General features: G+C 42.8%; 3 protein-coding genes across 4 annotated transcripts; 2 read left to right on the forward strand and 1 right to left on the reverse strand.

Annotated features, from left to right (window-relative positions):
- Nucleotides 1-2,129: 2,129 nt before the first annotated feature.
- DHX36 (DEAH-box helicase 36) lies at nucleotides 2,130-48,031 on the forward strand. 2 transcript variants are annotated; one of them, XM_081301443.1, is made up of 25 exons: nucleotides 2,130-2,402; nucleotides 6,813-6,937; nucleotides 7,662-7,899; nucleotides 10,313-10,351; nucleotides 11,967-12,137; nucleotides 13,946-14,025; nucleotides 14,654-14,728; nucleotides 14,865-15,031; nucleotides 16,369-16,450; nucleotides 19,845-19,985; nucleotides 20,256-20,358; nucleotides 21,086-21,173; nucleotides 21,812-21,867; nucleotides 23,342-23,406; nucleotides 24,291-24,434; nucleotides 32,382-32,499; nucleotides 33,151-33,249; nucleotides 36,926-37,099; nucleotides 37,247-37,333; nucleotides 38,140-38,223; nucleotides 39,954-40,053; nucleotides 40,148-40,238; nucleotides 42,939-43,059; nucleotides 43,985-44,137; nucleotides 44,615-48,031. In XM_081301443.1, exons 1-25 carry the CDS (start codon nucleotides 2,184-2,186, stop codon nucleotides 44,798-44,800), a joined length of 3,006 nt encoding a protein of 1,001 aa, XP_081157569.1. In that variant the 5' UTR covers nucleotides 2,130-2,183; the 3' UTR covers nucleotides 44,801-48,031. The 2 variants fall into 2 exon arrangements, with proteins under 2 accessions (XP_081157569.1, XP_081157570.1); XM_081301444.1 differs by having other exon boundaries at nucleotides 7,665-7,899.
- An 11,224-nt stretch (nucleotides 48,032-59,255) lies between these two features.
- On the reverse strand, nucleotides 59,256-162,505 carry ARHGEF26 (Rho guanine nucleotide exchange factor 26). Its single transcript, XM_081300599.1, has 14 exons — nucleotides 160,404-162,505; nucleotides 159,144-159,183; nucleotides 155,747-155,892; nucleotides 139,686-139,742; nucleotides 136,457-136,617; nucleotides 98,198-98,350; nucleotides 95,301-95,430; nucleotides 92,804-92,878; nucleotides 89,948-90,037; nucleotides 87,531-87,685; nucleotides 71,542-71,751; nucleotides 63,188-63,255; nucleotides 62,036-62,140; nucleotides 59,256-61,322 (listed from the first exon to the last, which is right to left on the reverse strand). Exons 1-14 carry the CDS (start codon nucleotides 161,430-161,432, stop codon nucleotides 61,180-61,182), a joined length of 2,562 nt encoding a protein of 853 aa, XP_081156725.1. The 5' UTR covers nucleotides 161,433-162,505; the 3' UTR covers nucleotides 59,256-61,179.
- LOC308652708 (DCC-interacting protein 13-alpha-like) lies at nucleotides 98,934-101,256 on the forward strand (the record flags this gene model as incomplete). Its single annotated transcript, XM_081300738.1, is given in 5 exon segments — nucleotides 98,934-98,950; nucleotides 99,088-99,319; nucleotides 99,323-99,562; nucleotides 99,564-99,857; nucleotides 99,861-101,256. Coding segments are annotated over 5 exon segments (2,163 nt in total). The 3' UTR covers nucleotides 101,241-101,256.
- Nucleotides 162,506-288,358: the final 125,853 nt, after the last annotated feature.

Below are 288,358 nucleotides of genomic sequence, written 5' to 3' on the forward strand. Positions count from 1 at the left end.
CATGCTGGGTTTGACCACATTTGTGGGCATACATCCTGGGTTCGGGTACATTGGTGGGCAAGCACATGAAGTACAAACAAACAATTTTTAAAATTTTAATTTAATTTTTAATTAATTAAAAATTAATTAATCTTTAAAAATGCTTACATATCAAGTTCATAAAGGGGTTACTATGGCTACATTGACTTAACCTTATTCATACCATGTTAGCCTGTTAACCTGTACTTATCTACAATCACTGGCCTACTTATCTAAACCTTATAGTGTTTTAGATCTTGTTTCCTGGGGCTTACATCCTATGTCTTATGGTTACATGATTACACCATTACTTGGATGTTGTAGTGTGATCTGATAAATACAATCAATAAGAGTGTAAGTTATAGGTTATAGATCAGCAAAAGATATAGATTATAGATATAAGATTTTGATAAATGAGATAAGACAATTATAAAGCAAGAACTGTCATAGGCCTAAGACTCCATTTTGCTGCCTTCTTTATTATAAAAACTGTTAAAAGAGCTGTTTCTGAGAAACTGAAATGAAAGCTATTTTCTTATAAAAAATTTTCTTTCTGTACTTTGTACCCCATAAATTGTACCCTACTCAGAATGCAGAGGTGGTCCTAGTGAGCTATGTCCTGGGTTTGAATGCCCTTGTTGGTCTACATGACTTTTGAGGTAGATTCGCACACCACTCCCCACCCTGACCCAAATTCAGGATGCAACTGTCTGACACCTGCTTGAACCCAGGACTGTGGACCACTGAACTGCAAAGCTAATGCTTTTCTTTTTTTGCTTCTGTTTTATCGTTTGCTTGTGTTATGCCAGATTCGTGGGACCCCAATAGACCTGCAGGAGCCGAATCCGATGCAATCACACAAGAGTTTTTATTGCAAGCTGGAGCCTGGACTCACAACCATTCTTGATGCAGCGGTACCAGGGAGTGAGTCCCGGTCCTTTGCTCAGTGAGATTTTATAGGTTTGGGGGGGATACTCTATGTGTCACAACATCACACAGCAAATCATTCCATACTAGGGGAAAATCAAACAACAACTCTTAACATTGATTAGCACATTCTATGGCGGGAACAAGTTGGGTAGGTGTGATTGGTTAGTACAATAGTGGGATTCGTTTGAACTGATTGGTTTAGGCCACGAGGGATGTACGTGCTGAACTACATGGTTTCCCAACATGTTATCAACCACCATAAACTACTTGGGGGCATCTGGCATTCCAGGTATTTTCCCTGTCTCATGCTGATTGGAGGTTGCTAGGGGGGGTTGCTATGGGTCCTCACCTAGCCTAACTGAGTCAGGGACACCTGGTGCTACAGACCTCTCCTGTTATTTACAGACAAAACAACTCAGCAGGGTGGGTATGTGCTTAGGAGTGCTCTATGGGTTTTTCCAAGGCAAGGGTCACGCCCCCTTCCTTAAGACAGGCCTTGAGGTAGAAGCTGCTGTTATTTATTTTAAAAAATGGAGTCACATCAGTTTCTCACTTGCTGATTGGAAAATTCCATTCCTGCCTAGAGCCCACAGGTCCCCCTTATTAACGTTTTAATTTAGTAATTAAGTCTATGATTGGCTAGCTTACATGACAATAAGCAAGTCACTGAGTTGTGGTTCTTGTGCTTATATTCTCCTTGGATGGACCAGAAAGCTGCTGTCCTCCCACAGAGCTGAGTCTCTGCAGTGAGTGACAATCCCTGGCCAAGTAAATAAAGCTCTCTTTTGATTTGAATTCGGACTTACAGTGGTTCTTGAGGCATCTTTCCATAACTGGGCCCATTCCTGCCTGACGAAGGTCTGTTCTATGCTCACTTCTAACTTATTACCAGGGCAGTTTGCTCACCTTGTAGTGCCCATTTCTATTATCCTATTTTATCTGACCTTACTTACTCTGCTTATCAACATCTTATACCTACAATCTATAACATTGATTAGACTCAGACCATAATAAGTAGGCTCCAGAACCCACGCAGGACTCCAGCACAATCCCTTCAGCAGGTACCACGCGAACCAGCCAACGGCCGCCTGGCGTCACCGGAAACGCCTGCCTGTGACGCCAGCGGCCCGCCCCCCGCGCCGGCGCAAGAACGGAAGTGGACGCACATCCGCTTCCGGGACTGGACGCCATTTCCAGCGGTTGCGGCTCTTCACCCGTTGCGGCCCGCCGGGACAATGAGCTATGACTCCCATCAGAACTGGAGCCGCGACGGGGGATCCCGAAGCTCTGGCGGGGGCTACGGCGGGGGCCGCGGGGGAAGCAGAGGACCTGGGGGTAGTGGGGGAGGGCGGGGCGGCCGCGGCCGGCATCCCGGGCACCTGAAGGGCCGCGAGATTGGCCTATGGTATGCGAAAAAGCAAACGCAGAAGAACAAGGATGCCGAGAGGCAGGAGGTACACCGAGCGCGGGGCGGGCAGGTCTCGCGACGCGCCGGGCCGCTGGGTCGTACGTCGCAGTGACGTCAGCCACGGCGGACGGGTGGGCGGGGCCGGCTGAGCACGTGCGCGCAGGTTCTCTGCGTGCGGCGCTCTGTGCACTGTGGTCCAGGGTTTTACCTGGCTCAGTCTGGAGTCTCGACCTTGTGCGTTTTAGTTACATTTGCGTAGGACCAAAGTGCCATGCGCTGTTTAAAATGTAGGTGGTTCAGGGAAATTGTCCCGCTGTTTTCGTCAGCGTTAAAATTAGCCATGAACCCAGAGATTTTGTTTTTATGTTGGGGTGGGGAAATTTCTGATCAGCTGCTCCTCCTTAAGAAGGAAACTTAGGCATCTAGAAGTGAAAGAAGTAGGATATATGATTTGGCTTAAGTTTTTTTTTTTTTTAAAAGAGTTTACTATTTTGAAGACCAGCACTATAGGAAATATCAAGTTTCCTGAGTGTCTATTCTAATAAAAACGTGATTTTTTTCATTAAACAAAAGTTGGCTTAATATAGGCCTTAAAACAACTTTTAGTGACTTGATGGAAAGCATCTTTTATATTAGATACAAAGTGTAATTAAATCATCTTTTGAACTATTTTTCTTTATGTCATTTTCATTGAAATGATTTTGGGGCTTTATCTTCACAACTTATCACATTTTTATCTTTAAAAAAAAGCTAATTGTTCGTTGAATAAACTTTTTTGAAAATCCAGAGAAACACATAAGCCATATTGAAATTGGAAAAGTAATGGAATTAAGTCATAACTAAAATTATGTACACAGTAATTTAACTTTTATTAACCCCTTTTCAAATGGGGCTCTAAAGACATAGCGATATTCAAGGATTTTATAGTGTAGTTGGAAAAAATAGACCTAAACAGATGAAAAGTTAAATAAGGAAAAATATTGATTATTATTTTCACATGAAAATATTATGAGTGGAATTCTTGATATTTAGCTCCATCCTCAAACCTCCATTTTAATAAATCTCACTACTGTGTATTTACTTATAGCCAAATGGTATGTATCTTTCATTCTGTTAATTCTAGCAAATCTATCTGCTCTGCAGCTTTAATGCATCCTAGATCCAACCACTTATCTCTATAACAATTACCATAGATCAGACCACTTTTTGTTTTCTGTTCATAGACTCCTAACTAGTCTTATAGCTTCTACTCCTACACGCTATTAAACTGACCTATTAAACCACTGTTGTGATCTTTTAAAAGGAAAGATTTGCTAATTTCATTGTCTCATTCTCTTGCTTGCAACTTGAGATCTGAAGCTAAGTCATTTCTGTCTCATTTTAATACATTTTGATGCTTCTTAGCATGTTTTCTGGGAATCTTCATGATTCTGGCTTCAACATATCAGGTTTCCCTCTCTGTGCTTATCTTTTTGAGACCATGTCTCCAATTTGAAGTAATTATAGACTTTGTAAATGTATTTTATTTTTGCTTCTTAGTATTACACATCATTCTGCTGTCAGAAATGTGTGTATATTCTTGAAATATGAATACTTTTTAGTTGGTGTATTCTAACTTTTCCTTTGACTGCTTTCAACCTGGTATGATTGCTTCCTCATTAGAGTTCCCATAGCTTTTACTTTTAAAATAACCCATGTAATTGTAAAGTAAAAGCATTCTGCTAATAGAGTCTTACAGTTCTTTCAATAGATGATCATGGAGGACTTAATTTGAGACATTGTCTTAAGCCTGGTGTTAATAAGGTGTAGAACATATTTACCAGAGAGATTGTTAGGGGGTATGGACAAAGTGCAGTGTTAAAGTATTAAGTTATGGACAGTATGGGTTATCTTTTGACTTAGAGCTTTTAGAAGATTTTGGAGAAGCAGTAATCCTTAAGCTGAAACCTGAGCTAGAGCAAAGTGTATTTATCTCTGTGTTCAGGATTCTGGAGTTTGGTAAGGATTTTTGGACTGAGGCAGAAGTATGTGCCACAGCATGCATAGAGATCAGGAAAAGCATGTTCAAAGAACTGAATGATAAGAGCCTGGAACTTAGAGTTTGGTGGGTAGAACAGTGAATTTCAAACTTGTGTGTCACTTTACACAAAAAGAAATGTGTTACAATTTAAAATTCAGAACATACTTAAACCAAAAATTTCACAAAGTAATAATTATCTGCACATTGTTCTGTTTTTGTTGTTGTTGTGTTTTTGTTTTTGCACTGTTTCTGCATTTTTAAATTAATGCATTAATGCAAATCATGATTCTTTAATAAAATTGTACAAACACTAGCTTGAAAAGTTCTGGACTTATATTTTTCTAGTCCAGAACTTGAAATTTATTGACTTTTCCTAGAACCTGGGAAGTACATTAAAACATGAGATAAAAAAAAATGAAATGATTGGATTTTAAATTTTTTAAATTCACTCAGCAATGTAGGATTGAAGAGAGGTAATCCTGGGGTAGGGAGACCAGTTAAGTATCCCTTGTACTAATTAAGATAAGGATTGGCAGCTTGATTAGAATTACTGAAAGTAGAAATGGACATATTGAAATGATTTAGCAGATACACTGAATGATTTTGTATTATTATTTTTTTAATTTGGAAGGATGAGAACAGCAGTATTAATGGATGACACCTTTATGACTATATAGATATCAGGCTTGTTGGAGGAAGATGGTGGGCTCAGCTAAGGACATTGTGAATTTATACTGTATGGGGGCATAAAAAAGAGGATTTCAGAATGTGTCTGATGCTTAGAGAATTCTAGACCAGAGGTAAGCATTTGATTGGTCATGGGTCCACATGTGGTAGTTGAAGGGTGAGAGTAAATATTGAGAAGAGGAATGGACCCAAGCCTGAATTCTGTAAACAGTTGGTGTCTCCCACTTGAATGTGCATAGGAACTACCTGCCTTGTTAAAAAGTAGGACTGGTATGGAGCCAGAGATTTTGCCTTCCTGATAGACTCCCAGATGATGGCAGTGCTTTTGGTCTGTAGAGCACTCAGGCTGTAAAATACAGAACACAAATAATTAGGAGATGGTCCAAGGAAGAAGAAGGATGCAAAAGAATCCAGGTTAGAGCAGTCAGAGAAGTGAAGAAATGAGGAGGTGGGCAATATTTTGGAATCCAGGAGCAGTATTTGAGAGAAGAGTATATGAAAGAAGAACTAACAGTGGCAAGACTGCATAGGCCTGAGGTGAGAGTTGAGAATGTCTTAGATTGGTTAACAAGGTCATGGGCAACCATGGTGAGATCGCCTCTCTGAGTGGAGGGATTGCAGCCTGATTGCAGTGGGGCCAGAGAAGGAAAGATGAGAAGGGGAGTGTTTCCCGACAGTTTTACTGTGGTGGAAGCAAAATAGTGCAGTGGTTTTTGGGGTGGAAGGATTCAAGAGAGGGTTTTTTGTTTGTTTGTTTTTTAAGAAGTTTGATGTTTAGGTACTGATTTGTTTTTCTGCTTTAGCCACCCACCAATGCCAGACTTTGTCAAAGTTCTTCCTTATCTCTATGGAGATGGTGTTTTTTCCTAAATTAAGAAAATTCGTGTATCTGTGTAATTTCAATTCCTGGCCTTTTGCTGAGCACTCCAAAATTTATATCATGACTTTAAAAACATAAAGTCTCTCCAGAGATCAAGGCTCATATTTCCATCTGCCTAATGATTACTGTAGTTAGGAAACTTCACTGTTGTTCTTAATTATCTAAAGTCGTCTAGTTCTTCATTGCCTAAAATTCAAGCTTAGCTCATCCTTTGACTGCCACCAAAAATTGGGTTTGGCATTCATTCTTTTACCTTGGCCTATAATTTCTTAGATGCATACTTAAGGTTTCTAAAAGTTTTCATGGCTTACCAAGGATCTTATCTTTGTCAAAGTTGGTGTTTTATTTAGTTTTCTGAAACAACTGCATTTGTCATCTCCATTAGTACTTATCGATTTTATTTAGTCCCTCTTGGAGATCAGCCTTCTTACTTCCCAGTTATATTTGTTTTAGTGTGAGAAATTTCAGATGCTCATTACACCCAAAATATTGTTTCCCAGTGTTCAGCTTTTTTTTTTTTTTTAAGATAGGACGTTTAGAATTTAATAAATGAAAATTTAAAACAGGAAAACATCTGTCATATGTACATGAGAGGAAGCATACAAATATGCTTTCTTTCCCAGTCATATTTACAGCTATTTCTAAAACTAGATGGTAAGAAAAGGTCTCTAAAGATAGATTTAAAATGTTAACATTAACTAGGTCTAGGAAGTAGGGTTGGGCTAGAGGGCATGTATGGATAATTAACTTTTTTTTATGTGTTTGTTGAACATATGTTATTTTGCCTTTATTTTTCTTTTTAGTTATCAAATGGTTTTGCGCATGCTTTCTTACATTGATAAAGACACTCTTTCCATTGCACAAAATAGAGAGCTGTGGTACACATGGATGAACGACGAGAAGAGCAAATTGTGCAGCTGCTAAATTCTGTCCAAGCAAAGAATGATAAAGATTCAGAAGCAGAGATATCCTGGTTTGCGCCTGAGGATCATGGGTAAAACAGAGAGCATTCTTTTAAAAAAAGGGCAAAGAGTAGCACTTCTTTTATAGCATAAGCTGGAAAATAGTGATAATAAATATAATATTATTAGGCTCTTCAATAAGTAGAATTTACTCTTGAAGTAATTCATTTTTCTTATGTTAATTAGGCAGATATTCAGGAAAAATATTAGATGGCTTATTCCCATAGGAAACCCATGCAGTGGGAATGCATAGTGTGTATAGATATGAGATGTACTAGTATTTCCTGTGCATCAATTTTGTATTTTCTTAATTCTTCTGTGGGGGAGGTCTGCATAAAGTTAAATTGCTTCTGTTTTACAAATTTGAAAAAACTAAATCATTGAGAGGAAAATTTAGAAGTATTTCAGAGACTGTATAATGTATCCCATTTGTACCTCAGAAAGGAAGAAAATAAAGTTGTGAAATACAGCAAGTCCATAAAAATCAGAAAAAAAATTGCTATGGAAGAATAACTTGTGGATTTTTGTTTTTAATTGTCACAAAGAACAACTCATCTGACAGTATCTGTTTTAAAGGAGGAAAAATCTGAATTTATACAGGAATCTAAGTATATTTCATTACTGCTTTATAGAGCAAAAATACAAGCTTTAAGTTTTGGTGATTTTTGAAATATTTAGACAGCATATTATTATGTTTTGTTCCAGGACTTGAGTGTCTTTTCATCTGACCTGTTTTTACTCTTTATTTTGTCAAAGTAGATATGGTACTGAAGTTTCTGATGAGACAAAACCAAGCTCAGAGAAGAAACTTGACAGCCAGGAAAAGAAAGTGAAAAACCAAGATAAAAAGACATTTAGGATCAGGGACAAATCATACATTGACCAAGATTCTGAGTATCTCTTACAAGAAAATGAACCAGATGGAACCTTAGACCAAAAGTTACTGGAGGATTTACAAAAGAAAAAAACTGACCCTCGTTATATTGAAATGCAGGTAATAGAAAGCAAGACGTGGAAAGAAGTTTTACTTTTCGATCTCTCCTTAGACATGAGAGAAATGGTTAAAAATAGGCTGCACAATGTAGATATGTGAGATTTCTTAAGAAACCATTCTCTGGGAATCTTTTGCTTTTCAAGTAGTAAAAAGAAACATTGGGAACAAAAATTACTACATATAACCTGCAATTTCCTATCTCATCTGCAGAAGCTTGTGTGGTGAGAAGAAATGTTTAAGAAATGCTAATGCCAGTGAAAACAAAATCACTCTTAACTTCTTAGGTCTGTTTAGTGAAGGTGATTAGAATTATGAAGTTTTCAGATCATTTAATCATCTCCTTGTATAAATGAAAAAAATTTTGTGATGTTCATATATTAACCAGCATTTTAAATATAAAACTATGACAAGAACTGAAGTTCCCCTGAGTGATTCTAATATTTTCTTTTCATATTAGGCAAGACATTTCAAGGTCTCTTATAGTTATAAAATTGTACTCTTTGGGGCTGAGGATATAGCTCAGTTGGTAGAGTGCTTGCCTCACATGCACAAGGCACTGGGTTCCATCCCCAGCACACCACACACATACACACACACACACACACACAAAAAAAAAAAATGTATGCTTTGTGGGTATTCTAGAGATAGATGTAATAAAATATATGTGTATGTGTGTGTATGTATGTATATGTGAATATATATATAATATTGAGGGAATTTTGAGGAACATATCTTTATGCAAATAATGTGTCATTTTTTGAGAAAGGCAGCTATCTCCTGTAAGAAAGACAGGATCAATTCATTGATTTTTTTCTTTGATAAAAATTGGATTTTTTGGAAGCTGTGATTGTCCATGAGCCAAATCACGTAACTCTTTGATACCTATGAGATTAAAATACAAATTGAGGAGATGGAGAAGATTTTGAGGTGAATTAATTCAAAATATTGTTGCTAAAAGATTAGCTGCTTTTGTAGACTTACGAACAAGGAAAGTTGGTTGTTATCTTGCTTTCTATTGTATGGTGGACAGAACTCATATGTTCTTAAAGACTGAAAATTGATCTGAAACAGAAAGAAGAAATGCATAAAATGTAAAAACAACTTGTCTTTATTTCCCAGACAATTTGTAAAGGCTTAATGTACACAAAAAATTAAGGATTCTCAAAGAACTGTGTTTAAATACTTGGTAATATGCAATATTCTTTCTTTATTTTATGGTTTGTATAAGTAGCATTAACTTTCTACTTGCTATATGCTAGTTATGCTTATCTTCTGAAGAGTAATAAGACATTCCCTTTCTTCACACTGCTTATAATCACATCTCGTATCTTGGCCATAGCCAAAATTTAAAACAGAAGATTTGGTGGCCTTGGGAAAGAATATTGGGCCGTATCTTTCTATTTTAGCAGGATTCACATACATGGGAAGCAAATCTGGATATTTCTTGTTTGAAGTGCAGTGGGGTAATGTGGACATGCTTACATATTAAGATGGTTACATTTGATGCAGTGGGTATTAATACTTTCAGATGTTACATCAAGAAATTTTTTTTAATTACTACAGCAAAAAAGTGGTCACTTATTACTTCACTGAAGTCACTTTAAATCATCACATTGTCATTTTTATGCTACTGGGAAGGATTACTTGACTATATCAAGTGTGGGAGTAATTAATTACCTATGGCAATTCTAATTTTGATTTTATTTATTTTAAAATCAAGTTTCTTTTATTAAGAGAGTGTTAAAACACTTATTTTTATGCCACTGGAGGTTCATGTCATATGCTGTCTCTAGTTAAATATAAATCTTAGTACTACTTTCTTAGTGTTTTTATGTAGTAGGATATAAGATTCTATAAAAACTTTCAGAATTAGCCAGAAATTGTCTCATAGTAAAAGAAAATATAGGAAAGAATCATTCACTTCCTTTTTAGTATTTCAGTTGTAATCCAGCAAATTGTAAATTTGTTCAGTATCTTATTGTGTTAAATTGCTGTTTGTGTTTTTTTAATAAAAATATGTGGCAGCCCTATAAAATAAAACCTTTGAGGCATTCAGACTGTGTTTGAATTAACTAAGAACACAGTTCTGAAATGACTGTATATTCCTTCTTTTAAGTTTTCTTTTACACTCAGAGGCATCTACCCTAAAACAATCTTTAAATCAGATCAAGAGCCTACTGCATTAGTGAACAGTTTACTGATGAGTAGAAAAAAGAATGTGATGTTCAGATCAAATCTGAGATGAATGTATAAATCAGAAGGTTATTTGAGAATTAAGTAAGTTACAATATCTCACACAAGTTATAATAAAAATACTTTTGTATTCTAGCACATTTGGTTAGGTTATGTTATTACTGTGGTTCCAATTTGAATACATTGCTTTTATAAAAATTACTTTTTCTTACAATTTCAGCATTTCAGGGAAAAGCTGCCTTCATATGGAATGCAAAAGGTAAAATACTTTATACTATTTGATTTGTAGCATGAGTACAATTTTTTAAAATAGCTATATGTTGAAAAATATGTTAATGAACCTTCTAAAGGGAAGTAATTTTTTTTAAATTTTTGCAGGATTAAAGGAAAAAATGATAATGAAATAGTTTTTTTAGAAATTTATCATTTATATCTACAATTGAAATCTTTGGAGTTAAAAAAAAATAGAATTTTTTTGTATAATTTCCTTTGGATAAATACCCTGATCTTAATGCAAGACTAAGCATTTTAGTTAAAATGAAGACATTACTTACTTTAATTGTTAAGCTTCATAACACATTTACCTTATATAGAATGAAGAAGTACCCCATCCTTCTCTGTCCTCCCACCCTTATTTATTTTTCTTTTACTTTTCCTAGCACTTATTACTACCTGACTGTCTTCCCCTCCTAGTCCAGTGTAAGTTCTTCAGAACTGGGTCTGTTTTGTTTATTCTGTATTTCTTTACTCTAAACATTATATAATGCGAAACTCCTGGCATTGTACAGCCATCCAGTAAATATTTATTGAATGAATGAATAGATTACATTCCACTTCTTAGTACAGTAATCTCTTGGTCTCCACAAAAATTGGTGCCAGGATGTTTTATGAGTACCATAAGTATTCAAGTCCCTTTATATATCATGGGACAGTATTTACATATAATCTACACACATCCCTTGTATACTTTAAGTCATTTCCAGATTACTTATAATTCCTAATGCAATATAAATGTTTTTATAAATAGTTGTTGGTACTATATTATTTAGGGAATAATGACAAAAAATGTTCAGAATAGATGCAGTTAGTTTTTCAAAAATTTTCCATCTATAGTTGGTTGAATTCACAGATGCAACACTAATGGATAAGGATGGACTCACTATATTTACCAACTATATTTTCAGAATTCAAACTTGAAGTGTTTTCCAATTTACCAAATAGGTTTAGACAAGAAATGTTTAAAACATAAGTTTTCAAGTAACATTATTTTGTAGTTGAAAATATAACCCATGATTTGTTTTGAAGTAACAGGAAGATTTTATTAATACAGTGAATGTTACTATTCAGAATGCTAGTATACATCAAAAATTTTTAAGGAAAATCTTCCTAAAGATGGAGTTTTCTAGACACCTAAAGTTTATCCATTTAATTAGGTATTTAAAATCTGTTTTTATTTTAATTATTTGAAAGGAAATAATCTGAAAATAACTTAAGCAGTGTGTAAAATTTGCCTAGTACTTTAAACCATATTGATGAATTATGCTATAATTCCATGATATCCTCAGTAGTTACGCAGGCAAGAGATTTGCTTTCAGTTTAATGTTAACACTTATGTTTGGAATTCATGACCTGTTTCTTTCTGTTCTTATCCATGTTTTTAGTTGGCAGTACCTTCTCTCTGCTTTATAGCTTGATGCTTTTTGTTTCTTGAAAATTGTAAGATCTAGGTATCGAAACTGCCAGCCTTGTACATGAGAAAATTTAAAAAAGCATTAATATGTTTGTTAAAAATGTTTATATTTTCAGTCGGGTAGGATTTTGATTAATTTCTTTTCAGATTTACTCAACATTCCTTATTTTCCCTTTTGAAATAGGAGTTGGTAAATTTAATTGATAATCATCAAGTAACAGTAATAAGTGGTGAAACTGGTTGTGGAAAAACCACTCAAGTTACTCAGTTCATTTTGGATAACTACATTGAAAGAGGAAAAGGATCTGCATGCAGGATAGTTTGTACTCAGCCAAGAAGAATTAGTGCCATTTCAGTAAGTAATTTCTCACCTGTTACAACTCCCTCTTTTAATTCCTATTCTCCTTTAAGTAATTTTGTAAGGTTTGAAGTGATTCTTAATTAGGCATAGAATTTGTTGCTATGAAAGTACATATTTGCTTGACAAATACTTAGTAGTAAAGGCCAAAAGAATGAATGACATCTGCCTAATAGATAGTAGATATTTATGAATTCAAGATAAATTATTAATCCAGGAAATTTTCAGTATAAATCCACAAGAATGAAAACTAAATAAAATATTTGTAGAATTGATGGCATCCTCCAAATAATCTTCAACATTAGATGCTTTAAATTTTGCAACTTGGTTTATTTAGTATTTCTTAAATCTCTTTTTTCAGTATATAAGTAAACTGAATAATGTTGAAGGTGGAAAGCCCCCTTTTTTTGAAGCAACATTTTAGTAGTCGGTGATTTTCAAATTCATCTACTTATCAAGAGGGAGCTTATCAATTTTTCAGGTTAATGTTGTTTGCTTAAGTGACCTAGAGTTGTTTGTATCTGTAAAAACAAAGTTTAAGATAAGCACAAGTAATAGTTATAAGTACATGTTTTTACAAACAACAGTTAGGTCTTTTAATGTTCTTTGTGTAGTTGTTTTAGGTAACCTTATTTATGAGTTATGTATCCTTTAAAGATTTAGGGTGGCTTGGGGATGTAGCTCCATGGTAGAATGCATGCTAGAGGCCCAGGGTTGAATCCCCAGTATCAAAAGGCATTTTGGGGTTTGTTATCATATATAGTGAGTATGTGAGTTTATTTTCATGTTATATAATGTAGTTCTGTGTATAAATTTAAAATATAAAGATTTGTGGTTGTCTTTAGTTTTATGATGGTGTTATCACATTTTCTAAGTAATTTAATAAGAGTTTCTGATTAGGGACTCATTACCAATTATTATAGCAATACTTGTTGATAAATATAGCATACCTTTAAGCAATGTATAGTGTACTTTTTAAATAGAGCAACATTCTTCACACTATTTTGGGGGAGAGCCATGTTCCTGTACATTGCATAAGATCACACAGTGGTAAAAATGGTAACAGTTATATAGCTGGACTTAAATTTTTAATAATATATATTGACAGTAGGAATTAATGCTAATTCGATTTTTTTTCGTTTTCTAAGATCTGTTTGAATATGGATGTGCAGATTAATATGTTCTAAGTGTATTTTGGATATACTGGTTGAAAAGTTTTACTTCTGAAGTATTATAATGATTGTCTTTTGCTGTTTCTAACATCAAATTGTCACTGGTCTGTCACAAGGTGACTGTTGATACTTTTAGTTACACATATCAGTATTGGATTATAATAACATTTGTCCAGAGTTTACATTTGACAGCCTTTCAACTATACATAAAAACTAGGAATTAAACAGTACAGTTTTTTTTTTTTTTAAAAGATTAAAACCAAACAAAAACTACGAATTGTGTAAGATAAAGATAAATTACCTTGATTTCCAACTCTTGTAGAAAAAAGTCAGGTAAGATAGAAATTTATCAGAGGGTTCCATAGAAAAGCATTTTGAAAGTAATGATGAAAGAACATTTGGCTTTAAAGGACTTTATAAGAATAAATGAAAAGAATATATAAAAATCAGGTAGTCTACAGCTTTTAAGAAAGGAATGCACAATTTAACTATCTCAGATTTTAATATCTTTTTAAAATTTATCTGAAAATCTAAAGAATTATTTTTCAACAATCTTAGATTTTTCATGGATATTAGGACATTTGTCCTAAAGGAAATGGTATTTTCTTTGTAACTGTTTTATTTAAATTAAAGGTTGCAGAGAGAGTGGCTGCAGAAAGGGCAGAATCTTGTGGAAATGGAAACAGCACTGGATACCAAATTCGTCTCCAGAGGTAAAGAATGTTTATTTCTTGTGTACAGATAGATTAAGTGAAAACGTTGAAACTGGCGATTGAAAAGAAAGGGGATTTTTTTTTCATTTTTATTCTTGTCATTACTGTTAGAATTAACATTTAAAACCATTGCAGCATATCTGGCTTGCTGCTGCTAACTCATCTTTTTTCCCCCAAATTGCCATGTTAAAATGTGCTTTTATATTATGCAGTGATAAGAAAAATGACTTTTTAGTTGAATATCATCACTTCTCCTCAAAGGAATTGGTATCCTATTCTTTTGATACCTCATGGCCCCTCCCTTGACTGGCTTTATTTATTGATTTTGATATCCTTACTCTAACCCCACAGTCTCCCCACTGAACTTTTGCTCTTTTCTGGAACTTCAGATTCCTTTTACCTATTTAAATGATTAGACTTTTCAATCACTGAACCAGAAATTTAGGGCATATAAATCTCTGTTATTCTCTCTATTATTATGGCATTATATTCCTCATTAGTCCCCATTGTAGTAGGTGTTGTTATAACTAAATATGAAATATGAAGATTTTCTATTAAACTTGTATGGTACTTAGTAAATTATTAGAAAAGAAACTCCAGAACTATTAACTATGTCTTTCATCCACAGTCGGTTGCCAAGGAAACAGGGTTCTATCTTATACTGTACAACAGGAATCATCCTTCAGTGGCTCCAGTCAGACCCGTGAGTATGTTTCAACTGAGAAATTGTTAATATTATCAAAAGATGTAATTATTAAATTGAATGTTGCTGGTTGTTAAAGAAAAATTGTGTTTTTAAGTTTTATACTGAGTTAAAATACTTCACACTTCTGTTGTAGGCATTTGTCCAGTGTTAGTCATATTGTACTTGATGAAATCCATGAAAGAAATCTACAGTCAGATGTTTTAATGACTGTGATTAAAGATCTTCTCCAGTTTCGATCTGACCTAAAAGTAATATTGATGAGTGCAACACTGAATGCTGAGAAATTTTCAGAATATTTTGGTGAGTAAACTTTGATTATTAGAAAAGGTACCAGAAAACCACTAAATTTAATTTTTAAAAATGTAGAATTGGTATAGTCATAATACATGTCATGTAATTTGTTGCATTTTAATAATATCTTAACTCCCCCCACCCCCACCCCTGCCTCCATTTAGTTTCTTGGATTAGAGGAATATTCTGTTTTTAAATGGTGGTGGCATTTCTGATATCAGTGACAGCAGGTTACTGATGTTACCACCAGACAATTTAGGTGGTATCATGGAAGCAAACTACAGACATAGTAGGTTATAAACATCTGTTTGTGATTCTTCTGTGGCTAGGTTGATAGTTGGCCAATAGCACTAATGATCAGTTAGGGAATACTGAATGTGTCAGGTAGTGTGTTTGACCCTTTGTTTTCAGTAACCTGAATAATACCTTATATGGTAGCTAGTGTTACTACTCATGTTTTTAAAAGTGAGAAGGCAGACTCAGAACTGTTAAAATAGCTTATTCATGGTTGCATAATTAATGGGAGGACAAAAATCTAAAATTAGATTCAACTAGCTATAAAGCACATTCTTTTAAAATTAAGTTCACTGTCCTTTCTGCTTATAATTGTGGTGAAGAAGGGGAAAAGGGAGAGAATCAGTGTAGGTGACAATATTTAATGCTCTTGTTTTGGCTTTTAATAACTTCCTTAAAATACATACCAGTTAATCCTTAAAGCATTATGAGATTAGTTGAGGCAGGTATTTTTTCCTTTTGTCTTTTTTTAATAGATATCTGCAACTAATATTGAAGACCTTGGCTCAATTTGATACAGGCCAGAGATAGAGCAGTAGTAATGGTGGCTTGGATATTTTAATCTCTGCTGTCTTAGCGTTTATTTAGAGTGTGTGCTGCTTGTTTTGCTTGCTATGAAAAGCATTTAAATAACAGTACTGTGGTGATTTTTTTTTAATTAGTGATTTTGAAATAGTAACAATTTAAAATTGAAGTAGGTCTTGTTTTGACTCCTTTTCCCCTCTAATTCTGGGTGCCACCAGTAGTAAGACTTCTTATCTAGGTTTTAGTAAAACATGTATTCTTCTGTGGTACTATCTTGGTTTAATAATAACAATGTAGACTTGTAGTAGTTTCTGAATTCAGCTTAAAATAGCTCTTTTCTTTTATATCTTACGTTATATTTTATGTTATCGTGTAGAACAGTGAGATCTGTAGGAAATAGAGTAGAGCTATATTATAGGAACATTTTTGTAAAATTCAGAATATTGTCTTAGTTTATGGTGTGTTGATTATTTTTATTTATATACATTCAAGTACAAATTTATGTTTATTTTTGTCTGCCTTAATAGGTAACTGTCCAATGATACATATACCTGGTTTTACTTTTCCGGTTGTAGAATATCTTTTGGAAGATATTATTGAAAAAATAAGGTAAGTAAACATTAGGAATAGAAGAAACTTATAGCTACTAGAGTGCAACCTTTCTCATACCAAATTTCAGTTAGTTTTAGATACTCAGCATTGACCACTTCCTTCTACTTCTCCGTGGGTCAGGGATTTTCAGACTTATCTACATGTTGAAATTACCTGGAATTTTTTAAAAATTCTGATGCCTGTTTCATTTCATTACGAAGTTTGTGTTAGTAGCCATAATCTTTTTTTTTTTCCCCCTTGTACTAGGTATTGAACCCAAAGGGTCTTACCAATGAGCAACATCACCATGCTTTTTTAAAAAATTTTGAGACAGTGTCTAAGTTGCTGAGGGCCTTCTATGCTGCTGAGCCTGGCCTTGAACTTGGCGATCCTCCTGCCTCAGCCTCCTAAGTTGCTAGAATTACAGGTGTGTGCCACCACACCTGGTGGAATCAATGTTTTAGAAGTCCTTGGGCAGCAGAGTTTGGGATCCTCTATCTTTAGTGTTTGTGCCACTCTTCTGGTTTTCTTACCACCCTTTATTATTGTATCCCCTCAGGATTCTCAAGTCTTTTTCAGTGCTTTGTGTTTTCTTTCTGCAGTCTTGTCTATTTACATAATTGTAATTGACTATTTCCACAGCTTGTATCACTAGAGCTTCAGGACTGAAAAGCTCTTCCTGAATGCTGAAATTTTTTCTATTCAGTAGTATTGCAGCACCACAGACACCTTGGACATCATATTTTTCAAGTCCAAGTTATTGTCGTATATTTGATCCCCACCTAGCTCCCACCAGTAAAAATAACAACGAAAACATTAATCCTAAAACAGTTAACAATACTATCTCCTGATCAGTTTTCTATACATTAAATTAAAAGAGCAAATACTTATCAAGCATTTATATACACTGAAATGTGCCGCTACTTTATATGCTGAGTAATCAGTTTACTCCAGATGGTTTTGTACTTATTCTCCAACACCCAAACCATGAGTCTTTCTTTTGAACATCCCTTCTTATTATTACTGGAGGTTCTTAATCTGTCCTGTGCTAATATAATAGTTCTTTTCTTCGGTATTATGGACTTTACTGTTCCAACTGAAAATAAATATGATCATGTAAGCTTTCTCTTGCTGCACAAGAGATTCCTTTCTGCTTATAATTTTATCTTTGAAAACTGAGCCTTTATTGGTTTAACAAGGCCTTTAACAGAAAAGCTCATCTGACTTGCCCTCAACACTCTGGACACTGGCTTTTAACTGCTACCAACTTTTCCCAGCAACCTGTACACAATTATATTTGTATTCCTTCAAAAGAAAAAGATTGAGAAAGCCCAGTACCCAAATTCCATCCCAGAGCCCTTTGCTGTTTGGCTGCATCCTCTTCTTCAGCCTCATTTTCTCTGTCAGACGTCCCCTATCAGTGCTCAATGCACCCTTCCCTAATGTGCCAGGTCCTGCCTTTTCTTTATGCCTTTGTACTTTGCTACATGTTATTTTCTCCATTTAGCCTTCCCTTTGCTATTTCATCCTTTCATCTGTAAACTATTGACTAAGGAAAATTTCATCTTCATTTCCTGTAGCATTTGAATCTATTGTTAACACTTATGTTATTGCTATGTAGTCTATCTCTGAATTTGCCTTTTGCTCTAGAGTTCATGCTTTTCAATATCAAAGATTTTGTCATCTTAGTTAATAGTAGCATAGTGCCTGGCCTATAATGAATATCAGAATAAATAAATGATAGATTTATGATTCAGCTCACCATTACATGAGAAAACCAGAAGGTGAGAGTGGGAAGATAACAGCAAAGGTCCACCAGTTATTTTACATGGAGAAAAGACAACTAGATTTTGACTAGACATTTATTTAACAGTTATTTAAGTTTTACTCTGTGTGTTGCATAACGCCAGATTTTAAGCATAAAGCAAGGGAAGACTTGGTGTACACTTGTATATCTCGACAGCTCTGTGAACTGTTATATAAAGTCTGGGGAAAGTAAAATGTGTTTTGGAAATGAGTTCATATATCAAGCATGGACTAGGAAAGTGAAGGAAACGATGAAAGCAGAATAGAAAGGAGGGAAATCGATATTTCAGAGAGGGAGGAACTTGTTCAAAATGAGAGACAGAGCATTTTATCACTTTTATTATTATTATGCCAATTGCTCTTCCATTCTTTGCTTTTTTTCCTTAGTGTCCATAAATATTCTAGGTACTTGTTCCTCAATTCCACTTTGTACAGTGTGCCTTACTTCCCACCATGGCACATGTAGCAATTCATTTCTAAGGGAATAATAGGAATAGCTTGATAGTACGAAGGCAACATTGGGGGATCAGTAATGTCAGTGCCTCTGTATGTATTGAAGATTTAGGGGACTCTAGGTTACAGGTTTGAATAGTGAAGGGGCTTAATACTTTTTTTGGTGTTTATATATCAGGCACTGTACTTTATCACTTTTATTATTATTATGCCAATTGCTACTATAAAAGTATCAATCACTCAAATAAGATAAAGCACCAGAAGATTTATAACCTTGTGTAAGGCCACACAGATAGTCAGAGGCAGAGCCGCAACATCACTTTTGTGTAACTCCAGAGCTTGTGCTCCACCCCCGTCATTCCATCTTAGATGCCTTCTTTAGGTAAATTCTGAGAGGTTTGGGGGTTGAAGTGTAGGTTTGTTTTTCTTTATCTCTATCTGGCATGCTTCTCAGAACTCAGTGGAAGGAAGGATTCTTACAGATGTGCCCTCTGTTTTCATCAGTCACTACAGCTTGTTAGAGTTATTGTAGCACTAGATTGACACACAGTATACTTGAATGCAGATTCTGGATCTGCCATTTGCTGTAATTATAACTGAGCAGAATTAAATAGTTGTCTAGTATGGGTCTATAGGTCTCTTAACGTACTATCTGATTTTCTCAGGGTCACTAATTAAACTTCTTAGACTAACAGACCTAAATGTGAATCAAAAGGTATTGGGTTTGGTAATTTGTATTTTATGAGCTCCCCAGGGGATCCTTATATGCAATTAGGTTTGGAAAGTTTCTGTTTTTAAAATATGAATCTATTTGTTATTTTCAGCTCACCTTAAAGTTAACTTTTGTTTTAGAGCAAACTTAAAATTCAAGGTAAAAGTTTCTTTAGTATTTTTTATTTTGACTGCTAAAGGTTTGTCTGGAGGTTTATATACTCCAGTAGAGAAGAATAATTATTATCTGACTTGTCAAGTTTCATTTAATGAACACCTCCCCAAAATTGATATTTTTATATTTTTTCTGGAAATTATAGTAAAAATGTTCTTTAGGACCCTTTTATAAATCCTCATTATAAAAAGCTTCAGATATTCAGATGTTAGTTAGAACCAGAGACTTTAAAAAATGTGAAAATGTTGAAGATTCTTTTTATTTCAGATACGTTCCAGAACAGAAAGAACAGAGATCCCAATTTAAGAGGGGTTTCATGCAAGGACATGTAAATAGACAAGAAAAAGAAGAAAAAGAAGCAATCTATAAAGAACGATGGCCAGATTACATCAGGGAACTGCGAAGAAGGTGAGTTTATGTTATTTGAAGGTGAGGCCACTGTGGCTGAATCGCTGAACAAAATGTCAAGTAGTCTTTTTATTTTTGCATGCTTGAAAGTTTTGTGAATTTCATTCCAGCTAAGCAATGCCAGTTTAACTTTTAAATGCTATTTATTGTTTCAGCATGTTTCTGTTGATGATTTTTTTGTTGTTGTTTATAGATTAAGTTAATTTTTATAGTACATTAAACCACAGGAAACTATCAAGTACTTCATGACACTCTTTTTAACTTTGATAGGTATTCTGCAAGTACTGTAGATGTTATAGAAATGATGGATGATGATAAAGTTGATCTGAATTTGATTGCTGCCCTTATTCGGTACATTGTTTTGGAAGAAGAGGTTAGTTTTGTTTATTTTTTTCTTCAAGTGGCACCATTTTAATTTTATTACCATTAAAACCGTGAAAAGAATAATTTTCTAAATGCTTTCAAAAAATACATTTGTAGAAGCAAATGGATCAGGGAAGGGATGAAGGAAAGGAAAGGTACTGGTGAATGAGTTTAATCAAATTATGTGCATACATGAAGATGACTGAATGAATTCCATTTTTCTGTATTATAAATTATAAAGCAATGATTAATAGAAAAAAAAAGTCCCAGATGTAGTTAGCAAAATTTTTTCCCAATAAAAAGACTAGATTTGTTGAAATTGTTTTGACACTAGAAATAATCTCAAAATATCAAAGAATTTGGGAATTTGACCTATCTAAAGAAAAGACTAAACAAATTAAGTCTTTGGATTATAAATCATATTTCTAAAAGTGATTTTGTAGCTGAACATGGTAATGTACACCCGCAGTTTGGGAGGGTAGGCAGGAGGCCAACCGGGGCCATTTAGAGACTGTGTTAAAATAAAAATGTAAAAGGGCTGGCGATGTAGCTCAGTGGTATGCATCCTGGGTTTAATCCCCAGTACCACAGTTGATCAATCAATAAGATCTTGAATGCTTTTAGATATTAATAAAATTATCCAGAGCTAGTATAATATTTAAGTATGTACAGAATTTTATGGTGTAGCATGTTTTGTTGATGTCATCCTTTGTAATAGTTATTTCTCCTCAACATAGGATGGTGCAATACTGGTCTTTCTACCAGGCTGGGACAACATCAGCACATTACATGATCTCTTGATGTCCCAAGTGATGTTTAAATCAGGTATTATGTTAATATATTTTATAGTAATTTAACAGCAATAGTTGCAACATGTATTTTTTTCCCTTTAACTTAAAGAAGTATTATTTCTGTAGCTTAAGAAACTTGATGATATAAATCTACATTGCTATTATTTTGTTTTTGTTTTTTTAAATAAATTGGGGTCTGAATCTCAAGTGAAGCTTCTGGGCATGTAGTGAAGCTCTTTATCTAGCATTATGAAGAGAATATTTTACCTCTTTTTCTAAATTTACCTAACAAAATTGAGCTCTTAAGTGAGTTAAAATGTTGGTATTGGGGTTTTTAATTTTTTTTTCACCTAGTACAAGTTTGAATAATGATGGGGATCGAGTTAATAACATTTATTGGTGAAATTTGAAAGGATCACTCCAGCTTTTGAGCATTCTTTAAGAATTTGAGGGAAATGCTCATTGTCACAAAGTAAATTAACAAAATAAAATGTCAACTAGATTCTGCTAGAGTACTCAAAAAGCAAAAATTCTAGAAAACTAAGTTGATCTGATTATTATGTAGAAATGTAAATTAAATATTATGTGATTCAGTATCTGAATTCATTATTTCATGTTTGATGAGTTTTTATCTCTTTATAAAAAAGTTCAATTTACTTTTTTAATTTTCAGATAAGTTTATTATTATACCTTTGCATTCGCTGATGCCTACAGTAAACCAGACACAGGTATGTTGTTAAATTTAGTTTTTCTTTGTCTTTCCAACTATACAAGTTTTAACTGCTTGTTGTGTGTTTTCTTTTTTTTTTTTTTTTTTTTTTTTTAAGGAACATTTTTAAATAGTAATCCATTATAACAAATACTTCCTTGAGAACCTTTGCAAATAAGTTTTCAGGGGATGTTTGCACAAAAAGTTGAACAACAGAAGGTAATCCACAAATCACATTAGTTCTGTCAACATTAGGCAAAAGTTTAAAGAATTGGTTTACCTAACTTGTTGGGTTTCCTGAATAAAAGAAAAAGATATGTGAATGTCACTAAAAAAAACAACCTAGAAAACAGTTCTCTGTGACATAATACAGCTTGATGTTTGAGATGTTCATTTAACACTATATATTAGCAGGCATGGGAGTTCCTTTGTTGTCAGTGACATATGATGAATCTTAGCTCTGTCAGATACAAAGGTTTCCCTAATTAGAATGAACTCTTCATTCTCAAAGGAAAGGCAATTTTCTGGATTACAGTGTTTCAGGCCATAGGAGAAAGAAATTGATCAGAAAAATCTATCTTGTTTCCCTCTACTTTTTCCACTCTTCTTTTTGTAGGAAAATATTAAGACTCTTTAAATACTCTATTTGTGGGTACCTTAGCTCTGATTAAGATTCAGCTAGCTGAATTAGATACAGGTATATGGGTGAGGGAAGAAAGGTGGGAAGCATTAACTCCTGATATCAAAGACTGGATGGAAGAGTACCAATGTGGCTATACCTCTTTGACCTCTGAATTTAGTAAAGAATGTATTTCGTTGCTGGAGAATATGTGATAAGAAATGACATTTGCTCTATTGATTATTATATAAGTATATGCAGTACAGCCAGTACTGCTTGACACCTGTCTGTCTGATCCGTTGGTAGCATTGTCAAGGACAGTATTATTTTTATGAGTCAGTTTTGAAGAGGAGTTTTTATTCCAATCTACTCTCAAACTGATACACAGTGTTATAGCCAGCTGACATCCAGTCTGATGAGTTAGGCATCTGTCTCCTGGTCCCATGTTCTTACCTATTGCTTATCTTATAGTTCTTACCCTTAAACTGTACTTCTCTTCCTCTGCTTCACGCCCTCAGGCTTTTGTGTTATAGGGAAATCCCTGTTGTCTCCCTCTCACCCTTCAGGAACTCTGTCCCGTCTCACTTAAATAAACCCTCTTTTATGTTCAAGATATTTTTATATACATATAAAGCACATTTTATTTGCAATGCTTTTTTAGTGTTTGCAATGCTGTTTTTGATAAAATTACATCTGTGGGAACTGATTTACTAAGAGAAGAATTTTGTAGTATTGAAAATGAAGGATACTTTATAAATATGTCTATGGATACATATCATCTAACCAACACAGTGTTAAGAGTGAACAGTAGCTAAAGTAATAGTGTAATATAAAGTAGTCTACTTTTGGGATTTTGATGTATGTATTTTTACAGGTATTTAAAAGAACTCCTCCTGGTGTTCGGAAGATAGTAATTGCTACCAACATTGCTGAGACTAGGTAAAGAGAGTTTAAATATCACTATTGATGACATGAATTATTAATAAACCTAGTCTTGTTTTCTCTACCAGATTTTTGTAATTACTTAAAAATATTTTCTTTTTAACTTAGTCATAGTGGTAAGCATAGCTTTATTTTGTTTTATTTATAATACCTGTCATTTTTTAGCTCTCTCATTAAAATAGCTGTTTAAGTGATATCCTTTTCAGACCTTTTATAACAAAGCATGGGAGCTGAGATAAATTTAGGTCTTTTTGCCTCTTCCCGCGTTGGGTAATGTTATTATTTGGTATTAGGTGTTATTACATACAGGCTTTAAAATTGCTTATGTTCTCTTGGAGGTACTAATATACAGTTTGGTTGCTGGAACATTTTACCTATAGCAACTGATACCAAGTCATGGCACTTGGTGCCCATAGAGCTCGGTATGAAAAGGCCAGAAAAGCTATGAAGTATGGTTTTGAGCCAGTAGGAATTGCCACTCATGCTGCCCACTATTAGGGGCTCGATCTTGTGGTGTTGGTAAGTTTGAGAAGATTGGTGGAAATCCTGAGCTGCAAAGTACAACTTGATCTAGTAACCCTATTTGGTAGGGCAAAGTGGCACATGCTTGTAATCCAAGCAGCTCAAGAGTCTGAGGCAGGAGGATTGTAAGTTCAAACCCAGTCTCAGCCACTTAGCAAGGCCTTAAGCAACTTACTGAGACCCTGTCTCAAAATAAAAACCAGCTGGAGATGTGGTTCAGTAGTTATACACCTCTGTTCAATACTTGATACAAAAAAAGAAAAAATTGTAGGTCTTTTATAGATTAATAGAGCATTTGAAAAAAAACAAAAAAAAATAGAGCATTTGATGTCTGATAATTTGTTTTATTTTCCAAACAGCATTACCATAGATGACGTAGTTTATGTGATAGATGGAGGAAAAATTAAAGAGACACACTTTGACACTCAGAACAACATCAGCACAATGTCTGCTGAGTGGGTTAGTAAAGCTAATGCCAAACAGAGGAAAGGTCGAGCTGGAAGGTAAGATGGGACTTCATTCAAAGCCTTTAGAAAATATAGTTTTTGTGTAGCAAAATGTGTTGTGATTTAAAATATTTATTGGGAGAGTCACCTTTCATATTACTTTGAACTTACTATGACATTTTTTTTTTTGTCTCTCCTTGTTTATTTTCCCATTCCCCTCACAACCTCTTATATGTAATTTTGTATAGCAATGAGGGTCTCCCTTCATTTCCATGAAATTTCCCTTTTCTCTCCCTTTCCCTCCCATCTCATGTCTCTGTTTAATGTTAATCTTTTCTTCCTGCTCTTCCTCCCTGCTCTGTTCTTAGTTGCTCTCATTATATCAAAGAAGACATTTGGTATTTGTTTTTTAGGGATTGGCTAGCTTCACTAAGCATAATCTGCTCTAGTGCCATCCATTTCCCTGCAAATTCCATGATTTTGTCATTTTTTAGTGCTGCGTAATATTCCATGGTGTATAAATGCCACATTTTTTTATCCATTCATCTATTGAAGGGCATCTGGGTTGGTTCCACAGTCTAGCAATTGTGAATTGTGCTGCTATGAACATCGATGTGGCAGTATCCCTGTAGCATGCTCTTTTAAGGTCTTCAGGGAATAGTCCGAGAAGGGCAATAGTAGGGTCAAATGGTGGTTCCATTCCCAGCTTTCCCAGGAATCTCCATACTGCTTTCCAAATTGGCTGCACCAATTTGCAGTCCCACCAGCAATGTACAAGTGTACCCTTTTCTCCACATCCTCACCAGCACTTGTTGTTGTTTGACTTCATAGTGGCTGCCAATCTTACTGGAGTGAGATGGTATCTTAGGGTGGTTTTGATTTGCATTTCTCTGACTGCTAGAGATGGTGAGCATTTTTTCATGTACTTGTTGATTGATTGTATATCCTCCTCTGAGAAGTGTCTGTTCAGGTCCTTGGCCCATTTGTTGATTGGGTTATTTGTTATCTTATTGTCTAATTTTTTTGAGTTCTTTGTATACTCTGGATATTAGGGCTCTGTCTGAAGTGTGTGGAGTAAAAATTTGTTCCCAGGATGTAGGCTCCCTATTTACTTCTCTTATTGTTTCTCTTGATGAGAAAAAACTTTTTAGTTTAAGTAAGTCCCATTTGTTGATTTTTGTTATTAACTCTTGTGCTATGGGTGTCCTATTAAGGAATTTGGAGCCCGACCCCACAATATGTAGATCGGAGCCAACTTTTTCTTCTATCAGACGCAGAGTCTCTGATTTGATATCAAGCTCCTTGATCCATTTTGAGTTAACTTTTGTGCATGGCGAGAGAAAGGGATTCAGTTTCATTTTGTTGCATATGGATTTCCAGTTTTACCAACACCATTTGTTGAAGATGCTATCCTTCCTCCATTGCATGCTTTTAGCCCCTTTATCAAATATAAGATAGTTGTAACTTTGTGGATTAGTCTCTGTGTCCTCTATTCTATACCATTGGTCCACCCGCCTGTTTTGGTACCAGTATCATGCTGTTTTTGTCACTATTGCTCTGTAATATAGTTTGAAATCTGGTATCGCTATACCGCCTGATTCACACTTCCTGCTTAGAATTGCTTTTGCTATTCTGGGTCTTTTATTTTTCCGTATGAATTTCATGATTGCTTTATCTATTTCTACAAGAAATGCCGTTGGGATTTTGATTGGCATTGCATTAAACCTATAGAGAACTTTTGGTAATATCGCCATTTTGATAATGTTAATTCTGCCTATCCATGAACAGGGTATATTTTTCCATCTTCTAAGATCTTCTTCTACTTCTCTCTTTAGGGTTCTGTAGTTTTCATTGTATAAATCTTTCACGTCTTTTGTTAGGTTGATTCCCAAGTATTTTATTTTTTTTTGAGGATATTGTGAATGGAGTGTTTTTCCTCATTTCCGTTTCAGAAGTTTTGTTGCTGATATACAGGAATGCCTTGATTTATGTGTGTTGATTTTATATCCTGCCACTTTGCTGAATTCATTTATTAGTTCTAGTAGTTTTTTTGTAGACCATTTTGGGTCTTCTAGGTATAGAATCATGTCGTCCGCAAATAGTGATAATTTAAGTTCTTCTTTTCCTATTTTTATGCCTTTAATTTCTTTCATCTGTCTAATTGCTCTGGCCAGTGTTTCGAGAACTATATTGAATAGAAGTGGTGATAGAGGGCATCCCTGTCTTGTTCCAGATTTTAGAGGGAATGCCTTTAACTTTTGTCCATTCAGAATGATGCTAGCCTGAGGCTTAGCATAGATAGCTTTTACAATGTCAAGGTAAGTTCCTGTTATCCCTAGTTTTTCTAATGTTTTGAACATAAAGGGATGCTGTACTTTGTCGAATGCTTTCTCTGCGTCTATCGAGATGATCATATGGTTCTTATCTTTAAGTCTATTGATGTGGTGAATAACATTTATTGATTTTCATATATTGAACCAGCCTTGCATCCCAGGGATGAATCCTACTTGATCATGGTGCACAATTTTTTTGATGTGTTTTTGTATTCGATTCGCCAGAATTTTATTGAGGATTTTTGCATCTTGGTTCATCAGAGATATTGGTCTGTAGTTTTCTTTCTTTGAGGTGTCTTTGTCTGGTTTCGGAATCAGGGTGATGTTGGCCTCGTAGAATGAATTTGGAAGAGCTCCCTCTTTTTCTATTTCCTGAAATAACTTGAAAAGTATTGGTATTAATTCTTCTTTAAAGGTTTTGTTAAACTCCGCTGTATACCCATCCGGTCCTGGGCTTTTCTTGGTTGGTAGTCTTTTGATGGCTTCTTCAATTTCATCCATTGATATTGGTCTGTTCAAATTGTGTGTATCCTCCTGACTCAGTCTGGGCAAATCATATGACTTAAGGAATTTATCGATGTCTTCACTATCTTCTATTTTATTGGAATATAGGTTTTCAAAATAATTTCTAATTGTCTTCTGTATTTCTGTAGCATCTGTTGTGATATTGCCTTTTTATCCCGTATGTTAGTAATTTGAGTTCTCTCTCTTCTTCTCTTCGTTAGCATGGCTAAAGGTCTGTCGATCTTATTTATTTTTTCGAAGAACCAACTTTTAGTTTTGTTAATTTTTTCAATAGTTTCTTTTGTTTCAATTTCATTGATTTCCACTCTGATTTTAATTATTTCTTGCCTTCTGTTATATTTGCTGTTGTTTTGCTCTTCCTTTTGTAGGGCTTTGAGATGAAGTGTGAGCTCATTTATTTGTTGGTTTTTTCTTTTTTTGAGGAATGACCTCCAGGCTATGAATTTCCCTCTTAAAACTACTTTCATTGTGTCCCATAGATTCCGATATGTTGTGTCTGTATTTTCATATATCTCTAAGAATTTTTTTATTTCCTCCTTTATGTCTTCTGTAACCTATTGATCATTCAGTAACATTGTTCATTTTCCATGTGATATAGGATTTTCCCTTCCTTCTTTTATCATTGATTTCCAGTTTCATTCCATTATGATCAGATAAAATGCATGGTATTATCTCCACCCCTTTATATTTACTGAGGGTTGCCCTATGGCATAATATGTGGTCTATTTTTGAGAAGGATCCATGTGCTGCAGAGAAAAAAGTATATCCATTTGATGATAGTTGATATATTCTATATATGTCAGTTAAGTCTAGGTTATTGATTGTGGTATTGAGTTCTATAGTTTCTTTATTCAACTTTTGTTTGGAGGATCTGTCCAATGGTGAGAGAGGTGTGTTGAAGTCACCCATAATTATTGTGTTGTGGTCTATTTGATTCTTGAACTTGAGGAGAATTTGTTTTATGAATGTCGCAGCACCATTATTTGGTGCATAAATATTGATAATTGTTATGTCTTGTTGGTGAATGGTTTCTTTTAACAGTATATAATGTCCTTCCTTATCCCTTTTGATTAACTTAGTCTTGAAGTCGATTTTATTGGATATGAGGATGGCCACCCCTGCTTGCTTCCGAGGACCGTGTGTGTGGTATATTTTTTCCCATCCTTTCACCTTCAGCCTGTGTATGTCTTTTCCAATCAGATGTGTCTCCTGGAGGCAGCATATTGTTGGATTTGTTTTTTTAATCCATGTTACCAGCCTATGTCGCTTTATTGGAGAGTTTAAGCCATTAACATTCAGAGTTACTATTGATATATGATTTGTACTTCCAGCCATGTTTGATTATTTATCCTTTTTTAAAAAAAATTTAGTTTGTTTCTCCATGACTATCTTTCCCCTCGCCCTCTTTCTTTACTGAGGCACTTCCCACTGATGGTTTTGGTTATTGTTTTTCATTTCTTCCTCGTGTAGTGTTTTGCTCAAAATGCTTTGCAATGCTGGTTTTCTGGCTGCAAATTCTTTTAACTTTTGTTTATCATGAAAGATTTTTATTTCGTTGTCATACCCGAAGCTTAATTTTGCTGGATATAGAATTCTTGGTTGGCATCCATTGTCTTTCAGTGTTTGAAGTACATTGTTCCATGACCTTCTTGCTTTCAGCGTCTGTGATGAAAAATCCGTTGTTAACCTTATTGGTTTACCCCTGAATGTAATCTGTCTCCTTTCACTTGTAGCTTTTAATATTTTCTCTTTGTTCTGTATATTGGATATCTGCATAACAATGTGTCTTGGCGTTGGTCTACTGTGATTTTGTGTGCTCGGTGTCCTGTATGCATCTTCAATTTGTATATCTGTTTCCTTTTTTTATTTCTGGAAAGTTTTCTGTAATTATTTCGTTCAGCAGGTTACTCATTCCCTTGGTTTGAATCTCTGTACCTTCTTCTATCCCGATGACTTGTATGTTTGGTTTTTTTATGTTATCCCATAACTCTTGGGTGTTTTTCTTGTGATTTTTTACCAGCCTTTCTGAGTTGGCTAGACTCTTTTCAAGATGATATATTTTGTCTTCATTATCTGACGTTCTGGCTTCTACTTGCTCCACTCTGTTAGTGATATTCTCAATTGAGTTTTTAATTTGGTTTATCGTTTCCTTCATTTCTAGAATTATTGTTTGATTATTTTTTATAATCTCTATCTCCTGATAAAGATGCTTAACTTCTTCTTTTATCTGTTTATGTAATTCATTCTCAATGTGTTCTTTCGCTGCTTGAATTTGCTGTCTTGTATCCTCTTTAAGGTTCCATTCCATCTGTCTAAGGTGTTCCTTGAGTTCTTTATATGACCATTTTTCTGATGACTCTAGGTCCTCCTGAACATTTAGGCTGTCCTGCATTGTTTGTACTCCTTTTCTTCCTTGCTTTTTCAAGCTGCTCATGTTACTTCTTGTTCTGTTTGACTGCTGAGTTACTGTTTACTCCTATAAATTTATTTGATGCTTGGGAGGAAAGGTATTAAAGGGAAGGGAAGAAGTCATTAAAGAGAATGAGAGTAAGCAGGTAGAATTCAAGGAAGGGGGAATAAGAAAATTGAAAAGAAATGAAAAGACAAAAGAAGAAAAAATACGAAAAAAAAATAAAAAAAATCGGAAAAAAATTTAAAAAACAACAAGAAAGAAAAATGAAAATGAAAGAAAAAACCCATATCAAAAAAAAGAGAAAAAAAAACTAATAAATGCAGTCTTAGAGTTTGATTAACATCTCTTCCAGTAGGTGGTGCTGTGCCCACCAGGCCAAGTTTCTCCTGTCAATACGCGGGAACCAATCACTGTGCAGCAGCTCCTCCTCCCAGACTGGGCGAGTCTCCAATCCTGAGTGCCTAGGGCCTCCTCTTGTGTCTAGTCACTTCCCCACTTTTCCTCTAGCCAGGCCCCTCTCACCGGTGGCGCTCACCACAATACTGGCTACACGCCAGGTCTGCTGCTCCCGGGAGCCGTGTTTTCATGAATGACTGGGCACACTCTCCCTGTTTGCCATTCCCTCAGACCCTAAGTTTGTAGAGCTTGGGGCTGAGAATCCTCAGCAAATTTTACTTGCCCTCGGGTAGCCACGCCCCCGATAGCTGGTGCAAGAGACCTCAGTTGTCAGCACTGGTGGGAGCGGTAGCCGGGAGTTCCGCGCCGCTGGTCCCGCGCCACGTCTGATTCCCTCAGTCTGGCTATCGCGCTCACGGGAGAGCTGGGAGGGGCCCTTATGACATTATTTTTAAGTGAGAAAATTGTTTTTATTTATAGTTTATTTGGATTTGGAAGATTATCTGCCATGTTTTCTACATTATGAATATTTTACCTGTAATTCTTCAGTCTGTTTAACTAAAATTAATATTTTTTATAATCTTGTTTCCATTCCCTTTTATAAAGTGCATATTAATCATAATAACATCTAGTACTATTTGAGTGTTAGGTCATATGTATTGACTTTGCTTAATACTCACCACAGTGGCATATAATAGGCTATTGTCTCCATTTGTAAGAGCAAGGAAATAAAGATAGAAGTAATGTGTCCAAAGTCATTCAGCTTTTTAAGTAACAGAGCCAGGATTTTATTTCTGGGCACTCTGGCTCCGCATTCTAGGCTCCTAGAATGTTACCAGGAGAAAAACATTAGTTACTAGGAGAAAAACAAGGAAAGTACCTTTTCTGCATTAATGTAGTAGTATACAAAGTAAAAATTTCTCACTCAATGGTGGGATAATTATTTGCCTTGAGAAATAATTGGACTTAGAAATGTGTATTCTGCAATAGTTTTACACTCATTCATGTGTGATAGAATCATTCTGGAGTTGCAGAAGAGAATTTTTCTTTTACTTCTTACAGGAAGAAAAGATATCCATTAATCTTTATATATGGACTATTTAAGAAAAGGAGAGGTAAAAGAAACCTTGTTGACCATTTTATCATCCCAGTGAGATTACTGGAATTTTGTTTTAAATTTGTACTATATCTGTAAAGTTTTGACTCACCTATACTTCATGGATTTTCTCAGTAGAATTTGATTTCCAGTCAGTCAATTAAACGATTATGCAGTTGATGTTGTTTAACCAAAATTATTCCTTTAGCAAAGCCCAATTTCGATAGTTGGCTATTTAGGAGGCCGGAAAACGCCATCCTGTATCGTTCTCAATGGATGTACTCTTAGTTTCTAGTAGGGTCTTTCTCAGACATGTTATATAATGGTGGGTCTAGAAAGACTTGGCAAAAATAACTAAGATTTTTAGATTTTATTTTTATTCTTATAGCAGAAACAGCCTATAGAAATATTTATTCCGTTTGAAAATGTATGCGTTACTGTCATCTCTTCACATTTGTCCTCATCGTTGTCCAAAAATTAGTATACTTTATGTCACTAGTTACAAACATAAAACAAAAAATTCCAGTGCCCCTCTGACAAGTCACTGAATAAAATGTACTTAAAATCTTTAAACACACACACACACACACACACACACACAGGTTAACGTAATACTAGTGTGTGTTAAAAACAAACTTTCAAGGCATAGTTGAGGTTGTACCTCTTGGCCTTGGCTTAAATAGATTGCTGTTACTAAGCATAGTAGTCTGGAATCTATCAGAAATAGAGAACCAAATTATTGGAAGAGGGAACGGAGCCTTAATTTTTTTCTTAAACTGGGACATGGCAGATACTTAAATATGATTAGGAGTTACGAGTTCTAGTTCATTGTAAGGTGACTACGATTCACAGTATCATTACATAGTTTCTGAAGAGCTGGAAGAGAGGCTCTGAGAAGCTTCACACTTGCATTAATGAAAGTGAGATGGAAATGCCAGTTATTTGGTTTGCTCAATATCAACACACTGAATCCCAGAAATATGTATAGTTACTACATATTAAATATTTAAAAGACAGAATAAAGTTAAAAAGTGAAAGACAGGACAAACAATTCAGGACATTGGGATAGAGGATTTAGGATTTTATTCCAAACAGAGAAGAATGAAATTGGATTCATAGAATTGAAATAGTAATTACGTGCTTTATGAGAAGTAGATATTATACTGGCTGCTTTCCCTTCCTCCTTTTATTTGGAGTTCTAAAAGTCATTGATACCTTTTTTTTTTTTTTTTTTTTTTAAGAGTTCAACCTGGGCATTGCTATCACCTGTATAATGGCCTGAGAGCAAGTCTTCTGGATGATTATCAACTACCAGAGATTCTGAGAACACCTTTGGAAGAACTTTGTTTGCAGATAAAGGTAAATTAGGTGGCATAGTTAAGAAACAAAGTGGAGAGTAGTGTTTTTATTTTCAACATCTTGTTTCGAAGATGTTAATATATTAATCTTCAGGAAGGAATTATTACTGTATACTTGTTTTTGGTTGTTTCACCAAATTTCCTTGAGTTGTGTACTAACGAGTTTTAAATCAAGTATTGCTTTGGAGCATGGCTGCCTCTCTGGATCCCCCTTGCCCTCTAAAAGCTCCTTCTATTACTGGGCAGATTATCTCTCTTCATATAAAATTCTCAGAATTTCTGATACAGTGAGTGCTCAATAAATGTTAGCTGCTCTTATAATAGATATCTTTTCCTTGTTATATGTTACTCATCTCTTTTAGCATCTTATTTTACATATTTTGATATAACTAGCCTTATTTTGAAGATAATAATTGACGTGTTGAGATTTTAACGGGCTACTACTTTTCTCACTCACAGAGTTGTTGGTAGAAAGCAGTATATAGGTTTTTAAACATGTTTTAGTAAAATCACACATAATAATTCATTTTGGTAAAATAACTAGTTTGAAAATTGTAAGATTAGTGTTTTGTTTGAGAGATCCATATAGGTAGGAGGACTAAATAATTATGTTGATGTGTGACATATGTTTAATCATATTTTCTTTCCCCAGATTTTAAGACTAGGTGGAATTGCTTATTTTCTGAGTAGGTTAATGGATCCACCTTCAAATGAGGCAGTGTTACTGTCCATAAAACACCTGATGGAACTGGTAAGTTGGGCTTTTTTGTTTGTTTTCTTTCTTTCTTTTTTTTTTTTTTTTAATCTAACTTTGAGTCAGAGTGTCAGAGCAGGTAAGCCAACTAATTATAAAACATTACTGCAGAGTAGACTGGTGGAAGGTGCAGTGTTGACTCTGACTAACCATGTGGCTCTCAGTTTAGTATACATGATGTGAATTAGAAAGTTATAAAATGATACTTTTGTTGTGTTCTTAGGATACTGGGTCCTTTCTACACTTTTTTCCCCCCATTGGAGGCCTGATTTAAAATTGCGTGACATTTTGAAAATTTTCAAGTATGCTCTTTTTGTAGATTCTTGAAATAAACCTCGTTGGTTTATTCTATTATTTCTTATTAATATAATTTGTTATCACATCCAAATAATTTAATGATAGCATGGTCGTTTTATAAAGGCAACTCTTACACGTTTTTTGAAGAAATACTAGCATGTAGTCTTTCTCCAAAATACTAGTCTTCAACCTGTCATTTTACTATTGCTTATTTCTGATTTCATTAGTTACTTTTTGTGAGATTAGTGGTTTGAGAAACCACGTTCAGTTTATTGACCATTGAGTGGGTAGACACTTCTGCAGAGGACCATAGCCAGAGAGGCTCAGGAGTGGCTGCAAGTTAATGCCCAACCTGGGCAGAAGGCCCATAGGGCTAGAGCTGAGACGTCCACTAAACGTGAGGCTGGATGTGCCAGTTTAAATTATGCATTAATTTAGAAAGTCTGTATCTCAGTTCTACTCACACATTTCAAATGCTCAGTAGCATATACAGCAACCATACCGGACAGCACAGAAATAGACATTTCTGTCTTTGCTATAAATTCTCATGGTTAGTGATGGGTTGGAGGCTGGCAAAAAATTGTTTTACATATTTCATAAGTTTTCAGAATCCATTCATGTAGATAATATTTGGTAATTTAAATATATTGGAACCACATAATAGTGCTTAATATAGTACCCTGTTAAACAAAAAAGCACTGATCTCTTGGAATTGGATTAAGTTTAGTGATATTACTAGAATTGAGGAGTAGGTGTGGAGAGCTAGGTGGTTATCAGAGAATCAATAGACAACCAGGGGAATCAGCTGGACTCTGAATCCTGAATGAGATGACTTCCTGTCTCCTGACTGAATAAAAGAGCCTTTTGTAGCTGTTTGTAGGAGGGACTGAGGTCCAGTTTTAAAAGGCTTTATTGTGAAATACAGCATCATGCACATCTAGCAAAAGTGAGCAAAGTTAGATTGTGTACCTTAAGGATGCACCACAAAGTAAGCATGGGCTGGTGCCTGTGTTGAGAAGCAATGGACATCAGTAGTGTGGTACAAGCCACCTTCCTGCTCTCTCCAGTTGCTCCTGTCTCTTAATCCTGAAGCTAACCTCTGTCATGACTAATAGTAACCCCTTGATTCTTTTTTCTTTGTGGTTTTTCCTACAAACGTGCATTCCTGTAAAGAATTCAATTCAATTTTGTCAATTCTATGAACTTCACATGATCTTACATAAGATTACGGATTTTTTTCCCCTGCTTTGGGCGGGAGAAATAGAGTTGTGGTTTCTTTAATTTAACTTTATGGATTCATGTGCACTGTTACTTTTAGCTGTTATTCGTTTTCATTTCTTTGGCATGTATTATTGTCATGGCCTATATTGGGCTACTGTATATACACTGGTATGAACATTCAATAATCAGTGTTTCCTGGTGAAAATGTTCATGGGTTTGAATATGTTCTTAGGTTTGAATCCACTGGGTCATAAGGCGGCATTATGTATGGTAAAGTTTGGTAGATGTTGCCCTGCAATGTTCCAGAGTTGTCAAAGCACTTGCATTTATCCTAGGGGAGAGTTCTCATTATTGCTCTGTAACTTCACTAACCTGAGTATTACCAGCCTTACTCTAGCCATACTGGTTAGGTATGCACATGTTTTAATTTGTGGTTTTAATTCTCATTTCCATGAATTTGTGGGCAGTTTTCATGTTTATTGTCCATTGGAAATTCCTTTCTACAAATTGTTGGTCCCTGTTTTTCTGCTGGGTTGAAGATGAGATATACTTCTCAGGGACTCATGTATATTGCACATATCTGTTTTTTTCCCTTTTTTTTAAGGTCTTGATAAACCAATGCCTGACTTTAATCCAGTCAAATATATCAGTCTTAAAGGTTATTGCTTTTTGCCCCACAGCATGTCTTCTTACTTAATTATGAAGATTTTTTTGATCAGATACCCTTTATAGAAGTATCTATCCAGTTTTATTCTGAGGCCTTTGTCATTGATCAAGTGTTTATGAATTTGTTCATCTCTTTCTATGCAATCTATTGGTTATATTTCTATCCTCATCCAGGGCTATACTGACTTAGCAATTTGGGGAGAATTGACATATTTATAATGTGTTATTAATAAGAACAGTATCTACCATCTTCCTTTTATTTGATTTAGAATTTCCATTTTTAGGGTTTTATGTGTATTTTTAAAGATTTATTTCTAGGTTAGTGGTATGTTTGGATTCTACACTAACTTTTAGGTTTTTCCTTTTCTTGTAAGTCTGATAGAAATGAAATTCATTTTTAATATTGACCTTGTTTATAATTATTAATGCTGCAAAATGCATTGATACTAGTAACTATATTTTTTTCTGCTTTTGAGTTTTTGTTATTTATGTGTTGAATTATTTTGATGTTTCAGATGTTAAGCCAGTTTTCATTTCTGAAATCAGTTGCTAGGATTCACTTGCCTTTGCAGTATTTTGTATTTTTCATGTGTAAAATTATTTGGTAGTTTTCCTTTGCTCAAATGTCTCTGTCAGAGTTAGGTATTAACACTAGGTTCAAGAATTAGGGCTATTATGATTTTACTGTCTATGAGAGCTTTTCTTAAGATCAGTGGTATTCCCTCCCAAAGTATTTAGAAATTTGTGTCCAGTGGGATGCTTATGGATTTCTTTAAAAAAAAAAAAAAAAAAATTCTTGTTTGTATTTGTGTCTAGTTATTTTAACTATATATTGGAAATTCTATTTTCAAAATTATTTGTAGATTAAAATTTGAAATCTGAATGATGACTTTTTCCAGAGAGCATTTATTATTCTGCCAGGAAAAGAGGCCTGACCTCTGAGCTTACCTCACCGAATCCATATTTTAGACTTTTAATTCTTATAGGTCTTTCTTAGCTTCTTGGTTTCATCAAGCCACTTTCTAGCTGTCCACAAGTATGGTTGGACCAGAGCCTAGGAAATCAGAGCAGAACTCATTCCCATTTCCCAAGGTTCTAAATAGGCCTTTTATCTTCTGCCTTGCTATCTCCTAGCACCTAAACTAGTAGAATCTAGGGGCTCTACACTTCATCCAAATATATAGTCACGTCTTTTTTTTTTTTCTTTTTTCCACCACTCTTGTGCTTTATTGGGTGATTCTTTATTTGACTGAAAGTTTGCTAGTTTGTTATTTCTCTCATACCATTTCCAATAAAGCCAGATTGTGGACTAATTTTGTTATTATTTAAATAACTTTCTAACCTTTAATGACATCATAATTTATGTTTTGATGAAGAAAATTGAAACAACAATATTGAGGCATTAAGTTATCTTTTTTAAGAAAAAAACTAAAATAGCTTTCATGTAATGCTTTACCATGTCTATTTTTAAAATAAACTTTCTTTACAGAATGCTCTGGATAAACTAGAAGAACTGACACCTCTTGGAGTCCACTTAGCCCGGTTACCAGTTGAGCCACATATTGGGAAGATGATTCTTTTTGGCGCTCTTTTCTGCTGCTTAGACCCAGTGCTCACCATTGCTGCTAGTCTCAGCTTCAAAGATCCCTTTGTCATTCCATTGGTAAGAAGGACGGAATAAAGGATGTGCATTTTTAGATACTGAAAATTGCAGTTGATTGTGTAATATTTTTTCAGCACCTTTTTATTAGAATATTCTCTGTTATAGTATCAGAACAATTTAAATTGATTTTTTAAATTTTTATTTTAGGGTAAAGAAAAGATTGCAGATGCAAGAAGAAAGGAATTGGCAAAGCAAACTAGAAGTGATCACCTGACCGTTGTGAATGCATTTGAGGTAAAAAAAAAAAAAAGAAAAAAAGATCTTGTTCTAGATTGTATTCAAGTGCAAAGCTGACAGTAGAACAGGAGCATATTTAACTTTTAAAAATCTATATTATAGATTCAGGGGGAAGGGCTAAGAATGTTTGAAATTAGGCGAACATTTGAAAAAATGTATTTTTAGTTTTGAAATAGATTGTTACATTTACCTTTTTGGAAAAAAGATTATTTAAAAATTATTATTATTATTATTATTATTTGGTTGGGGGGAGCAGGTACAAATAAACCAAATGAATTTGTTTTTATATTTGTTATCATTCTTTTGTATTTTTGTCTTACTGACGTATATGACAGTCTTTATTCATTAATCAGTTACTCTTGTATTCAGATTTAACATTTTGATAGAATATCATAACCATGTACATGATTTAGATTAGGAAAATGTTTTCTGCTTTTGTAAGTCAGGCTTACCTGAACAGAAATCTTTAATACTCTTCTTTGAAAATGTAGGTGTCATTTAGTCCTGTTATGTATGGTATGATGCCATTTTGTGTAAAGTACACAATCTCTTACTCTTGACTTTTACTTATTTGTATAAAAACCTGGAACTTGAGTGACAGATTTCTTAGGGACCAGCATCATAAGTGTGATTTTTACTTTGTAAATTTTGAAATTCTTTGAATTTTTTTTACAAAGAAAATGAAACATCAATGGAAGATTAGACTGTTATTAAATAAAGAAGGAAACTAGTAAATAATCTTTGCTCCAGGGATTGCTATGAGTAGATTTCTTCTTCTTTTTTTTTTTTTTTTTGCCCCATAGGGCTGGGAAGAAGCTAGGCGGCGTGGTTTTAGATATGAGAAGGACTACTGCTGGGAGTATTTTCTGTCCTCAAACACACTGCAGGTAATGATGAATGTTTTGCAGTAATTACCATATTGGAGTATATCTGTATCCATTTTGTATAACTGGATGTGTAGTAAGATGTGATATGTACAAAGTGTATGTACTTGTATGAGATATGAATGAAGAATTCAGCCTAATTTAAAAAATGCTCAGTCATTAGCAAACTGAAAATTGACTTGACAACTCTGAAAGATATTGAGGCTAAAGAAAAAAATGAATGGAACCTAGCATCTTTCAACAGAAGAAATCTTAACCATTTTATGATATGAAATAGTTTAATGTGAATATGTATTTCATAAAGCATATGAAAGAAAATAAGCCAGTAGAAGACTGCTGAGCTAGGAACCCAAATTGAAGACCAAAAGAAAATCATAAAGAACAAAATGGACACCCTTGAAAGTAATTATTGCCATAGAAGAAAGGCTTGAGTTGGTCAGTTTATGAATTTAGCTAAAAAAAACAAAACTTAAAGTGAATTAGAAGTATAAAAGATGACTTAATTGAAGTGTTGAGATATGTCTATTAAAGATACTAATTCAACTCTAAAGACAAAGGATGAGCATTTAAGAAAGCCCTCAAGAGATACTGTGCCTGTGAGCTTTTGAAAAACTCATTGATAGTGAAATGCTTCTTACTAAGAGTTGAATCAAATGAAGATTTAAGGAATGGAGAACATATGCTGAGTCAGCTGGTAGTGTACTTTTATTTATATAGAGAACTTACACAAAGGAGCAAAGGGGTGAAGGAGTTATACATACAGAGCAGAATGTAAAGATCTTTATCCTGAATGGTAATAGGAACCAAGATGACAAAGTCAGTTATAGGGAACAGTAGATAGGAAAATGAAATCTTGCATAGAGGTGACCCAAGTCTGTTTTATAATCTCCTAAGCTTAAAAGGAATTCAGTAGAAAATCTTTCTTGGGATATGAAACTGTAGACTCATTTAATGACTGTTCACTTTCTTGTCTGTAGTTTCTTCAAATTGGACTGAAGTTAAAGAGTTTTATAAAAATAACTATTGTTTTTAAAACTGATCTCATTATTAGGATATAATTTGTTTACATCTCTGCATAATGAATATCTGCAGTCTTGTGTACTTAATAATGATTATATCTGAAGATACTTGAGATGAGGGAAGTTTCTTCATTAGTATTTCTATTTTTTGAATGCTTTTACTGAGCCATGTATCATTTGTACTCAAATCATAATTTTCTTAAAAGTGTATGTGCCCATTCATTAACAAGAGTTCATTCTTAGTAACAGAAATATGGGTGTTGGTTAATGTTGATTATTTTGTGTTTGGTTCACCCCCCCTAAAAAAAAAAAATATGGAGTGAGGAGCAGTTATTGAAATTCTATTGATGACTTTTTTGCAAAATGAAATAATCCTTAAATATCAGTGATTTGCAAACTTTGTCTATAAAAGGCCAGAATGTACTTCACGCTTTTAGGCTGTATAGTCTGTGTTGAATTATTCATCTTTATAATTACAATTCAAAAGCAGCCTTACACAATATGTAAATGATACAATGTGACTGTGTTCCAATAGCATTCTATTGACAAAACCTAGTTTTTATATTTGCCAACACCTCCTTTAAAAATATTATATTTTTGTAAATAAGTGTTCTCATAAAGCAAGGACAGTTTATAATTAACTTATGAGTATATGCTTTATACCCCCAGTGTGTGAACAGTGTTCTGGTTCTGCTTGTTACCATTGCTCTCTAGATGCTGCATAACATGAAAGGACAGTTTGCTGAGCATCTTCTTGGAGCTGGATTTGTAAGCAGTAGAAATCCTAAAGACCCAGAATCTAATATAAATTCAGGTAAAGGAGAAAACAAAGTGTAAATAACTTGTACTGTTGTCCATTGTCTCAGTATTTTACTTCTTTTTCCCTCTCTACCTTTCCACCCCCCTAGATAATGAGAAGATAATTAAAGCTGTCATCTGTGCTGGTTTATATCCCAAAGTTGCTAAAATTCGACTAAATTTGGGTAAAAAAAGAAAAATGTAAGCATTGAAGATTACTAAGGATTACTTGCAGTTCTTTTCCGTGAACTTTTGAAGTCCTCTAATTTAATAGGGCTTTTAATTGTAAAGTGTTCTTACTCATATTTAGGCCATATTCTTCATATATATACATACATACATACATATATATATATTTGGGGTGGGTACTGGGGAATGAATCCAGGATTGCTTCACATCCCCCAGCCCTTTCCTTTTTTTTTTTTTTTTTTTTTTTTTTTGAGATAGGATCTTGCTAAATTGCTGAGGTTGGCTTTGAACTTGTGATCCTCCTGCCTTAGCCTCCCAAGCTACTGGGATTACAGGTGTGCATCACCGCACACAGCTTCATCTTTATTTTCATCACTTAGAAGGCAGCAAACTCAGAACATATCCTAAGAGTCACCTATCTGATCACTCATTAATTACAAAGAAAGTTAGTAAACTAACATGATACCAGTGTAAATATTTGAAAGCCAGTCAGCTTTAAAAAACAAGTGCCTACATGCAGATTGGTTAATGTTTGTTTCAGTGATTGTTCTTACTGCAAAATGGATAACAACTCTTTAAGTTTGTGGTAATTTCACTGTTTTGAGAAATAAAGTATATCTAGTATAGAAACACACATAAGTAGCCTCTGTAGTAATTGGGGACAACTGTGAGGCATATTTCTGCCCAATAAGTAAATTCCATAAGTACAGAGAAGCTGAAAGTCACCAATGACTAGTGGTATGTGAATTGTTGCCACACTTTTGGAAGGCAAGTCTAGATTTTAATTATATATATCAGGAGTCATTAAAATAGTCATTGACCCAATGCACTGATAATTATGCATTTTAATTTACTAGTGGCATTGCAAACAACATACATGTCTACTACCAATGGGAAAATGAATAGCTTTGTGATCCTGTAGTTCTGTAGGTAGGCATTTAAACAGTCATTGTTGAAGAACATGTAAGATATTAAACTGATGTTAAATGAAAATGTTTGGTACCCCGCCAAGCCTGGGCAATCCCACCCACCTGGGAGGTTGAGCCAAGAGAATTGCCAAGTTCAAGGCCCACCTGGGCAACTTATTGAGAACCGTCTCAAAATAAAAATTAAAAAGAAAAGAGACAGGGGCTAGGGATGTAGCTCAGGTAAAGTGTTTATCTGATATGAGCAAAGTTTTGGGTTCGATCCCCAATACAACATACACGTATACATACACAAAGTTGAATACCCTGTGATTTATAACCTGAAAATAAAGACTGCAAATATATTTGCAAAAAAAAAATGTATATATATAGAGCATGCCAACACTGTTTTGAGGCAGTGGTTTTCACTGGGGGTGATTTGTCCCCTCCAGAGAATATTGGACAATGTGTAGAGACATTTAAGGTTGTCAAAACTGGGACAGTGCTTACGCTTACAAGAGGCCAGGGGTACTGCTAAACATTCCATATGAACTCTCCACAGTTAATTGTTACCCAATTCAATTCAGTAGTGCTGAGGTCAAGAAACTCTATTTAAAGGTATAAGATTATAGATAACCGATGACTTTTCATCATTATGGTTGGAGTTATCTGTATTTTAAGTCATATAACTACAGTACTTTGAAAGATTATTTTCTTTATATCTAACTTTATGGGTAGGTTATCAGAGAGACTCTTTGAAAACAAATATTTTATTATCTTCCTCTGTCATTCTAGGAGGGCTTTATGAAAAAACAGTTTTCTTTGGATTGGCTTTGTTTTGTTCTAGAATAGACTGGTCAGTAAATTCTGGCTTAAAGGCCAAAAACTTTTCTTTTAATAGAGCACAGCCACACTCATTGACATGCTGTATGTCCGCCTTCCTGCTGTGCTGTGTTGGGTTGCTGGGTCTGAGGCTGTAGAGTCAGATGCTGTGTAGAAATTTGCCAACAGTTGTAGAATGACATTGGTTAAATTAACTGTTGGGTCAGAAAAAATAATTTGATTTATTCTGAATAATGAATCTCATAACTGTGTATTCTTAGAACTTAAAAATACTCTTAAAAATAATTAGGAAGAATTTGTGGATTATAGCTTTTATGTTCTTATGGAATACAAGAAATTTCCATTGCTACTTAAAAATAAACTCCTGAATAATATTATAAGCTCTTATAAATTGTGATAACTTATTAAAGAAAAGACCCCCCCCGTAAGAATTGAGATATTGAACTGTCAAAATAGATGTATTCTAGATATTTCTGTTTTGAAATTGAGGGATTTGAGTGACTCTGAGACATTTAACCATATTTTAAGTTAGATTCTTTTAAATCGGTTTTTATCAAAACTCGCTTCTCAACAAAATTCTGTTTTTAGTGTATATTCATCTGTGTACACACCCTGTAAAATTTTTTAATTAGTCATTTATTTCAGATTTTTCGTTGTTCTTCATTCTTAGTGGTATAGTATATATTTAAAATAAGGAATATTGTGTTAACTTTTTTGGTAATATATTGAGTAATTAACACCTATAAGAGTTAGTTATATGGTTTAGAGTGTTCCTATTTAGCTGATATTTCCCCATGTATCATTAAGAAAATCATTCTTTCCTTAAATGTAAACTTTGACATTTATATGTTGCAAAAATTTACCTGTGGAATTACTTTTTGGTTCTGGGTTATGTTTGGAATTTGGGGGAAAAAAAAAGAATTTCCTAAAAAACTTAACAAACTGCATTTTAACTTTTTTAAAGGGTAAAAGTTTACACAAAAACAGATGGCCTGGTTGCTCTTCATCCTAAATCTGTTAATGTGGAGCAAACAGATTTTCACTACAACTGGCTTATCTATCACCTGAAGATGAGAACAAGTAGTGTAAGTGAACATTTAAATAATTATGAATCTGAACTATCAGTCTTACTTCCTTATAAATGGATAGTGTTCAAAATAATGAATAATTTTGCTTCTCACATAAATTGCAACTTTATTCTTTTAAACAGATAACCTATGCTTTTAACTGTTGTGGTGGAACTTTATGTGTTCATGAAATAAGATAGTTATATTTGGTTTGTGTGATTTTGAGAGCCTGCTTTCAAAAGATCCTTGCATTTTATGGTGTACAGGAGTTTACACTGTGGGCACAGTTTTGTTAGCACAACAGTATACCTCATAAGTACTGGTCAGAATATTAAGTGTGGATTCTGTTTATTTGAGATGATTTTTAAAATGCTGAATATATAGGTAAAAATAACTTCAGCTACACTAGTGTTTTGCTTTTGACATTCATAAAATATTTTGTCCAAAGAATAGTGTATTTTAAATTAAAACAAAAATATGAAATCTGTGTTTTCTGGATTGATAAAGAATATTTCATTTAAAATTATATTTCAGTGGCACATGCCTATAATCCCAGCGGCTTAGGAGGATTGCAAGTTCAAAGCCAGCCTCAGCAATGATGAGGTGCTAAGCAACTCAGACCCTGTCTCTAAATAAAAAATACTAAATAAGGCTGGGAATGTGACTCAGTGGTTGAGTGCCCCTGAGTTCAATCCCCAGTAAACACCTTCAGCCCCTCAAAAAAAGATTTCTTGGAGGTAGGAATATAACTCTGTGGGATACCATTTACCTTATATATAAGGAGGCGAAGGCTTTCCTGGGTTTGAACCACAGCATTGCAAATACGTAAATACTTTAGAAGGTGACCACGAATAAGAGCAGTATTGATGATGTTATCAGATTAGCCTGGTAATCATCCTTTCAGACTCCTAAATACACTGACTAACTTTAATTCTCATTACAGATATACTTGTATGACTGCACAGAAGTTTCCCCATACTGTCTCTTGTTCTTTGGAGGTGATATTTCCATCCAGAAGGATAATGACCAGGAAACCATTGCTGTAGATGAATGGATCGTGTTTCAATCTCCAGCAAGAATTGCCCATCTTGTTAAGGTGACTGATCTCTATGTGATTGTCTTTAGGTGTCTGTGCCAGTCAGCAGGTGATCTGGTGGTTTTGTTTCATATGATATACAGTAAAGATTTTTGCTTCATTTCAGCAGAGCATATAGTGTTGAGAAACTGATCCACAGTTTTTCCAAGTAGTTGTGGTTTTTTTGTTTTGTTTTTGGTGGTGCTGTAGATTGAACCCAGGACCTTGTGTGTGCTAGGCAAGCACTCTACCAAGTGAGCTAAATCCCCAGCCCTCCAAGTTGTTTTTTGAGGTAGTAACAGACCAACTTCAAAATGGCTCAGTCTGATGAAATTTGGAACTTTTTAACCACACTTCGTTTTTCACTGAATATTTCATGTTTTTTTGTGTGTAATAGCTTGTGAATCTCTTTGTATGAACTAAAGTTATTTTTATCTATTACATTATTGGATAATATACCTTGCCTTTGTTGAATACATATAATTTTTTTAAACTTAGGAATTAAGAAAGGAGCTAGATATCCTTCTACAAGAGAAGATTGAAAGCCCTCATCCTGTAGACTGGAAGGACACGAAATCCAGAGACTGTGCTGTCCTGTCAGCTATTACAGACTTAATCAAAACACAGGAAAAGGCAACTCCCAGGAACTTTCCACCACGCTTCCAGGATGGATATTACAGCTGACAACTTTTCTGTGGTGATCTGAAAAGCCAGTTTGACAACCATTTTCCTCATGGTTTAACTTCTGGCTAAATGCCAAACTCTGGGACATGACCAATTTTCATTTGTAAGGTAGAAGCCTTTAGTGAGTAGTAAAGATTTAATGTGCATGACTTGATGATGTTATCTGTAGCTATTCTAAATATGCCATAAAAAGCAATATGTTCTCTGATCATAGTCTGTTGGGTCATGCCCACTCTTTGGAACTATTCCTCTGAGTCTTGTACCATAAGAAATTCCTTTGTTCTGTTATAAAAAATTAATTTTCTGTTCATAATTAAGTGCAGAACCAGTAAAAATAAATGGTTAGCCAGAAAGCAGGGTCAGGTAGGAATTTGAACACAGCCACATTTTTAAAAAAATGAAACTTTGAACAGAAGTAAATTTGTTGTACTAAAGCCCAGTATTTAATAAAATGTACAGTATGTAAAGTCTCAGCTAACTTCTTGGCTTGGTTTCTACATCTCCACCCTCCCTTGGTTTCTTTGGTGTTTATGCTATTTCTAATATACAGGTCCTTCTCTTCATGCCTGGTACAGCATGATGTGGCAGCATTAGAGAGCATGGGTCTGCACCCTGATTAACCAAGTTCCAATCTCAGCTGTCAGTTAACTAGATGTCTTAGGCAAGTTACTTGGCTTTTCTGTTTTCTTAAATATAGGTAAATTGTGAGGCTGCAATATGTTGATACTGTTAAGCATGTAGACTAGTGTCTGGTACATACCATATCCTCACTGAGTCTTATTTATCCATGAAATATTTTTTAAATGTATGGTTTCTTTTTTTTTTCAACACATGCTTTACTTTCTTAGCCAGTGGAAGCTAGTGTGAGGACAGGTAATGTGTATTTTCAGCCCTGTCAGATTTTGACAACAATTGTTGGTTGTTTTCCAATAGCCATTTTGTCCCTCCCTTCTTGCTTTCTTGTCAAAAGTATCCCCATCCCTGTGGGGCCTTGGGCCCTCGGATGTTGAACTCTTCCCCAAGAGTGAATTAGGTTGTTCTGAGCCAATTGTGTGTGATCTTACTCCCTTTATAAGTCATTTGTTAGGCGTGAACATGAGTCTGTCCATGGCAATAGCAACTAAGAAGTGATCTGCAACGGGGTGTCTGAGAAAGATTTTTCTTGCTAATTGACATAAAAGAGAAAACTCTGCTCTCTTTCTTTGGACATTGTCTTGTCAGAATCTGATACTGGCAACTGCTGTAGCCAACTTAGGATCAGCTATATTCTGAGGTTGGCTCGGGTGGAAAGGGGACATCAAAGTCCTTGATCATGCTGGGTGAGCTGCAGAATTTAAGTGATTCTAGAACTGCCTACACATGGATTTATGTTAATAGAATAAGTCTTTCATTTTTTTTTTAAGCCCCTTTTAGCAAAGTATTTAGCAGAAAGCATATTAACTGAAACAGTGTCATTGAGCTGTGGTCTCCTTCTGTTTATTGTGATGTGACAGTTTTGACCCTTATGTCTGAAGGTACTTAAAAACCCAGAGAGAACATCCTGCTATACCCTAAAGAATACAGATTTCATTGTGCCTTCCAATAAATTGCAAGGAAACCAAAGGAGTAAATGTATCCTTGGTGATGGGTTGTATTGATGATGGTATGGTGTTCTGTTAATAGCACTGGTTCAGTTCCCACTCCCATCTCTGGGAATGTGTGTCACCCATCATTGCCTACCAAGGGGTCACATGTGCTGTGCCTCCTCAGTCCATTCTCTCAGCTGGTCTCCCACAGTGAGTATCTGGACTGAGTTATGTCACAATATTGTACATATTAGTTTTGCCCATAAAGTCAAGGTGACCATCGAGTCCTGTTTGCTCTAGAAGAGTGTTTATTATTTGTAGGGATTTTTTCCCTCATATTATATAGTTTAATTACTTGGTCACTTGACCAAATGGTCTTGGAAGACAGGATTTAAAGATTGTTAAAAAAAAATTATTAGTTGATTCCATCTTTGCAAACTGGTATTTAGTCTTCCTGTGAATGGGAGAACTGCTGAGGAAGAATTAATAGGTGAGGGATTCACAGAAATTAAAGCAGTTACTGTCACCTCTAGTTTATTTCTTGTTTCTGATGCAGTTGGAAATCTTATTGAAGGTGCTACTGATGTTGTTTCTTTTGTTTACAGAATAGGGCATTGCTTCATGGAAAATAAGTTCTATATCTGAAATGTGTTTGCTGTGTAGAGATTTTAAAAGAATAAAGACATTAAGTTAAGAAATCAAATGTCTTACCATTCTGAGCAGTATAGAGAATAACTTGAAAAATTAACAGTGAAACAGCCATATATGGGGAAAACATTGAAGAAATAAACCACTGTATAGGGTTTAAAAAGCACACAAAGAAAGCATATAACACCTGCCTAATTATTAATTATGGCAAAAACTCTAGATAAGTTGATACCAGTTAATTACAAGCTATTCTCTATTTTTACTGAATTTTTAAAACAAAAGTCCACCCCTACTAGTTATTAATTGTAGAAAAATTTTAGAAGGGATTTTAGTACCCCCTCATCCAGAGTAAATAAATAGTAGATTTCCCTCCATTCTTAGCTCTGAGTTTATATTTAGTTTTAAACAACTCTGATTATGTTGTATAATCATGTATTTGTGATAATGTTAATTGTTTTTAAATGGCATTTTTATTCTGATTTTTAAAACAATCCATCCTCACTAAGGAATCTTTGGAAATTCAACATAGAAATTAAATCATGTTACCATTTGTTATGTTATGATATATTTCCATACTTTTTTTAAACTTTCAAGTATTTGTATACAATGAACTTAATCGGTTTAAGTGTATAAGTCAGTGAATTTGTCACCTGTATAAAGTTGTGTAATTAATGCCACTACAATCTTGATACTGAATATTTACATCACCTAAATATTTCCTCATTCTTTGTAGGCAGTTCCCCTTCCCCACTTCTCCCTGGCCTCCATTCATATGCTTTTTGTCATCAGTTTTTCCTTTTCTAGAATCTCCAATAAATGGAATCATGTATATCGTCTTTGGTGTCCAGCTTCTTTCTCTTAATGTACTGCAGAGCTTCTGAGATAAGCCATGTTGGCGCATGTGTTAGTTCTTTTGTTCAGTATTGCACTTTATCATTATGACAGTATTTGTTTACCAGTTGGTGGACATTTGACTTATTTTCAGTGTTTCTGCTATTATGAATAAAGCTGCTATGAATGTGTGCATACAGTCTGTGTGGTTATGTTTTTGCTTCTCTTGTTTAAATACCTAGGATTAAGAATGTAGTGTCATGGTAAGTGTATTCATAAGAAACAGCCGAGTTTCTCAGAAGTGACTGTTTTTAAAATGCTTTCAAAATAGAGAATAACTTATAATTCACTGGTATCAGCTTATTTAAGGCTTTTGCCATAATTAATGAATTACATGCCTGTCTTGCATTCCTAACAACAATGTGTGGGGTTCCAGGTGTTTCATATTCTTGCCAGTACTTGGAATTTTTAGTTGGTTTTTGGTTGTTTAATACTCACTTTTAGTGGATGTGTATCCTATTTCATGTTGTAGTCCTGTTTCATGTTATCATTTTTGCTTCTATGATTAATGATGGGCATCTTTTCATGAGCTTGCTTGTTGTTTTTGTTAATTGTCTTACATCCTGTGTGTTTTGATTTTGTACCTTACGTTGAATGGTTGGAAGCTGAACAGTATGTCTGAGTAGGGGAGAGAAGTTTATTTACTTTAGATATACAGGAAGTTATTCGTGTTCCTTGACAGTTAAAATGTCCAGTTGTGCTACTATTCAGTTGGCTGCTACAGCTCAGAGGTAAGCCATGATATGAAGTCCCAGAGGAAAGGCAGTCATGATGGCAAGATGGTGCATATTCACCACAAAGTGAAGGACGGGCCAGGGACAAGACAAGTGGTGGAAGTGCGTGGGAGCTGATCCACCATAGCTGAGGGAATCCACCAGTCCTGCTGAGCTAGGAAATCTGTGTGTCGTGACTACTCTTCTTCTAGTTCTTTATGTCTGGTATCAATTTTCAAGTTTTTTCAAGACAATGGTAAGTGGTATATTTCTGAGTCCTTGCAGAATAGATTGTGTTACCTTCACACAGTGAACACAACTTGGGCAGGAATAATTCATTTAGGAAAGTTTTAAAGAAGAGTCTTTGGTGACTTTTTTCTTTGTTGGCATTCTGGCTCAGTTTTTGACCACTGAATAACATGCTTGTGAAGAACCTCCTGGATCAGCTTATATGCATATTTTGGGGGAGAAGATTTGTGATATTTTGAAAAAAGGTGCAGGTGAATCATATCGCCTAGACACGTTGAAAAGTGCTCACAGCAGAGGGAAATGCAAAGATGCAGCACTGTCTGCATCGAGTAATCCTCTGCACTAGCACAGCACACTGGGACACTGCAAGCACTGCACCGTCCTCCTGTGGCTGTCAAATGAACTCCTTTCAGGTATCCATTTGAGGCACCACGTGGGTGGTCACAGACATACCTTTGGGTATGCAGTGCATCACTGTATATCACGGTCACATGTGATCTCTTGGTTCCATTTTGCACCATATACGAATGGTAAATATAACATACAAAATACATGTTAATTTGAACTGTTCATGGTATTCAGTGAGACTTCCAGTCATCAGTAGGCTATTACTAAGTGTTGGTTAGCTCCCCCTACCACTTGTTATTCAAGGATAAGCTGTGTGTTTCTTTTTTTTAAAATTTTTTAAATTTATATATGACAGCAGAATGCATTATAATTCTTATTACACATATAGAGCACAATTTTTCATATCTCTGGTTGTATACAAAATATATTCACACCAATTTGTGACATCATACATGTACTTTGGATAATAATGACCATCACATTCCACCATCATTTCTGACCCCATACCCCATCCCTTCCTCTCCAACCCCTCTGCCATATCTAGAGTTCCTCTATTCCCCCCATGCTCCCTCTCCCTACCCAACTATGAATCAGCCTCCTTATATCAGAGAAAACATTTGGCATTTGTTTTTTGGGGGATTGGCTAACTTCACTTAGCGTTATCTTCTCTAAGTCCATCCATTTACCTGCAAATGCCATGATTTTATTCTTTTATTGCTGAGTAATATTCCATTGTGTATATATACCACATTTTTTAATCCATTTTTCATCTATTGAAGGGCATCTAGGTTGGTTCCACAGTTTAGCTATTGTGAATTGTGCTGCTATAAACATTGATGGCTGTGTCCCTGTAATATGCTGTTTTTAAGTCCTTTGGCTATAGACTGAGGAGAGGGATAGCTGGATCAAATGGTGGTTCCATGCCCAATTTTCCAAGAAATCTCCTTACTGCTTTCCATATTGGCTGCATCAATTTGCGGTCCCACCAGCAATGTATGAGTGTGCCTTTTTCTCCACATCCTCACCAACATTTTTTTTTCAAATATTTATTCTTAAGTTTAGGTGAACACAATATATTTATTTTACATTTATGTGGTGCTGAGGATGGAACCCAGTGAGTGCCTCTTGCATGCTAGGCGAGCACTCTACCACTGAGCCACAGCCCCAGCCCCATCGCCAACACTTATTGTCTTCATAATAGCTGCCATTCTGACTGGTGTGAGATGAAATCTTAGAGTGGTTTTGATTTGCATTTCTCTGATTACTAGTGATGATGAACATTTTTTCATATATTTATTGACTGATTGTATATCATCATCTAAGGTGTCTGTTCAGGTCCTTGGCCCATTTATCGATTGGGTTATTTGGTTTTTGGTGTTTCACTTTCTGAGTTCTTTATATACCTAGAGATTAGTGCTCTATCTGATGTGTGAGGGGTAAAGATTTGCTCCCAAGATGTAGGCTCTCTATTCACCTCACAGATTGTTTCTTTTGCTGAGAAGAAACTTTTTTGTTTGAGTCCATCCTATTTATTGATTCTTGATTTTAATTCTTGTGCCACAGGAGTCTTTAACGAAGTTGGGGCCTAATCCTACATAGGGCCTACTTTTTCTTCTATTAGACGTAGAGTCTCTGGTTTAATTCCTAGGTACTTGATCCATTTTGAGTTTAGTTTTGTGCATGGTGAGAGATAGGAGTTTAATTTCATTTTGTTGAATATGGATTTCCAGTTTTCTCGGCACCATTTATTGAAGAGGCTATCTTTTCTCTAGTGCATGTTTTTGGCACCTTTGTCTAATATAAGATGATTGTAATTTTGTGGGTTAGTCTCTGTGTCCTCAATTCTGTACCATTGGTCTACCAGTCTGTTTTGGTGCCAGTACCATGCTGTTTTTGTTACTGTTGTTCTGTAGTATAGTTTAAGGTCTGGTATAGTGATGCCACCGTCTTCACTCTTCCTGCTAAGGATTGCTTTAGCTATTCTGGGTCTCTTATTTTTCCAGATGAATTTCATGATTGATATTTCTATTTCTATGAGGAATGCCATTGGGATTTTGATCGGAATTGCATTAAATCTGTATAGTGCTTTTGGTCATTTGGTCATTTTGATAATATTAATTCTGCCTATCCAAGAGCTCTTATATAGGCAGAATTAGTATTATTTTATTGTCTTCTAAGGTCTTCTTTGACTTCTTTCTTTAGGGTTCTGTAATTTTGATTATATAGATCTTTCACCTCTTTCATTAAGTTGTTTCCCAAGTATTTTAATTCTTTGAGGCTTTTGTAAATGGTGTAGTTTTCCTTGTTTATATTTCTGAGGATTTGTTATTGATATAGAGAAATGCCTTTGATTTATGGGTGTTGATTTTATAACCTGCTACTTTGCTAGTTCTAAAAGTTTGGTGGAGCTTTTGGGGTCTTCTACTATAGAATCATATTGTCAGCAAATAGTGCTAATTTAAGTTCTTCTTTTCCTAAATGTATCCCTTTTGTCTGTCTAATTGCTCTGGCCAGTGTTTCAAGGACTATGTTAAATAGAAGTGGTGAAAGAGAGCATTCCTGTCTTGTTCCATCCAGGTTTTTAGAAGGAATGCCTTCAATTTTTCTGCATTTAGAATGATGTTGGCCTGGGACTTAGCATAGGTAGCCTTTACAATGTTGATGTATGTTCCTGTTATCCCTAGTTTTTCTAGTGTTTTGAACATGAAGGAGTGCTGTATTTTGTCAAATGCTTTTTCTGCATCTATTAGATGATCATATGATTCTTATCTTTAAGTCTATTGATGGGATGAATTACATTTTCCATATGTTGAACCAACCTTGCATCCCTGGGATAAATCCCACTTGATCATGGTGCACAATCTTTTTGATATGTTTTTGTATTTGACTTGCCAGAATTTTATTGAGAATTTTTGCATCTATGTTTATTAGAGATATTGGTCTGAAGTCTTCTTTCTTTGATGTGTCTTTGTCTGGTTTTGGAATCAGGGTGATATTGGTCTCATAGAATGAGCTTGAAAGTGCTCCCTTAATAAATTGAAGAGTATTGATATTAGTTCTTCCTTAAAGGTCTTGTAGAACTCGGCTGTGTATCCATCCAGTCCTGGACTTTATATCATCCCGATTTAATTTGGGAAAATCATATGACTCTAGAAATTAGTGGATGTCTTCAATATTTTCTATTTTATTGGAGTACAAGTTTTCAAAATAATTTCTAATTCTGTATTTCTGTTGTGATATTTCCTTTTTCATCCCATGTGTTAGTGATTTGAGTTTTCTCTCTCCTTCTCTTCATTAGCATGGCTAAGTGTTTGTCAATTTTATTTATTTTTTCAAAGAACAAACTTTTTGTTATGTCAATTTTTTCAATTGTTTCTTTTGTTTAAATTTCATTGATTTCAGCTCTGATTTTAATTATTTCCTATCTTCTGTTGCTTTTGGTATTGATTTGTTCTTCTTTTTCTAGGTCTTTGAGATGTAATGTTAAGTCATTTATTTGTTGACTTTTTCTTCTTTTAAGGAATGAACTCCATGCAATGAACTTTCCTCTTAGAACTGCTTTCATAGTATCCCAGAGATTTCGAGATGTTGTATCCGTGTTCACATTCATCTCTAAAATTTTTTAAATCTCCTCCTTGATGTCTCCTGCAACCCATTTTTCATTCAGTAGCATATTATTTAGTCTCTGTGTTGGAGTGGATTTTATTTCTTATTTTATCGTTGATTTCTAATTCCATTATGATCTGATAGAATACAGGGTAGTATCTCTACTTTTTTATATTTGCCAAGAGGTACTTTGTGGCATAGTATATAGTCTACTTTAGAGAAGGATCCATGTGCTGCTGAGAAGAAAGTATATTCTCGTTGAAGGATGTAATATTCTATATATGTCGGTTAAGTTTAAATTACTGATTGTATTATTGAGTTCTATAGTTTCTTTGTACAGTTTTTGTTTGGAAGATCTATCTAGTGATGAAAGAGGCGTGTTAAAGTCACCCAAAATTATTGTGTGGTGGTCTATTTGACTCTTGAACTTGAGAAGAGTTTGTTTGATGAACATAGATGCTCCATTGTTTGGGGCGTATATATTTATAATTGTTAAGTCTTGTTGGTATATGGCTCCTTTGAGCAGAATGTAGTGTCCTTCTTTATCCTTTTTGATTGACTTTAACTTGATGTCTACTTTATTTGATATGAGGATGGAATCCTCTGCTTACTCCCGCAGTCCATGTGAGTGGTATGTTTTTTCCCAACCCTTCACCTTCAGTCTGCGGATGTCTTTTTCTATGAGAGGAGTCTCCTGGAGGCAGCATATTGTTGGGTCTTTTTTTTTTAATCCAATCAGCTAGTCTATGTCTTTTGATCAGTGAGTTGAGGCCATTAATAGTCAGGACTGTTATTGAGACATGATTTGTATTCCCAGCATTTTTGTTTGTTTTTGATATTTAATATGACTTGGTTTCTCCTCTGATTAGGTTTTCCTTTAGTGTAATACTTTGTTGGTTTTCATCATTGTTTTTCATTTCCTCTTTGTGGAAATTATTGCTGAAGATGTTCTGTAGTATAGGCTTTCTTTTAACTTTTGTTTATCATGGAAGCTTTTTATTTCATTGTCAAATCAAAAACTTGGTTTTGCTGGATATAAGATTCTTGGATGGCATCCATTTTCTTTCAGAGCTTGGTATATGTTGTTCCATGATCTTGTGGCTTTGAGGGTCTGGGTTGAAAATCTGCTGAGATATGAATTGGTCTCCCTATATGTGTTCTGATTCCTCTCTCACGCAGCTTTTAAGATTCTGTCCTTATTCTGTATGGCAGGCATTTTCATTACAATATGCCTTAGTGTTGATCTGTTGTAATTTTGTACATCTGGTGTCCTGTAAGCCTCCTGTATTTGGTTTTCCAATTCACCTTCATGCTTGGGGAATTTTCTGATATTATCTCATTGAAGAGATTGTACATTCCTTTGGTTTGAATCTCTGTGCCTTCCTCTATCCCAGTAACCTTATATTTGGTCTTTTCATGCTGTCCCATAATTCTTTGATGTTCTGTTCATGGTTTCTTCACTGTGTGTCAACTTTATTTTCCAGATTGTATACTTTGTCTTCATTATCTGATGTTCTTCCAAGTGATCTAGTCTGTTGGTTATGCTTTCTATTGAGTTTTTTATCTGGTTTATTGTATCCTTTATTTCAAGGATTTCTGACTGTTGCTTTTTTTTTTTTTTAAGAGTCTCTATCTCTTTCTTGAAGTAATTTTTTGCTACCTGTATTTGCTCTCTTATCTCATTGTTGGAATGATCAGTTTTTGCTTGTATTTGCTCATTTAGGTTATTCTTTAATTCACAGATCATTTTAATTATGAACCTTCTGAACTCCTTCTCTGACGTTTCTTCAATTTCGTTGTCCATGGGTTCTGTTATTGTAGTGTCCTGGTTTGTTTGGGGCACTTTCCTCCCTTGTTTTTTCATGTTATCTATGTGCCTTCCTTTCTTGCACTGTGGATCTGAGATATTACAGTTTCTGCCCTATATTCTTGTAGTACCTGTGCAGAGTGTCTGTATCTCACCTTGATGTTGGGCTTCCAGGTCCTGCTAGTGTCCTCAATATATGCTACTGCTACTAAAGGTGATGGTGGCAATAGCCAAGGTAATTCAAGATAATAGTTAAGGTGCCCCAAGATAGAAGCAATGTCTTACAGAGATGGGGCTGAAAGGGTGGGCCTCATAGTCCATTTGGGATGCCTGCTCTGAGATGTGGATACTTCTAGGCCTTGTCTGTTGTCAAAAAGTTAGGGGCTACTGTGTGGGGACAAAAAGTTAGGGGCTACTGTGTGGGGAAGGCTATGTCGATGACTGCAGCATCCCACGATGGAAGTGAGTTGGGCTTGGGGGCTCAGATGTGTGTGTGGAGTGGGGGGGGGGGCGAACTTGGACCTATCCTGGACCTAGGTCCTGTGCAAATCGGTGTAGACGGATCTGGGCCGGGCCTGGGCTCCCGTGGTAGTTTGCTGGTTGCAAGGGGCAGTCCTGTGTTGGAGGCTGGGCTCCGGCGGATGCCTGCCAGTGGAGGGTGGACCCAGGCCTACTGTGAGCCTGGGCCCCACACAGGCCGGTGTGGGTGGATCTGGGCCATGCTTGACGTCTCGTGGTAGTCTGCTGGTCAGAAGTGGGGTTCTGTGCCAGAGGTCTGGCAGGTGTCTGTCCTGCTGGTGGAGGGGTGGACCCTGGCCTCTGATTATTTCTTTTCATTATTTCAGTGTTTGGTCTTTCCCATGGTTTATAGTCACCCGTTTTCTTTCAAGAGTCATTTCTCTTTTCAAGAAAAATAGACAGTTATTGGACATTTTTTCCTTCTGATTTTAAGGCAAAGGTGGAATAGACAATGTTTTTGTAATATCTAAACTGAATACAAGTGGAAGCCAACTTTTAAGTATTTTTACATTTTAAATCAATTTAACAAACTGGAATAAAATATGTCTGTCCTCTCTTGACACACCTGCATTCATAATGACCAAATAAACAGCATAAAATTAAATATCAAAGATGACTTTGAACCTGGATTTGCTGATTTTTTTTTCATGTATTTTTTTACTTTCCTAAATAATTTTTTTTTCTTCATCAATTTGTGTAGCCATATGGTTTCTTTCTTGAGCTTGTCAGTATCTGAAAAGCAGTCAGGTGGCTCTCCCCGATTGCTCTGCAGATATTGAGGGAGCCTTGCATTCCCAGAATCCACGTGGCTGCAGTGTGTAATTGTTTACAGATGTTACTGACTATGATTTGGTGATATTTTGCTGAAGGTTTTGCCTCTGGTTCATGAGAGCTGCCAGTCTAAAGTTTTTCCAAGTAGGGCAGAGCTGGCTCCTAAAATGAATTAGAAAGTGTTGCCTTTCTCCTGTTTTTTTCTAGAGGAGATTATGTAGAATTGGTGTTAATTCTTCTTTAAATGTTTAGTACAAAAAAAAAACTATTTGCACCTGGAGATTTCTTTTTAGGAAATTTAAAAATTTACACATTAAATTTGTTTAGTAACTAAACTGCTATCAGTGTTTTCATAGTCTGTGGTTATCAGTGAATTGGTCCATTTATGTAGTTTGTTGAATTTGTTTGTAGTATCCCTCTCTTGTCCTTTTAATGTTTGTGGGACTGTAAGGGTAGGGACGCCTTCATTCTCGACTCATCTTCTGTCTTTTCTGTCAATCTCGCTGGAAGTTGTGCCTATGAAAATCATCTTTTCAAAAAACCGTCTATTTCATTCATTTATTTTTTTCTGGTTTTCTGTCTTCAATTTTATTGATTTCTGCACTTTACTTTTCAACTTTGTAAGTTCATTTTGTGCCTTTATTTCTTGAGATGGAGTTTCGTTTCTTATTTGCTACAGTATTTTGTGTAACTTTAATAATACTTGAATAATAATACTCGAATAATTGTTCTAGCACCCTACATGTTTTGATATGTTGTATTTTCATGTTATTCAATGTATATTTTTTATTTCTCTTTTCAATATTTTAGTCTTTGGTCCAGAGATTTTTTAGGAATGTACTTTTTAAAAATTCCAGGGATTTGGGGGGATTTTCCTTTTTTGTTTCTATTATTAACTTGTAGCTTGGTTCCATATTGGTCAAAGACTATCCTATGTGTGATTTCAGTTTCTTTCAATGTTTTGTTTTATGACTCAGAATATGATGTGCCTCAGTAAATGCTCCTTAGCTACATGCAGAGAATGAGGAACCTGTTGTTGGGTAGAGTGCACTGTAAACGTTAGACCCTATTCCTAGGTGTTCTGTGTGTGTATTTTTCTTTTAGTTCTATTAGTTTTTACTCCATGTATTTTGCATCTCTTATCAGATACATACCCATTTAAGATCATTGTATCTTTTTGGCATATTGACCCTTTATTGTTAAACAGTGTTCCTCTGTCCTTGGCACATTGAAGTTCATCTGCTAATAATAAAACCACTCTAAGCTTTTTCTTTTAAATTGGTATTTGCTGGTTATATTTTTCTTTTCATTATCTTTAAATTTACCCATGTAATTGTATTTAAATGTATTTCAGGTAGCATATAGTTAGGTCATTTTAAAAATCTCAGTCACTATCTCCAAAGTATCAGAGAACTCAAATTTTGTGTTCCTTGATGCATGGCAGACTGAAGTCGGCCGTCTTGTTTTCATTTCCTGTTTGCCCCTTTTTTATTCCTGTTTCCCTTTTCCACCTTCCTGTGGTTTACCTGGAAACTGTAATATTCCCTGCCCTGGTTGGTGTGTTCTTGTTGCCACTGCTGTATGGATTACAGTATTGTAGCCCACTAGACTTCAAGTGAAATCTGAGAACCTTGCCACCATTTAGGCACATTAACCTTTTTTTTTCCTCATAATTTAGTTTTCTTAAATATTTCCTTTATATACATTGAGATCCATGTCACAAGATATAATTTCACTTTAAGCCATCTAGAGCAGAAAATATTTAGTTTCCATAGAACCTTCAAGGCCACTTTACATTATTAACAACTTACATTATTATGCAATAGTTTATAATCGATGAACCAATATTAATACTTTATTATTAAAGTGCACAGTTCAGAGATCACCATTTGTTGTACACTTTGGGGAGTGTACACTGGCGTGCATTCACCATTGCTATACTTGCTGTGGCAGTCCTCCTCCTGTTCCTCCTTTCCTCCCGGAGCCATCTGTAAGCATTACCTGCAGTCTGCCTTTCCCAGAATGCCATGTATTCGGGATCATACTGTGCAGCCTTTTCTGATCAACTTCTCTCACTGAGCAATCCGTGTTTCCTCCTGTCTTTTTAGGCATAATTCCTTTTACTGCTGATTAATATTCCACTATATGGAGGTACCAGCTTATCCTTCCATTATTGAAGGACGTCTTGCTTGCTTCCAAGTTTGGGCAATTGGATAACTGAGTGTGATTGTTGGATCATATGGTGGTAGGAGTGTTTAATTCTATAAGAAACTGCTAAACTGTCTTTCCAAGTGGCTTTTGCATTCCAATCAGTAGTGAATAAGAGTTCCTGCTACTTCATATCCTAATATCCAGGCACAGGGGGGCACCTTTATAATCTCAGCTACTCAGGAGGCTGAAGCAGGAGAATGGCAAGTTTGAGGTCAGTGTGGGTGATTTAGTGAGACACTGTCTTTAAAAAAAAAAAAAAATGGGTGGGGGGTGTAGTATAGCTCAGTGGTAGAGCAGCAGGAGACCCTGGGTTCCATCTCCAGTAGAGAGAAGAAAACAGATGGGGATTAAGCACTAACATTTTAGCTATCTTACCATATCTAAAGGTGTCTCTGTTTTAATTTGCAGTTCCCTGGCTTGATGGTGTGTGTCTTTCCATATGCTTACTTGCTACCTGTATATCTGATGATGCAGTTATTTTCCCATTATGTAAATATCTAGCTGATTTCTGATTGTTGAGTTTCAAGAGTTCTTATGTCTTGGAGGAAAACCTTTTATCAATTATGATTTACAAAGATTTCCTCCCCCTCTGGGGCTTGTCTTTTTATTCCGTTAACACCAGCTTTTTCTTTCTTGGATTGTGCTTTTAGTGGTATGTACTGCCAAAACCAAGGTCACCTAGGTTTTCTCCTGTCTAATCTTTTATGGATTTATGGTCTTTTATTTTCCATTTAGGTCTAAGTTTCAAACGAATGGTATTTTTGTTGCTGATTTCTAACATGATTTTATTGCAAAGAACTCTTTATAAAATCAGTCCTTTAAAAATTGTTGAAACTTGCCTTGTGGCCCTGGAAACAGCCTAGTGTGACTATCTCATGTACTTGAAAAGATGATGCCCGCTGAAATTGCATCTAGTGTTAATCATTGAAGTTATTCCTCTAGCTCAACCTAATTATGTGAGCTCTTTAAAGACAGTCTTTTCCCTTTGTGGGCATAGAGAGGGGACCAAGAGATGCCAGGATGTGCCCACAGAAAACAGATGCGTCCCTACAGTGTTAGCCACAGAAAACCACCAGCTTAGCTCCAGAACTGAATGAAGTCACACCAGCACAAGAGGACAGGTCTATCCAAAATCTTTATATAAATTCACAAATTCTGTTGAAAGTGTACAAGCAGTCTAAACAGACTGGAACAAAAGCGACATTTTTGTTTTCCATGAATAGTCACTGTACAATTCAGAGAAGGTATTCAAAGAAACTGAACTGGGTTGGAGAAAAAATACTGTGTCACATGAAAAACAATTCATGGTTGAAAGGAAACCCTGTTGTGAATGAGTCAAATATCTGCCACACAGCCACCCCTTCCCTAACAGTACTAAGCTCCTGCTTTGATTTATAAAATGCACACATTTCCAAAACTGCTCAACGTTTCCACTTATAAATTAATTCACAGGATTCATGCAGTTGCTTTTTAGCTTCAACTCAATTTTAGCAAAGATAATGCAAAACGATCCCCTTATAAGCAACAAAATTACCTTCCTTCCTAAAGAAAAGGTGACACTAGCTACTTCCACTCATTCCCTCTCCTCTGAAAAGTCTGTGATGTCATTAAAGAGGAGCGGCTTCCTCTGTGAGCCCAGGACTGAGCCTGCTGTGGGCTGCTCTTGCCTCATTCACAGACTGATCAGCCTCAAGGAACTGGAGTCTGAAATGTCTTTTGGAACCAGAAAGTATGCACAGGTGACGAACAACTCAAGGGTGTCCACCCTGGTTTACTGCCCAGAAGGGAGGGCCTGTGAGCCACACATACCTACTGGGGCCTTACAGTTTGAGTGACTGGTCAGCAGACAGCATCTGGGACACATCAGACACAGGTCTCGGTCTTCCAGCAATATCTACTTTGCCAGATTTCATCCCTTTGTTGAAGAAAATGGAATAGAAAGGGAAATGGAGCTGCCAGTAAAAATCATTACTCCCCTCCCATCTCACATCCCAGTTTTCCAAACCCTTGCTCCCTTTTGACAAAATGGCACTTAAATGACCTTTGTCTCTCCTTGCACCAGTGAAAGAAAGTAAGTTTGCAGAAACTCATGGTTCAGAAAGACTGCAAGCCAAGCAAGTAAGGCTACTGGTGCAAAGGTCAGACCATTCAAGTAAGTGTCACGCCAGCTTCCGGATACCTCCAAGGCTTGACTTCTCTTCCTGGAGACGGCTAAAGCACGTTCCAGCCAATTTCCTACCCGGAAACAGGTGGGAACAGTCCACGCATCATTGAAGGCTAAGCAGCCTCAGGTCAGTTTTTTTTATAGCTCTTTGGGCAACATGAAAAAAAAAAGGATCCCTGTCCTGTGTTTATGATTTTCCCACATGTGAACCATGTAAATTCTATGTTACACCAAGTAACTTAGCTTTATTAAACTGTACTTTTCTAGGACCAACACTGAATGAAATGGATTACCAAAAACTTCCTACGGGAGCTTCCTCACTTCCCTTGTAGTGAGGAAAACAGTGGCAAAACTTCAAGTGTCAATTTCCCTTTTTTTGGAGGAAGAGGTTTAGAAAACTCAACAGCTTGCTTTCTGAACCCCAGTTTTTTTCTGAAATGAACTCGAGGCAGGGAAAATTATTTACAAAAGTGGGCATTCCTTATAGACAAAACCGCTAATCCTGGAAAAGCCCAGTGAAGGAGATGCTGAATGGAGCATGGCTACATTCTTAGGCCAGAGGCCAGAGCCCAACATCTCACGTCCCTGACTTCTTCACGCCAGAATGCAGTGGGACTAGAGCGGAGCCCACGGGAGCCCCAGGGGCCTGCTCTGTGTGCCCAGAGAGCTGTGCCAGGGACTGCAGGTAGAAACCCAGCTTCCTGGACCAACTCTGCCAGGAAGCTGTTCTCCTGAGAGAGCAGAGCAACTTGGCAAGCTTAAAGGCGAGGGTTTTCATTCTTTTAATTAAACAGGCTGTGATAAAATTAACAGTGAAACTGGCACAGAACCAACCAGCCCCCCATCCCGACGTGCAAATCTCGCAGTAACAGAAGGCCATCCAGAGGCTACACGTTGGTCTCCAGTCCCAGCAGACGGCCCATCCTCTCCACGTTCTTGTCAATGGTCGTCTGACATGTTATCTCCTTGGCACATTCCATAGGGAACCAGCCTCTTTCTCCATCTCGAAGCCGCTCCCCCTCATACCAGCCTGCAAGGAAGAAGAGAATCTGCACCCAGCCAGACGCAGGGGGTGGTCTGAGGAGGATGGGGGACCGTTCAGGTTCAAGCAGGGTCTGGCTGCAGGCTGGGAGCCCTGGTCATGAAGGTGTGTGGGTAGAGGTGAGAGAGAAGGAAAGGTTTCAGGACAGGATGAATGGCGCTGCTGGGAAGGGACATGAGCAGAGCCCTGGAGGTAAGGAGGTCCAGGGAGTCTGAGAGCTTGGGCGGGGCCAGGGCAGGGGGTGCTTTGGGAAGGAACAGCACAAGGCGGGGAGATGGGGGCGGGGGAGTTGGTTTTTTTGGAAGTAAGGAAGACCCTTTGGTGAGAACTAGGTTGCTGGGGATGGGAAGGAAAGCAAACTTCTCGTGCCTGTGTCCTAATTCAAAAGCAAATGTGTGGATAATTGACCAGCTGTAGCTAGAGGGGCGGCAGGTAGCTCAAGAGACCTATCAGAAGCTACATAAAAACTTTGGTAAAAGCTTTCAAATGCATCAGTGTCCCCAAACACCTGTCATCTTTAGGGCCTGAGAAGTCTCCAATGCAGGAAATGAAATCTTAGGAGAGAGAAGGAATAAGAATAGGGAGGAGGCAGCGGCAGCCTTGGAGCTGGGTGGCTCATTCCCGTGCTGGGGTTTGCCACGCGACTAGATAAGGCTCCTCGTCTGCACCAGTGCCCAGGTGCCCAGGAACACCCCACTCACCATCACCCACGCGCTGATAGATGAGGACCACATCAGCCACCTGCAGGGAGAGCTCATCTGGCTGCTTGGCTGTGAAGGACCTGATGACTTCCACCTGGGTCAGTGCTGGGGGGAAATGACACACTGAGCTTGCAATGGCAGAGCAGCAGCAAGCTGCGGATACAGACTAGACCGAGCCTTCACCAGCTCCAGGTGGCCCTAAGGAACAGAGCTGGGAAGCGGAAGCGGAAGCTCTGTCCTGCTCAGGAACTGCAGAGGCTCAGACTCCAGAGCACCTGTGCTGCCTGAGAACCTCGTCCCCTGGAGCAGGAGTCACTAGTCATATCACACACGAGCAGAAAACGGCCACTGTGCCCTGTGTAACCTGAGGCGAGAGATTAGGTGACATGCCACAGCCATGCAACTGACGGTCAAGTCAGCAGCTCCCAGTGCTCTGGCTCATCCAGAGTGTGTCCCCATCCCACCAGGGGCAGCGTGTGAAAGCGACAACCTCTAGGAATCATAAGAACGCCAACCAGAGGCATAGGGGACATTTCCGGGTTTCCTTCCCCCATGCTGATGCATGACACAAAACCACACCCCAGCTATGCGCTGCTGGGTGACAGGGCTTCTTCTTTGACTTGCAAATATGAAATCTAACTTCAGGCTGATCCCAAAGCTGATTTTTTGATGCTCCAGGCTAACTGTTTTGATGCCCTAATTCTTTGGATTTGACCCTCTTTCAAACAGAATCATCCCTAATGCCAAACTTAAGGAGCTAAAAATAAGCACAGGACACCACCCTTTACCGAAGTGGCCTCCAGTTCTTTGGAAGAAAAAGAGCACATGTTCTTAACTTTACCATGTAACAGAGGTCAAAAGGAATCTTTAGGTTGAAAACTTCCTGCTTGGATCCCAACTGTTGCTATGGAGATGACTAAACTTGGGACATGCCCATTCACTACAGACAGTTCAAGCAGGGTATTCACCTCCACCCTCCCAGGAACCATGTGGAACATAAATGATGTTCTTGACTTGCAGATGACTGAACAGGCTCGGGAAGGACACCCAGGGAAGCAAGGAAGCAAGAGGTGGGGGTGGAGACCACCCATGGCCCAGCGTCCAGCAAGGGGCAGCCCCTCCCACTCCCAGCAGGCTGCCTCAGGGACTTACAGGTTCGGTCTGGAGGCTGCTTCCCGCTGCTGTGTCCCAGGGCGGTGATCCAGCGAGCCCGCTCACTCCTGAACAGGCAAACAGTGAGGGTTAGGGCGTTGGGCAGATGGCCAGAGCTCCAGACACCCCGCCACGCCCATTCAGAAAACGCTCCCAGAGGGGTGGGAGGCTGGCCTTCAAAACAAGCAATGTAAGGGCCACAGTCCCAAATAGGCAGAAAATCTCATCATCAAAGGTCCCTCACGGTTCAGCTCTTGTTGGCTAAATGGCATTTCTCAGGTGACAGTCTGCCATTTAGTAAAGGGCTGATCACACCAAGACATCATTACAGACACGGAGCACCCTCCTAAACGGGTGTTCAGTGTCTCCAAAGGTAAACCTCATGTTTCACAAGGACCTGATGACTTCCAGGTCAAGCCCTGTCCACGGCTTCCCTCCCTTCACACACGACCCCCACCCCAGGGAAACAAGAGTGGACACTCAGCATGATATGTTGTGAGCGGAACGGGCAGCTAAGTATGACCCTTTCTGGAATAAAATGGCTTTGACTCTATTTAGACTCTTCTCCAATGCTCTACAAGGATTTCATGAGTACAGGAAAAGAAGGAAAAAAAAAAAACACCTAAGACTTTTAAAAATACAGGATGTAGTTATAATTACATGAAATAAAACAATGAACTGACACCAAAAGTTCCCCGTGAGTGAGCCCTGCTCTCTAACAATCAGCCCCAGCTTTGTATTTTGAAAATAAAACCTCAAATCACAACTAATTAAACCACACAAATGCACACTTCAACACCCTTTAAGAAGCACACACTAAACCCACGGGTCAGTGCAGGCACCACTGGCCACATCCCAACGTAGGGGACGTCCAGTGTTCCCTACACCCTCCCAAGAGCCTGGAGAAGGAGGCGCTGGCCAGGTGGAAGTTCTGAGCACCCCTAACTGGGCCAACCTCCAGGGTGACACTCCTCCTGCTTAGGAAGGGACTGCCACATGGTTGACTGCTTCATGCTCATGCATGGGAAGGCTTTTTCTGTCATTACCGCCTGCCTACCTCTAAGTCTCCTGACACTGCCACCCACCCTCACCCCCCACGGGCATCCCCCTGCCATGCCAGGCAAGCAGCTCACCTAGCGCACCAAGGGGCCCGTCACACCTGTCACCGCCCACTCCTTACTGCAGAGCCCATTCTTCTCCCTGGAGAACACCACACTACGCTGTCAGCAGGCCTGGCTCTGACTGCTCACCTAGAGAGGTGAGCATCCTGCTCTGGATCCAAGAGGGGGTATCCCCAGTAGGTGCTTGTGAAACAAGGGGGTCACGTAAGGACCATCTCTCTCTGACAGAATTCAATTCAAAGGGAACGGGCTGGGCCCCACCAGGCTGGCGTATGGAGCTGTAATCCGCAGACGTTCTATGGACAATGACGGCCTACCCAGCTTGGGAAAGCCTGGCCTCTGTCTGTAGGCAAAGGGCTTCCCGGTGGTTCTGCAAGGTCCCCTCTGAGAGGACCACTGCCTCCTGCCTCCGCCTGGCTACAGAACCTGGGAGCGACATGAGCCAGGCCCCACACAGCCCCAGCCCTGTGTCCAGTGGCTTCAGCCTGCTGTGGGCCCAGCCGGCCAAAGGGAACGGTCCACTGTGTGGCGTGCTGCCTGGATGCCCACGGCATCTCATAGACACAGCAGCCCCTCCCAGGGCCCAGGAGAGAACAAGACGCTCCTTGTTGCCCTCGCTGAAAGGAGCGGCTTCTTGAAACAGCTCCCAGGGAGTCAGTCCTCCCCCTCAGGGAGGCTGTCGGAGCCATGGACTCCTCAGGCCTTAAAGCCCGCCCAGGAGCTCTCTCTCACCCCACAGGGGGAAGCTCAGCATCCGAAACACAGCAACCCACTCGCTGTGAGATCAAACTCCAAGGACAAGAAGAGCAGGCACAGATTGCTCATTGCCACTTCAGATGTCACATCCACAGCTGGCCAACAGGCACCTGCTTCTCCAGGGACACTGCAAGGATGGCGAGGGATGTGCTGTTGAGTGCACGCCCAGCTGACTTTCCCCTTGAAGCCATGCCGATGCCCATCCCATCCCAACTGCCACCGCTCCGTCCCATCCGTCTCTCCTTCCACCAACATGCTCCGAGCGCACAGGCCTTGTGCCAGGCTGGGGGCGCCAGGGGAACAAAATGGGGTCTCTTGCTTGTCACAGCCCTCGATATGGGGAGGAGAAAACAACTCATACGGATGCTAATCCCACCCGCAATGTGTGGGACAGAGCCCTCTGCCCAAGGCACGTGCGAGGGAAGGGAGAGGCCGAGTGCAGAAGGGCCTCTTTTAAGGACAGGCGGCACGATCCTTCCAGCCCAGCCCTGTGTGAAGTTGTGCCTCCAGCTTCTGACTCCAGAGTGACCAGCAGAGGCACCTTGTCCTGCCCTGCCAGACCAAGAAGAGCAGCAGGTTTAAACTGAACTGCACAAAGGCAGAAGAGGCAGAGGCCAAGGCCTGAGTGCAGACAGGCCTCTGCTAGGGGGATGCACTGGGGAGGTTGGAAAGGGTTCTAGTGACAGAGGCAGGACTGCCCAGAAGGAGCCCAGGACACGGGGGAGTGTTAGAGGAGGACGTCCCACCCTAGGCGAGGGCTTCTGCAGAGACCCTGCTGACCCCAGCCTCCCTTTCATCCTCCTACAGTGGCACTGGTCAGTTATTCCTTGCATTTGTCCTCACAGCCTGCAGGTGAGCTGTGGTTTCCTAGGACATGTCTACACCCCAGGCCTCTGGGGACACGCCCTCGGGAGCACGAGGAGTGGAGCTGTGAAGGTGGCCTCGTCCATTCCTCCACATGCCAACAGCTCCATGAACTGACCTGGGAAGAACACTCCCAGGTGAACAAGTCACCGTGAACCCGAGACACACCCCACAGAACCGGAGGCAGGCTCACCTTACCACATTTAAACAATCCCACCCAAGCCAATGAGCCTCCCTAGCCACCAAAAGGAGTTCTAGGCTGAGATCTTCGACGTGCTGCAGCTAAAGCGATCGCTCCCACCAGTCACCCTGGGCTGGGTCAATTACCTATTGGTAAGTGATGAAAACCCTCGCTCCCTCCCAGCAAATGGGACCCAGAAGCCTGGTGTGACACTCTGGATGTGACCAGGAAAACACACTGCCCCCTAAAATGAACACCTTCCATATAAACTGTCTTCTGCATCCTGTGCTTCTTCTTAAAAGACAAAAAGGAGAGGACTGTGTCTGGCAGAGCACTGACAACTTTACTCCATCCGGGTTGCTTCCTGTTCTTAATTAAGTCATTAGCAGAAGCAGGAAGCGCACAAGACTCCCTGCGAACAATGCCCCTTCGTCAGCAGGCTCGGGGCTGGAGGGTGAAGGCCCAGCCACCCTGGCCAGGCTCCGCGCTCTGCGGAAGAGCCCCTGAAGCAGCAGCTCTGGTCATGGGTTGAGGCGACAGACCTCGGCTGAAGGAAGCCTGGGTCCCTCTAGAGCCTGTCCTGGGTGCCCATCCCTGCATCCACTGGACCCCAGTGAGATCGTTTCCACCACCGGAAACGCAGGAAGCCAAGGACGCCACTGTCCACGCCTGTCCCCCTGCCCCCCACCCAGGGCAGCCCAGTGGGCTTCCTTTTAATGAAGGCAACACAGGGGCTCCCACTCCCACATTCCTCCTGAAAAGCCCCGGAAAAGGCAGGACAGTGCAAACAGGCTCCCTTTGTCCTTCTAGGAAGGGTGAGTTGTTTTTTTCTCCCCAGACTCTTGTCTCATTAGCAGCACAAAGACTGAGGACTGGGGACAGAGGGGTAACAGCACACATGGCCTAGCCACACACACCATAGCCCAGCTGAGGGAGAGGAACAAGTGGCACTGGAGGAAGACTGCTCAGCAACAACAGAAAGGGCGGCACACAGGCTGACCCGGGTGGCCACCATCCTACCTGTCCTGGAGGCAGAAAAGCCAAGTGTGCTAATTTGGGGTCAATTCCAAAAATATGTACTGGGAACCTGCTACGTACAGATCAAAAAGGAGGGGTGCAGAATGGAGGTGAGACTGGGGATGAGTACCAGAGCAGCCCAACCGGAGGAGGACGGTGCTCAGCAGGCCTCGGGAGGTCGGAGACAAGTGCCTGGGAAACGGGTGGTGGAAAGAGGTGGAAGATGTGGCAGAATCCCCCTGCCCCCACCTGTGAAGGTGGCCTCATCCATTCCTTCACGCGCCAACAGCTCCATGAACTGACCTGGGAAGAACACTCCCAGGTGAACATATATAGAAGGACTGGCAGAAGTTGACTATGCAAAGAAGCATCAAAAATGGTTCCAGATCTCCAGGCTGGGTAGCTAAGAGCAGGCCAAGGTGTGACACCTGGGGCTGGAATTCCCCCAGAGGCAGGTGCTGTTGGGATGGGGAGAAACTGGGAGGTGGCCCTAGCTGGAGGAGCCCTTGCTGGGGGCATGCCATTGAAGTGTTACTGTATCTTGCCCCAAGCTCTTTTTCTCTCTCTTCCTGGCCACCCCTGCTCCCTGCCATGAAGTTCTGCCTCACCACAGTCAGTTACTATGGACTGAAAGCTCTGAAACCATGAGCCAAAACACCTTCCTCCTTTAAGTTGTTTTTCTCAGTTGTTTTGTCACAGTAATGGAAAGCTGACTAACACACAAACGGTACATTTACAGACGTGTGCATTAGGGAACAGAGTGGGGCTCGGTTTTTTTTAAAGGGGTGCTTTAGGCAGTACTGGGGATCAAACCAGGGCCTCATGTGGACTAGGCAAGTGCTCTGCCACTGAGAGACATATTCAGTCCTTCTCATTTCTTATGTTTTTCTTTTTTTATTGATATTTTTTATATATGACAGCAGAATGCATTACAATTCATAGTACACATATAGAGCATAATTTTTCATATCTCTGGTTGTATATAAAGTATATTCTACCAACCCCTTCATTTTTCATTAAAACAAGGTCTAAGTTGCTGAGGCTGGCCTTGAACTTGTGATCTTGCCCCAGCCTCCCAGGCTGCTGGGATTACTGTGCCTGGCTATATTTCTGGAGGGGAGAAAGGAAAGAAGTGGCTGCAGATGGGGAGGTGAGCCATGGGAGCACAGATAAGAAGCTGAGAAAGGGAAATCTTGGTGCGGGCGTGGAAATGTCTCCTGGTTGGCAGCTTCTCAGTAAGGCTAAGTGCCCTACTAGACAGCAGGGGCTGCGGGGGCCACCTGGCACACCCTGACGCTTACCAAGCACTGGCGGAGCCTGGTGATGGTGCCTTCACTGCTCACATAAGCAAAGCCACTGCACTGTGCCCCAGCTGACCCTCTCAAGGGGCTCAGCTGTCCTGTGCAAACAGCCACAGGACAGGCCGTGGAGATCACACCCCTGCTCATCCCAGGTGCACCCCCCCACACACAGACAGTTTTTCAAAGGCAAATTGGGAGCTGTGCATCCCATTCCCTTTCAGGCCATGGAATCAGGCCAAAGGGTAAACACTCCACCCTGGAGTTCAGCTGTCACTCCAGCCAGCAGGGCACTGCCAACCTTGCCTTCTCCACCAGGTTCCTGCTAGATGGTATTAATCAAGACGGACCCAGAGGCAGAAACCCTCCAACAAACATGCGCATCCACACACCTCACAAGCTGGGAAACACGGAGCACGTCCTAGCCAGACCAAGCCTCCTGCTCAAAACCAGGCAGCCCAGACCACAAGCAATGGAAATGTGTGAGGAGATATGTACACTTGCTCTGACTGAAACATTCTGCAATGTATGAACACAGTGAGCACCACGTGGCGCCCCATGAGCGTGGACAATGCTCATGTTTTTATGTTATTAGTTAGAAAAAAAAGAAAGATGCAGAACTGGCCTGCCGATGTCTGATCATGATGTACAACTTCCTATGCTTTCAAACAGCACCCCCCCCCTTTTTTTTCCCAGAAAAGCACATCTTGGCTGTAATATATTTCCTTTCGCTATCAGAGCCTTTTTTGTGTCTTGTAAGCATTTGTTTCTCAACTGCCATTGAGGGTAGAGGAGGGGAGGAGAATGACAACTCCCCTCCTCTGTACCCAGGGAGACCTCTGCCCCTTCTGGAATGTTCTCTTGCTAGTAATTAAAGAACTTACAAATATGAGTCATAGCCCTGGGCTCACAGATGACATGCTAAATATTCTGAGAGCATGTCTGATTAAGGAAATGAACAAACCACTCCAAAGCGAGAGGGCAGAAAATGTGAGAATGTCCCAGGAAAGCCAAGCTGTCGTAGAAAGGAGCAGATATGCCGGTCACCTCCTCGGAGCAAGCCAAGAAACAAGTGGTGGGATTTCATCCGTTATAAATGGGATAGTCAGGCACACTCTGCCGATGTCAGCGTGCCTGAATGAAGAACAAAGGGTCCCTGTAAACAGACCCAGGGACTTTCACCATCACCAACTGAGTAGGGGCTTCTCTAGTTACTAAGAATTCTCTAGAAGGTCCACACCATCCTAACCTCCAAAGTGGCTAAGCCTTTTTATCCTCAAAGTCATAAAATCCAAAGCTCAGATGTATTAATTCCAATTTTAAAAGAGATTCCTCCAAACAAAGGAAGCCTGGCTCTGTTTCTCCTGGCTAAAGGCTTCAGTCACTTGTGGAGGAAGGACTGCCCTGGCATGTCCCACACAGGTCACCTAAGGATAAGGAGCAGCAGAGTGGCTCTCACAGTTCCCGGGGAAGAGCCCCGGGACCCCAGGAAGGACGTGTGTGCTCTGTAAGGAAGCCTGTCGGGGAGAGGCTCCTCCTCATGCCTGCCTCAAGTGCATGGGGAATCTCCTTCAGCCCTGCCTCAGCCTGAACCCCGGGTTTTCTCCACCCTAGAAGTTACTCCTACTGCCAACAGTAAGGAAATGACCATGTAACATTGTATGTGGACTGTTGAGAGCCACAGCCAAAGGGGCCCCAGCAAACTTCCAGCTGCCGGCTGATGATTGGCTCACAGCAGCCCCAGCAACATCTAGCTGATTGGCTCCTCTGTGGTGATGTTCATTGGGCTGTTTCCCTGCCCTTCAGACTGCCAGCTGATGATTGGCTCACAGCGGCCCCAGCAACATCTAGCTGAGCTGCTCATTGGGGAACTTCTTTGGCTCCGCCCACACGACCCAGCCAATCAGCCTCAAGAGCAGGAGGATTGTGGGAGGTGGTGCGGTTTGTGTGGGGGTGAGAGGCTTGTGGGAAGCCGGTGGTGGCAGTTGGGCTCTGAGGGTTTTTTCCTGAGGAGCTGTTTTGTTTGGCGTTTGTAGTTCTAAAAATAAAGTTAGTTTCTTTTGACAAGTGGCTCCTGAATTGTGCCCAGCCAGACTGCGGCAGTGGACGCCTGGTGATTTTCACTTTCCTAATGTCTCTCTTTCGTATTCAGGAACATGGTAAGACCTCTCTCAAGAGTGGAGATAACCCTAGTCTGCTAGTCTGAGCCTGTCGTCGACCAGCTGACCATCCACTCCACCCATGCCACCTGGGGGCCTTGGCAGAGGTGGGGACCTGAGAGAACAAAGGAGGGAGGGAGCTCGTCCTCAGCTGCACTTGACCCTCCTTGACACCTGCCCGGGAGGACTTCTGCAGGGAGGCCTCCTCCCAGGCAAATGAACTGGTCGGCTGTCCCTCAAGGGGCCAGATCGCCAGGTGGACCAAATTGCCAGGGCTGGGTGGGCTGCATGGTCACCTGGTGACACAGAACATCCCTGTGGCTCTGCCTTTCCACACAGGGTCCACAGGCCCTTTCCACCCGGGTGCCTCTCCTGACAGAGGAGCTGGGCATTCTGTGGACCAAAGCCAGGTGACAGGAAAGACTTCAGGCCCAGGAAAAAGACTTACAGTGTGGACCAAACTACCACTGAGCACAATTCCCTAAGCCTGAGGCTTCATACTTTCATCAGTAAAAAAAAAAAAAAAAATGATTTTAAAACCCACTATAGACATAAAATCCACACCAACTAAAAAGCACAATGTATCCACTGGAACTTACAGGGGCAAAAATAATATCCCTCCTTTGACATACTGAGAGAATCACAAAGGGGAAAGGTTCCCAGTGCCACACTTGCACACAGTAGGTACTCAATGACACAACAGGTGCCATGTTCACACATGGTAGGAACTCAACAACACAATGGGTCTGTGCTTGCACATAGTAGGTACTCTACAACATAACAGGTGCCCTCCTCACACAGCACACAGTAGGTACGACAATATAACAGGTGCCCTCCTCACATAGCACACACTAGGTACTCAACAATGTAATGGGTGCCCCGCTCACACACAGTAGGTACTCAGCTGAAGACACAACAGGAGCTCCCCTTTCCAGCCGACCTCCCGGCATATACTCACTGCGTCTCGGCTCCCAGCAGCATTTCCACTTTCTCATTTGCGTGGTTACTCAGGACCGTCAGGGTGAAGAGGTGACTAGTGGAGCTCTGTCGTGAATACAGCATGGTGGAACTGTTCTTCCCTGGAGAGGAACTGAGGTCTTCATTGTCACAACATTCCACCAACAGCTGATCTCTTAAGGAATAATCGTTGACGTTGTAACTTTCCTCACTATAAGGAAACGGGAAAAGGACGTGTTGGTTACGCTGGACGAGGCAGTGACGCTGTCAGCTTCCCAGTCACATTTTGGGAGGAGGAGGAGGAGGAGGAGAAAGACCTAATTTACAGTGTGAGTTGGAACCTCAATAACATCTGCTGATTGTGAGCCAAGGTGATCCCCCTCAATTAAGCCTCTTAGTTATTACTGTAATTATAACAGTCTAAATGGCCTCTGGGGTGTAAGGGCAGTGTTTAGAGTCTCAAATGCTCTAGGTGTCATCAGATGTCATCCTGGAACTGTCCTGTGAATGAGATCACCATGCCTCCTGGTCACGCTCCACCGCGCACTCCCCCCCAGGATGAAGAGGAGCCACGGGCCTGGCAGGCACCCTGCCTCCCAAGGGCCGCGCAGAGGAGGGAAGCAGAACCCCAGAGGCCTGCCCCCTCCTGGCCCAATGCCCAGCCCTGCTCTCCCACCCTCCCCGCCTTGGCACCTGCTCCAGAAGCCACGGGTTTAACCCTGCCATGCCCTGAAACTGCTCACCCCAGCACCCCAGGGTCCTCCATTCTGGGACTCTCTTCCCACCCACTGTGAACCTGCCTAGTCTAGCGCCCACTCCCTCAGCAGCTAGGCTGCTCCGAGCACCCCCCGTGGTGTCCCCTGGGAGTGCCCTTCCTTGGGGAATTGGTGACAGCTCAGCATTGGTGACTCCTCAGCACCTTCCCTAAGTGCAGTTCTCTGGTAGGCGCTATACCCCGACCACTCTCTGCAGTCTGCTTTCCTCCTGGCTTCTAGACAGCGATCGCTCCTCCTCCCGAGAAGACCTCAGCTCTGATGCTGCTGCCACCCCCACGACCCGAGTCCCCCCCCACAAGTGTGGTGTCACGGCCTCCTTCCTGCATGACAGAGCACTACCTACATCATCCCTGAATTTCCATGCAGAGGGCCCTACTGTCACCTGGTCTCTTAGTTCCTTACTTCATCATCCCAATGACCTTGTCCTCTGCTCTACGTCAGTCACCTTGTCACCGCCGACTACAACCTCTCCCTCCAGCACACAGTCTTCACCACTCACCCCTGTCCTAACCCCCAGTTCCACAACCCCCTGTCTGCCACTGTTCCCCTCCTCGGATCCCGTGTCCTCTGATCAAACACAGTAACCGAGTTCTTGGAACCCAGCCATGATCACTCCTTGCACACGTGCGTGTCCCCACGCTGTGTGTGCCTGGTGAATCCTGGTTGCACACTGCTCTCCTTCCATTCTGCACCCTAGCAGCTGGACGTGGGAAAGCTCAAAGGACAACTGTCAAATAAAAGGACAGATTCAAAACATTCTGACCCTCTTCTCAGAACACTGAACCATTACTCTACTTAATAACAAATGCAAATACATGAACTCAGGGAAGCTGAGGGAAAATAAAATTCCTTGTGCCTGGTCAAATGTACTAGGAATTTCAGAACAAGCCCCCTTGTTCAAGAGAGTTTGGAATTTCTTTTATTCCATGAGGGTACCTTCCAACCACTCCCTTGCAACTCTCTTTGAAAAATGTTATCTTTTCTAAAATTTAGATAGACTATCCCCTCACAAAACAGCAAATGCCGTCATTATCTATAAAAGCCAAAGACTGCCTTCTGATGAAGACTATTGTTGCTCAGGTAACAAGTGACATAATGGGAGCTTCCCGTGGCATCTCGTGTCCAGAGCCCTCCTCAGCCCTCCCATGCCGGACCCGCACTTCCCATACCCAGAACCAGGTGCATCTGGCACACAGATGCTTGTAGGAGAACAGGCCACATGGACAAACACACATAGCTACATTTCTCAAGGATCTCCTTCACCAGAAGTAAAGTAGGTGATGTGAAGTTTGTAACATCCTGTGGATTTAACAGACAGGATTCGACAGCTCGAGACACAAGGTAAAAACCGAAAAGAAAAAAGGCTTTAAAAATTAGCAAAATCTCAAGCAACAATAACATCAAAAGCAAGTGAGAAAGAGGAGGAATGGGGGTTTTCTTGCGACTGTCCTCTCTCTGCACCTCCAAGTTACGCTTCTGCCCCAATTCACAAATTAAGAGAGAGGGCCTATGGGTCAAAAGCGGCCATTTTCTGTTAAAAGGAACCCTTCAGACAGAGAAACTGAGGACCTAAAACTGATATGGGCATCTAGGTAGGCCCTGAACACCACTGCATGGGTATCACAGGTACTTCCAAAGAAATAAGATCAAGGAGATGCACTAGCTGTCTTTCAGGGTGACTGGAGTCCAAGAGCTCAGCATCAGGGGGCAGCACCTGTTAGACCACAGGCTGAAAGCAAGACCAGGAGCTCGCCGAGGGAACTAGGGGAACGAGTCCCAAGCTTTCACTCCTCCTCTTGGTTGTCAGAGCTCCTGTGACCCCCAGTGTTGGCTCAATGCAAACCCAACTGGCCTATTTCATCAAGTTGTGAATCCCTGTCTCGCAGGGACAGAGTCAGAAGAAGGTAAATTTAAGAAATGTTTCCCCACTGTCCTTTTGAGCAGTGACACAGACCAGGTCTCCATCCTGGCCCTCTCAGACGTCCAGTCTGGAGCTCATCTCCAGCCTCAGTTTCCCCACCTGCAGAGCATGTCCTTGGATAAGTCCTTGGAACTCTGCCCAGTTTGACTTCTGGATCCCAAACAGGATGCAAGGAACAAGTTTACCCATCTGTGTTTTAACTGATCTACCATCAATCCTCCAATACCACCATTTTATCCAGGCCAGTCAGCTTCTATAGCGTATAATAAATACTGTAGGGGTTTACGCGCCCTTTGCTACATTCTTAGTGAGTTTAATGTAAAAATAAAATCTTGATCCCATTCAAAAGTAGTAAATTGGTTATTTTTCCTGGTCTGCTACCGTCCAATGGACCTCAATGGAACGCCTGGTGAAAAGGAATTGGCTCTGGCCAGCTCCTGTGTGTTTTCTCTCCCACAGGCTCATGCCCACAGCCTCCCGAAGGTTCACGTGGGACTGGGATGGAGAGCCTTGTCCTGAGGCCAGCCAGCACCTGCCACTCCTCTGTCACAGTGCATAAGGACAGCTGTGTTGGGACAGGAGTTTAGGAGGCTGAGCAGGTCCAGGGCCGGATGCCACCACGCAGCACCCATTTTCCTCCTCCTCTTACTCAGGTCCAGAGGTACCGGGCAGCCTGTGCTGGGCTGGGCAAGAAGCCCCTTCCCTTGGGGAAGCTGATGGGAATCAGACTTCCCGTCTGTGGCTGTCACTGAACAAACATATGGTTTACACAGGCTCTGCAACAATCAGGACCACGGAATTAGGAAGTCAGATTGCTCAGGGAAAAAGCAAATGGAAAAACCACCTTTCCTTATAGGAGACGTTTACGGGGACACTTCCTTTCATTGTCTCATCTGTGCTCCAAGTTGGCAGCTGCTCCTCCAGGCTGTTGGGGGCGGGGGGCAGGTGGCAGCCCCCATCAGGAGTATCAATCAATAAAACATACAGAAGCCGGAGGCTCTGTGAGCAAACAGGGGCGGTGTCCCTGCTGAGACACGGTCCAGCCACTGATAGTTGTTAAGGTTTCTTTTTTAACAAAATGAAGAACTGTGGGTAAAGAGAGCAGCATATTATGACAAACACGCCATTCAATTTAGTTCCCTCTGGGAAGAACTCTGTCAGGCAACTCAGAGGAGGTTTGGTTCTGTACATGCAACGGAAGTGATCCTTGCCTTACTGTAAACAGCTGTGTTCTTAAGCAGAGTGCTACGAACTTCTCAAGAAGGATTTTCCCACTGGGTGTACACTTACTACCTTTAAGTCAGGAAAACCTACAAAGACCATGTAACGTAAATGCACCTTGAAAACACCCAAACGACTTGTGTATGTGCAGTGTGATCACAGGGACAGACATCATCTTCCGCACGTGCATCTTACCTGGGAGAAGGAGGACGAGGGAGGAGGGTGGAAGGATTCCAGGTCATCGACAGTATTTTATATCTATTCTGTTGTTTTAAAGGAGGGCATCTAATGTTGCCACGGGGGAAAAAGATGGTATCTGTCAAATCTGGATAGAACTCTTAGCAGCTGATGATTTCCTGTAGGCTTAAACTATTTCATAAGTAAAAGATCTAAAATTCACAGATGCACAGATGTGAAGGCCACCATCACTCAGGGGTCTCCAGGTGCTGGAGGAGTAGCGGAGGGCCCTCTAGCTCAGAGAGGGTCCTTTCCATCCTAATGGCTACGTGCAGGCAGCACCACTGGCTGCGATCCACAGACTGAGATGTGAGCTCAGTGTGATAAGTGGTGGGTGAGACCCAAATGAGGGCTTTCCTAGACAAGAATGAATCTGTCTTATTAATAAATACACATACAACATTTAGGATCAAACTGAATGGTTCCTGCTATGTGAACAAAGAAGGGGTATTCAGTGTTCTAGAGGTATTTATTCTTGTTAAATCAATCTATAATTCTAACATAACTCAAAATTTTTTTGAGGGGAGTGGCAGGGAGGGGGAGTAACTGAGCTGATTTTAAAATAATGGGAAAAACTGACGTGAAGAAATGGCCAGAAGGATGGAAAGAGGTGGGCGTGAGCTGGCTCTACAACACACTATAATGCAACAGCGGACGGGCAAGAGCCGGTAGAGGGACTGAGGAGGGGGCATCGAGGGCTCACCCACTGTGACACAAGCATAGCTGGGGACTTGGTCTATGACACAGGTGGTTCTTCCACAATTGACAGTTTTTCAATGAACAACACTAAGAGGATTGGGGAAGCCTCTAAAGGTAACTGGCCTCTCCTCAGCCATTTCCTTGACCAAGCCCTGGTGTGGGGGAGTCAGAGGCCAGCTGGGTGACTGGCTTGTCCTGCCCTGTGGTGGGACAAGCCTTTCAACTGGTGCGTCCCTGGGGAGGGCCCACCTAAGGCTTTTTGGCCAATGTCTTGGCACATACTGGGCATGAGTGATAAAGTGGAAAGTGATCCCTGGAGGGGGTAGGCAGGTGGGCTGGAGGCTGGGCAGAGCCGGTCTGCAAAGGCCAGCACTCCGCTGCTCTGCCCGGAGCTGGTCGCACACACCTTAGTGCTCTGGACCCCTCCATAGCCTGGGTCTGATAGATGGAAACCCAAGTCACACCTCCATCTTCCCTTTATAAACTGAAAGGAAAAGACGCTGGGGAGAAGGATCCAAACAAGACAGACACACTGCCCTCCGCCCACTCGGAGGCTCCCTTGCCACAGGCTGCTCAGCATGAGCACACTCCGTCCTGAAGAAGACCCTTCCCAGGTGCTGAAGGAAAGCAAAGGTCATGAGTGGGCAGCTGCCTGCCTTCCCTCCCACTCCCATGCTCCACCAGGTCCAAGCCCTGGGCTCCACGGTTCTCCTCTGGAGTCTGCAGGACTCAGACGTCAGTGAGCATCTGCGACACTGGAACTACCTGCAGCTGATGCTTCGGGGACAGCTGTGTGTCACCCTTCAGAGCCATCCTGCACACCTTCCTGCTTCTCCTCAGGGATGCCAGGACCTGCCAATCTCCCAGGACTGGTGGCCCAGGAGTGCATGGGGGAGCTCTTCCTTGTGTCGTTTGGCACAAGCATGCATGAGAGCTCTCCCGCTGCAGATTTCAACTTGCTTCCCTTCCCCTTCAAAAAACATGGCTTTAAACCCCCACGCTTGATCCTGGGCTTAGGGGAATGAAAATTCCCTAGACCAACACTGCTGCGCTCAAGGACGCTGGACTACGCTGACATTTATGTCAAGTTATGGGATTAAAACACTTTTACACCTGACTGAGATTGGACTTCAATTTGAAAGCCTGGTTTAGAACTATACCAACAAATTTTTAGTGGAATAGTATACAGTTCTACATAATGAAGTATTCAGCACGCATGTAAGGGCACAGATTTGATTCAGAGTGTCTGGTGAGAATCCCAATTTTGTCACTTATTTGATTTGTGAACTTGAGCAAGTTACTGATCTTTTCTATGCTTCACTCCATCTTTAAAGTGGGGGTAAAAATACCAACACTGCTGGATTTGTTGTGGGGATTAAATGAGCTAGTATACACTTGTCTCCGGGTGTACAGCTCTCACAATGCTGCCTGGCTTACAGCAAACACCTAGTCGAGGCTGGTTATGACTTTTTACTTTTGTAACATAATATCATCCATTTAAACTGCCCGACTTTTACGGAAGGCCTGGCTTTGCAGCCCAGCAGGTCCACGTTGCCAGGGATGCTCTACACCCATCATCCTTGACAAAAAAAAAAAAAAAAAAAAAAAAGAGACAGGCAGTTCAGAGAGGCCATGAGCACTCTGGGAATGCCACTGGGGTGGCCAGGATGGAGCCTGCTTGGAAGGGCCACAGGCAGCTTCCCGAGTGGGTAACGAGGTCACTTCAGTTGTGGATACTCCCCCCCATGGGATTCAGCCTGACTGCCACTACTACCTTCAGAACAGGAAAACTCACCCTCGTCCCTTGAGGTCATTGGTAGAGTGGATCAGGACCCCAGATGCCAAGAGGTGTGCGTGCTCACGTTCCTCATGTAAAGGGGCACATTCCACATCACCCTCACCCCTGCACCCACATCCTTGCTCGGTTACCTGCCACATCCAAGACAATGCAGGTGCCGTGTGGACAGTGGTTGTGCCACACTGTTTAAGGAACAATGACAAGAAAAAGCTCTGGGCATGCTCAGTGCAGATACCACTCATTTGGTTTGGTTTCCCTGTACTTTCCATCCAGCCCTGGTGGAAGGCTTGGACATGGAGGGCCAGCCATAACAGGACTGTGTCACACATCAGGGGTCAGGGACGCTGTGAGAAGTCACTACTATAAAAGTAATTTCATAAAGAATAAAGCAGAATGGCAGGTATCACTCACCAATTGTGCTAATTAGAGACGAAGACACAAATAAAGGTGTTTATTCCTAAATCCTGTTGATTTTGAAAGCCATAAGTCCAGGTCTGGGTCTAGAGAGTGCCATGGCCTTTGGATGTACACCAATGGCAGATTTAGACCAATTTTTAGACAATAAAATACACTAACAGGGCAACAATTTGATTCATAGCAAGATCTTTAGGGAGAGAAGCACAATACTGAAGATCAAATTGACAGTATGTGTCAATTACTGAGTCATTTAGCAGGAACCATTCACAGCGTGAAAAGCCTTATGGGCATCACCTGATCTAACGTTCGTGGACTCCATGATAAAGACATCACTATGGTCCCAGTATACAGGCGAGAACACCGAACACCAAGGAACTGAGAGATGGAGTCCAGGGTCACATGCCCAGGTTGTCTGACCCAGGCATCGTGTCGTGTTTCTCAAGAGTGGCAGCTTCAACACTGAATAGCAAAGTCAACTCTCCACACAGACTCGGAGGAAGTCACATCTCACCATGTCACAGAACTCCAGAGTGCTGGCACAGTGACACAGACAAAGGAAGAGGAGGAAGAACTGACACTCCTTCTCCACTGCCATCTCACCACGTGAAGTTGGAACCAAATGCTGTGACAGTCAGAAACACCGAAATCTAATGTTCCAGGAGGAAAAGGGCTTTAAATTAGTTTTGCTGCTTTCCCTTTATCCAAGATTCTCTTCACTTCCCAAGAAAGGAGTTTGTTCTGCAAAGGAAGACAGGCGACACCAGGGGACTTTGGTTTTCTACGACGGAAAGAACGTTTTCACGGAAAATCTCAAAGCGGAACCAGACCAGGTCACTACCCTCACAGGGAGCCTGCAGGGCTGTAAGCCTCCTGCATTCAAGCTCCTCGGAAAATGCAAGCTCTGATTGAAGTCCCTGGGCTCGCAAGGATGGCCTGGTGGCACTCTATTACAGAAAATCCTTTCATTAAGCCTGCGGACTGGTTAACGAGTCACAGAGCTCAAGTTCTATCGACACACACTGTGATCATGGAACAGGCACCAGGAAGTGGGAATCCACTGTCCTGGAGGTCAGCAGGAAGGAAATGTTACAAAAGGAGACTTCCCCAGAGTCCCACGCTAGATGAGCTAAAGGTACACAAAATCTGGCAAGTACAAGTTGGTGCCAATTCCCCTTTCCTGCAACTGGCAGAACTACAGAATATCAAAACTTTGCATTGAAAATGGTGCTTCTCAAAGCAAACAAAAAAAAAGTGTAAGTTTCTAGGCATTTTTCCCAATGATAATATGGAATGAGGAAAAATACTCCAGATGCACAAAACCAAAAAGTAACGAACACAAAGAAATTGAGAGTTAAATTAGAACCTGCAAGGCTGAGACACCTGGAGTACCACTGACCCAAAATGCCTGGGATCAAAAGTGTGCTGGGTTTCTTCTTATTATTATTTTTAGATTTTGGAGTATCTGCATATATGTTATGATGAATCTTGAGGAGGGAGCCAAGTCTAACCCTGAGATTCATTTCCATTTCATGCACACCTTATACACATAGCCTGGAGGTAATTTTACATGGTACCTCAAATATCTTTGTGCATGAAATTAGGTTGCCCAGTGTGAAATTTTCCACTTTTCATTTCAGCACTCAATGTATTAGATCTTGGAGCGTTTCTGATTTCAGATTCTGGGGTCAGGGATGCTCCACCTGAACTCGCTCAGAGCCCTCATCTGTAGCATGGGAACAGCCCTGGGTACTGTGATGAGCCACTCATGCAGGGCACATACTCTGAACAGTGGGCAGGGCACACCGCACATTCTCCAATCCTGGGCTCTTGCTGCCTTCACTGTCACTGACTGGTGTGACGGGAAACAGTGCCTGAGAACATCATGGCTAGATCATCAGGAGGCAGAGGGCTGAAAAGATGAACAGAAACCAGTCAGAGAGGACTCTACCTGCTGCGATAGGGAACGTGGCGCCACGAGATTCTGGCCTCTTCTGCTCTGTGCCCAGTGCTCTGCCTCCCACACACCTTTGTGAGGCAAAGTCCTCTTCATGCTTTAGGCCTTAGATTGACTGGCACCTCCTCTGCGAGCTTCCATCCATCTCTCTGCGTGGGGATGATGTCTGCTGCTCTGTGGTCCTACACACCCACATGCCTCCCTCTCTACAACACCTGGAGTCAACTGTGTGTCCATGTCTGTTTCATTGACCTTTGCTTCCTCAGTGTGCAGCAAAGCACCCAGTGTGGGAGGGTCTTTTTTGGGGAGAGTGAGTAACTAGGGATTGAACTTGGGAGCACTGGACCACTGAGCCACATCCCCAGCACCACTTTGTATTTTATTTAAGGAACTGAGTTGCTTAGAGCCTTGATGTTGCTGAGGCTGGCTGTGAACTCATGATCCTCCTGTCTCAGCCTCCCGAGCCACTGGGATTACAGGCGTCCTGCCCCACACATGAGGACCATTCAACAAACACTTGCAGAACGTGGACCCACAGGGTGGGTGCTGGAAGGTAAGCCATTCAAAGTAAAGTTTGTTCAGCGGGCAGATGACCCCTCCCTTTTACCTCCATGCTGAAATTTCCTTCAACTTTCTTTTAATTTTAGAAGACATGCGATTTTTGTATTTTACTTTTCTATTCTTGTTATATATTCACTTTTAAGTAAAGGGTTTTTTAGGGTGAAGACAATGAGCACTTATTGTCAGCCAACCAAGCTCTGCTTGGACAATTCCCGTGTTTGGTGGCAACACACACAGCTTCTCATCCAGAGCCAGCTGAGCTCACGATTTCTTCTCCCGCAGGCCTGTATGATCTGGTGTCCACTCCCGAGCCACTGGGATTACAAGCGTCAGTCTGTGTGATCTGGTGTCCACTGCTCTTGAGGGCCATAGTGAGCACAGCTGTGCAAGGCCTGCTATCTCAGACTCAGGGGTCGGGTGAGCCTGAGGGCGGCAAGGTGGTCCAGCTTCTTTTTTCTGGGGATGCTCTTCCAAGGGCACATGGGTGACACGTGGAACGCAGTTGGGCAACCACCAGGAGGTGGGGATGTGTGGCTTTTCTCCCTGTGTGCCTAAGTGCCTTCCCTCACCGTCTTCCTGCAGTTGGGAGTCGTTGACCTAGCTCCAGCTGTGGGCCGGGTAGGCACAGCCGTCTTCACTTCTGGTGCCACCTTCATGAAATGGTAAATGAACATTTTTGGTTACTTAACTTTGGCCAGAACAAATCTGGAGCGTAGTTGATCAGGTGGTTCCTCACGTCACTGAAATGTGACCTGCAGATCTCTCCAGAAACAACACAGCCTCAAGGTAAAGAGCGTGTTAGGCTGGATTTGTGAAGCTGCTCAATAGAGGAAGCTCTTTTTACTGGCTTCTGGTTTGTATTCCTGGATCAACTAAATTTAGGCAGCCAAGTGTTCTCAGACAAAAGGTTTAAGCAATAAAAATATTGAATTATCTCCCTTTGTCTAGTTGAATGGGTCTGGGAAGCCCCACAGATACTTTTCTGCCCTGGGAGAGACGCTGCTGGGGCTCCTGAGGTTTGGGAAGACTTCTCAGGCGAGGGCGGCTGACACGGGATGGGACGGTCCCTTCTGTAGCACAGAAGCTGGGAGAGCAGCACAGGCTCAGTGGGTCGAACCCAGTGCCTTTGTGTTCTGCAGCTGCTCTGCGCTTACCCTGGCCCCAGGCACAGGCGTCAGGACGCAGGAGGGACCACAGGTGAGCAGCAGAGGATGCCCAGGAGCTGTCTTCGAGTGGCTCTTCTTTTCCATCAGCAGAGACAAACATCCCGGAGAGTCCTCAGAAGACTTCTCATGTCTTACATTCATTCTTGGGTCACAAGACTCCTTGTCACAGGCAGGCTGGGAAAGGAAGACAGCAGCCATACTCACCCTGGGTCAGCCAAGACGCACCCGGGCCTGGGCACGGGGGCTTGACGGCAAGGAGCAAGACAGGGTGGTAGCTGGACAGATACTAATAGCTCCAGCCGTGACTGCAGAGCCCCTTCTGCACTGATGTCCACCTCGAGCAGCCTGGGAACCAGGAAGAGCTCTGGTAGCACCAGCCCTTGCCTTCAGGATGAACAGGGTGACGCGCACACTCACTTCAAAGGAAACAGCTGCCGATGCAGGCCTGCAGCCCACTTCCCTTGGTCACTGTCAGTCCTCCTGCTGCGGTCAGTGAGCGAGCGACCTGCAGGCAGAGCCTCCAGGCTCCAGGCAGCCAGGCGCACCCTTCAGAGCAAGCCTCAGCTGGGTGCCGCTGGCGGTAAGGAACTGCCCAAGGCAGAGGTGGCCCGAGGCTTTCCTACAAAAGGCCAGCTAAGACCGCCAGGCAGTTTTGCCAGGGACAGACGAGTAGATCTATGGTTTTTTTTATTATTATTATTTCTTTGAGATGCTGGAGATTAAACCCAGGGCCTTCACATGTTAGCCAAGCACTCCACCACTGAGCACATACAGCTCCAGCCCCTTTTTATCTTATTTTGAGAAAGGATCTTGCTCCGTTGCCCAGGCTGGTCTCTGAGACCGTAGGTGTGCACCGCAGCACGCAGCTAGGTTTGTCTTCTAAAGTGGTTCTCTGGCCATGGGATGTAAAATGGATGAGGGTGGCACCGTGAATCCAGTTGAGTGTATCTCATAGGAAGAGATCAAGGGGCTTGGACCAGAGTGGTGGCAACAGATGGAGAAAAGCTATTTCATGAGCCATTTGTAAGAATGGTGACTGGGCAAGGGTCACTGTGACAGGACAGAGTTGGGCTGTCTTCCAGGGTTACTGTGGAGCAACGAGGTGGACAGAGATGCCTTTCACTACAGAAGGAATAAACCCCAGAGAAGGAATGAGCTTAACGGAGAAGATGCGGACAGAAAGCAACCTGACACACCTCAGATGGAGGTGTATGTGCTCAGTGGTGAGTGCTTGCCTAACATGTGAAGGCCCTGGGTTTAATCTCCGTCATCCCAAATAAATTAATTAATTTAAAAAAAATATAGATCTACCTTGCCTGTTACCTTCCGTGGAGATGGGGTCTTTGCAGATGTCATCAAGTTAAGGCCATCCTGTTACAGGGGGCCTACACCACTGGTAATAACTGGTGTCCTTAGAAGAGGAGGAAGATTTAGAGGCACAGAGACACTGGAGAGACAAAGGTCACATGGAGACATGGACAGAGAGCAGAGGGAGGGTCTACAGGCCAGGGATGACAGAAGCCCTTAGCCTGATTCTTCTCTAGGCCTTCTGAGGGGCTGGGGACACTGCCAACATCTTAATTTGGGACTTCTGGCCTACTGAACTGTGGAAAGATGAGCAACTGTTGTCTTAAACTGCACTCTGTGGGTCTCTGAAAGAGCAATTGCAGGACTCTAACAAGTACCAGGACAAAAGTTTGCCTTTGGCTTCAGACAAAACTGGGAAGGAAGACCTGTTATGGTCTAGATGTGACGGGTCCCCAGAAGCTCACAGGTGAGAGAGTGCCAGAGGGTTCAGAGGAGAAATGATTGGGTTATAAGAGCTTTAACCCAATCAGTGAATCGATCCCCTGATAGGGATTGATTAAGTGGAACTGGAGGCAGGTGGTGAGTGGCTGGAGGAGGTGGGAACTGGAGGCACGGCTTGGAGTGTGTATTTTGTATCTGGAGAGTGGAGTCTCTTCTCTGCTTTCTCGTCATCCTGTGAGCTGCTTGCCTCTGTCACACTCTTCTGCTGTCATGTTCTGCCTCACCTTGAGCCCCAAGGAATGGAGCTGGCCTTCTATGGACTAAGACTTCTGAAACCATGAGCCCCCAGATAAACTTTTCCTCCTCTACAATTGTTCTGGTGGGTCTCTCGGTCACAGTGATAAAAAAATCCGACTAAAACAAGAAGAAAGCCAGATATAAGGCACTGGATGAGAAGAGTAACGAGATAGTCAACTGCCTTGCAAAACATACCTGTTGGGAGTACAAACCACTTGAGGTCTCAGATTCAGTTTTTAATTACATGATAAGGACAATAACAGATCTAACCCATTAGGCTGTACATGTGGCTACAGTCTGTAAATAGGTTGTTATAAGTCACTGGGCCCAAGCTGGATTGTACATCAAGCTAGTACTTATGCATTTATGATACAGCCTCACTATTACTGCAGGGCCAGGCCTGTGCACCTTACTGCCCCAAGGAGAAGCTGATTTCGATTGCCACTGCTCTAGTTCCAGGAGATGCTCTCAGCTGTCACAAATAGGGGTAGGTGCCACCAGTCGACAGTGAGCAGAGACCATGGATGCTTTTGAACATCCCCTGGGGCACAGGGCATCTCAAACAGAGCAACATCAGGCCCAATTGGCAGTGGTACCAAGCTGAACCATCTGCCCTGATGGTGCCCGGACAGCTTTCAGTCACAGCTGCAAATACCAAAAAGTTTACCTTCTCGTGGACAGCAGACAGACCGAACTTGCACTCTTTAGAAAAAGTAAAACACATCCTTAAAGCCAAGGGCCACACACCTAGCAATCTCTGAATGCACTCAGCATAAACCACCTGCCAGTCTGAAGGGAGGAGGGGGAGAAATGTCCTCCTGAAGAGCCATGCCTGGCAGCTAGAAGCTTCCTTCCATGCCTGGTAACTGGAAGCCACTGGAAGCCACTGGAAGCCCTGCGGCTAAGCCCTGGGCTGCACCTGGGACTGCACTCAGCAGCGGGTGGATGGACCCTTCCTCAGCTGGCACAGGCAGTGACTCCTTATCTCTAGCTCATGGCCACGTCTCACGTACGGCCCTCCTCAAAGCTGCTGTATCTCCGCTGCTGCCATCTCTGGCATGCAAAGCATTTGCAGTTGCCTCTTGGAAGCTATTGTATAAATACGGCTGTGCATACTGTACATTTTTAACCAGCCTGTTCATCAAGAGTCTATGGTCTGCTTGTCACCTTTCACCACATCTCAGACCATCAGCAAGCAGAGCCTCTGATGCTACTCCCTCAGTGAGAGCACCCCAGAAACGCGATGAGTTCACTGGGAGGCCAGAAGACCCCAGGTAGAGTAAAAGCAAAGGCAGGTTCTCGGCTGCCCTCTCCAGTGGAGCTGAATATCTTGCTCTGAGTACAAGTCCAAACACACCTGAGCAAACGAAGGTGGGGTGGTTTGGGTGGCAATGTTAAACACAACAGCTAACCCACCCGTGTTGGCAGGTGCAGTAGGCCAACAGGGGCAGTGCAGAATTTAGTCCTAATGTCCAGAAGTCTATACAGATTAGAAAATAAGTTGCACAGTGAAGTTTCAAATACCCTCAGGATTTTCTTCGAGCTTCTGAAGTCATCAAAATCAAAATGGCATTACTATTTAAGATTGGCTCCATACTATTTTATTTAAGTCATATTTAAGTCAAGAGATTAATTAAAGGTTTTGATCCATTGAGATGGAACAAATATTTCAACAAATGGAAAATGTTCAAAGGTCAAGAATTCTGGCATTTGAAGAGACATGTATAATCACCCTCGCCTAAAAGCAAAACGTCGTATAGCCAAAGAAACATGCTATCTCATGGGAGAGCCATATAAAATACAAGAATTCAAAAATTACAATTTCTCTCCAATCTTTATTTATGGAATTTACTTAGCTACTATAAGTTTAGACTGCCTCAGCTCATAGAAATAACCTTTCCTTGCAGATATGGAAACACTGTTTTCATGTAATAAAAACTGGCATATTTACACATTTGTCTCAGTCACAGAATGGCTTTTCAAAGTAAACAATATTAAAGTTTTCCTTTGCCTATATAACCAAATAGCTGAGTAATTCATAATATGATCTGATAAAGAAGAAAAGCTTGTAAGATATGGTGGCTCATGCCTGTAATCCCAGAGGTTCAGGAGGCTGAGGCAGGAGGACAACAAGTTCAAAGCCAGCCTCAGCAACTTAGTGAGTCACTAAGCAACTCAGTGAGACCCTGTCTCCAAAAAAAAAAAAAAAAAAAAATAGAGGTAAAGCTCAATCTGTGTTTCAATTTAGTTCAAATTATCAAGCTACAAAGTAAGCACCTGAGAAGCAGCACTGAAATTGATATTTCATGATAAATCTGGACATTTATTTCCTATTCTCATAGGGTTGTTTATGTCACTCTCCACGCTGCCTAGTTTTACCCTGTGAACCAGCCTAGCCTGTCACATGCCACCAGTTCAGAACATCCTTATTTCCTCCATACATGGAAATACACCACTGAGTCACATTTTTGTAAAATCCAAGTCCAGATTCTAGGGAAGATAAAATACTAGTGCAGAATAAGCAGAAAAATACTTCACTGGGCACATTTATAAAAAATGTTCCTAGAGCCAAGGAGGGTGTGGAGTGTGTGCCTGTGCGTGGCGTGGGGGGATAGTCTGTGATGTGACTATAGCAGAGGCTCCAGGGCACTCCTCCTGGCCAGTTCCCAGGGGCCAGACGTGAGCACACCAGCAGAGGCGAGCCACAGCTGACCACCCACTAATGAGCTCTGTGCCTCGTAAAGGGAGTACGGTTTGCACAACCAGGTCATGGGCGAGCCTTGAAATCAGCAGTCATCAGGAACAGCGGACTTCAAGTATGCCACGAGGAGCACTGGTACTGTCCCTTAGCCATGTGATCTGTTTTATAAAGAAGCCCTGTGACTGGAGTTTGAAAGACACTGAATGGGAGCCATGAGAGTGCCCACCCAGGGCTGTGGAGGACCGACTGCCACACAGGGTAAAAGCTCAGGATTGTGGCCTGCACCCCGTGAAAGCCACACTGAGGTCGGCTAGATAGCTCACCCCATTACCAGTGGCCATCTAAGGAGAACTATGTGCAGACACAACCACAACCCAATGTGCAAAAGCCGTGTCTCCCCTCCCCCAGTTTGCAAGGGCGGTCACGCCAGCAGGCCAGTGGGTCCAGCACTCCTGGGCTGGGGGTCTGGTGGCAGTGGCTCACCAAGGCTCACCTCTTCTTCTTGGTGATGATGAGCACGTCGTTGAAGAGGAAGAAGTAGACCTGTTGCCTGGAGGTCCTCCTGGAGAAGAGCACCGTGTCCTCCACGAAGGCCGTCAGCTCCCCCCTCTTCACCAGCCACCGGGACGAGGACACCAAGGGGAAGGGCTGCAGAGACAGCACAGGACCAAGCCCAGTCACGGCCACAGGATCAGCCACAGCCAAACATGAGAAGTGCTTTCACACAACGAGGGCATCAGCCACGCGCCATCTCGGTGCAGCACGGGCACAGTGCAACTGGAGAAGCACGGAGCACATGCTCCAGGAGAGAGGGAGACACCTTGGTCCCCGGTATAGAAACTATCACCCCATAGTCAGTGAGAAAATGTCACTGGATCATAACTGAAAAGGTGAGCTAAAGAAGAGTCAGTTAAGATTGAGAAACCAGGTAATGAAATCTCTCCTTACCAACAGTAGGCATTAATCAATACGTAATAGTGATGTGTACACACGGCTTCCCATGTGGGTGCCCCCGTTCACCTCTCTCTTTAAAAGCCTGGTTGAGTTTATATATCACATTATTTTGTAATAATGTATGTTTCGTATAATGCTATGATTTATTGAATCATTCCTCTTTGATAGACATTGGGACTGTGTCCAATCTTCTGGCTGTTACAAATACTGCAATAACTATTTATTTCATTTTATACACACAAAGTACAGAATGACTTCTCAGAAGTACAGCTGTTGGGTGGTAGTAAGTTGCACTTGTAATTTTGATGGTATTTTCCGAACTGGGTTGGTGACAATCTTTTCTACCAGCAACATGCAAAAGTTCCCCTTTCCTATAACCTCATCAATAACGTGTTCTCAAACCTTTGGATCGTGTATAAAGCTAAAAGCTGGAATTCTTTATCCTAATTTCAAATGGCGATTTTTCTCCTCAGTGAAGTAAAGCATCTTTGCGTTCTAACTTGTAATTTTCTAATATTTTGCTTATCACTTGCATCTTACATAATGGGGACATTATCTCTTTCACTTGTATGTGAGTTATAACTGTTTCTTCCCAGTTTGCTACCTACTTTTCTACCTTTTTATGCTTTTTACTTTTCTCTTCACAGTGAAATTTCAGATAGATGAAATGAGTACCTTTTCTTTTAATATGTCTGGATTTGGAGTGAGCTGGTGGGCCTTTCCCACAGCGCTGAGGCTGTCCTGCTGAACCACATCGCCCTGGGTCCCTTCTTTAATGAGAACTTTCCCGTGACTCCCAAGTGGCCCTGTACAGCTTTCCTACTGCTCAGGAAATCTGCTATGAGGATCTGAGCAAATCTCATCTTGAAAATGAACTTGGTAGAAATAGCTGTTATCCCTGAGGTGTGACAAGGTCCTCAGATGTTGTATTTCTAATCAGTACTCCCTAGTGTTTCCAAGTGGTCTGAGCTAGCCCTTCATCTCCCTTTCTGAGCCAGGTTTCTGCACCCCCATCACTGCCGTCAGGGGGTTAAAACAGAAAAGTACACTCCAACCTACTACTCAGGGCACCTGGACCCTGCTCCTGAATCTCCCACCACTCACCTAGTGACTCTGCTGTCAGTTACTTACTCTCCAGCTTCATTTTTCTCATTGATAAAATTTAAAAGGTGTGACTGTAAAAAAAGAGTGGTCCTAAAACTCTGGGATGTGACAGAGAACCTTCTTTCTGCAGAACACCATGAAATTCTGATCCCTCTAATTCCACTGCATGAGTTAGAAACACTTTTTCTAGGAAAACATCTGGGCAGTCATTGTAAGTTGCTTAATCAGAACCACAATCACGAGCCCTCTCTCCCATTCAGAACCCGACTGGGAGCCAACAAAGAATGGCCCTGACCTAGATTTGCCATTAACTGTCACTTTCCTCTTTGTTCACCCTGCCATCCATTCAAGAGCAGCATCAGACAGGCCATGACAGCAGCACACGTCCAGAAAAAGTTGTGGAAAACAATGAACTTAAAAATAAAAAGTTTCCATTAACAATGTTTATTACAAAGGTCAAAAAAAAAAAGAAAGAAAAGAAAAAAAAAAGCCCTCATTTGATTTAGAACACCCTGGCCCAGCTCATGGGGTACCACTGTGTGCAGGACATTTTGAAAATATTAAACAAATGTGTTTTTTCAACTCTAAAATTCTACTGTTTTAACTACCTCCTTCCCTCAAGTTTGGTGTCCTAGGATAGGAGCAAGGGGTTGGAGGTGCACCTTAGATAACAGAACTCCTGGCCTGCAAGGTGCTTCTGTCTGGAGAGGCAGAACTGCCTCAGCTGAGGCTCTCTTACCAATTGAGGGCCCTTCTTTGAAAAGCAAATTCCTATTCACTTGGCTGCCCTCAACTGTCCCTATTTTGATAAGATTTAAGCAAAAGGAGTAATTAACAGAGGCACAAGGATACCTTAATTTTAAATTCCAGCTGGGAGTTAATGGTGTACATCATCTCGGTCCTCTCCATCTTACGGGCTCCTTCATTGCACAGTCGAACCAGCTGGAACAGAAGCAGGAGGTTAGGAGAGCCAGGCAGAAGCCTCACTTCTATTGCAGGTCCCGCAGGACTGACAGCACCTAGGAAGGCCCAGGACTCACCCCCATGGGTAAAGAACTCTCAGTTTTACACAGTTAAGATGCTCTACTAAGTTAGAAGCAGTGTGGCCAGACGGGAGGAAAAGAAGGTCCTCAGCAAGCACAGTGGTACCCTGTAATCCTACCTACTCAGGAGGCTGAGGCAGGAGGATGGCCAGTTCAAGTCCAGCCAGGTCTACTTGGCAAGAACTTCTCTAAAAACAAAAAAATAAAAAAGGCTGGGAGTGTAGTTCTGTGGTAGAGTGCTCCTGGGTTCAATTCCAAGTACCACCACCAAAAAAAAAAAAAAAAAAAGTCCTGAGAAATTTCAAGCGCACACAGGCTCTGTCTGCCACACCCTGACACTCAGGTGTTCCCCAACACCATGCTCTCCACCCATCCTGCCCTCTCCTGTCCCCTGCTCCCATCTCTATGCTGGGAACCCCACTCAACCTCCTCAGCTGCACCCCTGCCCATTCCCAGACCAGAACAGCAGGAATCAGACCACCAAACTTCAGAGGCGGAATCTAGGCTGTGTGCAGCATGGGATCAAAAATGGGGTGCAGAAAGAGGAGGTCTTGGGGGGGCCTGATGGCCAACGGACCCCAAGGATGGCCATGCTAAGGAAGTCAGTTAAACTGCAGCCCTGAATCCTCCACCACAGGCTTCTGCCAAGTACCTAATGTGTACTTGACTCTGGTCAATATCAAAACAAACTTGATTTCTAATTTTTTATTAACTGGAAAATCTGGAAAAAAAAAGGTCCACAAAAGGTCACTGGCCATGAAGATGAATATGATTGTTAATAATAAAGGTTGGAAATTTTATTTTAATGCTACTGATTTGTTAGATAAAATAATATGTGCACATTACAATAAAATAAAATGCTGATTATAATACAGAACTAAATGAATAGAACCCAAGGAGGGGCCTTCTGCAATAGGAGCCCCACAAACACAGAAATAGATCCCCTTATCAATATATCATTCATTGAAAAAGAGCAGTTAACTAGCACCTCCTGTTTCAGGTGCTAGGGTTATAATACAATCAGAGGACACACCCACTCATACTCATGCACACCAATCACACTGAGGTCAGAAAGGGTGCTCTAGCACTGAGCTACATCCCCAGTCCTTTTGAGACAGGGTCTCACTAAATTGCTTAGTGCCTTGCTAAACTGCTGAGGCTGGCCTTGAACTTGTGATCCTCCTGCCTCAGCCTGAGCCACTGTGATTACAGGTGTGCACCACCAGGCCCAGCCTCACTTTTTAAATGTAAGAAAATGACATTATTAAGTGTGGATCACCATCTTATTCCTCAAACTTCCCAACAGCAAACCCATTAGCAAAAGATGGTGTTGTCCCATGAGGGGGATTCTGAGGAACCCAGGTAGCCCCGAGGACAGGTTAGAAAGGGAGAAGCTCCCCAGGCGTCCTGAGCAATGAAGTCACTGATGGTGTGCAGCAGAGCAGCACTCCTTCAGATACGGGTGCCACGGACATGAAGAGACCTCTCCTCAGGGCACCGTGGCATCACAGTGAGAGGCCTCTTGAGTCCTGGCTCATCATTCCAAAGGCTCAGGAGGCAGAGGCAGGAGGACCACAATTCCAGGCTAGCCTCGGTGACTTAGTGAGACTCTTGTCTCAAATAAAATATAAAAAGGGCTGGGGTGGTACAGCACCCCAGGGTTCAATCTCCAGCCTGCTCCTCCCACCCCAGCTCCCAACTCCCCATCCTTCCCATCCCAAGGATTCCTAAACCCATATCCATCTGGGCCTCTCCTCTGAAGTCCAGGCTTGTTTCTCCAGCCACCTGTGTGTTTCATGGATCCTCAATCGCAACATGTGCAAAGTGGGACTCACAGCACCTGCCTCTGTCCTGTGGGAGGGGGAGTGAACTGCCCAGCCAGAGACCATCTGCCTTGACCTCTGACCCTACCCATGCTCACCACACCCACCTCTAGCCCACCCGCAGGTCTGCTCCCCTCCTCCCTGGCATTCGCCTCCTGCAGAATCAAGGATACCTGAACTCCACACCTGTGTTCTCCCTGGTCCTGTCCCCACTGTCACCTTCACACAATACCCTGTGACTTCCTACACCAGCTCAGGACAAAGTCACTGACTCCCACGCCAGCCCCCTGCCCACCGCCCTCTCCTGGCCTGGATTCCTCAGGCTCCCCATCACTCGCTGGCCTTGGGTCCCTCCACTCTCTGAGCCCTGGCTGGAGGCTGTCCTCATGCTCACCCTCAGCTAGCATCTCTCTGTCACTCGCCACCGTCTCTGTTTACTGACCGATCTCCTCTTTACACTGCACACATCACGAGTGACGCCACCACATTGGTCCTATTCATCGCCATATTTTTGGCGGCTGGCATCGTGCCCAGCCCAGTAGTTGATACTCAATAAATATTTGTTGAAGGAGAGGTCGGATCAGCAGCTATTCAGCATCAGGAGCAGACGAGACGGCTCAGCCGTGACCCAGGACCGTCTGGAGCAGGGAGAACCAATTTCACCTGCGCACAGCAAACATTCCTGTTTTCCAGCTTAAGTGGAGAACGCAGGGCAAGGGGGCGAGCACAGCTGACCCACAGAAACACGAGGCTCGTTCTGGGACCGCGGTGGGGCCTCTGGGGACCACTGCAGGGCCACGGGGGACCACTGGGGCGCAAGGGCCACTGGGGCCGGCGCTCACCTTGCTCACTTCCTTCAGGGCCCTCTTGCAGGCCTCGTACTTGGGAGAGTCCCTCAGGGTTTTCTGGCAGATGGTCTGCAATAAAGAAGAAACAACATGGTAGACTGACTCACCCAGGAAAATACACCACGCTCAGGCACGTCCTCTCACTCACAGAACACGGCATGCTGCACCAACATGATACACAAGGACGACATTAAAACCCAAGTGAAAAAGCTGGGAAACGATCTTTACACCCACGGTCCAGGGAATGGCCACGTAAGAGGACAGACTCCAGCCTGGTTCCAAACCCCAGGTTGGCCCTGTGCTAGTTACACGACCTTGGGCAAGTCACCGGTCAGTACTGGCCTCAGTTTCTTCATCTGTCAAACTGGAATAATGTCAGTATTACATAATAGGTTGCTGCAAGGGTTAAACAATAATTCACGTAAAGTTCCCATTTAAGCACCTGGCATATAGCACAAGTTAGTTCTAAGGTAAAACTGAGCTTGAAGACGGTCAACGAAAGGTAAACTGAATTACAAATTGGCCGTGCCTAATCTGAAAATCTGAAATCCTGAATGCTCCAACATCCACAAAAGTTTGAGTATCAGTAGGACGCCAGAACGGAAAATTCCACACCATGAAACTTTGTTCCATGCATGAAATTTTAAAAAATATTGAATAAAATTATCTTCAGTCTTTGTGCAGAAGGTGTGCATAAAGCATAAATAGATGTCCTGTTTATCTGTGGGCCCTTCCCCAAGATAACCTCAGGGCACATATGCAACTGTTCCAAAATCCAAAAAAAAAAAAAAAAAAAATCCAGTATCTGAAACATCTCATCCCAAGAATTCTGAATAGGAGATATTCACTCTGTACTTATAACTTTTGAAATGATACAAAAGCCCAGGGAACCATGTTAATTGTTGAAAATGTTCCTTTTGGTTAACAAATTTAATTAAACTTCCAAATGAAAAATTTTAAAAATTAAAAAGATGATATTTTAAGTACATCTAGATTCTGCCCAGATGGCCTGATTCCTGCACATGGCAGAAAGAAGAGGTCTGCAGCATCAGGCAGGGGTGGAAAGTGTGGTAACCCACAAGCCATCGGGACCTGAAATGTGAGTACCAAAAAGTCAGGCTTCAGACTGTTCCACATGAGAAGCACAGAACATACCACAGTGGGTTTACGTGAGAGTTCTCCTATTATTTTATCATGACCCACCCACCGTAAGAAATAAATTTATATTGCAACCAGCACACATGTGCACATAAATAAACGAGACTGTTCAATGAAATAACATTTAACCACATCATGAGCCATATGCACATCATGCTCCTCATATTCCACTCTACTTCATTTTTCAAAAACTGTGATTTGAAAATTAATTTTATGACCCATCAATAGCTACAAAAGCAACATGAAACATCCTGGTTGTGTCCTTGCGGGCAGGCACCCCATGATGGAGCCCAGGCATACAAATTTATATAAAAATCTGTACAGATATGAATTTTCTAGGAATGAAAACTATAGATTTACTCAGAATCCCAAAGGGGTCTGTGACCCAAAAAAGCTCAGACCTTAAACAGCCAGCACTGGACAAAAATGGTTCCTTTGATTCTGGAGTCCCATTCTGTTCAAGCAATAGTCTCAAACTTTCCTTTTGATAACCCAGTTATATTCTGTCCTTAAACATGACAGATACCCATCTGAGAACAAGCAACATGGTTTTCACAACTTCAAGTTTTGCAGTTCAATCACTGCTACATAACAATCCCTGGGTAATCCCTTAGAATAAGACGCTGCCTGGCCCACTGGCAGGGCGAGACCTGTGTGGAGCTGGCTGTCCTCCACTGCCCACCCTGCCCCTGCTAGCTGCTGCAGTTTGGCACAGCTGGCATGCAGGCCTCTGCCCTGGGCCAGCTGCTCTCCAGCTGCAGGGTGTGCCAGGCAGCCTCTGCTCACTGCCCAGCATGGCCAGCATGCCCAGCTCTGCTCCCAGAGGGACTGTGCCTGACATACTCAGGATGCTAAGCTTCCAAAACCAGTATGCCCTGCCTAGCAAGCCCAGGTTTGTGCCCTGTAATGCCTCCCATGGGAAAAAGAAGCCCTAGAGCATCCTGGAACACCCAAATGGGAGGGGTCTTAATGACCAGGCTGAGCAAACTGAGGCTCACACAGAGTGGTGAGTTGCCCAGGGTCCTACCTTCAGCTCAGCCAGAACAGAAACCAGGGCTCTGTCCTTGAGAAAGCAATACACTTCTCAATTCAACAATGTCAGGTGGGTGGGAAACGTGATCAAGCTCCACCAGAGGGGTGGCACAGGCATAAACTGAAGATAAATTCCAGAGATATCCAACACAGGAAGATTTTCCAACAAAGAGCACTTTCTCGTGGGATTAGGGTTTTACAGAAGGAATATGCCTCAGTTTAAGTGGAATAAGGCTAATTTGCTTCATCGGGTTTACAGTGGCCCGGCTACCCAGGGGACAGGCCACAGATCAGGTCTTACATCCATCAGCAGAGGAAGGCGGGTCACCCTCTGCATGGGGAGAATGAGAAAAGAGATCATGGGCAGGTTCCTACAGTCTTCATGGGACTCGATCCGTGACAGCACTTCCTTGAAGGCGGGGTTGGTGGCTCTGAAGGGAAACAAAGCAAAGAGAAACTTCAAAACATTTCCTTATCCAGCTAAGCAGCAAGAGAAACTGTACCAGGGAACACCGAGGGCGCTCACCCCTACTCAACAATTTTGAAACACATGAAAACAACATCAACCCAGGAAACAGAAATGGCCCTTCCGCTTCTCATGTTTCAAGGCTGAAGATCAGATGTGGTGTCATGTGACAATGTTAGCAAAACTATTAATACTGTTACTAGAACTGGGACATAAACAGAGGAAGAGGACTGGGTGGTGTGACGATGAACGTGTCAGGTATAAATTAGTATTCAGACTAGCTGCCCCTCTGGACCCCTGGAGCCACTCCACCATCACTGAAACGTGCTGCAGCCCCTGCCCTGGCCCTGGACCACCACCTAGGAAAGACATTGTTGGGGCTAGAATTGGCACCAAGAGGCTTCTGGCCCTTTGTTAAGGTCCTCTTTCTAATACTGAAAGCCAGCACACCTCTCCTCCTCTGCTGATGAAGAACAAGATGGCCACGGTGTTTTTATAGCTGCTCCCAAGGACACCACCGAGCAGACCCAAGCACTTGACTTTTACAGGCCAGACAGGAGCCCAGGACAAGAATGGGGGTTAGAGGTATCTGATTCCACCCTAGGTGACGTAAGGCCTGGAAAGAACCAAAGTGAGACCTCCCAGGTCTGCTGACCAGCCCATGTGCCTGTACCACCTCCCCTTCCCCTTGAGACCCCCGTGGAGGTCTGCGGCCTCCAGTGCACCTGCTTTTCCCAGGGGAGGGGCAGGGGGTGCCAGGGAGCACAACTGGACTCCCATGCCTTGAAAAAAGCAAGAAAAAGAACCAGGAAGCAGGATGGGGCAATAACTAAAAGTAAATAAATAAAAACACTGCCAGGAGCGGTGACACACACCTGTAATCCCAGCGGCTCAGGGGACTGAGGCAGAGAGATCCCAAGTTCAAAGCCAGCCTCAGCAACTTAGCCAGGCCCTGTCTCAAATTGGAAAAATAAAAAGGGCTGGGGATGTGGCTCAGTGGTTTAGAGCCCCTGGGTTTAATCCTCAGTACCAAAAATTAAAAAAAAAAATAATAATAAGCTTGAAAATTAGCTGCTTTGGATCAAGGCTACAAAAAGTAAAAACATAGAATGACAAATAACAGAAATGTTTTATTTTCATTTTCTCAAATTGAGAAGTTTTACATTTTCTTTCCCTGATAGCTTTGAGAAAATTCAGGATGCTAAAAGCAAACTTCATATTGGTGGCACACTGGGATCACTCAGGACTCAGTCCCTCCTCCTGCTCCAAGGGTTCGCACTGAATGGTCTGAGATGGACTTGGCACTGTCTACTTGGTTTCAAAGATTCCCAGCATTTCTAGTGTCCCTAAGAGTCACTGCTTATAACCTCGATGCACATCAACTACACAAAGCCCTGAAAACACAGCTAACAATGACCTCCAAGAGAATGTCCCCATTCTCTTGCAGTCAGGAGACTTAGACAGGATCTTTATTTTGGAGTCAATTAACTTGTAGCAGGAACTATTCACATTTTTTTAAATCCTGCAAAACCAAATGCAAACTGAAGTTAGCTCTGGTTCAGGGCTTTGCTTTCCAACATGAACTTGCATTCTCCAGCAGTTCCACGGCAACCAGAGGAGCAGGCATTGGGGAAGTAAAGGATGTGACTTTGCCCCCTAGGGCAACTTCCATCACTTCTGGAGACATTTTTGGAATCTGCTGGACAGAGGGCAGGGATGCTGTTACACATCCTACAGTGCATAGGATAGCCCCGGGAAAAGGACTTACAGCCCCAAATGTCCATCATGCAAACCCTTCTTTATACCGGAGACCTCATCTGCAGTTGGCAGCATTGCAGCCTGCACACTCGAGCCTCTCAGCAAGGTGAGGGGAGAGGGCATGATCAGTCCTGGTAGCCAATGTGGGGCTCTGACTACTGTTCCATGCAGCCACCAGGGCCATCACCAGCCCCACCCTCCAGAGAGACCTCAGCACCCACCCCACAGAGCTGGCTAGAGCTCCCTCATGGTCACCACCACTGCAGCAAGCAAGATGCAACCCTCAGAGGCCCCAAGCTGGGTGAGAGCAAAATGCATCTGCCTTCTAATGCCAAAAGCTGCTCATGATCAAGAGGAACCCACGATGCTGCTGAAGCTCCAGGGTGGCTTGTCCCACACCAAAGCTCAGGCAGCTCAGAAAGAAAACGTGTGGCGGGAAAGTTAAAGTTGGACTCCTGTTGCAGCATAATTAAATCATCAAGAACAGTTTTTCCTATTTCATTCTTTAGGCCCTCCCTCCTCTCCTCAGCACAGGTACAAAGGTGGAAGAGACTCTGGAGCTCCTATGAAACACTAACTCCAGTGGTCAACAGAGAGAGTGCCCATAGACAGAGAAGCCCAGAGCCCCGTTTCCATCCTACCCACTTAAGAACCCTCTCTGTGCCCCAGGCAAACAATATATTGCCAGTTACTGGCTTAGAAAACTGGGCGGGGGAGTGTAGATCACCTCTGTACATTTTAACAACTAGGGAAAACAAAAGGAAATCAAACCCAAGGACAGCAGCAAACCATAAAGTACTTCAGAGAAAAGCACCTCACAGACTAGACTTCATCTATGAACATCCAAAAGTAATCCTCTTAAATATTTCTCCCTGGAAAACGGCTCACCAGGAGGCATTTCTAAATATCATTTAGGGATCAATTCATTCTGATCCATGAGCTCAGGCTACTGGACGACTGAAACCGTGGCTTACAGCAGCTTCTGCAGCGTCCGCTGCTGGTAGACCTCATTGGTGCAGTACTTCACGTAGGGGTCAAAGGTGGACGCCGTGTGCTTCTCCACAATGTCACTGATGTCATCGATGAAGATGTTATTCTGATGTCTTGCTTCCAACTCTGTAAAGAATCTGAAAAAAACAATGAAAAGTGTTTATATTTCTTCCAGATCGCCTCATGTAATGCTATCAATAGGATTTAAAAACACCTGCAGTACACAGAATCAAACTCAGAAGGTGCTAAAAGGAAAAGAAAAGAAAAAAAAAAACTCAAAAGCAAGTATTTTGTTTCAATTTAAATATGTATTATGAACAGCTTTATTGCTTCAAGTATCTGGCTTTAAAACATCGATAATCCCTGGCATTTCTGCATCTTCAGGTACGATTCAGAATTGTAGATTTCACTGTTTTTCAAGAATCCACCAAGTAAGAGAGGAGGGAGTTCATGCTTCTGTATTTTATTATACTGAAAAGCACGTGAGCAAAACACCAAATTAAATGCCTAAGAACAGTCTGAAATATGCCTAATTCATGTGTCCTTTCTCTCAAAGTAAATAAGATCATCTTTTAAAAAATATGTTTTCTGATAGGTGGATGCTGATCCGTAGTGGCGAGGGGTTGGCGGGGGGGGGGGGTGGGGGTGGGGGTGGGAATAGGAAAGATGGTGGAATGAGATGGACATCTTTACCCTAGGTACATGTATGGCTGCACAACAATGCGACTCGACATTGTGTAGAACCAGAGAATGAAAACTCGTGCTCCATTTGTGTACAATGAATCGAAATACATTCTGCTGTCATGTATAACTAATTGGAATGAATAAAAAAATAAAAATATGTGGATGCTAACCCACAATAAGGGAGGGGAAGATTAGAAGTTCACTGGGGTCTTCTGCCGGGGATCGACAAGCTGCCCATCGAGGAGACGCTGGAGGACAGCCCGCAGACAAGGTCTTTACCAGGCGTTTTTGAAGAAGATGTTACAGCTATTTCCAACTATATGAACCAATTGTATCAAGCTATGCATCGGATTTATGATGCACAGAATGAATTAAGTGCAGCAACACACCTGACTTCGAAACTTTTAAAAGAATATGAAAAATAGCGTTTTCCATTGGGGGGTGATGATGAAGTTATGAGCTCTACTTTACAACAGTTTTCGAAAGTTATAGATGAGCTTAGCTCTTGTCATGCTGTACTCTCAACTCAACTTGCTGATGCCATGATGTTCCCCATTACCCAGTTTAAAGAAAGAGATCTGAAAGAAATACTGACATTAAAAGAAGTGTTTCAGATCGCTAGTAACGATCATGATGCTGCAATTAACAGATATAGGCGATTGTCAAAAAAAAAAAAGAGAAAATGACAAGGTGAAATATGAAGTAACAGAAGATGTGTATACTTCCAGAAAAAAACAGCACCAGACCATGATGCATTATTTTTGTGCATTAAATACTCTTCAATACAAGAAGAAGATAGCATTGTTAGAACCTCTACTTGGATACATGCAAGCTCAGGTAAGTTTCTTTAAGATGGGTTCTGAAAATCTCAATGAACAGTTGGAAGAATTTTTAGCTAATATTGGAACAAGTGTACAGAATGTTCGCAGGGAAATGGACAGTGATGTAGAGACCATGCAGTAGACAATAGAGGATTTGGAAGTAGCCAGTGACCCTTTATATGTGCCTGACCCAGACCCTACAAAATTTCCTGTTAATCGAAACTTAACCCGAAAGGCTGGATACCTTAATGCTAGAAATAAAACAGGCTTGGTGTCATCTACCTGGGATAGACAGTTTTACTTCACGCAGGGTGGAAACTTAATGAGTCAAGCCCGTGGCGATGTAGCAGGAGGCCTGGCCATGGACATAGACAACTGTTCAGTGATGGCTGTGGACTGTGAAGACAGGCGATACTGTTTTCAGATTACCTCTTTTGATGGGAAAAAATCTTCAACTTTGCAAGCAGAGAGTAAAAAAGACCATGAAGAGTGGATTTGTACAATAAACAATATATCTAAACAAATATACTTAAGTGAAAATCCAGAGGAAACTGCTGCACGAGTAAATCAGTCAGCTCTGGAAGCCGACACTCCTTTCCCTTCTTTTCAGCAGAGGCATGAGAGTCTGCGGCCAGCAGGACAATCTCGGCCACCAACAGCTCGAACCAGCAGTTCAGGATCTTTAGGATCTGAGTCCACAAATTTGGCTGCCCTTTCTCTAGATTCTCTTGTTGCCCCAGACACCCCAATACAGTTTGACATAATTTCTCCTGTGTGTGAAGATCTGCCTGGCCAGGCCAAAACTTCTGGCCAGGGAGGCAGGCGTACAAATCCATTTGGAGAATCTGGAGGAAGTACAAAATCTGAAACTGAAGATTCTATTCTTCATCAGTTATTTATTGTCCAATTCCTTGGTTCTATGGAGGTGAAGTCAGATGATCATCCGGATGTTGTTTATGAAACAATGCGCCAAATCTTAGCTGCTTGGGCCATCCATAACATCTTTCGTATGACAGAATCACATTTATTAGTCACTTGTGATTGTTTAAAGTTAATTGATCCACAGACACAAGTTACAAGACTCACATTTCCATTACCCTGTGTAGTTTTGTATGCTACACACCAGGAAAATAAGCGGCTTTTTGGATTTGTTCTCCGGACATCAGGAGGGAGAAGTGAAAGTAATCTGTCATCAGTATGCTATATATTTGAATCAAACAATGAGGGAGAAAAGATTTGTGATTCTGTTGGACTGGCAAAACAGATAGCTCTGCATGCTGAACTGGATCGTAGGGCATCAGAAAAACAAAAAGAAATAGAGAGAGTAAAAGAGAAGCAACAGAAAGAACTCAATAAACAAAAACAGATTGAAAAGGACTTGGAAGAACAGAGTCGGTTGATAGCTGCTTCCAGTAGAACAAACCAAGCCAGTAGTGAGGGGCAGTTTGTTGTCCTTAGCAGTAGCCAGTCAGAAGAGAGTGATTTGGGAGAAGAAGGAAAGAAGAGAGAGTCAGAAGCATAAACTTACATTGCTTTTTGATTGACACCCCCCCCTTCCGGAATTGACAATTTCTATGGTGAAATGGCACAAGGTAACAACTATGTTGAAATATCAAGGAGGAGACTACACTTTATATTTGCTTGTTTTTAGCTTCACGTAAAAAAATGTTGAACTTGATGATTTAGTTTTACATTGTTTTTAATTTTCCCTTAAAAATAATAATGTATGCATTAACATTAAATTCCTCTTGTCTAGGGCTGGGTTGTGACTCAGAGGCAGAGCACTTGCCTTGAACATGTGAGGCACTGGGTTTGATCCTCAGTACCACATAAAAATAAATAAACAAAATAAAGACATTATGTCCATTTATAACTAAAAAATATATTTAAAAAACATTGTACTTGTCTAAACAAAACTTATTTCCCTAAAACAGATTGCTGAGGAATTATACTTAAGCATTTTTTTCCTTCAAATTTTGAACTTTTAATCTTGTGTTGTAACTACCTATGTGCCCATCAGAAATAATTTATTCTTAGGTATTCATATATTCATGGATATACTCGCTCCCTTTCATTAGGAACATTTTGCTGGCAGTGAAGAAGTGTTCAACTAAGTGACCCCTTTCTACAGAGAATTCTACAAATTTGCAAATATTTTAACATTATTTGTATAAAATCGTTAGAGATTTTAGACTTAAGGTTTCCAACTTGTGGCAGGTGGCACTGTTGATTGCAGGACACTTTCTTGGATTGCTCACATTTCTCTGATGTACTATACTTGATGCCAGTAGTGAAAAAAGCTTGTATCTTTAGTTCAAAATTGATACAGCCCTTGGCATTTTATTATCATATTCTCAGTTCTCAGGTTGGGACTTCAATTATTACTGCAGAGCAGTAATGATTAAAATAAGATTTTGAAATTCATTAAAATATTTCTGTTTTGTTCATTAGGACTGGCTTGTAAAGATATTGTTAGAAGATGATACATTGTATTTTCAGCATTATGTAAAATGATTTTTACTGATAATCAAATGACATTTTCAAATGACATTTCAAAAGAAGTTATATACCAATTATGTTTATTGCTTAAAAGTAAAAATTCCCAGAGTTTAGTTTAGAAAATGTAATCTTTTAAATTTCAGACTGATATGCCCAGTATTTTCATAATCCCATATTTTGATAAAGTACTGAATCATCACTTTATATCCACAAAGGCAAATAACTAATTTATGAGCATAGAATAGTTTGCACTAACTATTGTAAATACTTTTCAAATGAGTAAAAGGTATGATTCCATGAAAGACTGAAAAGAGGTTGAATGATTGGTATAGCTAGTAGGGGAAGTTGACCAAGGAAGGATTTTAGCCTGCTACAGGTTTAAAATAACATTTCGCTACTGCCTATCTTCTCTCAGAAATTAATTTCTTTTACTTTGCTCAGATTTAAACATGGCTTATAGAAGTTATGTTCATGTGTTCCACATGAAAAAGTATATATACATATAAGTTAAATATATTGAGTAAAATATCTTACATAGTTAAACATTTAGAATTTTTCAGTAGGTTAGCCACTAATACTAATTTCACAAGGGAAAAATTCTTTTGTCCTTTGATATGTAGTTTTTTTTTTTTTTTAGGTCTGAATTAGAAATGGCATCTGTTAAAAGCTCTCAAAATATAGCTCAATTTCATACTGTATATGTACATTGTTTTCTGTAGGAATGGGATAATTATACATAGCTTCATGATATTTTTATCCATGTGGCAACTGGGAGTAATGATTATTTAATACTCCTTAAAGCCTTATGATACTAAAACATATAGTAAAAAAGTAGACATTTATGGAATACTTTTTGATTAAGTTTATTTTGTGCCTACTAAAGGGAATGCTTTTAAAATATTGTATCATTCCTTTTGTTAAAGTTGAAATTTGTGATCAGTACTTGATTGGTCATGGAAATTCCTGCTTTTAAGACCCTTTTTGAGATTGGTTAACTTTCAGTTTCATTGTCTTTTCTTTATATGGCACCTCACTAAGTTCACATGAAATCTGTTGCCTCACAAGGAAGTTGGTCATCATTAGAAGGCAGTTTTACTTGGTTGGTCCTTTGCATGGTAGCAAAGTGCTACCCATTGTTAGCCCTCTGGGTCAAAGTGTAGACTGAGGTTAAGGGTATTGGTAGACGTAGGGATGCTGGACAGACTTATAGTTCCTTTGTGTCTGTGTGTGTGTGTGTGTGTGTGTGTGTGTGTGTGTGTGTAGTTCCCTTTAAGTCATGTTCATAAGAATTACCACAATAACTGTCATATATAACTAAAAGAAATTTTAAAAATGCCCACGTCCATAGGACACATGCATTCCAGTGCCAAATAGAAATCATGAAAACATTTAGCAATGTTAGATGAAAATTCTCTTCCATTACTACTAAACTATAGGAGCTATTCTATTATTGCAGACCTGTAAGCATCGAGTTTAATAAGCTCTCCTTTTTATTTAAAGAATGCTGCCCATGGGCTTCATATTAATGTTCCAGCTGGTCTCCTCTGAAACCCCTTCAAAAACTCTTGAGATGCTTCGATGGCAGTTGGATTAGATTTGGGGATATCTCTTCTCTGGCATAAATTTATATTTAATGATTTTTAGACATTAACCACATATTTTTTTAAGGAAAGAAATTAAGAAATTAAGCCTGCCTAATTCTGCTATATGTTCTGCTTCCTATGTGAACAGTGCTTTTGTAAGTATGGTAATGAAATTAATAGATAAAAAAATCAATTATTAGTGCATCCTTCTAGAATTTTGAAAATGTGCTAATTAGGTACTGAAACTGGTACCTTGAACAAAGTCCCTAAAACTAATCTAATCTAGTTCTTGTCATGTCTATAAGGATTACTTTATGTGCAATTTTAAAAGAATTCACAGGATCCACAAACTAAATGTGTTGTTTCCATTACTTTTGGGAAAAGGACAATAGGATGTGTGTAATTTCCTAGGTAACATAAAATGTTGTGATAAAGGCATCTGAGTTAATTCTGAGTTATATACAGGAACCACAGTGTTTAAAATTTGCATCTTACAAATGTTAACAGACTAAGAATCTAGCATATTTAGCAAAACCTTTTGCAACCTGAATAAAATGAAAATATAAATGTTGATTTTTGACAACCTCCTTTCAGTTGAATTGTACTTTGAATATTTAAATATACCAATTGTAACAAACTCATCATTTTATTTTTAGCATTTACTCCTTTTTCATGAAGTTTCTGTTCTACATTAATTAATAATACAAAGATCTGAAACTGGAACCACAGTATACTTTTTTAACCAATCTCTTGTGGCTGTACTCATAAGTAATTTACTTTAATTAATAGAAGAACTGGGGATTAAATTATAACTAATGTGTGAAATTGCTTTGTATATTCAGTGATTTTTGTAATGTAAGTGAATTGGTTAATTCTTATCTCACTGATAGTTAATTCATGCAGTGTACCATTAAGTCATGTTAACATTTCACTTTAGAATTGGATTTGAGGAACTCACCTTTATGTGACCATGGTATACATGTAGGACAGAGAACTTATTTTTTCATTTTGTCAAAATAGGCATTTGCTGACAAGGCTTCAGGAAATATGTTGTTAGATTTTTTAATGTATAATAAAGTCTGATTTTTGTACAGTCAAAAAAAAAAAGAAGTTCACTGGATTAGACAAAGGAAAATGAAGGGGGGAGGGGAATGGGAATAGAAAAGACGGTTCCTACCTTTACATATGAATGCATGACCAATGTAACACCACGTCAAACACAACCACAACAACGGGATCCTAATTGAACAAGTCATACTTACTCTATGTGTGTAAAATATGTCAAAATATACCCTACTGTCATGTATACCTAGAAATAAAATAAATACACATGATATTTAGATGTCTTCACACTGTATTTAGGCCAAAATGTAGGGTTATGACATTTGGTGTAAAGATGGCAATTTAGGCCCCCAGGTTTAGTACGTGTGTCCTCACGCACAGGATACAGATCACATAGACAGCCAACGTGCATTCACCTGTGGAGCGGCACAGGGGGTGTCACCACTGGACTGCTGCACATGAAGCCACCATGAACTTTCTCCTGGAGCTATCTGTTCAAGTCTGTTTCCAAATCTCTGAGGCAGGAGCTAAAGATGGAGCCGCCCCTGCACCGAGTGTGTGGGCAAGGGTCCTCGCACCAGGACACGGCAGTGAGCCCAAAAGGCCAGGGAGGGGAGCTGATCTGACCCGAGGAAGTGAGTTCACTAGGTAGAAGGCAGGTGAGAAATGACACTTTCCCTGGGACACACAGCCAGGCGCTGCAGAGGACTAGAGCCATTTATAGCTCAGGATGTTACTGAGATGCAGCACAGCAATTTCAGCAAATTTTGTTCTTCTTCCTTGGGTTTTGGAACATGGTTCCCCAAATCCTTGAAATGTCCAGAACAATAAGGAATCTTGTATGATAAGGAGATGTCGGGGGACCCCTAGCAGCTTCAGGTGAGGTAGGTAACTAGGAAGATGAGGCCCTCACTATGGGGTTGAAGATCCCAGCCTGTCCCCTCACCCCCCCAAAATGGGAGAGATCTGCAGGTTGCCTGCAGTCACCCTGCCTGTGTGATGGCTCTCCTGGCTGGCTGTCCCCGAGGTACAGCCTTTATGATCTGACAGCAAAGGCAAGCAAAATGCCCTCCTGCCTCCTGGGAGTGCTTCCAGCAAATCCAGGAAGGGAGACAGATGGGGAATCCTGACTTTGAAGTGAGGCGGGACAGACGCATGGGCAACCTGGGAACCCAGTGCCTGCAACTGACGTCTGAAGGGATGGCAGTCTGTGGACGAAGTCTGGCACCCACGGAGTGTGCATAGACTGGGTACCCAGCACCAGAACAGGAAGGGACTGCTGGACACCCGGGCACCCGTAGACCTGTTGGAGGGTGGGCCTGAGGTGTCTGAAGCTCAGGAAGTAGAAGCAGCTCCAGAGGCAATATGAGAAGGCTCCAGAGCTCTGAGCAGAGAGCACAGAACACGGTGTGGTAAGGTCCCAGGCCCAGGAGCCAGGATGGAGCAATGGGAGCAGAGTAGGGCAGACGGGGAGCACATGGCACAGGACGGATCTCCTCGAAGCATTGGCTGAGGTGGAGACTGCAAGAGGGACGGGCACAAAAGAAGCCTGCAGAGCTGCGATGGCTGGGCTTTAGAGGTTTTGCTGACAAGGAGAAACTCTGGAGGCACGAAGTCCCCACCAGAGGAGAGAGCTGGGACAGGGAGGGTTGGGTAGATGAGACAGATGGCAGGCAGGCCCATGGGATGGCTGATCTGGGATGGCTGATCTGGGATGGTGACAAGGAAACCTGCAGTGGGGGATCAAGGAGAGAGGATGAAGGCTGGGCGAGAGTTTGGAGGTGACATAACAAACTGTGAGGCACTCTGTGGAAAGTCCAGGGAGGTCCTCGGCTTCTCAAGCCTACCCCTCCAGACCACAGGGGGCCACTGAGCCCCTCCTAAGGCAGGGACTGAGGAGGAGGAAGCTGCAGGAAGGAAGCAGTTTGCCTGGGAGATGTTAATGGACAGCTGAAAACACACATCTGTCAGAAGCCAGAGGCCCTGAGATTCTAGGGACTATGTAACCAGGACTAGTTCGTCTTAGCTGATTTTTGTAAAAATGCAAAATACTTGAAACTTCTTTTAATTTCAACTGGTTTCTTAAATGCGAATTCTACAAGAATGTTCAAAGAAAACCAAAAACAGAAGAAAACATAAGGTCGTTCATTATGTAATTCTGGGACATAAATGTCTTGGAGGCGAGTATCCTCTGCAGAGGCTCTCCTATAGCTGGCTGCTGACAGTGTGAAGGAACGCAGCTACGCGACCAAGAACAACAGTAACGCAGCTTTTTCCAACCAAAAGGAAAATTTCATTTATCACTGTACAGGGTTTGCCAAAGTCCTAGACTAAAAACAAGGCACCAACCAAGCATCCGTCTGTGCTGCGACCTCAGCATGGCCTGAGCCAAGCCACCTAGCCTTTATGTTGACATTAGCAAAATTAAGACAAAATTTAAGGCTGTCTATGTTAAATGACCTCCTAGTTATTTTGGCAAATTTGCATACTTCACTAAGGAAGCTGAAGGCACTTCTGAAGCGTGAGGTGTTGTTATCTCAGGGGCCCAGCTAGCTGGGGCATCGAATCAAATCTGAAGCAAAGCGTTGTTCCTGAGCGGACCCCCAGAAGAGTCTAGGAGGCGACAGGGATTATTTGGGGGTGACTTTTAAGGGAAGTAAATGTTTCAGCTCTGTGCATTTTCTTGGGGAACAGTGCTGTGTTCTATCCCCTCTGTAACACTACCAAGGGGTTCAGACCACCAAGGCCACACAACCTCTCTCTCTTTTTTCTAAGTTCTAACCCCATTGCTAACGTCTGGACCTTGAAGGCCTACTGAGGACGAGTAAAAGCTGCTTGGAAACATGGCGTCCCTGTCACCTGTCATCCTGCAAGCTCACCTCTTCAGCTCCTATGCCCACAACAGGAGGATGCCTGCCAGGACTGCAGCCTGCCTAGGCCAGGGCTCTCCAGGGCAGCGCCACCGGGAGGCAGGGCTTCAGGAGGACTCAGCTCCAGGCCCCTTGGAGAAGGCAATGGAGGCAAATCCCTTCCCATTGCCTGAGCACAGGCTCTCCGCAGTTGTTCATCCAGGGGCTCCTTAAATGTGGAGCTGCACTTTTGAGGGAAACAGAAAGTGGCCAGCAAGGCAGAAGATGGCGGCACTCAGGGCCAGTGCCTGGTAGCTGGCTTTCACACTGGGCAGCAGGTGCAATCACGGCCCCCGGAACCAGGACCCAGAACCTCTCCTCAACCACCTGCTACTAGAAGCCGCCTGAGCCATCTCGACAGCTCAGTTCTTAAGAAGGTGGAGAGTAAGCCCACCTGTTTAGAAAGCAGCTGAAAACACAATGCAGACAAAAACAAGACAGGATCTCCTCCCCTGTCCAGCAAGGATGCGGGGGGTATCAGGAAGCTCACGCTGGACCAGCCTGACCACCACCGGCCCCTGCCCTGCACCACATGCTTCCCAGTCTCCTCCTACCCCATCCTCCAGCCTGCTTCAAGGGATGGCCACTGTACCCACTTTACAGACAAGAAAGCCACAACGAGGAGAGCGCTAGTCCAAACTCTCATAACCAAGCCTCCCCACGAACCCAGAGTCACAGTTTTCCAGCCCAGAGCCTGCACTCTGCTGCCCCAGCTGCCCCTACTGCCCTGGCTCTCACTGGGGAGCCGACCCTGCCCATCTGTCACCAGGCCAAACCTCCACCTAGACTACAGAGAGGAAGATAACAGCTGCAGCCCCAAATAAGGCCACCTGTGCAGTCATCTCAGCAAGGAGGTCATGTGAATCAGCCTGGGGACCTGCACAGGAGGGTCAGGCCATGGCAGAAGAGTCCACAACCACATAGGGCGCAGCCTCCCAGCAAGGGACCAGGAGAGCCGTGGCCGGCAAGGTGCACTGGTCCTGGCTGACATGACGCGATGGAAGGTCGGCTCGCAATGGAAGGTTGGCGCACCATGACATGGAATCCTTGGGAGCCGTTCATCCTGGTCTTCCTGCCCCTGCCACCCCCCTTCCTAAGGAAGGCCTGCTCCTCCTCCTAGTCCTAGAGTCCACCTCCTTTCCCCCAGAAGCCCTCGATAACCTTTCTGGGTTGGGCTGGGCTCAGGTTCCATGACTTCAGACACCCCTCCCTCAACTTCTTCAGGGTCCCTATAGGAGCACCATTAAATCTTGATGGATTTTGTTTATTTGTGTGTCTCAACAAGCTCTGGAGGATGGGAGCCCTGTGTCTGCTCACCTCTGCACACCCAGGATCCGACCACAGCACCTGGAATGTAGGACACAGTCGAATATTTCATAAGAAAAAGCATAAGTGAATAAATCAAATTTTCTGTTTGAAACAGAAAAAAATATAAAAATGAAACCTGCTCAGAAATCTCTGTTTCACTATGATTTTGCCAAGAATGCAATACTCGCAGATGGGCCCGTTCACCAAGTAAGTCATCAGTTACTTAATAACCATAGGTTGGGCTCATACCCCTACCCGGTCACGGCGAGGGCCACCAGTGAAGACATGAGCTTGCCCAGTACACCCAGGGTCACTGAAAGGAGCCCAAGATCACCCATAGCAAACTCACAGCACCCCAAAACTTGGTTCTCACTGAAGGTGCCATCTGTGAGCCTAGATGGCCACAGGACCCTGCCAGACAAGCAGGCTGAACACACGTAACCTCCCAGACGGGTGTCATGGGTCCAGGCTGCCTTACACAGTATAGACAGAAATAGTCAGGAAAGCACTGCTGGCAATCCCAACTGAACAGCAGCAGAACACTCTGTGCTCTACCAAACGAACTTAGGTTCCGCTGTGCGTAAGTGAGACTTGGGGCTTGTTCACTGGGGGTTCTCTGGTGGTCATGTTGATTCTCATCAGCATCAGTTGATTTCCTGCACGGGATCAGGGGTAACAAGCACAGGACAAGATCCCACCACCAACTCACATGGGTCTCGTGAACCCACCAAGGCACTCTGCTGTGGGCAGGATTTGCACCCGGGAAGCCAGGACCCATCAATCAAAACCAATGATGAACAGGATGGAGTTTGCCTAGGATCCTTCGCCAGACTAACACTGGTAAGAAACATGTTGATTCCATAACAACACAGCTGCTGCTCCTCAGCCAGAACATCCCACACCCTGCCCTGGAAAGGTCTCGAGAGGTTTCTTCCTCAGCAGCCTGTCTTCTCACATCCAGCTTTATCCTTTCCTTCTGAAATGACCTCTCTGGGTTGATAATAAAAGGACAGGGTTGAAATTAAAATGGTTTAGGATATAAGAAAAATCGTTCTAAACAAAAATGTCCAGATAGCTCCCATTCCTATTTTGCTTTTTAAAATCTCTAGGATGGTCAGTGTTAAAAATGGTTATCATTCTGTTGAAACCTTTAAAAATCTGCCTGAATATGTGGGAGAAGAGACTGAGGCAGAACAACTAATAAGCTAAGGCTATTTCCAGGACTGTGAATCAAAGGCTTTTCTTGCCCGTGATACCTCACAACAAAAAGTTTAGATTTCAGTCCAGCTCCACACAGGCACCCAGCAAAGCCCAAAGGCCAGCTGAGGGGACAGAAAGTCTGGAAACCAAAGGCCTCTCCTGCCCCTGCCCCATCAGTCAAGGCTCCAAGTAACTTGGTCCTTCTCAGGATGATGAACCCCACTAGAAGGAACTCAAACAGGACCGGATCGTACAGATGCAGGAGAACAGCATTAAAAGGCCCTGACACTTTAACACCATTAGACTGAGTGTTTGCTTTACAGTGTGAATTCAAAGTCTCTGTCATCTGAACCTGCTTCACAGAAAAGAAGCAAAGGGGCTTGTTCCCATGGAAACCTCTGCACACCTGATTCTTCTGCTTCGGGCCACTCATATGCAGTCATCACACTTTAATTTCTCCCAGAAACAAGACAAACTGTACGAATGACAAAAAGCCCCTACCAGCATGCTCATGGACAAGTCCTTGGGAGACATGGAAGTCTGGATATGCATGATCTGTGGGCTCTGGGTTACTGTGAGCACTTTTATGATTCATAATTGTGTGTGCTGATTCTCATCTAATGGGAAAATCCTCCCTTCCCTGTGAGCTTTACATATGACCATGAAGACTGACACCAGGCATGCCTGGTTCCTGCTGGATGCCCAGGGCCTGTCCAGGAATGGGCACTCAGTAAGTATGTCATATAAGTCAGTGCCCAGATCCCCATTACTCCTCCTTGCCCCACTGCCAAAGTGCCACCTTCCAAGGATGGGGGCTGAGGACGAGACGATGCGGCATCCACCAGGTGTGACCAGTGACAACATAATCACTGGGGACCACTATGGTCCTTGGGCTGGGCCCTGGAGGGAGTGGAATGCCACAGCAGGTGTTCTTGCTCCCAGCATCTATGACCCCAGCCTCAGGGGCTTGACGCCTCAAGAAGTCCCCCAGACACTGCCTGGCCGAAATTCTTGGAAATCTCAAGATTTGGGCAAGGTTTGCAACTTCTGAAGGATGGCTTCCTTCCAGGGGGTGGGATTCCAACCAGGCCCACGGCCATTGTACCTGGGTGGCCCAGATGTGTTCCACCCTCCCTCGACCACATGGGCCCTCTTTGCCGGGACCTTGTTTTCTCTCCCCACCCTAGTGGCCTCACTGTGCACACATCTTTCACTCAAAGTTGCCTTGAAGCTTTCAGAGACACAGTTGGCATATAAATTATAAATTAAAAACAAACTAGGAAAATGTAGATTCCTGCTTGCTGCTTGGAAACAGCACTAAGAATGCATTTACAGAGTGTTGGAACAAGGTCAAGTTCAACAGAGAAGCCTTTCCATGCCAAAGCCCCCTCTCCCACCATGGACCAGTCATCCTGGGATAAAAAATCAGTACAGGAAAGCATGCGTTTCTCTTTGGGCACTGTTGCAAGAACCTTCCAGGGAGTGCCATGATCTTTCAAGTCAGAACCTGGTCAACAGGCAAAACCCCCAAATCTTTGCTCCCTCAGATTTTCTTTAAATATACTCCTCAAAATGGTCCTGAAGAAAGAAAGGAATGCTTTCTACGGCTCTCATCAGTGTCCTTAAGAAAAGGGGAAATAGGAACCAAGAAACGGAACCTTGACCACCCTAAGGTCAGGTTCCTCCACTACCTGCTAAGAGGAACACTGCAGTCTGCATGAGGGCGACGGAACTCTCGTTCTCTGCGTTTCCAACCCTTATATACATTACCCTGTCAGGCTGCGGGCAGCGTCTGCAAGCTGCCTTAACAGTCCTCACCTCCAGCTTTTATCAAGACCTTTAGGAGACGGCTGTTAGCCCTGGTCAGCAAAGGATCACAAGAATGGGATCTTGGGGTAAGCATGTTCCTGTAGTGACCTGAGAAAAGTGATAAACCCCATTTCTTCTTTTATTAAAGCAGAACAAGTAATGGAGTGCCGAGGACAGGACCCACTTTCCATCTTCCCACAGGTGGTGGAAAGACCACGGCAACCAGGTGAGGAGGGGACTTGGCAGGAGGGACAGAAAGACCATGAAGCTGCAGCAGGGCAGGGGAAGGAGTGGAGAGCAGATGTACAATGACCAAGGCCCCATGCTCCTCCTCGGCCCGAGGCCAGGCTTTCTGCTATGTCTCTCCACCTGCACGCCTTCCTTTCCCTTTGATACTGGTGAGCGTAGTGGACCCCTAATGACACCTGCAAGTGACTGTGCTTCTGGAAAAGTCATTCCCCAGCTCTCCACACTGTGCGCACTGCAGCAGGACGACCATGCACCTCACGCATCACATCTTTGGAAAACCAGTGTTCTGGAGGCAGGCTTTGAACAGCTGCCTGGGTATGAGCATGGTGTGTGCTCATGAGGCTCTCAATAATGAAAAGAGTCTAAACATTTTAAGTACTTAGAACATGGCCTGGCCCATGGCACATGCCAAGTGCAACAAGATGCCTTCCCCAATGTGAACTCATGATTTGCATGCCTTTCAAAGGGTGCCGGCAGGCCTTCCTCCTGTCCCAGTCCTCTCAGTCCCAGGACGGCAGGCCTGTGTTTCCCCCAGGGAAGTCTGGGCGTCAGAAGCCACCTAATGCTGCTCCAGGCTTGGATCCCTCAACATCCCAGGTGTCCACTCTCACCACTGTCAAAGATGCAATGCAGTGGGTGCTCAGTCTCAACGGAATCAGGAGGGTCCAGCTTGGGGCCTGGAGGTCCTCTGCCCCCCTCGGTGAGTCACAAATGGGTGAGCAACCAACCAGGGAAGTTGACTGATTCTCCACAGGGAGTCATAGCGGAACATTCACTGCGCATGAGCAGTGCTCCTGGTCCTGGCCTCCCAATCACTGTAGGAAGCAATCGTGTCCCAGTTAAGAGCCCTGAGCCAAGTCCAGCAGGGACACAGGAACCCTGTTTCTCTTCACGGCCTCTGTGGCTGGCTCGACAGTGGCCCTCTGAGATGTCCACCTCCTGTGAACATGTTACCTTATATGGCAAGTGACACTGAGATAATCACCCTGGATTATCCAAGTCATCACAAAGCGTCACCAAAGTCCACATCAGAGGGAGGCGGGAGGCAGACATGCCAGCACAGAAGCAGAAATCTGAGAGGAGAGAAGAGACGGCCGCTGGCTCCGAAGTCAAGGGTCATAAGGCAGAGAAGCAAGAGACCTCCAGAAGCCGGAAACTAGGGGAAGCGGGTTCTCCCTCCAGCCAGAAACTGGTCCCCGACTTCTGACCCCAGAATCGCAGGGGAGTAGGCTTGGGTTGTTTTACACCACTGAGTTTGTGGTCATCTGTCACCATGGCAACAGGAAACAAACACATACCCTTAGTCCATTTTAGAAACTTCTGACCTCCTGTTCCCGCCCCAATGTCCAACAGACACTAGGATCCCTCGTGGCCCCACTTTACCGGTCCTCCCATCCCAGAATGCCTCCCCTATGCGCTCATTCAGCATCCAGGTAACTGATGCCCACTCTGAGCCAGCTCCACTTCAGGAGCACAAGGTACGCACTGGACAATTCCAGCTCCCACCTCTGAGGTGCTCACACCCTCGCTCCCAGGAAGGCCAGCGTCTGTCCCCTTCCCTCTGTTCCTTGACCCACTGCAGGCCAGCATCGACAATGACCAGCTCAGACATGCACCTTCTGTTCCGGGTCCTCCGAGGACCTACACAAGTGATCACATTAGGTGGCCACCAAGGAGGAGCAGGGAGGATGGAAGGAGGGAGGGGACGAGGAAGCCCAGGAGAAGGATAATAGGAAGAGAACTCTGATTGTGCCCAGGAACACCAAAGCTGGTCAGGGGCTGCAGAGCAACCACAACCCTTGGGACCCACATGCCAGGTTGCTGTGCCAGCATAATTATGCAGGCATTTTTTTAAGGAAGTAAGAAATCAATGACTCCCAGAAGACTTTCACTGAGGTCCCTGTTACAAAGAGTTGAAGAAGCATGGCCTGAATAACCAAACGCCCAGCTCTGAACCCTGTAGGGAAACTGGGAAATCACTGGGGATGAAATCCAAGAGCTGCCTGGACCTGCCCTGCCCACTTAGCGCATCAGGATCAGCAGCTTCAATGCCTCTGCTCAGGGACAGGACCCCAGGGCTTCTGGGAGTTTTACAAGGGAAAGCTGGAGGCAGCAGGGTGAGGGGTGGGAAGCACAGTGGGGGGCTGAAGTGAGGTACAAAGGAGAGTACAGCCGGGCTGGCATAGCTACAGGGCCAGGCAACTGGAGGCCAGCCACAGCCACACGGCCAGGTACCAGGAAACTGGCCACAGCTATAGTGCCCAGGTACTAGGAGACCAGCACAGTCACAGGGCCAGGTACTAGGAGACTGGCCACAGCTAGAGCGTTCAGGTACTAGGAGACCAGTCATAGGGAAACTGATGGAGGCGAGAGTTCAATGCTAACTGTGTTCGTGCACAGAGCTCTCTTCCTGTCCCTCTGGTATGTGCTTCATCCCTTTTTTCAAGTGACTCTTAAAATGTCCCAAGCAAAGCTGCTGTTTTAGTCAGCTTTTTCGCTGCTATGACCAAAAGACCTGACCAGAACAACTTAGAGAAGGAAAAGTTTATTGGGGGGCTCATGATTTCAGAGGTCTCAGTCCATAAACCGCCGACTCCATTCCTCCTGGCTCGAGGTGAGGCAGAACATCCTAGTGGAAGAGTGTGGTGGAGGGAAGCAGCTCACATGACGATCATAAAACAGAGAGAGAATCCAATCTCCAAATATAAATATACACCTCAAAGCCACACACCAATGACCCGCCTTCTCCAGCTACACCCCACCTGCCTCCAGTCCCCACCTGGTTAATCTCATCAGCAATTGATTCGCTGATTGGGTCAAGACTCTCACAACCCCATCACCTCCCCTCTGAACCCTCTTGCACTCACACATGAACTTCACATCCATACCATAATAGCTGCTCAGCTTAAGGCAGGGTCGAGGGCCCAGCTGCTCGGCTTCCTGACACCCAAACTGGCAGGCACGAAACTGGCTCTGGGCCCATGGAACTCGATCAACAGCCAATCTACACAGCCCAAGGCGAACAAACCCAGGAATGTTAAGCCTCTCTGTAGGGTCAGTAGGTAGGGTCGGTGACAGAACGGCCAGCCAGAATGCCCTGGGTCACACAGGAGGCTAGGGACAACACGTGCTCGGCAAAGCCAGCCTGACCCCACTCACAGCCCTGAGCCAGGTCCTGAATGCATCCTTCCCCCTCACCACAAGACACCACCGTACAGGAATGCAGGTCACTCCTGGGAGCTGAGCAAGGCCTGCTTTCCACCCCTCCAGAGGCCCCATGGAGGGCGATTTACTCCAGAAGGGTAAAAATGTTCAGAAAGTCTCTCTCCTGTCCCCAAATCTTACCTACCATGGGAGCCTCTAACTTTCTTTAGTAATGGTGAATAATTACAAATGTGCCATCTGTCCCTTTAGATAATTTCTACAGCATGTGGACTCTTCAATCGTCTCATGCCAGTCAGTGATCCAAGAGCCATGCCCAGCCTCCCTCCCCCAGCGTTTGCCTTCTGTATGCACACCCCTTCCCTCTCTCACTCCTCTGCTTGAGCCCTGGCCCCAGAGCACACAGCTTCTGCATCAGGCTGCTCGTGGTCTCCCTGCCCGTTTCTTTCCTGCTTCAACCCACGTTTACAGAACCTACCAAAACCTCTTCTGAAAACTCTGGGGACATCGCCTTACTTCTCTGAAACAAGAGAATCCAGCTTCCCCAACCAATCTGCTAACCACACAGCATCTTCTAAGCAAATCCCTGACGCACACCTTCCTGGAATCCTCCCCAGCCCCTGCAGGTCGTGTCTGGGCCGGCGTGGGGGCTGTGGAACAATGGTGTCACAATGGGATCTTCCTTACCTCTTGCTTCACCCACGACTGTGCCACTCACACCAGGACACACTGTGCCTGTTCATAGCCAGGCGATCCCCCAGGGCTGGCAGGGACTTTGCCAATTCCAGTTTCCTTTCCTTAGAGAGGAAATGGGTAGTGTGAATAGGACACACACATACACACACACTCGTACTGAGGTCACTTCTCCAAGAGTAACTCCAACCACACTTCCCACCTCACCATCAGCCACATGGGCAGAGCCCAGCCAGCAGCAGAAACTGGAGAAAGAAGAAAGAAGCCGTGTGTCTGCCATGTCCTCTGGGGAGGGAGGCCCACCTGTGGGAGGGAGGTGGTGCAGCTGGACAGCCCTGCCTGGCACATGGTGACAGGAGCTGTCTGCAGATGTTCTTGTTGCTCCTGAGCAAGAGACTGAAAGTGCCCTGGCACCTATACTAACAAAGCCAACATGGGCTTCAGCTGCAGGGGACAGCACTGTAAGAAACCAAGCCGAGACAGAAGCCAGGTGCAGAGGCAAAGCGGCAGAACAGCAGGAGGGCAGATAGCCCTTGTCCAAGCTGCCAGCCTTATTTATATCAATAGATTACAACAGGTCACAGGCATCAGTAGTACATGCTGTTCATTGTGTCACCAGGCAGGTTACAGAGTTAGCAACATCATGCAGCTTATTCCTCAGTTGCAGTATGCAATATTAGGAGCTTTGTGTAGCACTCAAGAAAGTCCATTGTTTAAAGTGACCTTATGGGAACAGGTTCAGGCTCAGTGGAGCTTGGTGAAACATTGTAGTTGTCTAACCAGAGAGTTCCTTTATTCCCAGCAGCCGAGTGCCTGAGATCAAGGTCGAGGCTGATAAGACTCTAGCTCAGATCATCCTCATGCAGGGCATTCCTATAGCAGCTAGGCACTGCACATGTATTAGATATTTAACTAGTTCCTGGGAGAAACTGCAGAACATTCCAATTATGGGGAAACAGGGCACCTGTGACCCACCCCAACCTCCCTCCGCCCCAGTCTGCTCACCAGCAGAACACTCCCCCGTACATTTCCACAGCCAGGATCCTTACACAGCATCTGGTATCTGCCATCACACGTGGTGGCAGAACCGTACCTTCTACAATGCTGTGTACTTCCAAGTGGTTTTGCCCATCTTTCCAATAAACATGATGCCATTTCCAAGCACCTTCCTCAGAACTCAATATAGACATGCAAAACAGACACTCACGGGTACGTTTTAGTCACCTTTTTCACTGCTGTGACTAAAGGACCCAACTAGAACAACTATAGAGAAGGAAAGGTTTATTTAGGGACCACAGTTTCAGAGGTCTTAGTCCACAGAAGGCCAGCTCCATTCCTGGGGTCTCAAGGTGAGGCTGAACATCCTAGTAGAAGAGTGTGGCCGAGGAAAGCAGCTCACATGGTTATCAGGAAGCAGAGAGAGACTCCACTCTCCAGACAAAATACATTCCCCACAGCCACACTCCCAATGAACCACCTCCTCCAGCCACAGCCCACCTGCCTCCAGTCACCACTCAGTTAATCCATCAGGGATTAATTCATTGATCAGGTTAAAGCTATAGCCCAATCATTTCTTCTTCAAACCTTCTTGCATTGTCTCACAAATGAGCTTTTTGGGGACACCTCACATCCAAACCATAACAACTGGCTTCTTGCTTAAAAAAAAAAATAGTTTTCTTTGATGGGGTTGGGGACTAAAAACCCTAGTTCAGCTACAGAGAACTGTCCTGGGGGAAGCAGTATTTGAACAAAGAAAATCCTTTATAGATCTATCGGTCTTCGTTCTGGTTTTTGTCAGTAATACAACCCTCAACCAGAGGCAGTTACTTCCTTGAAAGAGATGGAGAACGTATCTTCAGAGAACTACCTGTGTGTATTGTAAAAGATCTCAAGATTATTGAAAAATAAAATCCATAAGGTTTGCTTTTCTTTTACCAATCCCCAGGTTTCTGTACACTAATTCCTTGAGAAACTTTGTTTCTGGAGGCTCACTTGAAGGTTAGCAGGAGAAAAGGAATGGAAATGTGCCCTCCCCTGGGGAGTTAAGGGACACCTCAGTTTCAGGACAAGAGGGACCACAGCCTCTCCGGCAGCAGAGAGAGCCCTGCCCCGGGTACGCTGCTTTACACTGGGCTGCAGGTGCGGAGCCGGGGTCAACGTCTGACCATGGCAACATATAGACAACTTGAGAAATGGGTGAAAGCAATGCCATCACCTTTTCCCCCATGTTCAAGGCCTGAACTTAACCCTCTCTCTACTCTTAAGACACAGGGGAAATTTTAATTTCTTTTTTTTAACAAAAGAGAGGCATGATACTGAGAAGACCCTCCCCTGGGAAATTGTACTAGATGCTCAGGACACATCTGTGGTGTCCAGGACCCCCAAAGACTAACACGGGACGGTCCCCTTCGCCACTTTCTTCCCAGTGTGTGCACAGGTAGGTTCCTCTCATCCACGTATTTTCCAACATTGAGCATTTCTCAGTGTTCTCTGTAGCTGCCTTGTCTTCTTGCCAGAGCTACCCAAATTTCTTAAGTCAGGAGGAAAATCCAGTATATATAAATACTCATGTGGTCAGACCAATAACATATCTGATCCCTTAGTTGCTCCAATATTTAAAAAAATCTAAAAAGGAATATTATTTAAATGTTGTCCATCTAATTTTAATGTGGGGTGGGGGTGAAGAAACGCTAAGCACCCCACACTTTTGAAAGCTACACAACTGTGTTTTGTTAATGCCTCAAATTACCCATATCGCAGATAGGTGTATGTGAAAGTTCTTCTGTTGAACTTCCCCTAAAATCTGGTGACATCATTTACCCTAATATATGAAAACATATTTTCCTTTATTCATTCCAAGCCTGGCTAAATTTGCAGAGGAGGTCCCAGGGAGCTTGGGACATAACCTTGTTCCCAGGCCAAGCCCCGCCCACCTGATCAGCCTAATTCAAACCAAATGATCAACATGCAGTGTGCAGCTCAGCTCTCAAACAGGTGGCTGTGCACAGCAACTGTGCTAACATGGGCAAATGCACATATGTTTAAATCTGAATCAGAAATTAAGAGCACGCCCACACATCCAGTTTCCCCACCTTTCCCCAAACACATGAAGATCTGCAATACTGAGCTCACACTTGCGCCACTATAGCCAGCATGGCTGAACTGCCTGACACCACAGTTCCTGATGTCCCCACCACTCAGAAGAACCCCAACCCAACCCCACCCCTCGAAGCCATAGGGCCTCACTGGTTATCACCTGCAGAGGACTCCGGCATCAGATCCCATCTGAAGTCTGGCTTATCAATAAGCACTGGAGTACTTCAGCACCTGGGTACAACTTACTTAATCTCCTTCTCATCTGCTAAGAAAGAAAAGCCTTCTCCTGTATGCATTGGGACAGGGATTAAATAACAAAGCATTAACCAACCAGTTAGATACATGGTGGTAGACATTGTTTTTCTTATCATCATCAAATCACAAGGCACATAAGGGATACCTGAGACGAATTCCACTGAAGCCAAAATTGTTTCTGAAATCTATTTCAACCTCCCAAATTTATGTTTTATGTAGAAACAAATTGAGATGTTAGGGATAAATTAAACTTGCTTTTGCTTGTCAGGAATCTACGAGCCCATTTCCCCATGCAAAGGGAACCTCTACAACCTCTGGTTTTCATTCAGTTGCTAAGAAAAGTAACACACTGTTTATCTGAAATAGTTTGATATGTTTATCAATCAATCTGTCCCAGACCCCTGAAAAGTGTCTCATGTGAATATGAAAATAGGAACCCCAGAATATAAACTTTCATTAACCTGCAAAATGGTATTTAACTGTGAGGAATAATTAATTGCTGCAATTACCATCAAATTTTGACAAATGTGTGGCTGTAAGACGTTTGTCTTTGATTATAAAGGCTGTAGAGTTTGCAAATTGCCATCACTGATCCCTCTTAAGAATTGTAATTAATCAGGAACTCTTATAGCTCAATTACAGAAGGAGTAAATGGAAGAGAGATTAAACCCAGCCATCTCTTTGGATTCTCAATGCAGTCTTGGTGAATTACAATCAGCAGAAAAATCTTATCAATTTACATTCATGATCTGAGCCAGAATAAACCATATCAGACGCTAAGTCCAACTATTAAACCAAGCTGGCAAAAGTCCAAGGCAGTGACGGTGGATTTGCAGGGGCTGGAAGGGGGCTGTGGAGGAAAGTCACCGATGAACGTCTGAGGTACAGACAGGTGCTGATAGCCCTGGCCAACACACCACACTCTGGAAGTGAACTGCAGCAAAGCCTTCTTTCCTCAAATGCTCTCGTTCACTATTTGGGTGTGAAAACTGGCATAGACAACGCTCCGTAACAACATGCGCTCTAGCTTCACTTCCATGACGACCAGAGAAGCAGGTCCTGCTTCCCTCTCCCTTTGCACGCGTGAATCTAGGGCAGGAAGATGACAGCTCACCCAGGCCACACAGGGCGGGAGATCAGGGACGGGTGACCCTCAGTGACCACCCTACACTGTCAACAATGCCTCTCCCAGCAAGTTCTCCAAGTCCCAATCTTGACGACACCTGAAACATGCAATTCAAGTGTAACTGCAGGTTCTCATGGCCCTTAGTTATTTTATTACTTCAAACCATTTTTTCTTACACCTAAACTAAATCTTGCTATACCTTAGGGCATAATGAGAGAAAAAGACCTAACTAGAAGTAGCAAGGAGCGGGCCACGTCCAGGTCCATATTTATTTCTGATTTCCATTATTCATAGTAGTCAGGCTCTGAGAATGTCCCGTGAATGCCAACTGATGAACACTGAGCAACACGACACTCCTACTGGAAACCCAGGGCTAGGTTCCTAAGAGCATCCAAGAACAACATTTCCATCAGCCAATCAACGTGCAACGATGCACTATGCTTTTGTCTAAAGACACCTTGTCACACACACATGTATATCTGCTTCTTTGAGACTGGCCCCAAGCCCACGGCACTTCAGCATTGCAACTAGAACTCGTGAGAGCACCGTGAGCACACCTGGCACGTGCATTTGCTCTGCACTGCATAGCACTACATTCTTGCACTTGGGAAACTGCACAGCACCTCAGCTGGGGGACAGCTTTAAACAGCAGAATCACCACCATAACACAAAGTGCAAAAAGCGTGGCACTCAGTGACCATGAGAAGGATGCCTGATTACAACATGGGCATGGAAACAGAAAGGCGGGCGCTGCTTCCCCTCAACAGGACAAGAGCCTGGAAGGGTGTCCCACAGAGCCAGGAGGAGCAGCTGAGGCCCACCAGGGCCCTGCAGGGATAAACTAACAGCAGGGGAGTGCTAGCCTGGTCCAGCCGAAGATCCAGTGGCCAAGCAGCAGACAGGTGTTACCACTGCTACTTCCTATTTCAAATTAGTGACCTGGAGGGTCTAAGGCAAAACTGTAATCCTGAGTTACAGGAGGTCTAACAAAACTGAGCACTACCTGAGACTTGGTGTCCTGGAGCTCCTAGTGTACCTAAGTGGATATCAGACTCTTCCTCAAGCTAGACAGATCAACTGGACCAAATCCCCCAGAACATAACTCTTTCAGAGCAAGAAAACTAAAAAAGAACGTCTGCAAACTAGAAACATGCTTATTATTTTGAAATGTGACATATCCAGGACTGGCTTTTCTTTAGATGAAAACTCTCACGTTGTAGCTAACTGATCAGTTTAAGTGTGGCAGAAATGTCGGCTTATCACGGGCTCCACGGATCCCAGTTGCCCATTCAATGGTTACTTGCAAACATAAAATAGCTAACATGTGCCTAGTCCGGCATTTCTAAATACAGCTAAGGCCATTAATCTTCTGACATTATTCTGATGAGGAAGTAAAGGAAAGAAGAGGAAGTGAAGTGCATGAAAGGGCCACTTCCCTGGGTCCCTAACCCTAACCCTAACCCTAACCCTAATCTAACCCATTTGGACAGGTGCCTGTCCCGCACGTTTACCCCACCAAATCACAAAGATGGACGATGTTGGTCCTGTTAAGTCTTCTGTCTCTGGCGCCTGATACACAGTAGGGGCTCAATAAATGATCCACAAACAAAACTCAACTTAAAATATTTTATCAAAGAGCAAGATGTAATGCTCCCAAAAAAAACCCATATTCAGAAAATTGGCTATTACCTTAAGAAAATAAACTACATAGCTCCTGTGGAGCTATTCATTTGAAGTTCCTGAGGGAAAAAACTGGATAGAGGAAGGGTGGGCTTATTCAGAGAGGGAGCAGAGGAAGAGGGAGAGGAGGATGCCCAGTGTTGTCACTCTTCATGTGAAATTCTGAATACTTGCTAGACTAAGAGAAAACAAGTGGTGGCGAGTAACGGCACAGGCAGTAGACCACTGTCAGGTTAAAAACTGAGTTTGGACATGCAGGCGCCACCTCTGGTACTGCCCCAGACCAGCTGCACAGGGCACGGACCTGTCACTGGCACCACCTGACTTTTCCCCATGTGTGTTCATCTGAGTGTGGTGGGCGGACCTCTCAACCATCGGCCACCTTTATGGGATCTGTGACACGGGGTGGCGTCCTCCAGGCAGACAACGATGACCCCATCCCTGCCAAGGACCCACACAGCTCACAAGGAAAAGGCAGGCTTGCAGACGAACCAAGAGCCATGCTGAACAATCTTTACTTCCTTTAAACAGTCTTTCCACATTAAAAAAAAAAAAAAAAAAAAAATCCTGCAGCAACACACAGCAGCTCTATATCCTCACACCATCCCCCAAGGCTTTCACTGACCAGACCCAGACTTCAGTGAGACTTCTGAGCCCTAGGTGGACTGCAAGGCTTGCCCTCTGCCAGACTGATCTGATCCCCATTCCAGAGGGAAGATGCACTGCCTCACAAAGGACTGGGAGGAAGAAGCTCATTCCTAGGGACAGGCGGTAACATACCTGCAGCAAGCCGGGACCCAAGGCCCTGGTCTTAGATTCCTCAGTTATTCCAAGAAACAGCAGCTCCTTGCTGATGGGAAGCTCACTTAGCAGCTGGCATACAGAGATGAAGATTCCCTGCTCCCTTCTCAGGTACATGAAATATGATCAACAAAAACTAATTAAGGCTGGAAATTAGCTCATGCTGAGACCACTTGAGATACAACAGGCAAAAGCAAGCATGAGCTTCTCCAGCTTGAATACCTGACTTTCCAAATGCCAAGGCCTCTAAGGAGTCTAGAAGACTGTTCTGTTCAACAGCATAGCACTCCGGGGAGGAGGGTTAGGGTCTAAGTAAACTACTCAGTTTCCCCCTCTTGGAAAGAATGTCTCATGAGTAACAGAAAATCACCTCCTATGTGCTCCCAGAAGTATTAATAAAATGACATCTTGATCTCTAAATTTACCAATAAATGGTAAAAAGATATTCTGATATTCTAAATTAATAAAATTATATTCTGATCACAAAAGTAGTTTTGTGCAAGAAAACTGGAAATTGGCCATAAAGATAGGGGGGAAAGGAGGGAAGAAAGAGAAGCTTAAGGTTCATCCAGGAGGCCTTTAAACACAGCAACTATAGTGGCACAAACACCAAGAGGAGACAAAGGCTTCCCTTAAGCCAAACACTGTCAAAACTGCAAAATGCGGACCTCAATGACTGCATCAGATGCTCTGGAAATGATAAGGATTTAGATAAATCCGTATGTAGAGTTTAAAAACCAGTCCTCCTAAAGATTTTTCCTTCTCTTTTTTGGTACCAGGGATTAAACCCAGAGGAGCTTAACCACTGAGCCACATTCCCAGCCCTTTTTTATTTTTTATTTTGAGACAGGGCATCACTATGTTGCTTAACAGCCTCACTAAGTTGCTGAGGCTGGCCTTGAACCTCAACCCTCCTGCCCCAGCCTCCTGTGCCACTGGGATTATAGGTAGGCTCCACCGCACCTGGCTGTCCTCCTAAAAATCGTTAACTCAAGGCTACTTAGCAAAATCTACTTAGCCATTCCTGCGTCCTTTTCAACAGAATGGACTTAAGTAAAATCTCATCTTGTGAGAATGGGCCAAGGAGGGTGTCCTGGAAAACATCCATTTACAGCACGCGGGTATCAGCCATGCACAGCCAAAGGGTGTGCATCGCACACATGAGATGCAGAACAGAGGGAGGGTGGCCCAGCAGTGAGCACAAGCCTTGCCATTGTGCCCGGTCCTGGTGGTGCAGATAACCCTCATCTGCTGGAGAAGAAATTCCAATGAACTCCCAATACAGAGACAGATTTTCTGGTTACAAAGGGAGCTTTGTTTGAATCCCCCACAAGTGACAAGGTCAATCTTAGCCAATCTTGACATTTTCATGGAACTTTTCCACCAGATTTTTTTCCAAGTCCAAATCATTTCCCGAAACCTTTTTTGAAATCCAAAGAAAACACTGTATAGATAAAGTCTCTGTTATATTCTTTAACAAATACCATCCATCATGTACACATGGTCTTCAGGATATTTTTCTACAAATATACTTCTAAAATCCAAAAATATAAGCTGTATGATTTAATCCACATCCTTAAAAAACATGACAGAACATAGTAATAATATACTGAATTAATATTTAAAGCAGTATTCACCCGACTTTGGGGAATACAGAAACAAGTGACTTCAAAATTTATCAAGAAAATTCTATCTTTGCAGCATTTTACACAGTTGACATTCTAAATAATTAAAATAAATTTTGATGTGAACCGCTCAGTGTTTGCACTACCACCTAAGGGACAAAGAAGACCTTTACTACCTAAGGCAGACTTACAAATTTTCTACAAGAGTTTATTTTGGAAACATCAGATTTTTCAGACCAAGAAGCAAAAAAACTATACTCTGAATTAAGTCAGCACTTTCCAAACGTACATTTTCTTTTCTTCCTCAGCTCAATCTAGAAGTACTTGAAGGAATTTAACAGAAGTTATTCCGGCGTCTTTTTAACCTGATGATACGTGAACCCCAGGACACTCCTGTAATCATTTGCTCACCTCTGCAACCCTGAAACAGTGGGGACACATGCACAGATTGTTTGAGATGGAGACACAACATCCCTTACTGGAAGGTCAGGGATGGCACCTGAGGTAAGAACAGGGTGGTGACATCCACAGGGAGCCACAGAACTATTGCAGGAAACAAGATGTGCTTGGCTTCTAAGGTCCCTCTATTTTAAGAGGTCAAGGATGTTCCTGTGGAAAATAAAACTATTGTCTCCCTGTCAAGCTCCCTGGGTTGTGTACATCAAAAGGAGGGATTCCCAAAGATGTTCCGGATATGTGATCCTTAGAGACCTAAACCAAAAGTTATTTTCTAGACTAAACTCCCAATTGCACTTAAAATGCTGTACATATGCCAGGTGTGGTGGCGCATACCTGTAATCTCAGCAGCTTGGGAGGCCAAGGTAGGAGGATCACAAGTTCAAAGCCAGCTTTAGCAACTTAGCAAGGCGCTAAGCATTCAGTGAGACCCTGTCTCAAAATAAAAATAAAATAGGCTGGGGATGTGGCTCGGTGGTTAAGTGCCCTTGACTTCAATCTCTGGTACCAAAAAAATAAATTAATCAAAAAATTTAAAAATACCTTGTGTGTGTATTTTCGCACAAGTGAAGAATCAAAGCACCCACTAGTTTCAATCCCATTTAAGCAAAAGACTTTAGGCAGATTCATATAATTAATTTGTGCCTCAATCTCCAGATCAGCAAAAGGGAAATGATGGTACTTCACACATCCTATAAAAGATGAAATCAGATTAAATAAGTACTGGAGGAAAAAAGTCAATGCTCAAATGCTAACAGTGTATGCAGAAGAAGCAGCCACACCATGAGCAACGAACGCACATGGGAGTTTGCTCTCGAAACAATCCACCAACCACTTCTCGGTGAGCTTAAATCAAGTGCAGGATTTAACTTGGCTGGATCACAAAGTTTACATTAAGATCTTTTCCTGGGCCAGAAAAACTGTGTGGTCCTGCTTGTTCCACTCACAACTGGCAGAATCCAACATCCATGTAATGGTTCAAAGTCCACAGCTGTAAATGTAATGCAGACCAAACACTGCAACCAAACCCCAGCCACTGTGGCTCTTTCCAGAGTCCCACTCTAGCTTAAGATGGAGAGCAGCTAGTGACTACGCCTGGGAACGGCCCCAGCCAGGAAGTTATCCAAGCCGAAATCTCCATGGGACAACTCAGAACCCATGGGCTCCTGGAGCTGGGCAAAGAGGCAAAGACCAAGACATGAACCCAAAGGTCTGCCCAGTCTACCCAGGAGAGTGATTGGCAGCCGAGACAGGCCCAGGCTTGCTCTGAAACACTGTCCACAGAAAATCAATCTCTCTCTCTCTCTCTCTCTCTCTCTCTCTCTCTCTCTCTCTCTCTCTCAGAAAACACCAGGCTGGCAGAAAACAACGACTCAAGACTTTAGTTCTTGCCTAAGGCACAACGAAATTATGCTACTTATGATTATGTAAGAATCCATTTACTTTAACTTCATTCAACAAAATACACATCAGTGCTAGAATGTTGTAATACTGTGTCATAAGCATCTTTAAAAACAAACTCATGCAAACCACTGCACTAAATTCTGTTTAGAAAAGCTGTTCTTTAACCTAGCTAGATCAATAATGGCAGAGACAAAGATGATGTCCACCCAGAAGTCAATAAATGCAAAACTTTTCCAGAGACACTGCAGAGGATCAGGCACAGATGATCAGCATGAGGGCACCGTCAACTGACTATCTGCCTTTGGAGAGCTCACCTAGTGTCAGGCTAAACACGTTACCTGTGTGCTCTCCTTTCATTCTCAAAACCACCTTGTAAGGTTGGATAAACCATCCTCCCTTTAGAAGAAGAAGCTGGATTCACAGTCAATAAGTACTTCTCCATGTTGTCACTAAAATGGATACTCTGTTAAAGGTTGAGGATTTACACATGGGTGTTGTAATCTTCAACTTGTTGCCTCCTGTAAAACTTTATGATAATAATAACGTAACTGAAAGTAAATACCACTAATTAAACCTACAAAATGCTGTTTAACCCATACAGTGCCAATCATTCTCTGATGAACAAGAGCAAAGGCTAGCAGAGTTCCAAAGGAATAGAAAGCTCCACGCATCTCTGTCATTCTGTCCTTGTCACCTGTTTGCTCTCTGCCACCCTGCCATGTGGGCCTGGATTCCTGGGTCTAGTGGTAGAAAGGGGCACTGCCCAACTACCCAGAGTGATCTGGGTCTGATGACATCTCAAACAGACTTTCTCAAAGGGCCTGTCTTTGGTTAGAGATTCATCCCAACTCTATCAATCTCTGCACCTTGAAGAGGCTCTGAGAATTAAATCTGCTATTTGCTGGTTTTAATTTAAACATTCTTTAAACAACTTCCTGAAATAGTTTCTGAACTTCCAGGTTCCAAAAAAACTGTTGCTGTTGTCTGTTTTTTTGGGTTTTTTTTTTGTTTGTTTTTTGTTTTGCAATGCTGAGGATCAAAATCCAAGCAAGCACTCTGCCACTGAGCTACATCCTTAACACTTTTCAAATTTTATTTTGAGAAGGGGTCTCACTAAGTAACTGAGTCTGGCCTCAAATTTGTGTTCCTCCTGCCTTGGCCTCCCAAGTCCCCGGGTCTCACAGCTATGCCCCCTCGTACCTTTCCTTATTTTCTTTATCCTTGTGAGCTTGGCACTGACTTTCTGGTCATTTCTCCTGGGATTTCAGAAGACAGCAAAGGTCAGTGCAGGTCTCTAATCATTCATCTTTGACTGACAGCGTCTCCTGCTCAACTTTACAAAAACTTCAGACCACTTTATTCTTATGACATCTACAGTCCTTATATGTCTACTTGAAATGAGACACAAATCTCTACTTATTTTTTTTTTACTATTACATCAGATGCTGGTTACTGACCAGGACTGAGCAAACAGGCCAGTACAGCCATGTTTCTGTGGGGTGCCTGCAGGTAATCTCAAAGGCACGCAGACCACTCATCCCAGGACAGAGATCGCGTCAAAAAAAGTCAGCAGGAGGAGCTTCTGGGTGTCACTGTCTTTCAACCATCAGCTGAAGAAGCAGGTTTTAGAATGAATAAGGTTTGTCTGTTAAATTAAGGGAGCTGGGAAAGGGCTCTATGACAGTCAGGTGACACTGTGAGCTCCATACAGAGGGAACCCAGGCTGGCGGGAAACTCCACCCACAGCCACACTCTAGGCAAAAGCTAAACAGGTTCCACAACTTGAATTCTACACTCTCTGGCCTGGTTAAATGTAAATGTTTTCCTTTAAAATTTAGTTTTATGAGTTAGGAAGGATGACAGGCTAATTAATTCCATTAAAGACTTTTGAAAGTTTACTGGTATTTGGTTAATGCACTGAGGAGTTCAGAATTTTAATGACCAAATAGAAAGCATATTTCATGATGCAGATACACTGAGCCATTATAGAACAAAATGCCACTTCTGGTAACATCCAGTCACGTCATAAAGCATGTGTGCTTAAAAAAGTGTTTTACGTCTTGTGATGTTTCAATTTTACTATACTCTGATTAAAATCAGGCCAAAAAAATTCCTGTGGAGAAGCAAGTACTGGGTAAGTACTATTCCTATTCAACATTTGTCTTTTACTCTGTTTTACTCTCCTACACAAAGCAGGAACTGGAGAAGTTGGCATCAGCTGCTCATTATACGTTGGGAACAAGTTCAGCTCCACGGGACACAAAAGCACATTGATGGATATTTTTATTTTAGTCTGCAAAAACTGAAGACAAGCATAGTTTGAGCTTCAAGTGGCTTCCCAAAGAAACACTCATGTTTTAATTTTTAATGGAAAAAAGAGAAACTAGAATCCTTGCAAAGTTTCTCGGCAGCCATTTTTATAAGGTACAAATAACAGCACAAAACACTATAGAATCACTGAGAAGGAGGCGTAAAAACCCAGAATTCAAGGTAGAAATGTGTCATTTTACAAAATATCAAAGACACCTAATTTTCCTTCTTAGAAAACATTTTAACACAGAAGACCCTGCTTAGACCTTAGAGCTTCTAAACAGAACAGCAGGGTTAATATTCAGTTTTGTGCAACAGACCATTTCTCTTCCTGATAGTATTCACCTTTCACGAGGGGCACATCTTAAATTCAAAAACAACTGGAATTATTATATCCTGTTGCAAATTAATATATGTTAATCACACTTGTAGATCTTTTCCACTAATATGGCAATTATCTATAAATTATTCTGAGTGCACGTGTATTCATGAAGGAATAATCACACACACACACAAAAAGCAGCTGGGCACGGTGTTACATGTCCGTCATCCCAGCAGCTTGGGAGGCTGAGGCAGGAGGATCACAAGTTCAAAGCCAGCCTCAACAACTTAGTGGAGGCCCTAAGCAACTTAGTGAGACCCTGTTTCAAAGTAAAAACAATAAAAGGGCTGGGGATGTGGCTTAGTGGTTAAGCACCCCTGGGTTCAATCTCTGATATCAAAAAAGAAAAAGAAAAGTAAACAAAGACGCAAAGCATCTGACTCTTGGGGTGTTTAGGTAGGAAGAAAGCCTCCTCACTTCTAAGGGGAAGAAGCCGCCTCATTCCTGCTTCCAGGGGTTGACCAGCCTTTTAGGACATTACTGGCTCTTAAAAGATAGGCAGATCAGGAATCAAGGAGAGTTCATGAACTTGAAGCAGCAGTTGAGGCGGAAGAAAGCAGCCCAAGGTCAGGAGGTCAATGGCTCTGCCCCGGCACTGACCAGAAGCCATACTGGTATTACCTGAACTTACAGGACCTCACTATGGCATCCCATGAAAAAGAAAGCTCAACAAATAGAACCAAGAACCAAATTTAAAAGTGGGATGGCATCCAATTAACATGCTTCTGCAGAGCAAAGGAAACAACTGAGAGTGTGAAGAGTCTGCAGAGTAGGAGCAAATCCTAGCCAGCTGCGCCTGACACAGGATTAATACCCAAAAAAGAACCCCCCCCCAAAAAAACCAATAAGCCAATCAATAAATGGGCAAAAAAAACAAAGAGATACTCCTTGAAAGAAACACAAATGGTCAACAAATGTAAGAAGAAATGTTCAACATTTCTAGTAATCAAGGAAATGCAGATCAAAACTACACTAAGATGTCATCTCACTCCAGTCAGAATGGCAGCCATTAAGAATACAGGTCACAGTAAATGCTGGCAAGGATGTGGGGGAAAGGTACACTTGTATATGGCTGTTGAGACTGCAGACTAGGTACCATGCTGGAAAGCAGTACGGAGATTCCTCAAAAGATTAAGAATGGAACCACCATGTGACCCACTCCTTGGTGTTTACCCAAAAAAACTAAAATCAACATGCTCCAGTGATACAGGCACATCAATGTGTATAGCAGTGCAACCACATAGTTAAGTCATGGAACCAGCCCAGGTGCCCATCGATAGACCAATGGGTTAATCACTGTGATGCATATACACAACGGACTTTTATTCAGCCACAAAGAAGAATGAAATCATGGCACTTGCTGGTAAATGGATAGAGCTGGAGACCATTGTGCTAAGTGAAATAAGCCAGACTTGGAAAGCTGAAGGTCAAATGTCTTCTCTCCTATGTGGAAGCTAAACAAAAATAAGAAAAAAGACTAGTTGGAGGGAATCTCAGGAAAATAGAAGGGAGATCAGTGGAGCAGAGAAAAGGGATGGGGGACAGGTGACAAAGGGAAAAGGAGGAAGAATGGAATGAAACTGAGCAAATCATGCTCCGTACACATATGAACACACCATGGTGACTGCCACCTCCATGTGTCTCTATAAAGCACTGATTAAAAACAATAAAAAGAAGAAAGAGCGGTAGAGTAGAGGACCGGAACAGAAGAGTGAGGAGGGACATACTAGATGCTGATGGGGCCAGTTCTAGTTTATGCATGGGCATGTCCCAAGGAACCCCACAATTAATGTATAACTATGACACACGAATAAAAGTATTTCTTAAAAAGAATGGCACCCTCCCTGGGAGGGAACGTGGGCAGGATCAGTAGGTGATGTCTCCATAGACACCTATTAAAGACAGCAGAATGTAAACAGTTGCCAGGCCCCAGCACCAAGGCTACAGGAGGCGAGGCAAACCCTACCACCAAGGGACTGCAGAAAGGGCCACTTACCCTAGTTACTGTACTTCTGTCCCAACTCAAGGCTCCTGAGATGCTTCCATGCCCAAACCTTGACCTTGGCCTTCTCTTTACTCCCCCTGTTCATTTCAAGGGCACTACAGGAATCTGGAAGGGACCACTCATGTTTGCCTGGGACTTCCACCAACTGTAGAACCCTGGGACCCCAGCCCTCACTGACTAATGCCAGCAGAGCCCCCAAGTCACCGGGGGAACCAAAAAGCACATTTCTGAATAGCCCTGGGGGTTAAAACCACCACCAGTTAAACACTGCTACTTCATCTAATATCTCATTTAAACCCACAGCGAGAGAGCCACCCCAGGGGCTCCAATCTGCATCACTACTGCAGCCCTTTCTAGAGTTCTCTTCCGTTTTTCTCTGTTCATCTAGATATCTCCCCCTCTCACTCTAGTCACTAGAACTTAGCATGCCCCCAGTGATTCCCTTATCTTCCCTGCAAAGCCCCAACCTCCTCCTCCTCCATCCTGGCTAACACAACCTCACCAGTCAACTGGGCAGAGACCTCAAGGGAAGCTGACCCCTGCCTTTCCCACCTGGTGCAAGCGAGTCCAGGTCTAAGTATCTGGAGTCCTCCCCCCGGCCCTCCACTGCGACTGCCTCCAGTCTCGTCATCCTCAATCCCTCCACAGTAACCCCACTCTGCTCTCCCCAGTGCAGCCACACCAGCCCCTACCTAGCATCTACAAGGCTCCACATCAACAATGCTGAGGTTCCTCAGCCAAGACTGGAAACTCCTCAGACACACAAAGGCCTCCCCCAGGCTCCCCAAGGGCCCTACATCCAAAATCTCCAGTGAGACCCAAACTTGCCCATTTTGGGGGGAAGAGCCCCGTGCTAGGGTGCCTCTGCACACAGGCCAGGATCCTCCCCCAGCCACCCCTGGCCCAGATGACCTCCAGCTGCGGGACAGACAGGACCAGCTAACATGCTCTGCAACCTAGGAGCCTGCAGAGGAAGAGGCTCAGAGTGCTGACCACATGGGAGGGACACACCTGATGAACAGCATCAGCCAGTATCTGAGTGGACTTTGTCCCTTCCTGCCTGTTTTCAGGCCATGTCAGCTCACACAGAAGGGCCTCCTGGTGTTAATCACTGGCAACAGTGAAGAACGGGGACCTCGACAAAGGGCACAGACCACACCGTGAACCTGGCTCTCGAGGTTGTTCTGACCTCCACCTCCACTCAACATGCCATCTTCACCTGCAGCCAACCTCTCCCAGGTGAGAGAGGAGCAACCCGGGCAGCCCGGCTGTGATCACCAACAGCACGGCTGAACCCGGCTCCTGGTATCACCGCAGACACTGATCACGTGCTTCTGGGGGATTTTTAATTCACATTTCCTCGGGACTAGACAGTCTCCTCTGGTGGCAAACTAATATTAGGGAACACCTTGAAGTCCTTGAAGTCCCACCAGTAGGCAGAGCACCATGGAGTGAGCTCTGAATGTGGCGAAGGCTGTGTGGGACTGCAAGGGAACCAGCGCCTCAAGGTGGATCACACCAGCTGCAGTGCTGTCAGTCACCTCAGAGCCTGGGTGTCATGTGACAGTCACACTTCACTCGGGCACACGTCACCCACTCAAACGCTGCAGCAGTTCAAGCGAAAATGTCAAGGATGAGGGTATCTCAGTCTTTCTCCTTTAATGGAGGCTGAGAAGTTGGCGTTTTTTTTATTAGTGCATGTTAATCACAAAGAACAAGGGTTCCGCTGTGGTCGACTGGCTCACACACAGAACACACCACGGCCCTCGCCCTCCCCTACACCCCTGACCCTCCCCTCCCTGATCCCACCCTCTTCTCCAGTTCAAACCAGCTGTTTACTATAAGCTACAATGTTAATGAAAACTTTTCAATAAAATCACGAAGGATCTGAATTTTGCAAATGATTAAAATTAACACAGAATTTAATCAACGGTTTAAGCACGACGACGAAATTCAGGATTAACCTGTTGTGATTTGTCAGGCACTGACCTGTCCAGCTTCCTCCCCTGTTTTTGTCTTGGCTCCCATCTCTCACTATTTTTCCTTTTCTGCGTAAACACCGTATGTATTGTACATGCTGAGATTACAGAAAAACATGAAGAAATTTAAAAGATTCACAATTCTATCAACCTTTATGTTCTGAGAAGTTGCCTTCCCCATTATTAAAAATCTAATGCAATTTAAAATCCACTCTTTGGATCTGCTATATAATCTGAAACATGAAAATTTTATCATATTATTAATCCATTAAGCCCCAAGTTTTCGATTCTGTGAATGTGATAAATATTTAAATATTATTTCACAGTTAAAACAAGTGGTATATTTGTTTCTCAGTTTGAGTTATTACAGGTGTTCACATCAGGGGTGATGGGATAAAATGGGTTAAATAATCCTCTAAATATTTTTATTGGTTGTATAATTGTTTGTTATGTAGATATACGTGACACAAATCATCATTGTACATTTCCCAGTCCTTCTCGAATCTCCTACCCTTGTTTTTTCACCCACTAGGAGTGACGGTCCACCTGCTTCCTGACCACCAGCTCACACTGACATGCACTGCTTGACTCTCCGGGGCCACAGTGGACTGAGCATAGGAAGTGTCCCATGAGAATACAGGGGAGCTGACCCACTCTCATGGCCTCGTGACCCCACAGCTATGGTGAAGCGGCATCACCCTAGGCTGCTCCAGGGTGATGCTGGTGGCAGAACCTAACCCCATGGCCAGCTGGCTTGCGTGCATATGCTACAACCCTTGTAATTCCTCCTGAGACTCCAAGAGCCCGGCTCACTAGCAAGCTGCCTCGGCACACTCTGTTGCAAAGGCTGTCACGCAAAGCTTGCAAGAAATCATAAGCACCCCATACCAAATAAATCATCACCAAACAAATGAAGGCACAGGCACACGCCCTTCAAGCTTAAGGGAGTACCTTGCACTTTAATGCTTTGGTGTCTGATGGATTCAAGTTACCTTCATCATTTCCACTTGCTGCGTGATTCTGTCAACTTCTCACACAAGATGCCTGAACTGGCCTCTCTCTTTCTGAGCAGGAGAATGCTAATACATTTGCCTCTCCTAGTTAAGCAAGTGATTCCCTGGGATTCGCTAAGTTGACTGTGCATATCCAACTGCTGAGCCAGACTCAAAAATATTCTTGGGTTTCAGCAAGAAGAAAACTCCTTCCTTTCCCTGTTTTTGGTGATGTAAGTACTTCCCTCAAATTCTAATTAATTTCAACATCACAGAGAAATAACAGCACTGCTAATAATTACTGAAAATATCTCAGATGGCTCTTATTTACCTGAAAAACTTGTAAGAGAAATACAAACTAAAACTTTACTCAGACAATCTTTCTTGCCCATTAAGTTGACAAAAACCTAGAGTTCTCTTGGCATTCTCTGCTGGAAAGGCTGTGGGAAGGAGGTGCTTGTCTGCTCCAGAGCCCTGCAAAATGGCACTACTGTGATGAGCAGAAATTTACAAAAAATAATAAACTGTTATATGCCTTTACACTTACATCTAGCAATTCCACTTCTAGGAAACCACCCCTAAGACAAAATAATAACAATGCACAATGATGGAAGAACAAAGCAGGAACCTTGTAATAGTGAAACCAAAGATATCCTAAAACCCAGAAAGTGGGTGGGAGGGACAGAGTTTAACCCACTTCTAAAGGCAGAGTCACACTTACATCTACTGGGAAGGAACAGCTGTCCCCACACTCCACCTGGGGAACCCTCACATCTGCCAGGAAGGAACACCTGTCTCTGGCTATGTACAAAAAAGTGGAAAACCACTCAACACTGAGCACCTGGGGCACTCCCTTGAAGTCTTAAAACACTATTTCACACCAAGACACCAGGGAAGATGGCCAATTCCAGGCCAGAGGGAAGAAGTGAAAGCATGATCCTCTAGCTCCTAAAGCTCCAGACAGCAAGAACATGATCCAAGATTGCTAGGGTAAAAGTGGAGAAGGATCAATAAATATATAACTTGAATTTTCCCCCTAGGAACATTAGGTAGATGTGCATTGTTCTTTACAGAAATAGTCCAGCTAGTAAAAGAGTAAGGAGCAATAAATTAGATGACATCAACATTTAATCAGATAATAAATTAGAAAGCATTAGTGCAATGAATTAACAGAGCTGACGATGATCGCCAGCCCCACGTCACGTGCTTCTGGGAAGTGTTGCAGGACCAATAAAACTTGGAAGGGAAAACGGTGGAAATGGATAGAGAAATTCTAGCGTAGATACGTAATGATCTCCAAGATTCAGGTGAAAAAAGTAAGCAGTGGAACACGTTTATAGTGCGATATGATTTAAGCAAACAGAAGGCAAAAAGACATTTCCATAAAGAATCATAAACGAGTTCTAAAACCATGCACCAAAAGAGTGGTACTTTTCTTCTCTCTCAGGTGGCCAGGGAACCACAGCACAGGAGGGACATCTGACTGGAGAGCCTTGTCTATTATGGATTTTTAAGGCATGTGAACCTATTATTTATATTTTAAAAAAAGAATAAAATAAGTGAAAAATGAGCAATGATGGGTATGATCATAATACTCTAATTTATGCAAAAAAATGTTCTTAAATACTGAAGTAGTTATAAATAAAACACTCTCTGTAAACTTGGAAATACTTAACCAAAAAGAAAAGATAAGCAAATATGGAAAATTCTTAAGCTCATAGCTTTGAGAGTGTGAAAATCATGCAACTTCATCTACTTTTCATGACAGAAAGTAAAGCAAAAAATTAAATAAAATAAAACTAAAATAATGTTCCATTGTAGCCAGACAAGCCCACAGAGGAAGGAAGCGTGAGTCTACTCTTTCTTTATTTCTAAAATACAAGAGCTCCTACTGGCAACAAACCAAGACTGTCTATGTGATCAGAAGGGGCAGAGGCAACCGATGTGGGGAGACAGGAGTGAAGGGACCCTCGCGGCTGCCTGCTGGGAATCTGTCTACCCACCAGCCACCGGAAACACGGCTTAAAACCCGTTCAAGGAACAGGGACAGAGGCCTATGGCAGGAGCCAAGGGTACACAGGACGCCTTCTGAGGCACAGGGCGTCCACAGGCCAGCCATGCCTGGCCTGCAGTGCCAAGGGAAGCACACTCACTTTTTGCTGGCCTCACACACGTCTGTGATGTTGGAGAAGAGGTGGTGTCTCTCGGTCTTCGTCATCGTATCGCTCAGTTCTTTAGAATTTTTAAACATTCGTATCAAGATCTCCAAGCTGAGTAAATACGAATGTTCGGAGGATATGACTTCAAAGATGGCCTGGTAAGAGTGAAAAAGAACTATTTTACTAATTAGTTTAACTGAAGGACAAATATAGCTTTTTGTCCTGCTGTAAGAATGGCCTGATGTCTTAAAATGCACAAAAAAGACAGCAGGTTCCAGTCCTGTCTTTCTGTAAGGTCCAAATACCCAAATCCTGAGACAGCCTCTGTGCACAGTGGGAATCAGGAGAGACTGTACCCTGAGGCCATGCCTCTGTAGAGGCTGGAATCCGGGAGGAAGCCAGGGTGTCATAAAATCTCAGTGGGACATTAATTAACCTTGGGGTCATCCCCTCCAGCACTGCTTTCAAAGCATGCTGTTTCAGGGACAGGAAGAATTTATGGCTATCCCTTGGGATTCAGAAATCCCTTCCTCCACATCCCTCCCCTCCCTTCCCTTCCCCTCAGTGTGTGCTCTTTCTCTCCCTTATTTTTTTTTTTAATTTTTAATTGATATTTTAAAAATAAAAAACTAGTCAATAACAATAGCAAATATTCCAGCATGACTGGACCTATCTTCAAAAGGTTCTTATCAGCCACAGGAATTCTTTCATACAAACTCACATAATTGAGAGTAACTCTGTTCAACAAGCCACCCACTCTTTCTACTCTCCTCACTGTCTCAAGAAGGAGCAAAGGACTCTCTGCAGAACTCTTGGTGTCAGGCACGCTCTGGTTTTCCTGATAAGTGTGGGTGATGGACATGCCAACCCCACCTGTGCATATTCAACAACACCCTGTGGAGGAATCCAGCAGCTCCTCCGCAGGGTCAATCACAGAGCCTCCAAGGTCCATGACACAGGGGGAGGTCCTCCTTAGAGGGACTGTGAACATCCTGCAGGCTAGAGACCAGTGTCCTTCCTAGCAACCTGACCACCCTCACCTCTAGCCCCCTCCCCTCAGGCCCCTGTCCCAAGGAGTATGGCCTGGGGGTAGGGTGGGAGCTGGCAGCCCAGGCCGCAGTGTGCACATAGGTTCCTGGGCTAATCTTGGTGTTCACCTCCCTCTTGAGCATCCAACAAGGCCTCAGAGCCTTAGATCTTACTTGAGTGTGCTGGTGGAGCCCAGGCTGTGCTCTGGGAAATGAAGTGATGTTACTGTCTTAAGAGTAATAACATCACTTAACCTATCTATTACATCACTACTCCATCAATACAATTATTCCCAAGAACTATAAGGCACTAAAGAAAATTCCCTTCCTGGCCAAAAACAATGGCTGGATATGGTGCTCAGAACGACTTCAGACACTATCAACAGCAAAGGATTGTGCAGTCAGATCCAAAACACAAAGACTGAAGCAAAAACATATAATCAACTACACAGAATAGATCCCAGCAAAGGGGAAAAGCACTAGCTTAATAAAGTTAATGCAATAATCGCAAAAATATCTTGCAACCAAGTGTAACTAGCCAATTAAGTTACACCTACTAAAAATACCTATTTAGAATATGAAAGAAACCCATAAAGTTAGGTTTGGGACTATTGGGGTTTTCCTGTTGCTATGTGTGTGTGTGTGTGTGTGTCTGTGTGTGTGTGTGTATGTTATTTTCTCTTGTTTTGGTGGCAGTGGTGCTAGGGACTGACTGGGTGCTCTACCACTGAGCTTCATCCCCAGCACATTTTATTTTGAGAGAGGGTCTCACCAAGTTACTGAGGCTGGCTTCCAACTTGCAATTCTGCCTCAGGCATCTGAATAGCTGGGATTACAGGCATGGCCACCAAACCAGCTGTCATTACTTTTTTATGTCATAAATCCGAACAGACATTTTCAGATTATAATAGAAATAGATAAAGTCAAATGTATAAGATTTAAAAGACAAAGAAGGTTCTAATGGAATCAGGGCTTTGGAGAAGCTCTTCAATTTGTCTACTAGGTGGGAGAAACTCCTTATGGCACATGTTAACAAGAGAGGGGGAAAGTCTGTAACACCCATTTGTCCATCATTAGGAAAATAGATAAAATTTTGAAAAGGTGGTATTCCCAGAGTCAAATACTACATAGTAGCCAGAATGAATGATTCAGATTAATATACATTAACAAATAATTCTCAAAAACAATGTTAAGTGTAAAACGCAAGTAACTGAAAAATATGTACAGATTTCATATCATTTATAGACATTTTTCAAAATGAGTACTCATAAATGTACATGTAATGCATGATTTTAAAACACAGATTGGTTGGAAAATTATGCAATAATTCATGATAGTTGTCTCTGGGGAGACAAAGGGAATGGGGTTATCAAGAGAATGCAGGACTTCTATTTTATCAAAAGTTTTATTTTCTTTTAAGAAATATAAAGAAAATTTTTAAATGTAATACATTTGTTGATTCTCAGTGGTGGGTACACGGAAGTTCTGTACTCTGGTCCGCTTTCTTTAAGCTTAAATAGTCAATACATTGGACTTTTCTTTGGCTTTATTTTATTCCAGTGAAATAAGAAAGGACACCCTGTGTCTTTGGACGAATGAGTCTGTGTTCACACCTGTATGTGTACACACAAATACGCCTGAGACAGAGGAATGGCATTCTTAAGAATGTCACAGTATTACCACAATGAGCAGTTTTCTTTTTTTTTAAGCTGCACTGATTTAAACTTCAAGTTGTAAAACCCTATTATCTTAGTTTTCATTGAATAAGCTTTGTATTCTGTTGTTCTTTTTGAGTTACAGAAAACTGCCAGAGAGTTCAGAGCCTCACATAAGCCTTCCCCTGCTGACATTAACACCCAGGATCTCTTTGTCTACAGATCAGCGTGTACTCTTCATTCAGACCTCGCCAGTGTTTCCACCAACCTGCCTGTCAATTCTAGACTATTCCATTTTTCAAAATATTTCTTCCACTTTAAACTCCTAGACTAGGTACTTTGTTGCTTAAAGGCAAATGGTGTTAAAATACATAAAACTTTTCTTTTAGGAGGGCTCTGTGTGGGTAGCTAACAATGGCCACATGTTGTTTTTGTAAAACAAAGAAAAAACAAACAAACGTGTTTTCAGAGGATAATACCACCCAGTGCACAGGAACCACCCCCCATGCCCCAGCTCAAGCACCTGTTCCGGAAGCGTACCTCTTGTCTCTTTCTTTCTTCCTGGCTGACTGTCTGGGACAACCCATTTCTTTTTACCTAGGAGAGAAAGCAAAATAGAGTTGAACTCATTTACTTTGACAATTTCTTTATTACATAAAGCATAACTCTGCCCTCAAAAATCCATTCTGCAGCTAGGTGTGGTGGTGCAGACCTGTAACCCCAGCAACTCAGGAGGCTGAAGCAGGAAGACTGCAAGTTCCCAGCCAGCCCCATCCACTTGGTGAGGCCCTAAGCAATTTAGCATGACCCTGTCTCAAAATAAAAAGGCCTGGGGATGTGGCTCTGTGGTTAAGTGTTCCTTGTTTCAATCACCAGCATCAAAAAAAAAAAAAAAAAAAAAAAAAAAAAAAAATCTGCACAACGTCAAATTAGGAGCTCTCAAATCCTCAGAATTTAGTCACAATAATAAATGTGCACTGTTCAGCACTAAAAAGTATGTACAACACAATTCTTTCAGGTTGAGCATTTTTGTTCCACTCTTAGTTCTGGATATTTCTAAAATAAGTTATCAAATTAATCTCCCAAATCATAAATTAGAAAATCAGATAGAAAATGAGCAGCTGCTCTGGGCATGAACTGAATCCACAGCTGACAGGAGCAGACAGGGTCTGCATCCAGGCCTGCCAGCCCTAGGCTGAGGGCCCGAGGTCCCTGCTCTCAGGATAACACCCATCTCTGGTGAGGTACCAGCACCAAGACCCCTTTTCGTGCCAGCTCTGGGTCCCCCCTGACTTTGGGTCGGAAGCCACACTCTTACCCCCCAGCAAATTTTCCATTTGTTATTTTTTTTGTCCACACGTATCATGGAATGTCCTCAGCCTCACCCTCCATCCTGACCCTGGGTCAACCTGTCAGCAGGAATTCATGGCAAAAGCCTTCCACACACACTTAATAAGGGGGGAGGCTGACAAACAGAATGAAACCCTACAGAGCTGCCTTTGCTGACCCCGGTGGGGACTGCACAGGATTTCCTGCTTGACACAACTTTGGCACAGGGACCTGCAGGCACCGTGTCCACAAGATCCACAGGTGAGGTCACAGCAAGGACTTCCGAGCCACTGACATCTCCGTCCAGATGTAGCTCATTCCTGAAACTCTTCAGGAGAGGAAGATGAAGCACCTGGGCTCAGACACCTGCCAGGCACCAGCCCTGTGCTGGGGGATAAGAGTCTGGTCCCCCCATCCAAAGTCAGGGGGACCCAGAGCTCAAGTAGTTGATATTTTCGGGGAGAAGTCATTTGCAGAAGGTAAAGCACTAGTGTACACAACCGTCACCATCTTTAATACTAACATGACAAATTGCAAAACACCCCTTCAGCCACACAGTTCCACTAACATCCCAGCAGCCCACACAAAACTACCGACCCTCATAAAAAAAAAAAAAAAAAAAAAAAAAAAAAGACTCCAGGAAGCATTTTTTAATTATGATTTGGCAGCTGAACTGGAGCATATGTGGGGAGTCTGGGAGTTCGCTCTGGAGGGTTATGACAAAGCAGTCCCTCCTGGCTGGCTGCCGGGACACTGCCTGGGCCTGTCCTCCCCGTCTGCCCTCTTGGCCTGGACCTTCCACACTGTGCACAGGACAAAGAAAGAGGACTCATTCTGTCCTCCTGAGGCCCCTGAGAGCAGGTGTCTGGGAGCTCCAGGTTATGAGCAGGCCAGATGCCTTCAGAGGATGGGGCGAATGTGGAGATAGAGGATCCCGGAGAAAAAGACAGTCCTGGAAGGGGGCCTTGGGGACAGAGCAGAAAGCAGAGAAAGCCAGAGGAGGAGGCAGCCACAGGGGACAGTGTCAAGTAGAGACAGACAGGGCAGGAAGGAGGGCAAGGGCCAGAAGAGAACAGGAGTTATTAACTGAGAAACACCCTCCGAAACCTCCCAACTGGGAACAGGGACCTTCTCCGTAAACCTGAGTCAGGACCATTGGAGGCCCAGGCTTCTTATGCATTATTTTTAAAGGTGTGTGTAAAAGTGTTTGCACCTACATAGTCTTAAAATGCAAATGCTTTCTGCAGTTTGCACGTCTTTGCTAAGAGAATCTAAAGTACTGTCGAGTTTAACATGCCCCAGGTTTTCTGTGGAAAAGTAAAAAACACACCAGCTTCTAACTCCTACCAGGCCTGCTGTGGTACCAAAAGTGAAAGAAAGTAAAATTCTTCAGAATAAGCTCACAGTATGAGATTCACTGTCCACGGTGTTTGAAAAATGGGATTCAGACCTGAGGCCAAACAGAGCCTCCTATCCCCAAGCTGAAAGCTGAACTCTTCCCCTTGATGCTTGCTGAACAATGAACTGGCCTCCCATACAAGCCCAGAGGCCACAGGGCAAGCCTCCCACACAAGCCGGTGCAGATGGTGTGCACCTGTAAGCCCAGCTACTCTAGAGGCTGAGGTGGGAGGAAGGCTTATGCCTGTGACCTTGAGGCCAGCAAGGGCCATACCCTGAGACCTATTCAGAAAAACAAAAACAAAAAAATCATATTGGAAGCTCCAACTGCATACAGATAGGACCACCCAGCCACCCAAGCAACTCACTTGATCTTTCCTATTCCTTGCTGGTGTAAGGTGATTTAGGTACGTCCGCAACAAGTAAAACTGCAGAAACAGTCTATAAGCTCTAAGAACTCGACTCAATTTGGGGTCCTTGGCTTTGGCATGATCTAATCAACCTATCAAGCCGTTCTAATCTAGCCACGGCAGACTCTAGACAAAGTTGAACACATGTCAGTATCTTCAACGTTTAAACATTAATTTAAATAAAAGAACAGAATTTGCCAGACTACTATTCTAATCTGTTAAAAAATAGGAAGACATATCTGAGGCTTTTCAAGAGAATGAATGCAGAGAACTCATTGGTGATGTCAAAGTTCTAAATTCTTAATTGTAAGATATACATTTGCTGTTGCAATCAGTATTAAAATTTTTCATCCATGATCTTTGAAACCTATGTATTTTGCATATTCAAATAAGACAGATGTTAACAACTGACTACAGTTAAAAAACTTTAAGACGCTTCATCTAAAACTCATGCTAACTTCCTTCTTGATATCCTGTTGTATGGTCTGAATGTTTGTGTCTTCCCAGAATTCACATTCAAATCCCAGACCCTAGGTGGTATTATTAGGCCACAGCATCTTTGAGGAGGTGATTAGATCATGAAGGTAGTGTCCCAGCAAATGGAATTAGCACCTTTATGCTTGCTGATTTGTTTTGCTGGTACCAGAGATTGATCCCGGTGTGCTCTAGCACTGAGCCACATCTTCAGCCCTTTTTATTTCAAGACAGGTCTCACTAAGTTGCTTAAGGCCTTGCTAAATTAGGAAACTGGCCGTGAACTTGTAATCCTCCTGCCTCAGTCTTCTGTGTCATTGGGATTATAGGTGTGTGCCACCAGGCCAGCTTGATTACTGCCTTTATAAAAATAGGCCCCAGAGACCCCTGGCCCTGCCACCATGTGAACACATGGCAGGAAGGAGCTTTGTATGAGCCAGAAAACAGCCCCTCACCACGGGCCAAGTCAGCTTGACTGTGCTCGGACTCCAGAACTGCAGGAGGAAGTCTCTGTTGTTCAGAGTGACCCAGTTCATGGCAGCTGTGGCAGCAGCCCACACTAGGGCATCTGCCAGTCTGAGCTTCACATATGACTGTCCCAGGAAGGGACAGCCTCAGCCAGAGGCGCCATTAGTGCACCGGCCAGTCACTCTAAGCCTCTTTGTCTTGCAGAGAACCAGGTCAGGAGATCCACACACTGCTCAGTGTTCTCTGGCCCAGACAGAAACAGGTGACAAAGCCAAGCTCAGCCCCACACAGAATACCAACACCCTCTGCACCCAGCCTGTCTGTGCATAGAGTCAGTCCCATCTCTATGGAGAGTGAGAAGAACAGAACCTCTTGGTGGATCAGATCATCATTTTCTGTGTGGAGAACAGGGCCATGTGCATCTCCATAACTTGATGCCCTTCCCCAAGAAGATAGGTGTTGGTATTCCCCACCAGCTGGGAAAAGAGCATTCATGGGAGGACCCCCAGAGACTGAACAACCAGACTCAGAGACACAGCCAGTTATAACTGACACCCACTGTATACAATGCAGGACCACTCGGGCTCCATACAGCACTCACTCACACTGGATACCCTTTTAAAATAAGCCCTCTCAATGTGCCTGGTTCACCCACTTGCTGAACATGAGCTGCTAGTTCTGGATGATGCTCCATGATGAGACCTCTTCACCCCAGGGAGAAGGTACTGCAAAGTAAAATTATATCCCCGGACCCATCTTCAGACTCAACACAATCAGACTCATCCCTAAGTTACCGAAGACCTAGAGGTTATCACTGCAATTAACATGGGTACAGCAACCATTTGAGAGTCTGTTTAACGTCCCCAAAATGAACAATCTGTCAGGGTCCAGAAATAGGGTCCTCTATAATCAGACCCCACAGGCTCGCTCTTGCCCCACTTCATCCACAGGGAAAGATCCTCAGACACCACGTGACCTAAGCTACGCTCCCAGAGAACATCATTGGGTCAGAGAGCTGTGTACGCAAAGGTCAGACAAGGTCAAGATAGGGAGGTGCATCATTCTTTCAAAGAACAAAGTGTAAACTCACAAAAAAAATACATTAAAATCATGTATTTTATATATATATAGGAATGAACCAAGGAAAGGTAGAAAACACGGGCACATTTAACAAACTCATACAATTAATTTAAAATGCCCAGTGACATGCCTGGTTCATTTGTTTAAGAAGAGTCTGAAGTCTCTGATCTTCTGTTGTTCAGCTTAATTCTCCAACCCTACCCAAGTTCTTGGATTTCAAGAAACAGCAAGCCCTCGGCTGCAGCAGGCACCATCAGGCCTAGCAGAACAAAGGTGAGCCAGGCAGAGCAGGCCGGCGCTTCCGGGTGGCCACACAGATGTGAGCCAAGAGCACACACCACAAATGCGAAAGGAATTAAACGTATGAGAACCTCGGCTGTGTGCATGATGGAGGTGACAAACCTAGAGCCTTCATCTGCAGCCAGTCCTCGCCAGCCAGCTCCACCTATAGCCAATCCCCATCCAGAGTTCCTGCTGGCCTGAATTCACCTCCACACTACCATTCTACCATGGGTTTCCCATGCACCAAGTACTGTTCTTTCCAAGCCTCTGAGCCTCAGAACCCTGCAAGGAGAGTGTTACTGTGCCCGGTTACAAGTGAAGAATATGGACACAGCCAAGTCGGCCGCTCAGACCAGCCTGCCTGGCCCTGCCAGGCCGGAGCTCCTCACCACAGCGGCACACTGACCTCTGAAACGCTGGTATAAACTTCTGAGTTATCATCTGCAGCTCCTCTTGCCCTGAATCAAGTCCCCTTGAGGCACACCCCCAAATCCGTGTCTCAGTGCACTCCTGGTTCCCGCAGCAGGGGGAACACTCTGCTGGCAGCAGGGCCCCGGGGGGATCTAACTTTCAGGTTGGTCCTCAAATGTCTCCTACTAAATGAATTCATCTCTCTGACTTCCATGGGCTACTGAACTTGAGCCTGGGTTTATTCATTCTCCATCTCCAAATGAGCACAAGAGGCGGCTCTCGCAGACCCACAGCAGTCAGCTAGGGAATCGAGGTTCACACGTGCAAAGCCAATGCCACAAAGCAAACAGGGTGACAGCGAATGGCTGTGGGCAGGAGGCAAGTCCATGAGGTTACGTGGTAAAAGAGTAGTATTTAATAAACCACAGAGGTGCAGGCCAGCCTGAGGGCAGCTACAGCCTAGAGACTGGGAACAGGCAGAGGCCAGCACTGCCAGCCTGCCTGCTGTCAGGTTCCCCTGCTGATGAGTGGGTATCTGCATCACCACCATTACTTAAAGAACTCTATCAGCTCTTCTAAGGAACTTCAAAAAATAAACAAGCTTCTGAGTAACATCAGTGAAATCATTAAAAGAACCAAGCGCCCACTTATATGATGAAATGGTATGTGCGCTTTAGAAAGGTGTGGAAGGAAGTTCAGCAACACTGGAAGTCATCCACAACACTGTGCGGAGAACAGACAGAACTTCAGGTGAAGACACTCCATAGGAAAACCAGGCAATAAAACTGTCCCTCAACTACTAAATTTTTGCTTAAAAAAAAAAAAAAAAGGCAATCTTTATTAAAAAAAGAAAGAGAGAAAGAAAGAGAGAGAGAAAGAAGGAAGGAAGGAAGGAAGGAAGGAAGGAACAAATAGACAAAATAGACAATCTCTATTTTGGAAAAACAAAACAAATCTAAAAGGTCATTTACCCAATTGTCAATAGTGATTGGATCAAAGTAGGGATTTCAACTCATTTTAATTTTCTTCTTTTTCTCTACTGGTAGTTTCTGATTTTCCTATAATAAATATGTCTTGGCTTTGAAATAAAAGGGTCATTTAAATGACAAAAACTAAAGTGTTTCTACATCCTCTCTTAAAAACAATTAGATAAAGAGGGCACAGAGTGGAGCCGGGTGAGGACGCCAGCAGCATCCGTGCTTCTTTGCTGTCACCCAGGGGAAAGCTGGGAACAGCGAGGTGACCGCCACAGACAGAAGGAACACAGCAAAGGCAAAGGGAGGTGACAAGAGAGAGATTCTGAGACAGGTCCAGAGCAGGCAAGGGCTTCAGAGGCAGTGCTGAGAATGACGGGTGACAGGCAGCAGAGCAGAGTGGGGACGGAGCCCAGGAGAGGGACGGAGCCCAGGAGACGCCTGGACACACGCTCAGGCCTGAGTCAACAGGGGCTGGGAGGGGGCCGGGCTGAGGTCCTGCTCTGGCAGACAGCACCTGTGGGCAAAGGTGGGATGGGACCGCAGGACGCTCTGGCCCCCGTCTGGTTTTGTCTGTTACTTTCACAAAGCAGCAGATGCACAGAAATGACAGAATCCAAAACAAGGAGTGATGGAGAACAGCATTGCCAGTGAAGTCACTTTCCCAGGTTTGCAGTAAAAACCAACCTGAACTAAACCTTGTTTCAGAAAAACAAGGGAGAAGGAACCAAGGCTTTCCATTAGCTGCATAAGGCATGGAGGTTTCACTGGACAGGAATCACCTCACTGTCTGCAGCCCTGGACAGCAACTCAGAACCGTCCTGTCTGCTCCTCTTAGGATGTACTGTGCTTTGGTTCCCGGCTTATCTTCTGCCTGTCTGGCCCATCTGCTTTGCTGCACGCTCCTGGCCAACAGCTCCCGACCTTCCCTGCTCTCTCGGAGCTCTGCCCCGATCCCTCTGTCACTCTGCCCCACAGTCTTCCAAAACCCTCCGTAGGCACTTCACCCCTGTTGTCTTCTGGACCACCTTCTAAGTTCCTGGCATTCAGCGGGTTTCAGGCTTGTGTTACCTGCCCATCCACTGCAAGGCAGCAGAATACAAGTGAGGTTGAAAGTCAGATACTAGCACTCTGTAAACTACAAGTTATAACCATTGAGTCACTAGCCAGAAGTCGCCCACGGATCCCCGACTCTTATTTCTTCAAAAGTAGCAAAACAGAAAGCCTAGAACACAAAATACCATGATGCATTCCAAGTATCGACAGTAATTTCAGTTGGCCAAGCTTTTGTTGAAGACACACACACACACAAGCATGCACCCACATACACATTAGGACCCACATACGGGGGACACGAGATAAAATGTATTCCTCATTCTAAGCCACTGATGTAGACCAGGTTGCAACACCCATGTCTTGATGTGCAAACGCACACCAGTCCTGGTCACTTAGCACAGTCCCACAGACCTCTGCAACAAAAGCTGCTTGTTCACAGCTTATGCAAAAGAACCTGCCCACAGCTACCATGTGCCACACCACAGTGCATCATGGAGGCCCAAGCCGGCCAGAACAGAGCAGTACCTGGCCCAAGGACAACACATTTTTAGTGACCTCCTAAGTGGGGAAGTGGCTGAGCCAATAATCCTCTCTCTCATGAGGAAAGCGGGTCATTTAATATGGACAATTCAAGAGGACAGTTCAAGAGACAGGGAGGGCCCTGTTTGTTGACCTCAAGTCTAAGTGGTAGAAAGTCAAACTAGTGCATAAGAGCTCTCGAAAGGAAGAGCAGACACACAGAAAAGGGAAAGAAGTCAATTCACGAGAAGGCAGAGAGTCACTGAGGGCAACAGTGCCTGCCCTCCTGAGATCTCAGCACACGTGTTCACTCTCTGAGGAACCTTCAAGGGCTCTTCTCCAGGTCATCTCAGGACCCTAAGACAGGAGGACAAGCAAGACAGCGGTCAGGCATAACACCTCAGCGTCTCAGCTGCCTTGATACAAAGCAGAGACGAGTACCTGCCCTCGCACACTATCCTGAGGCTGAAAAAACTGTATGTAGGTAGGATCCCCAGCATGCGATGAGTCCTCTGCAAAGACGGGTCAATCATTTAACTGCCAGCAAACCAATCGATCCTTGATGACTCTGGCAGGTCCCCCAGCTACCGCCCTCCTGCAGGCCAGTCCCTGCCTGCCCGCTCACACAGAGACTCTGGACCCTGCGGACAGAAGGGCTCCCTGTTGCTCTGCTGTGCAGACAGAAACCTGCTCCTTTGGCCACCACTACCAGAAGAAAGGTCCCCTGCCACACAGAGTAAGAGTGGCTCCAGGGCTATTGCCACAGCCGGGCGGAGGACAGGGAATCGCCAGCATTAAGGGGGTGAAGCTGCAAGTTTGTTCCTGGCACTAACACTTGCCACCGTCCACTTACCTCACACTACTTACTGTCTCAAATAACAGAAATACAGGGAGCAAATATCCTAATAATCTAAAAGCAGTACAGACTCATCACCTAGAACATCAGCAGGCTATAATTCTTCTAAATAAAACCCCAAAATTCAAGTAACAAATTTTTAAAGACTAATTCCATATTTAAAGGTTCCTTAGCAATTTTCATGCCACTGATGCTCTCCCACCATTATGAGGCCAGCCGAGTGAACAGGAGGCCCTGAGAATCAGTACCATCCCTGGACAAAGGGAGGAGACACAGGGAGAGGCCACTTCAAGGTCAAGAGGGCGAACACACCCGACAGATGGAAGCCACGATCCAAGGCTCCGTGTTTTGGGGCCCTTCTTGGCTACTGGGAGCTCCTGAAGCACCCAGGCCTGCTCTGTGGGTATCTGAACACGCTGTTCTCTGCCGACTGGGCTGCTTTTGGTTTCCACTGCATCCTGTCCCCCTGCCCAAGAGGTAAATCTAGGTAGACTGGAGTCCACAGTTCAATTTGATTTCACAGTAAGAGGTTGGGGGAGTCATGGGCATGTATTGAAAGCCACAGGCTGAGGAGATGGCAGGTACAGATCACAGAACCTAGTGGAAGACGGAGCCTGGACCATCCACTGTCCAGAAATGAGAGGAACAGGGGAGCTCCCACGGGCATCCAGCTGTGGGAGCCACCTTACTCCAGCTCCTCCCACCCACTGTCCCCGCTGAGGGCTGGTGCACACGGCATCTCAGCCTAGAAGTTCTCCATCTGGACACCTCAGGTGGCCGATGACATCCTTCTTTTGACACTGACAGCACCTTTCCCAGACAGGTGCTCCTCCCCACGGGACCTTACGGCAGCACCTGCATGTCCCTCCCAGGGCTCCTGCAGCCGTAGCTCTGCCTCTGCTGGTGACAGGTGATGTCTGAGTCACCATTCCAGACAGCAAGGTGAGCCAGTCCTGCGGTCTCCAGTGCCCAGCACAGGGCTTTGGGCAGCAGGCCCAGGATGAAGACTTGAAGAGTGACAAAGTCACTCGTCAATCACTCGGACACACAGCCCATCTCTCAGATGATCTGTAACGTGAGTCTGACATGCGCTGCCCTTAAAAACTGAGTCCATCCAGAGTTGTTTCGTTCTTGATCTCTGTTTTTCAGACAGATATGTAAAATTCAATGCTTCTGTGATTAAGAAAAAACTTTTGTTTTTGGTGCTGGGGATTGAACCCAGGCCTCATGCATGTGAAGCAGGTGCTCACTACTGAGCTATAGCCCAAAGAAAACTTTTCCAGATGGTATGAACATCAAAGACTGCACCCAACACATACAGCTATGGTAAAGGGATTCTGGTACTTGGAGATGAAGTAAAAAAAAAAAAATAACCTCAGACTAAAACTAAACGAATAAACGAATAAATATTTGTGTGTGCTCTGTTTCTAAAGAAAAGGTGCATGGTTCATGTTTTGAGTCTCAAAGCCTATATAACCACCCCCACAAAAGAAAGATGACTAAATACACCCATCAAACAGGAAAGTGCACAATTATAACACTGTAGCTCAGACAAAGACCCGAAAAAGCAAGTGCTGAGCCAGGCGTGGTGGCTGTAAGACCAGCAATGCAGGAAGCTGAGCAGGAGGATTGCAAGTTCAAGGCCAGCCTGGGCAACTCAGTCAGCCCCTATCTTAGAATAAAAACATATCTTAGAATGGCTGTAAATAAGCTCAGTGGTAGAACGCCCCTGGGTTCAATCCCCAAAACTGGAAAAAAAAATCAAGTTATGTATAATAAATGATCTGTATGTTACTTATATAAATACATGAATTTATATTTTTTCTTAAGTACACATATGTGAATTTTGAGGAGACTGATGTAGACTGAGAACGGCATTATCTACAGGGAAGAGGCAGGGCGGGATGGTAGGCAGGATGACAGGAGGCTTCAGTCTTATCCGAATTATTTGAATTCTTCTCTACATGGAGAACACAGCCTGTTTCGTTACGTAAGTCAAAGTTAATTCTCGAAGATGTTAAGAGAATAGCATAATCTAATTACATTGAAAAGGCAAAACCACACAGAGCCTGGCACCTGGCCCAGAGCTGGCTGTCCTCTTTCTTCACCTCTCAGCCAGAAAGGACCTCGGTTAGGGCCTCAGGTCTAGGCACACGGACTCCATTGCTGTGGATAAGCCAAGCATTTCCAAAGTCCCACCGTCCAGCCTGAAAGTGCGGGCTGAAAGTTCAGCCCAATTGCTTAAACCACGAGTCTAAAAGTAGGCCAGACATGGAAAATGAGAACATTTTCTACATTTTAAACACAAAGGATATAATAAAAGGCATTAATCACCACCTAAAATGGAAAAAAAAATAGCTTTGTGAGATTGCTGTGTTGTAAGACTGTAAATGAAAATTTTTATTACTGCAGAAGTAACTATTTTAAACAACAAGACAATGAACAAGTAAATATTCAGACAGAGTGAAAATTTAGGAAAAAAAAATGAAAGTTTTCTATGACCTCTAAGTGCATTCAGCATTTCTGCAAAGGGATTGATATTCAGGTTGGTTACATTTGTCAAGCTCTGATTTTTAGCAAAAACTGTGCCTTTCACAGAGTATAATTTCTAAAATAAGTGCCATCAGATTGAACTGCAAGACTCCAAAGTGTATGTTTTATTTTGAGCTGAGTGGAATTATAATTATAATATTCCCATGTTTCAAAATCTTCCTTTCTCATTCTGCAAGTTCCAGAAATTTTCCCAAAGGTAAACTCTGTGCCTTGAGAGCTGAGTCCAGGATGCAAGAGACCAGGGGGCTTGTTCCAGATCTCACACGACACCGTCAGCCACGCTAGGTTCGGCTCCTGGGCGCTGATGAAAATATACATCCCCACCCCGACGGAGGAGTCCAAAATCTACAGCCAGCTGAAGAACCCTTCGAGATGATTTAAGATCGCCCACGAAGCCGCACGTCAGCAAGTGCCCCAGGACGGGAGGGGATGACTATATTAGGTGTGGAAAGTGTGCCCGTGTCTCTGCCCGGGCCTCTGGAGCCTGGACACTCTCTCCAAAGGTACCTGGCATTTCAAGGTGACAGAAAGTACACAAACACGCCCCATGGCAAATAACCATGGTTAGGGCACAACTGAGTGAGCCTGTACCTGGCACTGCCACTGAGAACCAGCAAACACGGGCTTCAGGACAGCATTTCTCAGTGGGGGGGATGGGACAAGGAAACCAAAAAGAAACCTCTCCAGGCAAAATCTTCCCACGTGAAGAGGATGATCCCCACACTTCCGGGTCCCTTCAGAGGATGGGCTCTGGGAACCTGAAGCTCACTCGTCACCCAGGTCCCCGCTGGCTGAACACCTGGCAGCACTGGGACAGTGCCCAATGTTCCAGCCCTGGCGAACACAATCGAGACTTTTCTTTAAACCCACAAGCTTCTCCCAGAGGTCCAAGAACTGCTGGCTTAGTCCCCATGTGCTGATTTAGGTGAGTCACTGGGCGATTCACCTGTGCGGCAGGTTCCTTGGGTCCAGGCACAATGCCAGATAATCATCTTCCAAGGTAAAAAAAAATGACTTCTCAAGTTCAAAACCTCAAATCCCTTCCATAATCACCCAGCCACAACCCAGGAGCCAAGACCACGCCAGGAATTTCAAACACCCCTGTGTTGCCCGAGGCCCAGAGCACAGCGCACAGAGCTGCGGTCCCCGCAGGGAAGGACGTCCTGGCTTCCAAGACTAGATCTATACGCTTTGGCAATCATGTGGCAAAGAGAGAGCCTGTCCCCATCCAGTAAGATCTGGGAGCCCAGGCTTCTCTCCTGACCACAAGAGAACATCCCACCTCTACCTGGAGGGCCTGCTGGCAGAGACACAGCAGGACAGAGTCCCCATGATCCTATCCACTCCAGAATAGCGATCCTATCTACTCCAGAACTCTGCTAAGGCCCCATGAAATGCCTCTCTGACACAGCTACTCCTCCCTTCCTCCTAGATGACCTCGACAGTTAAACCTGTTGCAACACTGTAAATGGGAACCGTCTGTCACCTGTGTGGCTGGTCCCTGCCCTACCTGACACTGTCCAATGAAACCAAAGGAGACATATAAACAAACAGCTAAGTTACACGACAAAAGGAAGGCTTCAGGACCTTATGTAACAGCCATAACATCAAGAGTCTCTGGAGGGGTGAAGCTTCTTACAGTCAACTGATAAGAAAGTGTTTGCAATAAAGACGAGATTTTTTTAGAAAATAATCAACCATGGCTAATGTACACTTGCTGTCACCCACTCCCGACCAAGCAGGAAGTCAAGATGTGCAGAAACCTCTTGTCCTACTCTTTGTGGGGCAAGGCCTTACTCAAAGAAGAGTTCTGTATTAAAGCAACACATAAAAGATTAACCCTAGCTGGGCACAATACCCCATTCCTATAATCCCTGTGGCTCGGGAGGCTGAGGCAGGAGGATCTCAAGTTCAAAGCCAGCCTCAGCAACTTAGGGCACTAAGCAACTCAGCAAAACCCTGTCTCTAAATAAAATATAAAAAGGTCTGGGGATGTGGCTCTGTGATTAAGTACCCCTGTGTTCAATCCTCAGTACAAAAAAAAAAAAAGATTAACCCTAACCCCACCAATTTGATATATTAAAAGTAAAGCATGGAAAGGTAGAAGGGTGATGCAGAAATACATGGACAGCAGAAGCCTTCTGAGGCCAGCTCTCAATGCTGCAGGTCCTCTCCATGTAGGGATCAGGGATCAGCTCAGGCAGGAAGGTGGAGGTGCTGATCGCGTGTAAGGCACAGCCGGGGTTGTTAATCATTTGCCAAGCGGCCTCTCTTTAGGGCCCTAAATGCAACCTGCACACTTACTAATGGACAGCTGTATTTGGACATTAAAAATATCTACCATCCTAACACCGAGAGCTGGCTGCACCTTCTTGGTAGACAGAAAAACCATATGGGAAGGACAGAGGAGAACTCCAGTATGGTGATTCCCTCTGGGAAGGCAAAGAGGAGGAAAGGAGAGAGGAGCACGGGCTGCTAAGCTGGTTTGTCTAAAACCCCGGCGGAGCCCAAAGAAAACAGGTTAAACTGTGAGGCAGCCATTGATGACCTCTACTTATTACTTTTTACCTCTATTTATTACTTTTCTGAATATGTCAAATACCTGATAACAAACTGAAGTGAAATTTATGTGAAAGGAGATGTAAAAAACACAAAGGAAATGCAGGTAGATACTTCAGCAATGTTAGGTGACAAAGTCCAATCACACTGCTTTGATAAAATGCAGTGCCAAACAACACAACAAACACTTGAATCCAATTGGGAACACTCGAATCCAAGGTACATGTGTACCCATGGGACGGCCCACTTTGTCATTTTATACTTTACCTTGAGAGAGCTCCTTGACACCAACCTTGTCCTCAAAAGGCACATCAGCTTTCCCAAGTGAAAACGCGCGCCCACAGGACAGGCTTCTCTGTCCAGCTGCATGGCACGTGCTCACTAAAGCACAGCAGATTCCAGGAGGCATACCCATGCCAGCCTCGCTGTCAGTGCTGCAGCTAGGCCAGCCCAGAGTGCAGCTGCCACTCAAAGGCCGATGCTAACATACGCAGCTGCTGCCAGAGAAGGCAAGAGAGCAGCCCTGTCCACGGTCTCTACAAGATGCGCCACACAGACCCATGAATGAACTCCTGCCACCAGTGCATCCAACTGTCCGCTTTGAGCTACCTAATACACCAATTCTGTGGATAGGTGTTACCACCTCTCAATAAATAAATCATAAAAACACCACAGAAACTGCAAACTCTTGGCAAAGAGCCAAGTCTGCAAACTCTTAGCAAAGAGCCAAGACATTTTGCTATGTTCACACAACATTTCTTTAAAACTTGGAAAAAGATACTCATCAAAGTACAGATTTCTGGGCCCGAAGACCTAGCAACATGGCTCTCCAGGATGAACCTAGGCTGAGCTAGGCAGGAGCTGCTGGATTTATGCAAGGCCTGCCCACCACAGCCCCATGGCTCTCAGGACCCCACACCACAGCACCACTCATCCACATGCCTGCTACCTTGGGGGCACTGGAAATAACAAGACTCTTCTTAGAACAAAATTGGGAGGTAGGAGGGAGACAGGACTTGGTTTCTACAATTTTCGATACTAACATCAGTTGGAAGAGGGACGGTGGATGGAACAAAAAGCTGTCCCCACCATTAGTATACACGCATGGCCACGGTCCTGGCTGTACTGCTGTAAGACATGAGTCCTCTTCCTACACTGGTGGGTTCCCTAAGTACATGAGATTCCTGGTGGTGAGCAACCACCACTGCAGCTCAGGAGAGCATCATCTCTGCCAGGACAGTGCCTGAGGACTCTGGGGGTGAGCAGGCTTGTTTCTGATGCCATGTTCCCACGGCCCAAGCCAGCCAAGCACTATCAACTTGCAAATGCATTAGATCTCCACAAATGCTTTGCCCAAACCCATCAGATGAATTAAGCATCACATTGCCACATTCTGTAAGCTAGGAGGAAAATAAATTATAGCAAAAAGGCAAAAAGATGTTTGATGCAAAAAGGAGAAATTACTCATCAACTCAAAAGTGTCAGATACACACACAACACACAAGATGAAACATTCAGCCAGGTGTGGTGGTGCACACCAGTAACTTCAGCAGCACAGGAGGCTGAGGCAGAGGATAACAAGTTCAAAGCCAACCTCAGCAACTTAGCAAGGCCCTAAAGCAACTCAGCAAGACCCTGTCTTTAAATAAAACATAAAAAGGGCTGGGGATGTGGCTCAGCAGCCGAGTGCCCCTGGGTTCAATCTCTAGTACCAAAGGCAGAGAAAAACAAAGATGGAACATTCATTAATTAACCTTAAGAAAATATAGATGTGTCTATTTCAAATGAGATGTCCAAGGAAGAACTGTAATAAGTACCCTATTTTGCATAGGTAATTCATATACATACATACAGCTATGCAACACACATGTACACAAATATAGACAAGCATACATGCAGATGCACATATACATGAGGACAGCCATGATTATGACAAAGCTCAGGAAGCACTGAGTTATCACTGTACAGAAACAAGGAAGAAAAGATACTGTGTAGGAAGTTTCCAGAGTCCACAGAACCCTAGTCCTGAGGCTCCTCGCCTTATCAAGACCTAATTTTCCTGTTCAAAGTTCGCATTCTCACTATCGCCTGTGGAGTTTCGAGAGACATTTCCCAATCTGCAAGGTCCTTCTTAGAGTTCTGGGATCACGGACAGGCAGAGTAAAGGCCATGCCGCTGCAAATCTCCACAATGGTCTCCCCCTCTCAGAAGGGACAGCAGATGGACACTTACTGCAGAGAGCTGGCTCCAGGTGGACCTCAGTGGCTTATGGTGAATCACAAGCCTCTCCTCCGACTTCTGTTCTCGGGGCTCCAACTCTTCATCAGAATCAATGTCCAGAGCCTTCTCTTTGTAGTTCTGATACAGGACCGCATTTTCTACAAGAAAAAAAGCCCGAAGTGTCACTGCTGCCCCAATCGCTACTATTGTTCTAAACAAACCTCCATAATTTCACACCACTTGGTCTCTGGTCTAATCAACAACAGATAAAAAAAAAAGCTGATTTGTCACTGAAGAAAAATACATGACATTCCAACTGAAGCCAGTTTCCATATCCCTGTCCACGACTCATGGAAAACAGTCTCTTAGGTCACTTTACTCAGGTCAGGTTGATGCGTGAACCGTGCATCCTCCAAGGTCCACCACCGTTCATTCACCTGCTCACTGTCATCTACCCAGCACTGGGGTCTGACGGTAAAATGGAAAACAAGACACCCAGGTGAGCTGATTTAATAAGAAAACAGTCCTGTTCACTCATGAGTCTACGCACTCAACTGGCATTTAGACAAGGCCCACAGGCACCAGCAACTGGCAGGTCTACAACAAGGAACAAAGATTTCTTCAAAAATCTCAATCTTCATGGAACTGACATTAAAGTGAGAGAGCCCTGCAATGTGCAAGCAAGTAACTGCTAGAGGATTTCTGAAGTAGTTGTCATGCAGAAAAATAAAACATGAAAGGGGGGGTAGGAAATGCTGGGAAAACAATATGCAGATTTTATGTAAGGTGGTTTAGGAAGGCCTCACACAGGTGACATTTAATCCAAGGCATAAAAGAGAGAGAAAGAAAGCTGGGAAAGAGCATCTCACCAGAGGAACAGCAAGGACAAAGGCCCTGGAGTAAATCTGCTTGGTAGGTCTGCATGCCTGAGGAGCAGGGAGGCCAGGCTCTGGAGCAAGAGGAAACAACACCTCAAAAGCACTAAAGGGGGTCAATAAGATGGGTCAGCGGCTTGCCTAGGAGTCACACTGTGCAAGGAGGGTTTACAGAGACCAGCCAAACAGTCCAAATCACGCAGGGCTTTACAGCAGTGTCAGAGAGCTGGGTTTGACCCAGAGTACAAAAGGACCCAGTTTCTTTCACACTGTGCAGAATACAATGGAGCCGCTGGGAGGAAAGCCTGCTTAGACTGCAGAGCAAAGCACTGACTACCCCAGAGACTAGCCAGGATGCTTTAGGGGTGTCATGGCTAATGGCGACCTGGGCTGTGTGGCTGAGAATGGATGGGCGACAGCCTGGACATGAGGCAGAAAGGGAAGCATCAAGGATGTTCCTAGGTCTTCGGGTCCCACAACTGGGACCCAGGAGATGGGAACACCAGAAGAGATTCAAGTTCAGTGAGGATGACTGTGAGTGTGGCTTGGGGCCCAGGGAATTTGAAAGGCTTTCTTTTCTACCAAGTCAAGCAAACACCTGCCTCTTCTCCTACCAAATGCAGACAGCCCCCAGGCACTGTCTTAAGTAGCTGGGGTCTAAGCAAGATTTTAGTTTCACTCTTCTGCACAGGAGAAACAGGTATGTAAAACTGGTTTCCCCCAGGCTTGAAAGCACTTAGTGGCTGGCCCTCAGAGGGTCTGTGCCTAGCCTTGTTGATGGGAGTCCCATTGCTTCTCACTCAACATGACAACAGGAATCTTACAGGATGAAATTCACACAGGATGAAACTGGGGCTCAGTGAGGATAAGGTTCTCATTCAGTGTCACTCAACTGATGAGCAGAAGCAGGAGGACAGAAACCCAGTGTCACAGGTTCTCACGCTGGAGCACACCACCTCCTGATCTGCAGACTCGCCCTTAATTAACTGTTGAGAATCCTGCATTCTTTGTGTGCGCATATGAGAAGTAGCAAGAAACAGCTCTTTGTGAAAGGAAATAGGATAAAGCCGGTGACAATGACATCTGCCCTCTGATTTTAAAAACCTCAAAAAGTGGAGCTGAGGCAAAGAGCACACCATCAATAACAAATTTCAGAGGATGTGAAGCCCCTCCCTGGGTAGGTGTTGGACAGGTGCCCTGCTCACCTCATATCCGCAGTGGTACAAGAGGCTACCTAGTACTGGCTACTACCAGCTGTTGCACAGGGCACAAGCTGATAAAGCTCTGAGTCTCCAGTTTCCTCAATTATGAAATCAGAGAAATGAACTTTTACTAGCTAATACACTATACCTGGGTTTCTTCTCCACATAGCAATTGTTCTCTTAATAGGACTGGTAAGATGAGAAGATTTTATAAATTAGTCCTTTTTAAATGTTACAATGTCAAACCCAACTTTCTAGAAAGTATACAGGCTGCTGGGCACAGTGGCACATGCCTGTAATTCCAGTGACTGGGTAGGCTGAGGCAGGAGGATTGCAAGTTCCAGGCCAGCCAGGGCAACATAGTGAGGACCTGTCTCAAAATAAAAAAAATAAAGAAGGCTGGAAATGTAGGTAGCTTAGTGCTAGAGTGCACCTGGGTTCAATCCCCAGTATCTCACACACACATACACACACACATACAAAAGAAAAAATTACATAAGGAGAATGTTCTGTAATCACCCAAGCTCATCCACTTACAACTCTGGGTGGTATACATGAACTTCCAGGCAGAGCCTTCCTCTCTGTTTTAGATGCTGGGTACACTCAGCATTCAAGGCATGGCAGAAGATAAGTGGTCTCACTATCTCCAGGACCCTTGCGCCCCATGAGGGCCGTGCTGGATCTGATCTGCTCAAGCCCTGCCAGTTGGCTGACACCGGACCCACCTATTTACAGAAAGAACCCTAATCTGATTAGGATTTGAACACCTGGCTCAAGCCGCTTTTGTTTCTGAAATCCTTAAAAAAAAAAAAAAAACTATATGGGTTACAAATTCTTAATAATACATTTTGACAGCCAGGAGAGTTAGATGTTCCCAAATGAAAACTTTAATAAGGAAACAGGAAGTCAGAAATGAAAATAAAATGTGGAAATATGGGGGAAAGAATATTGAGCCAAAGGAAATGTGACCAAAGGAAATATGGCTTCAGATGTCAATGCCAACCTCAGAATTTCTAACTAAAAAGCCAGAGCTTGATCTTAATTTCTGTTTTTTCAGAGAGATGAACTGGAATCAAATTAGAGAAAAATTGCAAGACATTAACTGAAAAAGTCATCACTTTATTAAAAATGTCGTTAATTTCGTTCACCACTGTTATTACTAGATAAAAATTAAAGCTTGGTCCAGAGCTCGACCCTGTATGTCTGTCTGGGAAAAAAGCTGGCCATCTTTCTCATCTCGAGTGTTTTTGTTCCTGCAGTTGGATTTCAACTCATAATTGAGATTCCATATTGAAACAGCTATAAAGTCTGGAAAATTAAATGCTTACTTACCTTCCCCATCAAACGTTCCTTGTCCTTTCAGCATTTTCTTCTAAGAGAAAAGAAAAGAAAAAAAAAAGCAAACTATGTATGAATAAGCCAAATAGAAAATACAGCTATTTTAAGTAAAAGTACTCTCTTGTTGGCAATCATTAGATTTCCAAAAACACACAGCAGAAGACACCTAGAGCAATTTACTCAAATGAAAACTACAGTTCACTTAAACAGTAGAAGAAATAAATAATGTCCCCCACACCCCGTCAAAACAGAGGGAGACTCCTCCAAAAACCGGCAGCTCAACTCATTTCACTACTGGTGATTCATTGTACTGTTGACCAGAACCCTGCTATACTCCGCACAGTTGGACAACAAAACCCAGAGAAGGCTATGTGATGTCTTTTCCGTAAGACCACGGACTATAAAACAAAACAGGCTTGCTTATGATTACATATGTGACATTTATATAGACTGGGCCCAGTCTATATAAAAATGTGGCTGTCAAGAGAAATCTCCACCCTATTACTGAGATGGGTCTTGTTTCTGGGAAGGCAGCACACACTCCAAAATATCCTTCTCTAGTTTCCCTATGTCTTTACATCCCAGTAGACCCTCCTGTTACTAACTGCAACTCCCAGGCCTACATCAGGGAGCAATCCCACACACCCAAATCTCAGGTTTGGGGCTACCTATGTGTTAAATGCATTCAAGGATTCATGAGCTTAAAATAGGAATTAAACACAATTAAAGACAGTAATAACAAAAATGAGCAACAAAAAAGGTAACAAACTGTGTCTTTCATGGTTTTAGTGATAGACTTTGAAATTCACATTTTAACTGCTGTCAAGTATATGGTCACCATCCACAAAACAAGTAAAAGAAGAAAAATAATCAACTATCTCAAAAGAGAATTAGCATTTCCCATTATGGGCTTGACTGTCACCTCTAAAGGGATACCACATAGCTGGGCCACAGGCAAAAGTAGTACTCCCTACCCCCTTTGGCATTAAAAGGGCTCAGAACTTTTGGGTCAATATTTTAATTAGCAGTAATTTTTTTCCTTCCCCCAATTTTTGCCAGAGTTTAAAAAGTGACTGGGCTTCACTTCTACCCACAAAACTGCATGGAACTGCATTCTGTGCCTGCCAGCAGCACAAAGGCAAGCCAAAGATGTGCACAGGTTACCACAGCAGAAACAGAACCGAAAAGGCACGACCACTATGGTTTCCTCCCACAGACACCTTCACTTTTACAGAGACGCTCTGCTGCTCTTACCTTGATCCTTCCCAGGCTGGAAAACTTCTCCCTGTCTTCCATCACTGCTTTCAAAACAGGCTGGGACATTCTGTTTTTCTTCTTTGAGTTGGTAGGGCTGTCAAAGTCAAAGCCACTGACCACGGCCCTGCGATAGGAGGTGGACCGCAGGCCCCTCCGCAGAGAGCCCGGGCTGTCCACGTCGTTCTCCACCTCGCTCACCTCCCCCGCGTGGCTCAGGGGCGCTCCGAGGCCCTCCACCATGCTGCGCACCTTGAGCAGCCTCTTGTGCGGCTCCACGTTCTGACTGTTGGATTTACTTAGTTTAATTTCCGAGGCCAAGCTTTTGGGGATGATCTGCTGCTTACCCACTTTGAGGGCAGCGGGGCTGTTTGTGCTCAAGATCACCGAGGGGTTCTCGGGGAGCTCGTTCTCCTGGGAGGGCAGCCTTTGGAGAGGGAGTTTTTGTTCTGAGGACCTTTTCTGGGGCGCAGGAGAGAGTTTCGAGGGCCCCCGGTCGGGGTCCTTAACTGGCGGACTGGACTGCGAGCCGGAGCCAGGAGAGTTGTGCTTGGGCACATGGCCATTGGAAGTGGGCGAGGGCACTACGCGGGCGCTCCAGCCTGCGGAGCTCCGCTCGGGGCCGGGGCCGGGGCCGGGGGCGCTAGACGTGCGCGGCTGTGGCGCGGGAGAGGCAGCCACGCCATTTGCTGCGGGTTTCGGGTAGCCGCCCGCCGCGGATTTGGGGACCTGGGGAGACTCTGGTCGGCGGAGTCGAGGAGAGGCGGCTCTGAGCTCCGAGGAGACCGTCCGCGCCTTCCCGTGGGTGCGCGGCTGCAGCGGGCTCCGGGGCGCCGTCCCGCCGGCCGGGACGGAGGGCGCCATGCGTTCCTCCAGCGGGAAGTCGGTGATCAGAAGCCCGCTGGGGCTCTGGTAGGACTGGGGCCTCGGCTTGCTGCGGGCCAGCAGCTGGGGCGGAGGGGTCGAGCGCCTCCGCCACAAAGGGGTCAAGCCGTTGCTGGAAAGCTCCACCTCGCTCTCGCCGTCCATGGCGGGGCCTCGCGGTCAGCCCTGGGGGCCGACCCCCGGCTGGGCCGGCCCAAGAAGACACAAGCTGCGGAGTTTTTCCTCCAGGCGGCCGGCAGGTCCCGCTGGCGGGCCAGTCCCGGCGCGCGGGGACCCCGCGGAGTTGCGGACGCAGCACCCACCGCCCTTTCCCGGGCGAAAGCGGCGCCCGCCACCGCGCGCCCCCGGGAAAATCCGGCTGCCGCCCAGGCGGAGGGATCCCGTCGCCTCCGCGTCCCTCCCGCGCCCAAGGACCACCCGCACGGAACGCGCCTCCACCAATCGCCGGGATCGAGCCAAGGCACGAGCAACTCGGGATGAGTTCAGCCTTCTCGAGAAACTCTCCGCGGGACGCTCCCCTCCGCCGCCATCCGGCCGTCCGCTCCCGCCGAGGGTTCCCAGCGTCCAAGCGGCCCGGACTTGCCTTCGGGCACTTGCGGGACCGGGGCCGAGCGGCGACCACCGCCTGGTGGGTGGCCCGAGTCAGGGACCGAGCGCTGCAGCGGCCGCAGCCAGCGCTTCACTGCCGCCGCGGCGCAGGCCCCGCCCCCGAGTTTGGCCCCTCCCCGGGACCGCCCCGCGCCGCGCCGCCTCGCTCACTCTGAGTCCACCCGGCTCCGCCTGAGTCTTCCGGCCCGCGCGCGCTGCGTCCGCCCTCCTGTGGGTAGCCAATGTGCGCACCTGAGCGCGGTGCAGCCGGTGGCTGGGGACGACTAGCAGGTGGCCAGAAGCGGCGCCGGCAGCGGCAGGCAACCTGCAGGAGGGCGGGTCGTGACAGGGAGCACAGAATGAGGACCCGCGGGGGCCCTGTCGCGGTGCAGTTCACCGAGCCCTGCGTCGCTCCCAGAGGGTCTCCACGGAGGAATCTTGAACTGACCGCTTAATAGGATTTGTGAAATGAGAGTCTCAGCTTGAAAATCTTGAAAATCGGAGCTCTGGGAGAGCCCTGCCCCTCTTGGCATTCGGATGGACATAGAACACAAATCTGATTCTTTAGCTCCCTGCTTTAAATTCCTTGGACCATAGACTGATTTGCTTGTTCGCACCCAGAGTAGTTCTGGAGGGACACACACTGGCAGCTGTGGGCAGGGTAACTGGGTGGCGAAGAAACCTGAAGAAGAGAGAGTTTGCATTTACTACTTTTTGCATCTTTCATGCTTTTATCCTTGAAAGTTATCGAGGAAAATTAAAAGTAATTTAAAATACAAAGAAGTGTTGGTTTCCAACTGTCTGTACACAGTATAAAATTCAAAATCCACAGATAGAATAAAATAATTATACATAGAATAAAATTTGAAATCCTTACCATAGGTTCAGAGGCCCTGCAGGAGCCTACACCTCCAGCCTAGCCTGCCCTGCTCTCTTTCTCTTCCTTCTTTGGCCACATTCACTTAAAATTTGACAGCCTCAGCTCCTTCACTTTTGTTTCCTCTTGTCCTTGTGATACGGCACTCCATGGCAAAGGCAGGCCTTCCTGATCCTGGGTGACACTGCTGCCCCACTGCCTTCCCAACCACCTGTTTTCTTCCTTTTCCAGATTTAGAGAAATTTATCCATTTACTTATGTGATTATGATTGTCTTATCACTATAATCCACAGAGAGGGCAAGGGTGGCATTTATTGCCCCCTGCGTATTACAGGCACACAGTCTATGCTTCATGAAGGTTTGTTGAATACGTGAATGAATGAATAAGAGGAATGAATTGAGGACACCCACCCACAGTGCTTGGTTGCCGAATTAATAGAGAGTTGGTGGTGTCCTGGCCAAAGGCCTGCTGTGTGAGGACAACAAGGCAAACTTGAGAAGACAAGTGGCTGTAAACCTCAGATCTGTATAATCAGTTCTGTTAACAAGGCTCATGGGCCTGTGTCCAAGTTCTCTCCCAGCATCACCCATTCAGCCTGATGGAGTTTCAGTTATGCTGCTTGTTTCTGCCCAAAAATGTTAGCAGGCAATCCCTACTTCTCCATACTTACCAAAAACTGCACAATGAACACATATTACTTTGATCTGAGACTTTTTTTTTTTTTTAACTAGAAGAAATGGCAAAAAGACATTTAGGAGAAAAAATTTTTAAAGAAATTCACCAAATATTTTTCTTGAAAGAAATGTGGCTGGTTAGATATTCATACATGGACACTTTTTTATTTTTATTTTTTAATTTTTAGTTGATTTTTTAAGAAAAAATGACAGTGGAATGTATTATGATTCTTATTACACATATACAGCACAATTTTTCATATCTCTGGTTGTATATAAAGTATGTTCACACCAATTTGTGTCTTCATACATGTACTTTGGATATGATGATGGACTCTTTTTTAAATAGAGGATTTTCTAAACCAAATTGTATTAGTTTTACGTTGGAAAAAATATAGTAAGTTTATTTTAAAAAAGTGCTTAACTAATGACAAATGGAGTGTTTAATGCAAATGCATTTTTCAGCTTGGGTTACATGCTTAAAATGGTGATGTGAGAAACCGACTGCTATTCAGATTATGTTGGTTCTATAAACAAGTGTCCCTGATGTTGTGAAGAAATCACAGGGTCTGCCTACCTCCTTCCTGAGCAGCAACACAATGCCCAGCGAAACAGCAACAGTATTAGAATTCAAGTTCTGTGCCCCCACTAAGGGACATTTGGAAACTCAACCCAAGGCCTATCTTAACCTCCATTCAGTTTGTCAGAGGTTCTCAAACCTCAGACATTTTCATTGGTATGTCCCACAAAGAAGGGAAAGACCTGCTAATTAAACTATGTCTCTATATGGTGTCATATAGGATCTTCATATTTACTGAAAGAGTACTTCTACACACACATAGACATAGATATTTTAGTAGCATGCATATATAGAAAAGGAAAAGACAAGCAAGATAAACTGATTGTAGTTCTGTACATCAAGCCTATTCCTTTAGAATCCCTTCCCATGTAGAGCATTAGAGAGAGCAGGGAGATAGACACACTGGCAGCTGTGGGCAACTGGGTGACTAGGAAACCTGCAGAAAAGAGAGTTTGCATTTACTAATTTTTGAACCTTTCATGCTTTGATCCTTGAAAGTTATCAAGGAAAATTAAATGTGTATATATGCATGTTCACACAATATTGTCAATAGTACAGCATTTCTTAAAAGGTTATTTCAGGCTTGTCTCTGGGATTTTCTTCCAGTTTTTGACAATTATTCCACAAAACTGATGCCATCACTTTCCTAATTGATTAAAATGTAGTTTTCTTATTCAATTAAATCATGCATTTCCAAAAGCCACAAAGTCTTTCTATCCATGACCAGGAGGAGGTTCCTAAAAAATTGCAGCTCCGGGCTGGGATTGTAGCTAAGCAGTAGAGCACTCGCCTAATACCTGTGAAACCCTGGGTTCGATCCCTAGCACCACATAAAAATAAATAAGATAAAGGTATTGTATCCAACTACAACTAAAAACATAAATAAATATTTTTTTAAAAATTGCAGCTCCATGCCTTAACCATTAGTCCTGCAGGCACATTAGCCGGCTATCTCAGCCTCTCATCGCTTTAGAGTTCTTTCACCTGATGTGACTCATGTCGAAATTTCTCGTGTTTTCACTGGCATTTTTTGGCATATGCCTTTGATGTATGTAGGATTAAATTGCATAGAATTCAATAGAAATGTTTACAATGCAAGAGTCATCACCACGTTCACAAATACAGATGCAATGCCAGATTTATGGGCACTGTTACCTGGCCAATGGCTATTTGGTCATAAGATACAGAGATGTTAAAAGGTGGGACTAGATACTCCTTAAAATCGGAAAAATCAAGTGTATTGAATTATTAGGAACATACTGGTGTGTACTTATGGTAATATTTAACTGCTGGAATATCAAATGGCATAATGCATGATATATTGCTTACATTTACAGAACCAATTATATGTCTTTAGCATAATAATCAGGCTAACTTAAGTGCAATTTGTTAGTCTTATTACCAGTACTGTTATGTCTCATTCATCTTTTGATTCTTTTATTTTTGTACCTTTTACAAATACTTAGTATATTTAAATGTGAAGCAATGGGCCAGGCCTCCCTAAAGCTTATAACTTGGCTCATTAAACATTTCTGGAGTATTAAAATAATGACCTAAGACACTCAACTTGAGTAACACACATGGTTAAGCTGCCAGTTCTGTGGGAGCCTTTGTGATGGGGATAGAGCTGAGCCCAAATATTTCAAGGTGGAAAAGAAGAGAAGGGCATTCCAGAGCTAGGTCCCAATATGAGCAAAACCGTGGGGAGGTTAGTTACTGAGGAACTTACTGACTCCAGCTGTGGGTTTAGCCCACCTAACCACTACCCACGGTTTGATCTCACACTAGTCCTGATCCCACTAAAATATGAAGAAGCCAGCACCTGAAAAGCTCCTCTCACACTATTGGAAGTGGTTGACTCAGAATCCTAACTTGCTTTTCAGATATGACACTCAGAGCCCGGACACTGAGACACATGAGAAGCAGCTTGCTAAAACAAGTTGGCATCAAGGGGCTGTGGGATGTCACTTTTGCTGAACATGGTGACACGACATTGTGTTGTAGGACACAGACAAAAGTATCTGGATTCTGCCTGGATAACATCTGGCACTCCCCAAAGGTTTTTCAACTTTGCTATTCTTTAGAAAATGAATCTGATGGCACCAGCATCAGAAATTTTAAAAAACAAGATTGACAGATTTGACAATTTTAAAATATAACCATTATGCAAGAATGTACAAAAGCACACAAATTTGAGGGTCATTTCTTAAAGAGAAATTAGAGAAAAAGTTTATATAGATATTAAAATGACAGAAAATAATTAATAGGTATTTCAACATAAATATGTATGTTCAAATCAATAAGGTAAAGATAATAATGAAATGTGGAAAATTGTTTTGAGGGGACACAACTCCCCACTCATCAAAATATCCTCATCCTCAACAATTAGCAAAATCAAAAAGTAACCAGATGAGCCAGGCGTTGTGGCACTTGCCTGTAATTCCAGTGACTTGGGAGTCTGAGGCAGGACGATCATAAGTTCGAGGCCAGCCTTAGCCACTTAGCAAGACTCTAAGCAACTTAGTGAGACCTGTCTCAAAATAAAATATAAAAAGGGCTGAGGATGTGGCTCAGTGGTTAAGTGCCCCTGAGTTCAATCCCCAGTACCAGGGTACCAAAAAAAAAAAGGTAATGAGATGATAGTTTTTCATTAAGTAGACTGGCAGTTTTTTTTAAGGCAATATCCATTTTTAATAAAGTGCAAGCAAAAGAGAACTCTGAATTATTCACAGTAAGAATATAAATGCTACAACTTTCTAGAGAGCAAACTGATACTTAACCAAAACTAGTAATTGTAAGATCTAATTCTGTGGCAATAATCCATGTGTGCAAAACAGTATGTTCAAGGATGTTCATCAAACCATTTCTATAGTGGGAAAAACCTAGAAACCAATTAGGTATCTATGGAAGGGGACTAGTTAATAGAAATGTTATGCAACACAACCACCAAAAATTAGGCTCTAGATATAACATTATTCATTTACAAATTCAACCTATGTTGTTAAATGGTCCAAAGCTGCTTTTAAACCTGTTATACAGAATGTCCCAGCTTGAGTTTTACATAACGCAAAGTAGGACATTCTGTGTAATGCCCATATCTGTCAATAGGAGAAGCAAGAGGGGGCATCGAAGGAAGAGAACCCCAGAGACCAAGGAGGGAAGAATTTCTGCAGGGGGAGAGTAGTGTTCTTATAGCCACCTTAAATGGGTTCAGCTCTTTCTTGGTGCCAGGCCTGGGTTGGTTTTAAATGCACTGGTGGAGAAATACATTTGACCCTTGCCATGGTGTGCCAGGAAAGACCAACATGGACGGTGTCTAATCCCAACAAGGCTGCGTGCATCTAATGCCTTGGTGGGCTTGGAGTCCTGCCTGCAGGGCTTGTGGAGAAAGCAGTTAGAAAACAGGCCAGGCCTTAGCTTCAAGTATGGGAATTGTGACAATAAAAGGGAGGAGGGAAATGGAGCAGTAGCTGGAGGAGAGGTTAGAAATAAGTGGCTTTCATTTCAAGATCAAGGACACTAAACTGGAGGTCAGGAAGCTGTGTGCTTGCTACTTTCCTACTGTGGGAATGAAGACAAGTCATTTAATCCCCATGACTGTAGTTTCTTTAACCACAAAATGAAGCTGTTCCTCCTACCCGCACAGTTTGGGGAGCACTGGCACAGATTATAATAATTTGGATGTGGCTGGTCCAGTGGGCGGAGGAAAGCGGAATACAGAAGGAGAAAGCAGGACACAGCAATGGCGGGACCAGGCTAAGTAACTGCCAAATATTTTCCAATTAACTTTTCCCTTGACTTGAGCAGCAAATAATTAACACAAACTTCTGTTATTTCTAACTCCAGGGTAAAGAAAAAAGACCATAATGAGTAAAGGTTAGGACTCCTTCAAGTGGCCCATAGCACTCCTTGGGGCTGTACCTAAGGGAAGTCACAGGAACGCTGGATTTGGGTGTAGGGGTCCTGTTCCCAGCCCTTGCAGGAAACATGCAATCTGTTCACCAGCAACCAAAGTGAGAATGATTTGAGCCTGACCTACTGAACCTTCAGGGGCACCAAGCTGTGTTTCCCGTGAAGCTGGCTTTCAGTACGATGTAATGACAGGCACACACGTGAACAGGCGCTAAGCAGAGCTCTGGTCCTTTGGGGACACTGCTGCCATGGCTGTCACTCTTCTTTGGTGGTTATTTTCCAGTGCCTGTTCCCCTCTTCTGTCCTTTCTTGGATCCAGCTCTTTCTCTGGATTAACCAAACAGCATTAGAATCATACCTCCTATTCTGTGAACTTTGATAAGTAATTTGTATAAAACAATCTCTTAAGAGGCCACACTGTTCCGTTCATGGGAGGAATTTGGTATTTGCAAAAGAACTCAAGATGAAAAACTTGTGTGCACTCCATTTTCCAGGTAGAATTGTATCAGGAGTCATGTGGGGACACTCAAGACCGGCCGGCACTTTCAAGTTGTCTCCTGCCCAGATTTGTTTGGAAGAAATCCAGTCTTGCCTATCTCAAAACTCCAGCAGGGAAAAATACCTGAAATAAATTAAGCCCCGTGATGACTTGGTTCTGTGTTTCCCTAGACATTCTGGCATTTGGCTCAAAAGACCAAGTGCTTTAGACTTGTTATTTATGCTTTTGCCATAGATCTTTAAATTGAAAGAAAAGAAACAGAGTAAAATGCTCGTAATCACATACATTTGGGCTCAGTACCAAGCTCCTCTCACACAGCCGTGCTAATAGAATGTGGAAAATGCTTTCCAGAGTGCAGAAGTGCCACCTAGCAACCACTTTGAAATCTTCCTGCAGTGGCCCAAGGCTACTCCAAATGCCCGGTGTTGAAATTGGTGGGATGTCGTGCTGGGTATGGGCCACCACCATGGGAGGGAGGACTAGATCTTTGTTTTAGTGCAAAAATATGCAAATTAGGAAGACTGTTTAATTTAACCCATTTTGGAGTAGAATTGGCAGATTAAATAAGGATGAATGATTGCGTTGGATATACTACACTAAAAAATGATTTGTTGTTAACCCGAAATCCAAATTCAGCTGTGCAGACTGCATTGCTATTCATTAAATCTGGCTACCCTACTTTGGAGAGGTTTTTGTAGTGCAGGGGAGAGGAGTGGGTGTGGAATACGTGTCAGACGCGATCATCGGCTCCCCTCGAGGCCATGGACCTGTGTAACTAGCTCACCATTCTCAGAACACTGGCTGTGGGCCCTGTGAAGTAGTCTGAGGCCTGAGACCACAACATGGGTAGGGATACCAGAGGGGACAAGAAATCCCTCCAAGGTTGGCCCCTAGGAAAGTAAAACTGAGGAGAAGCAGGGAAGAAAGGGGTTGAGCATGCAGGGGCAGGGATGTCCCTTAGGGGACATGTGTAGTGAGGAGAGAGCTGCTCAGAAACCCAGCAGAAAGTGGGCGGGCCATGACACAAGCAGTTGTCTTATTTCTGAGGGGGAGGAGGGAGGTGGAGCCCTCTCTATAAATGTCCTCTCTGAAGCCTTGGGCAGGTGGGAGGGTGTGGCCTGGGACTGCTGGAGGGCATTGGTACCACCACGCACAGCCACCCAGTCCTCAGCCAGCCTGCGCCAGTGTGGGAGCTGGCCTGGAATCCAGAGGCTCTGTCAAGGCCCTGCCTGGCCAGCGGCACTGGGCCCAGCTCCCCTACTTTGTGGTCAGTCTGAATCCCAGCCCCCCAGCCCCAGGTCTGCAGCCCTCCTCCCTCCGTAAGTAACTTAACCCAGCAGGTTAGTTGCGTACCAACACGGTACAGAACTCAGAGTGAACATCAACAAAGATAAGCAGAAGGCCTTTATCAAGGATGCTACTTATCTGTCAATGATTTCAGAAGCAAATTTTGTAGAAAATGCATCAAAATGTCAGACCGGCATCTTGAATATACAGATAATACAACAACCATGTTGTTTTCATACATAGTCACCCCAAAACTCAAAATATAAGTTGGATCGAAACCAAATAAGGCTCTCTCTCTCTCTCTCTCTCTCTCTCTCTCTCTCTCTCTCTCTCTCTCTCTCTCTCTCTCACACACACACACACGCACACAATTTGAAATAAAAGCAATATTTAAAAATAAAAGTAACATTGAGCCTCTTTTAAACTCCAATAAAATCAAAGTTTGTCTGTATTAATGAATCTCTAGAAACTAAGGCAGTTCTTAGCAATATTAGGTGCTTGTTAAATGTTTTCAAATGAAGGAATAGAAGACTATTGTAAAAATTCAAATATTATATAAAAATCTGGTAGAAAATGTCTAATGTCTCGTTGTCTCCTTTATCCAAATAATCACTTTAGTTTCTTAAAATGAAAGAAAAAATCATTTATTTCTTGAGGAACAAAAGTTTCGTTATAACTGTGTTTTTTAAAAATAATGAATTAGCCGGGCACAGTGGCACATGCCTGTAATCCCAGCAGCTCAGGAGGCTGAGGCAGGAGTGTCACAAGTTTAAAATGAGATGCTCAGCAACTTATCAAGAATCTAATTCAAAATTTAAAACTACAATTTAAAAAAGGGTGGCAGGTGTGGTGGTACACCCCTGTAATCCCAGTGGCTGGAGAAGCTAAGGCAGGAGGATTGCAAGTTCAAAGCCAGACCCTAAGCAACTTAGTAGGACCCAGTCTCAAAATACAAAATCAAAAAATGCTGGGGAGGTGGCTTAATGATCAAGCACCCTTGGATTCAACACTTGGTATCACAAAAAGGGCTGGGAGTATGTCTCATCCCTGGGATCAATCCTCAGTACCAAAATAATCAATAAAAATAATAATAGTAATAATATTACACCAGAGAGAATGAAAGGACAAGGAACAAGATGGGAGAAAATGTGTGGGACACATATGATGGACAAAGGACTAGTATCTAAACTACATAAAGAGCTCATTGCAGTTGAGTAGGAAAACTGGCCAACCTCCTGGGCACGGTGCATAGGACAGGGAAATCTAATAGTCAGAAATCATGTCCATGGAGCTGCATCTCATTGATCATAAGAGAAGTGAAAATTAGAAGCACACAGTCAACAAATTGGAAAAAACACTCAAGTTTTACAATTCAATGTCAGTGGGATGAGCTACAGCCACTCTCCTGCTGCCTGTGAGAGTAACTGGTTTAACCACCAAGGCTACATTCTGGCATCATCTTTAAGGCTGAATATATAGCAATAATTCTCTTAGCCATTCAACAGAAATTTATTAGACTAGCAGCAGTATTTGTAGCGTGCCCAAATTGGACACTACCCAATTATCCGCCAATAGAAGAATGGATTGAAAAGTACTGTATATAGGGTGCTGGGGTTGTGGCTCAGCGGTAGAGTGCTGGCCGAGCATGTGTGAGTCCTGGATTCTATCCTCAGCACCACATTAAAAAAAATTAAAGGTATTGACAACTACAACTAAAAATTAAAAATAATAATAATAAAAAGAAAAGTACTGTATATAGCCCACGTGGAATTCCACGCAACTAGGAGCACACAGCATCTTCAGCCAGTGGGCGAATCTCACCAAGGTACAGCTGTCATGGGGTGTGGTCAAGGTTTCCCTGGGGATGGACATTTCAGTGGACAGGTTTTCAGCAGTTCAGAAATGTCCCAGTGCTGGGTTAGTTCCCACGGGAACAGTGAGCTCCATCTGGGGATGAGGCATCATGGTGCCCAGGGGAGAGGTACACATACAAAGGCCATGATGGGTCTGTAGATGAGGGAGGAAGGGAAGGTACAGGAGCATTCAGACCCCGGCAGGGCATCCTTGGCTTAGGGAGCAGAGGGCAAATATGAAACCGGGGCTTCTAGAACCAAGCCTGGGGTCTTGATGCTGGGACTCCCAGGCCAGGCTGTGGGTAGTTTCGGAAGAATCTGGATAGAAAGCTTCTGCAGGACCCGCAGTGCCTCAAGCCGAGGAGCCTGTGGAGGCAGAAGCTGTGAGCGATGTGGTCACTTCCTTGTCTGTCCTGAGGTTGCTGTCATTGTTCTGCCTACTGCTGCTGCGAGACAGTGTTCAGCTCAGGGGTCCTGAAGCACATCTGAACTCCGTGTCAGGATGTTACTCAGCTATTCGTGGCGGTGACCAAGAGTCTTGACAAGAACAACTTAGAGGAGGAAAAGTTGTGTTGGCTCATGGTTTCAGAGGCCGAGTGTATGGTCAGCTGAATCCCTTGCTCGGGGCCTGAGGTGCGGCAGAGCCTCGTGGTGAACAGCTGCTCAGCTCATGTCCGCTGGGAAGCAGAGAGAGCTTAGTGCAAGAAGCCAGGGATAATACAAGCTTCAAGGGCACATCCCCAGTGACCTCCTTCCCCCAGCCACAGCCTACCTATCTGCAGTTTCCACCCATTAATCCATTCAAATTATTAATCCATCCAATGGCTAATCCACTGAGTAGTTTGCAGCTCTCTTAATCTAATCATTTCACCTCTGAACCTTCCTAGATGGTCTTACATAGGAGCTTTCAAGGGGACAACTCATATCTAAACCATAACACTGAGTTCCACCATTTTCAGGGAATTCTTTGAGCAAATTCCTAAATCACCCTGAATTTTATGACCTTATTTTTGGGAGGATTAGGGATTGAACCCAGTGTCACTTTAACCCTGAGCCACATCCCAGCTCTTTTCATATTTTATTTTGAGACAAGATCTCACTTAGTTTCTCAGGGCCTCAGTAAGTTTCTGAGGTTGGCCTTAATCCTCCTGTCTCAGACTCCCAAACCACTGGGATGACAGGCATGTGCCACTGCCCCCAGCTTATGCCCTTATCTTTAAAGTGCAGCTAATTCTTCCAGCTCATGTAGTCTCCCAGGTTACATGAGCATGAATTAGAAAGTGCTTTGGAAAGCACCTTATAGACTAACTATACAAAACATGGATTCTCAAACTCAGGGGCACACTTGGATGGCCTCAGAAGCATTTCAGAGCACTGGAGGTTACTGCCTGCCTAGACCATCCTGGTCCTCAGCTTTCAGATTTTCATTATGTGGTCTAGGGTGGGGCCCATGAATCTGCATTTTATAAAGCACATAAGTGATTTTGATGCACACGGCCCTAGGTCCTTACTTTAAGAACACTTGAGGTTCATTTTGGGTAACATTAACTGTCTCATATGTAGATGTTACTCATCAAAGAAGCCTTTAGTATTTCTACAGAAACAGAGGGGATGTAGATATTGAGTATCAAGCCAGGGATGCTGAAGAAAGATTTCTCTGGGAACACTAGCAAGTTTTCCTGAGAACATGATAAAGAGATTTGAATAAACAAAAAAAGAAAGATTTTTTTTTTCTGGCCAAAGCTCTGATGTGTGCATGTGTATATGTATAAATTCATCATGCATGAATTGTTTATATCCTTCTTGTGTTTTTATTTTAGGTGTTTGATGCTTTTTCAATTTGGTATGAGCACTTTAAGTATTTGGGAAAATAGTCCCTTACTCATTCCACATTTTGCAAATATTTTTCCATTTTTTTGTCTGTTATTATCTTTAGTGCTCCTTATTATACAGATCTACAGCAAATGGTTTGGTATTTTCTTTTATGTTATACTTTGAAAGGCCTCTCTTATTCTGAATATTTTCAAAAATTTTCCAAATTTACTTCTGGGACATTTACAGTGATAGGTTGTGTCTCACAATAGGCATTTTGCCACTTAGAACAGGGACATATTATTACCTACTTATCTTTATTGTTATAGGACGTAATCACGGAATCTGTTGTGTACTTTATGTTGACTCTAACGGTCCTACCACCTCAGTGGGTATTTCAGTCTGTACTTCACCATGAGACTTCACTCAGAAACAGTTTAAATAGCATAATACTCATCTGATTCTTGAAAGTTGAAAAACAGTTAAAACTGGAGGATAGTTCTTGAATTTCTCCTGTGGCTTTGCTCTGTGGAACTTGCTGGAAATCCTCTAGGATGCCAGGGAGAGCTGTGAACAGGTAGCTGTCTCACCACTGCAAAAGTGCCCAGAGGGGCTCCTGGGGCAGCTCCTTACTACCTGCCACCATTGTCCATTGGGGCACAAGAAGCAAGCCCAGGGGACAAAGCTGCTCACTGGAACCGGGGAAGATGCAGGCAGTAGGAGGCAAGCTGCGCCCCCCCCCCCCCCCCCCGACAGGTGCTGCCAGGTGTCATGAATTGCAGAAGCTCAATCCCTCACGGGTTGCAAATGCTGAGGGAGCTGGGGCTGGAGAGAGTCCACTGCAGCAGCCAGAGCCAGGGAGTTGCAGGAATTTCTTTCTTACTGCAGGGTCTTTCCAGCACACTCATGGAGGATGCTTCAGTGCCTCCAGCAAACAGAAACTATTGGAAGGACCCAGGTCCATTTTATAGAGCAATCACAAAGGGTGAATTTCACCAGATGTGGTGGCACACACCTGTAATCTCAGCAGCTCAGGAGGCTGAGGCAGGAAGATTGCAAGTTCAAAGCCAGCCTCAGCAACTTAGTGAGGCCCTAAGCAACTCAGTGAGACCCTGTCTCTAAATAAAATGTAAAAAAGTGCAGGGGATGTGGCTCAGTGTTTAAGCATCCCTGGTTTCAATCCCCAGTACCAAAAAAAAAAAAAAAAAGTGTGAATTTGGAACTGAGAGTAAATTAATGGATAACAGGTGCACATGTTTTCATTAATTCTTACTGAATAACAAACATTGGAAGTTACGTGTCTTTCTGAGAACAGTTGTGTACACTTCTTAAATTCAGATGTGTTGTGCTCCATACAGGCTGCTGCTCTTTTCTTACTAGTCTGCTATTAATGCTTTGCTTTCTATGACTCAATAGTTGCATATGTTTTATTTTTAATTAATAAGTAGACTTTTATTTCATGTTTCTCTGCACTTTGCTGCTATACAATTATTTGCTTTAACAATGCATCGGTTGGAGTGTACTTTTACCAGTTGGATTATTTGGACCCTATTAAGATTTTCTTTACTACATTCCATAAAATGCTTCATGGATTTTTTTAAAAGAAAAACATAACGCCTGTGTTGCAGAAGACTCCATGCATACACTAAGCTTTTAAATTACATAATGCATGACTTGTTAACTTGTTCTGGAGAAGATTGGAGCAGACTCATGTCAGTTCCTTACAATCTGTTGTGATACTTTCTGGCAGACTTTATTACATGTATTTTTATGCTTTTTAATACTTAAACACTCCCTAGAAGACCAGACTCCAGCTTTCACCTCAGTTGGTTTGCCTACATGCTTGTCACATGGTAGAAATTTAATAAATGTACATTTAATGATGGCCTTAAGCAGTTTACACACCATTCTGCGTGCTTTTTGTTTATTAACATCAATATGATATAATTTATGTTGAGTGGACTAGTCTTTAAAATATGTTAACCAGGAGTAAGTATATGGTGGAGATGACACAGGACGGGCAAGAAAGCTGATGGTGACCAAAGCTGGATGGTGATACACGAAGATCAATAACATTCTTCTTTTTTGTTTATGTTTGAAAGTTTTTATAATAAAAATAAAAGATATATATGTACGTATATCTATATGTGTGTATATATATACATACACATATATATTCTCCCCCTTACAGAAGAAATACATTATTTATTCTGTAAATGATGTATTTACAGAATACAGTTTAATAATATAGTTTCAGTTATTATCATTTGTAAATATAATAAAATTATGTTAATTTCTGTATGTTTTCTTTAAAGAACTGCTGCTCTTCTGGTCTTTATAATTTTTGTAGATTATGTCCAAAGATATTGAAGATATTGAGACATTGCTGCTTTGTTTCTGTTTTTTGTTTATTTTCGTATTGGTGATTGAACCCAGGGGCACTTAACCACCAAGGCACATCCCCAGCCCTTTTTTGTATTTCATTTAGACAGGATTTTGCTGAATTATTTAGGACCTCAAGACATTGCTGAGGTTGGCTTTGAACTCGCAGTCCTCCTGCCTCAGCCTCGCAAGCTGCTGGGTATAGAGGCGTGCACCACCACACCCAGCAAGACATTACTTCTAAGTAACGTGGCAGAAGCATCTGGAGTGCAGGACTGGCCAAGTTGACGGTGCCAGGAATGCAGTGGGATGCCTGCCACCCCACAGGAACCATGGGAACCACGGCCCTGGGTCCATTGGCCCAGATATACCACATCCACCTGAAGGAGCTGGAAATGCCTCATGCCCACTGGAACCTCAAGCTGACCACAGCCCCTGAGGACACCTTCATGGCAGCCGAGGGAGGCTCAGAGCCAGCTGACCCACCAGTGGGCCTTCACGTAACCCTTATAGGATAAATGTCATTTTATTTTATTTTATTTTATTTTATTTTAAAGAGAGAGTGAGAGAGGAGAGAGAGAGAGAATTTTTAATATTTATTTTTTAGTTCTCGGCGGACACAACATCTTTGTTGGTATGTGGTGCTGAGGATCGAACCCGGGTCGCACGCATGCCAGGCGAGCACGCTACCGCTTGAACCACATCCCCAGCCCCGATAAATGTCATTTTAAATCACCAAGTTTTGGGGTGATTTGTTACACATGTGTAGGTGACTCATATACAGCTCTGGACCTGCTTTCAATAGGCCTTGCTGTATTCCAATCTCCCTGAGTCGAAGCAACTCATGTCTGCCTTTGAAAACCAGATCCCCAACTGGTGTAAGTGCTTAGCAGTGTTTTGTTTAATGCTATTTTGATCCTGTTTTTAACTAGTGAATCAACTATCACATTCATTTGAGTGCTTTTTATCAGAGATAATATATATGAGTGTGACATGTTCTGTCAGAACCACAGAATGTATCTCTCATATATTATTTCTGGAGCATTTTCAAGTACAATCTGCAGTTAGAAATGCCTTTCAATTCATGACTCTGTGGTGTATGTACTCACGAGCACACACACACACACACACACACACACCTAATTTACTCACACTTAACACATCTTAGGTACTTTCATATCTCCATTTTATTTTGTTCTTTTAGACTAAAGGTAAATGCTGGTAACAACTCAGTTGATTCCATGACTCACAAATGGGCCAACATTTCAAAACTATAACAGTAAGATCTGTTCCTTTTAAAAATGATTTTTGCATTTTCAATGTCAGAAAATACTCAAAAGTTTATATGTTTTATTTCCCCACCCCTTTAGAAGTGTTAACTACTTGTCTTCACCTGTTTTTCTTAATCCTTTGAATTAATTTAACTTCCCAGTTCTCTGTCTGTCCTTTCAGTTTGAAGAATGATGTATTTTCTGAGTTCATTGATATTTTCTCCCACTTACTCAATTGTAAATCCAGTGTATTCTCTATTTTCTTCTAGTTTCAGGTCCTTCTGCTTTAAGGAATGGGTCAGTTTTTTGAACAACCTTCTAAATCACTGCTTTTGTTTTCTATTAGATGCCAATAGATTTTTCATTATTCCCCGTGTTTTAAAATGTGATACTACTTTGGAATCTCTACAGAACTGTTTCTACCATCTGAATGTACCATAGGTACTTGCAAAACCCATATCTGATAAAGGACCTTTATTCAGAATATATAAATCACTCAATATATAAAGAGACCTCATAAAAGTGGACAGCTGATATGAATAGATACTTAATCAAAAAAGATGTACAGAAACACAAGAAAAATCAGTCTACATCATTCGTCATAGGGAAATGCAAATTAAAAACACAATGACACACTACTATATACCCAACTGGAATCGCTAAACTTACAAAATCTGATAATACCAGGTGTCGATAAGGCTGTGAATGATCCAAACTCTCATAAATCATCACTGGAGAACAGTTTGGCAGTTTCTTATAAAGTTCAGTACACACTTACTCTATCATCCAACAATATCATTCCTAAGTATTTAATCAAGAGAAATGAAAGGGGCTGGGGATGTGGCTCAAGTGGTAGCGCGCTCGCCTGGCATGAGTGTGGCCTGGGTTTGATCCTCAGCACCACATACAAACAAAGATGTTGTGCCCGCCAAAAACTAAAAAATAAATATTAAAATTCTCTCCCTCTCTCTCTCTCTCTCAAAAAAAAAAAATTCTCTCTCTCTAAAAAAAAAAAAAGAGAGAAATGAAAAAACTTGTTCCTACAAGGGCCTGTAAGTGAACATCGTGCTAATTAACTTTTCATCACTGTGACAAAACACCTGAGAAAAACAACCCAAAGGAGAAAAGATTTATCTGGGCTCACAGTTTCAGAGTGTTCAAGTTTGGTCCTGAGGTGAGGCAGAACATCATGGCAGTAGGCACATAAATCAGGAAGCTGTTTCCCTCAAGGCAATCAGGAAGCAGAGAGAAAGAGTGGATGGGAGGCTGGGGACAAGAGATGCCCTTCAAAGTCATGCCCACTCCCTCACCCCATCACTGTGACCCACCTCTTCCTACTAGGCCCCACCTCATAGAGTCTCTGGGGACCAAGACATGGCCTTTGGAGGACATTTCAGACAGGAACTATAGTAAATGTTTATAAAACAATGTCTTCATAGTAACCCCTTAAATGGGAACGATTAAAAAATTACCATCAACTGGTGAATGGCCGGAAAAAATCACGGTGCCTGAATTCACACAAGGAAGTAGAGCCAGCTGCTTAGATATGCAAATAGTTGACGAAACTCAAAAGCATTCTCCCTAGTGAAGGAAGCCCAACACATGAGCAAATACTGTAGAGAAGGCAAAACTACAGCCATAGAAACAAGATAAATGGTTTCCAGGGGTCTCTGGAAGGACTGGGGGAACAATGTGGGTGGTCACATTTTCTTTGACTGTGAGGTTCCCCAATTCACGGAGACCATCCATAGAGAAAGAGGGAGTTTTACGCTATGTAAATCACACCTCCCTAAGCCTGACTTCAAAAACAGATAGAGATAACTTGACAGTTACTCCTCCAACGGTTCACCTTCTTTCTGACCTCAGGATGCACCCACTTCATAGAAACAAGGCCGCTTTCACCCTTGCAGAGACTATGTATGATCTAGAAGTCAATGTCCTCCTGGAAGACTTGTTATGACCCTTCAGAATCCTCTCTTCTATTGGTACTTTAATTTCCCATTTGACTATAGTTCTTTCTAGTCAGACCTAGTGAGTCCAGGATTAGAACTTGCTAATTAAAAGTTATTTTACTTGACTTTTTAGTCTCTAATGAAGGAGCAAGAGGAATTTTCCATACTCTTAGTCTCATGTGCTGCATTGCGCATTTGGTTCACTCTGCAGATGGAGTTTCTGGGAAGTTGCTCTTGACGAAGCAGTTACTTCTTAGCCACAATTTACAGCTTTTTTTCTTTGTGCACTCTGGAGTCCAGGGTCAGTCCTCGGTGAGCTCAACTGTTACCATATTGAGGCTGGTGGGTAGGTAGTTTCATGACGATGTCCCCAGAGGATGGTTGCAGCCTTCGGAGTCTGCAAGGGCCCAGGGGTAACCTATGTGTGCAGAGTGGTCCAGGGAGGTCTGCAGAAACCTGGGACACACATGTGCTGTCTATTCCTCCTCGCTCTGGTCTATTACTGCCATGTGAGAATGTGGGCCTGGCACTGCCAGAGGGAGTTTCTGATTTAAGAGAAGCCAGAAATCCAGATTTTTCATGAAGAGTCTTTCGATTTTTAAAATGTTGGCAAACGAGTGAAAATTAAAAAAAAAAAACAAAACATTTTGTGCACCAACAATGTGTGGTCCTAACAAAATCCATCTGTGTCCTACCAGTTTGTGACCTCTATTCAAAGAGTTGTTCTGGAGGGGATCAGACATTTGGAAAGGATGGAGGTATGTCCAGGTTTATTCCCTCAGAATCTAGATCGATTTGTGAACTATTCAATGATTTCAACATTCATCAAAGTGGTTAGTTTGAGACAAGCACAAATGTGTTCTGAAGTCACTGGGTGATTACTATAATCGTGTCCTCTATATCTGATGCTCCTCACTTAAGAAGTGTAATAACCAGGTGGCTTGGGTGGGACTCATTCCTCTCCCCCTTACCCGTTTCTAGAGATGGTGACCCAGGCCTAAGCCAATCACCAGTAGCAGTTTGTAGACACACAAATCAGACCATAGTGACTCTTCTGGCTAGGTCTCTAGAACTGTAAGAGATGCTCGAATGAAACCAGTCAGTGCACTTATCTTCAAATGGGGAAATGAAGACTCAAAGAGGTGAATGATTTGGTCAAGGTCATGTAGATGAGGGCCAGGTCTCCTTAATCTATACTCCTTATTTAAACTGATTACATTACCTTTAAAAACAAACTACTTTTTTAGAGGGGTTTTGCATTGATCATTCTCCTGCAATCACTATTATTCATATACTTTTATAACCCAACCTGCCTCCTGCCCTTTCTGCCGTGTACTTCATTACTCTATGTCTCTCTCATCTGAACTCAAGATATGTATCTTTAATACACTATTTGACCATGTCAATCAAGACTCTCTTAATTACTAGAGGCAGAAACCAAACTTTCCCTAGCTAAGAACAATTTTTTCCCCAGAAGTCAACTTCAAACAATGACTTCAAACATTGCTGGATGCAGGGTTCAATGACACCAAGAGATTCCTTGGGCTCGTCATTCAGCTCTTGTAGTATAGGTCTTTTTCTCTTCTGGAGGTAATGACCCTTCTACCCAGCTGCAGAAGGTGGCCACCAGCAGCCCTAGACTTCACAGTCATAATTTTGAAACCACATGGAAAGAAGGGACTTCTCTCAACCTTTATATACTAGCCTCAGAGAGAGACTCTGTTGACCCTTCTTGTGTCCTCTGTCTGCCCCTTGGGTCAATTTTTATGTCCAACAGACGGTGCTATTGTTAAGACTGGATCTTGTCTCGCCCACCATGGAGAACCAGGCATCACCAAAATGGGCATCCCTTTAGGACCATAGAATTATGGGGCATCTCCTGAAGAAAGGAGTGAGAAAGAAGAGGATGTTGTTAAGAGAACGGTGGTGAGATTATTTGAGTATTTTTAAATAATACCTACCAGAGTCTGCTACAGCAATCAAATCAACCAGAATTGTTGCACCTCACTCACATCAGCTTGGGAAAATAGAAGAACATCGTGCTCAGTTCCTGTTCATCCAGACACAGACTTGGCTGAGGTCTGCAGGGGGCATCCATGGACCACAGGAAACTTGGGGTTCCATGGGGACTTCAAGTGAGTCAAGGGCAGGAAAGAGAGGGAGAAAGGATGTGGGGTCAAACGCCCAGATGTTCTATGACATTTGCACAGTAGCTTTGCTGCCGCTGGTCTTACCATGACTTTCCCTACAAATGGGTTTCTATAAAAGTCCTGATAAATAACAGTCAACGTTTATAGATGCCAGACTTAAAGCGATTGCTGGGGAAAAATGCGAATTGGTTTAAACTCCTTGAAGATCACAATATATATGCCATTTGACTCAACTCCCATCTCAGAAATATTTTTCCATAGACTTTGGCATAAGCTGCTAATTGCTGTTATAAATAGTAAAAAGATGGAAATGACCTAAGTGTCTCACAGGCTAAGACTGGTGAGATACAAACAAAAGGTCACATCGCAGCCATCGAAAATGCTGTTCCAAAAAAGCTTTCAGGGGAATAGGACTCTGTTTGTAATATACTGTTACGCCAGAAAACAATTCCCAAAGTGGTTTAATATTAACTACTTTATATTAGGTAGTTATTAATATAACTACGTTCTATTAATGTGTCTTTATATAACTATGTTCTATTGATGTGTCTTACTCTGTTAGACACAATATGGTTTCTTCTTTTTGATACCACCCCGTTCTAATCTACTCTATTAGGCTCCATTCTAGACCCTTATTTTAAAAATGAGGACTGCAACCAATTAACCACACCCCATGAATGCTCCGGTGCCTGCTGTCAACAGATGCTCAATAAATTTCTGCTCTTGTTCTCCTGCCATTGTTAGTACTGGGAGTGGTACTAAGTTACTAGGAGTTAGTACTAAGAATAGCACTAAGTTACTAGGAGTAGCACTAAGTTACTAGGAGTTAGTACTAGGAGTACCAGTAAGATGGTACTGAAAGGAGGTGGGTGAGGCAAAGCCCTTCAAAAATGGGAAGTCAGTGGTAGACTCACCTTACTTGGTTCTTTCCACATGCTTCAGAGTGTGGAATTGCTCATAAGCATAGGGAGAATTGCACAATTGTCGTGGACACAGCATATCTAAAAAAACAGCTGGGTTTACTTCGTAGTCATGATAAACTCCCTGGAGTGGAGGCAGCAAGGCTAGAACTTTGAGGAGGCCACCCCTGCTGAGACTACACAAGTTGACAAACCTCAGAGGTCTTAGGACTCTTCGTCTTAGGGGATAGAAATCCAAAGGAGGCTAGAGGGAAAAGGAGCGTCTATGGGCTCATATACTGAAAGATTCAGGGGTAAGTATCAGGTATTGTTGGATTCAGGTGCTAAAAAGAAGTCCTCAGAAAGCTATTCTTTGTTAGTAACTTTTGGTTATGTTTTCTGTCACTGGCTTCGGCCAGGTGCCTGCCTCCTTAATTGTGGCCTTTGGCGATTTCAGCTCCAAATCTAAAAGAAAAGTCTCCCCTGCCAAGTTCCAACAGAATTCACAGACCTGGCTTTCTTCACCTCACATGGTTCTCTACCCCATGGCTCCAGCAAAAGGACACATTGCTGAGATGGCCAGCGACTCCACAGCCATGTGAAGGAAACCACGTGGGTTACCACAGGTCACCAGGATGCTGTGACAAGTGGTACTGAGAGGCCCAGAGCAGGGCCATGTGGGTGCACAAAATCCAGTGCCCACCGTAGGTAGTGAGAGTCCAGAGCCAGAGAACAGAAGCCCATGAAGGCAGACACCTAGTCCCAAAAATCCACATACAGTGAGTGGTCATAACACGGAGCTACAATAACAAAAGAACCAGACCTACAGCAACCTTATTTTCTTCACCAGGCCTGTGAGCTCAGGGGGATCTAGTCAGCGTCCTCCATGGTGAAATGAGGAAAGAAGATCTAGAGTGAGGCAGTGAACCAGGAGCACGACCTCAATGAATTAACGACTGATCCAGGCAGATCTGGGGGGGGAGAAGCAGCACGGGGAGACAGAGCCCACACAGTAGACAGGGATGAGGCCAGAGTTCAACGTGGCTGTGTTTACCCAAAGCTCACCATCAGGATCTTTGCCTGGAAAATTTCCCCCCTATTTTCCTGGCCAGTAAATCCCTAACCATGCTTCAGCTGTCAAGATTTATTATGCATTTCCAGGTCCCATGATGCTTAACTTACACCACCACTGAAGAGTCTTTTAACAGGAGACAGTAATTAGTCAACATGCATGCAGAGATACACTGCATGGGGATTTGGTCACCATGGACCACAGGAGATGATGGTGGCTATTGCCACACAGCCTAGACGTGTAGTGGGCCATCCTCCGAGGCTGATGTACCTTCTAAGATGTTCACACAACAATGACCCTCCCAGCAACTCATCTCAGAACACGTCCGTACGCACGACCGTACCTGTCAATGGCCTTTAAACTTTGATTCTGCATTCCTAATGGCTAAAATCCTCAGGACTGCCTCCTCTAAGTCATTCCACACATGTATGCATATATACATTTATCACATAGATGCACTATTGCCCATTTAAAATGCTAATGTTAGTATCAATGTTAGATGGTAGACTCATTTAGAGCAATAACTGATTGATCTTTATGCAGCACTTAGCGCAGGAACTGATACTTAGCCACAACCATGAAATCCGCTGAAAAGAAAACTTCATATATATTCTGACACATTATGATGTAATGGTCCGTTATAGCTAAATACTTGCTGCATGTTTTTCCAGAGAATATAATTTTCATATGAACATGGCATTGTAGGTACAATCTATCCCATTTTACAGATGAGGAGTCTGAATTACAGGGAAATTAAGAGTGCCTAAATTCACACAATAGGTGGCAAAACTTGTCCTAATCCAAGTCTTGAGAACCCTTAAAGGTGTTACAGCTGAGCACTATTTGAGCACATAAAGTGATATTAAGGCAAAATATTTTGAATTGATGTTGTTCTGGAGAACCTAGAGCACTGGCTGCTGTTGCCAGTTGAATAGCCTATGTGTTAGGGACCAGTCCCCAGCCTTGTGCTTGTCTCCATAACTAGACTGTAAAGTTCTTGTGTGTGTGTTACTTTTTTCATACCCCACCCTGTGTCATTCAGTGCTTTGGATTGAGCTGTTTCTGAGAAGGGAAGGAGTAAGTGGGGGAGGAGCATGGGGTGAAGAGGCCCCCAGGGTGGGCGTGGTGTGCAGAGCATGGACAACCGCCAGCCTGCAGCCCACGCGCACAGCGCCCCCCACAGGCTACTGAGCAGGACCGGAGCCTGGTCAACACTGCTCAGGACTGGTAGGTTGACAGAACAGGACACCTGAGAGAAAACAGAAAACCCTGCAGAATATCAAGCACTGAGATGTCAAAACTCCACTATTCAGCAGCAAGCATAGCACAGATGTGATCCTCTGAGTAACAGGATTTTTTTTAACTCCTTAAGTTTAATAACTTAAGTAAAAGTTGAAAGTGAATATAAATGGAAAGAAACCAGCAAGACAATGGTGTCTGCAGTGCAGGCTATGCAGTTATGCATCTAAAAAACCCTAAAGAAATGAAGTTTAAAAACCAGAATACATTATCCCATTTTAAATGCTACCGTGTAATCAACATGACCTGAGAGCCAGAGAAAAATCAGAGAACGTCAAATGTGCTGAGGTTTTCCCTCCATCAAACCATCAGCAAAGCTTTGCACCTGCTTGGAAACGCACTCACACATCTGTTGCATTTGAAGAGTGAAGTGATGGCATGAACTCCTTTTGGATATAAAACTGAAGACATTTCCATCCATGGACATGTCGAGAACGACCCAGCTGTGCCCTCTAGTGATCGCTTCTTTCTGTGACTTTATCAGGAGTCTTGAAAAATTGGGCTCACCCATATCCTCGGTGCATCTCTGTCTTAGAAATGAGCTTTCTGTGGATGTTTGCAATTCTGAAAACAGGGAAAGTGGATATAAAACAAATAGTACTTTATTTTTGTTTTTGGATCTCCATTTTTCTTCACTTATGAATTCTGCTATAAATGTACTTTGTTGAGCCATTGGTAAGACTGATGCCTTCAATTCCTAGTCAGCTACTGGAGAATTGGATTTAAGCATGAATAATTCTTCATAGATCCAGTACTGCACATAAGTTGGAGCAAGGCAGAGTATTTGTGTTTTTTTTCAATATTTTTAGTTGCAGATAGATACAATATCTTTTATTTATTTATTGTTATGTGGTTCTGAGGCTCGAACCCAGTTCCTCATATGTGGGAGGCAAGCACTCTACCGCTGAGCTATAACCCCAGCCCCCACAGTAATTATTTTTAAGGGACATTAACCTTTCTTAATAATATTGTGATATATTGAATGGCAAAACCTCTGTTATTTTCAGTCAAATCTGGTTCTTGGTTCTGTTAATCTACCAGGGATACAAGTTTGCATGTCTCAACTTACTTGCTGAGTTATAAGTTCCTTGTATGGAGATGTAAAATCTTCTAGAGCATGGTATCTAGACCATATCTCAAAATATGCCTCAAACACAGGAAGTTGAAAATAATTTTTCTACAATCACAAACTTGTGGAGAAGTTGCCAAGTACAAGGAACATGTTTTTCCTCTGGATCATTTAAGAGCAGATTTGCAGATATGATGTCCTGAGTTCTCTGAGTATTTTAATGTGTATTTCCTAACTGCTATATCACTATCACCTAAACCCTAGACTCCACAAAACCAGAATATCTTTGTCAATCGTACCAATAATGTCATTTATTGCAAAATATAAACTTCACAATCATGTGCTGCATTTAGTGGCCACATCATTTTAGTCACCTTCTCTCAGGACCATTTTCCAGTCTTTTTTCCGCTTTCATCACCTTGATATTTTGGAAGATGACCAGCTAGTTGTTTTGCAGAATGTTCCTTGGGTCCAGTTCATCTGTTTTCTCATGGTCAGGCTCAGGGTGCACATCGCTGGTGGTATTATCACAGAAGTGTACTCTTCTTGTTGTGGCTGATCAGGTGACACATGACTCCAATGTGCCCCTTGTTCAGGATTTTCCTTGTCACTATTTAGTCAAGATGGTGATTGCCAAGTTCCTCCACTGTAAATCTGCTACTTTCTAATTTTATAAATATTTTATTGGGAGTTAAGACTTAATTCTTTAACATCTTTTAAGTCTTTAAGATTATGAGTGTATCTTGTTCTTTCTCATTTTTCAATGTGTTAATTTACTCCCATTTCTTTGGATTCATAGTTTTTGTTTGATTCAATGAGCTATCATTTATTAATGGCATTTTTACTTATTTACTTATTTACTTGGGAGTACTAGGGATTGAACTCAGGGGCATATCACCACTGAGCCACATCCCCAGCCCTATTTTGTATTTTATTTAAAGACAGGGTCTCACTGAATGCTTAGCGCCTTGCCATTGCTGAAGCTGGCTTTGAACTTGTGATCCTCCTGCCTTGGCCTCCCAAGGTGCTGGGATTACAGGCGTGCGCCACCATACCTGGTGTATTATTTATTTTGATGTCCAAAATTTCTCCAGTTTGGACAGTGGAGCCCCTGCAAGTTGATTATCTGTGTTCTTTGGACCCATTTCTATAGTATTTTGAGTACTTTGAATGAGTGAATGAATTAGTGAATGAACAGTGTGTTTGACTCTCCGTGCAGCAGCAGCAAATTGCCAAAAACTGGGTGATTTTTAGACAAATTGAAAAAATTGATTGTATTTTCCCTGACCCAGTCCTGAAATTTGCCATTTTCACAAGAAGTCTCTGTTTCCTTTCAGTAGAGAAAAATATTTAGAAACAAAGACCTGGGCATTAGGTATTCCTGTTGCCTTCTCAGGGAACTGAGCTAAGAGGTATGTGTGTGTGTGTGTAAGTGCATGCGATTTATACCTATATTAATTGCTGTATATTATTTATATTTAAAGGATGAAGCTCACACCAATACCTCTTCCAATTCCAGTCTATTGCAGTTTATTCTCCTCCTTTTTAAATTCTATTTTTTGAGAGTGGAAAACTTGGCCTGTTTTCCTTAGTGTAAGTTTGTCTCTCACTGTCCCCAGGAGAGTGGTTTCAGAGCCCCCCCACCACCACACACAAATACCAAAATCCAAGGATGCTCAAGTCCCTCATATAAAATGATGCTGTCCTCACACCTTTCTTGTGCACACTTTCCAGTATATTTATATGCTCTCTAGATTACTTATATATTTATATTATATTTACAAAATATTATATATTATATTTACAATATAAATACTGTGTAAATGAGTGTTGTATTATATTGTTCAGGGAGTAATGATAAAATAAAAAGTCTGCACATGTTCAGTATGAATGCAATGTTTTCTTTTAAAAACTATTTTTGATCCTCTCTTGGTCAAAGCCATGGATGCACAACTTGTAGATGTGGAGGGCCAATGGTGTTTACCTAATCCCTGTGCCTGGATGTTGCCTGTGCACACCTTCCCTGCCCCCCATCCAGGTCTGGCCCTCTGTGTCTGGTCGCCCCAGTGCATGATCCCTTCTCACTCTAGCCCTGACTCTCAAGCAGGGTCCCCTGGGTGGCTAGCTTCTTCACCCTGGTGGGACTCTTGTCCCCAGAGCCAGCCCTGCTCTGCTTGCTTCCCCGTGCCGGCTACCTCCTGGCTCCACTTGGGGATTCCAGTACCTGGGGCTGGTAGGGAACAGTCGTTGGCCCCAGAGCTTTAGGACTGGAATTCAGGAAAGGAAGGAGAGAAGCAATGGAAATAGCTTAAAAAAAAACAACAACTGTGTGTGGCTGAGTGAATGAATTAGTGAATGAACAGTGTGTTTGGCTCTCCGTGCAGCAGCAGCAAATTGCCAAAAACTGGGTGATTTTAGACAATGGAGCTCTGACTCTAGCTCTGAGGCTCCATATTCAAAGTCAGGGCGAGGAAGAGAGGCCCTTCCTCGCGCCCCGCCCCCTCACTTCTGCTGGTTGCCAGCCATCCTGGGTGGCCCTTTGCTTCTGGCCGCTTCACCCTGGTCCCTGCCTCTGCTGCCATGTGTCATGCTCTTTCATGTCTGAGTCTCTTCTTGCAAGAACACCAGCAGCTTCAGACTAAGGATCTACACTGCTTCTTGACTTAACTAATTACATCTCATTAACTGATGAGTGAATGGCATTTAGAAACCAAGATCTGGGTGCTTGACACACCTGTTGCTTGGCCACCTTTAACAAAAGTCTCCTCTGCTTGATTTGTAGATGCTTGGGTTCCTCAGGCCCCTGTCCTGGGTCCTCATTCTCTTGACCTCAAACTCTCTTGCCCATTTCCAGGGTTTCCTATAACATCCATGACTATCCCAGGCCCATCCAAACCCTGCCCCAGACTCAGGCTTCACGTCACATACTAGGTAGCCCCACTTGGCTGGTTCTTGTGTTCAGAGCCCAATTCCTTGTTCACCTGTCATCCCCGAAATTACACCTTCTCCCACAGTTCCAGCCAGGGCAGCTCAAGCCAGACACTTGACCTTCTTTCAGACACTTTTTCCAGTCCAGCACCACCATTTCACATCGTTTGCTTACTCTTCTCCTCTTCTCTCCGTCTCGGCTGCCACCATCCTACTCCAAACCACCTGTCTGTCCCTGGTCCCCGAAGCTGCCCCCAACAGCCAGTCCCTTGTTAATTCTGCTCCTTCCAATCCTTTCTCCACAACAGAGCCAGATTGATTCTATATATGCAACAGCTTTTTATTCTAAAAACATTTTAACCATACCCAAAGGCAGAAAAAATAGCATAATGACTTCCACGTACCCATCCATCAGATTCAGCAATTGCCAGCACCTGGCTATGCCACCTGCTTGCTTAATTGATGTCTGCTTTCTTCCTTCTTTTTTCCCCTTTTCTCTCACCCTTCCATCCATTTACCCCTCTCTCTGTTATGGTTTGAATGTGAAGTGTTCCCCAAAAGCTCACATGCAACAATGCAAGAAGTTTCAGAGGAGAAATGATTGGGTTGTGAGAGCCTTAACCAATCAGTGAATTCACCCCCTGATGGGATTAACTGATGGTGACTGAAGTGGTCACGTGTGGCTGCAGCAGGTGGGCATTGTGGGGTGTGGCTTTGGGGGTGTATATTTGTATCTGACAAGTAGAGGTCTTCTCTTCTTCCTGATCATGATGTGATCTGCCTCCCTCTGCCGTACTCTTCCACCATGATGTTCTGTTCTGCCTCACCTTGAGCTCCGAGGAATAGAGCTGGCCTTCTATGGACTAAGAAGTCTGAAACCATGAGCCCCCAGATAAACTTCTCCTTCTGTACAATTGTTTTGGTTGGGCCTTTCAGCCACAGCAGTGAAAAAGCTGACTAAAATCACCTTCCCTTCCTTCTTTTCTCCTTCCCTTCCTCTTAGAATGTGGCACTCTGAACTCTGGTGAGTCTGAAAGTGATTTTCTTCTTTGCTTAGAAATGCAAGTGAAATAGTCTGGTTATGTGCACAATTCTAGATTTTCTGTAAGTCCTTGAGATAAAACTGCATGCTTTTTAGCTTCTGTTGGTGATAAATCGAATTACTTCTTTTTTGTAGGTAATCAGTCTTTTCTCTACATGTTTTTAAGGTTTTTTTTTTTTTTATCTCTCTTTGACACACATGGATGTGCTGCTGCAGATGAATGTTTCTCTACTCTGTTAATACTCAGCGTTTTCCATCTGAGGACTCTTGTTTTTCTGCAACTCCAGAAACATTTTGGGCAATGTACTTGAAGGACTTCTGCTCCATGAATCTTTCTGGTATTTCCATTACATTGGGTGCTCTCCATCTAATATTTCTTTCTCTTAACTACTCTTCGTATTTAGAAAAAAAAACCAGATTCTTCCCTCCAGTACTGTATTCTGGGTGAATGCTTTAAGTACTACTTTTTAGATTCAACAATTCTCTATTTTACTATAACCATTATGTGGAAAAAGCAATCTATTGAGCTTTTATTTTAGTGACTATGTTTTTATTGGCAATATTTCTAATTGCTCTTTTCCCGTCGCCCTGTCTTGCCCCATTCATCTGCTTTTACTTCAGAGTTTCTTGTTTATTTAAAATGATGTCATTCCTTTATTACTTTGAAAATCCTGAACAAGGTTTCAGGCAGTTCTGTGCAGTTCATCTTATTGAATTCATGCTCTGCTTAGTGATCCTGTTGCTGGTGCTTCTTAGCACTAAAATTCTTCATGCATTTTGGAATTTGGATCCACAGGCTCAATTGGAGTGGGCAGTTTTATTATGTATTTGTTTTCCAGTTCTTTCCTTTAACTGAGATCTTACACAGCCGGGCAAATTTTTGAATTCTCCCTTTCCGTGGAAGGGGACCCTATCCATGGCAGAAATTCAGGCAGCGAGCCTGGCTCTGGCTGCTTCACCCATAATTCATCACTCATGCCAAGGTTTGAAGTCACATTTTCCCGTAGAAGCCCAACTCCCAGCAGCCCCTGCCTGCCCCTGTCCTGGGAGCCCAGGTCCTGGCCACATTCGCCACCAGAGACAGACGTAAAGGGGAAAACACTGTAGAGAAGGGTGTCGAGGTCTTTGGAGTGAGGCTGGGGGGGACGTGAGTTTTATCATGAACCACCCGTGTGCATCTCCGGGTCTGGCACTTTCTTCTAATCCCATTTTCTCAGTTTTCAAATGAGACATGATTAGATTCCAGGTTCTAAAGTAGAAGCTACAATTAAAAAAAAAAAAAGAAACAGCATTTTATAAGGGTGTGAATCAACTGTCACTATTGATATGTTTCAGTTGACTATGAACCTGGACTTCTGGCTTCTCTTGGAAGAATATCTAGGAATTCGAGCTCCTGACAGGCATGAGCTGGACTCTGAGCAGTAGCTAGGGTGATCTCCAGCCAGGTCCTCCTTCCCTGCCCTGTCCTGCAGGTTTACTTCAATCACATCCAATATATCACTGGTTGCTATAGTTTGGGTTTGTTGTCCCCTAAAGGCCTTTGTGTTGAGGGCTCGATCCCTGGCCCTAGCATTATTGGGAAATGGTGGAACCTTTAAGGGCCAGGCCTAGAGGAGGGAAGTCCAGTCACTGGGGTGTGCCCTTGAGGGGACTTTGGGGCCTGGCCTTTCCTCTCCTCTGCTTCCAGATGCCACGAGCTGAACAGCTTCCTCCTGTGCTCCCCCACCATGAACTGTGCTGCCACAGTCCTGAATCACAGATCAAGTGAGCATGACTGAAACCCCTCAGTCTGTGGGCCAATGAGCCTGGCCTTTATCATGGGCACTTGGGCACAACAGTGGAAAGCTGACCAACACACCCAGAAGCATTTGAATATCTTTAGCCCTGACTTAGTTGATTTTCAATTTCTTTTATTTGTAAGTCTTGTGAATTTGCAATTCTCACATGTATACTTCATAAAAAATGGAGGGTGGGGATGGGGACAAGAATGGGTAGATTTATTAAGAGCTTCTTTTGGCTGGGCATGATGGACATGGCTTTAATCTCAGCACCTCCAGAAACCCAAGGCAGGATTGCAAGTTCTAGGCCAGTTTGGACAACTTAGCAAGACCATGTCTCAAAAATTAAAAAAAGAAAAAAAAAAAGACTGAGGTATGTAGCTCATTGGCATAGTGGCCCTGGGTTAAATCCCCAGTACCAAACAAACAAAAGTTGTACACTATTGTTCTAAGTGATTTGCATGTATTATCAAATTTAATCTTTATTATAACCCCTTTATCTATATATCTATCATCTATCTATCGACCTACCTACCTCTCATTTTTATTCCCATCTCAGGAGGCCTGGGAGGCTGAACTGTTGGAAGTCATGTGGGGACTAAGTGGTAGAGTCAAGATTTGAACCCAACAGTGACTTCAGAATCATCATCTCTTCTAATCATAGGGCTGCATTGGCAATGAAATGAATTTTGGAGAAAGACTTGTTGCAATTGTGTGGGAGGATAGTAGGGCATTGTTGTGGCCATGGAGGGGATGGAGATGGTCAGGGTGCCTGCTCTCCTGGGTAGAGGGGTGGGGATCCTCAACTGTGGTAACCCCTTGTGCCATTAGTTAAACCACCAACGAAGACACCCAGCCTTGCCCCAGTGTGACAAAGCATTAAGGGAAGGTGTGAGAAAAGTTCGAAAAGGATAGAAGAACTCAATGAGAAGCTAAGCCGGAGTGACGGCTAGGGTCAGGGAGGATGGCATGGTAAAGCCAGAGGAGCAGCCTGCACCTTCTGCCTTGAGCCATGGGTGCAAGCTCAGCTTGATCCAGGCAGGTGCAGGGTCCCATTCATCAGATCAGGTTTGCAAACTGCAAGAAGCAAGCTGTCCTGAGAGGTTATCCAGAACACCCCTGGGCAGTGGAGCTAGGAGGAGGGCTAATGACTATGGTAAATTGCCAGGTTTTTGACTATGGATATTTAAAGTGTATGTTTTCAAAATATATGGAAAATGTACACCAAGACTTCAAGAACTTACATGAAAAAGCTTAAATATAAAACTGTAAGTGGCATATTTTTCCTAAAACATAATTATGAAATTATTAATCAAATAATTAATGAAATTATATGATTAATAAGAGACAAATGGAGCACAAGTAGAAATGGAAAGGAGAGGGCCAGTTGAGGTGACATGGGGTAGAGAAACGACTTGCCTACTATGATGTTTTCTCAAGAGTTGGTAAACTCAGTTCAGAACTCGGTTTCCTTTAGGAAGCATTTGTTGAGCAACTGTTTTACGCTGGTACCTGGACAGGAGGCAGAGGGAAAATAATCTGGATGAGATTTAAGTATAAACTTCAAGGAATTTATAACTTGCTCCAGCTAACTGGCCGCTTGGCTATTCTGAGATGGACAGCGGACTGCTCTAAGGTGTGAACGGACCCCCCACTCACACAGAATCCCTGCCTTATTTACCAGACGCTATGGGCCACGTGGCGGGGTGGGATCAGGGGGGAGAACGGCGGCTCAGGCTGATCTCCAGTCTCATGTGTCAAATTTTGCTCTCCTTCCATGGTGGAGAAAATATCTGTAAGTCATAATATTAAAATTCTGCTTTTCTAATCAATTCTTAAAGTGGAAAATGGTCCAGCCAGCTCTGCATGAACTGGCCCTACCTTCCACTTCTGTTAAAGTTGCTTTTGTAGGGTGTTTGAGGGCAGTACTCCTGGTGGGGGTGACCGTGTTTATTTCAGGAAAAGTCTAGGACAACTGTGACTGGGGTTGGGAAGGCAGGAACTGTGACAAAGTGAAAACCAATTTTGGATGAACTCTTTAGGCCAAATACTACCCCCTTTTGAAAAGTACAATAATCCATTGATGTGTCAAGGGGTGGCTTGGCCAGGTTTCCATTCTTGTTCCCACAGAGCATGTTTTCTGTCAAAGCTATGTAAGAACAATGGGTTCGCTACGCAAATGAAGCCACACAAAAGCCCCACAGGGCAGGCTCCCTTCCAGCAGAATGTCTCCTCTGAGCACCCTTACATGCAAGTTCTGAAGCAGACACCAAAATAAATTTCATTTCATGCCTGGATTTGGCCCGCCCCCAGCCTGTTCCGGCTACCATGAGAGCCATTCCGGGGTAAATAAAACTCTTTTAACAAGTCCTCCTGCAAGGATTAAATCAACGCACCATGGAGGAGAGATTGGTTTAACCAATATGGCTGGGCAGACAATAAAGGATTGGCATTTGGATGATGGAAAAGAAAGATTATGAGTCTATGCACACTATCTGGAGTCCTGTTCCAGTGAGGTCCTGCATGTCACAGGATGGAATGGGACCAAGACATCAGGATATGTTTCTGTCATTTCAGAATTTGGGGTGGAGGTAATAGTAAACCCAGGATGGCTGCCTCCTCAGATTACAAGTTTCTCCTAGAACAGTTGGTGTTCTAGGGCACACAAGCTCCTTCACTAACTTTACACATACGGGAAAGTCACTCAACACATCTCGACATTGGTCTTGCCAGAACTATTTCCTCATGTGCAAAGTGGAGGCCTTGTGATCTCTTGGTCTCTACATCTGGAGCTTCTTCCACCTCCACAGTCCGGGTTTCTAGGCAGGTCCTCTGCAGTTGAGTGTGGTCCGTCCGGGGAGGCCAGTGGTACCCAGTGCCAGAAGTCTGCACTGTTTCCGTTTGTCACAGATGATAAAGTGCTGTCCTGGTGAAAGAATGAGCGAAGGAGGCTAGCTGGACATTCCTAGCTCTGAGCTGGTTTAAGGTGCCCACAGCAGATGGGCTTCTCTATTTCACACAGCACCTTCAGGTACTCAGGACTTACAAATTGTGGGGAACTCGTTACAAGGGTTAAAGAAAGTGTGGGTTTGCTGGCTGGGGAAGCAGCTCAGGTGTTGGAGTGCTTGCCTGGAGGCACAAGGCCCTGCCCTGAACGGAACACATTCAGGAAGGAAGGAAGGAAGGAAGGAAGGAAGGAAGGAAGGAAGGAAGGAAGGCCTGCCCACAATTTAAGCCTTAACGATACAAAAGGCTGTAACAAAATGACGTTTAAGTTTGACTTACTTTGTTTTTTTTTATTTTTTATTTTTATTTTCAGAAAAAATAACAAAATGATAACTTTTAAAATATTATTATTTTAAAGTAGGGCTTTTAAAATCATTCATATAAGCACATCTTCTTTAAACTTTTGAGAAATAAGAAGTTTCACACATAAAATCCTGAAAATCAACGGGGCTAAAGCTGCTTATTTACGCATCTGAAACATTTCTGTGCTCCAGTTCTGCTAAATCGAGGACATGTAATCAATGCAAGAATATGGCCAGTGGGGTGGAGAAGGAAATACTTTATAAATTTTAGAGTCACTGTAATTAATAGAAGGAAACATACACGCCGTCCTCTGTAATTGAATGCATATGGACAGTTCCCACTTGCATCATGGGTGTGAGCTCAAGGAAACAAGAGTAGGGAAAGAGCCAATTTTAAAGCCATTTATTATTTCTGCGTATGGGGAACATGTGGGAACAACTATATAGGGACATAGATCTGAAAATTAAATAACTACATCAACCAGTTAATATTCAACCATTTGAGGGCAGACAGAGTTTTTTCTTATTATTTCAATTATTTCCAACAGTGCTTGTTACACAAGGAATGTAGGAGCTTTTGAGAGAGAGAAGTCTTCCTTCATGACACAGTTGGGGGAAGGCTGACTTTTGCTTGAATCCAAGGAAGAGCTAGTCATTTTCAAAAAAAGGCAGTACTGATACACAAATGAAAACCCAACACTTTATCAAGTGACATTTGAAGTTACTGTTTTAACCTGTATTGACTCTCCTACTCCAGTGGGCTGGGTGACGTACCTGGGCTAAGATGGCTAGAAGAGAAGTAAGAGGCTCCCTGCTCTGGGGAGAGCTCCATCAAGTGAGCAAATGGTACAACAGACAGAGTGGGGCACAGAAGTGTTCGAGGGAGGTGCTGCTTTGGCTGGTGGCCTTTGCGGAGTCCCCATTGTGTGCTTCAGGAATCACCTCTCCCAAGGTGGACACTCCAGTACCTGCTTTATGGTGATGAGACTGATGCTCGGAAGGGTGTGTGCGCTCTGAGGGGCCCAGGGTGGGGATTTGCCTCCCAGCCCCACACTCTTGTAATTGCATAATGCCTTCCAGGACCCGAGCATAAAAATTAATAGAAAGAACTGGGGGTGTAGTTCAGTGGTAAAGCAAACCTAGGATGCTCAATACCCATTACCCCCCCCCCAAAAAAAAGGAAAGAAAAGAAAAAAAGTGGCCACTGATGTGGGAAATGTATACTGGGAACTCTGGTCCACCATGCCTCATGCTTCTTGCAAGATGCTGGACCACAGCAGAGAAATGCAAGCACTCTGTCAATAAGAGCAGGGGTGAGAAAGAAAGGATGGGAGAATGCATGAGGGCACTTTTCTGGTTCCCTCAGCCCTCCCGCCTCCCCTGACACAGGGAATATCTCAGTGTCCTTCCAGTCCATGACTACCTGAACTCCAGTTTGTCTTTCCATCTCTCTCTTCTTTCTTTCTTCTTCTTCTTCTTCTTCTTCTTTTTTTTTTTTTGTGTGTGTGTGGTGCTGGGGATGGAACCCAGGGCCTTGAGCATGCTGGGCAAGCACTCTACCACTGAACTACATCCTCAGCTCCTGTTTTTCCATCTCTGGCAAATAAAAAATGAGTGAAATGATGAGGTGGCCTTTCACGGCAAAGTGCATGAGGTGGAATGAAAGAAGGGAAGGGGGAATGTAGACCATTCGGTCTGAGTTTCCCAGAAGCAGAGCCAGAGCAAGCGCGTGCAAGGACCCACCACCACGAGACCAGGGAGTACACTCCTGGGCAGAACGGGGAGGGCGTGGACAGCAGGAGGGTGTGTAACCCATGACAGGGGCTGGCCACCACTCAAGGTCAGTGCAAAGGGCTTCTGTAACTTCTGAGGGGAAGGATGTGGCCCGAGTCTTCACTTATTGGTGGAAGCTTTGTCTGTGGGCAGGACTTCTCTGCTCTTCTAAGCTGCACTGGGTGTTTGGTACAGGACTCAGTACCAGCACCAACAGGAAGGCCTTGGTAGAGAGAAGTGGGGAGAGTAAAGCTGCAGGGAGCCAGGAGACCCCAAGGAGTTCTGCAGAGATTGGCAAGAACAGTACTGACCCTGTGGCTGAGAGAGCCAAGTGTCAAAATAGGCGGAGAACCTAGAACAGTGGTGTGGGCTACTAGTTGTCACTGGCATTCAGTCAACATCAGCTGGTGTTGGTGTAGTGGCTACTGCTGTTACTACGGCCACCGCTCAAGGTCTTAGCAAAGAGTGATAGCACCGTGACCACATGAGGTGAAGGTTAAGTGGGGGAGAGAGTGGAGGTGGGGAGACTGGCTAGGTAGGCACACACCAGAGTGTGTTGAATGTGGTGCCCAGAAGGCCACTGAACTAGCTCAGGAGAACAGGCAAACATAGCAGGTTTGCTTACTTTAAAAATCATGTAGGCCAGGTGCAGTGGCCACGCCTGTAATCCCAATAGCTCAAGAGCCTGAGGCAGGAGGATTTCGAGTTCAAAGCCAGCCTCAGCAACATCGAGGTGCTAAACAACTCAGTGAGACCCTGTCTCTAAATAAAATACAAAATCGGGCTGGGGATGTGGCTCAGTAGTCGAGTGCCCCTGAGTTCAATCCCTGGTTCCCCCCTGCCACCCCTCCAAAATCATGTAGCTCTCTGGTTTGTTTCTTTCTTTTCTTTCCCCTTCCTTCCTTCCTTCCTTCCTTCCTTCCTTCCTTCCTTCCTTCCTTCCTTCCTTCTTCTTCCTCCTCCTCCTCCTCTTCCTTCTCCTCCTCTTCCTCCTCCTCCTCCTTCTTGTAAAAAAACAAAAACAAAAACATGGGCATAGAAAAATATTTATACACCAAAAAAAAAAATTGGTATGAATATAAACAGCTACTGACAGCAGGTCTTGGTATCAGGGATACGGTAGGGAGCAGTGGGGACTGAGGTAAAGGAGAGGGCTGCCTTTTGCAAGGGGCCAACGCTTGCCCAGCAGCAGTTAGTCAACACACCTGCAACATTGGGACAACGACTGCTAGACCTCCCGATTTTTGAAGAGCAACGGAAATCCTGAGATTTGTATGAAACCACCCACATTTTTAAATATTGGTCCGATTTGTTCTTAAATATTGTGGGAGCCAAAGACAACACGTGTGAGACCTCTTCTGAGCCATGCTTGCTGACTTGCAGTCTCGGAGAATGGAGACAGGGCTCAGGAGCTGGGTCATAATGTGCAAGGTGCAGGGTGCAGGGCCACGTCTTAGTGGCTTTTCTGTGCTAAGGATTCCTACAGCCTCATGGGCCCAGGCATGAGCACAATGATCCTCTGATGACCAGGAGGGAGAGAGACACATGAACATAACAGCCTGTAAGTGCGATGACAGAGAGTGTCCAAGCCACCGTGAGAAAGCAGCAATGACAATAGCCTACCTCCAACAAGGGAAACGGCTCAGTATTTAAAATACCCAGGACAGTCAGGCATACATTTGTATCAGTGTTCAACAATCATTGAGAGTGGTCAAAACATGTTGATTTAAAGAAACGTAAGGTAAATCTGTACCCTATTCAGTGTCATGGTATGAAAAACAAGAAATGTATTAATATTTCCCCTTAGGAGGAAAATTTTTGGAGAATCACAGAAAGATGGTTCGCCAAATAATGTACTATTTTATTTCCTTAATAAAATACCCACAGCATCAGACAGAAAAAAATGATTTTGAGGTTGCAAGACGGCCTGTTGAGCTAATCTTCGGTGGTATCTTGACATTGTATTTATTCTCTTATTTGCTTTGCAGTCGTGGCAAGTGTGGTTGGTCTTTATGATCAGATACAACTGCCTTTTCTTTTGCAGAAGACAGATTTTATCTGCAGGAGACAATAGAGAACTTTTATATGCATATTTTAGCCGTGAGTTGATTACATCTTTTAGAAATACCCTTGCACATCTTTCAGATGTCTGGCGGCCTGTGAAGATCCTCAAGATCTTTTTGAGGCCTGAAATTCTATTTTCCTTTCCTTTTGGGTGACAAAGGTAGTATTTGGTTCTTGACACAGATTGAGCCCGTTAGGAAGAAAGCTGAATAAACGTGTGATTACAAATGCTGAGTTGTTTTACTTAATCAATCACTTATGCAGCTAAGCATGTGCACTACCACTGAGCTACAGGCCAGCCCGTTAGTTCTGTTCCCCCTTCCTTTTTTTTTTCTTTCAATACAAGTTGTAAGAGAGCAATATTTTAAAAAGGGAATACTTGTCTCCATGGAGAAACAGTCTTCGAAACAAGGAATATGCCCAGCATACCTCCACCATTCATATAAATCTGACTCCACAGAGTAATTCCTGGTACCATAAAATGTTAATTATTCTGGCTTGGGCTAATCATAATTTATAATAACCAGATGGGCCATGGGGTAAAATTTGTTTTTGAATCACTTAAGAAAGGGTGAAAGGATTTTAAAGCAGCTTAATGTTATAAATGGGTCTGCAGATGAGATGTTTCAGATGATAAAAAAAAAAGTACAAGCTGTTCTCAGGCGCTTCAGAAGTAAGGACTTAAATAAACAGATGAGCCATGGGTGAATTATTTAAAGCTATTCTCAATCTTTGACTTAGAAGGAACCTGCAAGATGATTCAGAGGGATTCTATTCTCATCACATCACACAGCTTTATTTGAAGATGCTTTGCTTAAATTGTCATTAGTAAGTAAAGCACCATATAATGTCTACTGCTATTTCTAGAAAAGAGTTGAAATCAGCATTTTCAAAATAATATCTGTAGGTTATTTTTGAATAACTCTATTAATCCTCTTAGTAGATTTTCTCTCTTTCTAAACATATGATTTTGAGGATTTTTTTTTTTTTAAAGAAATCTAACAGATCCTGGATCAAGTCTGACAGCACACAACAAAGTGGAGTAGAGGAGAAAGTGGAGTTGGAGCCAGAACTGTGTCCTGGCCGGGGACAGACCTGGCCTTGGGACTGATGGGCAAGTTAGGGAGGGCCTTCTGGGAAGGCCTTATGGGAGATTCACGGGGCTGAATAATAGAAATTCAAGTGATGTTTGATGGACAGACACCCAGCATGTTGGCTTTCGAGAATATGGTCATAGACTCCAGGGCTCAGATTCCCCACAGGAGGTGGGAGAGCACCATAGACCTTTTGCTAGACAGTATGTTGGGAAGGCAGGGAGCTAAGGTAAAAGACTGAGGAAATGCCACCAAGGCGGGAAGTGCAGAGTGACAGGGCTGGGAGACAGGTGTGGAGGCCTTTGTCCATGCTCCCAGCCTCCGTTCCCTCCTCTCTCACCACAGTCTCCTCTGTAAGCCCCCACGCAGAGATCATGGGGTTGATCCACCCTGGCTCCTAGAGTGAGCCCTGAGTGACTTACACTAAGTGGCACCTGGCCCGAGACCTAAGCTGCATCAAGCACACAGGACTCTGACTAGGACTGCTCATGCTCTCATCCCTACTGGGCACTGTGACAGCCAATTTTGGGAACCATTTTGAATAAAAAGCTGATAGCAAGAGATGGGAAGAACTAGAAATTGGTAGAGATGAGGACACAGCCCTAAGGATGCAGTAAACCTTGCACGGGTGGTGCCCACAGAGGCATCAGCCTGGACTTCTTAGTTGCTGGACTAATGCATTCTTTTTTACTTGCAGCCATTGGGTTCCACTTTCTGTCACTTGTGTCTGAAAGCAACTGATACATTTGATGTTGGCCATGAACAACAAAGAAGCCCAGTTGCTAGAAGATGATTCGTGGTGGGCACTCGGTTCTCAGGATGAGACCAAACCTGGTTATTTGGGGTGTTTGAGGTTAGAGGTAACTTCATGTTAAATCCCAAAATACTGGGCAAGAACAATTCAGATTTTTTAGGCAACTGGAATCGATCCTGAAGGGGACATTCTGGGAAACTATGCAGGACATCCTGCCTCAGGGTGGCCCCACGGGACCTATGATGTCTTATGCTCTGCTGGGACAGGACTGATTTTTATTCCTGGAGTTCAGCTCACCCACACTGTGTCTGTGCCTGACTGTGCTGATACAAGCTCACGGTGGAGAGAAAGCCTTCAAACGGAGAAATGGGTTGAGGCAAGAAGCACTAACATGCCAGCACCGCCTGCCACAACCACAGGTTCATTTACTGCTTAATTTTTCTTTTTGCTATTTTCATGACACAGTCAAAGTTTTTAAAACAGGTTTCAAATAATTGTTTGTTTTTATATACACCATCCAGAATATGTTTTCAAGAAAAAATAACTGTCTGGTTGTTTGAGAAGGCATAAAAAGTTGACTTTTATAAAGTTCTAATGAAAAACTGCATTATTTAACACAATTAAACAGATTTTTGAGTGCATTCTGTTGGCCAGGAATTGTACTAGACCCAGAATAATGGACCACAATATGCAGGTCTCATGTGGGACCTGGGAGATGATTCTTGTTATTGAAGTACAACTAAGAGATTCTCACCAAGATGGGTCAAGAGGACACTGGTATACTCCGAGAGCATGTGCCACATTGGATGGTGGGATGCTTGTTGTTGTCTTCGGGCTGTCACTTCCTTCCCACGTCTTCGGTCCTGACGTCTCCCCTTTGTGAGCCGAACTAAGTCATCTCCAAGCTCTGCCTTCCTGGCTTGCCTGCCAATCGAGTACCCCTGGCTCTCCTCATACTGCTCCGGGATTGTCACTCTGCGAGAGAGAGCAGATTCTCTTTCCTCTGAGTTCAACTGATGAGAAGGATAGAAACCCAAGGTTGTCTGCAGCCAGGAGGAAAAATCCACCGTAGGAGGAAGGAAGCAAAGTGTGCGGAAAGGACCAAGATGGGAGGAGAGTCACAGACTCCGAGATAGTCGCTTTCTAAGCTGATCTGGCTGCTCTTGTGGGGAAGGTTCCTGATCTGCCAGGGCCCCGAGGAAAGTCATTTTCTGCCACTCCTCAATGCCCCAGGATTTTTTTTTTTTGTGTATGTTAATTGCATTATCTCACAACCAAAAAGTATTAACGTATACGTTTGCACATATATAAATGCATGTGTGTGTGCAGATATATTTTCCACAATGTGCCACATCGTTGGTTGACACAAAGCAACCATTACTTTCTAAGAGGCTGAGAATCCTAAAAGGAACGTCACATGCCTCGTCTACACTAAGGGAAAAGTAACAGCTGGAAAAAAAATCATTATCTCTGCTGTAGGAAAAAAAAAGACAAACACTGTGTGGTCTGCAGAAGAGCAGAATCTCCTTAAAAGACCTTGAGTCTGGAACACACAGGTGGCTTCGTGCACGAGTTTCATTTTGGGCATCAAAACACACAGGGCTGTGGCAGCAGGAGTCCCTCAAGAGAAGCTGTGCCCCCGGCTTCCGCGTGTTCTCCTAGACATATACAGAAATTATTTTATTATGTACTTATTATCTTAATTATTAAGTAGTACTTCAAATGACATCTAAAAATAAATACACTTTCATCCTCTCCTTTTTGCTTCCATGACCAGAAACAAGTTTAAAAAGCAAATAACTCAATAACATTGTTGCCTACTTTATAAGCCTTTTTTCTCTTCTTTTATTAAGTAAAAAATCCCTATACTTCTCTGTTTGCTTCTGTAAACCTCTGTTTATTTACTGCTTAATTTTTTATTTGCTATTTTCATGACACAGTCAAGTTTCAAATAATTGTTTGTTTGTTTTTATATATACCATCCAGGGTATGTTTTCAAATAAAAAACAACTGTTCGGTTGTTTGAGAAAGCATAAAAAAGTTGAATTTTTGTTAAGTTCTAATGAGAAACTAACTGTATTAGTTAACACAATTAAACAGATTTTGAGTGAATCATGTTGGCCGGGGATTGTACTAGACCCAGAATGATGGACGGCAATATCCAGGTCTCACGTGGGACCTAGGAGTTGATTCTTGTTATTGAAGTACAACTAAGAAATTCTCATGAGACTGAGCTCCCTTTTCAGCAGCTGAGTTCTGAGCAGGGAAATCTGCTTCTCTGGGATGTCAACAGGAATAGACCTGAGAGCTCCAAGGAGCCACTAGAAACCAGATGTCATCTGCAAATCCAGCGACTAAAAATCACACCATGAACACAACCCATCACTGGATTCACAGCCTGACAGAAGATTACTTGTGGAATCAACCTATTTTCCCATCGGACATTCCTGCTTGCTGTGTACAGGCATCCAGAGGCACCGTGTCAGTTGGTCCCTCAAGAGTTGCTGTCATCAGCCCTCTGTGTGTTTGGTGATCAATATTAAAAAGTCTCACCACCTCCTGAGCAGCCTGGCTGAGAACCACGTGACATAGATAAGGGTGGGAACTGGCATGTAGAAGAGTCAAGGGGACCATTACCTTGCCCCCGGGGTGCTTCCTAACCCTCATCCCCAAAGTCAAGACCATCTCACGAGGTGACGGGGAGGAGTGGCTGTGGCGTGTGCAGTGGCGACACTCTGTCATGACTTTGCCATGGTGTCCACCAAGCAGTGAAGAGCCATCCTGAGTTTCTTCCCTGACTGTGCTAAGAGATAGTGGTCACCAACTTACGCATCAGGCATCAAGAACACAAAAGGGTCTTTGTTGGTCATGATGTGGCAATGCCACACCACCTAAGGCAGTCATGAGGAAAAAGAGATTGGATGGGAGAGGAGGGAAGACGAAGACGATCTTCATGATTTCACAAAAAGTACAAACGGCTAAAGATACTGTCTTTTCTCAGGTTTACACCATTGGCTTGAGAAGATTCTTGTCATAATTTTCTAAGACTAAAAAATGAAATGAAGAAAGTATGATTAAAGTCACTTATTATATACACATAAGATAATGTCCATGGGTTCGTATGATCTTCCATGGGTTCATAAATGCTAGGGCTTTAGGAGTGAGCTGAAATGGCAGGTGCTGTCATCGGGATCAGTGGTAGCCGATCCTGAATCCTGTGGAAGCAAAATGTTTGATGCCAAATCAACGTATTAAAAAATAGACCCCCAAATATGAATAGTTATAATTTGAAGGGATAACTGAGCATCTGTACCAAATACACAATTATAATTTTAAGAAAAGATGGCATATTTTGCTTGCAGTGATTCAATACTCAGGACTAAATATATGAAGTTGATTCTATTTTTGAGACAAGATTGTGAACAAGACAACAGTTTTGCCAGGCACAGTGATGCACGCCTGTAATCCTGGAGTCTCGGGAGGCTGAGGCAGAGGATCACAAGTTCAAAGACAGCCTCAGTAATTTAGTGAGGCCCTAAGCAACTCAATGAGACCCTGTCTGTAAATAAAAATTTTAAAAAAGGCTGGGGATGTGGCTCAAGTAACAACAACAATAACAACAACAATGAAAAAGGCCACACTTTTTATTTGCCACCTACTATGTGAAAGGACAAAGTAATTAAGTAACTTAGGATAGACTAGCATAAAAAGTGACCTGCTGTTTATACTGATTTTTTGAATATTGCTTCCTAAATAACTTGAAAAATACATCATATTGTGGCAATGACAGACATATCCTGAAACTTCATTCCCCTGCATCTACTCCACTGATCTTTCTTCTGTTCAGCCCTCACCTTATTTTGGATTAATTTTCATGCATCAGGGAAAACATTTGACCTTTAACTTTTTGGGACTGGCTTATTTCACTTAGCATGAAAGTGTTCAGTTCAAATGCTATAATGTCATTCTTGTTTATGGCTGAGTAATACTCCATTGTGTAATATAATACTCCATATATATATATATATATATATATATATATATATATATATATATATCTCACATTTTCTTTATCCATTCATCTGTTAAAGGGCACTAAGTTTGTTCCATAGCTTGGCTATTATGAGTTGAGTTGCTATAAACATTGATGTGGCCCTGACACTGTTGCATACTGATTTTAAATCCTTTGCATATGTACTGAGAATTGGATAGCTGGATCATGCAGTTTATCCTCTCCTAGTTTTTTGAGGAATCTCCATACTGCTTTCCAGAGTGGTTGCACTAATCTGTAGTCCCACCAACAATGTACAAGTGTACCATTTCCCTCACATCTTCACCAACAATGATTATTACTTGCAATTTTGATAATTGACATTCTGCCTGGAGTGAGAGGAAATCTCAATGTAATTTTAATTTGCATTTCTCTAATTGTTAGAGATGTTGAACATTGTTTCATATACTTGCTGACCATTTGTATTCTTTTTTTTTTTTGATAAGTGTCTGTTTAATTCCTTTGCCTATATATTGATTGGATTATTTGTTTTTTGGTGTTAAGTTTTTTGAGTTATTTGTATATCCTGGATATTAATGCTCTGTCTGAGGTACAGGCAGTAAAGATTTTCTCTCATTCTATAGGCTCTCTCTTCATGCTATAAATTGTACCCTTTGCTGTGAACAAGTTTTGTAATTTGATTCCATCCTACTTATTGATTATTGATTTTACTTCTTGGACTTAGGGGTCTTGTTAAGGAAGTCAGACCCTGAGCCCACATGTTGAGCTTTGGGCCTATGTTTTCTTCTAGTAGGTGCAGGGGTTTTGGTCTAAATCCTATATCTTTGATCCACTTTGAGTTGTCTTTTATGAGGGGTGAGACAGGGGTTAAATTTCATTCTACTATGCAAGGATTTCCAGTTTTCCTAGCATCATTTGTGTAAAAAGGCCATCTTTCCTCCAACATGTTTTGGGCACCTTTGTCTAGTACCAGGTAACTATATTTATGAGTGTGTGTCTCTGTGTCTTCTGTTCTATTCTATTCCATTGGTCTTCGTACCTATTTGAGTGCTGATACCATGATGGTTTTGTTACTCTTGCTCTACAGTATAAGGTGAAGTCTGCTATTACCTCCTGTTTGCTGTTCTCACACATTGCTTTGGCTCTTCTGGATCACTTATTTTTACAAAAGAACTTCAGAACTGCTTTTTCTAGTTCTGTGAAGAATGACATTGGAATTTTGATGGGGATTGTGCTGAATATGTATAGCACTTTTGGTTGCATGGCCATTTTGATAATATTAATCCTGCCTATCCATGAACATGGGAGATCTTTCCATCTTTTAGGATCTTCTTCAACTTCTTTCTTTAATGTTCTGTAATTCTCATTGTAGAGGTCCTTCACCTGTTTTGTTAGATTGATTTCCAAGTGTTTTATTTTATTATTTTTTAGGCTGCTGTGAATGGGACAGTTTCCCTAATTTCTTTTTTAGCAGATTCATCATTGGAGTATAGGAATATGATTAACTTATGAGTGTTGATCTTGTATCCTGCCACTTTGCAGAATTCATTTATGAGCTTTAGAAGATTTTGAGGGGTCTTCTAAATATAGGATCATGTTGTCAGCAAACAGAGATAATTTGAACTCTTCTTTTCCTATTTGTATTCCTTGAATTTCCTTTTCTTGCCTGATTGCTCTGGCTAGATTTTCAAGGACTATGTTGAACAGTAGTGGTGAAAGTGGACATCCTTGTCTTGTTCCTGTTTTTGAAGGAAATGCTTTGAGTTTTTTTTCCATTCAGTATAATGTTGACCTTGGATTTTGTCTATACAGCCTTTACAATGTTGAGGTAAGTTGTTTCTATCCCTAGTTTTTCTAGTGTTTTAAAAATGAATGGGCATGGTACTTTGCCAAATGCCTTTTCTTTTGAGACAATCATGTGATTCTTGTCTTTAAGTTCTATTTATGTGGTTAATTATGTTTATTGATTTCCATATAAACAACCCTGCATCCCTGAAATGAACCCCATTTGTTCATTTTTTTAATGTGTTTTTGCACTCAGTATGCCAATATTTTATTAAGAATTTTTGCTTCTCTGTTCAGCAAGGATGTTGGTCTGAAGTTTTCTTTCTTTGATATGTTTGGGTATCAGGGTGATATTGGCTTTGTAAGATGAGTTGGTCAGTGTCCCCTCCTTTTCTATTTCATGAAATAGAAATAATTTGAAGAGGATTGGTATTAATTCTTTAAAGGCCTGGTACAACTTGGCTGAGAATCCATCTGGTCCTGTGATTTTCTTTGTTGGAAAGATTTTGATAGCTTCAATTTCATTCACTTGATATTGATCTGTTTAAGTTTTTCTATATCCTCATGGAAACCACGGCTTCTAAAGTATGGGATGATACACAGACCAATCACTAAGCTTGGTGGTAGGGAAGTAGGATTCAGGTTGGTTCTGACATTTTTTAATTAAGTGAATTTTGTAATTCACCTGATTCTAGTTTCTCTGTCTATAAAATGAGGTAGTGGGTCTCAGCCTATTTACCTACCTATGAAGAACTCTCTTCTGGAACCTCAAGAAATAAAACATATACAATTGTGAGTCGCTGGAGCAGCCCTGGGTTTTCTCAATCCTGTATCTCTAGCACAGTCACAAAGTGGGCAGAGCGTGGGTACAAAGCAGATCCTTGGAATGCATGAGTGGAAGGAGAACCCATCTTTTGGATGCACAGCATGGAGGTTGGGCCCCTCCTGCTTGGTCTTCCCCTTCTTCTCAACCATCTTGGTGGTCTCACTGAGGACCTCCAGGGTTTGCTAGAACATGATCTGAATGTCATTGACTAAGTGCTCTCTAGTGCCATTCCAGTTGTATAGTCCAACCAAGTAACTCTCTGCTGTGACAGTGGGGGAGTGCATGATTTTCCCACCAGAATGTATCATGTGACTTTTCAACTGATTGTTTTGACTCCACTGAGACATTTTCTGTCCTGTTTATCAATTAATTCCTTCTATTGCTTAATCAAGTACTATTTTAGTTAATCACTATTTAATTGAACTAGTAATAGTTTTAATATATTTTGACCAATGATATTTATGGCATACAAAATGATATTAATATTTTTGAATACAGTATGGAATGAACAAATCACGCCAGCCAACCCACCCACCACTTCAAACATTTGACATCTTCTCTGAAGAAAACATGCGAGACTGATCTTCTCAGAGACATTGAAATGTACAGTTCTCAGTATTGACTCTACTCACCACACAGCACAAAAGATTAGGCCCTTCTTTTGTGTTTTCCCTCTTTGATTATAATCTCCCTGGCCTGCCAGTCCTGCTCTTTGGTATTACCTGAAATATTTGAAACTGGTATGCTGAAGAGATGTCGCATGTCCATATTCATTGTAGTGCTATTTGCAAAAAAAAAAAAATGGCCAAATTATGGAGCCAGCCTGAGCATCTATCCATGGAGACATGGATAAAGAAAATGTGAGATAAATAAACAAATAAATACACACACACACACACACACACACATATGCACACATTCTGTAGAAAAAGAAGCTCTGTCATTTAACAACAGAGGGAAGCAGAGAATATTATACCAAGTGAAATAATTCACACACACTGCTGCAATCTGTCTGGGCACAATTCAGGAGCCACTTGTCAAAAGAAACAAACTTTATTTTAGAACACACACACACACACACACACACACACACACACACACACACACACACGGCACCACACAGCTCCTCAGGAAAACCCTCAGAGCCCAACTGCCACCACGGGCTTCCCACAAGCCTCTCCACCTCCCCCACCCCTCCTGCTCTTGAGGCCGATTGGCTGGGTCATGTGGGCAGAGCCAAAAAAAGTTCCCCAATGAGCAGCTCCCTGGTCTGAAAGGGCGGGGAAACAGCCCAATGAGCATCACCGCAGAGGAGCCAATCAGTTGGCAGCTAGATGTTTGCTGGGGCCTCTGTGAGCCAATCATCAGCTGGCAGCTGGAAGTTTGCTGGGGCCCCTTTGGCTGTGGCTCTCAACAACACACAAAAATGACAAATACTGCATGTTATCACTTATATGAGGAATATAATGGAATCCAAGATGATTCAACTCACAGAAGCAGGGAGTAGAATAGTAATTGTCTTTGTCAGTCAGTTTTCTATCTCTTCCTCACTATCTAAATAGTGAGATGATCCAATTATAAACAGAAAAGGTATTATTTTGGCTCACAGTTTCAGAGGTTTCATTCTGTGGCCAGTTGTCCCCGCTGCTTTGGGGCCAATAGTGCAATAGCACATTTTTGCAGGATGATGTGATGGAACAAAACTACTCGCCTCAGAGCTGAAATCCAAAATCCAGAGGAAGGATCCCACAATCCCCTTCAGGGATACACCCCCAAGGACCTAAAGAACTCCCCCAGGCACCACCTCTCCGAGTTTCACCTCCCTGCAGAATAAGCCTCCAAAACATGGGCCCTCGAGGGATATTTAAGATCCAAATGATAGAACTGGTCATTTCTCTGAAGAGCCTTCTTGCCCTGGCGTCTCCTGGGGTCTAGTGGTAGAGCATGGAAACACAAGACACAGGGCAGGTAGGGTTCCTTCTCCGGGGGCTTCCATGAGACTTTCCCTGAGAACTGTCAACATTCTGATGTCTTGGATTTCACTCCTGAGAATCTGACCTTGAAATAAGAATGCATGAGCTCACAACAGACGCTGCCATTTGTTAAATAACTGAATAAATTAGTCCTTGCAAAAAGGCTTATGTGAAACGAGTTGAGTTGTCTATTTCTGGTCCATTGGCTATATTTTCTCTATAGGAGTCCATCATTAGGGGTCCAAGCCTATGGTGACTGTGCAGAGTTAACCCACACTTTCTCTTAATCATAACACATACTCTCTGGGCTTCCAGGGGAGTAACTCTATGACAAAGAGGTCATCCCTGAGACCACTCTCTCCTTCCTACCTGAAGGAAGGCCAGGGATGTGCGAGGGCGTGTGTGGGGAGAAGATGGGGGCTGGGAGAAGGGGTCTGAAGAGAGTAAGGGCCTCTCAGACCCCTCAGCAGAAATGGTTTCTGCCATGAGGTCCGCAATGGGGAGGTCTTGGGGAGGTGGAGAGACCAGCACAGCTGTGAAATCCAGGACTCTCCATCCTGATTTAATCCTTCCCTGAGGTAAGAAGTACACCTCTGTACTGTGAAGTCTAAAGAAAATAAAACCAGTCTCTCTGCTAGTCTTGAAGGATGGGAATCCTAGTTTAGGAGACTCTCAAAGTTCTTCCTGCTGGAATCAATATTGGTATTTAAACTTACTCGAAAAATAACAATTTTTATTTTGTAAACAGAATTTAAAACACTCAGAAAAACTGCTGCTATTTTAAAAATTGGTATTTTATCATTGTTTCAGTGAAATTTTAGATGCAGGCAGAAGCTGGGTGGTAATGGTGCCTCTTGCCTCTGTGGATTTCTTCTAGGGCTCCACTGAGCTGCCATTTCCCCCCAAGAGGTCTGCTCTGATCCTGTCCCTACAAAGGAAATATGCTTGACAGTCATAAACATGTGGAGTAGTCACTGTTCCATGATGTATTATTTTTAACTGTAAAATTCGACTTTATCAGTGCAGACTCCCAGAGGCAGGACTTGGTCTGCTTCATTTCTTCCCCATCAGGCCAAACGTGATCCTTTGGCATCATAGATCCTCATAAAAGGTCGGTCGAAGTGGGTAGCTTTGTTTCCTCTCCCTAACCCTATATGGGTGATACTATGACACAATCCTTTTTTGTTCTGGCTCTGCTCATAAGAAGCGACCACAACAAATTCTTCTACAAACCTCACCATTAGATGTGGCCGGTTCCAGTGTGCAGCCTCTAAAACCAAATCAGGAAAGGACATTATGTATTGATGTTGGAAATCCACACATGCTTTGGTTGCAAATACTTTCCACTGCTTTTTTCCCTTTTACTAAATGAAATCTTTTCATGTTTCAGCTCTGAGAGAGATTAAGCACATTAGATGTAATTATGCAACCGGCTGGCAAGCGCAGTCTCAGTGTGAAAGCCTCTGCTGGTTGTGTTTCACAGTTGCCATTGGAAACAGAGGCAAGTTTGGAAAACTGCAAAGTCAAGTCGGAGCCTTGGCACAGCCATGCCTGGGAGGGGAGGCATTTCCTGGGCCTGCTCTCTCTCTCTTTCTCTCTTTGTATGCCTGCTGCCTGTGTCCAGTTGGCTTCTAGAAAGAGCTGGAAAAGAGTGCATCAAGGTGGGAACCTAATAGACATTTAAAAATGAAGGAAAGCTCTAAAAGTTATGCAAAACAGACCACAGACAAAACCCAACTTGCCAGAGAGTCTGAGACTTGCTATTTCCTGCAGATAAAGCATGAGACATCTGATGTTGCCAATACCAGTTGTCATGGCCGTTTTAAAAGTTCCCAACTCCGCAGCTCCTTGGAAACACCTTGAGCTAATAGTTCAACCTTGGGACTGTAGTGGCTGCCTGAACATCTCATTTCTCAGCCCTGGTAGTACCATATAGTCAGATATAGGAGAGTCATTTCACTGTTTTCAAAACAAGTTTCTTAATTATTTTTATTTTATTTGGGTTAAAAGATGAAACCGTGTGTTCTTTCTAAAAATATTTTTGCTGCTTCCTTTTGAATTATAGACTGGGTTTACATGACAGTTCCAAAACATTCTGGAAGTAGAAAAAAGCATGCTGACACCCGTGGAGGGAATATTGCAACGTACAAAGTACAAAGCAGTCTCCCCGAAGCGAGTGCGCTGGTGTGACCAGGTTGTTGTCCCTCTTCCCTGCATGCTCCCAAGTGCGTGGTCTGATTTCAAGGTCTTTACAGCTGATGGACAGCTGTGGCAAAGGCTACTCCAGAGCTGGCTGCAGAACCTGAGCTCTGGTTAACCTCTCTGCCCAGGCTGAGCACCCACGTGTTCATCGGAGCCAGGACGTTTTGCAGAGCTCAGCCCCACGGCACGCCCTACCCCAAAGTGCCACGTGGGCTGCCAGGTCTTTCCCTTGGCTGCTGGCCTGCGCCCCAGCCTGCCTTGAGGCTCGGCCCACCCAAGGGATGCCTTGAACAGCCTCTTAATTGGCGCGAATCTTGAAGTCATTAAGGTTTGGTTTCTGCATTCCATTTCGGTCTCCCCCTGGACTGTCAGCCTCCGCCCGGGACCTCCCAGCTGGGGCGCGCTTTCCCTGCTTGGCACGGGCTGGCATATTTCTGGCCCCCCTCACCCCCACCACCTAGCAAACGTGTTGTCATCGCATGCCAGCCACCAATCACAGCTGGGGACACCGCAGGCCTGTTCCCGTGGTTCTCATGGTTTCTGGAGGGAAGGGATAGCAGCCAGTTAATTGAACCCAATGAATTAAAAATAGGAAATGAGGAACGTGGTATGAAGGAAAGTTACACAGCGGTGGGGAGGGGATAGGAAGGTTTTCTCCAGCTCCTCTGCCCTGTGAGCTGGCCTGTGCGTCGTGCCTGGGTTCTGATCCCAGGCTAAGAAAAGATTGAGGTTTAAAGCACGGCAGTGAGGCGCCCTGACCTAGGGTTATTTTTTAAAACCATTTTTAAAATTTGTTCCAATTAGTTATCTATGATGGTAGAATGCACTTTAACACAGCACACATAAATAGAGTATGACTTCTCATTGTTGTGGTTGTACATGATGCAGAGTCACACTGGTCATGTAGTCATATATGTATATAGGGTAATAATGTCCCATTCATTCTACTAACCTCCCTACCTCTATACCCTTCCCCTCCCTTCACTCCACTCTACCTAATCCAAAGTAACTCTCTTCTTCCCTAGCCTCCCCCTACCTATTGTGAATTAGTATCTGCATATAAGAGAAAACATTCAGCCTTTGGGTTTTTGGGGGGATTGGTTTATTTTGCTTAGCATGATATTCTCTAGCTCCCTCCATTTACCAGCAAATGCCATAATTTCATTCTTCTTTATGGCTAAGTAATATTTCATTGTGTTTATACACCACATTTTCTTTATCTATTTATCTGTTGAAGGGTACCTAGGTTGGTTCCATAGTTTAGCTATTGTGAGTTGAGCTGCTGTAAACATTGATGTGACTACATCACTATAGTATGTTGATTTTAAGTCCTTTGGGTATAAACCCAAGAGTGGGATGAACTAGGTCAAATGATGGGTCCATTCTAAGTTTTCTGAGGAATCTCTATACTGCTTTCCAAAGTGGTTGCACCAATTTGTAGTTCCACCAGCAATGTATGAGTGTATCTTTATCCCATATCCTTGCCAACATTTATTGTTGCTTGCATTCTTGATAATTGCTATTCTGACTAGAGTGAAATGAAATTAGTTTTGATTTTTCATTTCTCTAATCACTAGAAATGTTGAACATTTTTTTTCACATATTTGTTGATTGATTGTGTTTCTTCTTCTGTGAAGTGTTTGTTCAGTTCCTTAGCCCATTTATTGATTGGAATTTTTTTTTTTTTTTGGTGTTAAGTTTTTTGAATTCTTTGTATATCCTGGAGATTTATGCTCTGAGCTGCATGTGGTAAAGATTTTCTTCCACTCTGTAGGCTCTTTCTTCACATTATTGATTATTTTCTTTTCTGAAAAGAAGCTTTGTCTTGTTAAGGAAGTCAGATGCTAGGCCAATAGGGTGGAGATCTGGGACTATTTTTTCTTCTGTTAGGCTCAGGGTCTCTCTTCTAGTGCTTAAGTTTTGATCCACTTTGAGTTGAGTTTTGTGCAGGGTGAGAGATAGAGGTTTAATTTCATTTTGTTGCATATGGATTTCCAACTTTCCCAGCACCATTTGTTGAAGAGGCTATCTTTTCTCCAGTGAATGTTTTTTGGCACCTTTATCTAGTATGAGATAACTGTATTTATGTGGGTTGGTCTCTGTGTCTTCTGTTCTATACCATTGGTCTACTTGTCTATTTGGGTGACATATGGTTATTTTTAAAGATCAGTTTGGCTACTAAGTGGAAAACAGGTTAGAGCCCTGGTGCAGAGAGGTTCCTGGGCTTTGGTGGTGGAGGGTCCAGAGCAGCAGTGGAAGATCTGAGAGATTTTCCAAGGTGCATCCTTTGGACATAGCAATGCATTGCATATGAAATGTGAAGGAAAGATCCTGGGACTGCAGGACTTTCTGACTGCTAGTTATTGACAGGGAGGGGGAACGCTGGAAGAGGGTCCCATTTAAGGAGACCATTAGGGCAGTTGTGGACATTCTGAGTTTGAGACATTTATTTTAACTGGAGACATCCAGGTTTGAGCTGAAACAATGATCCACAAATTGTACCCATAAGTGTAGAAGAGCTCTCTGGAGACTGTGGAGGGAGAAACAGGGCCTAGGACCGTGATCATCGCATTCCAATATTAAATGGTCCAACAGAAGAAAATGAAATGATCCGTTGAGAGGCGCTGCCAGACAATTAGGGAGAAAACTTGGAGAGAAGAGTAGCTCCTTCTTTAGTCTGCTCACTCTTCCCCAAGCCTTCTGCCCTGGGAAACTAGTTTCTATGAACTCTGTCCCCCAGGCTTCCTTGCCTCTGGCTGGAAGCTGTTCATCAATGACACAGATCAGGTGGTATTGCCTCCATGTTAGGCTGTAGCTCAGCCTCAGAATCCTTCTATCAACACCTACAGCTTCTATATTAAAGTAACTAGCTGAAGAGTTAAAGAGTATATGAAATATCAAATAAATAAATAAATAATAAATAAATAAATAAAAGGAGGAAGTGGATGGTTTTGGGAGGTGTTTTATGTGGTGTTAGGCAGAAGAAAGCAGCACTGTGCAACCCAGCCGAGCAGAGTGGAATGTCTATGGGACACGTGCACGTTGTTTCTTTGTCCATCTCTGCATCTCCCACGCTCTCTTCACCTTGCTGTGATCTGGCCACTTACCAGCATTTTGCACACAGCCAAAGAGACAGGAAAGAAGCTGGAGGTGCTTAGGGCTCAGGGGAGAGTTCCAAAGCAGAGAGCCTCAGGGTAGCTTATGGTGACTTGAGAACTGGGTTAGTTGCCACGGGTCTGGTGTCTGGTGTGCAGTTGGGAAAGCCTCACACACACACCTGATCATCTGAGGCAGACGAGGTCAACAGCTGTTCTTGATGGACCACACCAGTGTGTGTGGGTGTGCATCCCTGCTTGCCTGCCTTGCTGAACTCTCTGGGCAGCATTCTCGGGATAAAAACATTTAAATGGGTTCATTTATCCCTGATAACTATCTGCACCAATGGCTGAAGGATTTTGAACTGGAGAAGCTTGAGCAGCAAAACCAAAATTTACTGAGATGACTAAGCCCATCTTTTGACATGAGAACTATGTATTCTGGAGGTATTAATGTGAATAATGAACCATTTCTGAAATTAGCACCCACATCTTCCTGTTGAAGCTACTGCTGGCTCTTTTAACCAGACAGACTTGAAGACTTATTTCTGATCTGCTCTTCATTCCCCGAGTTGTCGGCTCTGGTCCACTCGCCTCCTGTCCTGTGCTTCTCTATGCTGGGCAACTTATAGCCTGGAGTCTGGACTTTAGTTACCCATTAGGGAAAGGGGTTTTTAAGAAGCCTACCATCACTCTGAGTTCACTAAAAGTCTGGAAGCGCTGTCGACTGTCCTTCTAGGAGCTGGCTCCCAGCCAGGGCTTCCTGTTAAGTGCCTCTGCTTATTCTATTCTTCCCTTGGAAGTGGCTTCTCTTTCCACTTGCTGGGTTGCAGCTTTGGCTTCTTCTGGAACATTTGGTCTATGGCTTCAGTATTCTCCATGCGTGCAGCAGTGCAAGAGGCTTTATTTCACTGACTTTGTGATGGGAAAGTAATTTGTGGTTGGAGTTGAACTGAAAAAGATCTCTTGTTGAGCCAGAACAGTAACACCACGGTGGCCATTCCTGTTTGAGTCTGTTCAACTTGCTTCCTGTGTGTAGACACTCAGGAGTTTGTCCAACTATTTTGGAGTCAATATCGTGTGGGTGATGCACACACCCATGTCAGACATATACCAATGAGTTGGCACAAGTTAGGGTGAAATGGGGTTTAAAACTGGGTTGAGAATTCAAAATCTGACAGTCTAATCCCAATTTTTTTAATTCCCCAAGTATTTTATGCTATTTATATCAATTTGTTCTGTATTATTCTATATTACTTCATCTATTCTATACTATGCTGTTTTATAAAGTCGTCCTAGTAATTATTCTTTTGAATAATAATGGCGAAAGGCTGAGGACCCAAGCACATTGTATACACAGAAGGGAAACAAAATAGTGTGTAGATCAAGTGTAGCAATTGTGTTCTGGCTCACCCTGTGTCTGCCTCCTGACTGCTGACATCCCAGGGTTCTACTCCTCGACTACCCCAAAGGCCCAGTCTGGGTCTTTCCCAGTTCAACAGAGCCTCACCATACACTGTTTGACCCTTATAAGGAGACCACGTGACTTCATGAGAAGGCATGGGGTTTGGATGCAATGACACGGTGCCTTGGGACATTTAGACAGATTAGTAAATATGATTTTTACTATTAATAGTGGTTGTCATGTGGTTTTACCCTCCCCACTTAAGGACATAACTCCAGGAGCTTTATGCATAAACATTCATTTTTTCTAGTTGTTATCTAAGGGTAGATTGGTATAAAATAAATTGATTAGTCATTGCTGTAAGTGGAACTTTAAACAAATAAACAATAAAAAATAATTAAACTATTCAGACATTGAATCTGCAATGAACATACCCACATTCTAACATTCTAAAATAAATATTTAAATTTGAAATTAATGTTTAATATCCATCAATTGTTTGGTTATATGTTTTTTGTTAAAGTAGAAGAGATGAGCCCAGTGCCAATTGGATTTGTCATTTTCCAAACAGTTTTCCAAAGTGCATATGCAGAGGATGATGAATAAAACAATTTGCAGGAAAAGAGCTATGAGAAGGCAAATATTTTCAGATGTTAATGTATTTTCAGGAAGTAAATATGCAAAATTACTAAAATACTTCACATTGTGACTGACCAGTGAAACTGTAAGTAAAAAAAAATATACATTGTACATTTTCTACATGATTTTTTCCATAATAGAAGAAAGATGATTTTTTTGATAGAATAATGCATAGGGGTTTTTTAGAGATTTTTATTGTATTATCTCAAGAGACAAATGATGCTAAGTGACTCCTTATTGGTGATGTTGTTGACTCCCTGCTTATGGTGGTGACTGCCAGCTTTTCCCATTGTGAAGGTGTATTCTTTCTGTAGTTATTAAGGAATTGAGGGGATGATGCTTTGAGATTTATGAACATAGTCCTTCGCCCAATTCCATTTACAAACCAGGACTTACACAACAAAATGAGTTTCCAGTCCTGTAGTTACCTCTGTTCATTTGCGTTCTTTACACAAGTGTCACTCCCCCTCCACTCACACCTTTTCCAGTGTCCCAGAGAGCGTCCTCCTCCCTGTCACTCCATGAGAAGCCTGGTGCTGTGGAATCTGGTTGCCACATACTCCCCACAGGACTTTTAACAAGGACGCCTCCCGAATAGTTGGCCACCATGACAGTTGTGAACAGGACCAGCTAGGGTCCAAACCTCCACCCCTCAGGTGAAGGAGAAGTGGAACACTGACTGGTGAAGAGCACAGAAGGCGGACTCCAGTTTTCAAGGTAAACTGCAATAAGCAGTATATTTGGAGACAGCATCATTTCCTTTGTCGGTCTCTGCTCAGAGTCCAGCCACTCTCTCTTGAAAAAGCTCTTTGCTTGAGCCTTACTTTCCTTTCATGTGTAATAAAGTTCTCTTGCATGCTTTTAGTGTCCACTCTCCTGAGAGACAATGTGATGGACTCATTTGGACACTGTCTGAAGCTCAGTGCATCTTCAGAAGGTCAGGCAAGCGGTCACTGACAAGGAGGGCTTCCGGACCAGAGGCTGCTTGGCTGTGCTATTCTGACTCCATCACAATAGTACTGGTTGTTCTCTCTGCAAAATGGGGATGTATTCTGAGGTTGCTGAGGGACAAATAAGCGACATCTATTTGTGCATGAATGGTATTCCAGTGTGTTCATGCAAACCTTGCTCCTTTATCCATTATTGCATGTTAAATTATCCCCAAACACTATAGCTTCAGACAATACAATTTTACATATGCCCTACCTTTGTGGTTTGGGAGTTGAGGCATGTGGCTGTGTGTTTCTGCTCCACATGGCTTTGAGTGGATTTGCTCAGTGTGATGTGGCTGGTGGCTGGTCTGGCCTGGGGCCTTAGTAAGCATGGCTGGAAGACCATGCTCCATTTGGCCCCTCTCTTCAGGGACCTCAGGGCTTTCCAGTGGGTCTTTCCATCAGGGTGTCTAAAGGAGTCTCCTAGAGAGAGGAAGCAGAAGCTGTCAGTCTCTCAAGACAAGATGTGGGCCAGGAACTCCCCCAGCATCACTTCACCACAGGCAAAGCCGCCACAGGACCTGCACACACTCGAGGGCTGGGAATGGGATCCAACCTCCTCATAAGAGAAGGACCAGAGAATTTGAGGCCATCTCTAATCTGCCCAAGACCCGCTGGGAAGGAAGGTGCACATGGGTTGGGGTTTGAATTTGCATTTTCCTGTACTGATTTGGGGATAAGGGGATCACATTATGCTGCAGGACTGAGGAGGCCGTTCACTTAGTCAACCAAGTGTGAAGATTCTTCTTTATCTTTGGGATAAAAAGGCCAAGTATAAAAGCTGTCAGGGCCTGTTTAACGAAATCGCTAGTGAGAGAACAGCTGCGGCAGGGCAAAACAACAAGGCGTAGCATTTCAGGGCAGAAAGTGTTTAAGGTTAAAATACTCTGTTAGTGTGGCTTGAGAAATTACTAGCTGTCAAGTAAATATTGGGAGGAAAGATGGAGGAAAGAACATGCAAGTGTCCTCTGCAAAAAGTGGGGCTGTGGTCACCACTGAGAAAGGAAGATGAGTTAGCAAATGCTCTTGATGACCCTGGGAAGAAGGGACGAGGTGGGGAGAGCTGGCCTGTGGCTGGGAGCAGGAAATGGAAGGCCAAGTGAAACTGAGGGGGCAGCAGCTGTAGCAGCTACCAACTGAATACACAGAAGGTGAAAAACGGTGGACATCTGTAGGTTTGGCTTCAGGAATGACTGCAGGTAAGTTATAGATTTTGGAACGGATGTGGGGAAAGCAAACGTGGATCCTAATTTTGAGGCATGGCAAGAAAAGGGGAAAGCAGCTCTCGAGGATCAAAGGAGCCAGTAGAACATGGCTGGTAGAGAGAGGGGGAAGAAGAGGGAGAAGAGTCTAGATGAACCATGGGGTGGAAAGATCAAAATGCAGGAGGCCAGCAGTCCTGCAGTGTTCTGCACAAAGGGCCTGGAAGTAGGTCCACTGGAGGAAGCGAAGGGCCAAGGAGATCACAGCAGTGACATTACCATGCCATCCTTACTATTTTGCTTGGTGTTGTTTTGTTATTATTGCTTCTCAAGAACATTCCAGAACAGCTATTTCAAGGCTTCTCTACCTGCTCTGCTCCAGTCTCATTCACAGCCAGTGACACTGTGACCTGCTCTGTGGAGAACAGGGAGACAAGTGATATGGATCCCACTAACTTCTTATTTCACATCAAAAATTACTGTGTACTTATTCTCATTTTAAAATGCCCCTCTTCTCACGGTGTCCCTCCATGGTCAGTTCCTCTGGCTCTCCTAGAAGCAGCTCTCCATCCACTTCCTCCTCACACGTCCAGGGCCTGCAACTGTAGTGACCTCCCTCCTCCTCAGGGGGCCTTCTCGGCTGCTCCTCTGCTGAACTCATCTTAGTCCCTATTTGCTAGTATAATGAACTATATGTCTTATTTTTCTCATTTTACTACTAAACTTCTTGCACAAGAAGTCTTCGTCTTTTCAACCCACCGGTTAAATATTTAAAGTTTTAAAGCAGGAAATAAAACTGTCTTATGCAGACGAGGAGGCAGAACAATTTACTGTCTCACGGCCTAGGTGGAGTTGGTAGAGCCAGGTATGGGTGGAGGGTGAAGAAGGTGCAGATAAAGACGGGGAAGGGTACAAGGAGTGTTTGTAAAAGGTTCATGAGGATTCTATCCCCAAGAAAGAGAAACAGGCAGTGAGGAGAGTCACAGTAATGGGGAGGAAGACCATACTGAATCTGATAGTGTGGAAAGTAAAAAGTATATAAAAAGCAACACTCATGCAACTGCGCACACACACAAGAAACAGGCTAAGGGAAATATGTGCCTGTGTGTGCATGCCTTTAGGTGTGTGCAGATGTGTACAAAAATGACACTAGTTGTGAAATTGTTCTCAGTTTGAAAGAAATTATAAATATATATAATAATTATTGTATCAATTAATTTCCTCCAAGTCTGCTCCAACCCTGACCTGGTTTCCCTGTTCTGAGAAGCAGAGGAATAGTGCAGAGTTCATCTCCATGCCCAGTCTTTCCTGCCAGTCTTTCCCCCACTAGCACGACATGGAAGACTGGAAGGTGAACCTGTGTGTGGAAAGTGAAGCAGGGTCTCAGATCTCTAGACCACCGTGGTTTTCGCTCATGACATAAGCACATATAGACTCGTGGAATCGTGGGCAGCAGGACTCCTCCAAGGGCTTGCCACCCACCCTGTGCATCACCCAGATTTTCTAAAATTCGTTCCCTTTCCAACTTGCCCAACACAATTCATGTCCCACTCCCCCTGACAGACACAGATTCACATGTGCCCCCCAAGGAGCTCCAGGACGACGGGCGTCACATCTCTGAGAATTAGGGACACTTCCCAGCAGTTTGCTTCTGGCCCTACAAACATCCCTGAGTTTTCTGACCAGACAAGGGAGTCTGGCTGGGTTGGAGGGAGGGTGGGACCTGTGAGTGCGACTGTCCCTGTGAAGCAGCACTCAGCAGGGCAGAAACACTTGCAGACAAGGGCTACGTGGGCTCCCCCTGCCTCCCTCGAACCTGACAGAGATACCCCAGGCTCAGAGTCTTGACAGCCCACGAGGAGCCAGATGTCTGCCAGGCTAGAGGTGGCTCCTGCCTTTTATATTTCCATCCACACCAACACCCAGGAAGAGCACACCCCAATGGAAGGACCAGTTCCTTTCTAGAAAGCCATGTGAACCAGACCAAAAAATTTGGGTTCCAGGACTCGATATAGTTGCTCTATATACTTGGGGACAGTCCTTATCTGAGTTTCTCATTTAAGTCTGCTCAGGGCTTTTTGTGGTCAGGTCTGGCTGGCAGTGGCCAACACAGGGAGGGGAGGACATGAAAAAGATGCTTTCTTGGGAAGGGGGGAGGGACAATACAGAAGAAACACACATTAATATGGCAGGAGCTTCTGCCAAACATATGCAAATATCCTTTATGATGGAGTGGGAGCAAATTGGACCAGGCATGTGGACTCATCCTAACAAATGGACCATGGCCCTTGGACATGTTTGATTTCTGCTTTTCAAATTATAGTTTCCAAATATCCTGAGTGAGGTTTAGGACAAAGACACAACTTCCATTCAGACAGTTGGATTTACAGAAATTTCTTTTACTCCTCTATTTCAGGAATTCATTTCTGGCATAATATAATGTCTTATCCTGAGATTGAGTTTTGCTCACTAAAAGAAATATTATTTAAAAGCACAATTAACTGGAATTATATACTGGGATATTGGCTACAATCATCACTCAATTAATATCATTTTTTTCTTTGAAAACAGCAAAGTGTGATATATGAGATCTCTGTAGGACCTTTATCCTGGAACATTTAAGGAAATAATCAATAGAGATCAGATGCCAAACTCAAACATTTATCTACAGGCAAAGTGGTCATTGCTAGCACCCTTCTGCAATTAAAACACTTCTTTTCACTTGTAATAAAGCAACAATCATTTATAATATAGCTCATGGGAAGACGGTTTAACGTATTCCCTGTTCTCAGGAAAGGATGGTTCAGAGTCCCCTCCAAGGGGTTATGGGCCAGGCTATATAGGCAATGACCAAATAGACTCCATTTTACCCTGAGACTCCATATCATGGAAGAAATGCTTCTCCCATGGGAAAGCCCCACTTCTGTACCCATTAATAGCATAGCAAATGTGGCAACATAAAGTAGCAAATCTTATACAATGTAAAATTGTTCTCTTTGGTTTCCATTTTTCTTGGGCAATGTACCTTGTTAGAGATTGATTGTCTAGATGTTAGTAACCATTTTCTAATTCCTTATCCACGAGGGCCATTTTGACCCACTTCTCTTCTGCTTGCTTGCTGCCACGCCAACCTGGAAAGTCCCGTGTAGGCCAGTAGTAGACTTCTCAACAGCAGTGATAGGTCCAGGGAATGGTGTAAAACTCTATTTAAACTGCTGAGAAAAATAAATGTCAACCTAGAATTGTTAAATTTGCTAAAGTTTTAAGGGATGAATATTAAATACCCTTTCAGACATTAAAACCAAAAATAAATTTCTGATCACTAGCTTCTTAGTAAAGAAAAATTTGAAAGATGTATTTGAGAGTACTGGGTTGTTTTAGAAAAATTATAAAAATATCGTAATATTGAGGAGAGGGTTGTACAACTCTGAATGTATTGAAAACCATTGAATTATATACTTATTGTGTATAAACATGGGAATTACAGTATATAAAGAGGGTTAAAAACTGCAACCCCCCACCTGGAACCCCAGAATGTGACCTCAGTTAGAAACAGGGTCTTTGCAGATGTAATTAGGTCAAGATCTCAATATGAAATCCTTCTGGATTTGGGGTGGACCTTAAAATCAATGAGCAGTCCTCTTAAAAGAATAGGACATGGAGAGACACAGAGGGAGAACCACTTGAGGAAGGAGGCAGCCTTGGAGAAATGCAGCCACAAGCCAAGGAGTGCCGGAAGTTACCAGAAGCTGGAAGAGGCCAAGAAAGGTCCTCTCCTAGAGCCTTCAGAGGGAACACAGCCCTGCCAAGGCCTTGATTCCAGACTTCCAATTATTCTCTGCAAATGTGAGAGAATAATTCTATTGTTTTAAGTAACCAGTTTTGTAGCAATTTGTTATAATAGTCCTAGAAAACTAATATATGCATATAAATTACATCTCAATACAGTTAACATATATGATTCCTGAAGAAGAATGCAAGTTGTCCAAAAGTAAATTCCAAGATGCAAAAAGGGTTGGTGAGTAAGAAATCTGGAAAAATCATAGGTAAATCTGGAAAAAAATGGATGATATAAATCTGATTTGAATGATTAAATTAAGATAGAACACAAATATTTAGCAAAATTAGCATGTGAGAACAAGGGATGTTGATAGTAGCTAAATGTTCTAAAATATTTGTGTTTGTGAGGAAGAATAAGATAGTGAAAATTTTAGGAGTTAATGTAAGTTCTCATGTGAAGATCGTAAGGTTAAACATGAAATGGATAGAATTGAATATGCAAGTTTCAGAACTGTAACAGAAGATAATAATTAAAAGTTAAACTTAACAAAAGAAGAAAGAGGAAAAAAACAGTCTAAAGTTTCCAGTTAGATGACAACCCACTTGGATAAAAAAAAAAAAAAAAGATCTATCATATTCTTTTCAGGAGAAATCTCCAAAACAAAAAGTACAAAGAGTTAAAATGAAAAGATGGAAATAGCCATAGAGTGACTTGCTGCTCTAGTTGTAAGTATGCTTGATTATGTTTGAAAATGTTCATAATAAAATGCCCAAGTCAAGGGAAGCAACAGCACTGCAGAGTTGATTGGCAGATATTTACATCATCGCGAGAGTCCTCTGTGAACAAATTTATGCCAGGGAATAAAGAGCCATAGACGATTTTCTAGAAGAACATAACTTAGCAAGACCCAATCAAGTGTGAGAATCCTTAAGAGTCACATGGCTTCTGAGGAAATTACAACCCCAGACAAAATAGCCTCACAAAGGAAACACAAGACACCAACATATTTATTAGTGAGTCCCATTAAGCCTTTTTGGAGGAGTTGGTTCCAATATTTTAAAACTTTCCTGGAGAATACAGAAAGTGATTACTTTTCAACTTGTACACGGCCAAGAGGCTCTGAAACTAAAATCAGACTGGGAGACTACAATAAAAGGAAATTACAGGGCAGTCTGTCTCACATAAGGACACATATTCAAAAAAATACTAACAGAATCCAACAAAGTAAAAATTGTAGTGTCAAGATACAAGAGCATATTCAAGGTGTGTATGTCCCAGAGAATTGCCTGTGCTCAAAACTGGGCTCCTGGAGTTTCCAATCTGTCGTCAGAGCCCTCAAGGCCACCAAGGCTGTCTGGTTTCTCTCTCTGCTTATGCTTTTGCTGGGAAAGTCCCTCTGTTTAGATGAGCTGCTTTGTGCCCAGCTCATGCCAGGAGTGGAAATGAAGAGAAGAAACATCTGGAGAGGGCAGTTGGCATTTCCGCAGGGGAAAGCACTCTTGTGTGTCTGGGATTTTAGTTCGTACCATTCTCCATTTGTGCTGCTTCTTGGAATTCACCTGGACGAGGGCATTACTACTTACTCATGCATGTCTTCAATGGACATTGTTTTCAGTATTTAGCTATTATAAATAATGTCACTGTGAATACTTGGTGCCTGTCTCCTGACGTACATGTGGGGGGACATTCCTAGGAGTGGAATTTCTGAGAGGTAGGATGTATGTATTTTAACCTGGATGATGTCAAACGGTTTTCCAAATTGTTGTCAAATTTATATTCCCACAAGACTTGGTGGTGCCTGAAATCCCAGTGGCTCAGGAAGCTGAGTCAGGAAGATCCCAAGTTCAAAGTCAGCCTCAGCAACTGCAAGAAGCTAAGCAACTCAGTGAGACCCTGTCTCTAAATAAAATACAAAATAGGGCTGGGATGTGGCTCAGTGGTTGAGTACCTCTGAGTTCAATCCCTGGTACCCCCCACTTCCAAAATCATATTCCCACTGGCAGAATGTGACATTTTTTTTTGTTGTTTTAATTTTACCCATTCCTATAAATGCACTCATTATGGCTCTAATTTGCATTTCCTTGACTATAGTGATGCTGGGAATCTTTTCTATTTACTGGATGTTTGGATTTTTTTTTTAACTTCTTCTTCAAGCCCCCTTTCCATTTTTCTGTAGCCATCTCTTTTAAATTGTTTAATGGGGGCGTGGCTCAGCGGGAGAGTGCTCACCTCACACTTGTGAGACCCTGGTGTTTAGCCTCAGCACCACATAAAAATAAATAAGTAAAATAAAGGTATTGTGTCCAACTACAACTAAAAAAGTAAATATTAAAAAAAATGTTTAATGCAAGTTTTTCATGTAGTCTTGATGTGAACCCTTGGCTAGATTTGTATTTTCTTTCATTCTATAACTTGTGCTTGTATTCTTTGATGATGTTTTTGATTAAGTGAATTTCTTCGTTATAATTCAATTGATCACTTTTAACCTTTTTAGAGCTTCCTTCTTCATTGAACTAGTTGAAAAATGTTGAATAGAACAGGGACAGCAGACATCCTTGTGTTGCTCTCAATTTCTAAAGGAAAACTTAATATTCCACTGTAACCTACAGTGTTTGTTCTACACAATGTTCCCCACGTGAGGTTAAGAATCTGGGGGCCCTTTCTTCAGAGACACGAAGTCAGCAAGGATGACGTGATGCACCTCAAAGCTGAAGAAATTTTGGTCTAAAGAACCGCAGTTTTCTCCTTGAAGCATGGAAATGCGCAGTTAGTATCCAAGCTTGCAAAAGCACTTCCTCTCTGACCTTGCAGATGTGTGGCCCCGTGATGATCCTCCTCCAGCAACCACTTCCTAGGCCCCTTTGAAATTTGGCAAATTTCTATGGAAAAAAAACCCCTTTCTCAGGCCCCACTTGTCCCCTTCTCTCATTGAGGACGGGCTCATTCACATTCACGATTTCTTATTCACACAGTGCTGGAAATGCACTCTGGAGCAGCAATGAACGTATTCAAACATCTGATCCCAAGTAGAGATTACACCAGAGAGGGCTCATGGGCTTGAGCTTACTTCTCTTGCCCTGTGATATTAAGATGTTCTCCAGCTGTGTTCAATCAGTATTTATTTCTTTTTGCATTTGAATGTAGTCCCAACTTGGAGACAAAGGGCTAAGAAGTGTTTTCTAAAATTGATCAGGGGGAGAAGTTACTAACTAATCTCATGGCTCTTGTCCTTGGACCTGTTCTCCAGGCCATTGCAGTAATCCACAAATTCTTGCTACCACCTGATACTCAAGTATAAAGCATTAAAGTGTTGTTTGCAAAGTTTTTGTTTTTCAGGGTCATGGAAGGGTTAGGACATCCTGGATCTGGATTTCATTCTTTTCTGGACTTCCTGTGTAATTCTATGCTTCTCCGTCTGCACTTAGGGCGCCCATAGAATAAAGGAGAGATTTAGTTGCTTGCTTTCTTTGAGATGTGGCTGTGTTTCTCACAGCAATTGTCCAGTAGTGGTGAGCAGGTGCCCATGTGAAGACAGTTCCTTCCCACCACACCAGGATGGGTTTGGAACAAGCTATTTAGGAGGGCATGCTTTGCAAGCAAGCACACCTTCAACTTAGAAGCAAGCAAGTCTTACCCCGAAGATTCTGTGATATTTACTCTGCCAATCTTTGAACTAAAGTATCTGTCCTGGAGGATGAGGATGGGCGCTTAACGGTGATGTATTGTTTTTCACTGTCCAACAAGTGTTCCCATGTGTCCCTCCCAACTTCATAGAACAGACCTTTCTTTATACGTCCCAATCTCTGAGAATAGGAATGAGGCTTTGTCTTGGCAATGGAAGCCCCTGAATCCACTCCCCCATGTTCCTCTGAACAGAGAGTGCTTCGGAGGGAGCTTAATGACATCGGTAGACAAATGAGGCTCCTCAGGATATTTCTATTGAGACTAGGATAGAAAGCCGTGTTTTGACTTTGTGGGCCCCCTGCTGGAAGGACATGGATGTGAGCTGTCCGGCAGTCATCTTCCTTGGGAAGCGGAGGGACTACTGGAGATGGGGGAGAAGGAAGTCATGCTCAGAGTGAAGTGTCTCAATGCCCTGGTCCTTGGTATACCATGCTCAAGGCTGGGACTGTTCCTTTCCTTCTCAGGTATATCCCAGTACATTTATTAACTTGTTTGTTTTACCTTTAGCTAGTTGAATTTGGATCTGTGTTCTTTGAAACTGAAAACTTCCTCATTAAAATAAGCATCAACAATCACAAATAGAAGAAATGGAGATTTTATAAATCATACAAAAACTAAGCCATCCTTTGAACTACGTAAAGGAGTCTTCTGGGGATTCTGCAGGCCAAGGCATTTCCCTTTCCCCGTGGTTTCCTGTCAACACCCCTTCAGTCCTGATGTAGCCAACACTGATGAATTGTTATTTCTTGAACAGGGAAATAGGGGGGTCATCCTATTGTTGAGGGAGATGCCAGAAAGACAGTCTTTCCAAAGTCTTCTATAACTTGGCTTCACTGTTATGTTAAACATAGGAAGCCAAAAATCAGTATGGAGATGGGAAGATCTTTCTTTCTTAAGTGGGAGAATTCCAGATTAGTCAAATCGATTTTTTTTTTTTCAGTTTTGGACAACCATGATTCCTCCCTTAATTTTTTAACACTTCAGGAGGAATTTCGCAATTAATATCAGAGATACTATTTCAGTGACTATAAGTCAAGTTGATAAGGGCAGGGTGCTGCTTGTCATATGTCCTGCGACACTGCTGGGAATGAAAGGGGGCTTCCGTTAGTAGCTAGACCTGGAACCACCGGCATACACCAAGAACTTGGTGGGGAGAGGCGATGTGTGGTCAGCTAGCCAGAGATGACAGACTCTTTCTCGACTTGTGTTTTTAAAAAAACTGCTTCCACATTAAGTTGCCTGGGAAACTTTTTAAAAATGCAGAAACTATGTCTCCCCATCCAGAGATTATGATCAAATTGTCTGGAGTTGGATCATGGAATTTTACTTATAAAAGAAGGATCCTTCTGGTGATTCTAATGTGGGCCCAGGTTTGAGGACACTGACGCCGTCTGTTGAGTTTTACTGGTTCAGTCTGTACACCACTCTGAAAACCTGAGACTCAAAGGCTAAGACCTGGTCTCTCTTCTTTCATTAGAGAAGTATGTGATTTTAAACAAACAAAAAAAAATTGTGATTTTCTTTTGAAAAGAGAGGCTTAGTCTAAAATAGCCCTGAGACCTGTTGAACTCCAATATTCAATAAACCTGATCCTTTTGAAGAATTCTTCTTTCAAGGGATTAAAAACTCCTGGAACCAGAACCTACTTCCCCAGTATTAGGTCATGCCAGGACGTGGCTCAGAGGAAGGATAAATCAAGTTCCTTTCTTAAAAGCCAAGGTTTGTGGTATAAAGACGTGAGAGAACACACCCACGCACTAATTCCAGTGCCCTGGAGAGTCTCTGGGTGCTGTCTTGCCAGCTGGGAGGGTGGGAGGCCGCAGCCTGCGGGGCGATTATGTCATGGTCCAGTCGAATCCGGTCCAGCTCCCACTACCAGAATGCTGAAGGACAGGGTTACTCTCCCCAGAAAGAATTTTTATGGTAGCTTACAGTGAGGAGGCCTGCATGGGGCGTCTCGTTAGTGACCTAAGTCAGTGTACTCCTCTGTCTGTAGAAGGAGGCCCAAGGACATGCAGCTCCTCTGAAACAGACGGCTCAGGCAGACTGCTGAGTAGTTTGTCAGGCCATTTTACAATGTGATTTGTCATTCCCTTTATGAACAAGCTCCTTTAAGGCCTCCATGGATGCTGGCATCCTCTCCTCTGTGTGCTCCTCTTGCTCCTGCAGCAGGTCGGGGGCTGGACCTGCCCCTTCCACACCACTCCAAGGAACCTTCTCCTCAGGCTCACCAGTAGCAAACCTGCCCTCCCCTTCCTCCACAGAGAAGTCCCCAACGAATGAAGATGGGAGGGGCCACCTCTGGACTCAGAATTCATCTTGGATAGCCTCTGTGTCCCAAGCTGATTTTTAGTTCCTACTGGGTCTTCACAATCCCTCAAGATTCATAGTGCCCAAGTGTCCCTTTTCTCTGAATCTCAGCCTGTGAGATCCCTCCAAAGGGATCCATGTTGCAAAATAATGTTCTGTGTGGATTTGCCAAGATATATATATATATATATATATATATATATATATATATATATGTATGTATCTCCACACACAATGGAATATTACTCTGCCATAAATACAAATGAAATTATGGCATTTGCTGGCAAATGAATGGAACTGGAAACTATCATGCTAAGTGAAATAAGCCAGTTCCCCCCAAACCAAAGGCTGAATGTTCTCTGTAGTATGTGGATGCTAACACACAATAAAGGGAGAAGAGAAAATAGAAGTTCACTGGATAGACAGGGGAATGAAGAGAAGAGAAGTGGGGATGGCATAGAAAAGACAGTGGAATGAATCAGACATCACTTCCCTATGTTCATATATGAATACACGACCAGAGAAACTCCACATCATGTACCACCATGAGGATGGGAAATTACACTCCAGGTATGTATAGTATGTCAAGGCACTCTACTGTCAGGAATACATAAAAAGAACAAGTAAAAAAATTAAAAAGAGGCCATTTGATGAAGTAAAGGTGGTTTACAATGAGCCAGAGATTTCCCAGTTGTCGAAGCCTAAAGGGAAATTACTAAGCAAGAGCCGAGAAGCTGATGGATGTTGGCATGGCTCTGCCATCTTCCCCACAGGCTTTTGCAGATGCCACAGCTGTTCCCTGCAGCTTGTGACAGACACTCTGAAGGCGCATATAGCACCAAGCCCTGAGGTGTGCATTCATAGAGGTTCAGGGATTGGGTACTCTTTGTGCCAGTACCTTTTCTTTTTCTTTAAAGAAAGTGCAAATTCCGATTTGTTGTTGTTGTTGTTGGAAGTAATGATAAAGTGCATTTCTTATCATTTTGTGGGCACATGTTCAGCTTTTAAAATTAATTTTTGTAGGTTCCCGAGGATGATTTCAATTTAAGCAAGATGGTTCAGGAATCCCGTCACTTCCAGCCCACTCCTATTCTCCTGTCCACCCACCCATTTCTACCACCATTTCCAGAAAGGAGGCAGGGGGAGGATCCAGTTAAGGCTGGACCGTGGTGTACCGGAGACTGGACAGAGAAAGAAGGATTTCTGGGTCTGGGATGGAAGGGGAGGTAATTGATTGAATTACTTTTTCTTTTGTTTCCCCACTCCCTTGGTTTGGAAAATGAAAGGCTCTAGTGGATGTGGAATGTGAGAGGACTGGAGAGGAGAGAGGAAGGCCAGCATGCTCACTGAGGTGCCTTCCTGGGTGGCTAGAGACGGAGGCTCCTCGCTGTCTCTGCAGAGGTTTAACTAAAGAATATCCAGCCAACCTTTTCTTCCCATTTGGACAGTGCATCTCCTTTTCTTTCTCTGTTTTCCTTGATGTGCTGGGGAGTGAATCCAGGGCCTGGTACACGCGGGGCAAGGGGCTCTGCCGCTGAGCTACCCCCAACCCCTGAGGATGCATTGTGACAGGCACAACCCTGGACAGGCATCTCTTGGGCCACAGCCCCACAGGGTCGGACTTCATCTCTTCATCTGGTTATACGAATTAATTGTATTAAATAAAGGCGCAAAGACAAAAAGGCCTTTGGTGCTCCTGTTTTTCTCGCATGTTTTCAGCATCCTGATGAATCGCTATTAAAGCTATAAAATACCTTCCCTTCCTTTAATATTGCTTTTTTGTCTAAACTCCAAACATTTTGTGAACATCAAGCAACTCATATTCTCCGAACCTTCCTGGAAACAATCTTCCATTGTAAAAGAAACACAATCGTGTTGGAGAATATTCATACAAATGCATGGCACCATGACAGCAGTGTGTTCCAACACAGGCCACCGCCACGGAGCACGGTGCTCTTCCCCCGTCATTGTGCTAAGCACCACCCCAGGGAAAACACACAGAGCCCCCAACACAGGGGCCTGGGACGGAGCACGTGTGGCTCTTAATAGCCATTTGTCTACTTCAGGACTGTGTGTCAGGATCAGACTGTCAAGTAGGTTCTTGTTAATATCCGTTAAATTCTTTTTTTTTAAGAGAGAGAGAGAGAGAGAGAGAGAGAGAGAGAGAAAATTTTAATATTTATTTTTTAGTTTTTCGGCGGACACAACATCTTTGTTGGTATGTGGTGCTGAGGATTGAACCTGGGCCCCACGCATGCCAGGCGAGCGTGCTACCGCTTGAGCCACATCTCCAGCCCTGTTAAATTCTTAAATAGACTTTGTTTTTGAATCCAGGGATGCTTTACACTGAGCCACATCTTCAGTCCTTTTTATTTATCGATTTATTTTTATTTTGAGACAAGGCCTTGCTCAGTTGCTGACATTGGCCTTGAACCTGGGATCCTCCTGCCTCAGCCTCTTGAGTCACCAGATTATAGGCATGAATACCACACTTGGCTAATATCTGTTAAATTCTGAAAGTTCAGGGACAAACTCTAAATTTATCAGTAGGAAAAAAATGCTAATTTGGAGGGTACTAAGAAAAAGTTTTAAGTGAAATACCATTCTGATGTTCCTGTTTGAGTTTGTGTTGCTGAGTGTCTGCCCCCTACAGTCCTGTCACTGCAACAGGCTGGAGTGCCAATTCACAGGTCAGGAGGCCTCTGTGTCACCATGTAGGCAAAGGTTTTGGAGAAGGCAGAGAAAGCCTTTTTTACTCTTTCTGGGGCAAACTTCCTCATTCATAAAAATGTAATTGAAGTAGATGTTGGTTGTATTCTGGCAACACCTTCTGTAGAGTTGAGAATTTTTGGTTCTCTTCACTTAGCATGGAGTTACTCTTAGAAGTGCCTTTGGGGCTGATAAGATACATTGTGTATGGCTGTGGCTTTCTGATTGTTTTCCTTACACATCTGTGGAAAGAATTTTGAAAAACTATATATCCTCTTGCACATTTAAAACTTATCATAGTTATACTAATAAAAATAATTTAATTTTCAGTATAAACATTGCTGTTTTAAAGTGAAGCTTATAAAATTGCATTCAATATATGCTAAAGCCACAGCAGTGAGTTCCTTTCTATACTTCATTCAAAAATATGCAACCAAAATTTTCAACCCAGGTATTTCACTGGTATCTTTGTTTTTGTATTTTCATTCTTACCACAGAAATGTACCCTAATTTAACAAATCTTATGCTTAAAATAATTTATTAATTATCTTATTACTTAGCAGTAAAATGTGTACCATTTTGAAAAATAATTTTTGAATATTTATACGTATAGGGTCTCCTATTCAAACTTGTCTTTTAGATTGAGTTCCTTGGAGTCATTAGTACAAAAGTGATTGAAATGGTATAAATGTAAGTTTTGATAATCATTAAATGAATGTATGTTTTGTGGGAACAGGTGGAAACTAGCAATCAGCTCGCCTAGCCATGGGTGAGCACTATTTATTGCTAGAAGGGTTGGGCATTAATTCTTCATTACTTCTCATCTTTCCAGATCAAAAGATGGGGTTCACTCAAATAAGTAGGTAGGAATGGAAGCTCAGTGATAGCCACGTCACTGTTCTTTGGCCATCTTGAGTCATATGCAAAACAGCGTATGAAAAACAGCATATAGATATAGATAGATGATAGATAGATAGATAGATAGATAGATAGATAGATAGATAGATATTCTCTGTAATGGTTGAGTTGTGTGTCAAGCCAACCAGGCTGTGGTGTGCACTCATTTGGTCAGTCACTAGCGTAGACATTGCTGTGAACATATCTGTGGAGTGATTAACACACCAGTAGCCTTTGGGTTGAGCAGATCACCTTCCACAATGTGAGTGGCCTCGTCCATCAGGTGAAGGCCATCAGACCAGTGACAGGATCCTGAGGAGAAGCAATTCTCCTGAACACTGTAATATCAAAACAGAACTCTCACCTGGGTTTCCAGCCTGCTGACCTGTTCCACAGGTTTTGCATTAAAGACCGCAGTATCAGCCCTTCCTGAATTTCCAGCCTACTAGCCAGCATTAGAAAATTTGGGCTTATCAGTGCCATTGCTTGAGCCAATTCCTTACAATAAATCTCTAGGTCTATGTCTAAGTCTATGTCGATGTCTATTTTGTTCCAGATCTAGCTCCTATTAGCTCTATTTCTCTGTATGACCCTAATCAACATAATTTGTTATCAAAAGTATTTGAATAATGTATCATTGGACAATAGCATTGCTCTTTAGTTTTTTTTTTAAAGAAGAAATCAAGTACTCCCTGATTGCAGAACATGATTTGCTATCTCGTCTTAACTTTCTTAACACTTATACCAACATTTCAAATAGTGTCATGCATCCTTCAGCAGTTTTTATATCCCTAAGGCAATTTTCTTTCATGAAGCAGAAAGAGGATAATTGTGAAAGGGAATCATTTTAAATGGATTTAACTCTTTAAAACTATCTTTGCTCCAATAGCCCTTGGTAAGTGTTAGGAAGCCTCAGGTTTGTAACCCAGTTTTAAAACTGCTATTATAAATCATCTTGATATATATATACCTATACTTTTGATTGATATTTATTTATGAATGCATTTTAACTATGGGGGAAATAAAATGCTTTAAATGATTGAACTCAGAAATAAGGAAAAATATCAATGATGATCAATCATTTGGATACTGGGTTATCCAAATGATACTAAATTATGGATTGATGCTATTGATATTCAATCAAATACATTTCAACAAAACTGGAGCACTTTGGTCCTTAGGGTGCATTTGTAGCTAAATCATACATGTGCATGTATTTCTAGTTAATCTGTCAATCTCAAAAGAGTGATGCTCAGCATTTATTATTACTAAGAGATTGTACCAAGCTTTGATTTGGAATGAGTGATTTGGAACAGTATCTAATACTCTCTTCTAAGTCTTGCTGGAAAAAAGGGGTAAAAATGTTTCATGACACTTAGTCCAAGTACATCTATGCCCAGGGCTCCTTCCAAACTAGGCATAGTGCTTGGTGGATGATAGGGACTTTGTTATTGTTTATTGAATTGATTGAGTGTCCAAAAATGTGGTTATATTTAAAAGTGAGCTGGCATAATAGCTGACACACATGCTTTGGGACAGAGTGCTTGGTCTTATACCCTGGCTCTCCCCTGTGACTTTGACAGAATTTCAGTAGCCTGTATTTCAGTTTCCTGACAGCTATTAGAGATGATGATGGGGGTAATAGTATGTGTTTCAAGTACAATGTTTACATTATATAATGATCAAATCTAGCTAATTGACATATGTATTATCACACATAGTTATCATTTTTGTAGCAAGAACCCTAAATCTACTCTTGTTTTTCAAGAATACATTATAATGTTAATTATAGTCATCAAGTTGTGCAAACTTGATCTTAAAACTACAAAATAAGAGAATATCAGACTTATTCCTAACTGAAAGTTTATATCCTTTAACCAACATCATTTCACCCCTCAACCCCCAAACATCCCAGTCCCTATAAACCACCATTCTACTCTCCATTTCTATAAGATCAAATCTTTTAGATTCCACATGAGTAAAATCATGTGGTATTTGTCATTCTGTGCCTGGCTTATTTCACTTAATGTTCTACAGGTTCATCAATATTTTGCAAATGACAGGATTTTGATCTTTTTAAAGGCTGAATAGTATTCTATTGTATATAGACCACATTTTCTTTATCTATCCATCTACCATCCATCCATCCACTGGACATTTAAGTTGATTCTATATCATGGCTGCTGAAAATAACGCTGCAATAAACGCGGAAGTACAGATCTCTCTTCTGCTGATTTCATTTCCTTCAAATGTATACTCAGTAGTGGGATTGCTATATCATATGTTGTTGCATTTATAATTTTTTGAAAAATTTTTACAGTGTTTTGCATAATGGCTATACTAATTTACATTCCCACCTTAGTAGTTTTTTTTAAAACATTCATGTTTATTTTACTTAAATAAATCTATTTAAAAGATAAAAAAAGTGAGCAATGTATTTCATCAACATAAATATTTTTATAGATTGTTGAGAAGGGTGATAGAACATGATGGGACCCAGGTTGAGTAAAAGGGCCCACCATTAGCAGAAGATTGACACTACTCAGCCCTTCTATTTCATTTAGATCATTTAATTGTACCAATATTGCAGGCTATTCCTATTAGTAAGACATATTGCTAATAAACTTTAAGAAAAGGAATCTAGATGGTTCTGTGTGAATGAGCACGTGGGTGTTCAGCCGGTCCCATCTGCAGGACGCTTATTCCCACTTAGCTCAACTCACTCTCCTGGAGGAGGAACTGACCTCTTCACAAAATGCCATGGCAGTATCAGTCAAGGTGACTGTGCCAGTCAACGTTTGAGGCAACACCTGAAATTTCCTCATTCTAAAAATACAATATTTAAAACCGAAAATTCTTTTGAGGTTTGGTGTGGTGAATAGAAAATTTTTAACATTTTCCTCTCTCTCTCTCTCTGTGTGTGTGTGTGTGTGTGTGTGTGTGTGTGTGTGTGTGTATGTTTGGTATAGTGCATAAAACCAAAAAGGATAAAATTTGTCAATTTTCAGAAAATGATATCTTATTTCATAGACTTGAATAGCAATTATATGATACTATAAGTTGGGAAGGATGAGGTTTCACGCCCTCTAGTTTCACCATGTACAGGGCCCATTTCTAGGTTGGAAGAAAATGCCAATAAAATCTCTTCAACTCAAAGGTCATACGAAGCTCTTTGGAGTCACCTCAGTTGGGAGGGCAGTGGAACGACATTCCTCACATCTGTAGAGCTGCTGCCTGCTTTACAATGAAAAAACAATCAAACAAACCTCTCTTTGTGACATTGCTGTTGTGTTTCTAGAACTCAGCTTGACAAGCTCTTCTCAAGCTGAACAGAGAGGGCAGGTAAGGGTCATGATCTCACATTAAGACAGATCACACCAACACAGAGACCTACTTATCCTGCAGATCCTCTAGGAACTGTTTTCAAAGGCCCTTGAAATGTGTCTTTAAAACCTGTTTTTATGCAGTGATTGCTCAATACTGTGTGGTCCATGTTTTCTTGTGCCATTCTAGCCAAACATCTCTGTCTCTGAGATTTGATGGTGACACAGGATGACACTGATACAAGACAAAGGACAACTGAACAGAACATGAAGAATCATTTGCCATGAATCATACACCTTAAGCTGCACAATCAGATTAGCAAGACGCAGACGCGGTCATAGCCCATGATTGTTGCCCAAAAGCGTTCCCCTCCTCGTAGGCATACTGGCCCACCCTGGCTCGGGGAGAAGCTCAGGAATGTTCAGAGACCGTGATGGCAGCTCAAAATCAGTCGTGGAGGGAGCGAGGACACCGTGGAAACCAGCTGACCTCACAGTTCTCTTGTTTACCCCAGAGAGGAGGACAGTTCAACATCAACTAGCCCCACTACCTGCATGTTCTTTCTCTGGGGAAGTTCGTATGGTTTGGGGTCAAAAGCCCGGCAATTGATGTCGAAATGGCTATTAAAATTCACTATAAAATTGCTGTAAATCAACTACGCTACATTTTTGGAAGAAGAAGATGAAGTCTGGACAAAGGAATGTTTTGTAGAAAATTTATGAATTGGTTTTAGAACATCCAGTTCGAGATTTCCTCTCCAATAGAAAACATGTCTTCTGAAAGTGAGTAACTGGCTAATATCTCAAATGAGGGCTCTACCTACAACTGAGCAGTCGTCTATTTTTAAGGGGGAATTTTCTTTTTAAGATTTTTCCTTACATTTCAAGAAACTAACCCAAATAGGCTTAATTCCCATGTAATAACATGGAGGCAATGTTTCTTGGCAAAGTAAGAGAATTGTAGTGCCATTCTGCTGGTACAGAAGTAGCTCCGGGGCACTCTGCTGCAAATGCTGCCACTTATATTACAAGGTTCTCAATTGTACCTAATGTATACTCACACACAGGAAAGTAGAGTCACCGTCCCTAGTGGTCCTGTGTTTTGCACACATTTGCCTTCTGAGTAGTTATGTGAATAGGACCATGTAAGGTATGACTGAGCAGAAATTAGCATCTGTTGCCTTACATACCACTACAATGCAATACCAAGATTTCTCTCTTCTGCCCCAAAGTTCACATTAAAAGTTACTGAATTTGGAGATTCCTAAGATCCAAGAAAAATGGAGCCCAGGAGTTTCCCACAAAGCTAACTTAAGGGTTTTTGTGAGAACTAGGCCATATTTCTTTTCACTTACATAATATTTTCCCCACACAGTCAGCCATGCAGTCCTGTGTTGCAAAACATCCTGTAGCATGATGTCCTCTCTTACCACTGTGCCAGATGGTAGGGTAGAGTGCCACAGGAAACTTACGTAATTTTACTTTTTTTTTTATTGGTTGTTCACAACATTACAAAGCTCTTGACATATCATATTTCATACATTAGATTGAAGTGGGTTATGAACCCCCAATTTTACCCCAAATGCAGATTGCAGAATCACGTCGGTTACACATCCACAATTTTACATAATGCCCTATTAGTAATTGTTGTATTCTGCTACCTTTCCTATCACCTACTATCCCCCCTCCCCTCCCCTCCCATCTTCTCTCTCTACCCCATCTACTGTAATTCATTTCTCTCCTTGTTTATTTTCCCATTCCCCTCACAACCTCTTATATGTAATTTTGTATAGCAATGAGGGTCTCCCTTCATTTCCATGCAATTTCCCTTTTCTCTCCCTTTCCCTCCCATCTCATGTCTCTGTTTAATGTTACTCTTTTCTTCCTACTCTTCCTCCCTGCTCTGTTCATAGTTGCTCTCATTATATCAAAGAAGACATTTGGTATTTGTTTTTTAGGGATTGGCTAGCTTCACTAAGCATAATCTGCTCTAGTGCCATCCATTTCCCTGAAAATTCTATGATTTTGTCATTTTTTATTGCTGCATAGTACTCCATTGTGTATAGATGCCACATTTTTTTTATCCATTCATCTATTGAAGGGCATCTGGGTTGGTTCCACAGTCTAGCTATTGTGAATTGTGCTGCTATGAACATCGATGTGGCAGTATCCCTGTAGCATGCTCCTTTAAGGTCTTCAGGGAATAGTCCGAGAAGGGCAATAGCAGGGTCAAATGGTGGTTACATTCCCAGCTTTCCCAGGAATCTCCAAACTTTCCAAATTGGCCGCACCAATTTGCAGTCCCACCAGCAATGTACAAGTGTACCCTTTTCTCCACATCCTCGCCAGCACTTGTTGTTGTTTGACTTCATAGTGGCTGCCAATCTTACTGGAGTGAGATGGTATCTTAGGGTGGTTTTGATTTGCATTTCTCTGACTGCTAGAGATGGTGAGCATTTTTTCATGTACTTGTTGATTGATTGTATGTCCTCCTCTGAGAAGTGTCTGTTCAGGTCCTTGGCCCATTTGTTGATTGGGTTATTTGTTATCTTATTGTCTAATTTTTTGAGTTCTTTGTATACTCTGGATATTAGGGCTCTATCTGAAGTGTGAGGAGTAAAAATTTGTTCCCAGGATGTAGGCTCCCTATTTACCTCTCTTATTGTTTCTCTTGCTGAGAAAAAACTTTTAAGTTTAATTAAGTCCCATTTGTTGATTCTTGTTATTAACTCTTGTGCTATGGGTGTCCTATTAAGGAATTTGGAGCCCGACCCCACAATATGTAGATCGGAGCCAACTTTTTCTTCTATCAGACGCAGAGTCTCTGATTTGATATCAAGCTCCTTGATCCATTTTGAGTTAACTTTTGTGCATGGCGAGAGAAAGGGATTCAGTTTCATTTTGTTGCATATGGATTTCCAGTTTTCCCAACACCATTTGTTGAAGATGCTATCCTTCCTCCATTGCATGCTTTTAGCCCCTTTATCAAATATAAGATAGTTGTAACTTTGTGGATTAGTCTCTGTGTCCTCTATTCTATACCATTGATCCACCCGCCTGTTTTGGTACCAGTACCATGCTGTTTTTGTCACTATTGCTCTGTAATATAGTTTGAAATCTGGTATCGCTATACCACCTGATTCACACTTCCTGCTTAGAATTGCTTTTGCTATTCTGGGTCTTTTATTTTTCCATATGAATTTCATGATTGCTTTATCTATTTCTACAAGAAATGCCGTTGGGATTTTGATTGGCATTGCATTAAACCTATAGAGAACTTCTGGTAATATCACCATTTTGATGATGTTAGTTCTGCCTATCCATGAACAGGGTATATTTTTCCATCTTCTAAGATCTTCTTCTACTTCTCTCTTTAGGGTTCTGTAGTTTTCATTGTATAAATCTTTCACGTCTTTTGTTAGGTTGATTCCCAAGTATTTTATTTTTTTTGAGGATATTGTGAATGGAGTGTTTTTCCTCATTTCCGTTTCAGAAGTTTTGTCGCTGATATACAGAAATGCCTTTGATTTATGCGTGTTGATTTTATATCCTGCCACTTTGCTGAATTCATTTATTAGTTCTAGTAGTTTCTTTGTAGACCCTTTTGGGTCTTCTAGGTATAGAATCATGTCATCTGCAAATAGTGATAATTTAAGTTCTTCTTTTCCAATTTTTATGCCTTTAATTTCTTTCATCTGTCTAATTGCTCTGGCCAGTGTTTTGAGAACTATATTGAATAGAAGTGGTGATAGAGGGCATCCCTGTCTTGTTCCGGATTTTAGAGGGAATGCCTTCAACTTTTGTCCATTCAGAATGATGCTAGCCTGAGGCTTAGCATAGATAGCTTTTACAATGTCAAGGTAAGTTCCTGTTATCCCTAGTTTTTCTAATGTTTTGAACATAAAGGGATGCTGTACCTTGTCGAATGCTTTCTCTGCATCTATCGAGATGATCATATGGTTCTTATCTTTAAGTCTATTGATGTGGTGAATAACATTTATTGATTTCCATATGTTGAACCATCCTTGCATCCCAGGGATGAATCCTACTTGATCATGGTGCACAATTTTTTTGATGTGTTTTTGTATTCAATTCGCCAGAATTTTATTGAGGATTTTTGCATCTAGGTTCATTAGAGATATTGGTCTGTAGTTTTCTTTCTTTGAGGTGTCTTTGTCTGGTTTCGGAATCAGGGTGATGTTGGCCTCATAGAATGAATTTGGAAGAGCTCCCTCTTTTTCTATTTCCTGAAATAACTTGAAAAGTATTGGTATTAATTCTTCTTTAAAGGTTTTGTAAAACTCTGCTGTATACCCATCCGGTCCTGGGCTTTTCTTGGTTGATAGTCTTTTGATGGCTTCTTCAATTTCATCCATTGATATTGGTCTGTTCAAATTGTGTGTATCCTCCTGACTCAGTCTGGGCAAATCATGTGACTTAAGAAATTTATCGATGTCTTCACTATCTTCTATTTTATTGGAATATAGGTTTTCAGAATAGTTTCTAATTGTCTTCTGTATTTCTGTAGTATCTGTTGTGATATTGCCTTTTTCATCCCGTATGTTAGTAATTTGAGTTCTCTCTCTTCTTCTCTTCGTTAGCATGGCTAAAGGTCTGTTGATCTTATTTATTTTTTCGAAGAACCAACTTTTAGTTTTGTTAATTTTTTGAATAGTTTCTTTTGTTTCAATTTCATTGATTTCCGCTCTGATTTTAATTATTTCTTGCCTTCTGCTACATTTGCTGTTGTATTGCTCTTCCTTTTCTAGGGCTTTGAGATGAAGTGTGAGCTCATTTATTTGTTGGTTTTTTCTTTTTTTGAGGAATGACCACCAGGCGATGAATTTTCCTCTTAAAACTGCTTTCATTGTGTCCCATAGATTCCGATATGTTGTGTCTGTAATTTCATTTATCTCTAAGAATTTTTTGACTTCCTCCTTTATGTCTTCTGTAACCCATTGATCATTCAGTAACATATTGTTCATTTTCCATGTGATGTAGGATTTTTCCTTCCTTCTTTTATCATTGATTTCCAGTTTCATTCCATTATGATCAGATAAAATGCATGGTATTATCTCCACCCCTTTATATTTACTGAGGGTTGCCCTATGGCATAATATATGGTCTATTTTTGAGAAGGATCCATGTGCTGCAGAGAAAAAAGTATATCCATTTGATGATGGTTGATATATTCTATATATGTCAGTTAAGTCTAGGTTATTGATTGTGATATTGAGGTCAATAGTTTCTTTATTCAACTTTTGTTTGGAGGATCTGTCCAATGGTGAGAGAGGTGTGTTGAAGTCACCCATAATTATTGTGTTGTGGTCTATTTGATTCTTGAACTTGAGGAGAATTTGTTTTATGAATGTCGCAGCACCATTATTCGGTGCATAAATATTGATAATTGTTATTTCTTGTTGGTGAATGGTTCCTTTTAACAGTATATAATGACCTTCTTTATCCCTTTTGATTAACTTAGTCTTGAAGTCGATTTTATTGGATATGAGGATGGCCACCCCTGCTTGCTTACGAGGACCGTGTGCGTGGTATATTTTTTCCCATCCTTTCACCTTCAGTCTGTGTATGTCTTTTCCAATCAGATGTGTCTCCTGGAGGCAGCATATTGTTGGATTTGTTTTTTTAATCCATGATACCAGCCTATTTCGCTTTATTGAAGAGTTTAAGCCATTAACATTCAGAGTTACTATTGATATATGGTTTGTACTTCCATTCATGTTTGATTGTTTATCCTTTTTTAAAAAAATTTAGTTTGTTTCTCCATGATTATCTTTCCCCTCACCCTCTGTCTTTACTGAGGCACTTCCCACTGATGGTTTTGGTTATTGTTTTTCATTTCTTCTTCGTGTAGTGTTTTGCTCAAAATGCTTTGCAATGCTTGTTTTCTGGCTGCAAATTCTTTTAAGTTTTGTTTATCATGAAAGATTTTTATTTCGTTGTCATACCTGAAGCTTAATTTTGCTGGATACAGAATTCTTGGTTGGCATTCATTGTCTTTCAGTGTTTGAAATACATTGTTCCATGACCTTCTTGCTTTCAGTGTCTGTGATGAAAAATCCGTTAACCTTATTGGTTTACCCCTGAATGTAATCTGTCTCCTTTCTCTTGTAGCTTTTAATATTTTCTCTTTGTTCTGTATATTGGATATCTTCATAACAATGTGTCTTGGCGTTGGTCTACTGTGATTTTGTGTGCTCGGTGTCCTGTATGCATCTTAATTTGTATATCTGTTTCCTTTTTTATTTCTGGAAAGTTTTCTGTAATTATTTCATTCAGCAGGTTACTCATTCCCTTGGTTTGAATCTCTGTACCTTCTTCTATCCCGATGACTCGTAAGTTTGTTTTTTTTATGTTATCCCATAACTCTTGGATGTTTTTCTCGTGATTTTTTACCAGCCTTTCTGAGTTGGCTAGACTCTTTTCAAGATGATATATTTTGTCTTCATTATCTGATGTTCTGGCTTCTACTTGCTCCACTCTGTTAGTGATACTCTCAATTGAGTTTTTAATTTGGTTTATCGTTTCCTTCATTTCTAGAATTTTTGTTTGATTATTTTTTATAATCTCTATCTCCTGATAAAGATGCTTAACTTCTTCTTTTATCTGTTTATGTAATTCATTCTCAATGTGTTCTTTCGCTGCTTGAATTTGCTGTCTTGTATCCTCTTTAATGTTCCATTCCATCTGTCTAAGGTGTTCCTTGAGTTCTTTATATGACCATTTTTCTGATGACTCTAGGTCCTCCTGAATATTTAGGCTGTCCTGCATTGTTTGTACTCCTTTTCTTCCTTGCTTTTTGAAGCTGCTCATGTTACTTCTTGTTCTGTTTGACTGCTGAGTTACTGTTTACTCCTATAAATTTATTAGATGCTTGGGAGGAAAGGTATTAGAAGGGAAGGGAAGAAGTCACTAAAGAGAATGAGAGTAAGCAGGTAGAATTCAAGGAAGGGGGGATAAGAAAAATGAAAAGACAAAAGAAGAAAAAAATAGGAAATAAAAAAAGAAAAAAAATTAAAAAAAATAATAATAATAAAAAAATTAAAATTAAAATTAGAAGAAAAAAAATTTAAAAAAAACAAGAAAGAAAAAAAATGAAAATGAATGAAAAACCCAAATCAAAAAAAAAAAAAGAGAGAAAAGAAAAAAAGGAAAAAAAAAAACTAATAAATGCAGTCTCAGAGTTTGGTTAACTTCTCTTCCAGTAGGTGGCGCTGTGCCCACCAGGTCAAGTTTCTCCTGTCAATATGCGGGAACCAATCACTGTGCAGCAGCTCCTCCCAGACTGGCCGAGTCTCCAATCCTGAGTGCCTAGGGCCTCCTCTTGTGTCTAGTCACTTCCCACTTTTCCTCTAGCCAGGCCCCTCTCACGGGTGCCGCTCACCACAATACTGGCTACACGCCAGGTCTGCTGCTCCCGGGAGCCCTGTTTTCATGAACGACTGGGCACACTCTCCCTGTTTGCCATTCCCTCAGCCCCTAAGTTTGTAGAGCTTGGGGCTGAGAATCCTCAGCGAATTTTACTTGCCCTCCGGTAGCCACTCCCCCGGTAGCTGGTGCAAGAGACCTAAGCAGTCAGCCCTGGTGGGAGCGGTAGTCCCGAGCTGCAGATCCCGCGCAACCTCTGATTCCCTCGGGCTGGCTGTCTCACTCACGGGAGAGCTGGGAGGGGCCCTTACGGGAGAGCTGGGAGGGGCCCTTAAGGTTTCCCCGATGTGTGGAGAGGGAAGGCTAGGGGATTACACACCTGTAGCCGCAGGTTTCAATGAAGTTATCTCCTCCGCTGCAGTCTGATGACGTCAGTTCTCTGCCATAGTGGTGTCTCTTGCAAATGGTGACCGTTCGTTTCCCTTTGCCGGGCGACCAATGCAACGGGTGGGTCCTTACTGTGTCTCCCAAGCCCCGTTTCAAACCTGTGGCCACTACTTATGAAGGCTCGGTAGGCATTTACTTCCATAGGATGAGAAGGGCTGACCAGTTGTTTCAGCCGGATGGATTAGTGCTGAGTCACAGCTGTTTGTCTGTGGGAAGCAGGCAAACGGGAGCTTGAATTCAGCTGATCCGGGCTCAGTGTGTGTTCTGAGAGGCCCAGACTGTTCGCCCCAGATCCACGTCAGCTCAGCATTGCCTAGTGATCTGTTGGGGCGCCTGGGTCTGGAGGGCCCTGATGTTCGGGTGAGGAGGGGCCGTTGCTGTTGCCGCCGCCGCCGATCGTGGCTCAGTGTTTCAATCCCTTCTTTCCTGCTACTTTAGAGGCTGAGGTGAGAGGATCACTTGTGCCCAGGAGTTCAAGATGAACCTGGGCAACAGAGTGAGACCTCCTTGGGACCACTGCATCAGAACGGTTGTGAGTCCAGGCTTGAGCTTGCAGTAAAGACTCTTGTGTGCTTGCATCAGATTCAGCTCCTGGAGGTCTAATGGGGTCCCACAATCGCCTCAATTTACTGTGCCTGCCCGCGGCGGATTCTCTGGCGGGTTCCGATAACCATTCTTAGAAAAGTCCTGTTTCCTTTTCCTGCAATGTCCCAAGAGTGCAACGACATGTACTGCGAGGTGGCCGCAGACCCAGAAGCAGCGTTAGGGAAGTTAGAGATAAGAGTAAGCGGGGGCTGGGGATGTGGCTCAAGTGGTGGTGTGCTCGCCTGGCATGCGTGCGGCCCGGGTTCGATTCTCAGCACCACATACAAACAAAGATGTTGTGCCCGCCGAAAACTAAAAAAAAAAATAAAGATTAAAAAATTCTCTCTCTCTCTCTCTCTCTCTCTCTCTCTCTCTCTGTCTCTCACTCTCTCTTTAAAAAAAAAAAAGAGTAAGCGGAAAGACTGGAGAGCCAAGCCCACTCGGAACGCAGGGATCTAATTTTACTTTTTAATACACTACTTTGCAGCTTTGGCAGGGGGAAAAAACCCATATAATTATTATTAATGAACTGTTTGCTCATAATTGTAGCATGTGTTCATATTTGTTGCATTTCATTCTGATCAATGAGAACATCCATGCCATGTCAATTACTGCTTCTCAATAATTTCCTCTCTGTAGGATTTTCAGATCCTTTTTAACATCCTGAAATTTCACCATGATGAGGCCAGGGAATGGATCTTTCCCATTTATTGTACTCCACACTTTAAATAGCTTTGTCTTTTTTAGGTTCTGAAATAAAACAGAAATTTCTAGTGTGGAAAGCCACTGGTGAAATGTGCATGGACCAGACTGGCACCAAAACCACTGAGTGGGCAGATCTGGTGTCTGGGAACTCACAGCTGGTGAGATGCCCCTAGCAAGTGAACTCCCACCCAGCTCTGCCCAAAGGTCCCGCGCAACACCGGAGATGGCTGACCTGCTAGAAGCCAAACAGCCTGCCTACCCCCACCCATGTCTGTTCTTTCTGAAGAAGCAAGCACCCAGACAGGACTCCTCCTGCACTGAAACCTCATACTACCAAGCCCCAAGCATGGGCCCCATCTTTGTTAGAAGCTGTACCCCTCTGTCTGGTCAGCTTGGCCCCTCGCTGACCCTGCTCTGAAACTCTATTTCTGTGTTCTGTGGTTATTTCGTAGTACTATTTGCTTAGTTTATTTCTCACCCAGTCCATCCCTCCAGAGGGGACCCCTTTCCCTTGCCCACACAGTATGTGTGTGAGACTGGAGGATTTCCCCTTCTGCTTTATTTGCAATCCCAGTGAAGTTTTTGAAACATTTCAATCTACTCTCTTTCTTGGGCCTTTGGTGCTATATTCCGAGTGAGATATTAAAGCAGTGTGTATGTGTGTCTAATTAAACCACAGATGACTATCATCCGACCTCAAGGACTATTGTTTTCTATTTGTTTTATCTGTTTTTACACACTCTCTGTACATCTCTCTATATATACATGTAGCATATATGTGCCTGTGTTTGTGTGTGCATTTTTCTTATGTGTGTTCAAATTTCTGTTCTTTAGCCAGTGAAACTCTGTCACTACTGGAATGACACCAGGCATCGCCAATGGCTTCCTTGCTCTCCAGCGTACCAATGTGCTCTGGGCTTGTTGAGCAGTAGTCTCTGACCCAGACTTACAACTGGACATTTTAAAAGGAAACCTGGTTCCTTTCTGTGAGAAAAGATCCTTAGAGAACACAATCTGATACTAAGAATTTTCATTGCCATTGGGTTGTCATTGCTTCTGTGTCTTTTAAATAGAGCTAGGAAATACTACTACAATTCAAAGGAGCTTAATGGGTGGACTTTTTTGCAGAATATTACAAAGTACTTATTTAACTTTCTTTTCTATTCCACTAATATCTTAACTGTTAATGACACTAGCATAAATTGTTCGCTTTTTCTACATATATACAAAAATGCAAATATCATTGCTAAAAGATATATATTTGTATTGTTATTTTGGAAAAATTACATTTTATAATGAATCTGAAGTAATATAATTTCATATATTTTAAGCATGCTATACTTCATTTAAAATTCTCTTTTTTGTCCTACCAGCTCACTTTATCGCATGTTATTTATCCTTTATTCAACTTCTTTTTGGTGCCTGACTTCCATGACTTTTTTCCTTTAAGATTTAAACATTTTTTAATTTAAACACAAGATTCAAACATTTTTTCCTTTAAGTTGTTGTTTTTGGACCTGAGACTTTCCTTTCTTCCTATGTCTAAGCCTGTGCTGCTGAGGTTGGCCTGTCTGCCATTGGGAGGCAAAGGCAGGGCACCCTGCAGGGTACCACTAGCTACCAAGGCCTCTGTGCTCCTCCCGGGCTTGGTGGACACCTGGGTTTCTGCATTGTCTCTGCCACCTGCAGGCTCTGCTCCTGCCTGTGCTCTGGAGCTTACAGTCCTGCATGTGGTACAAGTGAGAGCTGGGGTGGAAAGCCGCAGGCTGTCTCCCCTGCAGCCCCCAGTCTACCACTCTGGCCATCGACCCAGAGCTTGCCACAGCCTGGATGCACGCAGTGATTCTTAAGCCACCTGCTTTTTTGCCTTGGTCTCCTACAAACCAGCAAAGACCTGCTGGAGGAGGTGCTTTCCTGTCAATCACACTTACCTCTGCCTTTTAGGAACTCATGATTTCCAGCCCCTCAGCACTTCTCACCACTGTTTCTTTGGACACTTTTAAAACACAATTTGAAATCCATGTTACATTTAAACACATGTGCCGTCATACAGGAATGCACGTTATGTAGAAATACAAAGTGGCATGTGGGAAATATTGTACAATCTCTCATGGAAACTTTAGCATATATTTAAAAATTATCAAAATTTTGTCAGTCTTATTACACTCCTCCTCCAACTTGGATTATTTTTCTAGAAAATTGTATGCAGCGCAATTCACCTTTTCTATCCCTATCTGTTCAACCTAGATCAAGTGATGGGGTTGGCAGCCACTGTTACCCAAAATATCCTTCTCTTTTCCATAAGATTTAAACATGAATCGAGAGACTCATTTGGGCTGAGAGACAAACTCAAAGGATAGTCCGATGTCATCCTTTTTGGTAAAGGACACTTTCCTGTTAGGTCCATGCACAAGCTTCAATTGAGGTGTAACAAATTACAACAAAATTATTAAACTGAGACCACCCATTAACAATCTCACAGTCTTAAGACCTGAGCAGGCTTGGCTGGGTTCTCTGTTGGGTCTCTCAAGGCCAAGATAAGGTGTCAGTGCAAATGGGCTCTCAGCTGAAGTAGAGAAAGAGCCAGTTTCCAAGATCATCCAGGTTGTAGGCAGCGTCTACTACACTGCTACTGTAGGACCCAGGTTCAACAATCCCTTGGTGGCCATAGGACCTAGTCCACATTCCCTTGGTGGCTGTAGGTCCTAGGACCACATTTCCTTGGTGGCTGCTCTCCTCTGCCTGGGTCCAATCCTTGGCCCTGGTCCTCTCCATCTTCCAGCCAGCTGTGGTGCCTCCAATCCTTCCTGTGCTCTGAACCTGTGCTCCTTTTCTGCCACCAGCTGGACTAAACCTCTGGTCTTTCACCGGTTCACGTGAACAGGCTAGGCCTACCCGGCTGACTTCACATCTGATGAACTTCAAGTCACCTGGTTAGTCACTTCACTTCTACCAAAGGCCTCCGCCATGTGGGACACACATCACGAACATCACAGCCCATCCTGTTCGAGGCCCCAGACCAAGGTGGGACGTGTCTAGGGGCCACCCTAGAGTCGTCCCTCCCACAGTCCTCCTCCTCCTACTGCACTTGGCCTGCTTTTGGATGCATTAGCTCTTAAAACTCTTCCAAGAGCAAGCCTCTGGGGAACTTGCCCTCTGGCTGGAAGTTTAAATCAGATGAACTGGAATTTCAAACTAAGCTTTGGGTGAGTTGTAACTTGGTGAAAACTAAGAACAGAACAGGAAGAAAGAGCATGAGGAAAAGACTACAGTAAACAAAGACGAATGGGGGGAGAGAAACGGAGAGAGAAGGGAAAGCATATGGAAATGGTAGGAGACCTTCAAGGATACATAAAATTATAAGAGGTTATGAGGGGCAAGGGGGAGGGAAAAAAAAAAAAGGGAGAGAATTGAACAACAGCAGGGGAGGTAGAGAGGGAAGATGGGAGGGGAGGGGAGGGGAGGGTGGATAGTAGGGGATAGGAAAGGTAGCAGAATACAACAGTCACTAATATGGCATTATGTAAAAATGCGAATATGTAACAGATGTGATTCTGCAATCTGTATTTGGGGTGAAAATGGGAGTTCAAAGCACAATTTGAGTCTAATGTATGAAAGATGATATATCATGAACTATGTAATGCGACAAATAATCAATAAAAAAAAAAAAAGAAAAAAAAAAAAAAGGGAAAAAAAAAAAAAAAAAAAAAAAAGGTCGGGCCCCACCCAGCAGCGCTTCCGGAGTTGACATAGTTCTTCCCTTGGAGGAATGTATGTGGCCCTGCGCCTTCCTGGGGGCAAGAGCACTGGTGCCTCTGTTCTGCTGCATAGGGGAGGGCTGTTTTTGGAAGAAAGTTCAAATGATTGCTGAGAGTACATTCAGAACAGAGTTTTCTAAATCCCTTCTTTAGAAATTTCTAGCAATTCTTAAGAAATGAAAGGCCCCGTTAATTCTTTTGGCATTTAAATCAGTACCTTGAAGGTGATTAATCGACTTGGCATTTCATACACGAGACCATACTCACATTCCACTATTATTAAATGGAAATACTGATTTGGAGACAGAATATTAAAACAATTATTAATTGATTGTAATTGTGCTAATCTCTGCATTTAATTCTGTCTCATCAGTTTAATGGCATGAGGTAACTTGGCTTTTTGTAAAAGGTGACCCACTTTGCATTTTAGGTTGTATTGTTGCAAGACAAAGGTTCACAGATAGTCTTAGGATATAGATGATGTAAAAATACCAACCTGTTTCCAACATGAAAGTTATATGATCATTTTGTGTTCAAAGGAGGAAAGTTTTACAAAGTAGTGTTTTCAGTGGCAGAAACTGGACGCTTATCTCCTGGCTGTCCAGAGATGGTTTGTGCTCCTGTGTGATTTGCTTCCTATTCTCCACATCAGGAGGAAGAAAGCAGGTGACTGTTAGATGGAAGGTTGGCCCTGCATTGACCCTGGATCTCCCGAGAACATTTGCTTCCCTTGCCCTTGGTCTTGGGCAGGGTTGCTTAGGCTGTGATGCCATCACTATTGATGGAGCTTGCCTTTGCCCAACATCCGGGCTGCTGGCTGTGCTTGGGGGTCCCCCCAGGGCCTTTGCTGGATCTCTGGCTTCCCCCAGTCCAGAATGATTTCTTCTCGGTCCTGAGACTCTGGAGATACAGTCTATTAATTTTTACTGCTAAGAACTCTGGAGCTTCCCAGGTCCCTGAAACCTGTTCTGCAGCTTCCCTCTCAATGTTTTGACATTATAGACGTCTAGTGTGTTTCTGCCTTCCCTCCAAGTCACCAAGAGTGACTTTCTGTTTCCTGCCGCCAGAGACACCTAATGAAGGCAATCATTTAAGTGTGTCGAAATTCAATTCTGTAGCCACTACAATTATCCTATATTTATCAATATTTGTCATGTGATTATCCTCACAGACCCCAGGGGCTCCAGGCAGTAAGAAGAAATTGGATGTAGTTGCTAAGCTCCTCCCACCCCAATTTTGGTAATCGATCAATGGCTGAAATGCTAATACGTAGAGAACATTCCATAAAATCTTCTCATGTTAGAATCTTCCTGGACATTTGGTTTGAACAACCAAAGGATACAGAGATCAGCTCTATGATTTTTTTGGTACATTAACCATGTTTGGAGGGACTCATGAAATCATCGGGCAGGTCAAAGAACCTTTGAGAGTCAGGGCGCCTTGCCAAGCCAGCCCTAGGAAGGGGTGTTGGAAAAGGGGACAGGCAGGGCTTCTCACCGTGGCATCTCTCAGATATTTGCCCATGGGTGACTTTAGTTTTCACATACTCACGCCACACTGGTGATTTCCTAAGACTACTTTCAGAAACTCATGACTACTTTCTTGGTGCTATAAATTGTAGAGAGATTTTATGTGAAATTTCAGCCAGTTTGAAAAAAAATCTTTTCTTTGATTACTAGAAGATACTCATAATGTATCATAAATATATTGTGCTATTTCTATGATATATAAAATCATATTTCACAGCACAAAGGGATGTACTTTACGGATGTTAACAGGGCTTATAACTAAAAAAGAATGGCATGAAAGCAAGGCCAATTCACAGGGGTGCATAATATGAACAAAAGAGGAAAAGAAGAGCATTAGGAAGAAAAGAGTAATAAATGGTTATGGGAAAGAGCTAGTAAGTAGGCCATGAACACTGGCCATCACCACTGCCTACACTTGATGTGATTGCCTTAGATCTCTTGCTGGCCTGGTTTGTTTGTTTGTTTTACATCTGGATTTTTTTCTTGCTCCTGAAACCTTAATGCCAAACATTACCTATTTGCCAAATTTCCTGTCCCCATGATGTCACCTCTTGCTCTCTGCTGGAGGAGGTTTGCCTAATTGCCTTCTGGGAATCCAGGAATCTGTACATTCTACTCATTCTCAACATTCCTATTTAATCTTGAGCAACTTTAAGTACAATGAAAATCGAAGGAAATAGGCAAATGGTATTTTTGCGGCTGTTAAGTACAGACGTTCAGAATTTTAATTTCATCGGACTAGATGCGATAATCAAGAAATACAATTAGATCAGAGATCACAGAATAGATGAATGAAGGCTGAAGACATGGAGGTCAGGTAGAAGGGGGCCTGGAATCAGCAGCTGGTGCTGAGAGCCTGAGGCAGGCCCGGTCCTGAGTGCAGTGGATATTGATGAAATCAGTAGAAGAAGCAGAGGGGAAAGCATGGAGGCAGATGAGGGTGGACAATGCCCAGGAGAGAAAGAGATGGGAAAAGGTGTGGCGAGGCCCAGCTGGACAGCAAGGCCAGGCAAGCAAGGTTTGTTTCCCACACCTTAGAGACATTTTTTGAGGCAACTCAGAAACATTTTTAGTGAACTAGGTTTTGATGTTGTTTGTGTCCTTATAAAATAAAAGCTATCAAATATCATGTTCCTCGATATTGACTCCATGCTGTTCCCACTATATTGGAGAATTTCAGATATAAAAAAGATATAAATGCAGCATTGTAATAACATGCCTTCAAAACAACTTTTAAAACAGATCTGAAAGCTTCCTTCTTCCATTTTCATGATTTAAGATTGTTGCCATCTCCCACTGAGTGTGATAGTGTTTATAACATATCTTCTGACCAAACGATGTAGACATAGAGCAAAACGAGTAATACAAAATGCTAATTGGGAGACCTGGATTCTACAATTGTCTCGAACACTAATATGATATATGAATTTATTTTTCATTTAATGTCTCAAGGCTCAGCTTACACATCTGAAAACCTGATTGTAGAGCAATCATTTTATTAACTTCTTGGTAAGAAATGATGTGATTATAAATTATGACTAAACTCATCTAAGCTCATAGTAATAAAGTCAAATAGTGCCAAAGGTTGCAAAGGGAAAATGTTTGATTATTTCCTTTAATCCCCAATTCTCACCAGTAGTGATGCTTCTTACCAGTACTTTGAAGTTTTGCTGAATATGCAAGGGCTGGAGTTCTGCAGCCTGAGAGAGAGAGAGCTGAGGAGGACCCATGCAGCGCCTGCGCCTGCCTGGCACACGGCCTGAGTGAAGAGCTGTGGGACAACTGAGGGCAGCAGATGGACTCAGGCTCTGCCCCACCCCACGTCCTGCCCTGTGCCTAGTCTTTGCTCCATTCCTTTCCTCCTGTGTCCTGACCTATTCTATGGCTAGGGCTCTGCTGACCCCCGGAGGATTCGAGTGCAGCCCAGTCCCAGAGCGTCCTAGCCAACCTGCCCTGCACTGGGGCTGCCTCCTCCGAGGGTGGTGACTGTGTTCTAGAGAAAACACCTAACGGCGTGGCTCTTTTTAGGTCCGTGGTGTTTTCTCTTCTGCCTGTTGTTCAGTTGACCTTAGATGAGGACCTCCAGCCAGGACCATCATCTGGGGAGCATGACATACGTACACTGGGGCTGCAAGGTATTGACTCTGAGTTTTGCCAGCATGACCTGAAACTATGACCGAGGTCTTTGTTTACAAACAGCAAACAGACTGATGTCTCCTGCAGGTTCTCGCGCGGGTGACCAAGAGGGCCGCGGGTTAACCGCAAGGGGATGCTCTTGGACTGCGCACCCTGCGGTATCCGTGGTACTCCAAACTCACTTTCCCAGAGGCCAGACTTGTGTCTCAGCCAGTCTGCGTGCCTGAGGGGCTGTTGTCATAAACACACAGGGCCACGAAGGTCGCTTTTGCCATATTTGGTTCCAACTTAAAATTTACTTAAATATTGTAGAAAGACTGAATCTGCTAGACTAAAAAAGAGCACGAATAGGTGTTCCAATCAAAAAGCAAATGGTACATAGAAAAATCTCGAAGAAAACGATTGTGTTCCTTGTAGACTCTTTTTTTTTTTTTTTTGTACTGGGATTGAACTCAGGGGCACTCGACCACTGAGCCACATCCCCAGCCCTATTTTGTATTTTATTTAGAAACAGGGTCTCACTGAGTTGCTTAGTGCCTCTCTTTTGCTGAGGCTGGCTTTGAACTCAAGATCCTCCTGCCTCAGTCTGTAAAGTCCCAGGAAATAAATAGAAAATAAATAAATGGCCAGGGAGCTGCTGGCCCTGAAGGTGGAGGAAGGGGCAGAGGGCCCAGGATGGCTAGTGATCTCTAGGAGAGGAAAAGGTGGAGGATTCTCCCCTGGGCTCTTCAGAGAGGAATGTGGCTCTGGGACGTGTGTCGTGTGTCGGCCTACAGAAGGGAAAGATCCAGCGATTGTGTTGTTAAGCCCCCGTGTGGTGTGGCGATTTGTGACAGTAATGACGGAACACTAGTAACATTTCAGTTTACAAGCCAGTTGTGAACTCTACTCTCACAAGTTTGGTTTCATTTTTGTCAAGTATTTTTTAAAGTTTCATTTTATTTCTTCTAGTAAGTACATTTTTAATGTCACCTGTTTTCCATTTATTTATTTTCTATTTATTTCCTGGGACTTTACAGATGTCATTTAGTTTTATTCTGGCTGGCATTGTCTCTTATGAAAAGTCGTGGGTTATTCTTATCATTGTTCCTATGGATATATTGGGACTTTTTCCTCTGGGTCCTCTGACAACTTTATCTCTGTTACTTGGCACTTTAAGTTGGCTATGTGTAGAAGTGGTTTCTGTTAAAATGTTTATTGTGCTTGAGATTTTCTAAACCTCCTGAATCTTAAGGTTTTGTCCAAATTTGTAAAATTGGTGATTTTTCTCCAAATATTTTTCTAATATGTTCCAGTTCATTTCTGCAACTGTGCATGTGGGGTATGACACTTAAATATTTCTTAAGGAACACAGATTTTTTAAAATTTTTTTCAAACTATCTTTGTTTTCTTCTTCAGTTCACAAGTTTTCTTTTTTTAATATATATTTTTGGTTGTAGTTGGAATTTATTTTTATTTATTTATTTATTTATTTTTATGTGGTGCTGAGGATCGAACCTAGTGCCTCGCACATGCTAGATGAGTGCTTTACACTGAGCCCCAGCCCCAGTTCACATAGTTTTTATTGGCTAGAGTTCAAGTTCATGTGTTCTTTCATGGATAGTATCTAATTTGCTCATAGCCTCTTCTAATGAATTCTACAATTTAAAATATAATATATTTTGTTTGATTATACAATTTTATGTAGTGCTCTTCTCTTAAAATAGTCTACCTGTTTACATACTATGTCATTCTTTAATATGTTTACATTAATTATTTAAAAAACCCTGTCTTTTCTTCAGTTATCTGGGTCATCTTTAGTTCTGCTTCTGTTGAAAGTTTGTGCTCTAGACACTGATAAAAACAACAGTGGAGGCCTTTTGTCTCTCAGAGGTGGCTGATGGCTCAGATTCCTCTTAGAGTTGAGTTGTTCCTGATAGGACATGGCTTCAGTTAGATTGAGTTCACCATGATTACCCATTTCCTAGCATCTGATTCAATTGTCCTTTGGATTTTATCTGGGTTTGAATTGGGAAGGGGTGAGATATGGTTTTTGACTTTTTATTTATTTTTTTATTTTAGATTGACCATGACTAAGTTTAAGAATGTTTATGGTTCAAGATGATTGTGCAGGACTGTGGTTCCAGACCTCCTTCCACTGGCCTTATGATTGAGTGAGAGAAGGTGGATTTTGGAACCAGGTCCTTTTAATTTTAATTTCTGAGGGCTGCTTCTCCTAATCAGATTCCCTCCTTATTCCCCTTGACAAAATCTCTACTATCCTTGATTCATTGTCCTTATAGGGAGGGATTTGGCTGAAATTTCTTCATCAGATCATAGATAAACCAAGATTAATTTATTCTAATTATTTTAATTTATACTTGAGTTTTCTCTATGTGGATTGTCTTTATTGCTTTTTTTTAGAAATTATACTAACTTCCTATAATGTAGAGTGAGCTTTGTCCTGCTGACAGAGTTAAAATTCAGTGTGTTCATGCATCTTGCCCTCTGCTTTATCACTGGTCAGAAAATGAGATACTTCCTCAATTGGCTCCATGAGTTTTACTGGTGTGAAAAATTTTAGAGTGGTTATTTTATAAAGTATCTCAAAGACTCAGACAGTATACATTATAGGAATTCTATAGAAATAGTGAAGTTTATTATCATTTTTTTAATCATCAAAAAATTCCCTGAATACAAGTGTATTAAAAGTGAAGTGGGGGTTCCTGTTTTCAAAGAACTGCCACTAAACTGACCAAGCTGCAAATAATTAAGGATGTGCACTGCTTCCTGTATCATGTCCTGAAAGCCTTCTCTATTTGTATTTCTGCCAGGTGTGTCCAGCCATGTATTCCCTTTAAATGATACTACTCAGTAATAGATATGATCACTGTATGTGAGGACTACCTTTTCTGCAATGCAGGAAAATGATCCGCATTGGCTTTCCACCTGCCCCTTCTTACACATCTCCACTCTTCTCCATGTCTGAACACTGCTTGGCTGCTGAGAGCCATAGCCAAGTAGGAATGACGAATGGCATTTTGAAAGGTGACCCTGCTCAGGGATTAGGGCAGCTCCAGGTTTAGGGTGGATCCTGCTGGATTAGGGTGGCTCCAGGTTTAGGGTGGATTCTGCTGGGAATAGGGCATATCCTGCTGCCTCAGGTGCCCACTCCTTGAGTTCCCAGTGGAGTTCTCCTGGGGTTCTGGGAGAATTGGTATGCAGAGCCTGGGGAAGGGAGTGTATTTTCCCAGAACGTGCGTGTGGAGTGCCGGTGAGAGTTCAGGAATAAAGAGTTGCTGTTTGAATCTACAAGGCTTTTGTGGTGGCTCGGTTATTTTGTGCCCAGCCAGACTGCGGCACTTGGCCTCATGTGGGAGCAACTCTCTCCCTGCCTCATGGTGTGTGGGGCTTTGGCTGGTCTCAGCAGGGCTCCCCGTCACAGAGTCTGACACTGCTGGGCCCCAGGACTTCTGTTTGGAGAGACGCTGCAGATCCATAAGCTAGCCCTTTGGTTGGGTCCTGCTGCTCTCCCTACCCACTACAGGGAATGGCTCCCCAGAGGCCTCTGAAGTACTGATGCCCTGACTTTGGCTGATGGATGGGAAAGCCCCTGGCAGGACAGCTGGGTTTGACTCCATGGGCCTGTCTGCTCTCTGTCCCCACATTGGCTGAGACCGCTGTCCCTGGCACCACAGTGGAGGTGGAAACTCTCCACATCTTGAGGATCTCAGAGCCATGGCGTATACCCCTGTGCACCTGCCATCTTTTTCTTCTCCCTCTGGGTCATTGGTGAGGATGCCTACTTTCTAACAAGAGCTGGGGGGTTAGTCTTCCATGAGAAACCAACACCAGCCTGACCAGAGTGCAGATTCATATTTTGAAAAGAGAAACCTGGGAAAAGTGTGTCCTGGGTTGTTGAGAGCCACAGCCTAGTTGGGAATTTTGCCAGAAGGAATGGTTGAGAGGTGACTCCAGCGAGCCATTAAGATGATGATAATTAAGTTAGGCTGTGTATAATTGCTGTGACTGGATGATGCTGGAAACAGACTGTGTATTCAGTTGTATATAGACCCCTGCTGTCCAGCAATAGGACGGCTCCTGCTGCCTGGGGGGGGGGCGCTACTTTTGAGTTCTCTCGGAGTTCCCGTTGAGTTCCCATTGAGTTCTCTCGGAGCCCCGTTGAGAGTGGTGATAGTTCCCCGGGAGTGCGCGTGGAGTGCCGGTGGAGTTCGGGCAATAAAGTAGTTCCTGTTTGAACCTACAAGTGCCTCCTGGTGGCTCGGTTATTTTGTGCCCAGCCAGACTGCGGCAGTGGGTTACAGGTATGGAGGCTCAGGGCTTGAGTTCCATTCTGGAAGATTCCAGGAAGAAAGATTAGAGTGATCTGTGCTAGGAATACTGGAAGAGGGGGATAAATTCGGGTCTTAGGAATTGCCACCCAGTGGAGCTGGAACAGCAGTTCTCAGCAGGGTTGTGCTGCCGCCCAGGGGGTGTTTCTGAAATTGATGGAAGCAGCTCTAGTTGACAGAGGAGGTCTGAAAGAGGCAGGCCATGCCTAGCCATCGTCTTCCGCCATGCAGGGTGGCCATGTACCAGAGTTTTCTATGTCCTGAATGATTTTCAGATACTCCAGGTGGACACTCAGGTAGGTGAAATGCCTACTTTAAATCCTGTAAGTGAGGAACCTGTTTTACATATTAATACTAAGTATTTTCACAAGATTTTATTATATGCCAAGTTTTTCAGGAATCCAGCTACTATATTAATGCAGTGAAGATTATGCTTTTGGAAACTTCAACACGAATTACTCACCATTCCAGAAAATTTATTCATGGATAGTAACAGTGCTCATGGTGTGTAAATCACAAAAATCACAAATCCGGACTACTTTGTCACTGTAACACTCATGAGCAAAAGAGAAAAGAGATTTTTTTGAACAGACTTAGAATCAAATATCGTGGAATGCGGTCAGGTGAAGCATAACGGTCTCACTGAATTTCAAATGCGCTGTTCCTCATATGAGTTCCATGTCATAGTCATGCCATGTGCTGATTTTGAATGTGTGGCATAGTGGTAAATACTACACCCACCCCGAAGGCCTCAGGTGAAGTTAGTCTTGTTTCTGGGCCACCTGCTGCTGTTTGCTGTCAGTCTGGTGTGGTCTCTGGACACCTAGCATGCTGGGTCTCTTCACTCTTTTACATTGAAGTTCCTTGTAGAAACCATTCTGTATTCTCCATCTCCCTCTGAAAGCCTTCAATGTCTAGAGGATTGTAAAATCTGAAACAAACTGTTTCAACACATGGGGAGATCTTGGGGGGGGGAATGATGGCATTTTTACTGTGTCATCCTGTGTCATAACACGGATTATTCCTGCACTGTGCTTATAAATACAGTGTGGCTCATTTGGGAGAATGTCCTGCTTCTCCTCATTTCTTCCACATCGATGGTGGGCAGCTGATCTTGACGTTCCTTCCTATTTGGTCCAACTTTGTTTGCCTTATACAAACAGTTCTTGCCTTCTACTTACCCTAACAGGTTTTCCTAGTATTATTCATGCTGTTGCCTGTTTTCTTTTTTCCAACATTGTTGGCTTCTTATCTTCTTTCTTAAATCTGAATGAGTTTTTTTTTTTTTTTTTTTTTGTGAATAGATGCAAGTAGCTGACCTCAAGATAGCTTCTATTGAAGAGGTATCCAAGATTTTACATAGAGAAATACAGAGGATTTCATCACAAAATTGCTTATTTTTCTTTCCTCTGGGGGTTATGACATTAAACTGATTATTTTGAAACTGCTGTAGAGTGAATCACGCACCTTTAACAAAGCCATGTGTTGAAGTTCTAACCTCAACATAAACGGAAATGTGACTGTACTTGGGATGTTTCATGAGGTCATCAGGGTTAAATGATATCATAAAGGTGTGGGCCCAAGTCCATTGTGACTAATGATTCTCCCTAGAAGAGGAAGAAACACTAGGGATAGACCCACACAGAGAGATGGCTATGTGAGGCCATAATGAGAGGGTGGCCCACTGCAAGCTACAGGAGAGACCCCCAGAGAAACCAGAGGTTGAGCTTGGACTTCACACTGAAGGACTGTACAAAATACATTTTTGCTGTTTAAGTCAACCAGTCTGGTATTTTGTCATAGCAGCCCTAAAAAATGAATATAGATTTGATACATGTAGGGAGGCAAAATCGTGATCATCTTTTTCAAGTAAGCTAAGAGGGTATTGCAAAACATTTGTTATTGAGGGGGTTTTCAAAGTCACTGTGTGATCACAGACAGCCGCATGCTTTATATTCTCCATCCGCTGGCTGCGTGGAACCACGGGACCAGTGGTTGTATTGTTTCCTGTTCTTCTATGTGGAGCTGTGGACCATAAGCAGAAGCACTCTGTTCCTTCCTGAGCTGGAGACAGTCAGAGTGCAGCTTCCGGCTTCTCATCCACTTGCTGCAGCTGTTGGCAAAGCGGATCCTGCTGGGATTAGGGCGGATCCTGCTGCCTGGGGGCCAGCTACTTTGGAGTTCCCATTGAGTTCTCGTGGGGTTCCAGGAGACTTGGTGTGTGGAGCCCAGTGGAGGGAGTGTGTTCCCGGGAAGTGTGTGTAGAGGGCTGGTGAGAGTTTGGGAATAAAGAGTTGCTGTTTGAACCTACAAGGCTTTGTGGTGGCTCGGTTATTTTGTGCCCAGCCAGACTGCGGCAGGAGCTCAGGAAGCTCCGTCTCTGAGACAGTTGCTCTTGAGGTCTGAAAATCTCACACCAGACGTTGTGTGAGTGAGAGGTGCAGCTTTCTCTTGGCCACGTGGCTAATGCATTGAGACAGTAGAACTCGTGGTTGCCCTGAGTGTCCACAGGTTGGTACAGGAAGAGGGAGGCTGCCATAGCAATCACCTTAAATGTGTGCCATGGCCACAGAGTCAGGGTGGCAACGAAACTGAAAGCAGGGGGATCTATGTTGTGCAGACTCAAAATACGCCGCCATGTCATCCTTGGAGATGTTACCGCTGTTGGCTGGTGACAAGTCCTTGCTTCCCCAATGTTGAAGAATAACACCAGAGAAGCACGCCAAGGCAAGGTCAGAGGAGAAATTAGAAGTTTATTAAAGGACAGCAGAAAAGACTTCTCCCGGAGGAAGAAGGGGACCCAAGAGGTGGAATCCGTGGAAGTGCGGTTGTTTCCCCTTTTTATAGTTTTGGTGATGGAATGTAGGTTGGAAGGGTTAGGACACAGGTGGGCCAAATGGGCAGGAAGGACTTTTGGGGTGGGCTTATCAATTCTCTGGGATGGGCTATCTCCAAATATGTTGGGGGCTGTTTCCTGGGCTCCATTAACATTTCTTTGAGGTGAACTTTGGCCTAGGGCCTTTTTGGGACTTCATTAACATTCCATGAGTTGTGCTGTTTTCCCTGAGTCATTCTCAGCATGGCCTCCATTTTAGATTTCACTCGGTATTAGACCCGATCTAACTACACTGACTACCTAACTTTAAATCTGGCTTCAGAGATATGGCAGGCTGTGATGTTGGAGGAAAGAAGAGATTAGAGAAGGGGACATTGACTGAGTGTGCTGGATGCCATCGTGCCATCCAGCAAGACACCATCAAGAGTCAGCTGAGTAAGCAGTCGGGTGCATGGAGGTCTCCTTGGGCTGGCCGTGTGGGCCAGGCCAGGCCATCTGCTCTGCGACCCTAAACTTTAGAGGGGGTTAGACAAGGCCTTAGACCAAAGCCTCGGAGATCTCTCAGGGAATGAAACACCCAGGGAGAAGATGGCTGAGAACTGGGTCTTCCCACAGTGGATCCGCATGCAGCATTGGACCCTCAGCGCAGGCCCAAGTCACAAAGTCAAAAGCAACAAGGAAGCAGCAGCAAGAACACGGAGCCCAAACCTCATGAAGAGAGGGTGGGGGTACAGCTGGATGGTGTCTGCAAAAGAGCTGAGACTGTACCTCCTAAAAGAAGCAGGTAGCTGGAAAATCCAATGATTTGCTTGAAGAGTTAGACCACCAGTGAAACATGAGCATGCGGTGAAGAATCCGTGGGCAATAGCCATTGCAGACTCATAGAATCTCCCAGGCTCACCCGGACAGAGATTTGAAGTTTTTTTGGTTCTCATGAACCCTAATCTGATGCACATCAGCACATCTCCCAGGGCACTGGCTCCTGCGGCCTCTGCAATCCAGGCTGTTCCTACCCGTGCTGGTTGCACTCTGAGCGCCGGCTCCAGGATCTTAGCTGGGTGGGAGAGAACAGAAGGCTCAGCCAGGACCTCAGTGCTCCAGTCAGGAAGCAACACAACTATTTATGGGGTATGTTGTAAGGGTTGAGGTTTTACTTTCCTTATGTTTCCCAGATTACTGGTGAGGTTGAGCATCTCTGCATTTATCGGCCACTTGAATTTCCTCTTTCGTATATGAGCTGTTTTTTTTTTTCTTTTTTGCTCATTTTCTTCTTGGGTATTTAAATTTTTAATCTTTAGTCTTTACATGGGCTCCAAACATTTCCCAGCACTTACTTCTTTCTTAATGCTGACACTTTTTTTTTTTAAATATAAAAGTTGTACTGTTTCCTGTTCTTCAAATCTATCCATCCTTTCTTACAGAAAGCACTGGATTTCTTGTCTCATTGGGCTGGGTCCTCTGGAACCATGTCAGAGGGCAGTAATAACAGGCACCACTGCCTCGTTCCTGATTTAGTTGGAATGTTTTCAGTGTTTCTCTGTAAACTAGTATATTGACTGTAGGGGTCCAAGGGGCTTTGAGACTTAGATGTGCTTCTTGACACACATCTGTAATCAGTGCCTCCTATTTATTTATTATTTGGCAAAGCCCTTACACCTTTTCTTCCAAGCCTTCCTCCTTGTAACATGGGATCTTTCCAGCACATTAAGTGCTGAAATGCCAAGACACATTTTCAAGTTCTCGTCTCTTTTCATCAGCCTAAGTGCACAGTAATCTTACCTGTGAATTAAGACACATCTGCACAAAGACACACTGACCCATAAGCACAAGGAAGTCCCAGTCATCTCAGGAACTCATCTCTAGATATGTAAAGTAGATCAGGACAAAAGATGATATCAACCTTGACATATTCCTAGTAACTCAACAAAGTTGTTTGGCCATTTTGATTACAGGAAAAGAATAAAGTTGACAGGAAATTAAAGTGGAGCGATGGTTGAGAAATCACCAGTGAACATGGCAACACCCAGCTTCAGAAGCTGGCTGTAACTGAGTCAGGGGGAGTAAAGCAAGTGTTATTCTTCTTGCAATTCCCTGCTCCAGTGGGGTAGAGGTTCAACGTCTGGGAGGTGGAGGAGAGAGCCCCAAGTTGGGAAGGAATGATGCCCTGTCTCTCAAAAATAGGACACAGGTGGCAGAGAGGAGGCGAGGGCTCCAGGGGCTGAGCAACTGGAAGCCCTGAAGAATGAGAACTGAGAAGCTGCAGGGCTCAAGCAATTGGCAGGGGTCAGAAGAGATGCAGCCCCTGGGAAAACACAGAGGGCCCGGAGTGAGTCAGACTTTCTAGAAGGATTCACAGCAGAGGGAGCAAGACTTGCCAGCTCCCACCAGGATGGCGTGGGCGTGAGCGGAGCAGTGAGAAACCAGAACCCAGGAGCTGCAAGATACAAATTTAAAGTCAGCTGGGGAACCCTGGGGACTGGGGTTGGTGAGCAGAGTTACAGAGAGCAGACTGTGGGTGCAAACCCCCCAGCTAGTTGGCAGGCATTCGTCATGTGAAATTCTTCAGGAGCCACTGCGAGACACAGTGGGGTTCAGAGCAGAAGCAGACCAGGCTAAGATGGGCAGGACAGTGGGCAGCGGGGAAAAGCAGCTCTTGTGGTGTTATTTGTGCAGATGGAGCAAGATCACAATGGACACCCATGTCCAGCATGGTAAAATACTTGAAAGGAAATGAACTCAGCTCCAAACTGTCAAATAAAATGCCGTGCCTACCTATCTTGACAATATACCTCTTAAAGACCTTGAAGGCAAGGGTCACCTTTACAATTCTTGGATTTCCTGGAGTTAGCCAGAGGCAGCTCTATTTGGGGAGCTGGCCTGTGCTCCCAGGGCCTTGGCTTCTACCTCTGCATCCACCCTTTGTCTTCCAACCCTTGCTTGGTCCTGCACCGGGAGCATCCGGCTCTCTCCATGTGGACACCCCCAGCTTGTACGCCCACTCCAATCCCACTCCTCTCATGGTGCCATGTACCAGTGACTGCCCTGGGCACACTCTGCAGCCCTATGGAGAAGACAGAGCAGAGCTGGGAAAGGCGTGCACATCCTTGGAAGCATGTCTTTTCTGCAGGAATTCCAGGTCCTGGCCGTAGGCAGGTGGGCAGTCCTACTGGCCCTCTTGGTTCCTCATCCCCTTGGAGTGGGGACCATCAGGGGAGAGCAGTGGGCACCTCTAGAACATGGGGGTCACGGGGAGGCCTTCTGGTCTGGGCCTGAAGGTCATTCTTAGTTATGAATCTTGTAAAATAAAACGGGGGGGGGGGGTCATTATTATTGAAGGGGAATAAAGGGCTTTTTATTAGAGCAAAGCTCTTCTGTGGAGAGCGCAGTGACTGTGCTCATTAACTCCCAAGTGACCAGTTTTGGCTTGCGTCCATTTCCCAGGCTTGCTTTCTCTGTGTCTATGATTGACCATCAGGTTCAGCATTGTGTCTAGAAGTGAGAAGAGACCAATTATGGACACGCTACCAGGCCTTTCAAAAGGAACACCATGAGTATTCTGACATGCACAGAGCCTGGCGGGCGGGGGCAGTGCTATCCAGTGCCTGAAGGTGTGGCCCAGGCCATTTAACCCATGTTTGGCCATTTTCCTCTGGTTGGGGTTACCTGTTTCTCAATCTTGGCTCTCTGCTGTTAATTTGAACTTGCCACTTCCCTGCTTGAGGACGTTCTCATTTTGGAAACATTTCTCAGCTCAGGATGATGGAGGCTGTGAGCGCTGGACACTGCGCGGCCTGAGAGTTTTGTCCATTAGCTGATCATGAACACCCAGCTGAGGCAGAGGAGCTGGGAAGGGCAGATGTACTCAGAGGTTGGCCCTTTAGCCACCATATCTTTTGAAATGACAGCATTATTTAGGTCACCCGAAGAGTTCATGGGGCAAGTGTGTTCTTCCCAGCTCAAGAGTTGGCCTTAAACTGAGAGTTTTGCTCTTTTGCACATTTGCAGAAAGCACAAAGTTTGGATTCTAGTTATCATCAGCCCTTGGCGCACAGGTGGACTGGTCTGCAGGTGTCTCAGGTCTCTTCAGGGAACGTGAAATGCAGGATAAAGAAAGCGGTAGCTCGGTTTGGCAGAGTTCTATTTTAAACACCTTTTCAAGTGATCTTTTTCATTTCTGAACAAAATCAAAATGGAGGAAAGACTTTGAACTGGTTTTCAACGAGCTTAAGTTTAAATTTAGGCCCATGAAGCATGGAGGCCCACAACCTGACAAAGAATAAAGCCCTCCTGCCCAGATCAGTTGGCTTGGGTCCCTGCTGGCGTGGGTCACACCGGGGCCCCGTTACTTACAGCTAGGCTTCACGGCCTCAGCATGACAGCACTTTAGGCTGAATGATTCTTTGCTGTGGGAGCTCCTCTGTGCAGGGGGGATGCTGAGCAGCACCCCTGGCCTCTGCTCACTAGATACCATTCTTCTGCTCTCTGCCTGCCCAGTTGTGACAACAAAAGATGTCCCCAGACCTTGCAGTGACCAGGGGTCAAAAAGACCCTGATGGAGAACTCCCTAGCATCCTGTTCCTCTTCTCCTGTCTCTAGGCATCTCAGGCAGGAAGCTGGAGATAAAGTCTGCAGAAGGTGAGATGCAGGCTGATTTTGGCTTCCGGAAGACAGGGGAAGGACAGAGCTTTCTTAGGAGCATCTGGTGTCAATAGATGCACTGTTTTGTGCTTTTGCATACATTTGAGTTTCTCTTTTTTTTTTAAAGAGAGAGAGAGAGAGAGAGAGAGAGAGAGAGAGAGAGAGAGAGAGAGGGAGAATTTTTAATATTTATTTTTTAGTTCTCGGCGGACACAACATCTTTGTTGGTATGTGGTGCTGAGGATCAAACCCGGGCCGCACGCATGCCAGGCGAGCGCGCTACCGCCTGAGCCACATCCCCAGCCCTCATTTGAGTTTCTCAAACTAGAATGTGAACCAGAAGGTAAACATTATAGCCTCAATTTTATCCCATAGGAAATACTTTAAAACTTTTATTTTTATTTAAACTCTATGTAAAAGGAGTAGAACACAAAGTATATATTAATAATTAATATTGAAATTAAAGTAATAACTTACAAATAAGTTTTGCACATGGGTTGAGGCACTTAGGACTGGCCCTGTCCCCAGGATCTCCATAGGTAAGGATCACACGCTCAGCCGCTGTGGCCTTTGGTGAAAGACCTAGGGACACACTAGATGCTAACAGGGGTGCCTTTCTGTGAACTAGGTGGGGATACTCTTCCTTATTCTGCTTCCCTGTTTTTATTTTATTTGATAAAGAAACTAAGTCCTAGAGAGATCAAGTCACCCATCCCAGCTCACACAGTTACTGTACATCTACCACTTGAATTTTGGAAAGTCTTCTTTCAAATTTTATAGTCTTTTAAAAAATGATTTTCTGATACTTTAAAAGACAGGGTGAGCTCTGGGAAAATTTTTTTAAAAGGTGAAATTTTGTCTTTTCTTTCTGTCCCATTGTTATCCTGTCTCCTTGTAACCCTCTTCCTGGAAACTCAAGAGGCCGGGCTCTTGCTCTGTCCAGACAGGAGCGCTCAGGAGTGTGCCTGCTGACCATTCCAGACCTGTTTGCTTGTTGGCTGGAGGAAATGGCTGGTACTTCAGGCAGTGACAGGGGCTGTCCATGGTGGTGGAGATGGATGGTGGAGATGGAGGAGTCCGTTTATGCCCCAGGCTTAGCTGAAGCAGTGGTGTTGAGGCTGGCCTCCAGTGGAGGCTGCAGAGGGCTCATTTTTAAAACTACTTTTGCCTCTCCAGAGCTTGCACTAGGGTTCATTTTTAAAACTACTTTATATTTTTCCATACTGCAGAAACCAATCTTTTTTTAAGACAGAAATCCTGTTGTTACACTCATTTTCAGAAAGTAAATATTCTCTTATACTGAAATGTTTCTTGAATATATGTTCATTGTTAACTGACTTCTTCAACTGACAGGAAGCCCCTCTGGGTGCCTTTGAAGACTTCCCTGTCTCCAACCTTGGAGTCTATGACTGAGGCATTTTATTACTTCTCTGGTAGGGAAGAGCAAGTTGTCTTGAATTTTCTAGAAACCTTCAGGAGAAAACAAATGAACAAATCCCTGGGGCCCCACACTGTCCTCCCCTTGAGCTTCAAGAGCCCTCATCTGCTTGGGCTTTGTGTCCTCTTCTCCAGCACCATGCGGTCACCTGGGAAGCAGGGGACTGGGCTGTCTTGTTTTGTTCTGCTGTTTTGGTGTTTGGGGTGGGTCTCTAAGCAGCTTTGTAGTATGTTTTCTTATCCCTCTCTTCAGCTGACCCTCAAAATGCATAATCTGGGAAAGCAAAGTCATGATAATTACTTTAGAGAAATGCTGCCATTGGGGAAAGTTTGATAGCCTGTTGTTACACTCATTTTCAGAAATAAATATTCTCTTTTGTCTTTCCGTGACATGGACAGAATTTATATCATTGTCATCCTTTAGGTCTCTAAACGATATTTATCTCATAGGGTGGATTGTCTACCTGTTTATCTCATAAGGTGGATTGTCTCTACAGATATATCCTTCTGATATATCTTCAAAATAACCTGTTTTAATTTGTGCTATAAAAAGGGGTTGTGCATTTTCTGGCCAAGTTTCTCCACAAATCTGCTCATATGCATAATACTATTGTCTAAGGTATTATGTGCATATAATTCTGATTATTCTTTATCAACTATTGAAATCCTGATGATGAGTAAAAATCTGAGAACTGAGTTTCCGTTCCCCAAGTGACAATAACACTGACAACGAGGCTTCTTATTTCATAGGAATAAAATTTGGAAGAATATACACTAAATATTAGCAGGGCTTTTCTGTAGAGCTTGCACTAGGGTTCATTTTTAATTTTTTTTATTTTTATTTATTTTATTTTATTTTTTTTTAAAGAGAGAGTGAGAGAGGAGAGAGAGTGAGAGAGAGAGAGAATTTTTAATATCTATTTTTTAGTTCTCGGCGGACACAACATCTTTGTTGGTATGTGGTGCTGAGGATCGAACCCGGGCCGCACGCATGCCAGGCGAGCGCGCTACCGCTTGAGCCACATCCCCAGCCCTAGGGTTCATTTTTTAAAACTATATTTTTCCATACTGCAGAAACCAAGCTTTTTTAAGACAGAAAGCCTGTTGTTACACTCATTTTCAGGAAGTAAATATTCTCTAACACTGAAATGTTTTTTGAATATATGTTCATTGTTAACTGACTTCTTTAATATATTAACTACCTCTTGATTGTTATCTTCAGCAAATACATGCAATGTTTTCAGCTTTTGGTCATTTTATTTCGGGGATATAACCATGATATACCTTGTAACTGGTGTGTATTGCAAGCAGCCAAGCTATGATACAGGTCCACAGTAGAGCACTTGCCTAGTGATCGTGCCCTGGGTTCCATCCCCAGTCTGCAGGGGGAAAAGCAACCACATTCTCATTTTCCCTGTCAATAGGTTTTAATTTAATTCAGTAAATCCCTTCTGCATTCCATACCCACAGAAGTGCAGAGGTACCATGTGCCCTGGTCTGAGCTCTCAGCTGAATTCCTTATCTCTTTTGTTTTAAACTCAATTTTTCTTTGCTATTTTTAATGAGTCATAAGATGCTTTATATTATTTTATGCAAGTAGAAACACATGGAAAACAGTAAATTTTTGTTCTGATGGATCAGACCAGTGTTTTTGGAGTGATTCCTGGTGGAATCAGGAGGAAATAGCTGTCCTTCTTTATTTTATTCCACATAGTGTCCTGTTCATATTTTGGAGTATTTCATGGAAACAATTACCAAAGGCAGGGAACCCCAGATGCCCTGGGGTGGCTTCTTTGGACCATACGAAGAATGACAGAGTGTTGACTTAGAATTCAACTCTGAATTGCTCTTAAAGGCAGGAGAAGGGAGAGAGGGAAGAATAAGAAATAAAAGTGAAGCTAAGAGCAGGCTGAGATATTGTGCCTATGTTTTGCAAACTTATTTGAAAAGCACAATTCAAAATAAAAAAATATTTCCCTTTAAAGTACTGAGCTGGGTTTTTGCATCTGCCTATTTAACTTGTGAGACAAGAATGGAGATAACACGATGGAATGGCTTTAAATGTTGATCCCTCATGTCCCTTGAGCAGGGATTGTAGCAGCCAACTTCTGTCAGGTTTGCTTGCCAAGTTTTGGACAGATTTTACAAAGTGGGGGATTTGAGAACCATTTACGACTTAGGTTGCAATGACCAAATTTTCCACTAGAAGGAGCTATTTGTCTTATTTTTAAGAGGGCAGGCTTTGCAAGAGAATTGAAGCAAAGGAAGAGGGAAAACTAGATAATATCTTTGATAAGGTGGACAGTCTTGAAGAATGCATCTGGTGCCCTCTTACTGCTGGTGGTACATAGTTTCCAGGTTGTTCAGTGTCATTGTCACATGGGAATATGCAACTCACGTCTTAAAGTTTTTACCCATCACCAGGAAGCTTTCAATAGGTGATAAAGAATAATCAGGGTATATTATGTAATTTGCTTATTCTTTTGTATAACAGTAGCTAAAGTCAGAGTGACTTCTAAGTTCTAAGCTATTTCTGGAAATTTCTTGATAATTTATTCTCTATTTTTTTCTATGTGTCTATTTTATAGGCACAAATTATGAAACTTTTAAGGATGATCTGCTGTTATACATGTTATATTTTATCAGCACAATTATTTTGTACAAAGATGTGGCACATGTTGAAGAATTTTAAATTACAAGCATCCAAACAGTTCATCCTGAACCCAGTCCGCAAAGCCTTGAACTCTTCAGTCTGATATTAGAACCCTGGTCTTCGGCTTCTTCCAAGGAGGGGCATGGCCAGAGATCCCATCTGTAGGTCCTGAAGATTGAGCACATGAGCCACTCCTGCTCCTCCCGGTGCCCACTTCACAGTTGCCCACACAGTTATCCTCAGAGTTTGGTGCCTGACCAGCAACATCAGACCCTCGGGCTCTTGAGCTATATGCAGGTTTCTGGGTCCCACCCTTGACTTTCAGAATCAGCAACTGTGGGGATGGAGTGCTGTAATCTATATTAAGTCTTCAAGATGATTCTCAAGCAGGCAGATAAAATTTAAGATTCACTTCCAAATGAGGGAGATCAAATTGGGGGAGAGAAAAAAGGATAGGTATGAAAGAAACAGTCCTTGGAGCAGTAGAGAACATCTAAGGGGCCACATGGAAGAGAATCCTAAGGAGCTCCTGGGAATCACATATATGCAAATACTTAGTTAAAATAGTTAAATCAATTAAAATTTTATATAAAGTATAATTCAATTGGTGAAAATAAAAATCAATAGAAAAATTTGAGGATAAAGTTGTACAAAATGCCTATAAAGAAAAACAAACAACAAACAAACACCAAAGAGATGGGAAGGAGAGACTAGATTAAAAAGTGAAAAAGTATTAATCCAAGGCCTCAGGATCTGCTTCACAGTGTCACAGAGCTGGGGCCTCCTGCTAAACTGAAGCCCAGCAATGGTCCCCCATCCCCGCCCCCAACCCGATACTTGTGATCAAGACAAAGATTTCAGACAGTGTCACCACTCATAGTAACAGGCATGAATTTATTGAAGGGGCAGGAAAAGGGGACAATCTCAAGGGAGAAAGTGGGTTCTGTCAGACAGGAGCCCCTCCTACATTCCAGTTTTATTGGGGTCCCAGAGAAATTTCCAGAGAGTCCTGTCCAGATCACCTCTTGACTTTTGCCTAACAGCAGGATGACATCTGACTTTCAAGTCCCCATTACCATGACAGCTCTAAGTCACTTTGGAATTCTTATAGATTTTATGATTAGGAGGAATTATTGTTACCTCTCTGAATTTCGGGATCTAGACTGTAAAAAAGCACACAGAAGTCTACCTGTTCAGGGTAACTTGGGTTCCTCTTATCAGCATTTTTTCAGGCTTGCATTTCTTTTACCGATAACAGGTAGTTTGCTGAGGAATGTGACATATCCTGTCCAATTAGGCCAGGCAGGGCTGCAGGTAAATTGCTTCTTGGAAAGAAAGCATGTGGGGGTCAGCACAGTGGGCCCAGTTCATAGAATTATTCCCTTAACCTGTGTCCCTGCCATCCTCATCTGTCTGTTCCCATTCCAAGAGAGTTTCTACTGAGATATAGGGAAAAATTACCAAATGAACAATATAAAGTTTTTCTCAGGGTGAAATGTATGAGTTCCTTAACTGAAATGGTCACTCAGTGCCCAGCTGTGAGAAAAGGTCCCTCCGTGAGGCACCTCATGCGGAAGGTCAGAATACCTGTTGAAAGAGAGGATCCATCTGAGCAAAGTAATTCAAGGTGCCAAAAGATGTACAGGAACCCAAGGAAGAATAAGGACTCAGTGTGCACAAAAAACATAAAAAGCAGAAGTCACTGGGACAGGGAGACTTTTGAGCAAAGAAAGTTAAGGGGAAAAAAGTAGAACAGTTAGTTTAATGATAAGTTCTAGTATAATGTCTGCCACGAGTACAAAAGCGAGTTCTGTAAGTCATGATATGGGTGTGACAAAGGGAAGGACCTCAGAACTTTCTGGTTTGTCTTCAGAAGCCCACAAGAGGGGCATCGCTGGGCTCTGAGACTTAATAGTTATATGTGGGGTGGGCAAACAAATGTTTCCTCCACTGCAGAATAAAGCCCTGAAATTAAAATTAAAATCCAGGGAGTTGGAAAACCAAAAGGAAAAGGAAAACCAAAATGGTACCCACATTCTCACTAGCAACCTTACCAGCTAGAATACAGTGCAGAGCCCTCAAAAATTGAAGTAAAAATCAATGTATATCTAAAGTTTGTGCCCAGCTCATCAAGAACACTGGCTTCTCTCATGTGCACTGGCTTCCAATGTCACCTCGTCTTCTCTTTTCTTATGAGTGGCCAGGGTTAGCTTCACAGAGCAAGAGTGATCAAGAGCCAGGAAGATATGGTGTCAGGGAACAGTGGACCCGGCACGGAACGTGACCTGGGGAGTTCTGGGATAGCAATTGTGTAGAAAATCGCCTGTCAGACTGTTGGGCAGGAAGATGGACTAGGGTCTCCAGGGGGAAAATGGAACTATTTGATCAGCCCAAGTGCTTGATCGTTTGGAAAGTATTGTCAATGAACAGTTGAAGGGTCTGTGACTATAGTGACAGGTCACAGAAGACCAAGAGTTCAATATGAGGCAAGTGTTACCTTGGGGAGAAAACAAACCCTATGTGGAGGAAGCGCAATACAGTGCTTGACTCCCCAAGGCACAGCATATCCCATCAGGCCAACTTATACCCTCACTTACTCTTGAACACAGCAGCAGCAGCCACCAAAAGGTGATTGACAGATTACATTGTGTCAGAATGAAATCACATTAAAAAGAGGAAGTTTTAAAAGTACTGTGAATTAATTGCACAAGGGTTGGTGGTTCCGTGTGCAGCAGTTCATCCAGCTTCAGGGTGGAGTCAGCCAAGAGCACAGCTGAGGTGATCAAGCAGGTCAGGAGCCACCACGGGAGTTTCTTGACTTCCTGTGATTCTCCAAGTGTGGTCCCTGGGCCAGCGGCATGGTCACCACCTGGGAACCTGTTAGAAATGCAAGTTTGAGGAACTCACCAAGACCTAGTGAATAAGAAACTTGTGTTTGGAGCCCAGCAATCTGTTTATTACACGGCTTCCTTCCAGGTGTTTCTGATGCATAGTGAAGTTTGAGAAATATAGATTTATGAAAACTGGTTCCCTACTGGGGCTGCAAAACACTATCCACAATTGATCAGGATTTCAGAATTGTTCAAGTCACAAAATGAAATACATTCAGGTAGCAGGAGTCAACTGGCACCTGAGTCATATTTTCTCTGCAGTATAACCTACCTTATTTTCCATCGGCCTTTCTCTTCCAGGGCAGATGATTTAATCCCTGCTAGATGACGATGTAGGTAAACTGCCTCAGCCCCTGATGGCTATTTGCCAATCTTCTGCTAGGACACATGATGTATCAGATGGACCTGTGGGAAAACAGGGCGTTGCCCTACCAAGGACAGAAGCTCTTAATTCTGAATGTTCCCTTAGGGAGGAGTTGGCTTTTGCCTTTTTTGGCACTAACAGTTTCGATTTTCCTAAAGCGCCATGTTTGTGATTTGGTAGTATTTGTACTAGACAAGGTGACTCTCCCAGTGATACCCCAACTGAACTTCTCTGTGAAAACCCTCCCACGCTCTCATCTTTCCTACCCCAATAATTAGAACCTCATCTGACCCATTGGTCAGTCAGTCATGGGTTTTCCTGATAATTCATTCAGTAAGTGCCGAATGCTGCTATATCCTAGCCACTGCTGTAGGAGCAGGGGATACGGCCATGAGGGGACTAGACCACAATCCCTGCCTCAAGGAGCTGTGTCTGAGTAGTGGGAGACAGGTGGTATGACTGTATGTGATTGGTATTAAGGAGAAATTTTGGGACTACTCACAGGAGGTTGAATTTTTAGTGGTATGGCCAGAGGAGGCCCCACTCACACAGTGGTATTTTAACAGATGTTTGATGAGCTCAGAGTATGTATCATGCCATCACCAGGCAGGGTAGTGACCAAAGTAATGGCTCTGAGGCCCTCGCGGGTGGGGAGAGTGAGCTTGGAGATGCAATGGTGAGGGCCAAGCATGTGCCAGCCGAGCCATGGGTGTCACCAGGCCCTGCTGCCCACTGTAAGGACTGGGGCTTACACTTTGAGGGAGGTGAGATCCATTGTAGGTTTGTTTCTTTTTAAATTTTTTTTTTATAGTTGTAGATGGGCTGCATGCTTTATTTTGTTTGTTTATTTTTATGTGGTTCTGAGGATGGAGCCCAGTGCCTCACATGTGCTAGGCAAGCGCTCCGCCCCTGAGCCCCAGCCCCAGCCTCCACTGTAGGGCTTTGAGCTGAGGAGAGACATGGCCTGGGTCATTTGAGGAGAATGACAGTCCCACTGTCTGGCCCTCAGTGACCCACAGCCCCGTCCCTGTTCCTGCCCAGCTCTGTCTGGGTGACATGGCTGTGGGTGCTGGTTCAGGAACACGGTTTGTTCCTTGAACTATTCTCACAGGTTTGTGGCACACCTTCCTGCTTCCTGCCCCCCCTTCTCAGTCTCTCCTCAGGAATTTGCACCCTTAGTTAAAGAATCAGCAGCCTCTTCAGTTATTCACCCTGGAGCAGCTCCTAGAATCTCCAGCATGACTCTTGAGGTTTGTCCCCAGTCGTTGGCTCCCCGTGTCCCCGTCCTCTGTCTTACGTGGTGCGTTCTGATCGTACTGGATTTATGTTCCTCTAGTGCTTAGTTCTCTGATGCTTCAGAATCCTCAAGGCCCAGGTAGTCCAGGGTACCTAAGGAAGGAGCTGGACTGGTCACCCTCCACCTGTTCCTATCCTGCCCTCCCCCCCTATAGAACGTACCACTCTTTGTCCACGACTGTCCTTATTTCCCATCCATGTCTCAGGTGTGGGGAGGACGGACTTGTTCACTTCTTGACAGTGTTGCACTGTCTGTGACACAGAAAGCCCTCCGCACCCAGGGTGGATGATGGGTGGATGCCCCAACTGTAGCTGGAGCTCTGCGGGGACACTTATGCTTCTTTGTTTGTTTGTTTGTTTGTTTGTTTGTTGAAGACATGAGAGGAGGGGCGAATGAGGAAAAGAGGATTCTTTGTGTTTTTCTCACTTCCCCATTGTTCCCATGCCCATCGGTAGTGGTGGTGGTACTGCCGCCCACAGGTGCCGCTCACAAACATACATGTGCAGCAGGTGACAGCTTGTGGGTGTGACTTTCCCCACTCCAGCCTTGGGAGCAGCATGTGGGCTACTGCACTTTCTTTGTCAGCTTTGAGACCGTGATCAGGCTCCCAGTTACAACCAAAGGGCCATACTGGGTCCCGTCTGCGGCAGTAACTAGTCACTTCCAAGTCCCATCCCCAGTCTTTTGTGAGCCAGAGAGAAAGAGGTCATGCCGTTTTTCATGGCGAACCTGTTGGACTCCTCCCCAAATCACCACAACCTACTAATGAAACAAACCAGATCTCTGAGTGCTCACAGAAGTCAGAGAACGGCCCCCCACTTACCATCCGGCAGCATCTGGAGGAAGCAGGTCAAGAGGGCTCTGATTTAAGGGTGTTGGGTCTGAGATCGAGTGTTTGGAGGTGGTAGGTCTTAGGGTGGCGGGAGTGATAGTCTGGAGGGGGTGGACACTGAGTCAGGGTTGGGAAGGAGCCCCGGTGTGTGAACCTGGAGTGATGGCAGGTGTATGCCTAGACGAGCCGGTTCTTGCCTTTGAGGATTGATCTGTGGGAAGTGAGTTTTTAAGAACTTGTTTATGCCTTATCGTTCCCAAGCCGAGGTCCCAGGAACAGACGACCGAGGCATGTTGACACAGCTGGTCTGTGTTGTTCGTTGAGTCACATCAACACATTTGGTCTCAGAATTGCCTTGGCTCTTGGTCTCCTCGAGGTATTTACCTGTCTGGCTGGCCTCTCAGGCAGAGAAAAGAGGAGGGCAGAAGACATGAGGAGGGAGAAAGCACTCCTGAAGGGAACAGTGACTGGCACTGAGAAAATCAAGGGGACCAAAATCAACTCCCGTGTAGTTCTGTTGGAGGTTAGTCTTCACCGGAAGGATCCCAGAACCCAGACCCCTCCTGTGGTGACTGCACCTGTCCAATGGAACTCGCCTTTCAGTCATTGTGACGAGGATCACCTGCCTCACTCTACACCCTGCAATCTAGGGTTCACTTCTAGGAGGGGACAGCCCGTGCGTGTGTTGGGCTGCAGGGTGGCTTCTCACCTGCTCTCCTTCCACACACCAGGCATGTTCGTTGTGGTGATGAGTGCAGAGCCCCATGGGGAGATGGTGATGTGGCACCTTGGCAAGACAGTGATGTGTGCTGATATCCAAGTAGCTGTGGGTGGTTGACTGAGCCGTGCTCAGTCGATTCCTCTCAATGCAGCTTCTGAGAATACTCTCATCTACTGATTAGACACAGCTCAGTCCACAGCAATGGTGGACATTTTCGAGGCTGTGGATTGTAGCAACGGATAGCCCAAGCTCAAGTGTGAGATGGAATGGTGATGAGTCCTGACACTGTGACATGTTAGTTTTGTGATCTTAGGCAAGTTGCTACTTAGTTTCAACCTGGTCTTTTATGTATAGGTCTCAGTCCCATTTTTTCCTCATATAAAATGGACAGGTTAATAGTGAATGGCAGATTGTGGCACATGATAACCGCCAAGTGAAGCTCTCAGTGTAGTTCATAGTACAAACTCAGGATCTGCCAACCAGTGTTACTGGGGGTATTATTCGAGGGTCAGACAAACCTTGCTGCTCATTTGAAGACGGGAAAGGGAAGCCTGGGCCCACAGGGCAGTGGAGTTGGGAGGAGCGCGGGGTTGCTCTGATCTAGCACCTCTGTTTTACAGAACAGGAAGCTGAGCACCAAAGGGAGCAAATAATGCCCACAGGGAGGTGCCAATTAGGGGAGCCCCATGTCTGTTCCCAGGGCTTCCCTTGCAGGCCCCAGCTGGCCTGTGAAGAGCACATGGGAGACACACTTGTGGGTTCTGGTGACGACTTGCCCGGACCTCGTTCATCTCAGTGGAGGCAGGACCTGGTCTAACTCAGGATATTTTGGTAGGGAACAGGAAGTGGCCAGGCATAGTTTTGACTCCTAGATCTCAGGTCTGGAAGGCTTCTGAGCAGTTTCATCACTTGACAATAACCAGTATCTTTAAAGTGTGAGGCAAACATTTAAGATTAATAAATCCTGTCAGTGCCGAGCGCCCAGCACACATTCTTCCCATACTGGGCAGCTACCCCTGGCCACTTCTCTTGTCAACAAAATGCCATCACTTGTTGAAAGAAAACACAATGGCAATTATGGTCACCTGCATTTTAAACAGATTTCCAAAATAAATGACTGGAAAACCTAGAAACTGATTTTACTATGAAGTCAAACTAACCTGTAAGCAGTTAATTTTTTCAAGTTCTAAATCAAGGAGACTTTATGGAGCAGTGCTCTGCGCAGGGTCCTGCAGGTGACTTAACGCAACAGTTTTGCTTTAGAGGCGCTAGTGATGTAGTCGGAAAGATGAAACCTAAGTGAATTCATCCAAAGGTGAGTCGTGGCTCTGTGACACTTGAGGACCAACGCCAGAGGACTCGGGCAGGCAGAGCCCCAGGAGTTGACAAACGGGGCACAAGGCCCTTTGCCAGTGCGTTTGCCTTCTGTCAGTGACAGGCTGACCCAGGCTGCCCAGGAAGCTTTCCCTTGCAGACTTGGGCTGAAAATCAAGACCAGCCACATCTCCCTAGTCAAGGAGTGATCCTGGGGACCTGGCCAAGCCCAGAGTGACTTCCACAGTGGCTCCAAGGATTGGGATCTCCAACTGTAGCTGATGACGTTATTAACCCATCTGCCTGGTCTGCTTACTGAGCTCCAAACGCCTGGTCTCCTGGTCAGGTCCTGTGCTCTGGCTCCTCTGTATTCTCAGAATAAATTCCTTTTCTGCACGAGCCTGTTGGGCTGGTGTATGTGGCGGTGGCAGGTAGAGGGGAAGGACAGGCATCTGGAAGGAAGAGGGCAGGCAACACCTGAGTGGGACTTGGAGAGGGGACTCTGCTTTGGAGCATGTGGGACTTGCACGGGGGCTGCCTGTCACTTCTAGTTCTGAACATGAGGCTTGTTCACAGACCTGAGCAGTTAATGCTTTGCTAATGTAGTCACCAAAGGGAGCAAATGGGGTGGAAAATACTTACACCTTAGGTTAAAAATATGAGAAAGACTGTAAGCCGATCGGGCAACAGAGGCGACTACAGAGAAGACAGTATTCCATCCTGGAAGCAGCTTTGGGGGGGTCTCTCTGTTCTAACTGGGCTTCAAGTCTCTTTTTACCTTCGCTCTGTGCCAATTAATTGTTTTTGTTTTGTTTTCAATGATCCACTTTTAATAGGTAAGTTCATTCTTGAGGAGATTCAGCAAATGTCATCGATGCTTTCTTCACTAAGACAGACAGGGTGTTGGAAATCATATCATCTGCATTTGACAGTTCTTATTAATATTTGAACCACATATGGTGCTTGTTAAAAGCTCTCAGGCTCTAGTGAATAGATTTTTGCAGATTCACTTTACATGCAAAACACTTATATTCCTTGATTAAATAATGTGAATTAAATTCTGTCTGGAGATACACATGTGCTTTCTAAGTTGGTAAGAGGTACATAGCAACATCTCGGGCTAGAACTTGGTCCAATTTCCACTCTAAACAAACAGTTTTATTGTTGGAAAATGCTCGTGTGGTGAAGAGCTGGGGCCAGGACCCCAGAGAGATGACCACTCATTCATCTTCTTCCTTTATCTTCCAACTGTACCTTTATAGGTTAAGTTCTCTTTAAATTGCAGAGGAGGACAATGTTTTTGTCAGTGTGATTTTGAGGCAGGAGGATGGATGTGCATGTGGACTTCTGCTTGTGGAATTAAAACATTTCTGACCTTGACTTTTTATAGCAAACTAGAAATGCCGACGTTTGGATTTCTGGCAGCTCCAGAACATATCACTATACTTGTTTGCATTTATTTCTTATTGGTTGGACAAATTTTTAAAACATGAGGTAATCAAATGAAAAGATTAAAATCAGACGGTTTTGCCTGGACTGCTAGTAACTAGGAGTATAACTGGCATGTTTTTTTTTTTTTCCGCTTGCTTATATAATTCTACATTTCATACCTGTTTTTAAAGGGCAAACTAGAAGAATTGGAAAGTATTGCTGATGTCCAAAGGGAAAGAATTTCTTCATTATTTTTATAGCGAATTTTCAAAATGCCCATAGCTAATGTGTGCAGGAGCATGATCAGGTAGGTTTTTCTTTCCTCAAAGCATTTTTCAGAATGTGTCTGTGGCAGAGGCTCCTCATTTAGCGTATCTACGGGAGATGGTTGGGAATCTCACCCTGTCTGTTCACGTTGCCATGGGAATGTCCATTATCATTGTTAGAGCATCTCTTCAGAGTGCTGGGGCCCAGGGGCAGGGGCTGTGCAGTCAGGGAATGAGGCGTCCACCTCTGGCCTCACCCCTGCCAGTCGGGTGACTGTGGGTAAGAGAGGCAAGTGCTCTGGACTTCAAGGTTTTGTTTTTTTCTTTTTTTATTATTAAAGGAAATTGGAATAATTCTCATCTTAAAGGGCTGTTACGATCATGATCATTAGAAGTTATATATTATATGTACATACTGAGTGCATCAGAAGGCACTTAGTAAATAATAGCCATTATTATTGTTAATGTGGCTATATGTAGGGAACTGTTCTGGAATACATACCCTTAAGTCCTGAGCAAGAGATACTGAGAAATTATTGTGCCCTGTAATAACTTGGGCTTTATCTCCACTATGATAATGAAGTGTGGCTCCAGGTATAGGTGTCATCCTGTGGGATTGAGTTACACTCACCTGTTCCTTTGTAATCCTGCCCCTTTGCCCTTTTTGGGATAGAATGTTCCATGGAATCTCCCCTTCTGTGTCCCCTATATCAGAATAAAGAATTCAAGTGGCTCTCTTTTCACGCACCCCGAAGGTCAGAGAGCCATCTCGGATTTTGAAAAGGTACTTCTGTGTGTTTGCGTGCTTTCTTTGTCGTTTTCTAAAGTTATTGGAATAGTCAGATTTTGTGAACCCAGCATAGGTCACCAGCTCTGATAGATGACGATAGCTGTGATATCTTAACATGCACCTATTTCCCACCTAGATCTGCTGATCTCTTTCTTAGAGAGCGCGCTGTCTTTGTAGGTTCACTCCCTGGAGCTATCTGTGAAGTAAAATTGGAGACAAAAAACTGCTAGCGAAGGAGATGATCTGAAAAGTGGAAGAAAAAGGGCCAGGGCTGAGACGAGGTGCCCGCCGCTGCTTTGCCAAGAGCTAGGAGTCGAGGGGACAGGCCACTCGAAGGTAGTGTCAGGAAGGGTGGTGGGTTGCTTGAAGTCGGGTGTAGAATAGCACTGTCTGAGGGGCTTCTGCAATTCCAGAGTCACCCAGGTCTGCCCTCTAGGAAGGGGCCACCAGCTGCACACGCTGCTGAGTTCCTGAATGTGGCTTGTGACAGGAATTTTAAATTTTGTTTCATTTTAATTAATTAAAATTTAACTAGGCACATATGGCTGGTGGCTATTTCTTTGGACACCACAACTCCAGAAAACTGAGGGCAAGTGAGAAACCAAGGAAAGGAAGGAAAACACAGGAGAGTTTGGTAGATGTCACTATAGGCTGAGAGTGAGATCCTCTCTGTGTTTCTTAAGATATGCAACTGAAAGACAGAGACTTATTTGAAATTAGTCTTGATAGCTGGATGGCAAACACTGCGTGTGTGTGTGCTTGTGTGTGTGCGTGTGCATGTGTGTCACAGATGAGGATAGGACACATGGGCCCTGATTACTATTATGGTTAATGGATAGTAATAAGTCTCCTTTCATTAACATGGTAAAAGTTGAGTTTTATGAAAATTCATAGGGAAAAGATGTTATTTATATAATTTATTTTCATTTTAAACACACCTACATAGCTATATTCCTCATCTGGAACTCAGCCTGGTAAATAAGTATTATTTTAGACATTTGTTTGAGAAAATGGAATTAAATTAGAACTAATGCTCTATAGGTTTTATTTTGTATTCCAGAAGACAAGAATTTCTTTCTCAACACCAGCTACCATCTACATCAAGCTTCATTTTCTTTCTAGTGCTCCAAGAGGTGGACCAAGGGCTTTACTCAGAAGTGAAAGCAAATGTGTGTGTGTGTGTGTGTGTGTGTGTGTGTGTGTGTGTGGTGTGGGGTGTTTGCTGGGAACTGTCTGACCTTCCTTACAGACTTAGGACTGGATATTTATGGGTTCTGTTTTCTTTGCCTAGTATCTGATAGCCTTCCCACTGTAGGAGGGGAAACGCAGGACAGATGTTCTCCTACCGCACCCCATTGGTGTCTGAACACTGTCCCTTATTTTACCTGCATCACAACTGGGAACTAGAGGCCCAGACATGAGGGGCACTCTAATGGTGGTGACAGTCACAGCAAGGTAAGACTGGGGGCCATAAGAACTGCTGACTGCAGTCTTGCCCCATGCCCAGGGATGGACAGCTGAGTAGTGAAGCCTCAGGAGGGATACTCAGGGATGGCCCCAGGAGTGTCCTCCCTGTAACTGATTCTGAGAAATCTTTGGACGTAGCTCCTACTGGCCTAATCATAAAAGTGATTCTTTGCTGTGTCAGACTATTTGATGAAGCGCTCCCTCTATCTTTGGCCAATCAATATCCTGCTTGAATTAGGCAGCATTGACATTTGTTGTTTGCAACTAAGTCACTGACTGACACAGACACTCAAAGTGGTCTGGGACCCCAATAGCTAAAGACTGTCCCAGAAAACCTCAGTTATTATGACTGCATGATCATCTCAAGGGATATGATTAAGAACAGAAATAAAAAATCCAGAGATAAAGCTGGACGCACCCAGGGACAGCATTTGCTGGAGAGTAAAAGCCACATAAAAACAGAGACAGGAATGGCATCTTGACAAGATCCTTGGTTTGGGAAGAATATTAAGATCCGAGACCTCTCCACTGTAGTGAGCAACTTAACAAGAGAAGCCTTTTCCTTCTTCAGCATCACAGGCCCTGGGGGAAATGCCAGAGGTAGTGACACCTTCCCCTTCCATCCTGCTGTCCAAGTTGATATCAGTGGTGTTTCTAGGCAACACTATGACACTGTTATCTAAAAATTCACACACATATTAACCTCAGTGTGTAATCTGACCATGCCTCTAAATTTGTAGGAACTAGTATAAAAATATAGTTAGAGGACTTGTTCTTGAAAATTGATATGCAATCAGTGAATTATGAAAGGTACAATTTCCCCTGCATGTTTTAATGGATGTTTCGGTTGAAAAGAAGATGGGGCTAGAATTTTAATGATGCTGGACAGTTTCATCTTGAGGCTCGATGTCTGAGATACAATCCCTTCTTCACGAACAGAATGATGACATTTTATTAGAGGAAATGTAGTCTTCCGTCATTTGCTCTGTATTTACACAACATTAGCATCGCTGAGTAGCAGCCATGCACATCTGGGAAGGCACAATGAGCATTTCTTTCTTTTCACATAATGGAAATTGCCACCTACTTCTTATTTAATTATGAACAGATTCAAAGGTGTGTGTTACATCTATAACCAAACCATTCTGCACACATGCTCAAACACACTGCAAAGCCTGTCCTGTTCCTATTCTTTCCTGGAATGGGAAGGAAAAAAACTATGAAGCTTGGAACATGAATATTTAAATAAAAATTTATTACGAAAAATTTCAAATATACAAAAAAGTAGAGTGAGTCACTCCAGGTGCCTGTGCACCTATAACGTGGTTTTTGTGATCATCAGCACTCACCTCTGTTTATTTCATCTCCTTTTCTCACTTCTGCCACCTTACTCCATCTTTTCTTATTTTTGCCTGGAATAATTTAAAACAAATACAAAACATCACATCATCTCCTGCCTAGCTACATTAGCATGCATTTCCAAAAATATTAGGACACTGTCTAATATAGCTGCAATAGCCATATTGTGCTTAATAAAATTAGTAAATAGTTTCCTAATATCACTTAATCCCTATTCTATACTCAATTTTTGCCTGCTTTCTTAAAGACGCCCTTTTGGGATGCATTTAAAGGCTGTCTGGCATGTCTACAGGGCTCCTCCTCCTCCCCACACCCCTGCACCCCAATGATGTCTAGAGCACTGGCATTTTTCAGGAGTGGGGTCCCTGCATCTGAGTGGGGTCTCACTGGGGGTTTGACTTCACCTCTTCGTGGTTCTCTTAACAGGTAGTTTTTTTCTCATGAGTCCTGGGACCCTTTCACTGCCCAGTGTTCCTCCGGCGTTTACCCTAATCATTTTGGCAGGTATGGCTGGCCCCTGTCTGAACAAGAGTCTTACCGAGGGTTCCCACACCTTGATTTTGCAATTCTTCTGTTGCTTTTGTTAGATGGGCCTCTTCTCCACACCACCTCCCTTTGTCTGTTAATTCTATATGGTTCCTCAGCCAGTTCATTGGAAGAGGCAGAGTAAGTGCTAGGATTTGTCTATTTAGTAGTTTTCAGAGAAAGCAGCTGGGGTCAGAGGTTAGTGCTGGGTGCCTCAAAGTCCTCTCCTGTGGTTTTTGGGGAGTTGGAAGTGCTGCAAAGGGCTGGATACTCTTGGGAATGGGATGCAGAAGGAGTTGGCGGGGTCCAGTTGTGTCACCACTTTCTTGGGGATAGCTGGTTCAATGGTGGTTACTTGGATGGGGCGGGGACCAAGTTCTGATCTCCTCACTTCAAATTGTGCCAAACTAAGAGGCCCTTTCGCTTCCTATATGAATAATATCTCAGCATCACAATAAACTAAACACCCAATTCAATAAAGAATAATAAATTAGAATTTCATGTGTAATTTTATTTGCAAAAATGTTCTAGGGCTAAAATAATTTTGAAAGCCACCGATAAAGGGCATAGGTGCTTGTCAACTGTTAACAAAAAATATTCAGTTAAAAAAACATGTCCTTTATTGACTTGAAAACTAGCAAATATTTTAAAGATTTCTGTCCAAAAATGGCTCTAGGATGTAATGGAATCAAACTACATACTATTTTAAATGCAAACTAGTATTTTCATAAAATATTTAAATACACTATAGTATTTTAATATACATTGCATTGAGTTGATAGAATATTCTGGATTGGAAAATCATAGCAACTGGTGTCCATTGTTAAGTTCCCTCAGATTTTCTCATTGATTGTAGAAAACATGATACATTTCCTATTTAGCATCAAATTTCCCCTTTCATCTTTTTCAAAGAAACCCTGCCTTGGTCATGACCATGAATCCTTCCCATTCAATACTTCAGGGACAGACCTTGGCTGGTGTAGGTGACGATGAGCACACAGAATGTGCCTAAATGACTTTTTCACTGGTGCATGTGTCTTGGGTTTCCTGAAGTCATCAAGGAGAATAGCTTTAGCTTTGCAGTTGAGGGAGATCTTTTCTTTGCTTATGCTATATCACTGCCTTGCTTTCTGCTGGACACTACTTAGGACCGCAAGGTGGGCCAGCCTCAGAGACGAGGGAAAAACAGGAGAGAAAGATGGGAAGCTTGCCTCCTTGCTGGCATCACTGGCCTGCTGGGTTTTCTAGACTTGCCTTAAAGCAATGCACATTTTTTCCTAATGGTTTAACCAAGTCTGAATTAGGGTTTCTTTTATTTTCAGCACCCTCCAAAAATACTCCCACCAAAACAAAAATAAAAATAAATTAACAAACAAACAACTACCAGTCTAAATGGTGTAATAGAACTCCAGGGCAGCCATGGAGTTTGCTGTAGGTCAACACCAATGGTGGGTATAACTCTGAGGACGCCTGGTGCGGGGGAGAATGACGTAACAGAATGCAGCTGTGGAGCTGAGAAGGGACTGCTTCTCTAGGACGTTCATTCACTGATTCTAGTTCAGGGAAGTCTGTGTAATCTTGTTGCGTCCAGAGAATATGTCTCCTGAGGAAGCCTATTCAGGAAGCTGTTGGCAGGCAGTGACCCTCTGGGTCTCAATGCTCAGGACGTGGTGTCCCTCTGCGTCCTCCGTGTGTCCTCAATAACTCCCAAGACTTCAAAGCCTCTCAGAGACTGAGGACTCCAAATCTTAGCTTTACCCAATGTGATCCTCCAGCTCAAGGTGTCCTCGTCCACCTGCCTGCTGGGCCTCCTCTCCAGAAGTTCCACAGGTCCAAACCCTGGCCCTCTCAGAAACCAGCGCTGCTTCCTAAGCAAACACTTCATGAGGTGCAGGTGTGCCAGGCTCAGTCCCATCAGCTCCATTCCCAGGGTCCACAGTGTGGTGGGGAGAGGGCTGGGACCAGGACACACTGCTGGGCAGAAGGAGGACATGGGAGCTGGGAACTTCTATGACGTCTATGTCCCTTCATTTGCACAACAGAGACAACAAGTTCTCCTTTGAGAGTTAACAAGAGGGTTAATTAAACGACAGTGTGGATTGCTCTAAGCATTCTCGAACTATCCATGATTGTCGTCATTATTAATGTTAGTTATAGCACACAGAAGCTTGAAATTCAGCCTTAAACATGGTGTTCAGTGGTGAAAAACTACAGCCATACTCGCATAGCTACTATTTAGAATATTTCTGGAAGTACTTGTTGATATGATTAAATAAGAAAAAAGATGAAAAACAAAAAAAAACTGAAAGGAAAATGACAAATGCCAGTTATTTGCAGATTATTTAAATATATATATATTTAGTTATATTAAATTATAAATTATATATTCAACGTATACTTAATTATAAATTATTATTTATAAATTAAAATTAATTGGGACATATTGGTGTACCTATCCCAAATAATGAGCTGATAAAATAACAGAAGCAATAGGTATGAACTCCTTAAAATAGCTGACAGCAATATTAATATGCAAAAATCAGTAGTTGCACAATATATGGAAAACATAAAACATAATGGAAAGGCTACATTTACAATAACAACTTTGTAAAATCCATGTGAAAATAACTTTCATTCGCTTCTCAGAGTCTGAGACAATTTGCCCAAGGGTAGTGACAAATAGACCTTGTTCTTGGAAATAAAGGCCTTATTGTAAAGATAATAATACTACATAATTTAGTCTATATGTGTAGTATGAACTCTATGAAAGTGGAGCATATTTATATTTGAACTAACTTATTCTAAAGTTCTCATGGAAAATAAACAGAAGATAACCAGGAAAATTCAGAAAACAACGTAAAACAAAGCAGTGTGTTTTACCAGACATTAAAACGTGTTTATTTTATTTAGTAAATGCTGGATCGTGTTTACCATGTTTACTATATGCTGGAGATCTGAAAATACTATACATGTGTTAACTAATACGCAATAATCCTATACTAAACCTACTAATAGGGCATTATTATCATCCCCATTTTATACCTAAGGAAATGAGACACAGATAGGTTTAGTAAAGAGCCCAAAACTCACGACAGGAAGTGGGGAAACAGGCTTGGCACCCAGGCAGGCTGGCTCCCTGTTTGTGTTCTTAACTAGTACTTTATGCTGCAGTAAGTAGAACAGTTGTTATGAGCTCAGAAAACAAAAAACAACCAAGCTGGATGAACCACCAGAGTCCAGAAGTAGACACAGATACACACGAAAATTAAGTATGCAACAAAGGGTACACTAATTACCCTAAAAAAAAAAAAGATGGATCATTCAAAAACTGGAGGTCAAAGAATTGTAAAAAAGTAAATCTCTGCTGATTTTTTTTCATCAAATTCCATGTTGATGAAAATTTAAATTACATTGACACCCATATAAAAATTATAAGATACTGTCATGTGTATCTAAAAAGAACAAATAAAATGAAAAAAAAACTATAAGAAAAAATATAGAGGAACTAAAAAAAAATCTTTGAGTGGTAAGGCTTTCTAAGCAGTATACAAAATCCAGAAATCATTAAAGAAAATTTTGATAAATTTCATTCTATGAAACTTAAACACTCAGGTTGGGCTTCTCAGTGTTGTGAATGCTGACACAGTAGGAGACCACCTCTCTCAGATTTGTTCTTGGATATTTTGGCTGAGTGTAGAATTGTAGTTTTGCAATTAAGTTTTTCACTCCCTCCCTCCCTTTCTTCCTACCCTCCTCCCCATCCTTCCTCCCTTCCCCCTCTCTCCTTCTCTTTCTTTCTTTCTGGAGAGCATAGATCTTTATTTTAAAATGACCTTGTCAGTAATCAGTATCAGAACACCTGCATTATTGGTTTCTCTTTGTCCCAGCTGTTCCCAAGGAGACCACAACAAAGTGAGTTATAACTGTAGGATATATATATATCTCCCAGCCGACAAAAGTGGGGATGGAGAAAAGGATCCAAAGATCAGCACCCTGCCAGCCCTACTCTGTAGAGAGCTTTCATCCGGATGGGATGGCCATGTTTCCGGATGGGATGGCCATGTTGCCCCAATCACAAACAAAATTTCAAAATTATATTGAACTTAAAAAGTCATGTACACAAGGATCCAGATCTCTCCAGCTTGACTGGTACAGGCACCGTGAGCTGGCATGATCTGAGACCCAGAAACTGGGGAGCAGGTGTTTCACGTGGCAAAGTCAGAGGCAAAAACACAGTTCTCTTTTCACTGGGGCAGCAGAGCAATGAAGTGGGCCATCAACACGAGGGGCCCCTTCTGTGAGTAGTTAGGAGGGGTAGAGATGGGGCCCACTTTCGACCTTATAGGTCCTGCTACCTTAACTTGGTTGCTGCTCATGAAAGAAATTAAAAAATTTAGAAAAAGTTGTCCAGGGCTGGGGTTGTGGCTCAATGATAGAGCACTTGCCCAGCATGTGTGATCGATCCCAGGCAAATAGAATAAAGGTATTGTGTCCATCTACAACTAAAAAAAAAAAAGTTGTCCAAAGATACCCGTGGCTGGACACGTGAGCCGCAGTTTTGGTCTTTGGATTTGGCTGGCTTCTGCAATCTCCTTTCTGATGTGGTGAGTGCAGCATGCAGAGCCCCGAGCGTTCCCTAGTGGAGTCTCCCAGGGCTCTGCTCGGGATCTGAGCCTGGCAGCCCACACACCTTCTCCCCGGTGGAGAGGGCAGTGTGTTTAGGCTGAAAATTACCTTCCAGAAGTGGGAGGGGCTGGGGAATTATTTGGAATGTTTTATAAATGGTTGCCACAAAACAACAAAAGGTGTGCAAAATGTGTACATCATGGTCTGTCTCAAAGACACTTAATATCATCTCATTCCCTTGAATGCTCCCAAAGATGCTCAGCTCTCACCTAGTGGGAGTCTGGGAAGAAGCAGAGACAGTTTGGGGGAAAAGACGCGGGTGGAGGGGGTGAGAGGAGAAAGAAGCCTTCCAGGGAAGACTGGCCCTCAGGATCAGGTCAGCGTGAGGCAGGCTGGCTTGGAGCTGAGCTGGGTCAGAGGGCAGGTGGGTGCAGACACAGGGCAGGACTGGGGAGCTCTCCATCTCCGTCAGACCATGCAGAGACCAGTCCAGCTCCTTGGTGGGCAGAAGTGCTCCTCTTTGGTGCATTTCATTTATCTTCCAAATCTTCAGTTGTCTTTTCCAGTTCAGCTACAGAGCTCTCAGCTGACTTGGTCACCGCCCCTGGGGCTTACCAGTAATGAGCTTTATCCTTTCTCCTGTTGTCCTTCTGTTGAGAGAGCTTGTCTTCAGCAGCACTCAGCTGCTTCGGGTTCAGTCCATGGGTCAGATCTGCTCCTCCACCTCTCGAACTCTGCCAGCTGGGCTCACTGTCCTGGGCACCAGGTCTCCTTCAATACTCACCTGCCTGCAGGCACCTCCTCATGCTTCCTACCTCTTCTGCAAACTGCTTAGCTTTTCTGAGTTGGTTTTTCTCTGAGTTGGTTTTTCTGTGAGTTCCCTCGGTGTTGAGCATTAAACCTGGGGCCTCACACAGTCCCTGGTAAGTGCTCCTCCACTGAGCTGCACCCCTGCCCTATTTTTGAGTTGAATTTCCTGGAGCTCCATCTTGTCTTCACCTTTCAGGGTCTGGTTTTTAATGACCTTCATTCTTCTCTTACTCTTAGCAGTACCTCATTCTGCTTCCTCTGCTTTTGAAGGACAGAGAGGTGCTTCTGAGCACAGGCTGGCTCCTTCTCCAGCTTCAGGGTTCTCTGTCAAGGAGACCAGCTCAGCCTCTCCCTGTTCCTGAACTGCCTGTCTTCCTCCACTTCCTGCCCATAGCCTCTCAGCCCTCTCCTCGGCATCCTCTGTGCCCCTGTGGAAACTGGATCCTGTGCTTCACCTTGGGCTGGTTGTAGGTCCAGCCCTGCAGTCCACATAGCTGTTTCTCGGGCGCTCTTGCTTCCTGTGCTTGGCATCAAATGCACTTCTATAATTCCTTTCTTTTTGCATACCTGTAATCCCAGCCACTCAAGAGATTGAGGCAGGAGGATCATAAGTTTGAGACCAACCTCAGTAATTTAATGAGACCCAGACTCAAAATAAAAGACAAAAAAGGGCTGGGAATGTCGCTTAGTGATACAGCACCCTGGGTTCAATCTCCATTAAAACACACACACACACACACACACACACCGCATTTTATTATCTTCTGGTTTCCATCGTTCTTCACAAGAAGATGGCTATCAAATCACGATTCCTTTGAAAGTAATTTTCCTTTTTCTATTTATTATTATATTATGCTGTGCAACAAATGAGCACAAACTTATTGCCTTAAAACAACATACATTTAAAATCTCACAGTTTCTGAGGGTTGGGGTCAAACACAGCATCATAGCTGGGGCTGGGATCACATTGGGGCTTAAGGGGCCTCTCCAAGGTCAGTTAGATTGTTTGCAGAATTCAGTTCCAAGTGGTTGTAGGACTGGGGTCCCTGTTTTCTTGTGGGCTGATGGTGATGGCTGGTTGCAAGCTCCTAGAGACTGGCCCTTGGCCATTTCCAGATGGGCAGCTTCCTCCAGATGCAACAGAAGCCTGCAGCTGGCGCCTATGAGACCTGTGATTTTAGGTCATCTAGCAGTGGCTGTTCCTACCTTCCATGTCTAATGTCACCCAGTGGAGGGAGTAATATCCCATCATCTCTCAGATCCTTTGCACAGGAGTGAGTTATGTAGGGTCTGCTTCTGAGAGGGTCAGAATCTCAGGAGGCTCTCAAAATTCTGCCTATCACAGCTACTTCAGGATTTCTTCCTAGTCAGGCATGGTGGCTCATGCCTGTAATACCAGTGGCTTGGGAGGCTGAGGCAGGAGGATCCCGAGTTCAAAGTCAGCCTCAGCAATGGCGAGGCATTAAGCAACTCAGTGAGACCCTGTTTCTAAATAAAATACAAATAGAGCTGAGGAGGTGGCTCAATGGCCAAGTACTCCTGGGTTCAATCTCCGTTACCAAAGGGGGGGGGGAAAGATTTCTTCCTTGTCTGTTATTATCATTGGCTTTGTTATGATGCCTCCATATAAAAAAAATAAATAAATAAAAATAATACATTTATTATTTATTTATTTTTATGCGATGCTGTGGATGTGAATTATTTTTTATTTATTTAATTTAGAGTTTACTGGTCTTTAATCTGTGGATCTAACAGTTTCATTAACTTGAAAAATTCTTGGGCATTATCTCCCAATTTTCTGACTCATTCAGTTTTTGCTTTCCTTTAATTTAATTAATCACTAATATTTGCCTAATGGACAACTAAATTTATTACTCCATTTATAATTCCAAATATTCTTTATTTTTGTTTATATCTGAAAATACTTAACTAAAATGGGAATATGTTATTTAGGTTAACTGAGGAATTAGTACCAGAAAATAATGAAAATGTGTTAATCTCTCATTAACAGCTAGATGAATGCTTATGCCGGGGACTGAGTCAGGCAGTTTTTTTTTTTTTTTTTTTTTTTTTTTTGTCTGTTTGTTTTGTTTCATTTTTCCATCTTTTCCTGAGCATTGGAGATTGAACTCTCGGGGCCTTGCCCATGTTGACCATGTGATCTGTCACTGAGCTACACCCTG

This window comes from Spermophilus citellus (genome assembly GCF_964194105.1).
Source record: "Spermophilus citellus genome assembly, chromosome: 7".
NCBI classification, from domain to species: domain Eukaryota; kingdom Metazoa; phylum Chordata; class Mammalia; order Rodentia; family Sciuridae; genus Spermophilus; species Spermophilus citellus.

Bases quoted from the DNA above. Each gene is read 5' to 3' on its own strand.
- DHX36 (XM_081301443.1), top strand. From the start codon at position 2,184: ATGAGCTATGACTCCCATCAGAACTGGAGCCGCGACGGGGGATCCCGA. The intron at 40,054-40,147 runs GTAAAGGAGAAA...CCACCCCCCTAG, and splicing joins AGAATCTAATATAAATTCAG to ATAATGAGAAGATAATTAAA. The intron at 44,138-44,614 runs GTGACTGATCTC...TTTTAAACTTAG, and splicing joins GAATTGCCCATCTTGTTAAG to GAATTAAGAAAGGAGCTAGA.
- ARHGEF26 (XM_081300599.1), bottom strand. From the start codon at position 161,432: ATGGACGGCGAGAGCGAGGTGGAGCTTTCCAGCAACGGCTTGACCCCT. The intron at 90,038-92,803 runs GTGAGCGCCGGC...CTTCTGTTCCAG, and splicing joins CCCTGAAGGAAGTGAGCAAG to CTGGTTCGACTGTGCAATGA. The intron at 61,323-62,035 runs GTGAGTGGGGTG...TCTTCCTTGCAG, and splicing joins CTATCAGCGCGTGGGTGATG to GCTGGTATGAGGGGGAGCGG.